Below are 245,573 nucleotides of genomic sequence, written 5' to 3'. Positions count from 1 at the left end.
AATGAATTTAAATGTGAACTAGGCCAGTGCTTCCTCCAAATACAGACAGAAGCACAAGCCAAGTGTTTTTTCCCTGCTCACAGAAGGAGCTGGTTGCACAAATAGCTGGTTTGGCACAACAGTACAAGACCATAAAATGGCAATTTTTTGGCTTCTCCTCTCTATGCTTTGTGTTCATATATTTTATTAGGGGAATAAAGTAGAAAGGGTGGGGAAAAGTAGTTACCTGTGTAGGGTCATTATCAGGAAGGCTGAATGGATTAAGGCAATGCACGTGTGGCTATCATAGAAAACTGACCACTAACCCTTCTGAACTGCAGCCCCTTAATCAGGTTATGACCATGGGGCATGTTTGTTGGCTCATTACAGATTATGATGGACAGCCCAGCAGTGTGTGTTAACAGCAGATTGGCTTGGCTCTCCCTGTCTGGTCTTGTGTTCAGACCTTTGTTTTGGCCAGAAGGTTTTCCTTGTGCCCTCACTGGAGGTTGTGGGAGCTTCCCAGGAAGGAGGTGGTTGTTGGTACATGGTTGTTCTGGCGCTGCTCTCGTTATACCAGCAGCATATCTGCTGCCGTGGCGTGGAGAAGGCAAAAGCAAACAGCACTGGCCCTGACTCTTTGTTGCAGCATTAGAAAGCCCTAAAATGTGCAGAGCTGCTGGGTACTCTTCAAACTGCAGGTTGCTTGCAAGAAAGCAAATCGTTCCTTCTTCCAGTCTTTGCACCAAACCATACGGTCTTCTCAGGCTTCATTTTCAGTCCAAAATGTACAGAATACCAGGGGGAGGAGCGCCGTGGGGTATGAAAAGCTGCATTAAAGTCCATCTAAATTACCACGCAAATAGGATAGCTTCCTTATAGTGATGTTGGCACCTCTAACAAAGGAATTTGCATTTGGTGCCTCCTAAAGCCAGATTGGCTTTTTTAGCTAGGGTTTTAAGTAATTTTAGTCACCAAATTATCTGAGTTTGGGCAAATCATTTCCTTTTATCAGATGTTAGTTTAGCCCTTTCATGTGAGCTGGCTTTGGACTGCAAGGTCTCAGCACTCAATTCTTGTCTCTCCAATCAGTCTGCAAACCCCCCCCATTTCCAGATGTCTGTGTGAGGGGAAGTATCCCCACAGTGTCGAGGAAGGGCCCTAGATAGCATGGTCTAGTCTGCTTTTCCCGTAGTTGTATAAATAACCTTTGGCTGAAGGAAGGATGATGTCCAGGTGACCATCCCAGAGGCTCATTTGATGTCCCATCAGGCATATCTTGAAGCTGACCTTTGAAAGAGCCACTGGAAAATATCTGATGTTGCTGCACATCTACCCCCAATGCATATATTTGGCTGTCAGGTCTATTCTGCTCTTCTGGCCATCCTGCTTGCAGATACCTGGCGATTGCAAGAGCAGGCAGCCAAGCCTGCTGCACAGACTTCATAAGGGTCTTGAGGATGCTGTGCTCACCCACGGACAGGACAGACTCAACTGCTTCTGGTTTGGCTCTCCGTCTCCTTTCCCAAAAGGAGACAGCTGCTCTGCTCAGCTGTGTGCTGGCTGACACATTGATCTGAGATCCCGAGCAGAAACCTTCCCTCTCCATACAGAGTCTGTCCTCAGGCTGGCCTGCAAGCTGTACAACGGCGTGCAGGAAGCTTGAAAAGTGCAGCACCCTGTGTGTGACTCAACAGAAACATGAAGATGCTTTTGAAGGAAGAAAGACCCAGCTGGGCACCAGATGGAACAAGAGAAGAAAAACAAGCAATAACTGGAAAGGTTGCCAAGTGCTGCCTTGGCCTAGGGCAGATCCCAGTTGTCCAAGCTAATCTATCTCAGTGCAGTGCTGATACCAAGCAAAGCTTGTTTTCAGATGCATACACCAGAAACACCATGTCCCTGAGCTAGCACTGCAGCCAAATACTACTGCAGAGAGTCTGCTGGACCATCAGCGCACAGAAATGAGATCTGGGGTCCCTCGCTGCTTTTGGCACGTGTGTTTGCTCCAACCCCAGGCAGGTCACATCCCCTCTTGACATCCATTCCCTTCTGCAGTGCAGGGGAGAAACCTGCCTTCCCCAGCCACCACCATCCCTCATGAATGTTGCCAAGTGTGTGGCAGGCACCGTTAATAGGACAGCTCTGCAAGCAAGGATCAAAATGCAAGCTATAAAAGTTTTACACGTATTTTCAAAGTTCTGCAGAGAACAGCAACACAACTCTCCCTCTCTTTACCAGCGTCTGACGTTGCTTGCATGTGCCAGAAGGCTGCAGGGTAAGCTTAGTATAGAGATTAAACAGCTTTGGGGGCAGATGTTTGGCAAGGGGAGGTTTCCCAGTTATTTGGCTGCTGGCTCGTGCACAGCTGGCTACTTGATATGCACCCTGACACAGGGAGTATGTAAGAATTGGTGGTCCAACAGCACCATCCCCTGCTAGCAGACTTAAGGAATTTAGGAGTGCAAGTGGGTTTCCAACTCAGACAGTGAATTTTAGTTGGGTGGAAGAGATCACTGAAGGGCTTATCTGGGATATTCCCAGGGAAGTTTCATGCTTTTATATTCAGCATGTATGTAATGATCTGAGGCACTTGTGTCTGCGCTCTTCCTTTATTTTTCCATTCTTCCTTGAAGTACTCGCAAGGTATGGCCACTCTTACCTAGGACAGAACAGGCTTTGTCACCTGGCTGCTCAGCAAGCACAGGCTGCATGTGCCACCCTGAACATACCCTGGCTTTGGCCCCTGGCACCCTTCAGAGCTGACTCTTCACAACTCACTTCTCTTTCTAGTTCTCATGTCTCAAAAACACCTGCAGAGATGGGCAGAGTGCCACAGGGGAAGCTGGACCAGGCTGAGCCAGAGGGGCAGGCACGGGAAGGTCTTCATTTTAAGGTGTTTTTCACCTCAAGGAGGACAAGGCATCCTTGTCACTTCTTGTTGAGGCCTTGTGCGAGGGGCTGCTCCAGACCCTGAACCGCACCTCACCAGATGAACCTGCCTGTTACAGAGCCACACAAACCCTGAAGCAGGAGGGACAGAGGCTTAGAGGAAGAGATTGGGACCTGGGATTACAGACAGAGGGTTAATGACAGACTAACCATGTGTTAGTCTGTCGTTAAAAAAACTGCTTCCCAAAAATTCACTTCCGAAAGATTACAGCTACATCCCCTCCTTCAGCCCCCTTGACACCAGTGGCAGTCCCAGGATCACAGCAGCCTGGCTGAGCGCTCCTCCAACAGCTTGCTTGGAAGGCAAGGGCCAGGGGCTAATGGAGGTGACATGGATCAGAGCATTGTGGCCCACACAGGCATTCAGAAAGCCACGGCACGGAGCAGGACATTGCTGACTTCCCCTGGCGCCTGTGGTGAACAGGTCTTCCCATTGCTCCCCAGGCCCAGTTGCCAGCAGAAACTGGTGGTGGGGCTGAGGCTTTCTCCTCTGTAAAAAGCCGCTTCAGCAAACGATGGGTTTGCTCCGGGAAGGAGCTCGCCTGGCTGATCGTGCCGGGTCTGTGAGGCAGCCATTTCCATAGTAACCAGTGGCGACAGAGGCGGGGGGATTACATCAGGGAGTGAAGGTACAAAAGAAGCCTCATTGAAATGTGGCTGTCTCAGGCGTGGCACTGGAAACCAGCACAGTAGGCACCAGGAAAAGAAAAGGCCACGGAAAGGCCATGCTGAGCTAAGTCCCGTTACACGCCATGATGTTTGCCCTCCCGGAGCAGCATTTCTCCCCAAGCTGCCCATTCAGCTGCCCCAGGTCAGGTCTCCAGAAAGCACTGCTCCTCACAGACTGCCTTCTCTTTTCTGCACCAGCCCCAAAAAAGCTGGCACTCCATTTGTTACTCATCTTCCTCAAGGCTGCATGATCTGGGAAAGGCAAAATTTATCGGGAGATGTAATACAGACCCACAGGGAGCTGGAAAATTTGGACAAGCTCTCCTCTTCACAGCAGCCCTTCTGGTTTTTGTTACTTCTGCCTCCTTCCCCAGCTCAGATTTCTTTGCATGGGGATAGCAGGTGCGTTCAGCTTGTCAGTGACAAACCCAAGGCAAACATCAGACCAGCAGGAGACCCAAGAGGCGTGATGGTGGGTGAGCCAGCGAGCCAGATGGGATTTCTCTTCGCCCACCTGAGTGGCCAGGGGAAGGCCGTGGGGCTGAGGGTCACCCAGGCGAGTTTAAAACCTTGGTGTGAGCCACCAAGCCCAGCTGGGTGCTGTCACCCTTCCAGCATCAGCACCATGGGCACACTGGGACCCAAGACCCCAGTCCAAGACCTGCCTGAGCCCAAGACCCTCGGGCAGGCAGAGGTGGAAGTCTGTCAGTGGTCCCCTTCTCAGCTGTGAAACACGCTGGTAGTGCTGTAGTTCTGCAGAGAGAACAACTCTTGCAGAGGATGAAGTCTTTGCAGGGGAGAAATTTCAGGAAGGTATTCCCCCCAAACCCTCCTTCTTGCACATTTTTAACCATTTCAACCCCTTCCACAGGGGTCATTGAAGCTTAATAAAGAAGGAAACGAAGCACCATTAAATAGCTTTCTAAAGGGTTCTGGAAGCAGGCACAGCTTGCATGCTGAGCTGGTCTGTGTCTACCGTGTGACTTCCAGACCTCATGGCACATCCTGTAGCTGAGTCCCCTGGTGTGCTGTGTGGGGACTAGGGTGGGAGAACCAACACTGACCATGACATCAAACATCACATCCCAAACTACAGAAGGGTTGGATAAGGGAAGGGGGGAAAGCAGCAGCAGTGATAGAAGTATAACTAGTTGTCGCAGGTAAACTTGGGTATCCGTGTCCAGTGGTTAGTTCTAGAATTGCAAGCCTTGTTATATTGCACACGTCCTCCTTTCACTCCTCTTTTCTCAAAGCAGCCATCATCTTTTTTTTTTTTCTTCCCCCCTTGAACTTGTGATGAGCAACAGAGGCAGTTGCACCAGAATGACTCTCAGCCCAGTTCTGCATCCCCCCCTCCCACCCAAACCCAAAGCAGTCCGGACAGCTGTTGGCCATCACAATTCTTAATTTTTAGTATCTCCACTTGGATTTCTTTCCTCTTGTACCATGGCTTCCTCCACAAGCGCCCCAGCAGGGCAGCACAGGAGGCTCTGACCATGTCCCAGGAAGCTTCTTTGCCCCTGGCAGCACCTTGCAGACTTGCACCTTACTGGGAACGTACTGGGACGATGCTGGTGAGATCTGGCACTGCCGATCTTGCGTACGTGGCAGCTGATGGGAATCCACCGGGAGAAGTTGCCAGGAAGTGGCTACTGTCCCTTTTCTTTTCAATTTTGATGGAGAGGGGGATATTTTTGGCATTAAGATTTTTGTCCACCTTCCAGTGGCCAAGTTCTGGGCTGCATTAATAATTGGGGTTGGTTGGCTGTCCAGGCAGGTATGGAGCTTCACACCAGCTTTTGATAGCAAATGTCACAGCTGCATCCACAGCCTGGCTACAGGCTGGGTTTCTCCTGTGCTGGCAACGAGCAGGCTGCGCTTCCAGCAGGCTCCAGATAACCTGGCAGGTGGGGGGACAGCCCTCTTAGAGTCCGGATCAAGTCCGAACTTCCATTTCATGTCCTCAGCTTGAAAGAAACTAAACCCAAGCAAATGCTACCAAGGTCTCCTTCCACCGCACGGTGCCTGGCGCCCAGGGGAGGGGGTGTTGGGGGGCATTTGTGGGTCACTGCAGTTGGGATCCTTCTGGGATATAGTTAATGGAGATGCCTTTCAGGAGAGACCTCCCGACCTTTGCGTTAATCTCAGAACAGGGGATGAATTTCTGGCTGTCCTTGCATATAGTGAAACATAGCTGAAACAGCCAAATGCAAAGTAGAGTTAAATGTAGGGTTTGACCTGAATAACCTTTTAATTAGGAAGATAAATTTGTTGTAGCTTGACCTTAGTCCATGTTAGGAACCTGCTAATCATTTGACATGCAGAGTGTATTAATGCTGCACTTAACTTGGCCATTGGTTTTATTATCTGGTTTTGGGAGTTTTTTACTCCTGAAGCATCAATCTGCATCTTGTATGGATTCTTTTTCTTTCTTCCTGTTCAGAACATGTAGCACACTGTTGTACTTCTGTTCCCGTCCGCGTAGAGTATTGCCTTAAACAGATCAGTTGTGTTGTGGTTTGTTTTGGGTTTTCTTCTTTTTCTACCATCAGTTTTATGCATTAATTTATTTAAAAGTATGTTTTTTTGGAAAAAAAACATGAAGCGTATAATATTTTTTTTTTAACATTTCCATTGCAGTATTTATCATTGTTACTGTTTGTGTGTAGTGTAACAATTAATGATATTAAAAAGCATACATATGAAAACCAGCCTGCCAGCCTTTGTCACCGGGGCGAGCCGGACAGCGGGGTGGGAGGACACGAAATGCACCATCTCTGCAGCCCCAGCCCTCGCCGAGGCTGAAACCACGGGAGGAAAGTGGACGGGGAGCAGGAGGTTTTGTACTGATGTGCCCTTGTTTGGCCTCCAGCTCAAGGAAAACAGCTCTCCTGGGAGCGGGGTGACCCCTGGGAGCCCTCTCCGAGGATGAGGGGATTTAGGAAGCCAGCCCTGGCCTTCCCCATGAGGAAGCATCTGAGAAGACTGCTCCTCTCCCCGTGACGCCCTGGCTGATGGGCTGTGTCTGCAGAGGCAGTCCCACTGCCTTCCAGCCCCTGGTTCCCTCCCGCCCCCATCGCTTTGCCTGTGCTTTCCTTCCACCTGTCAGCCCAGCCGATGATTTAGGGCTGCCAGTGAGTAATGGAGAGGAGCTGGGCACTGAGCCCAGGACCCCTGAGGGAGGTGCAGCAGTGCCACCAATGCCTCAATACCGTCAACTGCTGCTTTCCTGCCAGTTCCTAATGCAAACCCATAGGCAAGAGGCTCACAACTCGAATTTATCCCATTAAAGAGCAAGCCACTGCCCCTTTTTGCCCCACCAGGTCCACCCCACATGGACAAGCAGATTTTACCCAGCTCCCAGGAGGGATGAAAATCGGTGGCATCTTGGGGAGCCTCAGGACGGAGGTTCCCCAGGGCAGGGGGGTCCTGCTTGGCATCCTTTGAGCAACAAGCACACATGGTTCATGTAAATCCCTCCCCTGGTGTAACCTGGCTGGTGGTGCTGGATGAGGATCACTCCCTCCACCAGCCCTGCAGAGCACACCGCAGCACTTGGGATAGCAAACGAGCCACTCACAGTCACCCAAATCCAGCTTTTTAATGAAAAAGGGGAGAGAGCTCACCTGAGCAGGCAGTAATTCCCCTGGATATCCCAAAATGACCGACCAGTGCCACAGCCCAAGTGTGGAGCCCCCTGCCATGCTGCACAGTGGTGGCTGCAGCAGTGTGGTGCTGCTCCGGGATTTCCAATGAAATACGGGAGAGAGGGGCTGGAAAGGCAACAATTACTGCGATGCCTGGGAGTCCCGAACCTTTCACAGTATCTTGACCAGGACCTGCTGAAATTGTTCCCTACCCTTGTTAATTTAATTGCCTGCGAGAGGGGAAGAAACCTGGGGCCAGGGGGATGCCCATGTCAGGAGGGACGGAGGGAAGATGGGAGGGGAGCAGGGATGGGTCGCTGTGCCCTAATCCAGCACATGCTGTCCCAGGGAGCGCAGCCATGGCACAGAAATCCCCAATGGCCCAAATCCCCCCTGCTGCCACACTGTGATGTCACTGACGGCATCAGCACCACCAGAAGCTGGTGGCACCGGGGCCCCATTCCATTTCCACGTAAGGGCCACGTGGGCTGGGAGACCCCAGCCCCACACAGTGTTGCTGAGCCCCCCCCAAAACCCACCAGGACTCAGCACCCCTGTGGCCACAGCACCATGTTCCTCTTCGCCCAAAAATACAAGACCCCCGTCAGCACCTACACCGACTCCTACCGCCCGCCGTGCACCTTGAAGAAGTCGATCCATGAGAAGGCCCCGCTGCAGCTATGGAAAGAAAACAAGTTTGTGACCCAGGTAAACACCTCGGGGTTTCTCCCCCAGCACGGGGGAGGTGGATGGGGGCACCTCGCTTTCTGTAACAGAGGGGGGTTCGTGTTCCCTGGTCAGCAAAGTGTCTGACACCTCCCGGCCCGTGCTCACTGGCTTTTTGTCCCCTGGGCTTGGTGTGTTCAGCTGGGAGCCCTGTGTGCCAGCAGGACCCCGTGAAGTCCTGAGCACGGCAAAACCTCTCCCAGCCCCGCTCCAGGACAGATCCCCGAGCCGTGGCCTTGCCACAGCAGGGTCCGTGTGCGCCATGGCCTTGCAGCTCTCACCACACAGCCCGACAAGCAGGCAGGCTCTGCTGTGAAGGACACCACATCTCTTTCAGCCTCACTAGCACGTGCATTGTAATTAGAGAGCCAGCAGAGGGCACAGAGATGGATGTCACTGCTGTGCGGGGACAGAACAGGCTCAGAAATGCTGGGAGACCCCAGCCCTCTTGGTCTCTGCCAGCTGTAGGGGACCTGGTTTGTCTCATAACTCCTTTCCCTACTGCTGCTGGCCCCATACGTGGTGTCCCTGGTGCACCCACCCCAATCTCTGCCTTACTGAGAGCCCCGATGCCCAGGAAGGCAGGTGCTGCCGTGTCACCTGGGCATCTCTCCCCGCTCTTTGCTGCCTCTAGGGATTAACGGTGCCCCAGGACCAAAATCCAGCGAGCCAAGGTCAGCCCAACAAGCTGATTAAGGCAGTGATGCAGGAGTACTTGTACAGGAACGCCATCGACCCCACCGCCTACTGGCCTGAGAAGTACTGGCTGACCAGGCCTGAAGGTACCACAAGGTCCCATCCCGTGTCACACAGGGCATGTCCCCAGGAGCCACAGGTGGGGAGCTGAGGATGCTGGTGTGGCTCAGTCCATCCCTCCTTATGCATCCTGTGTTCCCCTGGAAAAAGGGACAACCACTTGGCATCTGCACTCGTGGCTTTGCTGCTGCCACACATCCCCATCCCCATCCCCATCCCCATCCCCGTGCTGAGGTCCCTGGGCTCACTCCACTGGCAGTCTCCCAAAACCTGTGGTGGTTGGTGATGCCTGGACACATCCCTCTGGGCATCCCGTGGCCCAAAGCTGCATGCAAAGCAGCAGCTCCTCTGAAATACCCCCGAGCCCATGTCTGTGGGACATGGGAGGCTGTTGGGACACTCCAGCCATATCCCCATGGATATCCCCAAAGGTGGCTGCGCGCCCCATGGGCCACCCCTGCCTGTCACCTTCACATTGCAGAGAAGTACAACCCGGTTTTTGTCAACGAGGACAAATACATCACCTGGAGAGCAGGCCCCTACAACAGCGCAGCCTGGAACAAGTACAGCACCTACCTCCCCCTCCCACCCAAGGTAGGGCCTGGCTCCTCTTCCCCCAAAAAACTGGAGCCCTGAGGGTGCCACTAGCACCTCGGGCTCTGCACCAAAAGGGTGGCAATGCTGCAAGGGCTGTGATCACTCCCTGCAGGAGAAGAGGATGGAGACCTACCTGCGCAGCATACCCGTGCCATACCCTCCAAAACCCGCCTGCCTCAACCAATACGGTAACTGCCCTCACGCACAGCTCCAGCTCTTGCCGTGCCCGTGCCATCCAGGTGCTGAGCTGCCTGGTGATCTCCTCCTCGCCCCTTATCCTCGCCGCCCTTCTGCTTGCAGAGCGGGAGGTGGTTGCTGACATGCTGCGCAGGCTGTCGCGGCTCTCGCCACCGTCCCTGCAGCCCGTGTACACCACGTCGGGGAGGAGACCCTTCCAGGGCTACTACAGCCCCTGCTCCGGGCGCCACTACTGCCTGCGAGGGATGGACTACTACGTCGATGGGGACGCTGCCATCAGGAGCCATCTCAACACGCTAGCAGAGAGGACTGTAAGGTTGGGTTGAGATGGGATGGGTAGGGTGGGACGAGTTGGGTTGGGATGGGATGGGGTGGGATGGACATGCCTTCCTTCATCTGCAGGGCCACTCAACACCCTGCCTTCGATGTCTCTTGCAGGAGCATCCCGTGCTGCAATTACAGCCCCACGGCGACACTCTGTGCACCTTCACATTGCCCCCAGCCATCGTACCCATATATGAGCCCTAGGTATGGATGGGTTGGGTGAGGAACTGCTCCAGGCACGGGCAGGCTGCCCCAGGGTAAAGCTTGCTAACATCAGCCACTAGTTCTCTTTTCATTAGGCTTTGATGCAGAATTGCTCAGAGGATTTTTCTGGGGGCTATGGTGCAGCCTGCCTTCATGTGGGTTAGCATTTCCCAGATTTTGGGGCCACAGCAGTGTTGCCTATGCTGCTCTTGTGTTTTCTGTCATTGTCACTTGCTCTCCTTGGAACACAGTCCTGGTCCCACTGCCCAATATGCAGTAATCAGCCCAGTCCTCCACCCACTGCAGGTCCAGCAGCACCTTTTAATCCCCGCATGTTCCCTTTTGGTATCTCTCCACTGCAGAGGCAGCTCTTACCCTGGAACAGCCCTTGGGAAGCAGCAAGGGGAGAGGGGAGGCTGTTTATCCAGCTTAGTCATCCCTGTGCTATTACATCAACGCCCCACAGTCCAAAATTAGGAGTCAGGCTCGTAGAAGACGTGTGATTGGCATTAAATTCCTGAGAGCAGAAACTGAAAGCAAATGGGAAGAACAAAAAAAGCAAATGGGAAGAACAAACGGGGCAATGAGCTCCCCACAGATGTCCCTGTGCCCAAGCCCTGGCGAGATGTTTCTCAAGGTCTTCTCTGCTGAGAAAGAGGCAGATTTTCCTGTACTTGCATGGCTCTGGAAATGAAGGCTTGAGGGACGTGACAGTGCAAGGAGCAGGAGGTGGCAGCATGAGACCTGCTGGGAGCAGCTCGCTCAGGTGGCAGCACCAGGGAGCTTTCTGCCCAGCCTTGGCTTTGGCCTCAGCACCCAAAGACACCTCCACAGGGGACTGGGGTGGCTGCACGCACACCATTCGCCCCTAAGTGATGCCAGCAGCCAGCACTGGGGCTTCTGCTCTTCTTCCTCACTGGAGTTTCATCCTCCCTGTGCCGTGTATCTCCCCCAGGTGGGACACGAGCCACTTCAAGAGGATGGGAGGAGTCCAGCGAGGCAGCTACACCATCCACCCCGAGTTTTGCTCAGAGGCTTACTCTGCCCAGGAGTGCTGAAGACCAAAGGTGGGCTTTCAATAAAACCACTTTGGGCAAACTGCTCCTGTCAGCTCCTTTCCTTGGCACGGTCGCTGGAGAAGGGGGGACCTGGGATAAAATCCAGCGGCCGCTGCCTTGGGGTGCACTGGAACAAACCTGGGGGGCCAGTGCCCAAACCAAAGCATGCAGGAGAAGCTCTGGGAGTGCAGTGACTGCACCAGAAGGAGAAGCAGCCCACCAGGACCCCCGGCACGGGGCTAAGCGAGGAGTGGGGATCTGCAAGGGGTATGACAGTAATGACTGCATGCTGCTAATGAAGGCGTGCGGTCAATTAGCAAAGACCTGGTTGCTCCTGCACCCCCGGCACCCCCTGCCTCACAGGCACCCGCTGCGCCCCAGCCGGGCCAGGAGGGGACCGGGGGCGACTGGAGGGGACTGGTGGCGACTGGAGGGGACTGGTGGCGATCGGGGAGGGCCAGGGGGGGCCGGGCCAGGGCGGAGCGAGCTCCCCGGTTCCGCCCAGCCCCGGAACCGCTGCGGGAGGCGGTGTGCTCGGCGGCCGGAGCCCGGCCATGGCCCGGGGCTGCGGGTAAGTGCCGCGACCCCTTGGGGCTGGGGGGGGGGTGCCGAGGGGTTCCCGGGGCTGGGGGCTTGGGGTGCCCCCTGGACGGGTTTGGGGTGCGCACTCCCAGGCAGCGGGGTGTCCCTTGTCGGGGTACGGTCCTTTGGCCCCGCTAGGTGTAGGGGCTGCGCCCCGGTCCCCCTGCCACTTGCAGGGTGTGGGGAGGGGGTCAGCCGCCCCGAAAGGGCTGCCCGAGCCCCGGCTCCAGCCACAGGTTGGGCTCGGAGGGTCTTTGGGACAGCCCGGCCACCAGCCCCTGCCATGGGTGGTGGTGGCGAGCAGCGGAGGTGCCCCAGGGAGCCCCTGGCCACCTTTCTCCTTCCCCTTTCCCTCTTGGGCTGCGTGGGCACCGTGGGCGATGCCCAGCGGGACGGGCACTGCAGCCCTGCAGCGGGTGAGGCGTGAGGCTCGCATCGGACCCAGGCACGCAGGAGCTGCCAGCAGGTGTTTTAACAGCTTGGCACTCACGTTTGGCCCAAGGCTGGCCAGCATCACTGGTGCTGTTGGATACGGGAAGAAATTTCGGTGCTCATCGCCTGCTGCTCGCTCTGGAGCTGGAGGCACCTGGGGGTTTCGCAAGGGTTGGAAAATTGCGGAGGCTGTGCCAGGGGCTGCCCCTGGGTTCCCATTTCTTCCTGGTATCACCTTGTGGTGCTCGGGTGTTGGGGTGGGCTCGGGTTTCAGCCAGCCTCAGCGCCCGGGAGTGCTCCCAAAAGGGCACGGGAGTGCTCCCAAAAGGACAGATCTGCTCCTTCAGCCTGGGGTGGGAGCACGGCTCCGTGGCCACCTTGGCAAGGAGTCACCAGCTAGGGTCTGAGCTATCGTGTGCCATGGGGGAGATGTGGAACCGAACGTGTCCAGAGGGCAGGGCATAGGACAGGGGACAGGAGTCATGGTGGTGGCGCTTGGGTTGGGTTTGGGGGGCAAAGCAGGGCTGAGGCACTGGGGAGGTGCTCGCACTGCAGCCAGGCACAAGCAGTATGCTGGGGGAATGTCCCCTGCCAGGGCACTTCTATTCCTGGCCACTCACTGTGTTTTAAAGCCTGTCCTGCATGAGAGATTGCTTTTTGCAATTGCACTTGGAAGGATTTCAGGGCAAGTTTGTTTAATTCGCCTTTCCTACACATGTGAGCTGGAGAGTTCGGCAGCTTGGAGAAATTTGGTCACCATGAGCATGACCTGAGGCATTGCGGGGGCAAGTTTTAGGCACCTACTGGGGGCATTGCAAGCATGTGCAGAGCTAAACTGAAAAACCAGCTTACTGGAACTTCATCTCGCTAATCAGTGCACATTAAAGAGCAAGGAAAGATGACGTGAAGAGAGAATTGTCAGGTGTATTCAATCTTAAGACATCTGCCACCAGAATTGTCTCACTGTGGGCCTTTTTGCATTGCAGTCATGGTCAAACACCCAATGAGGTGTTCAAAGGGGTTTGGAGCATCACTCGGTGCGGGCAGCGTGAAGGAACAAAAGTGGGCTGTGAAGTGCCAGTTCCTGCAGTACAGGTGGAAGTATTTAAGGTTCAGCAGAGGGAATAGTGCAGCCTCAAATCTGTCTCTGCACACCATGCGAGACCTAGCAGCATTTCTGCAGTCCATGGATGAGCTCTATATTCACATATTTGGGGTTTATCCTCTGGGTGCTCAGTGCTGCTTGGTCCTGGCTTAGGAACCAGCCAGCAGCAGCGGGGTTGGTTGTTTCCTTTTGCTCAAAGCAGCTCCATTACGGTGCTGAATCATAGCTGTGCTTAGAAGCACAAGACTTTTTTGGGGAGGAATAATAATAATTCGGTATGGGAGCAGTGTGAGTTTTTTGCTTTCTGCTTCTTAAAAGCCTCTGAACACAGGTGGGACAAGCGTTTCCCCTCCCTTCCCACTCCTGCCGCAGGAAGGTGAGTCCTGAGCCTGAATCCCGAGGCTCTGGGATGCAAAGCCGACACCCCACTCATGCCAGCAGCACCCTGCGTGCTCTCTCCTTGCTGCTGTGATGCCTGCAGCAGCCACCACAGCAGGAGGGCTGGCTGCACACGATTCCGTCACGGTGCCCGAGAAAACACACCGGTGACACGCCGGTGACGTGCCGGTCCCCTCCTGCTGCCCGCAGGCACGTGCCGCTCGCAGCCTGCCCAGGGCACAGCCAGCTCCGTGCCCTGAAACCTCCCGGTGCTGTGGGGAGGACAGAGAGATGCAGCAGCATGGATTTTTGATGTGCTTAAAATATATCTGCAGCAGAGCCAGGCACCCCCGGGAGGCGATGGACAGGTAGGTGCTGGCACTGATCGCGTCCCCGGCAGGATAAGCTGTCTGTACCCGACAGCCAGGCGTGGTGGGGAATTTTCTGCTGTATTGGCAGGGAGGTGGCATCCCAAAAGCAGGGAAGCAGCTGTCACTTTGCAGGAGGCAAAGTGACCCCCCTCTCCTGGCCTGTCCCCCAGCCCTTCAGACCAGGCAGCGTTGGGCCCTGCTGTGACCTAGAGCAGCTGTGCCCCACCTTGCTGGTGCTGCCCTGTGTACCCCATGTGTCCCCCTGCCCCCCTGGCTCCTATTTGATTCCTCAAAGAGAAAATAAACCCACAGAAGGGTTTGTTCATCCCAGCCCCTTTCAGACTTGGGCTGCAAAGTCCCTTTAGCAATTCACAAGGACTGTGCACTCAGAGGCTTCTTTTGTTCCTGTAGAAGCTTTACAGAGAAGTCATTTCCCCCTTTTGCCATCCTAATTCCCTGCTCTTTTAGGGGTTGGAAACGTCTGGCAGTGAATTCTGCAGTGTTTCATCTGCTTGACCCCTTCCAAGACATTCGGAGAGGTGGCAGCACCTTGCATCACCTGACATACAGTTTTCTGACATCCTGGCCTGGGAAATCAGTGCAGGCACCAGCACAGTTTGGATCTGACCCTGCCGGGGCGATAGGGACCCATTAGTTGTTAGTGACCATTTTTAAACCAGTGACCTCATTACGAAGGTGCTGGGGTTAGTGGTGCTGTGGGTCTCGCAGCCCGCGTTTAGCAGCGGTATTGGTAAAAATAGAACCGGTCGAAAAATGAATTTTTATTTTTACTCTGTAAAGTGTGCCCTGCTAGGGTGTTTTGCTTTCATCACAGATCAAGGCAAGGCGACTGGCTGCTTCCATGGAAAGGGAAGAAAAAGCTTTGTTTTTGGGTCAGCTGGGAAGCTTCGTCGCAGCAAGCTGCAAGCACGCTGCTTGGCTTTGCCGCCCTCCCTGCCCGTTTTCTTTTTTTAGAGGAGCTGGAGGTCACCGCAATGTCGCCTTGGAGCAAAATAACAAGTTTGCATTCCAAAATATGTTGAAACAGCCGTGGCGTGTGCAGGCAATTCTCCGCGTGCGAGGTGGTGGGCGTTATCTCGGGGGAGCGTAGAAGACTTACCTTTGGTCTGGGACAGGGACAGGGACAGGTCACGGGATGGTGAGCTGCAAATTTTGTTAACAAAGCAAAACCAAGGAGGTCTGGGCCAGCTACAGAGCAAGCTCCTGCTGGCCCCCAGCTGCAAACATTTCTCACAGCCTTCTTGGCAGAGCTGTGCCCGAGGTGATGTCCAGACCTCAAGGTTCATCCTGGAAGAGGTGACATCTGACACAGCCCATCAGCCCCATGCACCAAAAGGGGTTTAATCCTACCTCAGCCATGCTCTGGGCTGTCCCACCCCATGGACAGCTGCTGCGTTTACAGGGTTTGTGCTGCTGAAGCTCTCCCTGTGGCTCAGCAAATTTGCCCCCACCACGAGTGCCTGAAACGGTGCTGGATGTTCAAGTTGCAGCCTGCACCAGTGCTTGAGGTCTGGGCATCTTGCATGGTGCAGTGCTGCATTTTTGGGTGCTGCTGATTGCACATGTCAGTGAATATCATTTTCTGTGGTGGGACAGTGCAGGATGGTGCTCTGCCTCCATGCAGGGCTGCCCGAGCCCTTCCTCCACCATGCCACAGAGGTTGGCTCAGCCTTCGCACTGGATGGGTGCCCCGGCATCCATCGTGTGTCTGTTTGGGTGTGCCAGACCCACGGACAGCCAGGACCGACAGACTGGGTTAAGTCTGCTGGCTCAGACACCCAGGTTGTGAACAGCTCCGAGGCAGAATGGGGCCGAAAACCTTTCCTACAAACTGCATTGGTTCGCTCCTGAGTGGCAGCAGTGGTGCCAGCTCCTTCGCGTACATCACAAATTCCAGCCCATGGAGGGGGAAAAAGAAACTGCCTAAAAATAGAGCGGATTCAAAGTAGTTCATAAATAATAAAGCAGCCTCCTGAAAGGGAGATGGAAATCCAGCAAGTCCCTGGAGCAGGGGGCTGCTTTGTTGCTCTCAGTTTTAAGCGGAGATGAGGAGGGGGCCATCTCCACCATAGCAGGATCAGCCGTATCTGAGGCTTAAAATCCTAGATGAAATCTAGGAGAGACAAAGCCATTTATTTCCCTTTTCTCATCCAACATGACAGCTTTCAAAAATCCTCTTCCCTGAATAATTTGCCAGTTCTGCTCAGTGGGTGGCTGCATTTTGTTTTCTCCCCCCTCGAGCTTCCCGGTCCCAAGATAACACACGTACAAGGCACACACTTGTCTCTGATAGCGGGAGCTCTGTCACTGGCATCCCAAAAATTCCCAGTGCAGAGAGGGAGGGAGCTCGTCTGGGCTAAGCATATGCTTTTAAATGTCTGGAAACACCCAGCCACTTGCACTGGCCCCATGTGTGTTGTTGTGGTGCTGGCACACCCACACGGACCCTCTCACCTCCCACGAGTGTCCATGCTGGTGGAGATGGGTGGCAGGGAAGCAGCTCCGATTTGGGCATCACAATGTCCCCACAGCATCGCTTGGCTGTGCTGGTTGCATCAAAAACCCTTCTGTGAACCTTCCCAGCACCATCCCCACTTCTGTCCCCTCTAAACACCAAGGAGTGTTGCTAGAGGAGGATGAAGGTGTAATGCCAATGCAGGATCTCCCACCACCGCCTTTACTGCCTGATTTTGCTGGCAGCTGGGCTCGTGCTGGGGGGCGAGGATCCCCTTCCCCTCCTGTGGGCAGGACGTGGCCCTGGGTGACACGGGCAGGGTGACTGGCGCTACTCCTGGCCGGTGAGTGAGGGCTCAGTGGGACTTGGCTGCGGGACAGGTCGTTTAGCTCTACCCACTGCCTGCTCAGGCTAATCGCTTCCTAATGCCGCCGTAATCCCATTTAAAGCGACTGGCAGCCCAGAAGGTTACAGACACCCAGCAGAAGGTGACGTGGCCAGGCCGGCGCTCATCCTGCCTGCCTGCATCCCGTCCCTGCAGCCCCTGCCCCAGATGCCCCCGTGTCCCTGCTGGGCTCTCTCTGACCCCACATCTCTGCCCAGCAGCAGCTCTCTCAGGGATGGGGTGCGGGCAGCCTGCTCTGCTCTGAGCCTTCCTTCTTCTGACAGCAAGGCTGCGAGATCTGTCCCGAGAGCTGCTTCAAAACGAACAACAGACGCTGTGTAGTTCGCAGAGCCCGTGCCCAGTTGCTGCAGTGCAACCCTTCGGGATCACACCTGGGCAACTCTGTGGAGGGGAACAGGGGTTTGGGTGATGCTCAGGTCACCCTCATCCCCCACAAGCAGCCAAGCTGCTCTGCTGCAAGCCTGGGGCCATTTCGGCTGTAATGGGCTGGAGGGGGCCAGGAGATGGTGGTTAGTCCTGCCCTTGCCCATGCCAAGCCCCTGAGAGCCCAGCATCCTGCTGGGCAGAGGCAGACACCGACAGCTCTGTGGCTCCTCTCCACCCCTGCTCCATCTCTGCCTGGTTTTGCTCCTCACTCCCCAGTGTCCTGACTTCACTTTTCGCCTCTGAACCCACAGCGTTGTGCTTGGCCGAGCCTGTCAAGCCCGCAGCCAAGGGGAAGCCATGCGGCTCCTGGCTCTGCAAGCAGCCTCCTTCCCCGGGGCCATGAAAGGGGAAGCGGGACGGAGCCGAAAAGCTGCCGTGCTCCGCTGTGGCTCTTACTGCCCTGGGTGCTGCCCTCCGTGGGGTTCAGGTTGGGGACCCCACATGTTGGCGGGGGGTGTCTTGGGGCCCTGTCTGCAGTGTCCCAACCCAATAGCAGGGAGGCATGCAGAGCTGCTGAAATTGAGATGGCAAAGAGGGGACAAGAGATCCCTTGATTCGGAGGTTCTTCTGAGATGATTTATATCCTCTTTTTCAGAGACAGGCACTCAAGGGCTCGGTGGAGGTGGGAACTCTCAGTTTTCTTCTCTTGAGAACCCCGGGCTTGCTGCAAAGACATCTTTCTTCCCACTCCTCTGCAAAAGAGTGCTAGTGAAAACAGGGCGCCATGTACACCTTCCTGCCCGAAAACTTCACGCCGGTGAAGCAGAAGCCCTCGAAGGAGCTGAGGCCCATGCTGGGGGCCGTCACGCTGGGCCTCGTCCTGTTCATCGCTGCGGTGGTGGCCTGGTGCTACTACACGGTGTCCCTGCGCAAGGCGGAGCGGCTGAAGACGGAGCTGATGGACCTGCGGGCGGACGGCTTCGTCATCAGGAACCAGCACGGGGAGGTGGTGTTCCGCCTGGCCTTCCGCTCGGGGAGCCTGGACCTGGAGTCGTGCTCCAAGGAGGGCGAGATCCTGAGCTGCACGCGCTCGCACCGCGGGCCGCTCAACTTCTTCATCCAGACGGTGAAGCCCAAGGACACGGTGATGTGCTACCGCGTGCGCTGGGAGGAGCTGGCGGCCGGCCCGGCGGTGGAGCACACCATGTTCTGGGAGGACGCCCACTGGTACGGGGGCTCGGAGATGAGCACCCAGCACTGGCCCATCCGCCTGGCCGGCTACCAGGAGCCCGTGCCCTACGTGACCAGCGACGTCTACTCCTTCCGCGACAGCTTTGGCGGCATCCTGGAGCGCTACTGGCTGTCCTCCAAGGCGGCGGCCATCAAGATCAACGACTCGGTGCCCTTCCACCTGGGCTTCAACGCCACCGAGCGCACCCTCTTCTTCCAGGCCCGCTACAAGGACTCGCCCTACAAGCCCCCGCCGGGCCAGCAGCCCTTCCCCGAGCTGAGCTACCGCGTGTGCGTGGGCTCCGACGTCACCTCCATCCACAAGTACATGGTGCGCAGGTACTTCAACAAGCCCTCCAAGATCCCCGCCGAGAACGCCTTCCGCTACCCCATCTGGTCCACCTGGGCACTCTACAAGAATGATATCGACCAGGATAAACTCTTGAGATTTGCTGAAAAAATTAAGAAGTACCGTTTTAATTGCAGCCACATTGAGATTGATGACATGTACACACAAGCCTACGGGGACTTTGACTTTGACCCTGTCAAGTTCCCCAATGTAACAGAGATGTTTGCAAAACTGAGAGAGGATGGCTTTAAAGTCACCCTGTGGACTCACCCTTTTATAAACTACAATTCCTCGAACTTTGGTGTGGGGATTGAGCGTCAGCTGTTCATCAAGGAGCCGTCGGGGCGGCTGCCGGCCATGGTGGAGTGGTGGAACGGCATCGGGGCCATCCTGGACTTCACCAACCCGGCAGCCCGGGACTGGTTCCAGAGCCACCTGCGCCAGCTCCGCCACAAGTACGGCATCTCCTCCTTCAAGTTTGACGCTGGTGAGACCAGCTACCTGCCCAAGCAGTTCAGCACCTTCCGGCCGCTCTCAGACCCCAGCATCTGGTCACGGCGCTACACGGAGATGGCCATCCCCTTCTACGAGCTGGCGGAGGTGCGGGTGGGCTACCAGTCGCAGAACATCTCCTGCTTCTTCCGCATCATTGACCGCGACTCCGTGTGGGGCTATGAGCTCGGCCTCAAGTCGCTCATCCCCACGGTGCTCACCATCAGCATGTTGGGGTACCCCTTTATTTCTGCTGACATGATTGGGGGGAATTTTTTCCCAAATAAGACAGATGGTGCAGTTGAGATCCCAGACCGTGAGCTGTACGTGCGGTGGCTGGAGCTGTCGGCCTTCATGCCCTCCATGCAGTTCTCCATCCCGCCTTGGCTCTACGACAAGCAGGTGGTGGAGATCGCGCAGAAATTCACCGAGCTCCACGAGTCGCTGGTGGCCCCGCTGCTGCTGGAGCTGGCCGGGGAGGTCACCGACACTGGCGACCCCATCATCCGGCCCATCTGGTGGATCTCGCCCCGCGACGAGGCCACCCACAGGATCGACTCACAGTTCCTCATCGGGGACACCCTCATGGTGGCACCCGTCCTGGAGATGGGCAAGCAGGAACGCGACGTCTACCTGCCGGCAGGCAAGTGGCGCAGCTACAAGGGAGAGTTGTTTGAGAAGACACCCGTGCTGCTCACCGACTATCCCGTTGACTTGGACGAAGTTGCCTATTTCCTCTGGGTTTCGTAACAGCTCCTCCATCAGCTTTGGGATAACCATGCCTTACACTAGAACTTTGTAACAAATAATAATTCTAATTGCACATTTCATTTGGGTCTGGGATTGCCGAAGGGAATTAAATAGACTTTATTGTCCTTGGGTTTTTTTTTTATTTGGAGAGGTGTGATCTGATTTTTTTGTTTGTTTAATTTGGGGCAGGTGGGATGCTCTGTTTGGGTTACAGTAGGCAGAATTTTCTCTGTATAGGTGAGGAAAAAGTTGTCACGCAGTCAAAGCTAATACTTTTTTGGTTCCCAAGGATTTCAAGAGGGGAAGGTTGGTTAGTGCCTTGTGGGAGCGTTTCTTGTCCCATGGGTGCACCCAGCACTGGCATGGGGGTGTGTGATGTGGGAGGGTTGCTACAGCACAGCCTGCCTTAAGTTTTCTAATATGGCAAATATATTTAAAATGACTTTTTTAAGAGCAGCAAACAAGCTAGATTATATATATATACACATATACAGATTCATTTTCCCCCCTTTATTTTGGCACTGGACTAACTCTTGCCCCATGCTCCCCTTTTCCCAGGTACCAGGCAGGCCAGGTTACTCGCATGACATGCAGGTATTTCAGCTGTACAAACTGCACATCGCTTGCTGGAGCAGCTGCATCTCCCCTCCTCACTCATCTAATGCCTGCTGCAAGACTCTTCCCTGTGTGTTTTGCCTCGGGTGTCAACACTGCCTCTTCTAGAGCAGCACCGTCCCTACCAGTGTGCCCAATCACTCTTTTTAACACATTTATGGTCCTGTTCTGTTACGCGATAGTCCTGCAGATATCATCTTTTTTTATTATTGTTTTTTAAGGACAGATGAGCTTTCAGGCTTGTTGCTGGCAGAAGGGCTGCCTGAAGCAAAGCAGATCTCCAGGGGTCTGTGTGCTGCTTCCCCGGGAACAGCGGGTTCCCGCAAGCGGCACGTGTTGTGGATGGATGCGATGTTTTGCTGCTAGCCGGCTTGCCGGTGGGTGGAGAACACCGGCTTTTGCACTGATGGTTTTGTGCCAGTGGGTGTTCTCGCTGCACCCAAGGAAATGTTCTCATGTACCATGGAATTAAGCTAATAGCCGTCTTCATCTCAGGTTGGAATTGAGAGATGATGTTGTTGTGTAGGGCTTTTTGGTGCAGCCCTCCTCTCTCTCCCGGAGATGCAGGGGTCTTCTTCAGAGTTTGGGCTTGCTGTTGGAGGCTTCTGGAGAGGATGCAGTGTGACGTGTTCCTGCACCCCCAATTCCCATTACTAGGATGGGCAAGACCTCAGCTCAGGTTGCTCCCATGGCCTCAGAGGAGATTTTCTCTGCACTTCTCTCCCTCCTTTTTCCGGATTCTTTTCCAGCTTTCCCTTTCAGTTTTGTGGGGGAGGAAGCACTTAGAGAGACACGGGCAGTCTCTGCTCCAAGAAACCACTAGCCTACTAGCAGGATTGCAGTCTGGCAGCTCTGCTCCCCAGGGCAGGACTTTCCTGGCCATGCCCCGGCTGCCGGCACCCCTCAGCCCATTAATTTTTAACGAGTTTGCACAGGATTGAGCTGTGTTAGCTGGAAAGGCTCAAGGCAAGGGGAGTACAGCAGCTGCAGGTTTTCTTACGAGGTTGCATCCAGGCATGAGTCCGCCACCCAGGGAGATGGAACAGCATTTGGGGCAGGGTTCGATACCTGTGATGGTCTTTCTCCAAGCCCATCTCCTGCTCTGGGCTTGCAGGAGGAAGCAAAGGAGCTGTACCTTGTGAGGAGCTTGTGGTGGTGCCCAGGAGTACACTCAGGTGCTTGGGGCAATATCTAAAGTGCTTTTATGGTTAGGAAGGAAGGGAGAAATTTTAATTTGATGGACTCCCTCCTCCTAGATCTTCAAAAGCCACCTGGACATGGCCCTGGGCAACCTGTTCGGGGTGGCCCTGCTTGAGCAGGGGTTGGGCCAGAAGGTCCCAGAGGTCCCTTCCAACCTCAACTCCTCTGTGAGTCTCTGACTCTGGAACTGACCCTGAGGTCTGGCTGGATCTGACCTGTGTAATTTGGTGGTTTGGCCTCAAAACGAGACAGGTCCCTGCCCAGTGGAAGCACAAGCATGTCGCAGGCTCAGCTGTGGAGGGCTCAGGTTTGCTCCCTGGCCGCAGTGCAAGTAGCGGTGCTTTTCCAAGCTAGAGACACTCGCTGGCCAGGAGCTGATCAGTTCTCTTGCTAGGATCCTTTTGTTGTGAACATGATGGGAGTGTCTGGAAGAGTACCTTGGTCCCCTCACAGAGGTCAAGAAAACAAAAGTCCAGTGTGGCCAGACCCTAGCAGCTTTGTGCCAGGAAAGCACCAACATTCAACAGGGCACAGTCAGGAAGGTCATGGAGGAAAAGTCTCCACTAGACATGCCATTCTTCCCCTTCCCTCAAAATAAAGAGTTTTATTGTTAGAGGTTTTTCTTAACTTGTTGTAAACGACTGAGATTATAAAGTATCCTTATTTTTCTAAATGCTGTGGTTAGGGTAAAGCTGGGAGGATGTAAGGGATGAAGCTGAGGAGCAGGTGGCTGCCCAAGGGCCCATATGGGAGGCTGTCCATGGCACCAAGTCTTCCCCACATTTTGGAGACAGGCTCAACAGTGCTGCCTCAAGCTATCAGAAGCTTCTAGGTACTCTCTCCGTCACGCTTTTTACCAAAACCACTGTTTCTAACACTGTGCTGTAGCCCTGCAGCCCAGCTGGAGCATCCCTAGCACCTCACAGACCACAAGCGCTCCATGCACAGACACTTTGGGAACCTCCCCCTGGGGATATCTGTCTGGCTTACCCAAGGGTCGCTGTCCAACACTAGTTTGACTCAGCCAAGGAAAAGCCCCAAAACGGGTCTTGGGGTTGGTTCAGCCTCTTCCAGTTGGCTCTGGCAGGTTTTGTCTGAGCAGCAAGTCGACGTGACGCCTGTGGGACTGGGTTTGGAATCTCATGCCGTTGTGTGTCGGCTGAGTGGGTGCTGGGGTATCACACGCCTTCCTGAGTCGGACCACAATGCCGGGGGGCTTGTTTTTAACCACTTTTCTAATTCTTAATTGTTATGAAAATGAGACTGTAACATCAATTGCCTTGATTGATATAAAACTTTGGAAAACAAAAAGAAGTTTAACGTGTCTGTCTATATGTAGGGCCAGTGTTTCGGGCAGATCTGGGGCTTTTTTCACCTCAGGCTTTACTTAAATAAGAACTGAGGCTGCTGGTTTATTTAAAACTTGTGGTCTGAAGCTTTGATGTGTGTTTTGAAGGGAGGGGCTGCCTACAACCACAACCACCCTCCTGCCGCATGGGCTGGGATGGGTCACAAATCGCCCTCCCTGGCATCCCCGTGGCAGGGGAAGAGCTGTGGCTAGGGGCTGGCCTAGAAAAAGCCACGTCCAGGTGACTCCTGCTGCTGCATCAGATCAGTTGTGACACCCTTTCTGCTGATTCTTTCCCCAAAAGTGCCCCTCAGTGCCAACCTCTGGGGGTAGCTGGTCCATGCTGACACAGAAGACACACGGTTTGAAACTGTGTGCAGGATGACAAGGCTGCTTGCAGCTTCCCAAAGAGGCTCCAGAAATTCACCTGGGGCACTGCCTGTCCCTGCTGTCCCCAGGTCCCCTTCCCACGCTGGTCTGGCAGGGTAGAGGGGTAGTGTGGATGGGTTTGGCCATGGGAGCACCAGAAACAGATCATGAAACTTACACAACTCAGCTGATGGGATGAGGGGGACTTTGATTTGATGCTTTTGCAGCAGAAGGCATTTTCCCAACTCTTTTCCTTTGCCTTCTCCCCTGGATCCAAGCAGTATCCATGTACCAGGCTGATGCTCACCCATGAGAGGTGAAGCTGATTCTGGCTGGAGACCTGGGACAGGCTGGAGCTGCCTTCAGCACCTGCAGCAGTCCTCAGTAATGCACAAGTCCTCCCTGGAGTTGCTGGGATTAGAACTGGATTGCTGTTGTTTTTTCTGATGTTTTTGGGTGGGTATTTTCGCATCCTCCTGAGAGATGGAGCTGTGTCCAGGAAGGATGCATGAGGCTTACATGGGATCTGCAGTACGCTGGGTCGCAGCAAAATGGGAGCTGGACCCCACTGATCATGAGGTGATGCCAAACCACACATTAGGCAGGGCTCAAAAATACATCCAGGGCTGTGCATTGCATGGTGAGGAGTGTTCATGGCCACATCCAGACCAAGAGAGGCTACAGCCAAAGCCCAGCTCATTTCAAACCAGGTTGCAGAGGTGCCCACAGGTGCCAGTGGGGCAGTGGCTGCTGAGCCACGGGGTCCTGGCTGGGAGCAGGTCCAGCCCTGCCTGAGATCACAGCTTTCATTAAAAGTAAGAGAAAAAAAATGGCAAAAAACTGCACACGTCCGGGAAGAGCTGTGGTGAAAGGACAAGCTGACAGCAACAGATCCCCTTCAGGCATGCAGCCAGTCTGGCAACCTTAGTGAAAAACAACCTCTTCCATCAAAACAACCTCTTCCATCACAGACAGTCCTGGAGTCCAGGAAAGCCATAATGCTGGGCTGGGCCATGCAAAATCCCGCAGCCAAGTAGAGAAAGGCAGGGACTGGTTTTTGTTTGTTTGTTTTTAATACATTTACTTTTTTGCCAATGGGGATCGGTGATTTGTAGCTCAATGATATTCAAAGATTAAGGATAATAACCACCCCCCTCCAAAAAAAACCATAAAGACAGCCTGGAGTGAGCGATGTTCCCACGTCACCAGCCCCTCCAGCAAGCACAGCACTTGCTCAGAGCTGGGATTGCTAAAAAACAACTGTGACTAAAGCTCAGCAAGGCAAACCAGATGTTCCTCCAGCAGCATGAAGGCCCGCCAGGGAGAGGCAGAGGGGGAGAGAGCAGGCAGGGGTGGAGATTTGGGGAGGGATTTTTGCAGCCACATGGACTTGACCTCTCCTTTCCCCAGGGGGATCTGCTAGGATCAGGCAGCCTGTATCATCCCCAGTGGGTGCAGAAGGTCTTGGAGATGCATTTTCCCCCCCAGCCTGTGATGCAGGAGGACAGCAGAGCCATGACCATGCACACAGATTATGGGGTAGAGGTGCTGCCTGATGGGGCTGGAGACTGGCTCCTCACCCCAACCAGCCTGGGCACCAGCAGGTTTTGGGTGAGTACCACATGCAATCTCAGCTTTTTAGGAACCTTTTTTCCTGCTGAAGCAACAGCCAAGCTTTGCTGGGGCCTACTGGGACACTTTGATCCCCAGGGGAGAAAAGCAATGACCCCGAACATCACCGTGACACTGAGCAGTGGCTCCCCTTCACACCCCTGGACTGAGGGAGGTTTGGTGGGTTGTCTCTCCCCATCACCACACCACCAGCATCACTGGGGCTGAGGCTGCTTTCTTACCTTGCTTTCAAGGACATCTACAAACCATCCTGGCTTGTCCTTTCCTGTGCAGCTGTGGCCGCATAGGGTCCTTGTACCATAATGGACCTCTGGTGGGACTGCGTAGACTGAGCACCAAATTAGCTCTGGAGTGACCATGATGCTCTAAAGTCCCTGTGTACTCATGATATGGACCAGCTCTGGGGCAAACCCCTAAAGAAGGGGGTTTTCTCCTGGTGTGAGCCATGCACAGTTTTACCTCCCCCAGGTGCCACCAGCAGCCTGTTGGGGGCAGAGAAAGAATCAGTCTCTTGCTTTGGGAAGAGGCATCACAGCCCAGAGAACTCAGAATTCTCCTAAACTCCTCAGTCACGTCACCTTCAAACTTCTCTTAATTTAGAAATGGGGAAGATTGGACCAAGACTGGAGAACATTTCAGAGCTAGCTCACTTTTCCCAAACCCACAGGTGCTGTTGAGATGCTGTCACCCAGGAGAAGTCATGTCCCGGGGCAGAAGCATGCCAACTGATGGACATCAGCACAGCTGGTGGCATGGGAGGACATCTTCCATGGGGAAACTGATGCAGGAGGGCACTTGGGCTAGTATGTTATTTATCCAAGCTCTCTCAGGAGGACAATTTAAAGTCTTCCCTGGGATCTCTGTGGTGGACAAATTGCACCCTTGCTCCCAAATACGGACCCAAACCATGAATGGATCCCATTAGTGGTCCTCACCCATGCATGACTTGCTGCTAGGTTTTAATCTTGACTGTCAGTGAGATCTCACCACATGCTTACAGGCTTGGCTGACTCCACACCAGGGACATGTTTCTCAATACTTCCTTCCATTAAAAGGGGGGGGGGGGAAATGTTTGCAAACTGTTAGCAAGTGCTAAAGCTTCTTTTTGCTTCCTTGGACAAATCAGTTCATGGGAAATACAAACTCTCCTTGCTGTACTGCATCAGCACCCATCTGATGTACAGGCTGAAAATTTGGTGCTGCTCTCTTTAGATTAATCACAGATTGTTTTCTGATTTATTTTTAGTTTAAGAAAATACTCTGCTCCAACGGCTTCCTTCACTAAGCAAATGAAAAATACAAAAATCTAAGGAGAAGGGCTGCAGTACCACTGGGTAACAATGGAGTCCATCTAATTATCATTATTCTATACAAAAAGTAAGTGTGCATGGCATTTCTTGATGGGAAGAGATTAGGAGTGGAGAATCTGTTTCTATACATTGTATTAGTCGTACTACAAGAGTCAAGACATTCATCCAATACATTTTAATAAGTTATTCTATAGCAATTGACACACTAAATAAAGGTCACAGTATTTTCTTTGAGTTCATGCTAATGTATTTCTACTTCAAAAGCTATAAAAATTCCCAGGTCAATAAAGTCATGGGTTCATTAATTCCTGAGACCATGGCAAAGCTGATGGAGGAGCTGTTACGAAATCCGATGGAAATAGGCAACTTCGTCCAAGTCAACAGGATAGTCGGTGAGCAGCACGGGTGTCTTCTCAAACAACTCTCCCTTGTAGCTGCGCCACTTGCCCGCCGGCAGGTAGACGTCGCGTTCCTGCTTGCCCATCTCCAGGACGGGTGCCACCATGAGGGTGTCCCCGATGAGGAACTGCGAGTCGATCCTGTGGGTGGCCTCGTCGCGGGGCGAGATCCACCAGATGGGCCGGATTATGGGGTCGCCAGTGTCGGTGACCTCCCCGGCCAGCTCCAGCAGCAGCGGGGCCACCAGCGACTCGTGGAGCTCAGTGAATTTCTGTGCGATCTCCACCACCTGCTTGTCGTAGAGCCAGGGTGGGATGGAGAACTGCATGGAGGGCATGAAGGCCGACAGCTCCAGCCACCGCACGTACAGCTCACGGTCTGGGATCTCAACTGCACCATCTGTCTTATTTGGCAAGAAGTTTCCTCCAATCATATCTGGCAGCACAAAAGAGTACCCCAACATGCTGAAGGTGAGCACTGTGGGGATGAGGGACTTGAGGCCGAGCTCATAGCCCCACACGGAGTCGCGGTCAATGATGCGGAAGAAGCAGGAGATGTTCTGCGACTGGTAGCCCACCCGCACCTCCGCCAGCTCGTAGAAGGGGATGGCCATCTCTGTGTAGCGCCGCGACCAGATGCTGGGGTCCGAGAGCGGCCGGAAGGTGCTGAACTGCTTGGGCAGGTAGCTGGTCTCACCAGCGTCAAACTTGAAGGAGGAGATGCCGTACTTGTGGCGGAGCTGGCGCAGGTGGCTCTGGAACCAGTCCCGGGCTGCCGGGTTGGTGAAGTCCAGGATGGCCCCGATGCCGTTCCACCACTCCACCATGGCCGGCAGCCGCCCCGACGGCTCCTTGATGAACAGCTGACGCTCAATCCCCACACCAAAGTTCGAGGAATCTGTGTGTATGAAAGGGTGAATCCACAGGGTGACTTTAAAGCCATCCTCCCTCAGTTTTGCAAACATCTCTGTTACATTGGGGAACTTGACGGGGTCAAAGTCAAAGTCCCCGTAGGCTTGTGTGTACATATCATCAATCTCAATGTGGCTGCAATTAAAATTGTACTTCTTTATGTTTCTTGCAAAATCCAAGAGTTTATCCTGATTGATATCTTTTTTGTAGAGTGCCCAGGTGGACCAGATGGGGTAGCGGAAGGCGTTCTCGGCGGGGATCTTGGAGGGCTTGTTGAAGTACCTGCGCACCATGTACTTGTGGATGGAGGTGACGTCGGAGCCCACGCACACGCGGTAGCTCAGCTCGGGGAAGGGCTGCTGGCCCGGCGGGGGCTTGTAGGGCGAGTCCTTGTAGCGGGCCTGGAAGAAGAGGGTGCGCTCGGTGGCGTTGAAGCCCAGGTGGAAGGGCACCGAGTCGTTGATCTTGATGGCCGCCGCCTTGGAGGACAGCCAGTAGCGCTCCAGGATGCCGCCAAAGCTGTCGCGGAAGGAGTAGACGTCGCTGGTCACGTAGGGCACGGGCTCCTGGTAGCCGGCCAGGCGGATGGGCCAGTGCTGGGTGCTCATCTCCGAGCCCCCGTACCAGTGGGCGTCCTCCCAGAACATGGTGTGCTCCACCGCCGGGCCGGCCGCCAGCTCCTCCCAGCGCACGCGGTAGCACATCACCGTGTCCTTGGGCTTCACCGTCTGGATGAAGAAGTTGAGCGGCCCGCGGTGCGAGCGCGTGCAGCTCAGGATCTCGCCCTCCTTGGAGCACGACTCCAGGTCCAGGCTCCCCGAGCGGAAGGCCAGGCGGAACACCACCTCCCCGTGCTGGTTCCTGATGACGAAGCCGTCCGCCCGCAGGTCCATCAGCTCCGTCTTCAGCCGCTCCGCCTTGCGCAGGGACACCGTGTAGTAGCACCAGGCCACCACCGCGGCGATGAACAGGACGAGGCCCAGCGTGACGGCCCCCAGCATGGGCCTCAGCTCCTTTGAGGGCTTCTGCTTCATGAAGCTTTTGGGCAAATGCGTTTCTTTGATATCTCCCTTTTGAGCGTTTCCATGTTTTTCTGCTCGATGAGTAATCTGACTTTCCATGACTCCTTTGTAATATCTGTTTAGATACTTCGCTTTTTTTTTTTTCCTTCTACTTGTTGAAAGAAAAGCCCAGACACAATGTGAAAGTGATCACAATCTTCTTTCCAAAGCCTGGCCACTCACACCTGCAGCATCATTTTTTGAAACAGAGGGTTATAAACAGTGAAAAAAGCAATAAAATCTTCTGAACAGACCTAGATCCTTCTGGATCTGTCTCTGCAGCTCTGGATTGCTCTGCTCTGTGCTGCTGCAGCCTGATCTCTGGAAGCTGAGCTGAGATTTGTTGGAGCAGGGCAATGCCAGGATTCCTGTGACCGTCCTTTGGCTGCAGCCGTGCTGTGTCCTGCTGGAACACAGAGCAGAACGGGGCCAGGGAGAGGGGCTCGTACCTGGTGACTCAGGCAATTTGGTCAGGATTTTGTTGTTTTTATATCAATTTTTTGCCCTGACAGATTTCCCTACCTGTCCATGTCTTCTGTGCATTGAATGTAGGTAGCAAAATACTTTGCCAAAGTGTCCAGCCTCTGCAGCAGTTCCCACCATCCCTGGGGATGCAGCCCGGTGAGCAGAAATTTTATCTCCCTGCACTTTGCTCCTTTCCTGAGCTGCAGCAGGGACACGGGGACGTGGGCACACATGGGCTTTGGGGCTGGCAGCCGCCTGCACTGCACTGCGTCAGGGTGCTCATCAGAGCCCTCCTTTCTCCAAGATGTCTTGCACTGGCTCGGAAAAAGAAGGATGTTTCCTCCTATCCCATTCTCCATTTATTTTTGTCCTAATTCTAGTCCTGTAACTCCCAGGATGCACATCTGTCCTACATCAGGCCAGAAGCTACCCTGCAACGGGGGCGTAAGATATTTAGGCACAGGGTTTGGAGTTAGGCTGTTAAACTGGAATTTTTGCAAGACCAAGAGCACGTTAGAGCAGAAATACTTGTTTTGCTGGGAAATGCACAGCACTGCCGTACACATCCCAGCTTCATCGTGAGCTGGAAAGTCAGCCAGTGCAGTGCAGCTCCCAGCACCTGAAAGAGCATCCAGTGCCAACAAAAACGGCAGAAAATGAAGCAGGCAGCATGAGGCAATGGGGCTGACCCTGTCTGGGATCTGTGTGGTCTGATGCATCTCCAAGACCCCAAGTTTGCAGGAGCAGCCTGCATGGAGGGGAAGAAAAAAGAAGTACTTCTTGCTCAGCCCAGCCATGCCCAGCAATACATGCCTGGTGTATTTACCCACGCTGCTGTGACATCAGTATCTAAGTATACAGAGACGATAAGCTGCCCAGGCAGCCATTAAAAATACCAGAAGTCACCGCATTCGGTATCGATCGCAGCAGCCTCCCAGCCAGCAAAATGAGCCGCTGAGCTATTTTTTGAGTGAGCTGTCAGGGAGAGCAAGACTTTGCCCTGAAAAAGAGCCAGAATGGATAAAAGCATCCTGGACAAATATCACTCCTGTGGAGCCCAACTCGCAGGAACCCATCAGTGTTGGGGAAGGGGCTTAGGGAGCAGGGGGTAGGGAGAAGAAAGGTCACTGGTGCCCCAAGGAGATGGTGACCCAGTCCTGGTGTGGGGCAGGGACAGTTTGGGCGCAGGTTGGGTTACGCACACTTTGAGAGCTGGCAGCCTCCCCAAAGCTGGCCCGGGTCCCGGCCCTGCTTGGCGGCTCCAGCTCGGGTCGTTTCCAGCGAAACCCTGGTGTTTTTGAAAAACAAGCTCTTCGCTTTGAAGATGTTTTTATGTGCTGGGTCGGCTCCTGAGTTGCCGCCCTCGAGTTTTCCTCCTTCTTCTTCCTTCCTCCTTTAGCCCCCCTGGCCAGCCTAGAAACAGGGCTTTTCTTTAAGATGAGCCCCACCGTTTTCCAGAGTAAGAAAATGAAAAAAAAAAAAAAAAAAAAGAGGGAAATATTTTTTATATTTTTTTTCAGGACTTCTGCTTTTTTCTTTTTCTTTTTTTTTTAATATTAAACAAATAAAAAATGTTAAAAAAAAAAAAAAAAAAAAAAAAAAAACAGGGAATTTGGGACTATTATTATTTGGGACTAATAAAGGACATTCAGGAGTTTTCCTAATTTCTATGGACACACACACAGTTTTTCTCCCAGGCAATCACTTTGAACCCCTCCGTTAGGCAGGGGGACAGAAGCTGAGCTCCAGAAAGAGGGCACATGAGGGAACTGGGACCCCTGTGCCCTGCATTCCTTTGGGATTTCCTCCCCAAAGGAGGATGCTGTGCTGCTCTGGTACCTGCATATCACCCGGGGGATCAAATCCTGTGTGGGAGATGCAGACACAGGGCATGGTTGTGTTTTATTTGGGCTGCTTTATCAGGTGCTAATCTGGTGCCGGTCCTGACCCATCAGTTAGCAGACTTTGCTCCAAAAGGAGCCTGGATTCCTCACTCCGAGGATCTAAGCAGCACAGATTAAATATTGACATAGCTGCCACCTTTACATGCAGAAAACGAGCCAGGACTTTAGACCCTCTTAGAGTTAAATGGGAGCTAAGGAAGGGTTGCAGGGGATGAAACTCATGTCAGCCAGAGAGAAGTGGAGCTACATGCCCAAACCCCTTGGTGCACCTACCCTGAGAGCCCCCCCCAGGTCACATCTGCCCCCAGCACCTCAGCTGAGCACTTGGCACACATGGGCCTCAGTCCACTTCCCAGATGTGTGATACCTGAACCCTCAGGCTTTTTGGGCTCACAGTGTGGGGCAGGAGCTTTCAGCTGCATTTGCCAGTCCCTGGTGCAGGGTGCAGCGGCAGAGCATCACCTGCGGAAAAACCCACAGGGAAGCAATCCTGTCTTTAAATAAAGGGAGTGGTCTTTCCATGAAGACTCCTTTTATAGCAGGTTATCAGACACTTAGGGGTTGCTATCAGGCTCTCACAGGTGGGTATACGACAAGTTCTGGCCGAAAGCACCATAGGTAGCTATAAGTCATGGCTATAAACAAACCATTGCTCTGTCAGGCTCTGCAAGAACAGATTAATCATTTACCTGCCCCTTTCCAACCGTTTGAAGCGGGACTTTTTCACAGCCAACACACCCAAAGCTGAAAGCAGCTCCCCTCAGCTCCCATGTCCCGTGGCCGCCTGGCACACAGCTGCCTGTGTGTGAGACTCACAGCTCACCGGGGCAGGGGCCTGTCCCCACTCCCTGTGTGCCTACATACCATAGGGAAAAAGGTTTCTGCTGTCACTGCAGACAAGGAAGAGGAGCAGAGGAGGGACAAGGTTGTCGCACTGCCTGACACAGATTAGCTACAAAGCCAACAGGGCTTAATGCAGGGGGGAAATCGCCTAGGGACCCAGACATCTCCAAGGGCTCTGGGTATGGGGACAAGGACACTGATGTCCCTGCCCCACTCCCCACTTCTCGCTGGTGTACAGAGGGCTTATAACTCATCTGGGTGAGATCTCTGCTGGCTTGTGCCGTTACAAAGCACTGCTGCAAAGCTGGCATCCCTGTGGAAGCTCGGGGGCCCCAGAGACATGCGAGAGCAGCTCGGGTCTGGAGCAGGAGTATTTCCTGGGGTTTTTCCTTCTTCAGAGGATCCCAGCCCCCCCATTACCTGAAACGAAGCAGCGTTTACTGCACATGCCTTTCAGTCCTGGCTGAAGTGGGAAGTCCCATTTACTTGCTTACACAGACAAACTCCTCCTTCCCCATTTGGAAGAAAAGAAAATGCAAAAACCAGCTCCTTCCTCATCCCAGGGCCGTGTCCGACTCCCGAGCCCGCACACAAGGACCACACACTGCTCCAAGCTGCATGCATCAGCCGAGGCAGGGTCTGGGCACAGCATCTGGCTGCATCCTAGGGAAGCAGCTCCATCTGCCGAGACAGCCTGGACTGGAGGCCGGGGATGCTGCAGGGAGCAGCTCCACCAGGCTGGCCTCAGGGCTGTGGTGTGAGTGATCCCCACACCACTACTCATCCCCCAGGGCTTGTCTGGGGCTCTGGGGAGCTCTGAGGGTGCCCAAGGAGAAGGGAAATAAGCTGAGAGCTCTGTAAATAAAGGTAATATGGGGAAATAAAGAGGTGCTGTCATGTCAGGCTGCTCTGAATGACCTCTGGAAGAGTGCCAGGTGAAGGAATGAGCCAGGGAGGGACGTGGGTCTGAGCAGGGCTTCCCACCACCAGGGCTGTGAGGACCACCAGAACTCAGCCTGGCCACGCACAAGAGACTTCTCTGAGACTTTCAGAAACTTCCCAGCAGGGCTGAAGTTGATTTTTCACAAGCACTTTGAACCAGGCACCCAGACAGAAGTGCTTATCACTTCACCCTGATTAACTCTACCATGAGCTGCAAAATGAAGAGGAAAATGCAAAGCACTCAACAAACTGGTGATGGAGCCAAGAACAAGGCTGATCCAGGGGACACAGGTCAGTGAAGACCAATAGGACATTGAAGTTATGTGACTGGGAGCCAGCAGTTTTAGGACTATCCTGTTCCCTGTGGAAGAGATCACAGCTGGAAATTCACTTGCTCCCTCTTAGGGCAGCCTAAGAAAAGCTATGAAAATGACTGGGAGAAGCATCCCTATGCAAGAGGCAAACCCATGCCATCAGCCATCCAACGCACCATGGAAAAACGGGATTAGGAGCTACAGTGGGATTTTATATGCAAACACTTTCCTGCATGTGTAAGAAATAAGGCCAAAGTGGTGTGTGGGTTGTGTGAAAGGATGCAGGCTTTTGAAATGCACTGGAGCAGAATGATGCTGTTCTCCACATGAGTTTGTGCATCAGGGAGAAGAATTATCTGCTTTCCTGAGACCTGGGAGATCTCAGAGGCTGATTTTAAGCTGGCTTGTTTTGGTCTGTGCTGGCATGTGCACATTTAGACTGGTCACTTTCTGCAGAGCTCACAAATGCCATGGGTTTCTGAGCTAGGCTCTCCTCAGTCCAGCTCTAGACAAATTAAGTGAACTCAGCTGTTTTCCTGGGGGGACACCAAGGGAGGTGAGGGTGCAGGAGTCCTCATCCCTGGAGGAGCTTAGGAGCTATGTGGACATGGCACTGAGGGATGCAGTTTAGTGATGGGACTTGGTAGGTCAGGCTCATGGATGGACTTGGTGGTCTCGAAGGTCTTTTCCAACCTAGATGACTCTGTGATTCTGTGATTTGTGAAATTCTCAGTGGCTAGTTGAGGCACTGCAAAGCTGAACACACCAGGACTGGGAATCCAGCTGAAAATGGCAGGAAAAGAGTGGGACACACATGCTATTTGTCACTCTACAGACATTCTGAGTCCTCACTGGATTCAGACCCGGGGACTGCCCCAGCATGGTCCCAACTACATGCATGGCAGGAGAAGGACACCTTCCTGGCATTGATCAGAAAAGGCTTTCTGGGTGTTAGAAAGCAACAGTGATCCAGTGGGTTGGGAGAAATTCGGGAATCAGGAGCTCAGGTACAGAATTCCTGGCTTTGGGCAGACAACAGCCACTCTGTGCCTCAGTTTCCCTGCATAAAATAGACTGAAGAGCCAGGAGGGGAAACCCTAGTGATATACCTGTTCCAGGGGAAGGAGTGGTAATATGATTTGTGGTAGAAGAGAGAGCAGCCTCTCCTCCAGGACATTTGATGTAATGCTCTCCATCTGCCTGGAGTGCACTGGAAGGGAATCTTCCATGTGCTCCTCCTGCAGGAGAGACACGTTCAGCAAACGCCATGGAGAGCATTCACATTTCCAACCCCAGAAGCAAAGCAGTAATATAGATGAAAGTTTGACATATGTGCTTTTTTAAAATAAAAATCTCTGGTATTCAGTGCAACTTGGCACGTTGTCATGGGAAAATCCATTAAACCCGTTTCTGCAGCGCCTTCCTTGAGTGCAGCGCCACGGCCAGGCAGGAGCAGCTCTCCAAGTGGCTCCTGGTCTCATGGGCAGAGCTAGAAGGTTTGATGCCGGTGCCATCCTGGACTGGACCCCTAAAAGAAACGTGAAGCCATCATTTTTATGTGTTTTTATGCAAGAGGCACCTCCAGGGTTAATAACGGATCCAGCTGGGAAAGACATCAGCAGGCAGGTGGGACAGGCAAACACGAGAGGATGTGGCTGAGTGTGAGCATCTCATTAGTAAAATTATTTCTCAGGCCTCTCCTGCTGCTCTTTCACCAGACAGCCTTCGCTGCTGCCCATCAGGGAGGAACAGGGGGGCTTTGTGCTGTGCAGAACCCATACTGATGCATGAAAAAAACCTTATCCCTAAAGAGACGATGACCCAGTGGCAGCCACCGCCCCAGCACAGGGTTTGGGCAGACGCATCCCACGCCCCTCCGAACTTTGCCTTTCCTTGCTGGGCAAGCCCTGCATCCTCCCCCAGTCCCAGCCCCGCCGAGGCAGCCCGCCAGCCTCCTTAGCATGCGGTGCTCATTGCCGGGGAGTGCCGAGGAGCAGAGGTCAGAGGCTGTGAGCGCTTTGGTCCAGCATCCCCACCAGCCCAGCTCACCACGGGATAGCTCCTAAGGGATAACCTCCAAGGGGGCTGTGTCCGCACACCAGTCCGTTGCTGATAAGCCCTCTGCCAAGTCTCCAGCGCTAGGACAAAAGAGGAGTTTTTGCTTCCCGGCAGGTTTTTCTGCTTTGAATGACAGAGAAGGCTCTGGAGGCTCCTTCCCTCCCTGAGCTGGGACACAATGGAGCTTTTCAGGCTGAGTCTGAGTTGCATTTGCCTCCTGCCTTGGCTTGAGGGTAAGTTTCTCCTCCTTCGGGGTAGCCAGAAAGAGGGAAGCAAGCTGTCTCCCAGAGTTTAACCCGGTTTTCTGCTGAAATGTTGCTTTGGCTGCAAAGCTGTGAACCCACCAGCTGTAAAACAAGTGCTTTGCGGGTACATTTCGGGCAGAATTTAAAACAGGATTAAACACGGGTGCACAGGAGACAGGCTGGCCAGGCACTGGCACAGCTTGTCCAGGGAGACTGTGGCATCATCCTGGCCGCTTTTAAAAGCAGGTTGGAAAAAATGCAAGGAAGAGAGGGTGAATTAACCTGTTTGGGGGCAGAGGTGACACCAAGCTATCCCTGGGTGCTGTGTTCACTGCCCCAGCATTGGGAGAGCACAGTGGGATGGGGGACCCCGCGGTGCTGGTCCTGCTCCCATGGTGGTTAGGGGGGAGCAGGACGTGCTGGGGACCCTGTGGCACTCAGCACCATAGTGGATCATCTTTGGCCAAGATCGATTGAATCCTGCATCCTGCAGGGCGCAGGAGGATTTGGAAGCCAAACAGCCTGGTGTTTGATGTGCATGGGTAGAGGAGGAAAGCAGAAATCCTGGCAGGCAGCATTTTGCAGAGCCAGAGCCATGTTCCCCAGGAATAGCCCCGCTGTCCCTCCCACCCCATCACAGGCAGAGGGCTGCAAAACCCCTGAGATAACAAATAATTCCCTTTTATTTTGCCCTTCTGCCTGAGGAAAAGGGACTCCCCGAAACAAATCCCTGCAGTGCTTCAGGGCTCATTCAGTCCCTGAAGCTGCGTGGATAACAGACCTGCAGTTTCGCAGGTTGGGTGCTCAGAGTTTTTCAGGCTGTCTCTACCAGGGGACAACAACAATGTTGACTGTGCAGCTGGGATGTTTATTCTCTAAAGACAAACCTCAGACTGGCAACTCTTTTTATAAACCATAAATCTTACCAGCTAAAGTAAATCCACCGAATTCAGTCTCTCTTTGATAAAGTCCCAGACTGAGTGCATGTGTTTCATTGTGTTAGTGAGGAGTGAGGATGTAGGTGCATCTCCTAGAAGTTACAGTGGATTGGGTTAGGAGCTGGTGGGCTGTCGGGGCAGCAGTACAGCCTCAGGGATCTCGCTCTTTCTCTTTGCTCTAAAAATGATCTTGTCCAGTGTTAGCAGACGGTGGTGCTGTACTGTTGTTACACAACAGGAGCCCCACAGCTATGATTTTTTGGTAAATTAAGGATGGTCGCAGGATGTTTCCCAGCAAACCTCCTTTCCAGTGAAATACATTTGATGCAATCACACAATCAGCTGCTACATTTCTGCTAGACTCCTAATAAAGCCAAAGGTGTTTTGCAAGAAAGGAGTTTATCTCAGCAGTGTCTGGCAATGCCCAGACACTTGCAGAGCAGAGAGCAAACACATTCTTTGTTTGGGGCCAATCTCCTCCTGCAGCCTCTCCCCATCCCATCCTGCCCGGGGCTGCAGTCTTAAGGCAGTGGGCAGGACAGAGGTGCTTGCCCTTGACAAACATCAGAGGGTTGGTTCATTTTCCTGCTGAAAAAAGGAAATCCTGGAATTGCCCAAGCTGTTTCTGAGAGTGGTTGCTTTGTAAACTCCCTACGAGGAAGGGGGGAGCTGAAATGTTGAAGTTTAATGCTGCCCCAGCACCATAAGGTGTGCAGTGGGAACTGAGCCTCAGGCACAAGCTAGATCCGTGCGCTTACAAGCAGACAGAAACTGCTGAAATAATGCTTCATTTAACATTGATGGATGAAATGATCCTCCAAGGAGGCTGAATGAAACAGCCACACACGAGAAGACCTCTCAATTCTCATGCATATCCTTTGGGGGTTGCTCTCCTCCTGGCCACATGTGCTGCTGGCTGCTCCCTGACCCCTCGTACCCCACTCCCCTGCAGCAACCCTAAGCAACGTGCATGGAAGAGGCAAAAAAAACAAACGTATCTGGAACTTTTCCTACTTCATACATTTTTCCAGCCTCAAACTATTTTCTTGGGGAATTTCCTGACCCTATTTAATTATATTTGTTGGCTACCAGATCTCTTCCCTCTGCCTGCATGGTGGCAAGGATGGATGGCTGCTGTGTGCAGAGCCACCTCCTCCTGCACGCTGTGAGCCTTCCCCTGACACCCTGTCCCATTTGGGACCAGTCCCTAACCAGTCAACCCCTACCCATTCTCTCCAGACCTCTCTGGATTGTGTAGATCTCTGCCATAGGACTGGTTTTCCCCACATGCATCAGCTTCATGGCAGCCTCACTGACCTCCTTTGCTTCCCATCAGCTGTCCATGGGTTTTTCCATGCTAAAACTTTCATTTTTTTACTATGACTGCTTGCTCTCTTGAAGCCTTTGCTGAGATACTTGGTCAAAAGTAGCCCTTGTATCAATAGGGAGAGCAATGAAGTCTTGTTGGTCAACCAAAAGTGAGATTTTCCTAAAAGAAAAACAGCAATGATTGGGAAAAAAATAAAAAGAATAAAACATAATAATCTTTTTTTTTTTTTTTTTTAATGGACAATGTGGTTGCCAGAAGCTACAGCTGGAAAATAGTATTGGATTACCATTTTACTGGAAAGTATTCTGAGTGCAGACCAAGAAGTATTTGCACTCAGGTACTTGCACTGACAAGCCATTCACCAGTTAATTACTGGTATTACCTGTAGACTTTGTTGACTTTTCTATAAAAATGACATGGCTTGATGAGAGCTGATCTGTTGTCTGAAGTGATGGAAATAGTGTGCCATAAACCTGGAGTTGCCAGGTAGCTGTTCACCAGCTCCAGGTCTGCCTGTTCTCCATTTTATAAAAAGGTGAATTTAAATAATGACAAAGATTTCAAAAACTTCCCCAGATGCTAATTTCCACCAAAAAATGTCCTATTAATCAAAGGACAAAAGTTCTCAAAACTTTGGAGTTGTCACCATAGGACAAGCAGGAGGGATTGTGGGTGAAAAACAACAGTAAAAAATGAAATCAGTGCAAACAACAATCACAGTTCCACAAATCAACGACCTGGCTTGGCAGCTGGGCAACATGAGCAACATCTTAATCCTATGTGGAAACTGAAGACCTGCTACTAAAATAAGTAATGTAGGAGGTATTGATCTGCAGCTCTAGAGGAGAAACCTACACTGAAACATCCTGACACCTGTACATTTCTAAGAGACCCCTTGAGAGCAACAGTCTTGATTTGCCTTTTGTTAGTGGAAGCCATGGAGTGAAGGATGAATCCAGAAAGTAACTGGAAAATCAGCCAGGTGGATTTTCAAGCTGTCATACAAAAACAGAAAGGCAGCTCTGTTGCTTTTCCCTCTTTACCATATTACAGTTTGTTGGGGACCCAAGTCACAGCTATAGCTGATAGGATAATTTTTTCTCAGCCAAAATACTTTAAAAACAAAACAAGCCTTCCTTTGGGAACACCTGGCCCTGCCCTACTCTTTTGGCAAACAGTCTGTTCAGACCTTTTTTTACACACCAGTTTTAGGAAGTTCCTACAGACAGCTATGAGTAGAGCCGTGCTGTAAAATCATTACTAGCTGCCCAACATCCTCTTGGGTTGAGTTCCTAGTCCATGCCTTGCTGACTGCTGTGGGCTGGGCATAAACCTGCATAAACATGCAGGCTTTCAGTGGAGCTATAATGATTCGAACAACCCCCAGATTTCGGAAAGTAATTCAAGTCTTTTCTACACCCTAATGTGACTGCAAAAAAAGGAGGCATTTCTAGAGAAAGGATGCCTTAGATTCATGGAGTGGTCAACACCATGGCTCTCACTTTTCCTCCTTCCTCCCATCTGTCTCCACAGTGGGTTATGGACCCTGCTTTGCTGCAAGGGTGGTATGAGGCTGGAACTGGGCCCATGGCAAACCATGTTTCATAATTTAGGAGAGCCTTAGTAAAACCCTGTTCTGGCATTGAGGAAGGATCTAATTTGGTGTGTAAATTGCTGGGAAGGAATTAATGTTTGCTACATGTCCGCTTTCTCACTATCACAGAATCACAGAATCACAGAATTTCTAGGTTGGAAGAGACCTCAAGGTCATCGAGTCCAACCTCCAACCTAACGCTAACAGCCCTCCACTAAACCATATCCCTAAGCTCTACATCTAAACGTCTTTTGAAGACTTCCAGGGATGGTGACTCCACCACTTCCCTGGGCAGCCTGTTCCAGTGGAACACAGCACAGTATCACAGCAAGTTCTTTACAGTCCTGATCTGGCTTCTCCACAAACGCTAAAGAAAGTGCCAGTCGCAGCACTTCCCTGTGTGCATCTGGGTTTCCTGCCTTTGACCAAATGTATCTGGTTCATCACACCCCTCTTATGACAGCAAGTGTTGTTCATAATTTCCTCATCCCACGACCCCAGCATGGTCTCTTGCGTTGCTGGGACTCGCTCTCTTGTATGGAGGGAGATCTCTTCATAAGAAGCTGTTTCTGGCCTGCATTCAAGCCTTCTGCTCACTAATTTATGTTTGTCCATCAATTGCCACACCTCAAGCTGCTTATTTGAGTTAAATTAAATGTGATGTTCCTGTGAGTGATCTCACAGGGCAATGCCTTGCACTGAGCTCCATCTGCAGGGGAACCCTCCTGTCTTCATTGCAGCTTCCCTCCTGCTACTGCATCTTCTCATTTCCATCAAGCCCAGACCCTCTGCAGCAGATGGAAACAACATGCCAGGGCTAAGGGCCCAGCACAGCACAGAAACAGCTTCCTGTTCAGAAGAGACACTGGGCTGTGGTTTTGCTCATGGCAGGATATGATAACCTCAGGCCATCACAGCAAATTGTGCCTGCTGCTGTGGTTAGTCACATTTAAGTCCCTTCTGCCTTCATTCAACATCTTTCTAGACTGCCTGGTCTTGCAGATGTGCTACACTGAGTTGGTAGGAAAGCCCCTTTTTACATTTAGTCCTGAATTTGAATCCTGGTAAGGGATCAGGGGTCTGGATAGAAAAGGGTAGTAGCTCTGCATTACCAGTGTTAGGCACTGCTGCCAGCAACGAGGGCAGGAGAGTGGCAAGGTCAGATGCTGTGCTTGCCTGGAAGACGAGGGTCAGATAATTGATAACAGGGCAGGGAGTGGTGTTGTCCTCATCACCACAATGTCCAAGCAGCTAAAGATGCCTTTCCCTGCATTTTCTGTTGTTTTTTTTTTTTTTTTTTTTTTTCTTCTTTTGGGCTGGGACCATTTCTGATAGGAGCTGGAGGCCCTCTCTAATGTGCTTAGAACAAGGACAGGGACCAGACCTGCTGGCTGGGCTACATGAGAGGATGGGGGTCTTCCAAACCCTTATCCCTCCTGATGCTGTGGGAGATCCCCATGAAGCAGCCTGTACAGGAGATGCTGTGTTTGTCCCAGGTGGATGCCTGACTTACAGGACAGGTAGAGGCAGGAGGAGGTGAATTCCTTAGTGTGACTCAGTAGTCATCTCCTCTCTACTGAAAACAGCCTCTTGGCAAGAGAAATCAAGCTAACTGAAGCATTTTGTAAGACTGAGGAACAAGACTGGGGAGAGCAGAAGAGGCCAAAGCTAATGCTGATGTCCCCCAGTCACCCAGAGTGTTTTGGGAGCCTGTGCTCGCTCAGCTCTGACTTACCCCTTGCCTCTGCAGAGCCTTTAAAGTGAGCCACCCAGCCCCAAATAATATGAAAAATGGCTTTGATCAAGCCTCTACAGGCACTGCTTAGAAAGAACAGACACCAGACACTTTTGCAGCCAGACTGGGGCTACCGCTAACTAAGGTTCTCCTGGTGGCATTACCTTAATTAGGATAGGAACATGGCAGGGGTTTTGCTAGTAGTTCCTTTTACTACAAGGAACAGCATGTCCCAAGGGTGGTCATGCCACAGAGAGGCATTTGCTTTTTTTTTTCTTTCTTGCGACCAGACAGAGTGACGGTATCATAGGAAAAACAAGCTGGCCTTCATGTGCCTTTGCTAGAAATTGTTTATTTTGTTCCTAAAAATACAAGGAGGCCAAAATGTTCGAGCATGAGTATCTCGAAGCAGGCATCTATTCCAGCTCCACGAGTAAATCTGGCATTTTCCAGAGACACTGAGCTCACATCCCTAGGGTGTAAGCTGGATGCCATGCTCTGCTTGCTCCAGGTTAACATTTCCAAAATGTTACAGCTGATGGCCTTATTTGAAGGGCTGCTGGGACTTGGCAGTGCTAGGGAAAAAAAAAAAAAAAAAAAAAAAAAAAAGTCATTTTGCTTCCTGACTGAGGAGTCTCAGTGCCTGATGTGTATCCCAAGGTGGAAAAGCTTCTGCCTTCTTTGTGGCTATACTGCTTACGGCCTGCAGGGCAGGCACAAGGATCGCTGCCAGTTACCTGTATCTAACCATGAGTGACTCATTTAGATAGCAATGTGTCAACCTCAGGAAAGCAATAAGGTACAGGTAGCAGATGGTGAATCCATGCAATGGACACAGGCTCACATCTTGGCAGGGATCACATGAATCATAGAATCACAAAATCATTTAAGTTGGGAAAGACCTTCACGATAGTCAAGTCCAATAGGATCATAGGGAAAATCCTGCTGTTGATAGCCAACTTTACAGAGATCGAGGTCATGAAAAGCAACACCACCAGTAGGGAAGTTGCTTGGATCAAGGTTCAGAGAAGGATTGTGGTCTTTCCTAAACCAAGAAGAGTTTAGCTAGACCTCTGCTCCTGAGCTATATAGTCGTGCTTATACTTTTGGACATGAGATACGATGTAAAGATAGAAATCTATTAATAACTTGGTATCATATGCTACTGGGGAGCTATACAAATCTTAAAGGAAAGCACATGGGTTGCAGGGCTGAAATTCCCTAGCTCACATGTATTTCCCTGGCAGACAGACTGCTCTGGATTTTCAGTGGGGTCAATCTCTGAAAACTGAGACGTGCGTAAGACAAAGCAAGCAGGTAGAAAGGGAAAGAAGCTGGTAGAGAACAAATGGGTATGAATGTGTGGATAGCATGGTGATCCTTTTAGAGGGTTTATACACTACCAGAGGCTGCAGACAGGGAACAAAACACAAATATGGTGGATAGGTTAAAGAGTAATGCTCTTCAAAATTAAAATCAAAAAATGAAAGCTTCAAATGGACAGCCATTACCAAGCAAGGAAAAGAAAATAAATCACACCCATGCCAGCACGTTTAATAATAAAACCCGAACTAAAACACATGAGAAAAAGACTTAGAAGGGCAACCTAGAGAGAGCATAAAAAATTACTAACAGACACTTTCAGGTATGAGAAATAGGAACTTGGTGGATGCCAGCAGGCCAATAACCGATGTAAATGTAAAAAGGGCAGCCAAGGCAGGGCTGTGAAGCAGGGTAAAGAGGACTGGAGTTTTGAGCTACTCGCTGACCTCCCAAAAATTTCATTTCCATTTAGGCACATGAATTTGGCAGGAATTTCCTGGATCAGTGGCTATCACAGGACTGTGAAGCACAATATGTCAGCATGGACACATCCATCCTCTTCTTGGAGCAGGTGCAGGAGCCATACCATGATTTCTGGTTGCCTCTCCCTGTGCATTTGAACCTGACCAGAAAACCCAAGGCTGTTTCTGATTTAGCAACCCAGCAGCACTATTAATCTAGCAGACCCCTAGAATTTCCTGAAAGAAAACACAGGAGCTCTTTTAAGCTATTGTTCCTATGCTTGTTATTGTGTATTGGCTCCTGTTTACACTGTCATTACGTTTTTCAAGTAGTGAGCAAAATACATGCTGTCAGAGCAAAGTATTGTTCCTTGCTTTGAGAGGGGAAATGCTGCAGAAACAGATGTTTGGATAAACCTCATTGTTCTCGTCTGATATTGTTTATCAGTCTCCTCTTTATATCCAATATTATATGCTGATGGGGGTTTTAAAACTGTGATTCCTGGGGAAAAGATGAAAAAATGTCACTGCAGGAGCTGAAAGTTGCCATTTGTTAACTGTAATTAAAACTGAAAGATCTCTCAGAACTTGTAAAAAGCTGAACCATTTCTTTCTATCCCCCTACCTGCAACTTAGGCATAAAATACACAACAGGAGGGAGGTACAGCTGTGTCAGTGACATATGGTTTTGCATTTAACATTTTGCTCAGGATGTTCGCAGGCCACACCAGTTGATTTTGTACTGAAAATGGGTGTGATTGTCCAGTTAACAGGATGATATCCATCTCAAATCATCAGAGATGTTGGGACCTGTTGCTATTAAAAGCAAGAAGCAACTACTGAAATTGCTTCAAATTGCACGTCTGTTTTGGGATGGCTGCAATGTCTCTTACAAAGGGATCCATACAAAGAGTAAATTGGTGTCTGGGGAGCACAGACCAGTGTCAGGTGTGCTGTATCCAAGTTTACTTTAATACTTTTGTGAGTCTTGTCAGCCAAGTACTTCCAGGCTTTTGATGGGGTATGGTTTTATGCTGATGTTGCTGTAATATCACAAGAAGCCACTTAATGAAAACAATAGTCCAAGATGGCCTAACTAGTCTCAGATGAACAGAATTTGGCAGTTTCAGGGGTTTCAATTGCTGTTTTAAATAAAGAAATTTTGAAACAGATAGGGGAAAAAAACATCTGATTATTTTGGAGAGAGGGAAAGATGGGTATCTATTTGAAGCTACAACCAGTTGAAATAGTGAATTAAATGTATATAGACAGATATGTCATAAAAGTACGGTTTCCCAAGGACATTGAGTTTTTTTCCATTTTTATAGGGATTAACTACATAGTATTTTCATTGGTTTTTTTTTTTTTTTTTTTTTTCCCTCTAGTATCACTCCCCTTATTTGTACACTCAGAATTTAAAAGAAATGTCATTCTGGGGAATTAGGAGGCTGGTGGGATGGTTTATCTAGTCAAGCCCCTCTGGGAAAGGACCAGTGGGTTACATCTCCCTTTTCCAGGACATTTTTAATGTCTGATGCTCAGGAAAGGTGTTTGCCTTGGAGATGTACCGTACTAAACCGTGCTCTGATTGTACCACAGTAGCCGAGGGACAAGGCTTCCTCATAAGGAACACCCGGCTGGAAAAGTGCATCCACGTCTCCCACCACGAGACCAATGGCATCGGCCTGACCGACTGCAAGCCTCGCTCCCTGCAGCAGCAGTGGAGCTGGGACCCCGCCACCAGGACCATCACCAGCCTCCAAACGAAGCAGTGCTTGTCGGCCCACAGGGCACGGGAGCACGCCCTGGCCACGCTGAAACCCTGCGGGGACTGGGAACACCAGGCCTGGGCCTGCAGCAAGAAGGGGCACTTGACTCTGCAAAGCTTGGGCTTCCACCTCAGCACCAAGGAAGGAGGCCACAAGGTCTTCGTCTCGAGGGAGAAGGACAAATTCAGCAGGTGGAAGACTTTAGTGGATGAAACCATCTGTGCTGCTGCCCAGACGGCAGCTCTGAGGCCTGGCGAAGCAATGCGAGAAGCTGTAGACACCCGGGTGTGGATATATGAAAGTAAGATGAGGTAGATTTAGCAGCAGATAGCAGCTAACCTTAGGCATCATCCAAGGCATCTAACACCAGGCTTGCATCCATCATTCTAACTCATGGTAACATCAGTCCCACCTGGAGATATACCAAACATCCCGCAGTCGGCACAGCTGTACTCCACCTCTGTTTTCCAGTAGTTGCTGTTGAGTGTTTTCCAGAAAGCATGAAACACCCTAAAGGATCAGCCTTGTAAACCTCAGCTGCATTTCTGATGACAGCCAAAAGTCAAGTATTTTGGAAAGTTCACCTGAATTGGTGCCCAGAGCTAAGAATAGCGTGAAGTTTTTGAGCCTCCCGGGTCCAAAAGAGCTTTCAAAGTCCCATGAACATCAGGTGTCTAAGGCTTTGACAGGGCTTTTGGTACGTTGTAGTTGGGGATGTCATTTTTAGTAATAAGAAAACTGGAGGCAGCTGAAAACCTCTTTTAAACTTGCATGAATTATTGAGGAGCTGCTGTATTTGAAATGAGAAATTGTTGCTTTGGTTTCTCAGCAACACATTGCAGTTGTCTCCTGCCAGACCCCGACAGTGCTCCTATTGCTAATGAAACCACAGCTCTAACCTTCATCCCATGTTCTCGTGATCCTCAAACGTGAACCTTGCTCCTGATGCCTCATGTAACCTGAAAGAGACTAGTGAATGCAGCGAACGGTGGGAAGCAGTTAAAACGCTGCCCTTCCTTTGCATTAAGAAAGCCCAAAACATAACACCAAAATATCATTAGAAAATCTCATTTTTATCAGGTTTGTGGTCTTGGCATCTGCTAAAATGAATCTAATCTCTGCCTTCTTGAGTGTTCACTGCCCTCTACTTAGGCTGGTCAGAAAAAGGGCAAAAATACTGGTCTTGCCTTAGTTTTAGGCGAAGATCCAGGCTGGCAGACATCAGACATCAGACATGGTCATTGCATCCAGGTGGGACAAATCATCATTTGTCAGATTGCCAGTGGAGCCCACTGCAGACCAGTGACAATTTGTGATCCAGTTAGATTTCCTATTTTGTTTACTCCATTAAGCAAAGGAACATGTTTTCAGGTCTTCTCTTATGCAGTGGTGTGCAGACCTGAGACCTGAAAAATAACACTCAATTCCTCCTCTCGTCCTTCCCTCCCTCCTTCCACTCCAGAGACCAGAAAAGAAATGGTGTTTTTAATGAATTTTCCGTGTTTGTCCACTCTGTGGATGACAAGGCTCCCAACCTTCCTCAAGGGAAATTATTTCTCTTGTATGAAGGTTAGATAGCCTAAGTGAGATTTTCAGCTTTGCAGAAATGAGTAAAGAAAAAATGTGCTGAATTTGGTAGGCATAACCAAATGGATTATGAGTATAAACTTCTGACTCTGAGAGGTTACATCTAATTGGAAATAGGAAGAGCTGTAGTAGCTTTTTGGCTGTCATGTAGACAAAATGGCCTTTTTACTGAGGTTTTTAATTAGCCAACTAGTAGGTTAACATGTAATTATCACAGACCAGTAGTCACAAGTGTTAATGTTTGTTTAGCATGAAGGTAAATACAGCAAATAAAAATTAAATACCATAATAGGCTAGTTAAATATAGGCTAGGAAATGCGTAGAACATTTAAGATATGGGAAAAAGGCATGTGAAAAGAGCATTTGCATTCCCCAAGGCAATGTTCCTGGCAGTCCACAGCTGCCTTGGAGCCAGGCTCCCCAAATAAGGCTGCAAGGGTAAACAGAGAGCAGGCTTTGAATCAGGTTGTGCCAGTTAGCTTGTCTTGTGCAAACTGACAGTTTTCCTACCAACCCCACGGTTCAGAGTCTACCAGAGTGAACCTCTGACAAGTCAATAACAATTTCAAAGTCCTAAGTGTTTATTTAGGCCTTTCTTATCCGCAATTTCAGTTTACCATCAACAGACAACTTTTACTTTGCCATGTAATTTGCTCAGGATTATTACACCCATGTACAATCTCCCTTTTTCATACAGATTTTTGCAGGTAGAGCTCACCCTCCATTCAGAGAAGAAAGCTGTGTCCTAACCAGAGCATCAATTCTAGTCTAAGCCAGCTCGAGCTTGCCAGCAGACCCAGGCAGAGCTGCATTTTGCTGCCCCATGTATGGTGGGGTGAGCACTGGATGCTCGTGCTGCAGGAAGGGAAGAGGTTGGGGTAAGCAGGAGGAGAGCCCTGCATACCTGTCTTCATCTTGCTGCATACGTCAGTGCAGAAGACAGGTGATTACTGCTGCCATAAGATGCCCCACAACCTCCCCTCTAGCAGTAGTTGCTATCCCACACCCTGCTTCTGCAATAAGCCTAGCAAGGCAAATGCCCCTGGCAGCCTGCTGCCTTATAGAGGTGCCTGACTTGGGCAGAGCTCATTCTGCATGGTCAGATCCTCTGCAGTTCTTCATATTCTAGCTCTGGGCATTGCAGCAGCAGTGTCTGCAAGCAGCAGTGTCAGTGAAAACCCACCTGAGACAGGTTTTATCTCCCCCCCCCCCCCCCCCTTCATTTGCACTCCAACCATATCTAGAGCAAAGCAGAACTCTCTAACCTCTCTGGAGGACACACGATGGTCTGCCAGCTGTGACCTTCTCAGCCAACCTAAACAACTGCTTGGTATCTAGATTTCTCAAGCACTCAACATTTTATAGCTGAAATCATACCTACCTTACTCACTTGCAAGAGATACAGACTACTTGTCTCCCTCCTAATCCCATTTCTTCATCTGCTGTGTTGGTAATACCCATGATACTCTATAGTTCTTCTTGCTTCTTCTTACCTCATCCTTTAACTTTTGGTGTTGCATACATACTTTCTAGACTAATGATATTATTCCCCACCAGAATATAAACTCTGTTCTGGCTTTGGATTCAATCTTGAGAAATTAATTTACTCTGAAATCCATGAGAACTGAAGGAGGCAATCACTATTGCACTGCATCCCATTTGCCTTGCAGGGTGAGGACTCATAGGGTAGGACTGGGTTCCCTTCCCTTGCTGGACAGTGACCGTATTCAAGTTTCTGTTCAAAACATAAATGATAACCACCCACAACTTTGCTTTATTTCCTTCTAAGCTAAAACCATTGATTCATCAAAGACTGATGCCGTGGACAAGGGATCTTCCGTGGACTTGAGTGACCCACTTCTGGTTAACAACTTTAACAGCACAGTGTCTCCAGTGAAGACCAAACAGGCATATCTCCCAGCAAATGAGGGTGAGCACTTTTCTGGATGCATATGTGAGAACAGCAGGAGTGTGGGCAGCATCTAGGGTTTACTCAAGATTTTTTTCAATAATGGTAAGCACGTACTTCTGAAGAACTCCCATGTATATTATGGAGTATTTTGAGGCTTTGGTCTCATATGATATGTTGAAATGTTTACCTTGGCAAGTGGTTCAGTGTTATTGCCATAATCTTAGCCTGAAGGCACAGCCATGACATGTCAGGAGCCAAAAAAAAAAAAAAAAAAAAAAAAAACACTGTGGCTGGGGAACACGGGGAAATAAGTGTTTTTCCCTTCTGGGCCCATACAAAGTATTACAATTCAGCCCCAGGAGGAAACCAGAATTCCCCTAATTCAAATAATTCAAATCTCTCTGCTTCTTCCCCCAGATTTGTCCCACAATCACTCCAAAAAGCACCATGGAAATCGAGGGAAAACTGCTGGGGCCAGGCTTGCAGGTAGGTCCAGAGATCAGGCAGAGGAGGAAGAGACCAGGTGGATGGAGGTTCATCAGTGCCTTTGACCTTCCCTTCGTCTGCAGAGTTATATTTCCCTGGATCCCACTGAGGATGCTTAGTAGGGAAAAAGGTCACCAAATTACCCATCAGAAAAACTCCCTGAAAAGCAAATCTCCCCATGCCTAGAGTACAACAGTGAGTGAAAATGTGCAACTACTTTGTCCCAGTTCATCACAAGAAATATGGACACTCACTAGCATGAGTGCCTTCCCCCAGCCCTTCTTATCAGAGAGCTGCACAGTGGGAAGGCCTGAATGGTTGTCATCTTCCAAGCAATAAATAAAACCTTTCCATGGTGAAGTTCAACAGAAGGGTGCTGTGCAGTAAAGCAGTTGTATGGTCTGGATGTAATAAACAAAGCAGCTTTCCTGTTATCTACTAGTCTCCAGGGGCACTAGATGTTTCTGTTTGTTGGTTGGTTTTGTGGCAACAGTGGCTATTGCACAAGCATGGAGATAGGCATGGCATGATTGTTTTCTATTATATCCTCTCAGGCACCAACTGGAAGACCGCCATGCTCGTCCTCAGCCCCTTGGCATTCATACTGGGATTAATAATATTGACACTCAATGTGCATTACAACAAGTAAGTGAGAATAAGTTTCTTTCATTCTGTTATCTCCCGCTTTGGTGTTTGAAAACAAAACTCCTGATCTCAGCATCCTTCCCAATCCCACACCTGAGGCACTGGGCTTTGAGCAGAAGGCTGTGCTCACCCAACGATGCCACCCTTGATGATTTTTCTTCTGTGCATTCCTGCTTCTCCTTCCCACTCACTATCCCATGCTGCTGATGTTGGCTCCTTCTTCCCTACATGCCTGACTTAACCCCTGAAGATTCAGGGAATTTGGGCATGATGGGTGCTGATCCAGTTCATGTGGAGAAGCAACCACGTAACAGGCAGGTGCAATCACATATTCTCATCTCCCTTCTCCCAGGAAGAAGAAAATCCTCTCAGCTCTGAAGAACCCCGCAGCCAGCAGCAGCAGAGCTGACTTACGAGAGCCATCTCCCTTACGAAGAGGCCCCCAGTCATACCTTCCACCATCTCGCTCCCCTTCCTTGAGGCACGGAGAGATCCTCATCGAGTGGAAAGACGGGACAGTCACTCCGCTTTTTGACAATGCCAATTACCAAGTGGACTAGCTCTGAAAACAACGGGGCTGTTGTTTCATCCCTTGTCACCTGCCAAACTTCTCACCTGGAAGAAGGATGCCTCCGTAGTGAACCTGCTCCCAGGCTTTACCATTTTGGTTGGGAGTTGTAAGCGCTGTTGTTTTGTGGTGATTTTTATTTTCTACAGGTTTTTTTTTTGACACTCAAGAACAATCACCTTATGCAGCACAGGGTTGAAGCAAGCAGAGCAGATTGTTTTGTTTGTGTAGGCACTCACTGCTTAGCTTTTCCAGAATGGATTTAACAGATAACAAAGCCCAGGTTTAGCAAAGTAAAGCCAATATCTTGCCAGATGCAACTGTCCATTGCCCTGAATTTCCAGTTACAGAGAAGATGAGAAAGTAAATACTTGGAGACAAGATGTAAGGAGAAAACACAAGTCCTGGTGACCCTTACACCCTGTTTAAGCTAAAACTAGCTGCCAACAGACACAGAAGGCTGTCAGTTACTTTGTCAATGTGTGAACATCACTAATAAGCACTGCCTTCGGGACTCAAAGATGAAAGAGGCTCCACCAGATTATCTGCCAAAATATTCCCTCCACTGAGTTATCACTTAAGTAACAGCTAGTCATTTTTTCTAAATTAAAAAGTTGCACTCCATCATTCCCCTCTGCATCACTGCAAGAGACCTGATGAGAGAGTGCTTCCTAAAATATTTCTGTATTTAAGATTTATTAAATCTTATTATAACACGCACTTTATGTATAATGACAAGTTAACAGTCATGCTCAATGGGGATATTATCTAGCCATTTTAAATCAATTTCACTCTGATTTTCTCTAGCCACACTGAACGGACATACTGCCCCCAACTAGAGCAGTAATATATAGTGGTTGTTTTTGTTGTTGTTTTCCTAGAAAGAAGGCACAATTTTCCTTTTATACTTCTTCTATGAGCATAATTATCTGTGAGCTGTCACAGTCAATCCTGATCTTTTCCCAGTGAAACTTGCAATGCCCTAGTACCTTCCTAATATTAATGAATTTATGCCTTCCTTCTTGTGGATCATGTGATGCTGTAAGCTGTAATCACAGCTATAAATCAGGAATTATCTGGAGAAAGAAATACGAACACCAGGAAATTACAAGTATGAACTGCATCAGTGTATTTCAGCAGCACAAGTGAAACTTCCTTCTTATTCAAACAACACTTTTCACTTTATCTAAATGATATTATGCAATTTCAGTGGAGCTTTGACTTCACAGACTCACAGAATGGGTGAGAATGGGCAGGACCTTTGGGTCCACCTGGTCTAACCCCCTGCTCTAGCAGAGACACCCCAAGCATGTTGCCCAGGACTAGTCCAGGTGGCTTTTGAAGATCTCCAAGGAGGGAGGCACCACAGCCTCTCTATGCCACCTGTATCCGTGCTCTGCCACCTGCACAGAGTAGCAGCGCTTCCTGGTGGTCATGGGGAACCTCCTGTGCTCTAGTGCGTCTCATTTCCTGGTACTGAGCACCGTAAGAGAAGCCTGGTTCCATCATCTTTGAACTTCTCTACAGTTTGATTTTATTTACTTCTTTTACAGCAGAATCAAGTTCTCTAGGGAATTTCACATCTCTTTTTTTTATTATTATTATTATTTTTTCTTTTTTTTTTTTTTTAACATGGACCCACAGCCTGGAAAAAAAAAAAAAAAAAGTGAATTGCCACAAGATATTATCATGACCACTAACTACTTAGCTGGTCTCAAGAAAGAAAATACAAACCTTATTAGTTTAGGGAATAAAATCACAGAGTTGGAAATAAACATCTTTCTCATGCACATCACTCCATAATTATTTACTAGGGGTTTTCCCAGACACTCCTTGGGAAAATACTTTAGTAATAGACATGGGCAGAAGAACTCTTTCTTCACCGGTGACCAGCATACACAAATGACATTCAGAATTACATTCTGAGTTTTTAGTGCTTACACTTTAAAACAAATCCAGAGACTCTATGTATAATGTTGGGACAAGTTTCCAAATGTGTAAGCATCGTTTTACACAAAACAATTTGTGGGAATATGCTCTGCACACAAAATGCTCAAAATGTGTGCACAGTACCTCGCCAATTTACATTCCTCTTACCTTTACCTACCTTTTTATAGTTAAGACACCCATCTTCGAAATTTTCTCCAGGGAGCACATTACCTTACTGTACACAGCACTTGTTATCCTCCAAAACGTTGATGCACTTTGGGAACTGCATGCTTAGCAGTGCCATTAAAATGCAAATACTTACTCAGAGTTCAGCTAGTGTTGTGCTTTCCAGAACAGCAAGTGCTTACATTCATTACTGCTGAATGTGCAGAACAGATGACTTGTTAACGACTCTCTATAATTCATACTAAATATGCAAATCTTTCCCATAAACACGAAGGCAGTAATACAATTGTTTACACAGCAGTGATTAAATGGTAGCTCCCACGATAATGAAAAAATATGACTGTGAAACAGCACAGGCGTTTAACTATTTTCCACCCCTCTCCTTTGCTGGTTTTTGTTACTTCTCACCTGTTTACTTTGATTGGATGCTAGATAATAAGTTTTCCAAGGTATAGGCAGAGGAGCTGAAAGTAAAACTCCTCATCGTGAGAGGTCTTGAAAAGCATGTTAGCCAAATTTCCATCAGAAAAGACTCTGAAAAAAGCTGATTCTCCTTTGGGGATGGGGACGGACCAGGTGACAGTGGGAGACACCTCCCACACCCTGCTACAAATGACTTGTGGAGAAACACTCACAGCAATTGCACGACCTGTGTGCTGCTCGCTCTTTGCCATCACCTGAATGCAATGCTTTCAAACAGTGCGTAATCAAAATAAAACTTACTGTAAAGTGGAGTAGCACTGGATTTTTTTTTTATTTAATATATATAAATATATTTAAAAGGATGCACTTTGAGGAGGCTTTTGTAAATCACTCTACAGGAAGATAACAGAGTGACAAGCAAGGACAACACTGCCACAGTGGTGCTAACATTGATATACGCTGCACCAAAGCACAAGCACCGCATCCCTGGAGAAAATCATACTACTAAACCGCAGCCCGTATTTCTCAGCTCACTTACGCTGTATCTCTGGTATTGCATGTCTTCTCCAGGGCTGATGTGGTGCTCATGACCACCTCTTCATTCCTGCAGCAACGAGAAAGACAGAGTGGAAGTAGAACCCTGTTTCTCACACACTTATTTGCCTTGTAATTTACATGTGCTTAGGCAGCTAAAGCTACACTAAGGGATAGGGAAGAAGGGACATGTTTTTAGCCTCTGTGGGGATAAAAATATTGTTTTTTCACAGAGTTACATTGTTTAAAGGTAAGGAATGTGGTACTAAAATATGCTTGCAGTGATAAGAAAGCTTAGCAGGCCACCTTGTAAAATGCAGACAACCAGACTTCTTAGAGCAATTAGGCGAAAATGACGGTGTCAAGTCAAGTCAGATAAGTGAAGAAACATTACCAACTCAAGCAGTAAAAATGTCCAAAGAAATTTGAAAATTGACAGGACAGCAACTGAAGGCCATGTATTGTCTGTGAAGCATCAGATAGGTTGTGAACCTGGATTACCCAATCAATGGGGAAATGGGATGGTCCCTGTTGTAGGTAGCCATACACCTTTCCTCTCATGGCAGGGTGTGAGTGCCACCCGGCATCTGGGAGAATTTACCTTGAGCATGAGGACCTTGAATGCTACCAAGGACTTGATGGGAAACTGCTCAAGACTTGAGATCCCCAGGGCAGATCTCTGGTGGTACTGTGGAGGGAAGATCTTACAGTCCACCCTACCATCTAATTGGGAAGGCACTTGTGCACTTCTTCAATTAGCTATACATGTACCCTACACCCTGGCATTTGAAAAAGAAATATCACAAATACCCAGAAGAAGTAAAAGAAGCTTAGGAGTATCATTCAATGATAGAGTGTACATAGATTCTATTGGGGTACCTAGAGGAGTTCCCAATGAACAGAAAGCCAGGAATCAAATTGCTGCAGGGTTTGAGTCACTGTTCTGTTGGGTAACAATCAATGAGAATGTGGATTGGATTAATTATATTTATTATAATCAGCAGAGATTCATAAATTATACAAGAGATGAGATAAGAGGAATCGCTGAACAACTAAATGCCACCAGCAAAATGGCTTGGGAAAACAGAATAGCATTAGAGATGACGCTCGCGAAGAAATGAGGTGTGTGTGTGATACTGAGCAACCATTGTTGCAGCCTCCCACGGTTCCCTGGGATTCAGAAAACTCCTCACCCTAAAATTTAACAATGCCATCATGGTTTTTTAGTGTTACTGTACCAAACCACCCAGGAGACTCTGAGCCATTTCTAACAGCACATTAATGAGTATACAACATGCTAACTACATCACTTCCCACTGATGTCAATGGCAAAAGAGATTCACAGGAAAGCTGATGCAGGCAAAGATGCAGCAATCAGTCCTACCACATCATGCAGTCATTCAACGTGGGTATTCACAGCTCAGCAGTGGCAGTGCACATGACCCTGCTGCCCACAGGTGGCCACAGCCTGCAGCCCCAGAAACTGTCAAAGAGATGCAAGGTTGCACGTTAGTTTAGATATTTTGTGGAATAAAAAAGCTGCATTAGGCAGCCATAAGTCTCCCCCTCCCAACCCCTTGAATAATGTATGGCCAAGGTGCGTGTTACAGAGCACAAAGAAAGGGATTAAAAAAGAACTTCAAATTTACCATTTAAATATTGTATGTCAACAGTTTATTAAGACTCCTTGGATAGCAACTATTTTCATAACAGTGCATTAGTGATGTACATAAATTCATGATACAAACAAACAAGACCTGAAATGATTTGACAAATAATCACAGCATATCAGTGGAGGAGCTGGGAACAGAACTACTGCTGTCCCATTTGAAATACAAGGTGCAACTTCTGCAGTACACATTTTGTTAGCAAAAATCTCCATATGCTCATTTTTACAACGCTATAGATCTGCACCTGCAAGTCAAGAAATACCAAGTGTTTGATTTTCAAAGAGATTCATGACTGCTCACCACTTCAAGAAAAAATAAAAAAAGAAAAAAAGAAAAAGACAGGAACACAAGAACACAAGAAGCCTTTGTTAGTTCTGTGTTTCAATTCAGACACCTCTGGCTCCTGGTTCAGTCAGACCATGCTTCTTTTCCATTACCTAGGGGACAAAAAAGTGCAAATTATTTAAAAGCTCCAATTATCTTTACTGAATTTGTACAGATTTAGAAAAAGAAATATCTATTTCTGCAGCCAAAATTAAAATCAGGTCGTGGTCCTTCAAAGAGCCCCCTTATCTTTCACAAAAGTATTTATTCCTTGGAGCAGAGAAATTGATGCACATCTTTCAGCGTTGCTTGCATGTCCTCATATTCTGCAAACTTGCAAGCATCTTCCAGCTTCAGCCAGCGGAAAGCTTGGTGCTCATCCGAGAGCTTGATTTCAGTGTTACAATCCTTCACCTCTGCCAGCCAGTAAACAACGGTCTTGGGTTTGCCATGGACGGGATAATGCAGTTCTTTCTTGTACCCCTCCACGAGGGTGAGCTGGCTGGCCTGAAGACCTGCCTCCTCCTGCGTTTCCCGGAAGGCTGTCTGCAGGTCATCCTCTCCTGGGTCCACGTGGCCTGTCAAGAATGTGAAAATGTAAGTCTCCAAGATGGAAACTCAGACTTTGTTTATGCAGTTGACAACAAGGAAACATTGGGAGGACACCATAGCTGATACAGAACTGAAATGGAGAGCAGAGATTGCTCATCAAACATTCCTCTCTTGATTTTGCTTTTGTGCCATTTATACTTTTTTACACTGCATTTTCTGAAACTATCAGTGGCCTGTTAGCATGAGAAATCTTCCCAGTCCTCCACTTGTCTTCTGGAGCACTCTGTACCTGTAATGCTCCACCTTCGATCACACTTCAGGCTAAAGACCTTTGGAATACTTTTCCTTTAGCCAGTAAGAGGGAGGACTGCAGATCTGCAAGAGTCTTGGCTCTCAACCTTTCCCTCCCACAGAAGCTTAAGGCTCAGTTCTGCAAAACTCTTACTCATGCCAACAGCACAGAAACAATGGGACCAGACACCAACAAATGCCATTTGAAAGCTAGGTTTCATAAAAAAAGCTTTCGGTCATTTGACTCACAGCTTAGGACAATACTATGAAGGTGACAGAGCGCTGGAACAGGTTGCCCAGGGAGGCTGTGGAGTCTCCTTCTCTGGAGACATTCAAAACCTGCCTGGACGTGTTCCTCAGTGGCATGATTTAGGTGTTCATGTGCCGGTAGGAGAATTGGACTAGACGATCTTTCAAGGTCCCTTCCAATCCCTAACATTCTGTGATTCTGTGATTTTAAGTACTACAAAGAGTTGCAACATCTTTTTATATTTAAAAAAAAAACTGTGAAAAGTTGCTAAACAGAACTAAACTAGCTTCCTGCATCTCCTTCTTGTTCCAGCACATCCTAAACCACCACGATGTCAATCCTGAAATCACTTCAACTGGAAAAGCAGAATGAATCACACAGGGGATTAAAAAAAAAAAAAAAAAAAAAAAAAAAAACCTCCAAACACATGGTTAAAAGGTGGCTGCGCTTCAGTGGTAGATCAGATGCTTATGAACCCTGAGCCACCCCAGAATCATATAGATGCAGTTATCATGTGAAAGAGACCACCAATATTTTCTCCTCTGCAGGGATATACAGCAATTACGGGTATTTTTAATTTCTCTCACATATTCCCCTCTGAAATACAGCACACCTAAATGCTAGCCCTGTCAACAGCTGGTCTTCTCGGACACCCGATTTGTTTCACGTCGCTTAGAATGAGAGGTGCCATTACAAACAAAGGATAAATATAACATATCCCCAGCTGTTTGTATTTTTGTTGAGAAATGTCAGATTTGGTTTTCTCATGAAAGATCCAGACAAGACCATAAATAGAACAAGCCAAGCAAGATCTCAAAAAAGCAACTTAACAGGAGTTGGGAAGCTTCAAAAAAAGGGGTGGGGAGTAGTGTTTAAGCTTTATTTTACCCCGGGTGTAGCTCTATTTTCTACTTAGGTGTCTGCAAATAGCCACGATTTTCACAGAGATGAGTGTTCTCTCAGGTCCCAGTTACCCAAAGCAACCCTTTAGTACTAGATGAGCAACCGTTTTAGAAGTGGGGTACGTGGGGAGCTCATGTTGCTCCGCCAACAGGTCTCACTCACTTCTGTGTGTATCACTAGCTTAACCACCCTCTTACAATGCAACATCATCTCAAATTCTAAATACACTTCTATTTCAAAAAGCAACTGTGCAGAAAACAGCATCTGATGTCTTAGATATTTGAGATCAAATATGCTGAGGCTTTAAGTAAAAATATTTTCTCAGCACTGCAAGTCATCTCCTTCTTTTTGAGGATAAACTTATTTTCATCTTGTACATATACAAAGCTGGGACTTGGAGCAACAGAATCCACCAGGCCTTGAACAGCTGGATTCCTTTTATAGCATCCACAGTAAATGCCCACAGAACATCCACGAACAGTCAGTAACCAGTTCCTTTTATGATAATAATGATCCAGTTACCAAATAAGCAATGAGCTGAGGCAGCAATAAAGCTGGAGACCAGGGTTCAGTTTCAACCCACAGGGCACAAATGCTACCTCCTGCCCACCAGCACAGGGAGAGGCAATCACCTCACCCCACTGACTGTTGCTAACCTCCAGCCTAAACTCAGTAAGTTCCCACTTTGTGCTATACACTCTACCCACCAGGAGCAAAAGGGATCACTGGCAGCACATCACACCACGTTCCAACTCCTCAAAGCCATTTGCACTAGTAAACAAGCCCTGCATCCCCTGTCCATCAGACTCGACTTGTGCAAAGTCACAGATCTAGAAGCAGGGATCAGGCTGATGAAGTTCTGTAGGGAATACAGTTTAATCCCATAAAGGCTGGAGCTGCTTAGGGACCTTTAAAATATCAAAGTACAGCTGTAGCTGTAAGTGGGCTTGCCTCCTGTGTGCTCTTGGAGAGGTGATTATAACTTCTCATTCTGGCTCCTGCCACATTACATCAAGATCTGCACCACATACAAGTTATATTATTGCACCACATAGCCTGGGGCTGCCTTTGAAGACCACTCAAATTACAGAGAATATATAATGTAATAGCACCTTCATTTATTGCCCTCAGCTCTGTACCAAGCTACTAGTAAAGGCTGCCATCAGATTGTGGTTTCTGATCTACAAAACCTTTAACGATATGATCTGAGTGTGTGAGACGTATACCTGAGTCATTCCACTTGCTATTGTGCTGGCTTGTCCTGAATTACTGTGTTCCCAGTACCTTTCTGCATGGATCTCTCCTCTCACAACAGTCGTGTCCCAGCTTATGGTTTTTGGCTTTCCAAAGGCTGCAAACTCTTCTCCACTGAGGTTTTGGTGAAGTGGAGGGTTTGGAAAGTTTTGTTCTTTCCACTGATAGGAGAGCACAGCTGATTTTGTTACTAGCTTTTTTTTTTTTTTTTTTTTTTTCAATTTACGGACTCCTGTTCACAAACTGCTCACGTGCTGTGCTACTTCACAAACTCAGTAACACAAATTAGCGGAAAGAAATCCCAGGGGGTAAGAAATAGCATCTAGGGAGATCTACAACGAACCTGAACTCTCCGCGTTGTGCTATTCCCGGCACCAGGGCTGGGACAGCGCTGGCACTACCCAACACCGGCTCTGCCACAGAGCTCCCCTTCCAGCTGCCCAAAAGACGCAACCATGCCAAAAACGCCAGCTGATAGCCGCCCCCAGAGCTGACCCCGGCAGCACCCAGCAGACCTCAGGCTGCAACCTGACAAAAAGGCAGAGCAGCGGGTTATGGGTGCAAACATCACCTTTGGGTGGCGTCCAGTGGTGGGTGCCGTAAGAGGTCTGCAGGAGGAGGTACTCGATGCCGTCAGCCGGCCTGGAGGACGCCGCCGGCTGCAGCCTCCTGTAGACGATCAGCCCACAGGCCCTGGCCGCCATCTCCCCGCTCGTTCCCTGAAGGGGCCAAGCAGAAATGACGTGGGGCTGGGGCAGCGAGCCCTTCCCTTCGCTGCTGCCGTGCAATTAAACCACGTCCCGTGCAATTACACCGCGTCCCCGGTGACAACCCGCCAGGTGTGAAAATGGAGCCCTTCCCTCTGCGAATGGGGCAGGATGAGCCTGTATAAAAAAAAAGCTTAAATATATAAATATGTGTGTGTTTTGGGGCACGAAATGGGACCTGTGTGCTGTTTCTTTACAACTGATACATAACATAGCAGGCAGCAGGGACAGAAAACGATAAGGAGCCAGGACAGCCGGCCCTATAACGCCCTGAATTTCCCTGCAGAAGCCCCACAGGGGCGGATAATGCCCGGCTGCTGCCCGCGGAGCCCCCATCTTGGGGCTGGGGCTGGGGTTGGGGCTGGGGACCCCTCCGCCCCCGGAACCCCCCTCCGCCCCCCGCGGTTCCCCCCCGGACCCCTGAGCGCGGCGCACGCCCCGCTCCCTGCCCTCACCTTGGCTTCCGGATCGGGAGACGAGGAGGCGAGCCCAACGCGCGGCTGACAGCCCGCTCAGCCAATCGCAGCGCCCGCTCCCCCCTTCCCTTACGCCCTTAACCCCGCCTCCCTCCGTCTGATTGGCTCCTCCCCAGCGAGCCGCGCGCGCCACCGTTTGAAGCGGGCGAGGCGTTGTTGCCATGGAGACGCGGCCTAGGCGCCGCTCGCGGAGCCTCCGCGCCCGCTGAGGGGACCGGGGGGGACCGGGGGTGGCGGGGCCCGGCCCGGCCCGGCCCGGTGCTGCAGGGAGCGTGCGGGCAGCGGGCAGCACGGCCCCGGCCGGCTTTTATCTGGGCTGAACGCGTGATCAGGCGCGGAGGCTTCTTTTGGGGCGAAACTGTGAAGAAAACGGTAAAAGTTCATCCGGCACCGAGCTGCGGGGCTGAGGCGGCCCCTGCGAGCCCTGCGGCGGTACCCCCGGCACGCGGCAGCTCGTCGGGCTCTAATTATAAGATCAATGCTGGAAGCCAGCTGCTGAGCCCTGCCGGCCAGGGAGGCAATTTTCGAATTTTCGGGCGCAATTTTCGAATAATCGGCGCCCAGATATAGCTGCCGGCGGGCTTTGGGGGCGCGTGGCCGAGCTTCGGAGGCTTCCCCTGCAGCTGCTGCTGGGAGCAGTTGTCGGGGTCAGCTGCGGGATGGAGCCGCTCCTGGCTGAGCCCCCCAGCCTATGTTTGGTGTGGGGTGTGTGACCGCCTCGGTGCGCTGTCAGAGCGCAAGCAGTTCGTTCAGTTGTCGTTTTTAAGTCTGTTTCAAATGTCGTTGAAATTAATCCGCTTTGCGCAACCTTCACCTCTCTGTGCTTTCTGGGTCAGGAGGAGATCAGCAGGGAAGTAAGGGCAGAAGAGCGTTGTACGGCTGGACAGGAGGGCTGTGTTCACAAGGAGGTGAGTGCCAGGCAGCCAGGCATGCTGCCCCACGCTCAGCCCTGCCCAGGCCACACAGTCTGCCCACAGTCACTCTGTGCACGCTGATAACGGTTCTCATTCTGCTTATGGAACGCTGGGAGCAACAGCACCTGTCGTTTTCCAGTCTTCATCATGAGGATGATGAAGGGAGTGGAGCATCTCTCTTACAAGGAAGGGCTGAGGCAGCTGGGTCTCTAGCTTGGAGAGGAGGAGACTGAGGGGTGACCTTATTGATGTTTATAAATATGTAAAGGGTGAGTGTCAGGAGGACGGAGCCAGGATCTTCTCAGTGACACCCAATGACAGGACAAGGGGCAATGGGTGCAAGCTGAAACATAGGAGGTTCCTCTTAAATATGAGACAAAACTTTTTTACGGTGAGAGTGACAGAGCACTAGAACAGGCTGCCCAGAGGGGTTGTGAAGTCTCCTTCTCTGAAGACATTCAAAACCCTCCTGGAAGCGTTCTTGTGTGACATGATTTAGGCACTCCTGCTCCAGTAGGGGGATTGGACTAGATGATCTTTCAAGGTCCCTTCCAATCCCTTGTATTTTGTGATTCTGTAATCGTAGTTACAGTAAGCAACTCGGGTACGTCATGAGCAAAGAAAAAAGTGTTAGTGCAGGGAGAAGACCTGCATCATGGTCCAACTGTAAAAGAGCTGTCAGTTAAGAATGAACGTGTTCTTTCCTTTCTACTTTTATTATATGGAAACTACAGATGGTTTTCTATGGGCATTTTTCATGTTTCTTCCTCATATTTTCAAAACAGACTGCTACAACGCTTGTTCCAACTCATGTCAGAACATTTATTATCTCTTTGTGTATGTGTTCAGGGGCTTCCATAGCATAATCCTGCAATCTGATGAATGGATCTGTGGCAGTGATCTGTAAATATTTGAATTGGACCTTCATAGCTCCCTATCTACTTCATTAAACTAAAATTACAAACTTGTTTTGCAGTAGAGATTATCTCTTACTGTGGAGCTTGTGCTTATAGAAGTGCAACCACACCATGACCATGATTTCTTCAAAGGAATGCCTTAGTATCCAAGGGATGGGATCGGAATGATTAAAGCATTTGATGTGGTTCCTGGGAAAAGCAAATTAGACATTTGTTTCTGGAGGGATTAATCAGATTTCACTTTGGATAACAGATACAAAAGAGCTTCAAGTTCAGATGAATAAAAAATAACAGAGTATGACTAGTAACACGAGTTAATAAGTCTTCCTTTTCTCTGTTGTAGGTTTGTCAGTAAAAATTGGCTTTCTTCTGGTCTTCTGCTCTGTACCTCAAAAAACAACAAACACCTTGGCACAGCACCTGAAGACACGTTTGGGGTAATGTGCTTAAAAGTAATGAGAACGTAACCTGGTGTAGTTGTGGTTGGAAGAGGAAACATACCTACTTTCTAGATGTTTTTACAGATCTTTCAAAGTTCTTAACATCTGTTTTTTTGTATGCTGTTCGTAAACTGGAATGATTTACACAATACAAAGTGATAGGCAGGAAAACTAGGTGTTTAAGTTTTGTGTACTGATTAACAATTATTACTTTTAGCAGATATCCATGAGAATTATGTCTAATAAGAATATTTAATGATCAGACTGCAGCTTATGGTTTAGAATAATTATGTTAAGTTACAGAATTAAATGTATAGATGCATTAATTTACATTTGTAAGGTTAGGAGTGGTTACATAAGGTTACACATAAGGTTTCTTCACTTGTTCATGACTTGATTTCCCTAGTTTAAAATCATGATATTGTGACAGTAGTGCCATGTCTCAGAGATGGCAATAAGGAGTACCAGAGGAAGTCAACTAAAATTGTCAGGTAAATATGAGTGAGTCAGAATGGGATAACAGAGCACGTGAGTGTTACTCAAGTGAACAGTACACTGAGATCTTTAATATATCAGAGTTTAGTGAGGATCCAGATATTGTGGCCTAAAGCTGCTTCATTCTTATTATAGTTTATGTAGGGATTTTTACAAGATTTATATTATGCAGAGTGACTGACACTTGCTGAGTGAGTATCTGAAGGCCAGTCTTTTCTCCAGTTAGAAAAGTGTTTTGAGAATAAAAAGATCTGTCTAAAAGCTGATTAATAATTAGAAGCATTTTAAAATTGTGGATCAGATCCTGGAACATAATTTTGTGGTACATTTATTTCCTTCACAATACGTAAAATGTCATCATTGGTTTCCACTATTTATACTTGGCATTTTCCTCATCTTTATAGCCTTTAAGAACCTTAAAATATGGAAACAGTTCCGCTCTGATGACAAGGTGTGACCTTATTCTGTGCTTTGAGTTGGTCCCTTTATATAAAATTCTACCACATCATTACAATAACTAATCACCTATTACCAGCATCGTACAGACTTTCAAGATTTGTCTAAAACTTCTTTGCAAAAGAAGTAAGTTGTAGAGGCCTCAGGTTTGCCGCACAAAGATGGTGGGCTGAATGGTCGCAGAGAATTATGCTTCCAGACTCGCTTCTTTCTCAAAACAGTTGTCACTTACAACTATTTTAAGAAGTTTTAGGCCTTTGTCACATGTAGTCCAGTTTTCAGGGAAGTGACGCAGAGCTTCAGGACTTGGCTGGGCTTTAATATTAAACTACAACATTGAAGAATGTTCTGTTTTTCTGCACCAAAAAACAGCATTGTCTCATGCGTACAAATTAAGTTAGATCCTGACACTAGCTGGGAGAATGCTGGCTGTTACTCACTGTAGAAAAGCAAAGGTCTTCTCTCTTTTTGCCAGAAGATGGCATTATTATTAACAATTTAGGATTCTTGGAAACATACCAATACTCCCTTACTTCTTTACAAAGTTACTGTGAAAAACTATGTGTCAGTTTTAGAAACACTGTCTTTGGACACAATCTACAATGTTGGACAAATTAAGGTATTCTTTTTATGGGGAGACAGGCACCTCATTTTTTCAGAGGACTGATGATTAGAAGGCCAAAAAGGTTTCATTGTGATCATTTGTTCTGACAACTGTAATTCCCGTGAATTCTTTCTTGTGTGAACCAGACTAAATTTTCTAAAAATAGTCTACTCTTGAGTTTTGAAATGATCCAAGATGCTAGAGCCATGACCTTGGCTTATTTTTTTTCCATAGTTAATATTAGTTAATGTTGAGTTTTCCTGGGTTGTGTAATAGCTGTTCTATGGATGGAGAGATACCAGAGTTATCTCCTGGAACCACCTAGATCCAGCAGGATTTATTATATCTGGGGAAGCAAAGCAGTTATATAACTTTTAGGACCATCAATAAGATGTACTGAGCTGCTTACATGTCTCAGAATTAACCTTCTTGTATGTTCTGCAGTACCTATATTAATTGGATTTTCCATATTTTGAGAGTCTTAGTCCCTCGTAACCTCAGATAATGGAAATCTGGCTGCACAGTTATTTCTGGCTGCTTAAATATATTTTGTTTAATTTTTAGTTAGAACCTTGAGTTTGAAATTCTTAATTCTCTCTCTGTGTCTGTTACTCTTTTTTTGGGAAGCGTTTCCATTTTTTTTCCTTTTTTTCCTCCTCAAAACTGTGCCCAACATTATCATTCAAATAGACGTTAACACAAAAGTAGTTCTTGTGCTAATTTTTGGCCAATCTGTTTGTATTTAACATAAGCATATGTAAAGATGTAAGTATAATCTAAGATACAAGAAGAATGAGAATAGGCAAATCTGATGGATTGTTTTCATGTTTAACAGGGAAATTGGTGTCTCGGATTTGTGTTTCAGCCTCTCCTTCCATCAAATAAAAGAGCTTTGCCATGGCAGTGCATACATACAGACAGGAACTGCTCTGGTTTTGTATTTGGAACTACCTTATGTAAGACAGGCATTTTTCAAAAACGTAACTCTCCCTGAAATGAAATCTGAAGTTCCTGTGGAGTTTATCTGTTAGAGGTGAATGCTTACAAAAGACTTTGAACATGTGTTGAAGTTAAACCTAAGAATCAGTACAGACTCTGCTAGCCTCTGTCAATTTTGATTTTTTCCTCCCAGGATCTAATAATCTCAACAGTGGCTTGGCTTTACTTCAAGATTGAGAGTCACATCACTTATGCATTTGTGAGAAAAATCTCAATAATTTTCTTCAGACTGGGTCTTCTGTGAAGCTATTTTATTCATGATTGCAATGGTGGGCATCCTGCAAGCAGGAGTGCACAGTAGCAGTTTATCATAACCTTATATTCCCTATTACACAACACCTGATTTCTCCCGTTTCCTTGTTGGCTGAGTACTACAGGTTCATAAATGTCTCAATGCCTTTCCATACCACACAGGTACAATTTAATTTGACCACCCGTTAATTTCTCCTTTTTTTCCCCTTCTTCTGTCGCGACTGGAGGGCTCGTGTGATTTTTGTTTTTACTGATTTTGTACTGCTCCTCCTGTTTTCCTTAGCTATCCTCCTTATTTTGGGACAGTGGGACCTTCCCCTTATCTGCTTAATATACTCAGCACTGCTATGCTGCACAATCATAGAATATCCCGAGTTGGAAGGGACCTTTAAGGATCACCAAGTCCAACTCCTGGCACCACACAGGTCTACCCAAAAGTTTAGACCATCACTTTTGATATGCAAGGTTAGTGGAATTTTCCACCACAGGAACACCTTCTATTGCAAAAACACAATTTTGTTTTTCACATATTAAATAAGTCTGCTTACACACTGCTGGCTTTGCCTTGAAGCTTGTTACTGCTGAATCACATAATTTCATTATGGATAACTACTCTCCACATCTTAGACTGTAACTTCCAAGTTGCTTTAGATGTCCCCTACTGTACCTGTTGGCCTCTTTAATATCCTACACAATCAGCACTTTAATAGAATCTTTTTTCCTTTGTTGTTGTCATTGTAACTTAATGTGTTTACTAATACGAAGATGATATTTAGTGACCGTATTTTCTTTTATAACGTTATTGTAGAAATGCTTGTAAATCATTCCAAAGAACTTCCCTTTAATTACAGGGAAAAATATTTAGCCTTAAACAAATTGGTTTTATTGACTATTACCGTAACTTTCTTTTTTAAACAAAGACATAAGAAGGCAGCGGGCAACGGATACTTGAGGGGCTATCCTTTTCCTGTTTTATGGAACAAGTAAAAATATCTGCAGATATTAATCCATCTGGATAGAGACAGCTGCACAATGTATTGCTTGGGAGACATGAGTTAAGAAGCTGAGGGTTTTTTGGCATACCTTTCAGTGATGCATGTTGCTTTTTTGGGTTTCCCAAGAATGTAAGTATGGCGTTCCAGTAGCATTTATAGATTTAGAGAAATTCTGTGTTTCAGATTTCACATAATGTTTCAGCTAATGTTCAAGAACACCTAGAAATACTCACAAGATTCATGAAACACAAAAGACAGTTACACAAGAAAACTACAACTTTACAATCGTTCATCTATAAGATGAACAATCCTAGTTTTTCTCAATGAGGTGATGACAAATGCAGTTTCTTCTCCTTTGGTTAGTTAACCAGGGGTAGCTGAACCACATTAGACCACGTGCTCTGATATTAAATTGGGTATCTAAAATTAGGCATTTTGCATTCTGTGAGCTTGAGGACTGGGTTTCAGTAGCTGCGGCATTCATTGAGTAGACATCAGGCATGTAGGAGCTCTGCAGCAGTAAGTAACACTGCAGCATGTGTTTCTTACCCATTATTTCCTATCATGTATGATTTTAAAACAGATTCATAGGTAAAATATTTTCTTCATATTTAGTTTATCTGTATTATTACTATATTCTATATTGTTTAGCATTCCAGTGTATTGTAATGATCTTCTAACCTAACTGCAGGTGATGGCATCTGGGGAAATGTGTGGTTTCTTCATTAGTATCTTGGTCTTCTGGGATGTTTCATATAACTCAAATACTTGTCTTGTTTGATTTCTTGTAGACGTTAGCTTGAAGATGGCATCGTGCCTTTATGAATGCCTTTGTGAGGCAGAACTTGAAAAATACTATCCCCATTTTGCTGCCTTTGGCCTTCAGAAGATTGATGAGCTTGCCAAGGTTTCCATGAAAGATTATACCAAACTAGGGGTACACGACATGAATGATCGCAAACGACTCTTTCAGCTCATTAGAATAATCAAAATTATGCAAGAAGATGAAACTGTAAGAGACTTGAGCAAGCAAGATTTCCAACCAAGTGGCCTTTTCATTCAGCCTCAGGTGACCAGATCGGGTCCCCGTAGACAGCTGCGTTTTGAGTCCTTCTTTGAGGAAAATGGTGGAACAGTTAAAGACTCTGAGCCGGAATCATATGGTCCATCTGAGTTCAGTGCCAATGAGGAGAAGAACAGTCTTGTGGAGCTGTTGGGACACACTCAGCCACATGATTCAGAGATGATAAGGTTAACCAGAAGAGATGTAAATACTCCTGGAATATGCACAAAAAATGAACTGAGCTGCACAACAGTTTCTGATGATATTGCTCCTCTCCTGGGGGATTCTGAAACTCCCATCATCCAGAGAGTAACTCACATTTCAGGATATAATTATGGACTACCTCATTCCTGTATCAGGTAATAATCAGTTACCTTCATTTTACTATATTTCACGTTAGTCATAATCAATTCTTTCTTCACAGGGGATGAGAATCTGCCTTCATGGCAAACAAGCAATGCTACTGCTACAAAAGCTATACAGAGCAATAGAAAATCTAACAGAGGTATTAATAAGTGCTTGCAACTCTCCAAGTCTGGTAGAAGAAATCAGTTGAATTCACCAGCTGCTACTCACCAAGATTGTCTAAGAGTAGTCTTATCTTTCAGGATATAAGGCTTTGTTTTCTTTGTGTTTTCTTTGTTCTTTGTGCTTTGGCCAGTCTTTCTGTTTTTCTTTCCTTAACACTGTTTTGCAAAACTTTACTTTTTCAGAATAATGTGTTGCCTGTTGGTAAGTTCATCAAGTTTATCCCAGTAAAAATGATGCATGCTGTGAACTATCTTTGTTCATAAAGAAATTTCTGAACTGGAGCTTTAAAAAGAACCACTGAGTAATACTGGGTTGGGATACAGACACGGGGAGAGGTATGCCTTGCAGCTGCTCCATGAGCACAGGATTTGTAGCATTCATGCATTTTCCAGTGTTTGGTAATGGGGGAGCTACTGTTTTCTGAACCCCTGGTAAATCTAAAGCACGAAGTAACTTTTATTGGCTTATACTGGGCAGATAAGCACTGTGTAAACTGCCTGAGTTAAAAACCATCATCTAAAAAGACTCAAATCAGCTATCACTACATCCAAAAGCATTCAAACTCAGTAGGTGTCTCCCAGGATTTGTTATTTAGGCGTCTAGGGATATACCACTATGTCAGAGCACCATCAGGCTTCTGTTTGGAAGTTGCCTTGGATCCAGGCACTAGCTGTTCCTGCAGTGAGCCTTTTGAAGGTTCTGGTTCAGCAAACAGAAGCACGTAGCTCCCTGCAGCTATACCACCAGAATCTAGTTGTTATGCTGTTATGGCAGGGTTTGAAATGATAACTTTGTGCAGTGGTTTGTGCAGAGAGAGAGAGAGATACTGTCACCATGCTGGAAAAGTACAGAGGTGGCACAGTGGTTAGAGAGAGTGCTTAACCTGTGAGATGAAAGATCTGGGTTTGTAACTCCCCTTTGCTGGAAAGAAGTAATTCCTACCATTCCCACCTTCCAGAGGAATGCACTAACCTCCTAAATGTATTGGCATCTTAGTGCATTCTCTGTCTCCTCTGGCAGCTGAGGCAAGGTGAACAAAGAGGGCAGGATTCATGGTGCTAGAAAGTAAGAAGTGATGAAATATAACCTCACGGTTCAGCTAGAGGAGTTCAAGATCTTAAATCCTGTGATAGAGCCGTGTTCTCCATTGTTCTCACTTTCTTCCCTTGTTCTTTTTTTTCCTAAGCACATTCTTCTCTGCCCAGTGTAAAAGCTCATCTCATGGGCTTTCTGCATCCTGCTCCTGACACGCCTGAGTTCCTTCTCTTTTGACCACAGACTGCATGTTCTGCATTCCAGGCCTGGGGCCACTCTGCTGACACTTGGGTGTCTGATTCCTGTTTTGCAAGTGCCCAACTCCTCCAGTGAATCCAAGCCCATGTCACCTTGTGATTTGCCCACTGTCTAGTCTCATCTATAAGAAACATTGGAAAACAATGGCATGATGTTAGATTGCAGAAAGAAAAGAGCTCTTATAATATGTTTAATAAATTTTCACTTGTCCACAGCAAATGACAGTAGCAGACAAGACAGTTGTTCTTCTGACCTATTGTTTAATCTCATTTTTAATGATCTGTTTTGAGATTATTATTTTTTCTAATAATAATAAAGTAGAAATTGTATTTTATAACAATGTTTTTAAGAAAGGTTAATAGCAAATCTAAACTTGAGGTCCATCATATAAAATTAAAATGCATTCTGTTCCCCTACAAAGTATAGTCAATTAAAGGTACCTCGTAGAAAGAATCTATGCCTCTCCTATCATAAACAGAACCTCCAAGCATTCATGATTTCTTTTCTCCAAATCCTGCAATCTATCCTTTCTCCTTCATGCTCATAGAGAGAGAGAAAAAAAAAAAAAAAAAAAAAAAACACAGCTCTTTCTGCAGATCACCAAGTCCAGCCTCTGGTGACATGAGAATGAAACTTCAGAGCCTCTGATCCTTTGATGGACAACATCTGGTGCCTACTGATACCCATAAGCTCTCACTAAATTATGAAGCATCTTATTTCAAGTATCATAGCCTTTCTTCTGAGGGGAAGGAATTTTCCATCTAAGTACAAGGACTGGTCCTGGTCTGCATAGGAAAGCCATGCTAAAATTAATGGGACTCCAGTTACCATAAAGATTTCTTGTGTGTAGTCTTTGAAGACCACATCTTAAGATTTATATCTGCATGATGTCTGCTTCTGAGGAGTCATGCAATGGAGCAGGAATGATATGATGAGTTTATAGCTGTAATGAGACATCAAGTAACTTGTACTCTTGCTGCGTTTTTGGTTTTCATTTACCAGGCAGCTATTACATGTTAGTTTTCTTTTTCTGTGTTAGGAGATTTTGGAAGGGCATTTGAATAGCATGGCAGAAACACTGCTTTGGGGCAACTAAGGGCTCGATTAAAATGACTTTTTTCCTAATAAATGGATGTTCAAATCCAGGCTGAAAACTGTTACTCGCTTGTATGAAGACAGATGGAAAAAGAGAAAGGCAGAATTAATATGTTTTGGTTGAATTCAAGCATATTGCGTATGCTGCATTGCAAAATGCTTTACACAGCAGGTTAACCAATGAAACACTAAATGACCTTACACTTCTAAAGTGTATGGAAGGGAGCTGAAGTAGACTTGGCAAAACACAAGAAGAGAACTTTGCCTGTGGTTTGAAGCCATGTACTTTTTTATGATAAAAGTAACAAATTGGATAGAAGACCAAAGGGGAGATAACGAAGAGATCGATATTTCAAATTCTCTTTGAGCTGAGCACGAACACAGTGATACTGTCTTGTTTCTTAGCTTAAGCCATGTGTTTCTTAGTTTAAACTCATAACCTGTTTGACAGGGTGAAACAGAAAGGATAAGTATGAGTAAAAGAGGAAAAGCAACTGAATATAATACACCTTTCCTCTCAAGATCTGTTCATACTTTTATCTGTACATAAATGACTATGTGTGACTGCAAATAATTTCAGCAAGATTCAATTTCATTAAGTTAACTTGGATATTATGCCAGCTTGAATCAGATGTTTGTGGGCAACTGAAAATATGCCAGTTCTGTAACAAGCTGAGGAATGTAGCTGTATAAACACAACTGTTCTTTTAGCAGAAATGCACAAGAGGTATTAGTCTATTTAGAAAAAAAAAAAAAAAAAACAGCAGAAACTTAACTGGGTAACAATGAGAGCTTTTCCTGATATGCCTTTAAAGACGTAAACTTTTATCTGGTAAAGCTAAGAAACCAACTCATATTTATGCATATTCTAGATTCTGTTATCTGATTTTAAAGTGTAAAACTACAATTTTGTTGTAGATCCAGTACCTCAGAGAAAGAGACTCCATGGACAGAGAGTGAGAAAATCAGAGTGTGTGTCCGAAAACGTCCCCTAGGCCTAAGAGAGGAGCGACGCGGGGAGGTTAATATCATCACGGTGAAAGATAAAGAAACCCTACTTCTTCATGAGAAGAAAGAGGCAGTTGACCTCACCCAATATATCTTACAGGTAACATGCTCCACGTGCAGTTTGTGTTTAGGGGCCACTTGCGTGATGGGATAAAGCAGATTGTATTTGGGATTTCAAAATGGGGAAACAGAAAAGGGCTTTCCCCTTATTGAAAAGGGCGCTTCTTGCATTGAACTGGATGGTGAGCTCTTCTGTCAGCTCCTCATTGCTATGTTTGAATTGTTCCTGACTTATGCCAGCCTGTGGCAGAAAACCTGAGCCCAGAATTTTAATCCCTCAAAAGCACGTCTCTTGCAGCTTTCTTTGCATGTGGCAAAATAAAACCCTCTGCTATGTGCTGTTGCTGGAGGAGAATTGCCTGCTGCTGAGTCTCCTCTTCAGTGAGGAGTTCCCTTTTCACTACCTCTGCACTGTAATTCTGTTTTAAATTAATCACGTATACCCTCATCCCCTCCCTTTCTTTGTTCTCAAATGCTTTTGAAAATTAAGTTCCCCTCTGGTCTTTGTTTCCAAATCCCAAATACCTTATGCTGTCATAGCTCAAATTCCAAGTTTTGACTGACAGCACCAGGAACAGAACAGTTTCTAGAGAGCAGCAAGCCATGCTCACTCTACTGGGTGTTATTTTTGCAGCCTGGCTCCTGGGAACAACTGTTCAGAGTATCCAGTAAAAAATGAGTTTGCAGCTCTCTCAGGCCCGGTTTATGTACCACCTTTTACGGTGTGACACATGCAGCAATTCCACCCCACTCCCTCTATGGGAGCAGCAGTATTTGACATCTAGGCAGTGCTTATTGCCTTAGTGTCTCAGGGCTGAAATAACCACTAATTATTTTTGTTCTCTCAGTAATGACAAAAGCCATTTTGCTATAAATCAATATAGTCGAACAAAAGTACACTGTGGTGAAGGCTGTTCTGTTCCAAAGGACCCAGGAGAATTTCCCTGCCTCCAAATCTGGCTGCTCTCCCTGCCTCCAGCTCCTGTAGATGGGAAGCCAAGGGGTGCAGACCAGATGGGAGGTGGTTCATGCTCCAGCTCCACGGCCAGGGGAATCAAGCTGCAGGCCTTTCAGAGAGCTCACCTGACCTGTGAGACTTCCCAGTTTAACCTGCATGCATCTAGCTTGGCTAGTTTGTGCATCATTACAGCAACTGTCACTCAGAGGGATCTACTACCTTAATTTACATCGCAGAGTATTGTTAGAGCACAACGTTAAACGCCAGCCTATGGAGGCTCTTTCGAAAATGTGATATTTGTTTGTTACTGTCCTTGCAAATGCCATTCTTAACCTCAGAGAAGCCCATAATGAATGTACTTGCAGCCTTTCTAGAGACACTGCTGCTTTGGGTCAGCTCTAGAGTATGAGAGGTTTGGGGGTTTTTTGCCCCTTTCTGAGATAATACAATCTGGCGTTGCTTAGGAATAGCTTCTGTCTTCTCTGGCACAAAAAGATTTTAAGTGTGGAGAACAGAGGCAGTCACAGCTGAGGGCTAAATTCTGAGTTCTCCTCTTCTCTACTCCTGTAGTGTTACTGTACAACTGTAGGCTGATTCAGGAATAGATGAGAGTTTCTTTTAATTAACATTTTCATTTTTTCCTTTCATTTTTTCCTTTCATTTTTTCCTTTCATTTTTTCCTTTCATTTTTTCCTTTCATTTTTTCCTTTCATTTTTTTCTTTCAGAAATGTTGTATGTTCTGCTTCAGAGTCATAGGAAATTAAGGCATCTTTGTTTCCCTTTTCCTTTCCTACCCTTAGTCTCCTCATTAGTCGTAATGGTCTGCATATGTCATGCTGTATGTTTAATGTGCTAGATTGTTTTGGACCTGATCCAAACCTGTACAAAGTCACTGGAAAGACTTCTGTTATTTAAATTTGCCTTTGAATGGGGGTGAAGGGGAAGTGAAACATATTCATTTTCATATAAAGATCACGTTTATTTTTCAGCATGTTTTTTATTTTGATGAAGTCTTTGGGGAGTCATGTACCAATCACGATGTGTATATGAAGACAGCTCATCCTCTCATTCAGCATATTTTTAACGGGTAGGGCATCAGTGCTTACATTTATTATTTTCTCACTTTTTTGTTTTCCAGTTTCATATGCTGCTTTAATTTTCCTTTGTCTGCTTTCATCTTTTGAAAAAAATACATTCATTTCAGCCTTTCCACATGCCTTCTCCCTTTTAGAATGTCTTTGATTGCAATTGTGACAAAGTAAATCAGGGGAGACATTTGTCACATCAGTGAGAAATCTAAATCACAGAGGAAGTTAAAACTGGGCCTCTGCTGTAACAAAGACACTGTGACCAACCAAGAACAAAAAGTGGGTGCCAGCATTTCTGACATCTAATCTCCACTCTAACAAAGATTTCTGTGTTGTATAGTGCGGGTATTTATACAGTTCACAGGGCAATAGAAATGTATTAATAACCTCGTGATTTATTTTTATTTTATTGATTTGTATAATAGAAAATATTAATAACCTTGCATTTTATTTTTATTTTATCGATTTGTATTTGTTCAGGGGGTTAATTGTAATTACATACTTCCTAATTAATGGGAAATAGATGGTAGCTATACACAGGTGATCTTATTTTCCTGCAAAGTAACAAGCTTGAATATAATAACATTTTTGAATTATTGAAGGAAAGGATTATGTAGCCATGTTGAAAAGTAACAAAATGGAGCATACTGGTTCTGAAAATAACCAAGTATCATCATCAGAAACAGAGTATCATGCTCTTGAGAAAATGAAAGTGAAAAAGGAGAATAAGGCTTATATCTTGCTGCATAATAATAATCACTAAGAGCAGATTTCACATTACAGCTAATCCAATAATGCTACCAAAAGAGCCATCCTGTTTTTTCTCAAATTTCCGTAACTTTTCTATCTGTTCTGCTACATCCTTCTCACTGATTCTTGTCTGACCCCCCAGTGAGCTAATTCTGCAATCTAAGCTGCCAAGAAATTGTTCACCCATTGCAGTCCTACATTTTTACCCAATTCTCTGCATCCAGGAAGTACTGAGTCAGCTAAAAAGTCTTTTTTCAGAGTATGGGGGAGAATAAATCATTTGTTATGTAGCATTTCTTTTTTGGCTGATTCAGCTCTAAGTCTGTTCACCTCACACTTGTGGGTCCAATGCTTGTACAAGAGCCAGGATGGGGAAATAGGCAAGCAGTAACCTCAACTGATATGAACATGTAGTGCTGCAGAGCTGTATCCTGAGACCTACTTGACATTGTACATGCATTGCCATTGTAATGTTAAGGTGATATGATGACAAAGATGCAGCAATCAGGAAAAAGTGAAAAGCAAAGTTTGTGGTTACACTGTCTGGAATGAGTGTAGCAAACAGCTCCGTGCCACTGGAAGATGCTGATCCTCTTCCTTTCCCCTCTACTGGGCACATTCCCATAGGTTACGTGAAGCCAATTTGAGCATATTTAATGATCCTCTGTGAGTTATTTTACTCCATTGAAATTGCAGAAAATAAACCTGCAAAGAAAATGAGAAGCTTTCTGCTCTGTCAGTGCAGTAAAGTCAAACATCAGAGCCAGCACAGAGGAAGAGCAGGTCAGTAGGGCAGGTCACACAGCTGGTAGCAGAGGAATGGAAGATCAAGACCTTCCCCTCATCAGCAACAAGCCATTAGATTGAATTAGCTGCATGCTGGACTGCAGTCCAAGACAAACTAATCTCACTCAGTAAATTACTTATAGTGCTAATATATAGTGCTAATCTTCAATAAGTACAATGTGTGTTGATACAAAACCTGACTTGTGGCTGATTTGCATCTCACGTCACAGGCCTTTTTCTCTGTGATTCATAAGCTGTAGCATTCCCATTCATAACCCTACAATACCTCCACAGCATCTAAACAGCTGGAAGAATAATACTGAATTCTTAGCTTCCTTAAATGTATTTTTGGCATCTGGAAAAAAAAAAAAAAAAGGAAGAAGAGAGCCAGCACTCTGTGACACACCAGCTCTCCATAGGACATGCTTGGTAATCACTGTTAAGTGTTTTTCAGTTTCCCAGGTGGGGAAGCAAACCAAACCTCCTTACTAAGAGCCTGCTATATACAGAGAAAGATTGACATTGCAGAATTTCTTTTAATAGACTTGAATAAATCAGGTGTGGCACTAAAAATATAGGTTATCTTTACAGAGGCAATGCAACCTGCTTTGCATATGGGCAGACTGGTGCTGGCAAGACTTACACTATGATAGGTACTCACCGGAACCCAGGACTCTATGCCTTGGCTGCCAAGGACATCTTCAGACATCTGGAAGCATCACAGTCAAGGAAGGATCTACTTGTTTTGATCAGCTTTTATGAAATCTACTGTGGACAGCTTTATGACCTGCTAAATGGAAGGAAGAGGTATTGAAATAAAAAAATGTACTGCTATAAACCCAGGGTTATGAATCAGTTGGTTACTGTTTATAAATCAGTTTGTTACTGTTTCATGTGATTACCTCTAGCGTATTACCATGTATAATAAGTTGTTATCTATTTAATTAGGGTTGTTCTTAGGAAATCACACATACTTACAGGAAGGCAGAAACTGGCACTAAATACTGTTGCATTGACAGGACACCTAGTTTGTATTGCTTTGGGACAAAAATAAGTACGAATAAGGACCTGTGACTGAGATATAAACTCATACGGTTTTGCTTACACTACAATAATATAATAGCTGAACATCCCATAGGTAGAAAAAGAGCCTTCTTGTGACCAGAAGTTCTGATGCTAGCCATTGTGGAGTCCATATCTCTCCCTCCTCAAACATAACCCCTGCCTTTTCCTCTTGCTGTGCCAGTGGGGCTGCAGTTCCAGCCAATGCTATCTTGGAATGTGCTGTCAAGGACCCACTTGTGCTTGACACTGCAGAGTCCTTTGCTGAGGACTTTACTGAGCTCCTTTACTGAGTGCACCTCTGCAGGTGATGCTGCCACCACCCTCAGCAGTAGCGCCTCAGCCCCAGATTTGTTCAGATGGATGCATACTCGCTTAGAGGAGCTTCATCTGAAATGGAAACCAGGACATTTCAGTACATGCTCGGTGTAAAAAAAGCACTGTGGCTGAAAACTCTGAATACAACAGTCAGTTAAGATTTTTGCAGTGAAATCTTTTCAGAGTGGTCTTGAAGGAACATTCCCTGTCATCTGGAGGCCTTTAGCATCCTAGAAAGCAGTATCTTGAGTGCACACTGGCAGACTCAAGAGGGAGGCTTTCTGCCTTAGGGAGTGAACATCTATTCAAGTTCTCAATTTTTGCACAAGATTTAAAAGCAGTTCTACAGAGTCAGAGTAAGCCAGGTATACTACATGTCATTGAAAGAGGAGATTAAGCTTCCTTCCATGAGGCTCATGCCTGTATTCTTCCAATATACAGTACCGCTTCTGTGTGATTCATGGCAGAGTTGTTCTGGACTCTGACTCTATGGCTATGGGAGCTGCTTCAAATGCCTGTGCAAAAATCTTGGGAACTTGAACAGAGCATGACTTATACAGACTGAACTTCCTACAGAAGGTCTAAGATGCAGTTCGAGGAGAGACAGGAACTCTAAAAGGTAGACGTGGTAATTTACTTCTCTGCTTGATTATATTCCTGAACTGGCAGAAATGCAGTGCTACTTTCTCTTTAACAGTGAAGTTTCAGTGGTAGATACTGAAAATGAAATAGCTCTTTATGTCTGAAATTAAATAAATGACTGTGATAGCTCTCCTTTAATCAGTAGTCTTGATTGTTCTTTTTATATAGGCTCATAGCGCTGGAGTGTATTTTCATTGCTGCTATTTAGGAGTTCAAAAATCTCGTTTCTGTGATGTTTCATTTTCAGACTGTTTGCAAGAGAAGATAGCAAACATGTTGTTCAAATAGTTGGACTCCGGGAGGTCCAGGTGGACTCTGTAGACCTACTTTTGGAGGTAACCTCAATATTTGTCATTATTTTGTCTTCTGCAGCCTTATTTATGGATTTGTGAGATAAGTCATTTGCAGAGAGCATTGTTAACTGTTGTGTCATACATGTGGATGCTTCTTTTTAAGGTTCTGAAGTTAGTAAACTCAAGCAGAACGCGGAGGAGCACTGTTAATATTTCCTTAATAAGTAAGCATGGTGGGTCAGCGTGACTTGTGTTAGCGACACACAAGCTGTTGATCTGCAGCTGTTGCTTCTGCTGCCACTCCTTATGGAAAGATCTTTGCCAAGAAACAGATTGCTGTCACTATTCCAGAAATTAAATAACATTCCAGCAAGGGATGCTGTAAGGTGGATCTCTGTATTTCTCCTAGTGTGACTTCTTTGGCTTCTCTGAACATTTCTGTATAAAAGATACATGGGAGTGGGACAAAAGATAGAAATTTGTAAATTAATAGAACTAAAAATCAGAAAATACTTAAGAAATATTGAGCTAAGTGAAGATTTAGACAATGCTTAGAAAATGATGGGTAATAGCAGCTGTGTAAAATTAAGATCTTTAAACAGTAGCTGACATTCAGCACAAGCAAAGCTTTGGTTTTCCTTCCCTGTCTGGCTAAGCCCAGCAAGAGCACTGGGAAATTTTCTGCACTGTCCTGCAGCAAGCAAGCTGGCTAAATCTGTCTTCTGTTTAACTTAAGTTTGAACAGCTTAATTCCTTTCTCAGTAAGGAACTGTAAATTACAAGCGCCTGATAGTGTAATTGACTCATTAAAATTGGCACGGTGTTCTTACTTATATTCCATTTAACTTTGTTCTTTATCCTCATTAACTCCAAGCTTCAGGACATGCTGGCGATGCTTCTGTAAATTAGAGTGTAAATTTGCTATGAGGTTGATTAACACATTCCTCTATATTATCACATTGCACACAGAGAAGAGCTATTAAATGACTTTATTCTCATAGGTATCTCAGCAAAGAACTAATTTTATATTGTCCATAGGCCCTTTTGAACACAGAAATGTCACTAGCTTGACTCAAAGCTTCTGAATTGTCTGCAGCAGATACATGGGAAGAGTCTTGAATACATCCTTAGTTATTAAATATTCATTGATGTTGGCTTTGGTTCAGAAAATCGCTGCATTTAGCACTAACATAGTGCTTGGGAGCTGCAGCAGTTGGTTAGGTTACTGTTTGAGAACTGGCCACTGAAAGGCATAAATAATGCACATCTGTCAACTGAGAACATATTGATTTTGGTAGATAATATTTAAATTTGTTCTTAAAACCAGAAGCAAAATTAATGACTCTGTTTTATGAATGTCCTGCTGCAGCTGCTGCTAGACTTCTAGCAATAGTCCTTAGAAGTTTGCAAAAATGAATTATCCAGAGTTAGATCTTGAAAGAGCATTTGCTCTTTTGCTCTTGATCTCTTAACTTTGTTCCTTACTCCTGTAGTATAATTTCTTTTAGTTATTGAGATGTAGAAAGGTTTTGGCATTTTTATATAATTTTCTGGATAACAGTACCCATCCTAGTGCATGAGAAGGGAGGGGGAATTTGTCAATCCCACAAATCTCTTAGATTATCTCTGCAATCTTTTTCTTTTCTTCCATACATTTGTTTTTTGGTTTTATAGTCTAGATATTTTGCAAATCAGAACGAGTGCGCAATGCAACAACTTCTTATCTGCAGTATACTCCCTAAGTTCAGTAGTGTTACTGCAAACAAATCCATATCCAAAGTTCTGACAGAAACATTGGAAGGGATCCGGTCTTACTCAACATCTCCCTTGCACCAACATTTCAAGGCTGTAATGAAGTATTGCTCCTAATACAACTTCATCTTATGAGGGCAAAATCTCTTTCTGACAGACTGTGCTTTATTTCCCTCATGCTTGGATTTTGTCCCCCTTATTTTGCAGGTGATTTTGAAGGGAGGGAAAGAACGTAGCACAGGAGCTACTGGAGTCAACTCGGATTCCTCTCGATCTCATGCTATCATCCAAATCCAAATTAAAGACACAGCCAACAGGACATTTGGAAGGTAAGTCTAGAACTGGGACTGCTCAGGACTGATGAGGAGATCAACCTCAGGGACATCAGGGAGGAAGACCAAGAGGAGGTATTGAGTTTGTGGCATCTGTGAGTTAAATCAGGAGATAAAATTCAAAGGGAATATATGAAGTTTCATAGTCCTTTCTCTGCTCCAAGGTGTTGTACTTAACTCACAGCTGTGAGAGGATTGTCAAACTTGCTTGTAAAATTTTCCAGCGAAGAAATTTGTCAACCAAATCCATCCCTTCATCTTCAGTGTTAAAATGCTTTTCCTGTCTGGGGCATGAATCTGCCCAAAGGTAGACGTCTACAGTGGAGACATCCACATGTGAGCTCATCACCTTTGAAGTCAGTGTAAATAAAGTCATTTCTGGGATCCAGTTCATCCCATTCTGCATAGTCACCAAAAACAGGGGCAAATCCATCTGACATAAAAGCGCTTCTCCCCTGTCTATAATTGACTACAAAGAGAGCCTGGGGTGACTAGCCCAGGTGGAGATGATTCCATTACAGATGTTTACCTTTGGTCAGAGGAATACTAGTACCTCATCTAAACCTCTGATAATTTGAGAACGTGACTCTGATGCCATCTGCACCAGACAAAAAGAGCAGCTTACTTCCTTTTGTAGCAGCCATTAAAACTGCAATTGTGTCTCTTCTCAATCATCATCTTTCCAGACTAAACAACCCCAAGAAATAGGTCTGAGGAGAGAGACCTAGAGAAATAGGTGTAGGTATCGATGCTGAGTGTCAAAAAAATGTGTTGACACACCCCTCCAGCAACTACAATGCAGTCTTGTTTCACAGGATCTTATTTTAAATACAAGGCAAAATGGAAGAGCCACAAATAGTGAAGAGAGGAAAAGGCAGACCAGGCAGTTCAGAATTAGAAGGGTATGTGGTTATTTAGGTGTGGCATGTGTGCCTTTTTTTTTTTTTTTTTTTTCTGAAAACGAGGTGGAATTGCAGTGGGGAAGGGATCTCAAAATACGTCTGTAAGAGAAGTCAGAGCTCTTCCAGAAATAGGAGGACAAAAATGAAGATATGGTGCAACAGTCAGTTCAGTAGCTGGCACACAGAGCTAGTGAATGTGAGAAGGATTAATGGAGTTTTGGGGAAGAAAGGGAAAAGGAGCACAGAAAGCTGCGAGTATTATTTACTACACCAGCAATCTGTTTTTATTGCCCTGAATTTGCATTTGATGTGGCAGTTGTCTGTTTTACTTGGGGAAAAAAAAAATCAATAAATTTACAATTTCTTTAACTGTGTTCTTGGGAAGCTACAAACAGAGTGATTATCCAGAATAACGAATGTGCTACACTTTAAAGAGCTTATCTATTAAACTGTCGAGCACATTAAACTGTCAAGCACATTCATCAACAATTTTACTTTCTGTTATGATTGTCCTAGTGCCAGAATGCTCTGACACTCTTCTGCTGCTATGCTTATTTTGATGCTTCAGATACTTCCAGCAGGCGTTTCTCTTTGTTCAAAGGCAGTTATTGCTAATCATTCTTCAGATTTCAAGTGTTGCTTCTCTGTTGTTTATAAAAAAAAAAAAAAAAGGGGGGGGGGGGAGGAAATAGGGGGAAAAAAAAAAAAAAAAGAAGCCCTTAAGCTAAATGCAACTTTCTTGTTTTTTTGTGTGTGTGTTTTTGTTTTTTTTTTTTCTCTAGGATATCATTCATTGACTTGGCTGGCAGTGAAAGGGCAGCTGATGCCAGAGACTCAGATCGACAAACAAAAATGGAAGGAGCAGAAATAAACCAAAGTCTTTTAGCAGTAAGCTACTAGCATGTCTGAGGAGGATTTTGTAATTAATTGATTTTTGGATAAAAATGAAGCATGGAATAATATGTATATGGATTTAATGGAGGGCAAAAAATATCCAGAGTGCTAAGTTTTTCCAGTTTAATTTGTCTCAGTTAATTTGACAATTTAAGAGGGGAAACATTTTGTGATGAAAATAAAGTCTTTTTGATTGATTCTTACAGCCAGTTGGGTAAACACAGTATAGAAAATGTTGCTTATAGTATGCCAAGTGTCTCATATTTTATGTAGAAAGTTTGTCCCTTTTACTTCCAGAGAATATTGGTTTGGGATTACCATATATGTTTCATAAAAGCACATCTGCTGTTCCTTTTGCTTATTTCGCCACTTGAACTCAGACTTCTCTATCAAATCAGGAGCAAAGGGCCTAAATGCTCAAGAGCCCAGGGACTAGCATGCAGATGTGGGAGAAAAAGGAAATAATGCATTCTTAACACAAACCATCTTTTCTTATAAATGTACACAAATATGTTAAGAGGGACAAGGAGCAGAAAAATGCTATTTAATAGACCGCAGAAGCACTTCTAATAGAAATTTTGCAGAAGACTTTGCACCTCCTTTAATTCAAAGGAACAAAGCTCACTGATGACTGAGGACTTCTCTAAGTGAGATGAAGGTGATTTGCAATCAGTGAGTATGAGTCAGCAGTGCAGAAGTTGCTGTACACAGCCATACATTGTATACGCTTTTAGCATGCAGTAAATAGGTGGCTCGCTCTGTTTTGAGAATGGATAGAGCTTCTCTTGCACAAAGACCATCCTGCTGTGGAATATTAGCACTCAATACTGGGAGGTAGCTTGTAAAGTGAATGTGTTTGCATACTTCGTGCTTTCTTGAGTACTTACTGATGAATAATAGAGTCATGGGGAATCAGGACCTGAACAGAAACAATTCCTGAGGACTGAGGCTTTATGTGGGTTTGTGAGACTGTCTTAAAAGGAACTTTAAAATCAGTGTGTGCGCTTTTGAAGAGTAAGTACCTAGGCCGTCTAGAAGTAGTGGCTGAATTAACTATAAAAGGCATCGTTGGATAAGTCTACAGCCTGTGAAAACTAGCTCTGTCTTTCTTGATCATAATGTTCTCTTCTAGCCTTAAAATACAGAAAGTTTATATTTTGCTATTAGTCTAAATATTTGTGGTGGTTTCAGATAGAAGATACTCATATACTGCAATTATGAGAAGCAGGATAAAACGTTACAATAGTTTGATATTGCTAGAGGTGTGATTTTTAATAAAGCGTGGTAAAAGAAAGGAAAAAGGTATAATTTTAAGTGGGTATTGTTCCTTTAAATGTGGGAAGGCTGCTTCATGCTAGTATCAGCATCACCATGACAATACTGTCATCTGCTTATTTTTCCCATGATAAATCTTATGAATGACTTGTCTTGTGGCTATGCAGTCCACTTCTGCTGGTTTTAGAGAGCATTCAGGCTTGATATGCAGTGTGATGCTGTTCTGCTTATCCCAGTGGAAACATGGAAAAAAAGTTATATCTCTGTTTGAAAATGACATCTTTTTCCAAAGCTGGTAATAAAGCAAGATGTTTCTTCAGGACTACCATCTACCTCTGTTGATGGTTGCTAACAAGGAGAACATCTGATGTGTTTTGTGAAAGGCATGGGTGTAGCTAGCAGCATGTTTTTTGCTAGTTTTAATTGAAGTTTTGTGTATAGCTCTTATTTACTAGCCTCTCAAAGGCCCACGTTGAAGTGTTTATATAGACAACCTGCATCTGTACTGCCTTCTGAGCAGGGCCTTAAACTGGGCTGGAACCCAGCTCCCCCCACAGCTAACTGGTGTTGGTTCATGTTCTTCCTGCTGGTGGGGTTTGGGGCTTTGCACTCGTGTGAAGAGAAAAGAGATCAGCCACCTTCTAACACAGCCCAGCATACCCACACTTACAGTGTGCATGGATGGAATATCTAGACTGCAGATTAGAAGCAGTATGGGGAGGAAGAAATAAGCTTTTGTTTAGCTCATAGTAGCTCTGCTGTGAAAATATTAAATATTGCCAGAGTGGCACAAGAAATTTGCACTGCTGTTAACCAAACAGTAGTATTTCGTTATATTTTCAGAAAGGGGAGAATTTCTTTTAGAAGAACAGAATTTATAAGAGATAAAGTTCAGAAAGCTCTGTTCTTAGGATGTCACAGGTCTATGAATGCAGCGTACACCTGCCATGCAAGGTGCAGCCTGGTCTGGTGTACACCCAATCTGACTAAAAACTAGTTAGCTATGGTGCAGGCAGCAGCAGGCCCACAGTAGTGTGGAGCTCTGTGTGTGCTGAACATTTCTGTGTTTACCCAGACTTTTGGATATGTTTTATATAGCCCACAGAACCTGCAGGCTGGGCTGGGGATGCTCTGTGCTGCAGTTTTGCTCTCTGAATGCAGCTAAACTGCTGCCAATGCCTGAACTAGGCTGAAGCCGTTCATCGCTGTGTCAGCAACAAATTCCACTTGTGAGGGACACTGTAGGAATTAAAGTGCATGAGGAAAATAGTAAATTCATAGGTAAGATTTGATGCAATTCAGTTCAGTGTTACTGTCAGTGTGTCACTGAAATATTTTTCCCCATTTTGCTTTTCTTTTATAGCTAAAGGAATGCATTCGGGCCTTGGATCAGGAGCATGCACATACACCTTTCCGGCAAAGCAAATTAACTCAGGTAAAAGAGGCAGAAAGGCAATGGTAGTAGATACTCCACTGGTGAGGACAAAATGAAAATTAAAAAAAAACATTATGATTCCGTAACTGCTATTAAACCCTTGGGGAAAAAAAAAGAAAAAAAAAAAAAAAAGAGAGAGAGAGAGAACAATGCATAACTCTTCCAAAAAATAATGTTGAAGATGTTCACAGGGTTGAGGCCAACTGCCACCTCACCCAGTAAGTCCTGGGGACTAGCATGGTAGTTAAAAACAAACAAGCAAACAAACAAACAGAAACCTAGCTTCCCCAAAAATGCCCTAACTCCCGAATTCTGGGATTGAATCTTCATTGTCCTGAGTGAATTCTTATATGAAGAACCCTATGGACTAGTCATAACCGGATATTCATGTTGTGTATAACTCCAGAAACAAAGTCTTTCAGAGTTCCATCCATTTCCACCTACTCCATAACCAGTCTTGCATCTTCTGTGCAGTTAACAGTCACAGGATTTCTGATCAACATTTCTTCACTGCAGTTGTAACATATGTTTTGAGGAATAAAGCATATGGGCACCCTTGTGACACCTGTCTTGTTCACAGCACTGATTAACACTCATAATGATTTTAAATTGTAAACAAAGAATGGCAAGATGAATTGAGACGAGAAATAAAATAAAAAAAAAAAAAAAAAGAGGCAGTTACTATGCATCACCTGCCTGAGTTGTTAAACTGCCTCTGTGCCCATCGTTAATTTACAGGAAATGCAAGATGGCTTAGCCCAACTTTTCAGAAGTTCTGAGGTAAAGTAAATCACTTCCATAGAATCATAGAATGGTTTGGGTTGAAAGGGACCTTAATGATCACCCAATTCCAACCCTCTTCATATTTTGTGTTACATAAGAGCTAGCATATGTTTAAGAAAATATATGACTTGCTAAGAATCTTAAACTTATTTTTCCTTCTAATCCTAGGTACTAAAGGATTCTTTCATTGGCAATTCCAAGACGTGTATGATAGCCAATGTATCACCTAGCCACATGGCTACAGAGCATACCCTGAACACTTTACGATATGCTGACAGGTAGGTGATGAATCTTAATCTTGCCAAAGTGAAAAACACCAAGAAAAAAGTATGGTTTAATGTTTGTAGTTGTGTTGGAAATGTTGACTTAAGTAGGAAATGCAATTTTCACAAAGCAATAAAAGCCTTACCTGTTCCACTCTTACACTGGGTCTTGAAATTCTCCAGGTCTTGTAAATCCTTCCTGATAACAGCTTTTAGTGGTGAAAATATCACTGTGCTCCCTTTAACTGCAGCATTGCTAACCTCATCGCTCACACGCTTTGTTTTGTACTGTAGTTCTGCCTCAAACATGCTCGAGTCCTTCACCCTCCCTCCTACACAGGAGGACATAGATTGCAGGCTGTGCAATGCTGGGGTTAAGAGGACAAGAGATGCTTAAGGAGAAGAGGAATGAAGGAAACAATGTAGGGGACAGGGTGATGCCAGTTAAGCAGCCCTTCGCAATTGCACTGATGGGTCTGATCCAGGAACAGTATAGCCCTGTACACATGTCACATGAGCTAATTAGCTCTACTGCAATTACTTCCAAAAGCTCTAGTTCGTGTCTTGTGGGACTACACAATGTGCTGTGGAGAGCACTGGTTTGTTTTGAGATAGCACTGTGCCATGCAGCATTATAAAGCATGGAAATGAAACCCAATTCCACTGAAATAGAGGCCATCTTCACTCCTTTGACCTGTCATGCACTGTTCAAGGAAGCACTTCAAAACACTGCTACAGACCTTTCCAGAAGTTCAGGTGTTTTGATAGAGGTGTTCTGATGCTTGCCTGGATCACGGATAATTAAAAGAGAAATCATGACATTGACTTCAGTGTTTAGTCTGTATTAGTTTGTTCTGAAGACATGTTATTTATCTGAAAGCATGACATCTCAAGCCAATCTCATTTTACAGGGTTAAAGAGCTGAAGAAAGGGATTAAATGTTCTACCCCTGTCACAAACAGACGTCGGACAGCTGGAAACGTATCTCCAAAACGTGTCCAAAACTCTCCCTCTGTGCCACCTGGTGAAAAGAGCTCTCCAAAGAAAGTAAAGCTAGGTCTCCAGCACCCTTCGAGTGCTACAAAAACAAAGACGTGTCCTGCAGCGCTCCAGCCACCCAGTGTCCCTTTTACCTCTACCCCCAGGGGAGTCAACAAAGGACATGCCTACAAAGGAAGTCCCAGCTCTCTGTGGTTCCACCACACTAGTCCAGTTAAGGGATTCTTACGGATAGGACATCCCCTGAAGAAGAAAACTGATGATCTGTCCCCCTACTCTGAAAAGAACCCCACTGCGAAGGATTTTGTCATCAGAAACACTGGTACAGCAGAAACAAAAGAGAGTGGCCAAAGAGATAAGTACATGCAAGACAGACCACCTGTCCAGTGCCTAAAAGTCCAGACAGTGCAACCTGTGCAGAAACAGCTTGTTTCTAGAGATGATTTTTCCTTTGGAGATGGAAATCTGCCTTCTGACAGCAGGCAGGAATGGGGAAACACCTTTGCTAAACCGTGCGTTGAAACCTGGACAAATCTGTCTCCATTTCAGAAGGAAAGGGAGGAACATTTACGCCTTTATCACCAGCAATTTCAGCAGCCACCTATTCTACAGCACAAACTGAACTACCAGCCTCTGGAGAGGTTTTTAACACAATATAAGCCCCAGGAAATTGAAGTGAAGCAGGAGCTGAGCCTTACGCCCACAGAAGCACGGAGCAAAGAGGGGATGCAGCTGGAAGATCTTGATGACAGTGATTTCAGTGAAGATTCTTTCTCACCTGTCTGCAGTCAAAACAATGTGAAGAGAAGAAACACCAACAAATGCAGTAAACATTCATTTTTCCTTCATCAAAGAGAACAAGGAACTGAGGAAGAGCAAAAAGGTCAAAAGCGACAGGATTTATTTTTTAAATATGCAATGCACTCGCAAGAACATGAACTAGACAACAGCTGGGATTGTAGTGAGGGCAGCCCAAAGATGGAGGAATCCATTAAAAATGCAGGCTGCAGCAAAACTCCATCAGACTGGAGCTATGACTTAGCTATGGAGTCCTCCTCAAGCAATACTGCGGAAAAACCTTGCTGCTTACAAGAAGATTCTGCTTGTAACTGGAAAAATAGCCAAGATTTCCTGGCTGATGACAAACAATACAAATCCAAACACAGGTGTTCAGTTTACTCCAGTGAAGTCACCTTGACTCCAGAAAAGGATACTTCAAACTCATATTCTTCCCCTGTATTGAAATCAGGAACACCAGAGTGCAAAGAGATTCTTCACCAGCGTGAGGAGAAGGAGGAATCTGCTCTGGATGGACAGGCTGCCGTTGCAGGAGACATTAAATGGAAAGCTAGAAAAAATGATGTTAACTGTTGTGGATCTCCCAGTTGTTCCTCAGAATTCACACCTGAGCTTGTGGCTCCTCTCCCGGTACCCCTTCTTGACTATGAGGAAACAGCGGATGCAGAGAACGTTTCTTCTAACCAAGAAAAGTCCCCCCGTGTGAAACAGCTGTTGGGCAGGAGCATACACAGGCCCCAGAAGAGGTTTGAGGAGGAGGCCTGGCAGTGCACCAGAAGCAGAGCTCTGACAGACAGCATGCTGGAGCTGGGCGAGCAAGTGCGTCGTGGTGGAAGACACTGCGCCCTGCAGCGCTGCCCGCAGGCAGGGGACAGGTGGCTCTCTCCTGGCTGCTGTGGTGTGAAGCCGTGCTGCTGCCTTCTGCGCTCAGGTTCATCAAATCCAGGAGTCGTTCCCAGCTCCCTCATTGGAAATGACCTGGCAGAAGCATCCACAGCTGAATGCACAGAATCCAGGGGAGAGAGAGAGGGTGCTTTGTTTCTTGGTAACAAAAAGTGCAAGGAGTACACAGACGGCAGACAGCCTGACGCTGATGTTAAAGGGAATACCATTAATTCAGGAAAACCGAACTCAAATCAAGGACTGAATGTTGAGCCTTGGGAAAGAAATGCTGAGATACCTGAAAAGAGCTTTTTTTCAGGTGCATCATGTTTACTCACTGTGGGAAATACAGATTATGCAGTCCAGTCCCACTCTCAAGAAAGCAGCCTGCTGCAGCGCAAGTCAGGACTGAGGAATGAGGACCTCAGTCATTCTGAAGAGCCAGCCAAGTCATCCTTCAGCAGTGAGGAAATAGGGTTGCTTAAGTGCAAATTGATGCAGACTATTTTTACACAAGAGGCTTTCGTTGCAGATTCAGGATCTGCAACCAAAGATACTAAGCCATTAGCAAATGCAAACAGTCCCTCCAACGTCAGCTCTCCGAGTGGTGTATCTGAGGTGGGAAAATGGCAGAAGGAGGCCCTAGAAAAGGCACAGTAAGTCTTGCTCTTTGCTAAAGTTTCTCACGAAGCTTAGAAAATCTAGACATACTGGGTAGATCTGCCCTTATTTGTGTATCATGCTCATATGCACTTTAAAAACTGATGGGAAATCAATCTATGAAATAATTATTTAATGAGATTAATGATGATTTATACTCATTATCTTGTATAAATATATAATTGCCTGTTATTTAGTGATATTTTAAAATCTCACAGGAAGCCAATTATTCTATTAGAGTTTCCTAAGATAATGTTACAGGAATTAATATTATATCATAAGCTGAAATTCTCAGTAACTAATTGGTTCCTGTAAGCTGTAAAGTACCTAAAATATATCAAAACCTCTCATCAAAAAGCAGGTGATAGCTGTTGCATCTGTGCAGAAAGGAAAACAGCTAGGGCAGCTAGTCAGGCACTGAAGATCTGGATATAGAGCTGCCTCTGTCAGCTCCTGAGGACTGGCTTGCATTCATAGGACAGAAAATACATTGTTGGCCAGAGGAACTTACAGAGAGGAACAGGAGCACTACCTTCCCACCATGCCTGTTTTTCACCAAAATGGCTTACAACCTCACAGTCTTACCAGACATCTTTTGCTGCTCCATTTCCCTGTGGTAAAAAGCAGCACCAAGATGCACTCCTCAGTCAGCAAGGCCTTCCTGACCCAGAACCAGCACAGTCTACTGCTCTTCAAGGAGCACTGGTGTGCACTTCATAGAATCCCAGGATGGTTTGCGTTGGAAGGGACCTTACAGACCACCTAATTCCACCCCCCTGCCATGGGCAGGGACACCTCCCCCCAGCCCAGGCTGCCCGAAGCCCCATCCAGCCTGGCCTTGGGCACTGCCAGGGATGGGGCAGCCACAGCTCCTCTGGGCAGCCTGGGCCAGGGCCTCACCAGCCTCTGAGTGAGGAATTTCCTCCTAACATCTAATCTAAATCTCCCCTCTTTTAGTTTAAAGCCATTTCCCTTGTCTTATCACTCAACCTCCTGACAGAGTCTCTCCCCAGCTTTCCTGCAGCCCCCTTTAGGCACTGGAAGGCTGCAGTGAGGTCTCCTGCAGCCTTCTCTCCTGCAGGCTGAACACCCCCAGCTCCCTCAGCCTGTCTCCACAGGAGAGCTGCTTCAGCCCTCTGAGCATCCTCGGGGAACTTTAGATTTTCTCTAACAGCTCTGTGTCCTCCTTATACTGGGGGCCCCAGAGCTGAACACAGTGCTCCAGGGGGAGGGGTCTCACGAGAATCAAAGAATCATTTAGGTTGGGAAAGACATCTAAGATCAACTAGTCCAACCTTTAAGCTAGTACTAAATTTCGCCAGTAATCTGTGGTACTAAGTTCTGAATGTACATGTTTCTTCAGGACCTCCAGGGGTGGTGACTCAACCGTGTCCCTGGGCAGCCTGTTCCAATGCCACCAACCCTTTCAGTAAAGAATTTTCTCCTCATCTCCAGCCTAAATCTCCCCTGGCACAACTTGAGGCTATTTCCCCTCATAGTACTTGGAGAGCAGAGCAGAGGGGAGAATCACCTCACTTACCTCCTGAATGCCAGGGACCACAGGCTCACTCTGGGTTTTAAGCAAGGCTTACTCTGGGTTTTCCTCCTTCTTAAAAGCTAATTGGAGCTCGGTAGCAATTAAAGGTAGTGCAGCAGGCTGTGTAACCAAGGATATATTTTATCTTAACCAGACAGGCTATGATTCGGGCCCATCGGCAGCAGCTGGATGAAATGGCATCCTTGTGCTTCAAGGAAGAGTGCTTGATAAATCAGATGTCAGCAACGGTAAGTGGTTTAGACGAAGATTTCATTGCCAGTTGAACTTGCATAAATTGATTTTAGAGATCATTAACTTGAATTAGTGAAGTGACATGCCTGGTCAGTTCCTCCACTCATTCTCTGGTGCCTCCCTGAGTCCTAGCAGAGGCCGCTCACTTCCAGTGCCTGACGTGTCTTTGCCAGCCCACGTAGCGCCTGGTTCCTGGGGGAGAAGGAGTCTGATAGCCCAACTCTGAACTGCTCGTCTCTGATAAGACAGCTTTGTCTTATCTTGGGGTATTGGTGCCAGACCATACCCATCCGGGCACCTCGTCAGGTGGAGTTTTTCTCCTTTTAGGCTGGACCAAGTAAGTCAATACAGGAGAAACCAGCACACCTGTGAAGCATGACACTGGGATGGCACAACTGGTGGTGGTGTGCCACATGGCCTCTTCCTCCTGGGAGTCCCTTGCTTATCAAACTGCAGCTGTGCCTGGCCCCACTCCCTCTAGTGCTCAATCTGCTGTGACTTGTGTCCTCACAGGCTCTTAATTTCTGTCACTCAAGCATTCCTTAGCTTGTCTGTGTCTTGGATTACATTGGTAAAGGCTGGACCTCAAGCCTGGCACCTGCACAGCCCCAGCACCAGCCAGTTCTTAGTTTCTCCTGCATCCTAACAGTTGCATGTCACAGCTGTGTGACAAGTCTTAACTCTCACCCAGCTCATCTCAGTGAGAACCTCCTGCCTTCCCTGTTCCCTCATCTTATCAATAAAGCCAAATTATGTTACTGCATTACATTATCACAACCACTTTAATTGCTATCACAGTTCAGATTTGCAGTACAGCTACAGAGACTCTTGCCTCAGGGAATTCAGACTGGAGCCACCCCGTGGTTTATCTGCTGTGACTTCCAGCCGCCTGCACTGTATTACCAGATAATGCACAAGTTCACAAAGCAGTATAAGAGCCATAAGCTGCATTAGTTTTGTGGCAGAGAATGCTATGATAAAAAGCAACCTTTTTTTTTTAATTCTTATTTTATTGTATCTGAGATTTTTTCTTGCAAATTATTGGTCACACGCTGCTATTATTTGCCCCTTGTAGCAAGCAATAATTTTCTGGACAACAGAATTCTGACAGTTCTGACAATTCTGACATGCCAGGCCTCCCAGCAGTGGGTGAATAACTTAACACTACAGCATGACCTTGCTTTGGACAATGCAGTTAGCTTGGACTTCCCATATCAGTTTCTCTCATTCCACTTTCAGATGGTTGCAACTTCTCCAGCCGTGAAACTGTGGCTGCAGGAGAGATTCCTGCCAAGACCAGCCACACACTGAACCATACAGTGTTTAAAGTGCTTAAGAAACATAATCTAGGGCAGCTGGGCTAGTCTTCATTAGTGCTGATGTCCATGCAGGACAAAGATACAATGCATGAGATAGCTGGAGTTCTGCCAAATGAGCTTGTGAATGATTAATTTTCGTGTGGTAGCAGTTGCAGCACCTAGCCTCAAGGATACTGACGCTTCCCAACTTCTTAGATACTGACCTGTGAATAAATGCACCGAGCTCTTCTCTCAGCTGGAGACCAGAGCAATTATTAACACAAGACCTACTTAAAAATAACTGCATCCACTTCATTGTAATCAGAGTTTTAGATCACATTTTGTGGCAGGTCATGATGGAAGGTGAGGTTCCACTTGGCCTGGGCTATGCACAGCTGCTGTTTCTCATGTGCAGTCTGGCAGACCTGTAGCCAGGCAGCATTTGGACAAGCCCTGCGAGCTGATGCGAAATAATCCCTTCCCTCGCATTTCTCCATAAAATGGGTTATTATGTCGATCAGTGAGGTGCCCAGCTCACCATTTATCTTTGTGACTGTTAAATGCAACACAAGAAGTGTCTGGAACACAGCTCAGTACGTTGTAAAACTGTACATCAGATCTCCAGTCTCTATACCTAACCCTTTAAAAGCTAACCTGTGTAGAAAGATGATAGCAGGAGCCTTATGCATTTTTTCTGAAACCAGCATAGTAGCTCTAATTTCACCAACAGAATAAAAAAAAAATAAAGAAAAAAAAAGGAGAGTAATAAGTTAACCTCAGTATTTAGAGGTATTAAGCTTTGCTGTCTATAAGGGTCAGGGCTTCAAGAAGGAAACACTAAATAAATTTACTATAGCTTGGAAAACATGGGTTTTTGTACTGCTGCAGTATATAAAATAACGCTGAATGTCTCCAACCTTCTGCTCCTGTTGTTCCCTAAACTTTCCTTTTGCCTTCCTTCCCAGGATTTTCAGAATTTCGTCACCAAGCTAGATGAAATCCTGGTACTGAAGTCAAAATGCATCCAAACCATGCGAGCCCAGCTTCAGCTCTATTTAGCCTCTCCTAGCGCTGACACATCCCTGCAAACACCTCCACCAGTTTAGACCTGCTGTGCTTACACACGCACAAGAACAGTTTTGGAAACAGCCAGCGAGTGTTTCACCACACTGGGTGCTGCAGAGCGTGGGTGGGAAGGGGCTAGCTTTTGGTTTGATGGTTTGTGATTAGTGCATATTTTAGCTAACGATGGAAAGAATTCTGAGAAAATAAGAGATGATTACTTGGCAACGTGAGATTTGTATTTCCTTAATACCAATAAGACACTTTCTTAAGAATAACAACTCAGCAGTGCTTAAATATCTCACCAAGAGGCAGGCAGTCCTGTCTACAGTACTCACAGCAGCTTTTCACGTTAGAGGCACTTCTGTGCTGCTAAGAAAATGAGGGGAAAAGAAAAAAAAACAACACTTTGAAGCCAGACTCAGGTCTGGACAAAAATGTTCAAAAGCAATCCAGAAAAGTGTTTGCAAACAGAAGTGAAGAAACAGCTTAAGTACACTAACTAGACCAAAAGTAAATGAAAATCAAGGCAGGATGTGAAGTTCTGGGCTTTCAGAAGGAAGGCCACTGGAGTTCTTTGCGTGGGACTAACGCTCAGACCTGCTGAAAGAGATCACTGAAGTCACAAGTAACGAGCGGCTGAGTAGGAGGCTTATGTACAAGGGACTTTGTACCACAGGTTCATCTAGCGTGTTAATGAGCTCATTGTTTTCACTGGTGCCAAGAGAAGGAAGACAAAAGCTCTCCTTCTGCAAGCCATGTCTGAGCTCTGCTCAGCTGCAGAGTGGCCGTGGTCTGCGTTGACAACTGATTTGTCACATCAGAAGGGTGCAGTTATAGGCAGTGGGAGTTAAGAAGCTGACAGTGCCATTACACCAACCTGGTAGTTGAGACCAGAACTACAGAACAAAGCTGGAACCATGCAAGATCTCTGCTGCTGCTTGCTGCTGAACCACAGAATAAGCCCACTTGCTGAAGCCACAAGAGACCATGAAACACGCTCGGCTAAAACAACGCTCTGCAAGTGCTCCCACTCCAAAATTAGGGCTGCCACAACATACTCAGCCATCTCAGCGTTTCCTTGGTGATGGCTGTGGTAGTTCAATAGGCACAAATGCTAAGGGTAATGGAATGCTTTGTCTGACCAGATGCAAATTTCACCGCCTGCTTCTACAGCTGCCCCCCACGAGCCAGGTTTGGCAGCAGCAGCACAGCAGTCACAGTTACACAGCTCTCTGGGTTGATTTTTGGATGCAAGGAATGTCACACAGCATAGCCCTGGGGAACAGGAGTGCAAGGGAAGGAGTGACAGCTGTAACTGAGGAAGAAAGTCCTACATCAGGGCTCTGATTCTTGAGGGAGGGTATTTAGTCCCTCTTGCTCCTGAGATGTAACCAGGCTCTGAGTTTAGAGACCTCAGGATGGTTCCTGTGTCCCAGCTCCAGGCCACCAGCAAGTCACACATGAAGCAAGGCCTCCCAGTTCCATTTTAAGAAGCTTCATTTGCTTAGAGAAATGAGGCATCCAGGAGCAAGGCTCTTCAGCCTCAGTGCCTCATCCTCCTGGAGACAGGGACAGTTTCCCCTGCACAAGGTGAGGAGAAGACATGGCAGCTGGTTAGTCCTTCTGCCTTCTGAAAGCAAAACTAGATGTGAGCACTTGCAGTAGTTCCCATAGCCCTTGCTCAGAGAGCACACAGAACAATCAGAGCTGCTGAGCACTTTCACGAGTTAGCTTGGAGGTGAGGAAAAGGTGGGACCGCAGGATGTGCACACAGGTCACGAGAAAGTGAGAGGTGGTGCCAGCAGCGCAGTGCTAGCTGGGTGAAAAGAGAGGGAAAACTTTCCCTCCGTGTACTTTGACATTTGGGACGGGGGAGTGATTGTAATTTAACCCAGCAGAGGATTTAAAGAGGAGCTCAGCAGAAGTACATTCAGTCTTTCCCCATCTCTTACCTAAGCTGGTCATCCCTAAAGCAGCCCCACGGGAGAACCGTTCACACAGCACCATAGTGCCATGTCCTAACCTTGGTGCTTTCAGAAGAGTAACCCAGGTAACCCATGAGGTTGTACCTTGTTTGATACAAGATTTTATCATCAACCTGTTCTCAGAGCAGTGTGTCCCCTGCTGCATGTGAGGCTCTACTAAAATAAAAGCAGCTCTGGCTGTGAAAATTCACCTACCCTTAGCAGTAACAGGGCTACTGACACTGTTGAACTGCTGCATGCCCAGGAGATACCAAAGCTGGGCTCAGAGCCTGCATCGGAAACAACCAGCACTGTTATTGCAAGGGGTAGTGTTTTTCTCTCCACTCTTCGGGTTATTACCTAGATGCTGCTTTAACTCTTGTGTGAAGGTGTGCTAACAGTGTTTGAAAGTGTCATCCCCTCCCAGCTGCTTGCACTGACACCTGAAACAAATGGTTTTCTTTTCAACGTGGAGAACGTATGTGAATTTTGTTTGTGTTGTTGCTACAGCAGTCTTCTCAGAAGATTTTTGAGGGACTGGCCCTGTATAATCCAATAAATACGGGAGTAAAATGGATTCACTTTTGTATGCAAGTGCAACAAAGACTATTAATGTTCATGGTACAAGCTTGATGTTTTATTTGACTAGTTTACATTATTTAAAATAAAATTCAATTTACTACAGAGCTCTGGTAAAATCTGTTCTAAAGTAAATGTGATCAAAATGACTAAATGCTTGATTGTAAAAGATCAGCAGAGATCAGTAGGGAATCTGCACAATGCCCATGGCCCCCAGCTTGTTGTTCCACATTTCAGCAGCTCGCTCTCCAGCTCCCAGGTGCACAGGGTCTGGCAGAGCCCAGCAGGCAGCAGTTTCTGCTTTGCCTCTACACTCCTCATCCCAACACCCAGACCTCGGCATTCAGCTAGCGCAGAGGCAGAACAGCCTCTGGCAAAGCTAAGATACCCGAGTGCCATCTACTAGGTACGTCAGTCAGTCTGCTGATTTGAGAACCCAAAGGAAAGTACAGGTCTCAAGACTCACCAGGAAGAGTTGTCTTCTCACCACCTAGAAGGAAAGGAGAACCCAGCCTCATCCCCAAACAAAAGTTAACTCACATTAACCAAACAGATGATTTTATTCAGAGGTTTGGTCGAAGTAGGTCTGTTCAGGACTGCCTAGTACCAGACAGGAAACCGTATGGATATTAACTCTCAGAAACAAGCAACACAACCACACGCTCACAGCAGTAACAGTAAAGCAGGTTTATTGTTTTCCAGCTTCTCTGACTGATCAGAGCTCCATTTCCTTGTTTCACACTGTCACATTTCCCACCTGGGAAGGAAAGCTGGGCACCTGATTAACCCGAGCCCCCAGAGGCAGCCCAAACTAGACATTAATTGCTGACCATCAGCTGGTGAACGTTCTTCTTGGACAAGCTTTTCTCAGCCCCAGCACTGGAAGCTGGTGAAGCTTGGTGCTACAGGATACAACGCACGGAAGTCTGCCCTGGTCCTGCTCATCATTCATCTCCAGATCTCTTAAGATACTTGCAGCTGTGTCCCTCCTCAACATCATTTTGTTTTAAATAAAGGTATGTAATTAACATTGTTCTCCTCACAGAACTCCAGGAGTTAACACCGGCCCCACAGGAGACGTTCTGGCTGTACAAAGTTAATAGCGTAACACAGGCTGATGCCATCTCCTTCAGGGTCCTGATGAACTATAAAACCTCCTACTGAAAAATCTGACCTAAGGCAAGGAGCCGAGCTGTCTTCCCCTCCCAAAGTCCGATGCTCCCAGCTCCATGCTCTAAAATGAATTTGGATCCCTAGGCTTTTTTTTTTCTTGTAATAATAAAAAAAAAAGCAGCACCTTCCACCACTGCAGCCACCTGCCTGGACACCTCGGGTAGCTCTGCTCAACGCAGACCATGTTCGTGTGTGCCCACAGGAATGGGCAGCACCTGGGCTTGCGGGATCAAGCAAGTTCTTCATCTGCTGAAGCCAAAGAGCATGAGAGATGGGAACCATGACACTGGGAGTTACATTTGAGGGTTTTATTAGTTGTTCTTCTGCAGAATCAAAATATTTAGCAAATTACTCTAAATATTCCTCAAGACTGATGATATTTTATGTATTTAGAACTTGAACAATGTACAACATAATACTTGGTACTATCAAAAACAACCCCAAACCTGATTTCTAGTACTAGATGTTATTATGTAATTCTACAGCAGTGTGGGAAATGGAACTAATGCAGTGAGTATATTTGTTTTAAAGAAAGTGCTTGAAAGAAACCTCCTGCATCACACCGAGTATTATTTAAAACAAAAGATGATTGATTTCCTAGCAGAACATTTTCTTAAATATCCTACAAGCCTGGGGGATTAAGAATACTGAGCCCCACCTCTCTGCCTTCGGGTTCAAGAACCAACAGAAGTGGCAGGTCCAGGTCGAGTTCACAGCTTACCTGCTCCAAGCAAACTTATGCACCGCTCAGCATTGGACGCTCGTGTCTGGCAGAAGTATTGGATGCATGGGTTAAAAAAACACAAGAGGAACAGCTTCTCTTTATGCATAGCGACAGTTTCTGAACCAGTGTTTTTACTAAGTTATAGGCTAACTTTCAACCAAAAAAATAAAATTCCATTGCACTAAAGGTCAAATTTAACCAGTTAATCTGGACTGTGACACAGTCAAGTAATTCAGTACAAGCAGACACCATGAAAGCAGCTTCAAAGAACCAAAGCATCCTAGGTTTCAGAACCAACTTCAAATTCTTCTGTCCAACTCCAGTGCAACAGTGGGGGCAACCACACCGGTCTCTGCCTATGTACAATTCCAGTAGCGGCTGGGCAGTTTAAACTCTCCGTGGCCAAGCTGGAAAAAAGGAAACTTAGGAAAGGACACTTAAAAAATTTAATTTAAGAAAGAAAGTTGGCTCCCAGTGGAAAGAGAAATGCTGGAGTGATGCACGCAGGTAGGCTTGCTCAGTCACTCTCCCATGGGTGTGAAAAGCCGGACTCCTTCCTGCCGAGAGCAAGTCACATTGGATGCGGAGGTGGCGGGGCTAGTCCTGCTCCGTGGCACGCCGAGATCCCAGGAATGTGTTTTCAGCTGGCTCCTGCACGGGCCATTAGATCTTCCAAAGCATTGTGTTGGTCATTGTTATGTAATAATAAGACCTCCTTAATGTCTTTTAGTTCAAAGCCCATTTCTTTAAACTGACTCATTAGTTGGAGAAGTTCTGTGATCTGAAAGAGACAGACGATTCTTTGTAAGAGAAAAGATCAGGGCTCAGTCTTACTCAGAGCTGGGGTTTAGCACAGAAATGGTCTTCAGCAACCAGGCACCCCATGGGGACAATCCCACTTCCGTGCACAGCCCACACATGCTCAGTTTGAAGCAAATCCACTCCAAAGAGAGTCGTCAGGGCTCTGTGTGCAGCAGCCCTTGGACCTCACTTTCGGTACCCAGCATTTGCAGTCCTGCATCTCCCAAACCCTCTTCAGTGAAAGCACCGAAGCTTAGTCTGGGGAAGTCTCTCTCAGTAGAAACTGATCAGCCTGTCCCCATTCAGACTTCCAGAAAGGCTGATTAATATCCACTTTGCTCCCCATCCAGCAGCCTCTAAAGTTTTTCAAGTTACCTTGACTTTGGTAACAGCACAACAGCCCTCGCTATCAAATGACTCTTCAGATCTAGGGCAAAACAGGGGTATTACAAAAAAAACTACTGGACATTTGTACTGGGTCTGTCTGGGATATAACATTCCCTGCAGTGACCCACACAGTGCTGTGCTGTGCACTTGTCACTAGAACAGCAGTGGAGTCACACCAGTGTTGTGTCTGCTGCTGAGCAGTGCTGGCACAGCACCAGGACTCCCTCCAAGGCCCCCAAAAGCCAGCAGGCAAGAGATGGGCAGGGAACATCACATAGCTGATCTAAACCAAAGGGATATTCTATAGCATGGGATGTCACAGCAAGAAAAGCTGGGAAAGGGGGAAGGATACTTTCTTCTCCCCCTCTTCTTTCAAGGAGGGGGAGTGAGTGCTGTTGTGGTGGAGTTCAGCTGCCCAGCAGGGTAAATCCACCACAACACCATGTGCTATGCTATCAACATCACATAAATCCTTCCAGAGCTCTGAAAAAACAGGGACAACTAGTAAATCAACTCCAACAGTTATGAACCCTCTGCTACTTCCAGTGCCTCCTCTCCAGAGGGGAAAACCAGGTTAAAACAGACAACCAGGAGATCAGTCATTTCCAGCTGGGGGTTAAGCCACCAGCAAACGTGTTTCCAAAACACTGTCACTTCCCTTATCTTCACACTGCTGTTCCTCTGTTTGCAAGCTCATCATGAGCTGTATGCATATGTCAGGGGGAGGGTGGGTGGATGGCACCTCCAAAGATTTCCCGTTATAACTCAGCACACGACAGGCTGGCATACACTAAAAAGCAGTTCTGCTGTCCTCTATTCCTGCCTCTGTACCTTTGGTGCTGGCAAAGCAGCCACACTATAAAACAGGCCCACAAAAGCTGTATTTACCAGATTTTTTCACACAGAGCCCTAACTGAATTTGCCAGGCAGGTGCATTTTTTGCACAGTGGAGAAAATTTATCATCAAAATCCTTCCAGCTTGCCCTGGCTGTAATTTCCTGCTTCTGAAGTTAACTCTCTCTGTACCAAGCACCTTGCCCAAAAGACGACACTGTGGTTTGAACATTGCCATCAAACTAAGCAGGGTCTTTAAAAAAAAAAAAACCATCATTCCCATAAAATCACATGCAAGTACAGGTCATAAAGCAATGCAGAAGAAATCTGTTTTAACATACTCCCTTTATCACCACAAGGATGTTCCTTGGCAGCCCGTTTTGACAAGGCAGCATTACCATGGAGCTAGAATTACACCGACCACTTTATAGAGGAACTGCTGCTGGAATTCCCCTTTGTGGCGCATTCTCACTATTGCAGAGCACACGGCACCCTCACCTTCTCCTCTGAACACTGATGCATTTCCAAAGCTGCTTCAACAAGAAGTGGATCAAAGCCCTTCTCACAAAGCTGTCCATGTGCAAACAGGTAATCCAAAACCTGCAGGAAACAAAACAAAGAAGTTTGCAGAGCTGCATTCACAGCACACAGTCACACACCTCTGTACGTGCAGAGGAACTGAGCACAATTCCGTCCCAGGCTTCACCAGGAACCGAGACAAAGCTCTTCCTGCTCTATCTTGAGACCCTCCTTATGCAAGAGCTTGCTCAAAAAAAAAAGCAAACAAGTCCTTCTGTCTTTGTGCTCTCCCCATCAGCTTCATCTTTCACTCCAGTCAAATGGCCTTCCTTCTCTAGCCTTCTATTCTGAATCACTACGGAGGCAGAAAATTAAGATTAAAAGAAATTTAAGATTCAGATTAATTTAAGATTTTTTATTCTGAGTTTTTGAAGGGGTACTGTAGGTCCAGCAACCAAGCTACACCAGCTTTTAGCTTCCTCTCAGCCAGAAGAGGTAACACAATCTGGAAGCAGTCAGCTTCTTAAGATCACCTCAGCACACTGCTGATCAAGCTGCAAATCCCAGCTCACATACCCAGAAATTGCTGCCACATTTCTCATTCATTCTCAGTTCAGAGAGGTAGGGGGTGAGAGTCTGACAGGTAAGAGAAAGGTAGTGCTAGGAATGAGATAGTGCTCTTGATTCTTAGGCAGCAGGCAAGCAGAGCAGCTCTACCAGCAGCCAAATCCTGCGCAGCACAGCAGCTACCAGCACGCTCCTCCTGCCAAGGCAACGCTCTGTGCAGTGTGCAGGGAGCACAGGACCAGCACAGAAAGCCTGGCCACGCTCCTCTGTCTTCAAAACATCGCTTTGTTTGAAGCTGATCCAAGACCCAGAGCCACGCTTCACCTCGCCACGCTTTATGCTCCGTGACCTGGTTTTAGCGAGCATTTGAAACAACACATGGCAGGAAGCACCACAGCCAGAGCACGCAAAAAGTCGGTCACTGGTACCTCCTGAGCCTTCCAGGGCTGCAGTAAGCCCGCAGGGGCCCATCTCCCTGCAGGGGGAGGCAGCAGCAGAGTAACCCCTTGTGCTCAGAACAGGGAAGGCGCTTTGCTTTTTGGTCACGCAGCACTGAAGGCATGGATCCATGCCAAGCTTCCTCTGGGCTGTTTTGTGGCTCCTAGGAAGACTGTGCTGCCTCAGGCAGTTTAACAGAAACTTCTGCAGATGCTCTTTGGTTTGGGGAGCCTTTTGTGCCAGGTGAAAACCTCTGGAGCAGTTCTGCAAGCCACCGTTGGAATAAAGTGCCCTCCCCCTACATTTTGCAAAGCCCAGTCTGTTTCTCAGCAGAATCAGCGCCCGCTCAAAGGTTTCTCTCTTCCTGCAAAAGCTCTCACCTGGTCTATGTTCTGTCCCTTCTTCTTCATGGCTTTCAGGACGTTCTCAGGCGAGTACCCCATGTTGACGACGGTCTCCACGCACTGCCTCTCGCTGGCAGAGAGGGCCTGCTGTACATCTGGAGCGGGGCCACCCGGCCGCTTTGCACAGCTGGTGTTATTGGGCACTTGAGACGCTGGGAAATTTTGGTGCATTACCTACAAGGGAAAACCCAGAGGCTTAGATGGCGGTCATCTTTTGCATCCGTGTCCCCATTTCTGGCTACTGCAGAACTAGGACACCCAGCAAAATTCATTAACTGGAGACTTCCAAGGCTGTGCTGGGGAAGATGCTCACTGTTAGGATGGAAACACGCACTTTAGGTAGTCTGACTCCCACCACACCCTTTTTACCCTCATCAAGACATTTGATTACCCAGATTTCCTGCCGTACACCCTCTCTTACTGGCAGGACTGAAGCTTTCTAACTGCCAAACCTTCCAACAGTAAAGGCCCTTATGATATGGGAAAACACAACCTTGGATGAAGCAAAGGATTGCTTCCCTCATCCTGCAGTTCACTCATCACCTATGATTTTCTGTACTCGAAGGAATGTTACCTCTGGAAACACCTCAGCAGCTTTTTGCAAATACCAGGCAGTGCAAGCACAAAGGCATGTGGAAACTTACCGTAGGCATTTCTGTTTCCTTGTTGTCTGGGTGTACCTGTGGGACAGCACAGGAATGAGGTGGTGAACATGACACACAAGCAGAGTTTGCTACATCTGGGGAAAAAAGTTTCAAGGAAAAGATTGGGGACTGTGTCTACCGTACTGCAGAGACCTGTGGCCTGATCAGTAATCCACGAAATGCAGAAGTTATGCAGCTGTGTGTAGGTGTGAGATAGTCATCACAAGGTTTGTTTGTTCTGCTCTCAGAGCACTGCATTCACGTGCTGTGTATAGACAACACGGCGCACTGGCTACATGCACGTGGTGCTCCACCAGCATCCAACATTGCCCCATCCCCAGCACAGGGCTAACAACACCTGTCTCTGTAAAACTTTGTGCTTTCCCTTAGTAAGCTTTTTGCTGGGTTGAAAAGGAGCCAACTGCTCTTACTTCAAGAGGAATCTTAAAGTAGCCACCTCAAAGGGCTGTTTCACATCACTCGTATCAAACTTGGGCTGTTAAATTATTCTTTAAAAATATCTGGCAGGAGAAAAATCAGCAATGGGGAGCAGCAGCCACTTTGGGAAGCTCCAACCAGACAGCACAGAAATTACCCATTTTCAGTAGCACACGAGGCCTCCCCTGTCCTGACTGTTCAGTTTCCAACACAGCCTGGAGAGGGATCCCAGCAGTGCCAGGGCTGTACACCCGCTCCATTTCTGCAGAACTGGTCTGCCAAGGGGCACAACCAACCAACAGCTCTACTTTACTTTGCCCAAGGTCTGCACGTTTCAATTAATCCATTTAAAACACAGGAAGACTTAAATAGAGTTAGAAGAAGCTGGAAGAAATCACTTTTCACCAAAACCCTCAGGACATGGCCTTTCTTAATACTTTTTCAGCCATCAATTGCTTGAAAGCGTGCCCACTTCTTCCAGAAAGTCCTTTGGGCCCCAAGAAGGACTGGGGGAGGTGAGGAGGTTTGTTCTACAGGTACATTGCCACTCCATTTTTCTTCTAGGACACAACACCTGAGAAATCCCATGCAGCCTGATGGACTGGTTTACCTAAAAACCTGTCCTCACGGTGGTAAGAGCGGTTGAAAGCTCCTCAAATTACACCCTTCTCCAGACTCTTGGCAGAGCATAAAGCACTAGAACATGGGATACAGTGAAACAGGGGTCTAAAATCAGCTGGCTATCAAATTCCCCAAATGAATGATGCTCTGTTATTAATGCAACAGCGAAAAGAACCCAAACTGTTTCTGACACCAGGGATTCAAGCCATGGAAAAGCAGCTCCTCAATCTACTTGAGCCTGATAACCCGTGCTCATGATCAAAGACTTCCAGTGGAGGAGAGAAGCACCCAAAGGAATTGCAGGAGACAGAGCTGGCCACTCAGAAGCTGTGCTCCCTTAAGACTCAAGGCTGCATACTTCATTCAGTACCTTTTGAGAAGGCGTGCAGTGCTTTCAGCCCATGCTTGCACACTGTTCCTGCTTTTAGGGACTTTGTAAACAAGCTGGGAGCTTCACCTGCAGGCTGGTGTGCTTAGCACTTCGTGTTAATGCAGCAGTACATTCGGAATGGTCCATCAGGTCCATCCATCCATCCTCCCATAACCAGGTATTTACACAAATAAGGCATGCCATACAAATTCAGGTCTCTAAACAACTGTTTAATTCCTTCGCTAGTCATTTATTCCTCCGCCAAAGTTGCAAAAAGCAAACCCGCAAGCTTCAAGAAACACCGCGAGGAAAAAGGGAATCACCCAGGCCAGAATCAGCGCAGCAGAGAAATCACAAGTTTATTTGCATCCAAAAAACCTTAGATCCAATTCACTGGTAAAACATGCTCCAGTGGCAACGCCAAATCCAAAGTTATGATTTCTGAACTTGTGAAGGGAAAAATGTGTATGTAAACAGCACTGTGCAACACACTGGGACAGAAGTGTACTGAAGCTTTATAAAATCACCAGGCTTCTTCTCATGCAATCTTGCGGTAGGAGGATTGTGTCCTTCTTCTGGTGGCCACATGGGTTACTCTGACTTCCTTCTCTATCCTTTTCATACTGTGAGGATTTTTGTTACGGTCCTTGCCTATACTTCAACTTCGTGCAACTCTGCTGTCCTTTTCCAGCCACTGGGACCTTATCGTGGAAATAGGAAACAAGCATATTCAGACGCCTTGGAACTTCAATGGGAAGAACTAGTTCTGTCAACACACCTATTTCTTGGCTTGCTACTTCCAAAACACAGTTTCAAGTGATGATCTTTATTATGTTTCCTAGTAAGTCTATTTGGTAACTCCTTTTTTAGTTTTTAAAAACATTTTGTACCTTCCCTTACAGCATTCTTGAGAACACATCTCCCCTCTCGGTCTTCAATAGGATTTAACCTAGCAGAGATTTAAGCACCTGGAGTGAGAATTTGGCTATCTTAAAGCCCACCTATCTAGCTGTGAGTGATCTCTCACGTTAATCCCTGGAGATGTCATGCTTCAAGGTTTCATCTCTGAGCCACATAAAATGACACAACCTCCCCTCAAGCCTGCGAGGTGTAGCAGCAAGCATTTGCTCAGCACACCGCTGCTCCTGCCGAAGCTTACTGGGTGCGTTTGGTTTAGCAGTCAATGAACACCTATTCTGCTGTGCTAGGGATACACTAGTTGCCAGAATATTGTATTTCTCAAATAACACTGTATATACTTAAGCCTGAGAAGAGGTGATAGGACTGTGGGAAGAGAAGGACTGTCACTGTGTTTAGGGCACATGGTGTCACAAAAACCTGGAGTACACCAGCAAGAACACAGAACCACTTTTGCAGACAGAAGAAGCCTTCCAAATCTCAGATTTTAGAGCCAATTTGGCTATGCAGTTTTCATTAGAATTCACGAGTATTGGTGTCCAGATCTTAGGTTCTTTAGAAAAAAGCACAAATTTTACTCAAGCCTGGACTCCCACTCACAAAGCCACAACAGATGGCATGAAGTTAGGTTTCCCCAAAGCACTCTCAGAACTTGCTCCAAGTTGGAAGCAATGAAGCTTCAAACTCCTGTCTCAGAGCTGTACAGCAACCAAAATCTGTAAGTCTGAGATGATTTTCAAAATTGCTTTTGGTATCCAAAAAGCAATTCTCCCACCCTCACAGGTAAGAAATCATCGAAGAAATCTTATACATAACTGCATGCCTTTTGAGCTAACTGTTATTATGAACAACAAGAGCTGAGAAGCTGAAGAAGTCACCAGAATTGGTTGCAAGTTAAGAGATGTGGCAGAGCAGGGTGAAGCAGCCTGTGAGTAGCAGTCTAAGGTTCACAACTGCCAGCATGAAGACCTGTTGGGCAGATCGATTTGCCACATAAAAGAATTACTGCACATGATCTGCCTTATCTATACGCCACACATTAGATGAAGCTAAAAACAAAGCCACGGGACATTTTAGAATCAACATTTGCCTCCACACCTCCACATCTCCCCCACAAGCCCCGCTTTAATCCACCGCGCGTTTACCGTGGTCACTGTGCTTTGAGACGATTCTTCTTCCGTACAAACTGTTGACACAGCCAGGGAAGGCAGCCTGGTCGAAGAGGATAACGTTGATGTCTCCATGCCACTGTCCTCGTTTAAAGCAGACAGACCAACCACATGGTGTCCGTTCAGTTCACTGGCTTTAGTCTGAGCACAGGACTGCAAAGAGCTGAGGAAAGTGCCGTTGCGGAGACAGGTAGTGCTGTGGAAAGTGCTCATGAGCTTTGATGATTTTTGATCACTCTCATCGGAGTCAAGTTTAGGAAAGGACAGGGATTTGATATTGCTCACTGAAGTGATGGGGGACAGGGACACTTTGGAAGACAAGGACATCTTTTCACAGTTTCCCAACTGCGGTAAAGTGATAAAGCCATTGGGTTTGTGAAGGGGCTTGAAGTCCAACGTGGCCCTTTCTATGGATGCCAGAACCTCCTGATCTTGCAACACAGACTCAGAGCCTCCTTTGGGCAAACTGCTATCTAAGAGCTGGGCAACAACCGGCCCAGTAGTACCAACGTGGATTTCCAGAATGTTTTTTAACTCCTCCTTATCATCGATAGTTTTTAATTCCAGTTTGTCAAATGGGTCTTCTTCACATTCAAAATCAGCTGGGTTGAAGTCTGCTTTGGGGCGAGGTGGACTAAGAACTTTCTGCTTCACAGCACTGCTGTCGGCTGGCGTGGGAGTAAGAATGTTATTGTGCTGCAGACTAGCAAGGATGGGGTTGATAGGAGGAGGCATGGCCTCAGGGCAAGGTCCCTCTGAGAACCCCATTCTGTTGCTGTCCTCTGGGGCTACTTTTGAGTTTGCTATTGCTTCTTCTGCCTTGCGTTCAGCTTCTCTCTGGGCAGCTTGAATTTTTTTGATGTCTTCAGCCCACTCGATTGTTTTCTTTTCCAGGGAGAAGTCATACTGACCAGAGGTAGAGAGGGAAAGAGGAAAAAAAATAAAGACAAGTTATAAGAATCACAGCTACTACTTTACAGCATAAGTAACACAAGTAACACAGAGCAAGAACTACATGAATCATCATGGACAGAATTTTTTTCCACAGCATCTCTTGTAACCCACAGGAAGGCAGGAGACACCAGCAATAGTTCGTTTTACCTCTAGCAGCAAAATCTGGCTATAGTCTGGACCAAAAATCTCGTATTTTGTGTCCATCCTACACTTAGTTTAGTTTAGAGCTACTGATGATCACAAGATCAGTTTCACAACTCCCTCCCCCTCTTCCAACAATAAAATAGATGCAGTCAGTGGAAGCCTGAAGTGTCAGTGACAGCGATGTCACACGTGATGGACAGTCACACTCAGATCTGACACCACTGAACTAGGATTCAAGACTACAGCAGAGTAATTTTTGCATCCAAAGACCAATAAGGTATTTATCAGTTCCCCCTAAAAGATTCCTAACGGACTGCACGCTAGTTTTAGACCCACTGGGGTATCAGCATTCTCATACCTGTGCTAATGGCTCTCCAGCCAAAGGGGATGTGCTGGCTACTCTGACAATAACTTCCAGTAGTAGCTGTTTTTGTCACTGTTACTGGCACTGACTGGACCCCACAAGCTTTTCTCATTTAACATCAGCTCCTTCAGGGTTGGGTTAGCACACAAGACATTTACAGAAGCTACCCACTAAAGGCACGCAGGCCACTGTGGTGGCCTGACTGAGAGGACAAAATTCTGAACACAATAAATATATGTCAAGCTTTAGTATCTTACAAGGACCAAACGACCTTAGTGCCCTCCGTGTCATGGAAAAACACTCAGAACACAGCCTACAAAGCTAAGCCCAGGGTGTAACCTACCTGTGACTCACAAGAATTACAGCCTGCTTGCCAGGATGATGTCACATAACCAAATGGGTAATAGGACATCCTAGCTCTACAGAGCAACAAGCCAGGAAGATTTGCTAAGCCTCTGTTGGACTTTTCTGGGACCCACACTGCGTTATCCATCCCACAGCAGGCTCCAGAGAGAACCTGGAGACCCATCTCAACTCTACACAAAGTAGTTTTCCCTTTCCTTATTTAGCTCTAAGAGATGGAATATACAATTTATCAACAAGGTGATTTTGAAACACAACTCACTGGCAGAAGTGCTGGGCACTATCCATTCCACACTCCTTGCCATCTGTATACACACACATCACAGCTGTATACACACACAACCACGGTGTTCATAAACACGAAATACTAAGTACATGGTTTTGATCAATTTAGCCTCTGTGCACTTTTACTATTTTGAATAGCTCCCACCAGAGCTGTAAAAAAGCCAAAGAGTACTGTGCAAGGCTTAGCTTACGTGATCACATCATTTTATTCGAGGCACTGCAATCTAACCAGGTGTACTGTATTTGAACCCCAGCTTGGCTGGAAAACAAAGGGATAGCACAGCAAGACCTGCCACAGGACATTAGAGCCTCATGCAGCAATCCTACTCAAGCTTAACTAGGTGGAAGTATGTGTATTGGGACAATCAGTCAGGCAAACACTTAACGGTTATAATAACAAGCCATGATGTCAGGAAATTCAGATATTCAGCTCTGCAGCAGATAGGCAGGGCAGAAAAAATCAGACCTGTCCACAGCAATCTGTCACAGCTGATGCTGAAGTCAACAAACTGGGCAGCCCAAGGAGAATCACAGATTCAAATGAGAAAACTACAGTTCAATTGTATTTCCTGCATCACAACCTGCATTTGGAGATTGGATTTATGCTGAAGTAATTGATTTTGTGCTACCAAAAGTTTACAGCAAGAGCCATGTGCCTCAGAGACCTGGAAGAAATCCACACCAAGCAGCAACATCTTCGCTACATGGCTGGAGAAGATCTCCCACTCAGTACTGCACAGACAGTAAGAAACAGAAATTTATTTTTTCACCCCATTAAAGTGATAATGCACAGAATGTGGCCATACTTGTAGAACGCTGTTTGAGGGTATGCCATAGCATGGGTATTTCAATTCTTACCGTCCTTCCTCTTAAAAATACAATTTTAGTTTAGCACTGTCAGGGCAGCATTTAAACCTTTAGCTGTTTAAAAACACTATTTTTTGGGGGGAGTAGATACATGAAAATAAATGCCATCAGGCTTTTTCTAGGAGTAAGAAGAAACTTTCAGCACACCTTACAATACTTATCTTCCTCTACATTCTAGAAGACTATAAAATAACAGTAAGCACAGTGAAGACTAACACCCGAACAAAAATGTAGTTCACAGAGTAACACATTGAAGACCTGGGGTGGCAGCGGAAAGAGCAGAAGTGCACAAACCATCCTTACCTGGGCTTCTCTGACAAGCTGAGAAGAATCTGGCAGGCAGAAACCAATGGGTAATCCAACCTTCGCAGGGGTTTTAAATTTGTCTCCTATCTTAAACGGGACATCATCGAGATAGCTGAAAGGCCCTAAGATCAAAAGAAGAAACGGTATCAAAAACCCTACAAACTTAATGCTTTCAGTTAAACCTTACGTTTCTCTATGTGGCAGCTACTCTCTCTCTGCTGCCCCAACCACACAATGCGACTCAACACAACGGAAGTTGTAAGACAAGAAACACTTTGAATATGCCCTGACTTCATTGCTTCAGTTTTGTTCTTCTAAAAAATAATATTCTAGCCCATAACTAGGTTTTACAACACTCCATTAGCTGAACAAATTTTGAAGTTAAAATCCCAGCATCTTAGCTTCCCTCGTGACAACACTATGCCTACACAACCAGAATCTGAAGCTCTCCTGAATGTTGTGTTCTGTTACGCCTCTATAGAAGGAGCCATTAGTTTGTCATATTCAAAATAAGTTTTAAAATGACCCAGCTCTAGAGCAGCTATGGAAGAGGAACAACAAAAACAAACAGTTTTAGCATACAAGTGGACAGTAACATTTGGACAGAAATGGTCACAAGGAAAAAACAGCCCAAAACCCAGATCTGCTTTAACCAAAACACAGTGAAATAGCCCAAGACATTCAGTATTGCAATTCTGACTTTTTAAACATGGCAATCTGACTAGATCCACTCTTATTTGTGATCACCCCAGTGAGAGGCCACAGACTCCTCATGGTCCTCCATCTGTGCTTTACATCTATCATTTACGCGTAGTATTTATGAAGTGTTTTAGGACAAAAGCTGTTCCGGCACCCTGCAAACTCACTAGGCAGAATCACCAACGACTCAAGCTCCTCCAAGAAGCCAGACTAAAGGCTTGTTTTCCATGAGCTGCTGTGAAGAAGTGCAAGAAAACCCGTAAAATAAATTGTAGCCAGTTTCTACATTAACTTGTCTAAACTTTTGGAATTACAGGCAAGGTTTTTGACTGTGTATAACAGCAATTTCAAGTGTTTGTCTAGCAATCATTTGTAACTTTGCTCCGAGAGCTACAGATCCGACAAGACATTAGTGGCAATGTGAGATGTTTGGTGACTAACCTCTTGCTCAGTGAGCTGTGACTTGCCATTTTTACATGGCCCATTTTCATACCTGGATGACAGTTTAAGTACTATTTGTGCTCCTTCACTGTTGACTCATCTACAATAATGCAGCCACGAGCTCCAAGAGAACAAGCAGCTTTTGGGAACAGGAATATCCTGTTAACTTGGAGGCAAATGTTTATGTGCTGTCATCAGTTGAGCTCTCACACTATGCAATGATCCCAGAGCCCTGTTGGGACACAGAGGGCATTTCCTCTAGCTCTGACACCCTCAGGCTGAACAACCTACATGGCACCCATACAACCACAACAAAAGAGAGCTCCAGGCAGAATAGAATAGTATTCTCACCGGTCCTTACTGAGAAGCAGTACACAGCACAGCATCCAAACTGCACCTCGCTGGCCACCAACGCCATGACATCCAAAGAGGATTTGAGCTGGCAGCGTGAGAACTTGGATACAACAGCGTGTGTTTCTGCAGAAGTAGCAATTGTGGCAGCCTTTGTGCTTACATTTACATTATGGCCAGGTCAGAGACAGCCTTATCTCTGAAATGCTCAGAGTCCAGCTTGACTGCTGCTGCTGCCATGCCCTGGTTAGTCCCACTGGTACCAGTCCTGCTCTAACTGGGATGATCCAAGCGTGCAAGCCCAACACAATCGCGTCTCTGCATCTCACAGCCCAAGTTGCTCATTACACAAATACCTGTTTTATTAGACTTATTGACACAGTAACTGGGAGACATCTCCCCTCCCATGGCCTTGTTTGCCTGAAATTCACACCAGCCACAGAGCACACACTGTGGTATTTATAGAGCAACATCCCTTGTTTTGGGACAGTAAAACACTAAGCACACCCAGACTAGATGAGTTGAACTGATGACTGTCAGCTTAACCTCAGCACCTAGACTAAGGAATAAAAACCTTGTTTCTTCCCAGTATGGTAATTTTCTAATACACTGCTATAAACTCATCTCAAATACAATCCTAAAAAAAAAAAAAAAAAACCAAGTGTGTGCTAAGAGACACCAACTGTTCTGGGACAGCTAATAGAAAAAAAGTGTTTCTGAAGCAAAACACTGATGCTCATAGCATTCAGCCTAATCACAAAAGTACTGGTCTAGGAAAACTTGATTTCTTTACTTTCTGGGTCAGTTTTCTTCACTTTTCTTTTTTTAAATGTATGAACTTACTGCCTCAATACTCAAATAGATAAGGACTCAATTTGTCTTCTAACAGTAAATTTAATAAAAAAAGCATCACGAACATATACGAACTAACAGCCAAGCCACTGTTTCAATGGTACTATGCTTAAGCAAAGCAATTTAAGGTTTTCTGTTATTTAATATGCTGATTTTTAGAAATTTAATCTGAACCACCATCACAGCTTTAACTGATTACTCATTTTAAGAATCTACATTACACACAAAAAAATGAGAGTCACGGAAACGAGTCCTCTCACATTCATACCCCATTTTCTAAAAGAAACACGCATTGCAGCACATAATTCTTATGACACCAATCATCTGCATGGCATTACACATCTCAGATGTAGGAGAGATCACTTGCCTGTTAGCTACTAAGCCAGGTAAGTCCAATTTAGGAATAAATTCATTACTGAGCAAAATGCAACCCAAGGATACATTAAAAGCTTGACTTGCAATCCAGCCTCTCACTTGACTTTCATAGTAAGAGGCTGCAGATCTAGCGTCTGCTTCAGCGAGCATCACATAAGCACCAAAACTGCAGTTCAGCTTTGATTTTGAAGGGGATTGCTGGGGAGGTATTATCCTGCCATGTCTGAGGGGCAGGGATGATGGGAGATAGTCAAAGGCTAAACTTCAGTTTAGCTAGAGAATGAGCACAGCGTCAGCAAGCAACTATGCAAGAAGGAAGCCAAGGCACTTTGTCCCTAACAAAAAAGCCAGTCAGGGGCTGAACAGATCAGTCTTGACAGCCAGGACATTACTCAGCAGCAACACTAAGATTCATCCTATTGAAAGGGCAAGGGTACCAAATTCCACTTACCATGAGAGTCGGATCCCAACTTCTTAGAAGCCATTTAGAACCTGAAAAACATTTTAAAATACATTTAGCAACTTCATACATATAGCATTGCATAAGCCTATGTGGTTCCAGTCTTATCTCTGTAGTATGGGACACGCTGCTGACACTTGCTATATTTATCCTGTTGCAAAGACAGACAGTAAAATGGATTTTATAGCACCAAGAATTGATGGAGTGAATAAATAACTTTGCTCAGGGTCTGACAATCCAAATGGCCAGGAAAATAAAACCACAAACAGTCAAAAAGCAGCCAGGCTGATTAGAAAGATCGGGTTGTAGATCACAGCACTCCGAGACTGCTCCTTCCCAGCCCCACTGAGCACATCCTGCCTGCCCGGCATTAACAGCCCTTCCTCCTGGAAATACCACACTGATCCTCTTCAGTTTAATCCCCGTTGCTCTAAAAAGGGGTACTATGATATTGGGCGTGCACAGCCAGCATGGCACTTGTCTAGACGTGCTGGGTGGTACACCGATAACAATACACAATGCTGGTACACAGAAACTGGTAGGAAGACCTCAAGATTTCGGATATGCACGAGGAAACAATGCTAACCATAGTCTTCTTCCAACAACTGCAGAATTCAATCATCTACTTTTTTTTTTTTTTTAATTTGAGAAGTCAGTGCAAATCCTACATGGTTAAGATGTTAAACACATGATTATTCAAGCAGCTTTTAACACAGAGAGCCTTCTCATGGCTATCCTGAGAAGAGAGCTGCTTTGAAACTAGAGCAAGCTACAGGATATTTTTGTTGATCGGTCAGCTAAAACCCTACTCCAGGATGCTTGTGGCGTGTTCAGTAACCTTGTCTAGCAGCAGAAGCAGATTGAAGAGCATCATAAGATCTTCCTTAAAACACCACAGCACATTTCCCTCGATAACTCCATCTGTAAGCCCCCCTTTGATGTTACACGTAACAGAGCCTCAGAGTTGCCCTTTGTTTCTGCAGCCCTCCAGCTGACAGAGTGCCCTGTCCAGCAGGCAATCTTCAAACCCATGAAATTACCTGCTACACCCCCAGCAGCAGCAGTCAGTGCTCAAAGCACAATTTGGAGCAGATCTTATTTCCAAACCCATCACTCCCCAAGTGAGGTCTCATTCTTCGGCCTCGGTGTTTCTGCTATGGATTCCAGCTGCAAACATTACCTTCAAGGAATGGTGTCCAGAGCCTAGGACCACACAGACAGCTTCGCTGTCCCTCCCGGCAGCAGCTGACATGGTAGGGATCAGGAAGAGATGGTTTGAGGTACTTTTGGAAACTACCTTTTTCTAGGCAAAGGTCCCTTTACAACACCACATCGGAGTCAATAGCTCAATCAACACCAGTGGCTAATGGGAATTAACACAGCCAAAAGGTGCAAGATTTACCCGGATGCAGCCCAACTTCCTGAAGCAAAGCAAGCAGACACTAGGCTGTGGGGAAGTGAGTCATGCTGGGCAGCTCCAGCTGCACATCACTCTGCTTGGCATTTGTCAGGTTCCTTGCTGCACATCTCTCCCTCTCAGCATTGTCCTTATGCCCCACAGAGCTCCTCTTGGCCAACGAGCTTGGCTTTGGCACCAGCCAACACCTGCTTCTCAAAAGCAAACACCACATGGAGACTTCAAAGAGGGAAGGACATGAAACAGTGCTGAGTTTGCCTCTCGAAGGACGTTCGGGAAGGCCGAGGGCAAAGCCACAAGACCAGCTGGTACAGCTGTACGTGAACTACTGGAGCTGAAAGGGCTTTACTGGTCACAGCACCGCAGAGATCAGACTACACAGCATGAAACCACCCACACCTTTCGGGCCCAGATCACAGGGTCAGGCAAGCAGCTGCTCCGTCAGATCTCTGTGGGAGTAGCAATTAGGATGTAAACTTTATTTGCTGTTATTGAGACAGCCAGGCCACCTGTAAAGTAAAACAGTCTTCATGTACTGCATGTGCTGCCTCCAGCCATCACCCAACACAAACTGGGGACAGGTCTCTATGCACTCCTTGCCCTCCTCCCAACTCTGCTTTCTTATAGCTACTACCTCAGACTGAAAGCCAAGTGCTCCTTCACGAAAGGAGTTTAAAACTTGTGATGCAGAGAGAGGAAGTAGCTTCCTCACTCAGTGACCCAAAGGCAGTACAGATTACACTGCCTGACTCTTATCAGAAGCAACTCACTCCAGACTGTACAAATGCAAGGAACAATGAAAGGAAAATCCAAAGGGATCATTTTTAAAGTGATAATTGATATCCCCTCTCCAGCAGGCTGCTGCAAGGACATACTAAGTTTCCCACACACTGATCACCAGGTGCTGAACACCAGGTTAGCACGATGTTATCAGTTCACTCCAGGGACGTGAACAGCAGCATGCACAGGTCCCACAGAACCAAAGACACGCAGCTCTAGCATCTAGCAGGGAGTTTCGCAGCCGTATCAGGCTGGGGCCTTGGATGTACCCTGTATGCAAAAATGCCCACGTAAGCACTAAGTATTTTTCTTTTGTTGGCAGTCCTGTAGTAAAATCCTAGAGGAGACCAAACACCTGGCATTAATTTCAAAGCGCAGCAGGAAGAACAATTCTGCCACGTGCAACACCTTATTTCTGAGCTACAGAACTGGTTGAGGCACATTAACAGCAAGCTACCATAAAACTGCACTATTCACAGACATACAGTCACACTTTAGATTCAAGCAGCATTCCAGTTAAAATCCCACTAGCTCTTCCTAATGCACCGTGAGCGAATACCTAGTGAGAGGCCGTTCCCCCAGCCCACACCGTCAGCAAAGAGGCTTGTGGAGCTCCACACGCAGGAATGCTGGCACAGGCTGCCAGCCACATTTCGTCACCTCCTTTCTAAAGGGGGCTTAATTAAACCAGTGTCTTCTAAGTAATGGGATTTGATAGGCTATTCAGGCTGGGTCAAAGCTGTTACAGTGGGCAGCAAGGGCTTGCTCAACTTTGGAGCTGCTCTTTTGGAGATTTGAAGGGTTTGCTCCTAAAGCTGTCCTCCAAACCAGCTAGGGGATACCTGCAGCCCTTGGATCTCCAGACACCAGAACAAGATGCTAAAGAGCATTTGTGGCTGATGCTTCACTGTGCATTTTAAACTGACAGAAAGCCTCCTCAACTGTACGTAGTTTTTCAGCACCTTTCCTGGGCTAGGGAAACAAGTTGGTTCCATATTTCTAGGTCTTCTTCCAGCCACCTCCAAGCTTTCTTCTATAACCATAGACCTCCTTAGCCCTGTCCCCGAATTCCTGGTTCTGGCTAACCCTTTGGAAAGGGGATTAGGGCTAGGATGCCTGAAAGTTGTAAGTAATTTTAACCTCAACAGCCTATTATGAACATACAGGGAGGACAGGTAAAGCCCACCTTTTTACTTAATTACACTGAGACAACAGTCTTAAAGCTGTGCAGCCAGAGACACAGTGTAGCGGAGCCCAGAGACTGACAGACAGAAGGGAAAATAAGAGAGAAAACAAGAAGATGCAGAAGCAAAGAAGTGCCATGCCAAAACTGATTACAGAAGCAACTGGCACAAAGAGATAGTGCCAAGCTGAATAGGCTTGAAGGGACAGCACGAAGATGCTTTGAAGAACAAGATGAAAGAAAAGCACAGCTGGCCCTGGAACATTTGGAGGTGATGATACCAAGAGGCTCCATGCATCACGTCAGACCCAGACCTTGTATTAAGTGCCAATAAACACAAGCTCAACCTCTGAAGTTAGGTGCACCTGAACCACCTTCAGAACTGCTCTGAGCTATTGATATTACCCAAGTCAGGTCGATCCACCTGCTACCATTTGCCATATCTGACCACAAACAACCAGGACATCTTCAGGTTTTGAAGAGAAACTATAGAAAGACAAAAAAGATCAAAAATATCACTTTTATTCATCATAGATCACATCGATGAGCTTAGCAGTGATTTTACACTGAGAAAGCAAAAAGCAGTTTGATTTAAGTGACTGGCATATCAATGTTACATAAGACTGATTTCAGCACAAGGGAAAGGCGAGGACCGATGCCAGGACTCTCCATGCAGCTGCCCATAGCACGTACAGACGGAGGCAGTGCCTGTTGCCAGGACAGAACAAGATCTGGGTATCAGAGTAAAACCTGACCTGCTGTTCAGCACAGCACACAACAGGTCCGGTTTTCAGGCACTGCAGTCTCCAAGGAGATGACATCACCCAAAAATCCACAGCAAGTTTTTTTGCTGTGCCCCTCTAACAGCTCTGCAAACCATGAGCCCAGCAAGCTGCAGAGAGGTGCTCCCCTTTTATGAAGTATACGGGCATCAAGCTGATGGTGACAGCTCTTGGATAAAGTCACAATAAAACTGGATTTGACATATCATAACCACATCCCCTACGGTTAAAAAAAACACATCACTTTTACTAGTCTTAATGGAAAGAAACTGTGAAGCGTATCAACAGTGATTCCTTCAAGTGCTACTTGAAGCCAGGAGGTAAGGTACATTGCAGTTCTTGTTCTACTTTAAAATCATTGAGCACAAACCAGACTCTCCTTGAATCAAACACGAACTCCATCCCAGTGTTTGATTTTCAATGGCGACGATTTAAAACAAAGCTAATGACTTACTGGATACAAGTAGCCGCCTTGCAGCTAACGAAAGGCAGAGCACGGACTGCAATGACCACAGCAGGAGGTGTAGGGAGGCAGGGATGAGCCAGCCATGCTGTGTGCACACCCCACATTTCAACAAGCAAGCACTCTGAAGAGAGACCTACCTTTTGAAAGACAGCCCGTAACATCAAATTAATTTTGTTTGCTATTTTCAGTGCAGTGATTGAGGGGCTGAGGGCCAGGAGCCAAGAGGGCAGGGCTTTCAAAACGCATTTCCTGTAAGTGGGAAGGATGGGGAGAAAAGAGCCCCCGAGGAGCAGGGCTATCCACACATCGCATCGCCGAATTACCAGACATGGCTCTTTAGCGATGGCGATAACATCCATTAAGGGGCTCCGCATACAGCTGTGGAACGGTATCTTCCTCACAGGGACACACATTAGGAGAAATTGATTCTTCAAGCTCTGCCCTTGTTTAATGTGACTGAGCGTGCAATTAGACCTTCTGCTTCAGCATGCATCAATCAACGGGAAGTTAAAGTGGAAGGCAATTGTGTGATTTCCACACGCTGCAGCTCCCGTTTCTTGCCCCATATGGATTCGTTGCATTAATGTCAGACAGCTGGGGTTACGTGGCTCTCCTCATGGAGTGTCCCACTTTGCTCATTAAACATACCACACTCGATAGAAGCGCATACTGTTTGAACTGGTTAAGGATTTAGTGCTCTTACCTGGTAACAGACAGTCCTACTCCTCTGTTAACATCCTGATCTTACTTGGCCATAAAGCTACCTGCCCTAAATTTCACCCAGAAATAAGGGAAAAACCTATACAATGGATGAGGAGAGGCAGTACACTGATGCACTAGTTTTTCCCATCACTGAATAGCTTATTGACCACACAAGTTTCCAGCCAAGTTGAGGGTTATAAACCCCATAAGCCTTTAAAACAGCAGGTTTCATGAGCAAGAGCATAAGAAAACTGAAAATGCCTTACGTACAGCCCTGTGGTGGAAGCAGATGAGCACAAGCTTTTCCTTTGGCCAGAGTGTCTTGCCAAAGAAGCGTATGGGAAATGCACTGATTCTAAGTTCATATTTAACTTCACAAACAACAGGTGACCTTTTTAAAATGGACTCTTTCCCAAAGAGCCTGCCACAAGAGAAAGCCGTCTGCAAACAACAGGCAGGCCTGACTACCAAACCGGGCAGTAAGAGAAGGCTGCAGGAGACCTCACAGCAGCCTGCCTGTGCCTAAGGGGGGCTGCAGGACACCTGGGGAGGGACTCTGGGTCAGGGAGTGAGGTGATAGGACAAGGGGGAATGGCTTTAAACTAAGAGAGGGGAGATTTAGAATAGGTATTGGGAAGACATTCCTCACTCTGAGGGTGGTGAGACCCTGTCCCAGGCTGCCCAGAGGAGCTGTGGCTGCCCCATCCCTGGCAGTGCTCAAGGCCAGGCTGGATGGGGCTGGGGGCAGCCTGGGCTGGGGGGAGGTGTCCCTGCCCATGGCAGGGGGGTGGAATTTGACAGTCTTTAAGGTCCCTTCCAACCCAACCCATTTTGTGATTTTATGATGTATCTCAAGTTTTGGACAGCACTGGATAGTGACTAGAAAGCAAGCTACCAGCTTCACCAAAATGCCCCACTTCTTCTGTTCTTTTGGTAAAGTTACATGGAAAAGAAAAAATCTGGAGCATCCTGCATGTTTAAAATGCACGCCTGGAACGGAGCGGCTTAAGCTAATTAAAATGCTGCTGTCCTTATAGCAATGAGATTTCAATATGCAACAAGCCAACTACGAAGTACTTGAGTATTATTAATACTGCAGACTCTTCCCAGTTATGAATGAAGAGCGCTAGACAAACATTGCCGACATGCTGCCAACACCACAGAGCAAAACAGCTTTTGTCATTAAACAGAAGTCCCTTTTCAATCAAAAAAGTGCAGTTTCTTCTTATGTTCTTTGATAAAGAGTAAAAGTAGCTGGTCTTATATCACCTAAAAAAAAAGTTCAATGCTGTGGACAATACAAATATAACACCTACTCTTAACACTGACACAAGAATTCTGACCAATTATTTCATTGCAGAAATAATAGTTCTATTAAAAGAACACAAATTACTATTTTTTATCATTAACTAGAACGTAATACATTTTTACTACTACAGCAATTAAATGACTACTTAAAAATCTATTTCAAATAAAGCTATAACTGATACCTTTTCCTTGCTAAACCATTTTTCTTCTGAGCTTTCATTTATTGAAAGTTATGGTCCTGGTTAATTTGGGGAAACAAATTCTTATGTAGTTAAAGTGGACAAAAAATCCAGCAAGAAATCAAGTTGGACAAAAGTTTTAAGGCTAAAACTTGCAATCTGCTAGCAGGTCAAACAGCAGTTGCTGTTTCTTATATTCAAACTGAGCCAAAATACAAGCGTATTGTGCTGTGCAAGAATAATGGGAACTGGTTTAGGCTACTAGAGAGCATAAGGATTAAAATTGGTAACTCAAGTCACATGCACTACCCACCCATACCATACACTCAGCATCTTCCCAACACAACTCAGTGTGGTACTAACAGAAAGCACAGTCTTAAATGAACCATTCCACCTACAAGTGACTCTGCCTGCCCCGTAGCACGTGGGCTAAATCTTCAAACCCAGTGTGAAGCCACTGCTTCAAATCGTGACTGCACCTTCAGTCCGAGCAGTTTCAACACACATCAGGCCGCCAGAAGCCTTCTCCCATTCCCTACGGGATCTCTCCCACGTGTAACACTGCTGAACATTCCCAGCCACCCGACATCCCTCTCTTCCACTAACACACCTCACTTTTCTCAGTTAGAAGAGTCACATACTGAGGACACGAATTCCCTGTAATTTAGAAGCCAGCATTTTAAGATGCCACCAAGCTCTGCGCTGTTTTTGAAGGAGCACCTGTACTCACCACTGGTACACAAGCTTTTCTTTCACCAAGCATGCACATGGAGATGCACAGGAGCAGAAGTTCTGGAAGCTTCCTATTACCGAAGCACCTAAGAGCATGTTGCAGGTTACCTGGAAGAGCGTGCTTACCAAAACACTTTTCTGCCAAGTGACTGCACAGAACTGACATCACCCCAAACCTGCCTGATTTTCAAAACACATCTCGTTAGTGCTATCAATAGGCCAGCAAGCTAAGCTTACAAGAGAAATGTGAACTCCATCTTCAGTGCTACAGGTGTGACATTCTTTACATAGTGATTTTACTTTTTTTAGGTTTTCATCATTTCTTCCACCCATCAGCATGTCAGTGGCACAGCTTCAGCTCTCAGCTAGCTCATTTTCTCATTAGCCCGAAGTACCTGTCTTCATATCCATATTCATATCCTTCATGTCCAAACACGGCTGAATGACAGTTAAAAAATGGTCCAGAAGGGAAATATCAGTAGTCAACACTGAATTAAGTTCTGCTCCCAGAAGTTATCTTTTAAAGATGTTCCACTGGTTTCAATTAAAAATGGAATAGGTGCATAACTGAGCATACCGAACAGGAAATAATTTTAAAGTGAGCACTTACACCTTAATTGTTTCTTGAAAAGGCTTTTTAGCTTCAGGGAAGACTGAAATTCAGTGAACATTTAGTCTTGCTCCTTAAAAACCCACAGGGACAGCAGTATTATCAGCTGGTATCAAAAATAAACACTCTTGGCATATGAAAACAGCAGCAGACACCAGAACAGGCTCAGCACAGTGCTGGTGCCCACACTTCTGGATCTGAATTCAGTGGGAACAGACCACAGGAAGTCGTCTTTCGCAAGCTTGTCTAGCATAGAGAAGTAGAAATCTAGCTTTACACAGTCGAGCTGAGCTTGCCCTCAGCGACAGTGGTCAATTTACTCACAAAAATAGAATATGACAAGTCAAAGGGCTGCTTACTGTGCTGTGTATTAGAAAACTTCATTGGCCTAAGCACCCTGAAGGCATTGTACTCCAGCCCTGAAACAGAAACTTCTTCCTTGCAGTCTCCTGATTTGGAGTTCCCAAACAGCAAAGGCCACTCTATTTAGGGCTGCTTAAATGGCAATAAGGCTTAGCCTGTAGTCCAACAATAGACTACAGAGCTCAGAAAAGGAAGCCACGAGCAAGAGGCAAAGAGTGAGTACATCTGTTAAACAAGGTTCCCTCTGTGTGTGCGACTGCCACAGCTGAGCTTGCTCACAGCTAAGACATACACACGTGCAAGCAGCCCTCACTCTTGGAGAAAAAGCAGAGCAGCTACCTAAACCCTGGGACATCTTTCAGTGATGCTCCGGTCACTGAGTTCACCTTCACACGCTGCTTCAGAAAGCATTTCCATACCACAGGTGTAATCTCTCCCTCTGTGCTGCAGAGAATTCACCAGCTACATTCAGGAAAAAGTACCCAGCACATCCCTAAGCACCATAAAATAACCTCTATCCACATGACACTCATCTAATATGGAAACAACTGGAGTTAAGGCGAAATTTAAGTTTCCTCACTTAAAAAACAACCTGGAAAGGTCTGCTTTCTCTCTAAGACAATAATTCAGTTTGCCCATTGCAGCCCCACACTTGAACAGATGAGTTTAACACTTACTGTGGGCTGGAAGCCCAAACCTCACTGCGAACGCACCATCATCCTTCAGTCATAAATATGCAGAGCAAAATCCAGAAGCCCATAATGTACTGGAAGTGACAAATGTGCAATTACAAACCTCCCAATGACAAGAGGACACGAAGACCAAACAAGAATTTCATGTTCAGCTGGAATGAAAAATGGAGAGGAACCCATAACCCCAGAAATACGCTTTCATTTGAAGCCTGAAGGACTCTGGGGCATTCACACCACCACCAACTGAACACATTTTTACAAACAATTCTCATTCACAACTTTTATCCTGAGCAAAAATCCATTTTGCCAAAATTCCCCTAAACCACCAGCACAGCCTAGTTGTTCCATGACACTTCAAAAACAGTTTTCAAGGCACCTACCAGAGAGCAAAATCCATCCCAGGTTTGCAGGTGTGAGGAACAAGGCACAAAGATGAAAACTGTATGCCCACAGTCATCCAGCTCAGCTAACAACAAAGCCAGAGCAGAACTTGTATTTCCTGACTCCCAAATCCACAGCTATCCCAGGAATCTCACTGCATTCTCTCTGGTTTTGTCCAGTATCTCTGATCCACAATATTCCATACCAGATCTCCCCTATTCAGTTTTCCACCCTAATGATGTTCTTCTGGATTGGTATCATGAAACTGGATTTAGCCCAAACTTTATTTCTAAGTTGCTATTTCCAACCCATTTAAGTTTGCAGTTTGGTTGCACAACACCTCCAGTGTTGCTCGGTGGTATAAATTTTTTTTCCAGTCTATTAGACATTTCTTCAGAAGCACTGCTAATGAGCACAACCCCTGAAACACTTAAGCAAGGAATAACTAAACAGAAACAGATCATTTTATATGCAAAAGGCGTCTTCAGAGATGCATTAGCTCCATTTCCTCAGGACATTTTGACAGATCTGAGTCAGCTCCAGCAATCTAGCCTCACTTCTACATAACTAGGTTGGAGTAGGTTACCGGAGGAGATTGCCACATGACCATCCAACAGCGGTGCCCTCAGCTTTTCTTCTCCAAACATCTTACAGACCAGCAACAATACAGGACTGCTAACACACAGATCTATCTCTTTGGACCATCACTACCATTAGAAAGCAGCAAGATATCCTGTAAAAAAAAGTGTAAAGACTTTGGGTTGACTGTTCCTCTACTGGGATGTTAGATTTCCTCCCATCACCTGGGAATCAGCCCCAGCCTCTTCTCTAACCCTTGTCTGATTTAACACAGCTTTAGAAGATACATCCAATGCTGCCTAATGACAGAACAGACACATCATGCTCAAATTCCTGCAGTAATGTCAAATTACAGGAGAAATGTGCCTTGAAAAAGGCTTGTAATAAAACATAGACAAGCTCTCTCCCAGCTTGCAGAAGAGAAGAGACCTTTACATTACTAGGTGGAGTCAGTTCATACAGAGTACAGCCAAGTCCCTGCACTAAATACTGCCTATTTCAAGCATTTGTTTCCTCGAGGGAATAGACAGAAGCAGAATTTCTTCCTCAGGGCAATATCATAAAACCCAAAGAATACCTCCTTACACTTCTTGCAAGTGCAGTGTGCAGATTCAGGTATGAAAAGGATGGTGTTAGCACGTCACAGGAGTAGATGTGTCACAGCCACTGCATCACCCACAGGCACATTTCTGGAGTCCATCCCCAGCTCCAAAAGCAGCTTAGACCACACAGCTGCTTGTGACACTGCCAGCTTCTTCACATTTGTCTTCATTTACCTTCTATCTCATCATATACTTGTGGGTTCTTTAAGCTGCAGTTAAGGCTTTTCCAGTTGAAGACCATCAGTGTGAAAAGATTATGGAACACTGAGTATTGCTTTTACGTCCTCACTTGAATTTGTTAGCTTTCCCTTTGTACATAAAGAGAAATAGAACAGAGTTATTTAAAAGCAACAAGCTTTTTTACCATTTCTATTTGCACTTGCTTTGCAAAAAATGCACATCAACAAGCCCAGGCATTCAACGGGCTGGAAATACATTATGGGCATTTATGGGCTTTTTACCAGCTATCCAAAGAACTCCAGGTAAGTTACAGACATTATGCACTAAACTCCCTTCTACAGACAAGAAAAAAGCCTCTAACTGCAGATGCTGAGAGCTGCCCTCTGTCAAGACACCAACTCGCATCTAGCAGCTGCTCTTTTAGAGACCATTCACTGGTGTAAAGTAATTGCATTTTGCATCCCACCATCTCTTAGCATTTCTGAGCCAGACATTTTCGCTAGTTTTGCTGTAGCATGAGATTCTCTATCAGTTGTAGAAATCCTGAAACATCTCCCCTCACTCCAAAGTCTGATAGTCACTCCTATCATAATGGCAACAAGAATATTGGCTGATTAAATCTTGTTACAGATTTTTTTTCCCCAAACTTCCCCAAGCTTGTTCTTGTGGGGGACTTCAACTTGCCAGACATATCCTGAAAGCACAACACAGCCCAGAGAAAACAGTCTAGGAGGTTTCTGGAGAGCGATTAACTATTTCTAGAGAGCAAGATAACTTCCTGACGCAGCTGGTTAGCAAGCCTACCTGGGGAGGTGCCCCGCTAGACCCTCTGTTCACAAACAGAGAAGGACTGGTGGGAGATGTGGTCGGGAGCTGTCTTGGGCAGAGTGACCATGAAATGGTGGAGTTCTCCATTCTTGGGGAAGTCAGGAGGGGGATTGGTAAAACTGCAGTCTTGTACTTCTGTAGGGCTGACTTTGAGCTGCTCAGGACACTGGTTGGTGGAGTCCCTTGGGAGGCGGTTCTGAAGGGCAGAGGAGTCCAGGAAGGCTGGGCGCTCTTCAAGAGGGAAATCTTAATGGCGCAGGAACGGTCTGTCCCCACGTGCCCAGAGACGAGCTGGCGGGGAAGAAGACCAGCCTGGCTCAACAGAGAACTGTGGCTTGAGCTTAGGAGAAAAAAGAGGGTTTACAATCTTTGGAAAAGAGGGTGGGCCACTCGGGAGGACCATATGGATGCTGTGAGGCTGTGCAGGGACAAAATTAGGAAGGCCAAAGCTCATCTGGAGCTCAATCTGGCTACTGCCATCAAAGACAACAAAAAATGTTTTTATAAATATATCAACACAAAAAGGAGGACTAAGGAGAATCTCCATCCTTTACTGGATGCGGGGAGAAACTTAGTTACAAGAGATGAGGAAAAGGCAGAGGTGCTTAATGCCTTCTTTGCGTCAGTCTTTAGCAGAAAAATCAGTTGTTCTCTGGATACCCAGTACCCCAAGCTGGTGGAAGGGGATGGGGAGCAGGATGTGGCCCTCATAATCCATGACAAAACGGTTGGCGACCTGCTACAGCACTTAGATGTGCACAAGTTGATGGGGCCGGATGGGATCCACCTGAGGGTACTGAGAGAACTGGCAGAGGAGCTGGCCAAGCCACTTTCCATCATTTATCAACAGTCCTGGCTATCAGGGGAGGTCCCAGTCGACTGGCGGCTAGCAAACACGATGCCCATCTACAAGAAGGGCCGGAGGGCAGACCTGAGGAACTACAGGCCTGTCAGTTTGACCTCAGTGCCAGGGAAGCTCATGGAGCAGATTATCTTGAGTGTCATCACACAGCACTTGCAGGGTAACCAGGCAATCTTTATCGATGATCTGGGTGAGGGCATTGAGTGCACCCTCAGTAAGTTCGCAGATGACACCAAGTTAGGTGCGTGTGTCGATCTGCTTGAGGGTAGGAAAGCTCTGCAGGAGGATCTGGATAGGCTGCACCGATGGGCTGAGGTCAACTGCATGAAGTTCAACAAGGCCAAGTGCCGGGTCCTGCACCTGGGGCGCAATAACCCCAAGCAGAGCTACAGGCTGGGAGAGGAATGGTTGGAGAGCTGCCAGGCAGAGAAGGACCTGGGAGTGATGGTGGACAGTCGGCTGAATATGAGCCAGCAGTGTGCTCAGGTGGCCAAGAAGGCCAACGGCATCCTGGCTTGTATCAGGAACAGCGTGACCAGCAGGGCTAGGGAGGTGATCATCCCCCTGTACTCGGCTCTGGTGAGGCCGCACCTCGAGTACTGTGTTCAGTTTTGGGCCCCTCGCTACAAGAAGGACATCGAGGTGCTTGAGCGGGTGCAGAGAAGGGCGACGAAGCTGGTGAGGGGCCTGGAGAACAAGTCCTACGAGGAGCGGCTGAGGGAGCTGGGATTTGGAGAAGAGGAGGCTCAGGGGCGACCTTATCGCTCTCTACGGGTACCTCAAGGGAGGCTGTAGCGGGGTGGGGGTTGGTCTGTTCTCCCACGTGCCTGGTGACAGGATGAAGGGGAATGGGCTAAAGTTGTGCCAGGTGAGGTTTAGGTTAGATGTTAGGAAGAACTTCTTTACTGAAAGGGTTGTGAGGCACTGGAACAGGCTGCCCAGGGAAGTGGTGGAGTCACCATCCCTGGAAGTCTTTAAAAGACGTTTAGACGTAGAGCTTAGGGATATGGTTTAGTGGGGATTGTTAGCGTTAGGTAGAGGTTGGACTCGATGATCTTGAGGTCTCTTCCAACCTAGAAATTCTGTGATTCTGTGAAACATTTTCTTCAAATTATTCCTCAGGATATTATCTTGAGGATTATCTAGAATATGACACTTCAAATAGTTAAGTGCTTAGTTGCAAAAGTAATAGCAGGTATAGAGCCCTGACAGTCTATGACCACTGACATAATTACAGCTTGATTAATAACTAATCTTGGTTTATTAGGAACTCACCAATTTAATAAGCATCTAATAAATACAGAAATCTGCTCCCCAAAATATTTATGGCTCATGACTCCTCCCAAAGTGCAGGGTGATTCTGAATTACTTTTCCATCCATTTTTGTTCATAAAACTCCAACTTGACTTGGGATACATCAACGCCCTTCCTCAGAAAGGACCATAGGGTACTTTCTGATAATCATATTTAAAAAAAATACACACCATCATGAACACAGAAAGCAAAAAGTCAATATATATATTTTTTTAGAGGAGTCAGACTGGCAAACTGCTTGTAGTGACCTAATAATTATGAGATTAAGAACGCACGCTTTTCTCAGATTGTGTTACAGCATAAAGCTCTTCTATCCCTTTTCACCATGAAGTTTTATTCCAGATAATTGATTTTAAATATATATATACCTTCCCCTACAAGTACCTCCTATATTTCTATTTCAAAGTATTATAGGTTACTGTGCAAGGACACCACATGACAGTATTAGTCACTAGGGTGGAACCCAGGATAGCTTTGCTGTATTAGATAAGGAAACACATATCCTTTAACAACTACTTCACAGGGCATTTACAAATGAAGAATCTCATTTTATTCTAGAGCCCAGAGCTGATGAAGCAAATCAAATCCAACATAAAAGCACATCTCTATGTCTACATTAAGCACAGATCTTACGCTTGACACAGCACAACTGGCAACACACAGACTCTCAGAAACCCAACCTCCAAAGCTCAGGGAATAAATCTCACCAGTCATGACTTCATCTGCAGCTACCCTAGAGATGACAAACTGTACAAGCACAAATACAAACATTAGGAAAGGGCTTAAGTCAACTCTTTCACATGATCTATTAGATAGCCGTGATGAACACTGACCTCCAGCAACACAGACCAGACTAACTGGGAGCTCACGACTAGCAGAATCATTTACTCTATTACTAGTTTCCATAATATCAACCACCATTGGCTAAGTAGCTTAAGTAATCCTTGAGAGTAGCTTAGTACATACACATAAGACCATCTTACAGCTGAAAAATGGACTGCTTCTTGAATAGGACTCCTGCTCTGTGATTTGCCCAGGTGAAATGTTACACCTGTCAGTGTTTCTGACAAAACACAGCTCAGAGAATTACAGGCTAAGAACTTCCATTTGAACTCCGCTGGTTAGATGGAAACTGCGACGTTGCTCAAGCAACATGGTATTTTGAACTTACCTTCTCTCCCTCTTAGAGAATACTGAAACTTAAGTCAAAGGAATGATACGCTGTTCCTTCTTTGATACACTTCAGGGTTTCAAGTAAGCACACTGCAAGCTTAAAGGAAGCTGGAAAGAGCTTTTAGCCTTTTGAATACAAAACATAACTAAGTCTGGACACAGAAGCTGTTCTTTCAAAATTCTGAAGTACAGGAAAGAGTATTTCTTAACATTTAAGAGCATGCTTCGCTCATGCAAGCAAAGATTTGGAATAACTCTGATCATTTAAGAGATTAAGAGCGAAAAACAGCATTGCTCAGATTCTTCTAGAAGATCTCAATCAAGACTACACTGGCTGCAAAAGGTCGTCAGGGACACAGAAACCGAGCTTATTGAAACCAAGTCATAAGGTCAATGCATTTAGCAATGCACTAGCATACCAGAGAGGATTACCCACCTAGGCAGTTAACACAGAAAAACCGTGAGCTCAGGCTTGTATCGACCAGCTGCAATCCCAGTGATTGATCGCAGAGCGGTACACACTACAAGATCATTAGCAATGCCTTCCTTGTTATCAGAGCAAGCAGACATCGCAGGGAGGACAGCTCAACCTATGAAACCTAGTTTTTCAAACAAGAATATTTATAGTTTGTAAACAACCCTTTTCCTCTAATCAACAATTTTCAGAAACATCTTGCAGAATTTTTCAGTTACAGCTCCGCTAGACCTCCTTCACACCATCATTGATTTGCGTTACAGTGATCAATTTTAATAGATGGTAATGCCTTTTGGTAAAGATCCTTTAGGGAAAGATCCCGTAGCTTCAGCCCTGGAATTTATGGCAGAAGAGACTGACACTGATCTTGTTAGAAACGTAATGCCAGAAAAGTCTGGACAGAAGCTCCTGCCTAATAAGTACAACTAAATTTCCCACAAATCAATTTAACAGAACATTCAAAGAACAGGAACAAGGTGGTGACAAAGGCTTATGATATAGTGACAGGCTATTTTCAAGAATATTTGTATGTCTTTAATTATCAATCCCTGAAGTTTGTGGGAGCAACACAACACCATAAACTTATAGAATAAAACCCCGGGTATGTGTAAGATGACACCTGCTGCGGCATTATAGCACTTCTGCCACCAGCAAAACAGCTCTGGCTGCCGGTGTGACAGCATTAGATGGGATTGTCTCCTGGACTGGCCCAGAAACCTAACTCCTGTTCTGCACATGAACAAAGCAGATGGAGCAATTCTGCATGTTTTTTTTTTTTTTTAATATAATTTTTAATCCTTAAGATTTTTGCTAGCCATCAACGTAAACTAAAAAAAATTAATCTCCCAGCTAAATAGCTGGGCAATATACTCCCTAAAATATTCTAAAAATTGAAGTTCAGTTTATTAAAGATAAACTAATATTTATTCCTTAATCATTCACATACCTTATACCTAAAACTTCCTTGTTTTCACTTCAAAGTTCCAGATAATTTCATTTCAGCTTTCGTGTGACTAATCTTGAATCTTTGCTCTTAGTATAAGCAACTTCTTTCCAGATTCCTTTCTTCCACAGTACACTCACAGGAAAAACAAGTATCAAGCTTGCAAGCCAGATCCAGCAGATTACAGGAGAAAGATGACTTTCAGTTTTGTTTGAGACCAAATCCTCGAGCCAACAAAAACAAAGTTGAGAGACTACGTTTTTTTTCCCCCATCCTGAGAATTAAGATTCTGCCCAAAAGGTTTGAGTTACCCGATTGCAAGGGTGTCCTAAAGTCCCACCGTCACTTGCAAATTACACCTCTGTGTACAGAACCTGAAGTCATTAGGCAGCAGCACCACCGCTGTTGTGCAGAGCACTGATACTCACCTAACACCGTACTGCACAAGGCCTGGCATACATCAGCCCAGCTCTACTGAGCGGCTACCACACACACCTTCTCAGCCCTGTTCCCTTCCCTGTGGCAGCACTGTGCAAGTAGCTCTGGTCTGTAGGGAGAAAAGAGAGGACACAGCCAAAAATTTTTTTCCCCCCTGAAAAAAAAAAAAAAAAAAGTTGCTGCAACTCAGAGATGCCAGATCTGCAGGGTCAGCCCTAGGAAGGGAGCTGTTGCAGGAGTGCCAGCACTAGGACAGAAAGTCCCACAATCCATGGATGACCAGGGAAGGAAGGAGAGGAAGAGGTCTGGCTGACTGCAGAACCGCCTCTTCTTTTTCCTTAACACCCTTTGTCACAAGTTGGAGCAAGATTCCTCCCCAGTAAACTCCCACAAAAGCCTCTTGACCACTTAGCAGTTTCCGAGATGCTGCTGTTTTCTGTTGTTAGCACAAAGTTACATCACCAGTCACAACGGAGCTGTTCTGTAACCTGACAATACTTGCCATTTAGGAACATCCACCTCAAAGTACTTACACTTGACATCAATACATTCTTCCTGAATTCCTCTGCCCCCTGCTTGCCCTGAAATGAGGAAGTTTGGTGACACAACAGGGCACCTCCAACAGCTGAGCAACAGCTACAGCAGTCGTACAGCCAAGAGCCGAAGTCCACCTACGTAGCTCTGCTCTGATAAGACAATAATCATAAGAATTCTGCAAGACGTCATTTTTTAAAATCCTATCTTGACTTTTTAAATAATGTGAAGAATAAAAACACTTGACAAAGTGATGACTCATTTCCACCCATTATAATTTCTTTTACTTCTTTAAAAAAAAAAATCCTAACTTCCCCTTAACGTGGCAGATTTGGGGCTATCAAAAATCAGAAAGACAGCCTTTGAATTACATTAAATACTTCCATAGCAGCGTTAACTGTTTTACTCCTACCGAGCTAGCCGAACAGAGCATGCTAGAAGTTAGAAGCTACAAAAATAAAGTATTCCTGCACCACACACATCCAGGGTACATCAAATGTAGAAGATACGATCCTCTTGTAAATACGAAAGGAAAAGAGTTAAGTAGAAAAGAGGCAGAAATAAGCGCTAAGCATAAAGAGGTGCAGAGAGCTACCACGGAGCGAAGACGACTGCGGCTCTCCAGCGCACAACGCCTCGAGATAGCGCTGCAAATACAAAACCAGGAGGGGGAGAGGAAGCCACGCACCCGACCCCCCAGCCCCAAAAACACAGAACCTGGCGGCTCCCCGGCGGGGATCTGTACGCTGGGGGAAGGAAGAGCGTTGTTATTCGCCGGGATCCGGGAGCTGCCCAGGCGGGCACAGCCCCGGGGCCCAGCACACGGAACCTTACCCCTACCCCCCCCACACCCCCAGGCCCCCCTCAGGCCCCCGCGGCCTCCCCTCGGCTGCTGAATCACAGCGGGGCCGCCGGGCCCACCCCCCCCCAAGGCCCAAAACGACACCGGATCCCCCTCCCGGAGCCTTACCCGTTACCTCGCGGCCCACAGCCGGCACCCGCGGCCGCTCCCCGCCGCCCTGCGCCCCTAGGCCAGCCGCGCCCCGCCGCCGCCGCCAGCCCCACCGCCGGGCGCCGCCATCTTGTCCGCCTCCTCCTCCTCCTCCTCCTCCTCGCCCCGCCGACGTGCTGACGTCACGCCGCACGCTCACCTGCCCCCCCTCCCTCCCAACACACCGCCCAATCGGGTGGGGCTCGCCGGTGACGTCATGGGCGGGGAGGGAGAGGGAGGGAGGAGGCAAAATGGCGGCGGGGGGGGAAAGGGGGAGGAGGTTCCCAGGAGGAGGGGGGGGGGCGTGTTGTGGCTGGAGGCACGGCAAAAGGCACGCGTAACAAAAAGCACTCGTAACAAAAAGCACATCCACCGCGAGTTTAATAAAGGAATGTGTAAACGCAAACAGCTCCCTCTGCCCCCTGCTTGCCCTGAAATGAGGAAGTTTGGTGACACAACAGGGCACCTCCAAGCACCCCGATCTGCTGAGGCGCCTGCTGACTGAAAGGGTGGCACCAAGCGGGGCGTGGGGCAGAGCTGTGCAAAGATGAGCTGATGGCAGATGTGAGCCCCTCTGGCGCATGGTGGGCGTGGAGGAGCACGCAGAGGGTGCGCTTGGTGCTTGTGAGCTGTTCCGTGCCTCAGCACCCTCTGAAATCCCTCGCTATGAGTGTGGTGAGGCCCTGGCCCAGGCTGCCCAGAGGAGCTGTGGCTGCCCCATCCCTGGCAGTGCTCAAGGCCAGGCTGGATGGGGCTTTGGGCAGCCTGGGCTGGGGGGAGGTGTCCCTGCCCATGGCAGGGGGGTTGGAAGTAAACAATCTTTAATGTCCCTTGCAACCCAAACCATCCTGTGATTCTATGATTTTCCCACATAAGAGACTACAGTATAAGTTGTGCATTTTACAGTCACAGGTAACACTCTTGCAGGCTGACTCCAAAGGGATGCACATGAAACCAACCTCATGTATCCTGCTGTTTAAGCTACCCGAATACCCTTACCGTGTCCCTCCAGCATAGTGTGGTCATCCTACTCTGCTCTTACCCTCAGGACTAGGATATAAAGGCTGCCTTTTGTTTCTCACCAGCAGCACAGACATGGCCTGCCGACAAGATTCCTGTCCCTGCCCTCTAGGTATTGCCCAGCAAGTCACATTTGCTCAAAACTAAAGAAAACAGTTAGCCTGTGCCTCTCATATGCTTAAATTAACACAGTTGTATTATAGCGTATCCATTCCTGTTTTATAGCATATCCATTCCACATAAAATAAAAAATGTATATTTAGGACTTTTGTTAGATTTATCAGAACTTCAAGGATGTACTTAATCTATATCAAAAAGCAGATTGTTCTTTCCACTTCTTAGAAGAACAACACTATCAAGGTCCTCTAGCTTAGTCTAGTAATAGAATCAAAAGCCAAAAGTGAAGAAAATCACACACAAAGACACTGGATTGTTGGATAAAGTGCAACAGCTATCTTTATTTACAGGATCCCAAAGGACAAATAGATATGAGATTGTAAATATCTGACCACCTTCTCTTTCAATACATGTGTAATTTGTCTTTGAGCTCTAGTCTGGAACAGATGGATGGAGATGCCGCTGAAGTTAGACAATTTACAACACAAATTCCTGCTTTTCTTCTCATCTCTGTGACTGTCTCACTTCAGTGTTAAGGCATTTGAAGTCTACAGCATGAAAGCATGTTTTGGTATGCCCACCTGTAAAAACAGGAGATTGATGACCTATTTTCCAGGATGGTTAAAGTATCTTCAAATCCGAAGTGAGCACTGATGTGCACTTGTTAGCTAGGAAATGACAGGTTGACATGGAAAAAGCTGCTCACTTCACGCTCCCACAGCCACATGGATGTCGCTTGGGGAGATGTGCAGGACACGGTGCTCTGCAGATATGCCCACGGGCAGCACGGTGAGCCAGCCCACGTGGCAGGCGCTGCATCCCCGCTATGTGGCATGTGTTGTTCCTTGCTCTGGTGAAAAAACAGGGATGTAAAGGAGTCAAAGCACAGCTGCTGTTGTGAGGCAGACTGCAGACTGACCCGACAGGACCCAAGTGGCTGAGGGAACTGGGGTTGTTTAGTCTGGAGAAGAGGAGGCTCAGAGCAGACCTTATGGCTCCCCACAGCTTCCTCAGGGTCGTCCTCTGCTCACAGATAACTAGTGATAGGACTGGAGGGAATGGCCTCAAATTGCACCAGGGGAGGTTCAGGGTGGAAATGAGGAGACATTTCTGCTCAGAAAGAGCAGTCAGGCATTGGGACAGCTTGCACAGGGAGGTGGTGGAGTCACCGTTCCTGGGGGTGTTCAAGGAAAGGTTGGATGTGGTGCTTGGGGACATGGTTTAGTGGGTGACAGTGGTGGTAGGGGGATGGTTGGAGCAGATGATCCTGGAGGTATTTTTCCAACCTTAATGATTCTGCGATTCTATGATTTTTTAAGCATTAGGCTCTTTGGCTGGGCTGAACACAGGGAGGCACCCCATTGGCATGGAAGAACCCCAGAAGGCGTCATGGCAAGGGATAGCTGCAACACAGGAGGAAAAGGGAGAACAAGAGGATGCCAGAGACTGATGGAGAGCTGTGAGGGGGTGACAGAGCAGAGCGTGTGGGAGCACTTGGTGCAGCTTCTGGCAGCGCCCCCGGGGAGAAATGGCAACCCCAGCTGCATGGTGACAGCACAGGTGACAAGGCACTGAGGTAGTTTGACTCCCCAAGACGGGGAATTTCAGGTTCTGAGCCAGGAAAAGAGACAACTCGTGCTTCTGCGGGGAACAGACACCGAGGGACACCCAGACCCGAGCAGGGGGTCCCGGGGCCGTCCCCCCCCCCCCTCCAACAACAACCACCGCGGGGGGGCGCCGCTCCCCCCCTCGACGGCGCGCGTTGCCTAGCAACGGCGGGCGGGCGGGGGCCGGGGGGGGGCGGTGCTAGGAAACCGCGGGGGAGGGGGGGCCGTCAAGCGTCGCCGCGATTTGTCGCAAAGAGGTCGGGGGCAATGTCGTGAGGCGCGGCCCGGCCCGGCCCGGCTCGGCTCCCTCACGCCTATGCCCCCAGCCCTGGCGGCCGCCTGCTCCATGTGGGGCCCGGGCCGGGCTCTCGGCTTCTCTCGTTCCCTTTCCTTCTACTATGGCCCGGAAAACAGTTAGCAGGAAGCGGAAAGCGGCGGCGGCGACCGCCGCGGGGCCTGGGGGGCTCCATGGGGAGCAGGTAGGCCCCGGAGGGGGGGGGGGGGGGCGGTGTGAGGCGATGGGGACACGGGGGGGGGGGAGGGGGAGGCCTTGAGGGGGGAGGGGGAGGCCCTGAGGGGGGAGGGGGGGCCCTGAGGGGGGTGTCCTGGGTCTGGAGCCCCCCCCCCAGCTTTGGGTTCAGCCCCTTTCCTATGGGTTCTGCCCCCTCCCCTTTGGGTTCTGCCCCCCCCCCACCCCGGTTCCCGTTGGGTGCCGCCGTTCGTCCCGTAACCGCCGCCCCCCGCCCCGCAGCCATGCACCGGGCCGACCCCAAGGCCGGCCGCAGGAGGCACACGGCCCCCACCCCGGTCGGTCCCCAGCTTTTCCCCCCCCTCCTCCTCCCCTCCTGTGTCCCCAGAACGGTGGGGGTGGTTGGGGGCAGCCCTCGCCTGCTTAAAATGTGTTTGTTTGTTTGTTTTCCTCTGTTCTCCTGTTTCTGTAAGCAGGGGTGTTGGTGGAGCAGCGTGGAGTGATTGGGGTGTCGCTGCGGTGTTGCTTCCATGGCAAATATTTGTTTAATTCTATAATCTTACTGAGGCCGGCAGTGCCGAGCTCGTCGGGTGTGGTATTTGGTAGGGCGGCCAGGCGGACTTCAGCGTGTTGGATTTACAAGGGCGTTGCTTTAAGTTCCTCTAACTTCCGCGTTTATTTTTCACAGTATGGGTGGGATCACTCGGTTCACAAAAGGAAAAGGCTCCCCCCGGTGAAGCGGTCCCTGGTGTACTACCTGAAAGGTAGAGAGGTGCGGATGCAGAATGAGTCCAGCTACCACCGCTTGTTGCATGGATATGCAGCCCAGCAGCTTCCCAGCCTCCTCAAGGAGAGAGAGTTTCACCTTGGAACCCTTAATAAAGTGTTTGCCTCCCAGTGGCTGAACCACCGACAAGTGGTGTGCGGGACAAAATGCAACACAGTAAGTGCCACCTCTCTCTCTCCTCTCTCACTTGCTTGTTATTTCTCCCTCTCCCCTTTCTCCGTAATCCAAGCGTGAGGGCTGCCAAGGAAAACGTTAGGAAGTAATTACAGACAGAGTCAAAATCATGCATGATGATTTTTCAATGAATGTATTATTTAGCTGTGGACTATTCTCATCAGAAAATGTGGTTCTGCACAGGTGGCTGTGGACCAATCCATGAGGCTTGTGCTCAGCATCTCTAATCTGCACAGGGCAATTGACTTTTTCTGGGGATGAGGTGCAACAGGGGAGTTGAATCTTTCTTCTTACCTTGCAAATAGGGAGTTAGTGACTGTCCCTGTGATTTCTCAATGATAATGTCTGAAAGAATTTACTTAAAATTCTTTTTTTTTTTTTTCTTATTCATCCTCAGTCAGTTTGGTTTTATGTGGTGTTCTGTCCTAGTGTTCAGGTAACTCATCTAGTTCACGTCCTGTTACATCGTTTTACAGCCCCTGAAATCACAGGGTCTTAAACTAATGTTTTGGATCTGAAAAGTTATAGGGGAATATTAAAATAGTGTCTTATGTGATTAGTAAATGGAGGAGATTATACAAATAGGTAAATCTTTTCTCCTGGAGCTGGTGGTCTGGCCTCACTGGCCAGTGCTGCAAGTTCGCGTATTTAGTTCTGATTGAATTAGAGCAAAATTCGGAACTTGTTCTTCACAGGTTGGTTAGTCCCGCTGAAATGAGCTGAGTGTTGTAAGGAACGTATAGATCCAGCAGCTTATAGTCCTCAAAGTATGTGAGTCAATGGGATTGCTTCTCTGCTTTCATGACTTCTGAGCAGAAGCTGTGCTCTGCGGTCTGACTTGCAAGGGAAACAGATCTTTATTTATTTATTTATTTTAAGTGTTCTACAGTTATTCATAGTTGCACAGCAGGAGTCTTTCATGTAGCAACTTTAAGGCCTAGCTGTATAAATAAAACAGCCTTGTAACAGGAATCTAGCAATGTAGAAGCTTTCTGCCTTCTTTCTCCACATGTGCTTATCACCTCAGCCGGTCAGCAGCCAGCACCCTTTGTGGAACAGCTTCCAGGAGACAAACTCCTGCTGAAACACCAGCTCTCAAAATCCTGCTTGCCCAAGCGAGATCACTGCGGGCTTTGTAGTGCTGCAGCAGTTTTGCTGTGTCCTGTAACTCCCCTCATTCCACAGCAGCAGTGGTGAAGATAAATGGGCAAGTGCGTTGTTAACGCAACCTTGCAGAAATTGTTGGTGGCCAAACAATCAGGGAACTGAAGAGGGATTCAAGCACATTGTTGTTAGCTCTGCATATGCTGCAGGAGGTACATGCTTCTGCAGCTAGGCTTACGTTACAGATGGACATTGTGTTTTGTTAGGCGAAACGTACTGATGGCAAAAATCAACGTCCTGATGTAAAATATATCAATTAGGAATGCTGTAGTAGCTTTAGCTCGCTTGCTTTGCGCTCACATTTGAGTAGAGAGTTGAACAACGAACGTTTTAATTGCAAGATTTTCTCTCTTATCTCTTGAGCAAGCAATTGTGGCATTTAAATTGGGAGTGAATCTAAAACAACTTGTCTAACTTTAATGGAGTTCACTGCACTGGTGTTGCATGTAATTAAAGTTAATGCAACAGAAAATTATAAACCAAAGCAATTGCTTTAATCCAAGCTTAAACATGGCACGGGGAGCTTTTAGCAGTTCATTTGTAGATTGCCTTTGGCCATGCTGTGCCAGAAGTATTCACTATTTTTAATAACAAAACAAAAACATGCTCTCATCATAAAGAGAAGGAGCTTTGCTTGTAGTCACCTGACAGTACTGGTCACCATAAATGTTGAAGAGAATATGGAGCTCTCAGTCTGTAGTTCACTTTTAATGAGTGTTAAAACTTGTTGCATTATTTTCGGCAACTTTTTATCCTAAAAAATATCCCTGGGTATGCTTCTGTATATAAAATAACTTTATTGTCTCTAGTAAATCATGCTGCTTGCAGTTGGACAGCTGTAATTAAAATATTTGAGTTTCTTATAGGTGCATGCTTTTCTCCTAGATTTGTAGATATGGAACCTATCTGAGCATTCACGTGTCTGAAAATTCAAATGCAATCACCTGGGGTTTTCTGAGGCAGGAGTAAGTTTGCAAGGATTTTCTTGGTTTTGTATACAGTGGGCTACTTAGAGGTATTGAAAAACTAATAAAGGAACAAACACATCTGTGAGGTGCAGGTATTTAGGCTGTGGCACCAGGGCACTGAAGTTACCAAAAGCTGAAGAAAAGGAAGAGGAAGGTGCTTTAGAAGATACTTTATCTTAGAAGAAAATACTGTCTGTAATCAGTGTGTTGTGTTCAGGAATTGTAGAGAAACTTTGAGACTATGTAGGAAACAAGCTTATGGCAAAAGAAACCACTGAACACTGGATTAGTGAACTACTCATTCTTTTTTTTGTATGCTATTTTTCAGGAAGTGGCGAGGGATAAAGCAGCTTCTGAAAAAAGTTCAAATCACCATCTTGCAGCTTATTCTGATACCTTAGTCCTGTGTATATGTTCAGGACATAATTTTGTTAATTGCGAAGTTAAGCGTGTAGAAGTACCAGAGCTGTAAATCATTCCCTAAATACACAACACTTATTAGTTTCCAGTTGCTTGAGAATCGAATTGCCAGGAATCTAATATTACTTTTTTTTTTTTTGGTTTCTCAGGAAGGCCTGATAGATATGTTTGTCATTTGTCTTTTTAAACACGCAACTTTCTTAATGAACATTCTCTTCTGGTTTCTCAGGAGGCTTTTCCGAGTCACGAAGGGTAGCTTTCTGGTGGCCAGCTGGTACTTCTCACCTTGGTAGATTTGCATGTTGCCTTGGATGCCCTGCTGTAAATGCCCAGCTCTTGTTTCTGCTTAGAGCTTTTCAATTAGTTCAGGAGATCCCTCGCCTGTTCAGTACACCTCATACAATTATAAACAAGTCTGGCAGTCGTGGGGTAGCAGTGGTGAGAATACAATGCGTAGTTCCTCCTCCAGCTGTGAATATGGAATGTCTGTGGGGAAAATGATTTCCACTTGCTTTGCGAGGTAATGCTTGCTCTGGTTTTGCCAGCAATGTGAGGAGTCAGGAAGACTGCTTGTTTCCTGCTCCCGGGGAGGGAGGGGGAAGTCATGTCGCCACAGTTCATAACTGCTCAGAGTCCACTGAACGCCATACTTTGGTCACTGTAAATAAACCTCTGACACTTGTGACACCTCCGTTCACCTTGCTTTCAGTGCCTTGTAAGTAGAGAGTCAGGTGTTGTTTCTTGTCTCTCGGGAGGATTTGGTTTTCTGTCAAGTACATGTGATGCCCGTGCCTGCCTTAAGGGTCTGTTGGTTTCCTTGCCAGGTATGGTGTGGGCGGCCCAGCTGCCCTTTAGCAGACCAAGTCTTTCACTTCTCTGTCCTCTGCCATCTGCTGACACAAGTTAGCTGTCTGCCAGCCTCCTAAAACTACATGCAGAGGACAGGACGCAAATAAAAACTGACAAATGTGACTTTTTGGCAGTGAGCGTGTTCAGTGACATCAGATGTGTATGCCCACGAGCTGGAAGGGCTTCATAGCAAGGTGGGGTGCTTGGTTGCAGTGCCTTGTCTCTGGAAATGTGGATTCAGAGTCAACTCGCTGGCTTCTTTTACTTCTGCTAACTTCTCAGACGTTCCTTCATGTTCTGGGTTGTTCCTCCCTCTTTGGACCCTTTCAAGGAGGACGTGTAAGGCCATTCCTCTTGTGCTGCTTGTTCTCTGTACTGCACAACCTGTAAGTAGGTCTTGTGCTAAGATTAGTGCATGTTCTGAGCTCTGCTGGAAAGGAGTCCTACCAGTTTGAGATCTTAGTCTTTAAGGATTCAGCATTTCTTTGGGGCTTGGCACGTAGCAGTGAATCTGCATTGCCATGGAACTGGAGAGACTTATGCCAAGCGTTCTATGAACTTAGAAAATAGAGATGTTGGCAATCTGGAAAAAAGAAGAGATGGAGAAATGGGAAGAAAAAAGAAAAAAAAATAAACTAAAACCAGTGCTACTCAGTGCAAGCAGCAATGGTATTAGTGTAATGACCCTGTAAGCATTGTATTAGTTCTGTTGTTCTGATCGTTGTTCTCCAGATTGTATCTACTGTGTCATTTTCCAGCTTGGCTGAGGGTGACACTTTGGTGATCAGCTTCAGTCCGGAGCTGTGCCGGTGCAGGATGTGATGTTCCCACCTGCTCGTTCCCAGTGTTCACGTGGCTGTGGAGGCAGCTGGGCAGCTGCTGTGTGTGCAGGCAGGTTTTTGCGTAGGGGTAATTGTCCCTGAAGGCAGAGAGGTGATGTGGCTGACCTGGAAGCTACCTGAGCACCGCTCCTTGCCACAAAGGCAGTGACACTGGGTGGGTGAAGAAGCAGTGTGTGAATTCTTGAAGACTGGCTTAATCCAATTGTGAAACTCCGTCCTAGCTTACTCTCTTGGTGACTCTATTTTTAGCAAGGCAGTATGCTTATTTCAGGTAACTTCAAATGTTAAAGCAAACTATAAGAATGCTTCCGGGACTTGAGAGCAGTGTGTGAAGAGCAGGGGTGCAGAACATAACACGTATACTTGCCTGAAGAATAAGCAGTCTTTTGTGCAAGTTCCTTGTGCTTCATGAATCCAGGTCTGTCCTGTTTGTGTAGTAAAACATAGTGTAGCTCAGGGTGGCACGCTTTGGTTTTGTTGAAACTGGTCTGTACAATCAACCCAAAGATGGGGCAACATGTTCCCTGCTGTTCCACGTGCAGGGCTGGCAGCAGAGGACACAAGGTAGTCTTTATGTGCTGTTGTGAAATAGCATTTCTCTCAACAATTTTCTAAGCTTGTTGTCCACACGAAGATTAGGCTTTTCAAACTTTTTCTCACCAAAAATAATATGATCAGAATGTTTCCCAAAGTGGTCACGGCTAGATCAGATGTGATGTTACGGTGGCATATGTGAAAACATCACCTGCTGCTTTGCTCAGTCAAATTCTTTCAGTTACAGATGCGTGGAAAGGACAGTTAGATGTAATGAACGGGTCGCTTTGCCCCCTCAGCCCTCCCCCCAACTGTTGCCTCTTAAAGGTAGGTCAAAAAATGAAGCAGACTTGATGAAGAGCTCGACAAACTGCTCTGCTCTCAGTACTGCATGGACAAGAAGGTTGGGTTTTGCAGTGCAGTGTTGTCTTCCAATAATTTGATTCTGTGCCACAATCTTTACTTCTGGCAAACTGATTAATGAAGTTCCTTAGTTAATTAAGCGGGACGGCTTCCTGATGAACTTCACTGTTAGCAGCTTGACAAGGGAGCCAAGTTGTATGGGAGCCACAGGCCCAAAGAACTTCTCACCGTTCTGCAGAACAAAATAAAACCAGGCAAACACTTGGTAATTTCATGGGGTGTGAAAAGTACAGCCAGATACTAAAAAGTCATGACTGTGACAAATGCAGTATGTGGCCTTGCCGCTCTGCCACGGTCCTTGAGCGATAGCATTGTTGCAGGCTGTACATCTGAAATGCCTTATTTTAAAAATAAACAAACAAAAAGCAACATAACAGGAGGGGAGATAAGATTTCAGTCACATCATTCTCCAGCATGTTTCCTTGTCAGAATAACATTGTCCTGCAAAGAACAAGATAGCTGACCCTGCTTCATTCCTCACAAACTAAGTGTGGTCCTTGGACTTCTGGCAGCTGGCCAGAGCAACCCTCGCTTGAGGTCCTGACCGTCAAGTTACTGGGCATGCTAACGCCTGACATGCACACACACTTCATTGGTGGAGGAACCAAATTATGTATAAAACGGATTCAAGGGACAAGCAATTCACTGTTTGGTTGCTGGGAGTTTGCACCTGTTTTTTGAGGCTGATTTAAGCTTTTATGTAATGAATAAATAACTGAAAAAGAAATTCTTATTCCCACTTGGTAGGAAGGGGGTTAAAAAAGTATAACATGGGTATCAGCTCTTTGTTAAGAATGTTAGGGGCTGCTTTGGAGTTGTTTGCAGTTGTGCTTATTTCAACAGCAGTGATGGTACCAGTTTGCTTGAAAAAAGCAGGGTAACTTGTTCTCTTCAGATTTATGTAACTGCATGCTGGAGTTTTGGCTGCACTCACTTAAAAAGTCAGGTATTTTGTACTTGATTTCCTGTCGTGTCCTAAACTCATAAAATAGTGCTCAATTTTCAGCGTTCTTAGCTGGGTGCCTGTTTTGCTAGACACTTTTAAAGCCCAAAAGTGGTGAAATATTAACAATGTCTGTTTGGCTCTTGGCTTCTGTTTGCTGGATTTGTAGGGAAAGATTTCCTGGCATTCAGCGTGAGTTCAGCTTGCAAGTGTGAGCTGCTTGTGAGCTTCCTGCCCTGCCCCAGGTGATGCAATACTCATAGCACATGCAGGCAGTACTTGCTTATTTTGTTCTTTGGTTGTTGTTTGTAAACTGCCTGCAACTGGTTCCTTACAAGTCTCTTACTAACTATTAGGGGAGTAATTTCTGCTTAGAGCTTAACAGCTGAAACAGCAAAGCCAGTGTCTTAACTATGTCAAGTTTCATGCTGCAAGAGCAGTTGCAGCTCTGGTTAAGGTAATGCTGTAAAATTGGAGGAGAAAAGTGAGAAAACAACAGAGCAGTTCAAGGGCTGAGGATGGATTGGAGTGGGGTGGGAGTAGGTGAAAGCACTGCGAGAAGTATGCCCTGGTACTTCTAAGGATGTCTTCGTTTGGAAACTTGTTACAAGAAAATGAGGTTGAAGATCCAGAACTGAAGTGTGAGGGTCTGTGATACTTCAGCATTGTGTATTTCCAAGTTCTTTAACTTGGAGATACACAACTTTAAATTTTACAGTCCAGTAAGTTTACAGTTCATTAAAGAAATTTCATATTTAGAGTAAGTCTTGTTCTTTAGTTATTAGCCTGGTGTCAAACACAGGTGTGCAGTGGTGATGTTAGACTGGAGAATGTGAAGGGTTTTTAATTTCAGTGCTAATATCTACTGAGATTTCCTCTGAAGTGTGCATCTCTAACAGCTGAAATATGGCTTCCCTGAATCTGGGCCTCCTGAGATTTGGACGCGTTTTCCTAATTAATGCTTCTGATGCTAGCTTTAGGACCTTCAAATGACCGTTGTAATCCTGAAACTTAGGTACATAAAAGTTTATTTTTTTCCCCACTCAGTAATTGAAGGAGGATGGGGAGGGAATTGTGAGTTTCTACTGGAAGGAAATACTAAAGAAGAAAAGAAGATAAAAGCTCACAGGGGAGGATGAGAGGAGAGGGAATTAGTGGTCATCGTGTTCCTGTAGTGCAGGTGTTAATTCTCAGGGATGAGGTTAGGGCTGCTGCATGCATTCTGATTTCACTGCTTGTCTTGGGAAGTGAGCCGCGTTGCGAGGCTGAGCAGAAGCGAGCAGTGCCTCCTTCCTACTCAGCTACGCTTCAGCTGCTGCCTGTCCCCCTGACACCTGCATACAAAATAAAGAACTGAACATAAAAATTCAGTCACTGTAGGAACTGTGATCTGTTTGTGCAAGACTTCTGACTACAGAGGAGGATCAGTTGTGGGTTGAGGATGGTGCATAAGTCTAGGTACAAGGCATAAATAGTGATGAATAGGTCATGGCTTTCTCTGCAGAATGAGTTTAACATACCATACTTTAACAGATTTTGATTTGACATTAATATTCTGCTAGCTCAGTACATCAGAAGTAACAGGCTACTAAATCTTGTTTAAATTTTGCTTCTTATTAAAGAGCAGAGATCAAGTCTGTGAGTTCCCCCAAAAATCTTGGGCTGTGATTTTTTTAAAAATTTTTTTTTTACATCACTTTCCTTAGTGCCAAGTCAGCTCACATACTCCATTTCCTTGCTTCTCATTCATGTTCCCTCACAAGATATTGTCCCTTAGTTACACCAATGTGGCTGTTAGTGCAGCTGCACTCTGAACACCTGTGGAAACAATCCAGTGCAGGAGCCTCCCAGATGAAAGTATGCTTTGGCAGACAGGGTAAACCATAGTTTGCAGAAACTAATTTAAACTTTACCATTATAGTAAACTATAGTTTAAGTAAATTGAGTTTACCATTATCATAAATTATAGTTGTATGCATTGGAACAGATTTAACTTGGTGTGCAGTGATGTCTGCAGACTTGCAAGGCTTTATAACTGATCTTTCTGCCAAGGAGACGGTGACGTTGAGCTACAACTTCTAGTCTTTTTGCAGACAGATGAATGTAGCTAGATATCTGTTTCTTTTTTTTGATATTCACACTGGCAGTACTGTGTTTAGTCACTGTTCTGTGCATCACTAGAAAATAAGCTCTAATTAAATAAACTTCTAAGGTGTCAATTTGTCAAAGCCGAAACTTCAATATGTATCCTGATCTGCGCTGCAGGAGATTTGTGCCCAGTGCTCTTGGGCTTACTTGCACTTTGGAGGTGGGTCTGTCTTTCTCCCTAGTGTTAAGAGAAACTAGAAAATAATTCTGTTTTGTCACAGAAACGAACAGGGCAATAAACTTCAGATTTGAGGGCTTGGTTAAATGGGAAATGTGCCATGACAACTTTTTCTCCTTTCTCTTCCATTGCATTCAAAACCAAATGGGATCATTGAAATAAAACCCAGTGTAAATTAAGCTAGTTCACTAGTTTTAAGTAATAAATTATACATTTTTTCAGTCATCTAGCAGGATTTATAGCCAAAGTGGAAATCTTGTTTTTCTGATCTTTGTTCAGCAATGATTTGCATCTGCTGTTTTTTTTTTTTTTTTTTTTTTTTTTTTTTTTTTTTTTTTCCAGTTATTTGTGGTAGACGTCCAGACTGGTCAAATTACCAAGATTCCTATTCTGAAAGACCGTGAACCTGGCATGGTGAACCAGCAGGGCTGTGGTATTCACGCCATTGAGCTCAACCCCTCAAGGACCCTTCTGGCCACAGGTGGAGACAACCCCAACAGTCTTGCAATTTATCGTCTGCCTACACTTGATCCTGTCTGTGTGGGAGATGTAAGTGGGAATATTTGGGGAAAGCTTATTCTGCCAATTAAAAGAATTACTACTTTGAAGTGCCTGAGGTCAAAGCGAGGTTAGATTTGGGAGTTTTGTGGTGAAGAGTGAAGAATTTCTGAAAGGTTTAAAACATTCCTGATAAAGTGGTCTTTCTTGACAAGATATGTTAAATACAAGTGAGGGGCATGAACACATGAAATGGTTCTAAGTCAGATTTCCTCTTCCTTGCCCTCATTCAGGTCCACTTAGATTACTTTTAAGCATTGAAAATACAACCACATCCTAAATGTTGGTCTAATTGTGATGATGAAGGCTGAAACTGAGACACACAGCTAGTTTTAGTGAAAAAGCTCTTGTGATAAGATTGAAAAGATGTTGCAAGTTATTCAAGTTTTCCCCTTCTCCTGTGCAGCTCTATGTGTGCATTATCCCAGAGGCAGATCTTGCCTTTAAGGATCAGTTCTAACCCCGTGGCTTATGGCACTTTGATATAAGCAGCACCAGAGTCTATTTCTGAAATGTCCTCATACTTTTTTAAAATAGCCAGTCTTGAAAAGAAAAAGGCTGAAGTGAATATAGTGGTGTCCCAGAAGCCCTTCTCTCATTTCTCCTTCCTTTTGACTCAGGCCTTAGATGTTACTGACAACAGCAGAGGTTGGAGCTCTGCAGCTGGCTATCTGCTGCTGCTGAAAAGGCTTGACTCTGAAGCTCTTCATGACTTGCTATTCACTTGCATGCTGCTGTGACTGCAGCTTTTCAAACAGAACTACAGGCTTAGGGATCCCCCCAGGTTTCTTTACATGCCAAACAAAAGGTTCTTGAAGTAGTAGTCTTGAAAAATTATTCTGTAGCTTATCTATTGCAAACATAATGTTTTAGTTACCATTTATAGTAGGGACGTTTGAGGAAGCGTGTGGCTATTTTGCAAAAAACACTGCTTTCAAAATGGAAAATCTAAATTCTTAGATGTGAGATAAATTTGTCTTCAGTTTAAGGCCTGTTTTTCCATCACTTAATTGCTCTCTAACTATTAATTTTATATGCTAAGTTTAATGAAACTAAAAAAAAAAAAAGTTTAAATTGCTGTGGGTTACTTAAACTACTCCAGATTGATACTGGGATTTCACCTGTATAATGTTTCTAACATAGGTCTGTTCTTCTTATGCTTGTACTAAAACTCAAAGTGAAAAATACTTTGCTGCTTTGAGAGACTACTCTAGAATATAATGGCACAGCAAATCTGACTTTTTTTTTCCTTTTAGGATGGACATAAGGACTGGATATTTTCAATTGCGTGGATCAGTGATACCATGGCCGTTTCTGGTAATCTTTTTTGTCATTATTTTACTATACTGATATACAGCACTTGGTAAGTCTTAGGGAATCACCTTTATCAAGACATAAAGATAACACAGTAATTGTAATAGTGCCAATAACCAGTATTCCTGTTTCAAGTGCTTCTGTTTGTGATTTTCTGCAGGTGTGTGTGTGGGGGGGAATAAATGCTCCAAACCCAACACTTTGTAATACTTCAGTCTATGATATAACTGGCATTTTGTCATGATTGCACTTGAAGTGTAGGCTGGGCCTATATGGGGCCTGCTTTGAGAGCTATCTACTAGTTATCCTTATGTCCAGCATTTTGGGGTCATTGCAATTAAATGTGTCAGTTGAATTCACTAAAGGTAGGAGCCTGGAGCCTGATTACCTTTGGTGGTTTCAATTAGTAGGAGGAAAGAAGTCCTTGAAAGAGGTTTCAGCCAACCCCCATGGTCTGAATTTCTTCTTTCTATTGTTTGGAGGGAGTTTAATTGGGCAGCTTAAGTCTTGGGTTTATCTGAACCCAGGTGTCTTGAGCAATATAACGTAATCACTAAACCATTTTCTTAAATGTTTCTCACTGTTTCAGAAAATGCCTTTAAACCCAGTTAAAACAAATGTGTTTGTTTGTTTGGGTTTTTTTGAGGCATGCCTGGTACTGTAAGTAGACCTTCGCATTGTAGAAATAACTGATAAGAGCCCCCTTGGGACTTTGAATAAAAATTATCCTGGGGATGAGAAGCAAAATTTCCGAGAGCCTGTTACAGTGCATGACCTTCAGTTTAGAACTTTCAAGTTCTCATTTCTGAGCTTTAAATTATATTTAATATTTATATAGCTCTTTAGTATCTGAGATTCTTCTGTTTTTAAAAGAGGTCAGTAGGGTCTGGCTTGGGTACTGCTACACTGAAAACCACTTGGAACTAACTAGCTTGGTTATTTAAACTACTCTTGGTCCTTAAATTATAATTTTTTCTAATATCAGAGGGATTTCACTGTTTTTCTAGTAGGCACTGACATGAGAGGGTCTCTAAACAGTGAGTTACAAGGGAAGGATTTTGTATGAGGGTAACTTCAATAATTTCATGTTATGAGTTAATAACTTTGGAATACAGCAGAGCAACAATGTTTACCTGGAATCCTGTAAAGACTTTTTAATGAAAACTCAGTTTCTGTTATCAAGCTGTTAGTAGTTACTGCTATATATGTGCATACACACGTGTGTAGGTAAGATGGAAGCCAGTAAGAGAAAAGGTCAGTAACTGACTTTTTAGTAACTGGTTGGATAACTGGTGTAACTTCATAAAGTATTACTTAAGTAAAGGCAGCAGTACCAATGTCCTAGTGCATTAATTTAGTAGTTTACTGTCTGTCTGTGGTGACAGTGTATATAGTATTCCATACATGGGTGTCAGACTGTAGATGACAGAGAACTGTCCCGTAACAATTCAAGTATTTGATTTTTATAATTTGCTTAGCTATTAAAAAAAAATAAAGCTAATCCTGGAATTTGATTTTGAAACTAATACTTACGTTGATCCTTGTGAGGCTCCAACCTAAAAACCTGCATTGCAAAAATCATTTTAAAGTCTGAGGAGAACAGCAAAGATGATTACAGAAATCCAGTGGTGAGATAAGGACCCAGTGAGGCCCAGCATGGGATGCTGAACCGTAGCTCTTAATGTTTTCTGCATGCTCAAGAGTGGATGTATGAGTAGAAAGGTGGTTGCCATGTCCTCTGTTGCGTGAAACTTGTAGCAAGATGTATACTCTAGTCTGCAGATGTGAGACACCAGGGAAAACTTGTTAAAAGCAATTAGCAAGTCTGAATGCTTGAGAACTTAACAGATCTAGTTGGGGGAAAAAAAAAAAAAGACGACTAACCTCTGACATTTGTTTTAATAATACATCTGTTATTGCAATCTGTAACTGCAACTACAAAGCAGAAATATTTGAACTCCAGATACTGAGGAATTAGTAATTACCTGTGAGTTGGGAATCAAAATGCACAACTCTTGTTAACTTTCCTTGGGGTAGGTTAAATGTCACAGGAATAAAGAGATGGGCTTTTTTTTTTTTTTTCCCATGACAGACAGTAGCACACTCATACAGCTTGAGGTTAGAGCTTCAGCAGTACATTTTCTCATTGCTGTCAAAAATATTGAGAGAGTGCAGAGTGGGCCATGGGCTTGATTATTCTTGCCTTTGTTAGCTTCAACAAGAACAAGGCAAAGATTTGCCTCTAAAACAGGCAGCAGTGTATTTTGATAGTCAATAAGCATAAAACGAAACATCTTGACTGTGAGCAGCTGTGACTGCGGGAGAATGCAACAATTGCTGTACTGACTAGACAAAGATTTCCATGCCAAAAGTTCCAAACTAAAATGAATAATTCCCTGGATGAGCCTAGGGTAACCGATGATACTCTCCTTAGCTTCAGGGCCAACCAGTTAAATGCCATACATTGTCTTTTCCCCCTGTTAGGGCTATTAAAAGGGACAGCTTCCTCCTAAAGTCTGTCAAGATATTTAGAAATTCTACTGCTGAGCATTCAGCCTCCATAAGAAGATCAGGTGCTATTAGAAACCATCAGCATGTAAATTGAGTAGCAGGATGTAATGGCCATGCTGCCTGCTGCTATGCAGTGCCATTAGGAAGCTCCTTTTGTATTTGTCTGCTGGGTGATGGTGGCAAATGACCCAATCCGTCTGCCAGGGGGCAAAGCCATCTTACGATGCACTGGTATTCAACACTACTTCAACAAGATGTTTTGCTTATGTGTCTTTGCAGCTTATTCTTTATGATGTACCAAAGTCTATAAGTTGGCTGATGTAGATATTTAGTCTTTTCTAGAATCTTCAAGACATGAAATACAGATTATGCTTTCTCTGTGAAAGAAGGGATGTGGTTTTTGTAGCACAGGGAAGAAAGGGGTACGTGTCAAGTCTGTAAGAGCTGACTTAGATGTAATTGAGTTGTCTAAACACTAGAAGGGATGGGCAAGGGGCTTTGGCTAAGTCTGCACTGATCAGTGAACTGAAGTAGTTCAGCTTTCTTTGCCTACTCTGATTGTTTCATATTTTGGCTTAATATTGTGAGAAAAATCCCAATAATTTTCTTCAGACAGGATCTTCTGTGAAGCTATTTTATTTGCGATTGCAATGGTGGGCATCCTGCCAATTACAGAATCACAGAATTGTCTAGGTTGGAAGAGGCCTCCAAGATCACCCAGTCCAACCTCTGACCTAACGCTAACCAGTCCTCCACTAAACCATATCACTGAGCTCTACATCTGAATGCCTTTTAAAGACCTCCAGGGATGGTGACTCCACCACTTCCCTGGGCAGCCTGTTCCAGTGTCTAACAACGCTTTCAGTAAAGAAGTTCTTCCTAACATCCAACCTAATACACCCCTGGCGCAACTTAAGCCCATTCCCCCTCGTCCTGTCACCAGGCACGTGGGAGAACAGGCCAACCCCCACCTCACTACAGCCTCCTTTAAGGTACCTGTAGAGAGCGATAAGGTCGCCCCTGAGCCTCCTCTTCTCCAGGCTGAACAAGCCCAGCTCCCTCAGCCGCTCCTCGTAGGACCTGTAGTCAGCCTGTAGTCAGCCGACTATCCACCATCACTCCCAGGTCCTTCTCTGCCTGGCAGCTCTCCAACCATTCCTCTCCCAGCCTGTAGCTCTGCTTGGGGTTATTGCGCCCCAGGTGCAGGACCCGGCACTTGGCCTTGTTGAACTTCATGCAGTTGACCTCAGCCCATCGGTGCAGCCTATCCAGATCCTCCTGCAGAGCTTTCCTACCCTCAAGCAGATCGACACACGCACCTAACTTGGTGTCATCTGCGAACTTACTGAGGGTGCACTCGATGCCCTCGTCCAGATCATCGATGAAGATATTAAAGAGGACCGGCCCCAGCACCGAGCCCTGGGGGACGCCACTAGTGACTGGCCTCCAACTGGACTTGGCTCCATTCACCACGACTCTTTGGGCCCGGCTATCCAGCCAGTTTCTAACCCAACGAAGTGTGCGCCAGTCCAAGCCAAGAGCAGCCAGGTTCTTGAGGAGAATGCTGTTGGAAATGGTGTCAAAAGCCTTGCTGAAGTCAAGGTAGACCACATCCACAGCCTTTCCCTCGTCCACCCAGTGCGTCACTTTGTCATAGAAGGAGATCAGGTTCATCAAGCAGGACCTGCCTTTCATAAACCCATGCTGACTAGGCCTGATCGCCTGCTTGCCTTGCAAGTGCCATGTTAGGAGCTCATTATAGTAAACAAATCGTAACCTCTTATTCCCTATTACCTGACACCTGATGACCTCCCCTGTTTCCTCATTGACTGAGTACTACAGGTTCACAAGCTACTCAACGCTCCTCTGTACCACATGTGTACAATTTTTTCTTTAACCCTTTAATTTCTCCTTTTTTTTTTTTTAATTTTCCCTTTCTTATGTTTTGAGAACGTGTCATCATTATTTTACTGTTCCCACATGGCTCATCCTGTTTTTCTCAAGCTTCCACCTTGTTTTGGAACAGTGAGGCCTTCTACTGTCCACTTACTTACTTAGCATTTCTCCTTGTTATGACTACCCAAATACCTTGGAATACAAAAAAAGTAATTCTCTACTGCAAAAACACAGCTTAGTTTCTCACAGTATCTCCAAATTCAATAGAAAAATGGGGGGTTTTGCTTGTTCAGCCTCAGTTCCTTTTGTTTTTTAAACAAGAAATTTTGCAGTTTTCTGTGCAGATATACACTGGGATACTGGCAAAAATCAACTGACCCAAAATCTGCATAAACCTAACAAAACTTTCTCAGAGGTTTTTGCAATGACTTAGCAGACACAGTTATCTCAGCCTTGGTAAGCTGGGCTAAATGTGTTGGCTCTTCTGTCACCTCTGAATTTATTCCATGTGTGAATCTCTAACGATGATTGTGGTTTTTTTGGTGGTCACTTTGAAAACAGATTCAATTCTTAGAAGCCATACAGGAAAAAAACACTTGACAATGAGGTCACGATATTACTAACTTAGTAGCTGAGAAAGATCCTGTTGTTAATCCTAATTAATGACGCCCAGCAGTGTGTTCAGTTAAACTAATGGCAATAGTATCCTTTCCTGTTTCCAGACTGTACTGTTTATTTCAGTTCCTTCTTTAAAAAAGGGCAATTACATCGATGTGAAATGCTGTTATGTATGGGCTATTCATCCAGGTTCTCGGGATGGTTCGATGGGTCTCTGGGAAGTCACAGAGGATGTGCTGTCTAAAAGCGATGCCAGGCACAACCTGTCTCAAGTTCCTGTCTATGCCCACATAACACACAGGGCTCTGAAGGATATCCCCAAGGAGAACACCAATCCTGACAATTGCAAAGTCCGAGCACTGGCTTTCAACAATAAAAACAAGGTGAGTAAGCTTTTAAAGACAGATGAGAAGTCCTAAAACTGTCCAGACATACCAGAAAAAAACTAATCTAAGTCAAATATATTGGAGAGGCAGCCTAACATTTTTCCCTGATTCTTTTGTTTCCTTCTCATATGAAATGGTTGTCTTCATCTGCTGTGTCTACCTCTGCCCCCGAGTGAATTCAGAAAAGCTGGAGGCAGGGACGTCATGCATTTTTCTGAGAAGGAACAATTTGACTGTGGGTTTGGTTTTCAGACCGGCACCCAGAGGGGGAAAGGGGGAATGTTTACACGAAGCAGAGAAAGTACCAAAACACCCCCTTGCAGCTTGAATCCCACTCTCTGGTGTGGTTGTTGCTTTCTTTCACTATTAATGAAGACCAGCTGGCATTCAGGTAGTTCCTGTTTTGATAGCTGAGTTGTTACTGGATTGCGCAGCAAGTGAGGTAACTGACACACAGGGCAGGCACCACTGCTTGCTCTGGTGTTATTTTGTTGGCATTTGACAAACAAAACATTAACCTCCCCCCATGCTGATCTCTTGCTATTACTAGAGATGAAAGCTACTGGAGCAAGTAGGAGTAGCAATTCATCCTCCACTGCTTTTGTTTCTGTCCTCACAGAACAGAGGAGGTCTGAAGCCAAAGCAGGCATGCTCTCAGCAACACAGTGCTCCTGTTGGCTTTATTTTTCACCGTGTTAATCACTCCTCTGCAATGAAGACTTCACACAGCTTTTTCCTATAGAGTAGTGCCTGGAAATAAATGATGACTTTGGGGTCAGAATAAGTGTGGGAGCTGCTAGTTGCTAACTAGCTTGTACTGTCTAATAAGTGATTATTTGCTTGTCTAACAAGATCTATACTTTTAAAGTTATTTTTGGTTGTTTTAATAATTCTTATTCTATCTGGCACCTTTGTGCTATCTTGTGTTCTCTCAAGATCAATGTGAAATGAAAAGCTATCTTGATAATCATGTACAGGATGAGCTCAATCTGGAGAATGTAGCCTGCCTAGTTGAGTGTGAGGTTTATAAGGGCATTTATAATACGGAAACTAACTAACTTTTTTTTTTTTTAAATCTTAACAGGAGCTGGGAGCTGTGTCCCTAGATGGGTATTTTCATCTTTGGAAAGCAGAGCACACGCTATCAAAGGTGCTTTTCTCTTTTGGCATTAAACTTGGAAAATGGCCTAGCATTTATTGCTGTCCACTATTTCTTCATCTCCTTTAAATGCTTGAAGAAAACAACAGTTTGTAAAAATAAGCTTTGTATAAAATGTACTAAAAATAAAATTTGAGGAGAAAAACTCACTGCTCTTAAACTTATGCCAGCTCTGCATGAGTTGAGTGCCCTGTTGCATACAGCGTGGGTAGTTTTGTAGCAGGGTTCATCAAAGAAGCTATACTTGTTAAAGTGTAATTGCAGACTAAAATCAGGCATATCTCTGCTGGTGTATGAGGTAAGCTTTTTCAGGGAGCTGATGCCTCTACACCTGTGGAGGTGGTAACAGCAGCTTAAAAAAAATTAAAACAATTTGCCAAAACTGTCCTTTGTTCTTCAAATAATACTTCAGCCTTTAGCATTCCAGTTTGGTTTGATAAGGCATCCCATGGCTTTTTTTTTTTCCTGTGGGTCAGGTTGTTGGTTTTCTCTTTAAGTTCTGTTTTTGTGATGAACCTATTTTAGATGTTTTTTTTCCCCACTGCAATTTACTTAGAAAGAAGCTTAACAGAAAAAATCTGTAGCATCATGCTCTTTTATTGTAATGTGTTTTTTTTTTTTTTTTTTTTTTCTTTCCTCTGTTTCCAGTTACTTTCCACGAAGTTGCCATACTGCAGGGAGAACGTGTGTTTGGCTTACGGTCAGGAGTGGTCAGTTTATGCCGTAGGATCGCAGGCGCATGTCTCCTTCCTGGATCCGAGGCAGCCATCTCACAACGTTAAATCCGTCTGTTCCAAAGAACGAGGCAGTGGTAAGAAACTTGTCAGAGTGCTTCAATCTGTTTGCTTTCAAAAGCAGCAATTTAAGATATGCTTTTTAAACAAATAAGAGATTTTTCATGTGATGTGTTAAATCATTAACAGTAGATGTAGATTTTGGTTTTAGGCCACTTGTCTTGGCATAAGACAAGCTACAAGCAACACTGAAACTAGATGATTTCTTAAGAGTAGCTAAATTGTGCACCATCCAAATCGTAATGAACTCTTTAAAGTCTACGTCTTCAACTTTTTTAATGTATTTCTCTAATGTACTTCATCTCACAGCAAAGTCAGTTATCTTACCGCTACTCATACTGCCTAGTCTTACAGTTTTCTCTGGGACTGGAAGAAAAATGCAGGTTTCTGCTCTTTGCTATCACATTTGGAGTCTGTGCTGTGAGTGAATGCTTACTCTGATGTTGAAGATGAGTGAGATTTCTGACTTTCAGTGTGTATTTGTTTAAATACAAAAGCTTACTCAAAAAAAAAAAAGTAGCAATAATAGTCATAGAATGATTATAGACATAAGTACCGTTTTTTTTCTTCTGCAGTCTCTTCAATTGAACCTTATGCCAGGGCCAAGTGTAAGCATTGTCAGGGTGCCTGATCCTATATGCTTCTTCTCATGTCCTTTATTTTGAAGCATGAGAAGGAAGCACTGTGTTGAGATTTTCCATCTTAAAGCATACTACTCCAAGGCTAAAAAGTTGCAGTCCTTGTTTAGCTCAGCTCTGAGCGTCAGTCTCTTCATTGGGCAAGTTATCAAAAGAGGGTGCATGTAAATAAAACTTTCCTAGCCCTTGTCTGCGTTTACTGCAGTTTGTGTGGTGCTGCCCAGATAAATGTCAGTGTCTGTTTCTTTGAGATACGGGAGAATTTTCTTTAGGGTGAGAAATAATGGTTCACCAGCCCTGAACAGCTTTCCAGCACCAGCCTTTGCCCTGAATCACAGCCAGCCAAGGCTCTGTGGATGTCCTCTGGTGCTGTTACTCTTCAGTATCGTAGGGAAGAGGTACTAAGACACAGGAGCGCATTGTCCAATGGTGGATGGAAGTTTCTGCCCTGAGTATGTGATCCTGCTGGGTGTGATCTGTGCGTAGATAGCTTTTCTGAGATGCTGGCTTGAGCCTGGGGAAGGCCTTTGTTCAGCACCGTTTTCTGTTATGCATAGTGGGCAGATCTCTTCTTATGGCACTGGTTGGGGCACTGAAGTAACATCGCTTCCCAGGGTGCTGAGTGTTTCAGCTTTCTATTGATCCTCCTGGGACATGGGGCAGCACAGGCTGCAGAAAGGAAAAAAAAAAAAAAAAAAAAAAAGTGCTGTCAGCTTGCAAAATGTACCCAATGAATGTGGGAAGTTCACATAAACGTCAAATTATTAGTGTTGTGTGCATATAAACAGGGTAGAGAGAGCACGATTTTCAGTCTTAGCAAGTTAGAATCTGTTTTTTACCGAATGTAACCTTAGCTGCTGTACATAAGAAGCCAATTATGCTTTTTAGCATTCTTGTAAGTGTTGCTTTTCTTAGCAGCTGTACAGGAATACGTAGGGCCCTGTACTCTAGTTCCTGATCAGCAAAAACTACTTTCTGCTTGGCTGGCATGTAGTGAATTCTTTTATGCCCTTGACTTCACAACCTGAGAACAGCAATGTTAACATAGTGGACAGAGCTTGTGCTGCACAGACTCTGTGCTTGCTCTTTGCTCAGGACATGCTACTGCATCTTCATTTCCTTCTGCAGTGTGTAGGGCCTCCCTCTCTCTCAGGAGTAAAACTCAATTTGTTGACCCAAACACATGACCATAGTACAGTGCTGGGAATGTTAGAGAGCTTGCCTTGTTCAGTTCTAGGCACAGGCTGTGCTGCTAGTTTGTGAATAATCTGAGATGGTACTTCAGGAGCCAATGTGAAGTGCTGTTCTTCAAAAGGTGTTCTAAATATCTTAGTAATGGATACACCACTGGTTCTTTCAGCTTTTTTTTTTTTTTGATTAGGAAAGGATCCACAGTTCTGCATTTCATAGCACTTTTTTATTAATAGATAGCACTGAGAAGTATGCCATGTGCACTGATACACCACCTGTTTCTGTAAGTAAGTGTTCTGCTGGGTTTCTTGTCAAGAGCACTTTTGTAGCACAAATTGGAGGATGTCTCCTCTTGTGCCCGTCTCCCCTTACTCAAGTGACTGCTCTTGCTGATTGAAGAGGGTTTAAAGCCTTCTGAATGTATCCTATGCATTTGGAGCTCTGAATTAAATTGGAGGTTCTTGTATGCATCTGGGAAGTCTAATGTGGCAGGTGTGAGACTTGCACAGTGGTTTACCACCTATTAAGACAGCAACCATGGCTTCACCTCACATCAGAAGCTCGGCAGTGTTGCCTGCTCTAAGCATGTGTCACAGGTGCCCGTGGCTGTGAGTGTAACACCAGGGTGTGGAGGTGGAAGGATGAGGATGTGTTTCTACTTGGGATTCTGTACAAAGGGCAAGGGAAAACTCCCTGGCTGCATCCACATCATCTGGATGCCTGCTGTCATGTGTCCCACTGAGCATACTCAGCACAGTACAAATTTTATGACTTCCAGTCCCACGTGGGATGGTGACAGCAGTTGGAACGTGGATGTAGCTGGCGTAACTCCCTTCCCTTCCTGTTTGAATGCTGGCATAGGCTGGATTTAGAAGGTACCTTAAATAGGGTTTAAGAGCAGACTTTGAGTTTATAACCCAGTATCACGTTGTATGGGAAGAAAAAGTATAGAAGTGGTGGGATTTCTTCCATGTAGAGCAGTAGCTTAAGGTAGAGTGCTTACACAGAACAAACCTTTGGCACACTAGAGAGCAGATGACAGGACATCTCACAAGCTGCAAATTCCTACATGCAGAATCTCCCTGAAACTGCTGAGGAATGTGGTGCTGCTTGGGTTGTAGGATGCCTGCTGTTTTCACTGCAAGGTGAAGTGCTAAAGATGCCAGCTGTAAAGAATCAGGTGTTTGTGTGAGACTGCTTGAGTAGTGATAATTTAAAGATTCCTCAAGATCATGAATTATTTAGTATCAAAGTGATTAATGATGATTATAATTGCATACAACTACTTTTGTTGCTCTAGATCTGCAAGATGCATGTGGTGGAAGCAGAGTAATTTTTCTCATTGTCTCTTTCTCACAGCTTGGCTGGTAGCTAGATAAGGGAGAGCTCGTGAGAGACACCAATATGCATCCTTTCCACTATGTGCTGCCATGCACTCACTCCTGCTGGTTCACTTAGAGGCTCGTTGCAGACAGAACAAGCTTGCTCTTGATCTTAAACATCTTCGATCTTTGCTTATCTGGCAGAGCTTGGGCCTGCTGAGGATGAAGCTTCTTGCTATGCTCCATCAGTGGAGCAGATGGCCTCAGAGAAGAAGGGGAATAGTGTGTGTGTATATACACACACATACGTACGATTTTACATATGTATATTATGTTACATACAAATTGAAGCTGCTGCTTCAGTAGTATAAATGGGATTTATCTACACTGCTCCATAGAAGTGGGAAAGCTGATGTGGAAAAACCTAGCAGGTAGCTTTTGTTGAAGGAAAGCACTGGACATCAAGCAGCAGCACTGCAGAGCCAAAGCGTGCCTGGTCCTCCCTGGATTGATTTTATGTCCTTTCTCTGATTTCCAGGTATTCGATCAGTGAGCTTCTACGAACACATCATCACCGTGGGAACAGGGCACGGCTCCTTACTGTTCTATGACATCAGAGCCCAGAGGTTCCTGGATGAGAAGCCCCCACGTGCCTGCTATGGACAGAAGCAGAAATTAGGAGGAAGTGAAATTTTGAAGTTGACTACGGGGAAAGGTTGGCTGGTGAGTAGTAGCTGGTTCAAGCCCTATAGCTACAAGCTGTTTTTATAGTGATGGGAGCTATCTGTAATAACAAAAATCAAGAAATGCTGCAAGATTTTTTTCACAAAGGTATTGAGTGGCCAGCTGCTTGAACGTAAGGCGTACTGACTACTCTGCCTATGCACTGATCCAAAAATTAACTAGTTCTTCCTGCTCTTCATAGTTTTGATTGTAGTCTGTCTTCTAGTTGTTAGTACATCAAACAAATTATGTTGTCTACCTTAAAAGCATGCTAATTTAATGTGGTACTCTGAGAGATTTAGTTTAACTTCATGCAGTTTTAGAAACTCTGGTTTCCTGAAATAATGCCACGGCAGGCACTTGAGTTCAATGTCCTGTATGTTGCTATAAAGCAGTTAATGGCCATGTCTAACTTCTCTCCATTATCTTTTTTATCATTGTGATGCAACTTCAAAAATTAATGGGACTTGCTATCCTCCCTACCCTTCACCCTCCCCACCTCCACTGTTTGGCGCAAACCTCCTCAGAAAAAGCTTCAGGAAGGCTCTGGTATCTTCCAGTTCAAGTTGGCCTGTCTAAAGATTCAGGGAGTATTAACAGAGGAAAAGATCCCTCTCTTAGGCTCTGGAAACTACATTCTGCTTCTGTGAAACAAAGCTTTCTGTTTGTTTGGCATCAGTAACAGTCTGAACTTTCCTTTAACAGAATCATGATGAAACCTGGAGGAATTATTTTTCTGAAATTAATTTCTTCCCAAATGCTGTTTACACCCACTGCTACGACTCGTCTGGAACAAAACTCTTTGTGGCAGGAGGTCCCCTTCCATCAGGACTTCATGGGAATTACGCTGGTCTCTGGAGCTAATGATAGCTCTTTACAAATGCTGATCTTTATTTCCACCTTTTATTTTCTTTCATTTTTTAACAATGAAATTGTGTGATGCCATTGAGTTATGATTTAAATGCAAGTTATTTTTAGCAGAGTTTTCTGTTGGTCTCCAACAGTTTTATACATCCTTTTGAACCAGTTTTTGCTTTAACCTTCTCAATCCTTTATATGAAGGGTTTTTGAAATCCCTTTTTATTATATTTGCTCCAAATGACTTTTCCCTTGCATTTATGCTATCTTGGCCATGTGCCCTCTCCCCTACTTTGCTGTGAGGTAGGATTCCTTTCTACTAGAGTGGTTGCTCCTGGGCTTTCTGTGAAAGTCTAGGGGCTGCGTGTGTGCAGGTACTTTGTGTCAGTTACATTACCTGGAGCGAGGACTACTTGTAATTAAAAAATATTAAAAATATTTATAAGAGATAAGCTACTACTTTATCTGCAGAGCCTGGCCCTGGCCTGGGTTGATCTTATTTTTTAAAAGTACAAGTCTAATGACACTGTTTATATGTAGAGGAATACAGTAATTTTAAGCTGTGCTCATCAGAGCCCAGGGACAAATTCCCCAGGGTATTGCCCATCAAGTCCAAACTGCAGAAGCACAGGAGTTCCCAGAAATGCATTTGCATTTGAATGGTAGTTTGCAGCAGTGCCAGGAGAAAAAAAAAAAAAAAAAAAAAAAAGGTCTTTTATTCCTTTTCTGCCTGTCCCAGGTATCAGCTTGTGCAGCTGGAGGGTGAGTAGGCTGTCCTGCAGCATGGCAGGGTGACTTTACACTGAGGGCCTGCAGAGGTGATGAAAGGAAAGGGGGGGGAGGGGGCTAGGGACGTGTTTTTTTTGTTTTTTTTTTCTTGTCATTAAAAAACGAACTGTGTCTAACCATTTTGCAGGTGAGACAAGGTTCCCAGGTGGCTCCCAGGCTTTCCTGTTGTAGCTCACGGGTACAACAGTCTTTGTAAACTGCCTAAAACCCAAGATCTCTTGTTTCAGATTGTGGGAACTTCCCCCCCCCCCTTTTTTTTTTTTTTAAAAGCTGTTCAGGTTGTTAGCCATCTCCTTTGATAAGCCAATGGACTATTGGCTTATCAATTGGCAAATAAACTATTTTTTTTCTCTAAGGTTAAAGAGTTTGTCTCAGACTTGTCTAATGCAGGCTAAGAGATTACCATGTAGCAAGAGAACTTGCTGTTAGCTCATTGTTGCATTACCATCCGCCCTCATCTAGCTTGCTGTAGGAGAAACTCAGTCTTTCCCTGGAGCCCCCTGCTGCTTTTTCCATTTGAACCACCTTGAACTTCCTGTGGGACTGTGACTGGGGAGGATAGGTCTGATGCCTTTTGGGTCCATCTGTGAAGCGTGTGCATTCCAGTGTATGGTCTTCTCTACCACTTGGCTGAAATGCAGGGCTCTGGGGTGCTCCTCCTGGTCTTCTGGCAGCACTGGCAACTCTTGCCTTGTTACCAATGCCTCTGTCCTCCGCTGGGATGAATGCCTGCCCCCTGCCCTCGTCACCTCTGGAGCAGCGTGCACCTTGCTGCTTTTGTGCCAAACGAGCACTTGGTTGAAGCTGAGGAGAAAATACAAGGCTGGGACGTGCTCTGTTCTCCTGTCTCTGCTGGAGATGACAGCACCGCAGGAGAGTAGCTCTGGTCGCTGAAGCTGTTCCTGCCAGGCTGACCAGAGCTAGTCTGGCGGTGTCCTTACGGTCTCTCTGGCCTCTGTGCAAGGTGTCTTCATCAATAACACCGAGCAGTGAGGCCCTGGCTTACCTGTTTGACTGATGGGATTACACAGTGTAACTGTCTGTTCCTGAGGGGGGAACAGATCTTGCTTTATCTCACATCAGGCACCTGAAGGAGAGAAAACAACTAATTGTATCAGACCTTCAGACCTTTTGTTCCTGCTGTTTGACCTTTCAGGAATGTGGGATCTTGTGCTGCTAGTGAGTGTAGGAAGCTGTTCATTTTACCCCTCTACTTTAGAGTAGACCACCTTATTAATTTGGGTATCACATTTCCCATATTCATTCTTACATGCAGTCAAACTGGAGACGATTTAATTACGGGTTCAGTAATACCCAGCTTGTACGTGCTGTGTAGCCACCCCTCGATAACAACTGGGTGATATGTGATGGACATTCACGAGGAAGCAGAAGCTACAGAGCAGTGCTAGTTTGAGCGTGGCAGTGGGGGTGGTGCTCAGCCTCTTGCCTGAACTCCGCGTTCCTGGTAACTGCTCCAGCTTTCCTCCTTGTGCAGTCAGCTCAGCCAAGGAGAATTTCTGCTGCTCTCCCCCGGTGCTTCCTGGGACTGTTGTAAAGAAGCGAGTCCGCTTGTTTGGTTCCCTCATCAGTGCTGCTGCTGTTTGTGCTGATGTTTGTGTTGGTCCAGGGTGAGTAAATTACCAAAGAATAGTTCCATAGGTGTTTGTTCCTAGTCTCAGTTGTTCATTTTTCCCCACAGATCCATTTTAAGATGCTTTGCAAAAGCGCCCAGAGAGCCAACTGGATTTAGTCTGTCCACAAAAGTTATGTTCGTGTTGTGGGTGACTCTTGTGACTCTCTTAGTGAGGGAGACTACTGAATGTCTTCATGGGGATATCTTTGCTGCCTCCATTTCAAGTCTTTGGCAGCTTTTTTGTATCTTAAGGATTAATATATTTCTGTATCAGTCACTCTGCTCTAGAATTTCATTCCCTTCCTTCGCCTAAGCACTTGCTTTGTATATAGCTTGCAGCTGCAGAGCTACAAGTTTTAAACTATGATCCAGCTATGTTAAGTGTTGGTTTGGTGTCTTAATTTCTGCCCCTCAGCTGAGAGGCACTAAATGACCTTGTGAATGGATGTCCCTCACCTGGTGCAGCTGTGAAATAAAGCAGGCTTGCCTAGACTGCTTTTTGGAGGTTGCCTGCTTTGTCTGATTGCAAGAAACCAAGAACAGATTGGCCACGAGTCGCTGCAGCTCAGTTGTGCAGCAGCATCTAACAACAGCCAGGTGGGAGCTCTGAGATCTATTTGTGGCGGTCTGATACCCTTATTTTCCATAAACCTACTTCTTCAAGGTGTCGACGAGATTCTTAATTAGTTGATGTTGCAATTGCTGCTGTAACTCAGTCACTGAACATGGGTACAGCTCATCTCTAGGGATGCTGTTGCAGGGCTGCGTGTGATGCAGGCAGAGCAGATTCTCCAGCCAGCCTGTGCTGAGCCCTGGACTGTCACGCTCCATGCTCTCGGGCTTGAAGTTAAGTGAAAATTCCCCTTTGTGCACTGTTGGTCATGCTGCAGCCCCAACCCGTGGTGTGACCTCAACTTAAAATGCATTTCTGAGTGTTGCAGTGCTTTCAGTAACTTATCGTAAGGTCTCTGAAGCACAGACACCAGGAATTTGTCCATGTTGCAGACAAGAGGGTGGAAAAAATACTGCCACATCTCATCTGAAAGTATCTCCTTTGTGCTTTCCCTTGTCTTTGCAAGCAGTTGTTTCACTGTGGTGAGGATGGGCAAGGGAGCACAAGAGGGGAAAAAAAGGTGAAAGCCCAGCCAAGTGGTTGGTATTGGTGTTGGTCTCAGAACACCTGAGGAGCTTAAAAACACAGAGGGGATGCTTATTCATTGCTCAGGAGGTACTTGTAAAAGGGCTTAATCAGAAATGTTTTCAGAGGTCAAGTAGATGTCCCTTTCATTCTTGTTTTTTCCATGTTAAATTTTAAGGACTTAAATTAGGAAGTATGTTTTTCCTGTGATGCTTGCTGGCTTTATCAGAAACATGTGGTGCTTGGCTAATTAAAAACAGAAATACTTTTGACAGAAAAGAATCTTCCCAATTAAAAACTGAGTGCCGTTTTCTAACAGCTTTTCCCTCTTGTGACCTGCTGGGAGCAGAACAGTCTAAGCAAGTGCACACAGACCTAACACAGGGTGCCAGGGCTGTTGGAGCTGTGAAAGTGGCTGCCACTTCTGGACTGAAAAATCACCAAGCAAATCACTTGATTCCATACAAAAACATGGTTTCAGTCTAATGGCCAGAGAGAGGTGTATATAAAAGCACTTGCAGCATATAATGAGATTTCTCTAGTCCTAGATGTTGATTCTTTGACCTCAGAACAAAAATCTAGGAGTCAATACTTGGTTTTCTTAGGAACTGCTTTTTTAGATTCCCTTATTAAAAGGGAATATTCAGGTGCTGAATCTTAATCTCATTAAACTTGTACTTTTTATTTGCCCATTCTCCTGGTCTCCTTTCCTTTTCAAGGCCTCCCACAGTCTCAGGGTATATAAATCACTGACTCATCCAAATAATACCGAAATGGACCAACCAGAGGTTAACGTGCCTTTCTCTTCTGGTACCTTGATCTTTGTAAAGTTATCTCACCAACTCGTCGCTGTCTTAGGGCTGGGTACGTGCATTGTCTTTTTCTAAGATGTATGTGTTGAAGTTGCAACAGGTTTGTACTGTTAATTGTGACTCGTTTAATTTTGTTTTAGGATGTGGTGTAGATGCAAATCAACGCACTGGTTTGTCTTGGGATTGGTCTCACCCGTGACATCTATCAGTGCTTGCTTGTTTGTTAATGTGTACAAATGCTGGATCTTCCCCATCGCCTCTGATGTACTTGTATATGATGCACAAACTGCACAAGGTGTTTTTAAAATGTGTGCTGACCACAGCTTGTTGCCTGAGGGTAGCATGTCCTACAGTGAACTGTTTTTAATGTTTTTTTTTCCCCAAATGTATTTAAAGATACAAAGCCAGGAAGGAGTGAGGATCAGCACTCACTGACACTTGCTGGCTTTTGTTCTGAATCCAGGTTCTGATGTTAATAACTCCTGCAACTCCACCCATGTAACAGAGCCTTTCTCAGCTCGCTGTTTCTGTCATGAGCGGTGTCGGAAGAGCACCGGATCCTGAACTATCACAGAAGCTGTCAAGTGAAGCAGAAACAGCTCTTTTCAAATGTTAGAGTGTGTGTTCTTAGCTGTAAGGTAGAACTGTTTAAAGTTATTGTTGCAGCTTGCAAATGGAACATTGGGAAACTGCCGATAGGAGGGAAAACTACCCTGTCCTCACGTGGGGCTCAGTGTTCAGAGTTACCTTGTGAACTTTTTCCTCTGAAAAATTATTTTTTTTTTCTTCCCAAGACAAAGGCATGATATGATTAGCTTTGTCTTCTGAATTGGCAAGTGCTGTCTTTTGGTTTTTAAACTAACACCTGGAGTTTGGGCCAGGTTTCTGCCTCTTCTGCAGGTAGAGGATGCTATGATGGATAGAGTATGTCTATTCCCAGTTGTTGAGCTTAATCCGTTTATAAGAACATGGAAACTGGAACACTTCTTCGCTTCCTGTTGCCCTAAATGGGCTTGTATATCCATAACTAACTGAAGTTAAGTACTGAATTGATCCACAGGACTACCTTTGTCTTTAGAAGCAGCATCGCTAGTCATCGAGCTATTGGCATTACTACGCTGCCAAGGAGCACTGAGGTTAGTGTGTGTCCTGTTCTAGCGGTGTGTGTTCTTGGAACCACAGTGCATATTTAAACTGGAGTTCTTTTTGTTCTTGTTGAGTTTCTTCAAACCTAGAAGAAATCTTTTTATCATTCACTTTGCAGAGTAGAATGGATTGTTCTGTCTACTTTGTAATCTTCAGCACTTTCCTCTTCTCCCATTTCTTCCCTGTTCACTTCTAAAAATTGGTTCAAAGCTGCTAGTCTAGTCTGAAAAATACCAAGTCATAATGAAAAGAAAACCCACGGCCCACTGTTCTTTCACCATAAACTTCGGTTTCTGCCTGGCTGACTCGGATGTGGAGACTCCACTTCTGCAAAGCCTGAAATTCTCACATACCTGTATTGTTCAGTGGATGTCACCAGATCACGAAGTGGAGGTGCCCAGCTCCAGCACTTCTTTCAGTTGGTTAAGACTGATCCAGTGGTGTGTTAGTCAGCCAGAGAATTGGTATCCGTGGCCAATCAACAACCAAATAACATCCCTGTTACTCAGCATCATAGCTAAAAATCCTTTGAGGGCAAAGGCAGGGAGGTACATCACTGACTTACTGCTGACTTCTAATCCCATTTGAAGTCTTTTTCCACATACTCTATCATGTGGATTTGATGGATTGTGGAAAAAATTGCTATGCTATGAGCTGAACTCTAGCCCTGTGCTCAGAAGGCAACACCTGTTATTAGCTTTAGCTAGCAGTAATACCAAGGGCTGGCTACATGTAGATGAGCTGATGTTTGAGCAGTGGAACCTTGAGGTTTTGCTTTGTGCTTTTAAAACTGGAACTGATCCCAGAACATGTGAAACTGCTAGTCATTTATCTCGGGATGAGCTGTGAAGATGGCATGGGGAACAACCCCAGTCACCCTCTTCCCTCATCCATAAAGGTTACCAGTGCACTTGTCTTATTTCCATGGTTGACTACGAACACTGTGCTTTGCTGCCACCAGCCACCTCCGTGTGCTTCCTGCTGGGATGGAGCCTGCAGCTTCATCCACCTGGTTGCTCACTCGGTCAGCGTGAGCTGTATGTGTGGGGTGTGCCAGGCCAGCTGGGTGTTACAGCTTCGGCTGATTGCTCTGTGCTTCTCTTACAACGCAGGTGATAGTAGGACCAGTACAGAAAGGCCCAGATGAGAAACTTCTACCAGGCTCTGTCTCTCTTGTTCAAAATGCTTTGTCTCCCTTCTTGCCACCTTCTGCCCCTTGGGACATGAGCAAGTTCACTGTTGTGTCCTGGCTTACCATTTCTGCCAAGTCCAGGGGTGAGCCCTGCTGCAGTCTGAGACTTCTGCACTTGCTCAGACAACACCTTGCTGAATTGTTTGCTGTCTGCTTTTTCATTTAACTCAGCCCTGGATGTCTCCCTGAGCTGGTATCCTCCTTTCAGCCCGAAGGGCTTTGCTCCAAACTCATTCCTGTGCCATGAAGGAGCTGATTCCCATATTGCTGGTTATTTCAATTGGGTGGCTTTTTTTCTTTTGTATTCTGGGGTTCACTGCAAGTATACAAAATTCCACTGACTTCTCAGCTCTCTCCTGAATGTGGTACAGGGGCCCACCCAGGTGAAGCATCAGGATTTTGTCGACTTGTAAGATGCACAGAAACAAGTCTCTCCTAAACATTTTTCTGGGGAGGAAAAGCAGCTGCATACACACAAATGGAAAGGTATCTCTGTGCAGAATAGGTGAGGGAGCAGTTTAAGAATTTAAAATAGAACAGATTACCTTTTTTTTTTTTTTAATTACTTTAATTGGAGTTTTGGCTGTGTTCAAATCCACAGAAAGTTGCAATGTTAACTGGGGGTTTCTGTTCATCAATACAAAATGTGCCTCTCAACTATAATGCAAAAGTCAGTCTCTGTCTCACTTTGTTTGCGATGCAAGAAATTTAACTGAAGACTGATTCAATTCTTGTTTCTTGCTCTTAAGTGTTATCATCCATACACCAGTCCTTGCTGGTCTTACCCAAGCACCATACAGCACCATCCCTGTTTAAAAGCAAAAAGGGAATTGCATTGAGCAGTGGAACCTGCTGAACTTCCTTGCTTTAGAGAGACACTGGAGAGAAGAGACCAGGTTCCACATGTTGTAATTACAACTTTAAACCAATGCAGCTACTCTCTCAGATCAGCACCACTTCCTACTTTTCCCTCTGTTAGATGGGAATACAAAAGCAAACCCAGCAATACGTGATCCAGTTGACGTGCTCGTTCATAGAAGGTGGGATCTTTGAAATACGAGGACTGAGACTCCAGTTGTGTGGAAGAGCTCAGTATGGGTGCAAGAGTTTGGATCTCTTATTACAGCTCTTCTGCCAGCTTGCTAAATGCAATCGAGTACTCTGGACTCTGCTGAAGACTGTGGTAGAAGAGCTGTGGAGGTGTAGGCTGGAACTGATCTTTTTAGGTCACCTCTGTGTTGCTTGACTACATGGACACCGTAACAGTGATTTTTACAGATCGCTTTCCATCTGTCAGTCACAACTCTTAATTTACTGTTTGGGGGAAAAATGTTAATAGATGCATTTCCAGATCAAACGAAGAGCCTAACTTTCCATCTTGCATTAACCGGGTTACTGTGTTCACATGCCAGAAAGATGTTGCTCTTTGAAAAAGCATGTTAGTGTATGTGGCGACGACCCATGCACTTTTTAAATACCGAAATCTGTATATTCTCACCTGAGTATCGTTAACCATGCTGTAGTCTGACAAATGGATCTTTTACTACTGCCTTGTTATATAGATAATTGTAATTAACTGCAGTTTGTTTTTCCACTACTTGAAGTTGTGTGATCTGAAAACTGGTGAACAAAAAGTATTTGTGCATCTTACTATGGGTATCTCTAAATAAAATGTATTTGTATAGTGTGTTGGCGTGACTGATGGTTTATTTTATTTTCTAATCCTTTTACTTAGAGTAAATCCAAGCCAGTTTGAGGGCAAACAGACTTGACTTTCTCCCTTTAACAGACTGGCCTTTGTGCTTATGTAACCAATTCAAAGAAAATAGTAAAACTTTGTTTTGTTTTTGTTCCTGACCCCCACCCTTTGCCAGTGCCTGGATTTATACCCTAAGGGCAGGTTCTCAACTTGTTCCTGTTTTCCACAGTTCAAAAACCACTGATGTTCTCTGTACAGCTGTAGTAAAACCATTTGTTTCCATAGGAAATATATCCAATGGCAGAGTTGGGAACGTTAAACTCTTCAAAGCCTCTCCTTTCTGTTTTCTTCTGGTACCTCATTTGTTCTGAAGCAAAGCTTTCCTTTCAACCTCTATTTTTCTAAGAAGGAAATAATTAGAGGTGTTGGGAGGGAGAAATGTCCTCAAGACTTCTAAGCTTTATGTTGGGGGTTAAGACAACGTGCCTGAAAGCCTCTCATGCATTCTCTCCTTTCTCACGCTTAACCTGGGCTGCTCAATTCCACAGAGGCTTGTCATGGACATACTGCAGCTTTACATGCAAGCTATGAGAGCATGTTCTCAGCAGCACCGTCCCTGCTCCCTGTGGTGCTGTAGTAGGCGTTCCTCAGGCTTGGGAATGCCTGAAAAAGAGAGAAAAGGAAGAGCAAAGTCCAAAAGGCACATGAATGCTGTCATCTTACTAAGCCTTATACCAAAATTGTTTGAGATCTGAGAAGAAAAAAAAAAAGTCGCCTGGCCCTGGAAATACGCAGAAAATTATTGGTTACACGTGTGGTGGGCAGAGGCTAGAAAGCAGTGTTAGCAGCACAGCTTGCGGTTCCTGGCTTGCCTCCTGTCACAGCCATAGATGTGGATGAGCTGGTGCCAAGCCCTCGGCGTGGAAGTTGGAGATGAACTGCTTGTGAGCTATGCTCTGTCCCTAGATGGTCTGGATAGTATAGAATGGGTCTGCTGCCAGGCTGATGCTTTTGTTTCTACAACAATTAGGGAAGTGAAGAGGACGAAGGGGTAAACAGTTACTTTAAGCTGTAGAAATGTTTCTGGCAATGACTGTTACCAACTCCCCAGCTGCATCTGATGCTCCCTCAAGTAGCTGCAAGCTGACATGCCGGACCAAAAAGGACGAGATGGCTGAGGGCCTCAGGAAGCCCCAAGACAGTCCTCATGGACCTCCTCCTAGATGTGTGTCCAGCTCAGATCTCAGCACTAAACCACCCAAATCCTTCCCCAGGAGCTAATTCTAGTAGTGTTCACCTATCTTGTCACGTCACCTACCTTGCAAGTCCCCTCATTGTCCCATTCCCTGTGCAGATGGAGCACTTTGTTCTGTTCCGTGGAGCAGATGATCTGCACTGAATGGGCTTTCACTGCCTCTGTTTTGTGGCTGTGGTCTTCATCCCCAGCCTGAGCAGTTTCCAGGTTCCCTTGGTGCTTTCTCACAGAGGCCATGCTCGACATGCCTGTGAGTGGCCATCACCATTTCTGGCTGTGGATCCAACGTGAGATCCACTGCATTCCTTGGCCTGGAGACTGCACTGGGGCCGTGCTGTTATCGATCGTGCTTTTACAGCCCACTACAAACCCTGCGGCAGTGCACGTTATCCCTCCCTTTCAACACTCAATCTGCTGCCTGCCTCCAGCTCCCAGCCCAGCTGCTGCAGGTTCGCCTGGCTGTCATCACTTCCCTGGTTGGGTTGTATTTTGTTTCTGATCCTTGTGGCTTCGGATGTCAGCTCCTGCCAGCTGGTGGCACCGCTGTCACAGAGCAAGGAAGCACGAGCAGAACGGCACTTCGGGAAGTCTCAAACTGGTTGTGTTTAGTGTTTTTTTTCATAACCATATCTGTACTCATCCTGTCTGCTTCTGCGTGGAGCTGTTGGGAGCTGTTGATCAGCTGCTTTAAAGTTATTCCCCACATGACAGTAGCTTTCCCTCTTCATTGAGGTGCACCATGAGCTGGCAGAGGTGAGAGAGAAGCCACGAGACTTAAGCATAGAGCTGTGGTCAAAAGGTCAACTTGACAGTTGCCTGGGCTGTTTGTGCCAAAGACATAAACAGAGCATGGGTCATGTTCCAGGGATGCTGAAGTCTCAGCAGAAAGATTTGCAGCCACTGTAATCAGTGCCTGATTTTATTTTTTATTTTTTCCGTCAAAAGCTTTACTGTTCCAGCGGTTTCTTCTCTCCACGGACCCACCAGTGTGACTGGTGAGTGCCAGTTACAGTTACATCTCCATTATCTGGAGTAAGGGGGGACTGAGATTCCACTAGGCACATTAAAAACCATCTGATAAAGGCAGATACTCTGTGAGCAATGCAAGATGTGCTGTGGAACATGGTGCAGGGATGGTTGAAAGTCTTTAGAGGATCAGGACGATGTTGATGTGACCGGGACCTGAACTAGCTTGGCATCTGTGGGACGCTGCAGCTGAGCTAATCAGCCATTCCAGAATGAACTAGCTCTGCATGTAAACAACTGGTGTCTTTGGTTGATAAACTATGAGTTGCCTGTGACCTAACTTAGAAAAGAAACAGATAAATTAATTTACACCATTCTGCTAGAGGAACTGGTATAAGCTATAACAGCAAAAGGATTTTTTGTTTGTCTGTTTGTAATAACCTTTAACCTCTTAAAAAACAATTTGTAGCAATTGTAGCAACCCACTTCTAGATGGTTTTAAAAGCACTAGCAGGTGAGTATGAAAGTAAAAGTGTCCCAGGAATACCTGTTCCACTAATTCCTTCTCCACTAGGAAGCACTATGCAAGTGTCACACTGGGACAGAACGAACAGCCGGGTGTTAACTCAGACTGACTGGTGGGCAGGAACATCTGCCTGTCAGCAGTGGTGCTCTATCAGCAGCCCTACGGTGTCTACACCCAAGAGCTCTTTAAGAGCTGGCCAGGGAAATGTCTGGCTTCACGGTGATAATTTTAATCTTGGGAAATTTTAAGAGGCTGGAAGCATGCCACTGTTCGAGCAGGGCATAGAGGGTGACCAGATACCTGCAGAGTACTTTCCTTGATGTCACAGGCAAAATAATGAAAAACTGATAAGGGGCTTGCTTCATAGAGAATTCAAGGCTAGACATAAAATTAATGCCAGGCAACAGGGTTGTGTGGAAAATAAGTCTTGTTAAAAAAAGCCTATTTAATTCTCAGATCATTTAGCTGATAAAGGTAACAGTGAGCATGTCACAGAATTAAATTGGGGAGTTTGACAGAACAAACTCGGCACTCACCATTAGAGCATGCACTGCGTGGAATAACAACTGCCAACATCCTTCCCCAAAATGGGTGTTTACTGCGGAGTTCTGCAGGATCAGAATCAGGCTTGGACGTGCTGAAGTCTCCTCAGTAAGTACAAAATCACTGCAGGTGTTTTGTGAAAAAGACTGGAGGAAAGGAGAACAAGGGGGCAGTTGTATTGAGCAATTCCAGAATCTCGTCACATGGAAGTGCATCATCTTGCTCATGCTGCCAAATGACAAGGTAAACCCGGACCAAGGGCTGCAGGCAACACCTACAGCAGAGGGTCTAACCAGGCACACACCGACCCTGGAAGGGGGATCGGGCAGTCCAGCACGAATTCCCAGGATGATGCTGAGACAGGACAGAGTGATGCAGCCCACAGATGTTAGGAATTTTAATAGCCTGGGCTATATGAAGGCCAGACAATGATATCATTACCCTTTCTGCCCTTAATGCTGTGAATCAATGAATGGCATCTATGCTAGAAGTTGCTTCCACAACTCAAATGGCTATTCTTTCCAGTACAAATGCTGCTGAAGCCTTGCTTCTGCATGCACATTAACACAGTCAAATACACCACATCCCATTTGTAGACAGCAGCTTTGGAGTTTCACCCCAAGTCTACGTGTACCAGCAATCCCTGGGACACCCAGGGGTAACACATCTCAACACAATTCCACTTTGCATTCAAGACTTTCAATTGTTCTGCTATAACCAGAGAGAATTCCTAATTCCCTGCAAACTCAACTCAAACCTGAGTTTGGTTTCTTCACATGGAGCCTCTTCCTTACAGAATCTAAGTACAACTGGATTGCGTCGGCTCTCTGAGGCTACCAGAGAGCATTTTGGAGACAGATATTGCTGTTGATGCAGGTGTCACAGGTTAAGGCTGTAAGAACGATCTGCAGAGAAGAGCACTATTTTTATTAGATCAGGTGATAAAACTGGGGAAAAAAAAAAAAAAAAGAACAGGCACAAAGGAAATACAAACTTCAGACTAAGTTGTGAAAACCTTCTCTGAACTCCAGCTCAGCTGGAGTAATTGATCAGTCCAAGAGACAGGGGTAGTGTAGAAAGTAGAAGTGAGTGTTAGCATGACGAGGGATGGTCTACTTGCAGCCTGAGCCCCTGAAGAATAGATGGTTTTCACTTACTGTCTGTAATGCAGAAGTAGAATGGACTTCTGAATCAGTAACAGGGTGATATTCTTAACAGAAGTGTTTTTTTTTTTTCCCCTCCTTCCCCTTTGGCAAGTGGAATGTCAAAGCACCAAATTGGTGTTTTTCAGCCCGTGGAACAAGGAGACTTTTTTCAGGACTGCCTATTCTAAGAAGTCTGCCATAGGTGACTAAGAAAAGCAAGCCTGAAGAAAGCTTACACATGCAGTCTGGAGGGATTTGCACCTTCACAAGATTATTCTTTAGTAGCTGGAAAACTGAAAAGGTCACAAATCATTGAAATGGCAGACAAAGTGCTGACATAGGCAGAGGGGAGTGAGTTAAATAGCTAAGTAGGTAAGGTTTGCCTGCCAGGCCTTGTCAAACCTTTGCGGTGTTTAGTGCAGGGTCTCCTCTTTGAACCCTGATGTGCTGAACGTTCAGAGCAAGGGTCTCTGACTGCAGCCTCCCAAAGGAATACAATAAAGGAATTCCTTCATTCCTCTCCTCTGGAAGCTTTGGCAGTGAAATACTTCATCTTCTTATTTGCATTTACTCCATGCACAGTAGAGAGAAGTCTACAATGCTTTTTGTCCCGGTATCCTTGTTTAATTCTCTCTTATTCCAAACGCTCCCAGGCTGGATTCTGTGTGATATTCAGAGACATCCTCCAGCTGGCATGACACCATCTGACTAGAGCATCCCAAGAGCTCTCAGCCTTTGTTGTTGCATGCTGCACATCAAATATCCATATTGATTAGCAAAGGATTGCCAAGTCATGATGAAAAAATGCTAATAATACTGATTAAATCCGCACAGATTATGGAGCCACAGACATGTTTGTCACAAAGCTTGCGAAACTTTGTTTGGAGCTATAATTAATTCCCTCCCCCCAACAGTAATCTAACAAAATATCAACAGTTGCCTGCAGAGAATCAACACTACCTGTGCACTCTTTGGTCTGAATTTCAATTCAGCTCTAAGGGCACCTGTGTTTTATTGGGAAAAGATGGGGAATAGGGAGGTCTTGCTGCTTCCATCCTGTAGGAACTAGTGTAGCTCCTGCCATCTTATTGTAATAAACAACAAGGTCAGTCCAGGATGCTGGCCACCTACATCTGTGTACTCTAAGCTAAAAGGACAGAAGCACAAACAACACTGATTAATTTTCAGATATTGCTTACGGTAAAATGAGATTTGATGCCCTCTCTACTTAAGTGGAGAGCCAAGGGAGGTCAAGGGACAGAGGATGAGGAAACAGCAGCAAAGGAAATAAGACCACAGAAAAGGTCGAAATCGGGCGACATACACATTGAGGTGCCAGGGGCTGAACAAACATTCTGCTACCTGGTGTGCTCCAGTCACCTTTACCAACCCCACCTGCTCAGCAGAAAGCCAAACGGGGACCGATTCCACCGAGAATAAGCAAGCCCTCCCTTAATATGCCAGCACGAAGGACGAAGAAATGCCAGAAGGGTATATCTGCTACACTTCAGACAAACAGAGGCGTGGTACAGAACCCAGTGTTAAAACTGCACAGCAGGATAAATTTGAAAGGATCCAAGTTGTCTCTTTTCCTGGCTCAGAACCTGAAATTCCCCGTCTTGGGGAGTCAAACTACCTCAGTGCCTTGTCACCTGTGCTGTCACCATGCAGTTGGGGTTGCCATTTCTTACTTGGGTGTGCTGCCAGAAGCTGGCAGCTCTGCTCTGTCACCCCCTCACAGCTCTCCATCACTCTCTGGCATCCTCCTGCGTTGCAGCTATCCCTTGGCATGACACCTTCTGAGAATCCTCCATGTCAATGTGGTGCCTCCCCGTGTTCAGCCCAGCCAAAGAGCCTAATGCTTAAAAAAATCATAGAATCGCAGAATCATTAAGGTTGGGAAAATACCTCCAGGATCATCTGCTCCAACCATCCCCCTACCACCATTGTCACCCACTAAACCCTGTCCCTAAGCACCACATCCAACTTTTCCTTGAACACCCCCAGGGACAGTGATGCCACCACCTCCCTGGGCAGCCTGTCCCAGTGCTTGACTGCTCTTTCTGAGCAGAAATGTCTCCTCATTTCTAGCCTGAACCTCCCCTGGCGTTACTTGAGGCCATTTCCTCTAGTCCTATCACTAGTTATCTGTGAGAAGAGGCCGACCCTCAGCTCCCTGCAACCTCCTTTCAGATAGTTGTAGAGAGCCATAAGCTCTGCCTTGAGCCTCCTCTTCTCCAGACTAAACACCCCTAGCTCCCTCAGCTGCTCCTCACAGGACTTGTGCTCCAGGCCCTTCACCAGCTTCACAGCCCTTCTCTGGACACGCTCTAGGCCCTTGAGGTCTTTCCTGTTGTGAGGGGCCCGAAGCTGAACACAGCACTCGAGGTGCGGCCTCACCAGAGCAGAGTACAGGGGGACGATCACCGCATCCAGCTGGGAACCAGAGTGCAGGGGGACGACAGGGTTGTTGTGACCAAAGGGCAGGAGCCGGCACTTAGCCACATTGAACGTCCTCCCACTGGCCTCTGCCCATCGATCCGACCTGTCCAGGTCCCTCTTCAGGGCCTTCCTACCCTGCGGCAGATCGACACTTTCCCCCAACTTGGTGTCATTGGCAAACTTACTGAGGGTACATGCAATTCCCTCGTCCAAATCATCCATAAAGGTATTAAAGAGAATGGGTCCCAACACTGGCCCCTGGGGAGCACCACTTGGGACCAGTTGCCAGCTGGATTTCACTCAATTTTTAACTTCACATAATACGGGTGCAATATAATATGATATAGGTTAAACTGCATTTAACTGCAAATAACATCAGTGCAAAACTGGTTCCCATTTCTGTACTGTTTGAGCATTGCTCTCAGCAGGCATGGCAAGTGACAGTAACAGAACTCTTTGATTTTCTGTGCATGAGGACAACTTGGGACTCCAAATGGGACTGTGGTGAAACCTCTGGGAGTGAAATAACTGGAGAAGGACCAGCGGGGCTGTGTAAAACCCTGAGCTTGTGTTGGCTTCCAGAATAGTATGAGGAATAGAGCGGCCAGCAGGACCAGGGAAGTGATTGTCCCGCTGTACTCTGCTCTGGTGAGGCCGCACCTCGAGTGCTGTGTTGTTTTGGGTCCCTCGCAACAGGAAAGACCTCGAGGGCCTGGAGCATGTCCAGAGAAGGGCTGTGAAGCTGGTGAAGGGCCTGGAGCACAAGTCCTGTGAGGAGCGGATGAGGGAATGGGGGTGTTCAGTCTGGAGGAGGCTCTGGGCAGAGCTTATGGCGCTCTACAGCTACCTGAAAGGAAAGTGTGGGGAGCTGGGGGTCAGCCTCTGCTCACAGATAACTAGTGATAGGACCAGAGGGAATGGCCTCCATTTGCACCAGGGGAGGTTCAGGTTGGCAATGAGGAGACATTTCTGCTCAGAAAGAGCAGTCAGGCACTGGGATGGGTTGCCCAAGGAGGTGGTGGAGTCACCGTCCCTGGGGGTGTTGAAGGAGAGGCTGGACGTGGTGCTTGGGGACAGGGTTTGGTGGTGACATTGGTGGTAGGGGGCACTTGGAGCACGGACGCGTGAGGCGACGGCCCCTCACTGCCCGTTACGGCCGTTAACGGTCCCCCTCCGCCCCCCTCCCTCCCACTAGGAAGGGGCGTGGCCACCCCTCCCCTTCCGCCGCGCGGGAGCAGGCGGCGCCCCGGTCACGTGCGGGGGAAGGGGCGGGGCTTTCCCTCGCCTTAGCTCACGTGGTGCCGGGGCGGGAGGGGGGGCGAGGCGGAAGGGCCGGCGGATGGGCGCGCGCTGCTGGTGCGTGAGGGCCGCGGCGCGCGGGGACGGGGACGGGGAGGGGGGGGGGATAAAAAAAAAAAAAAAAAAAAAAAAAAAAAAAAAAAAAAAAAAGGGGGGGGGGAGGCGCGCGTGCGGTGTCACGTGACGCGGAGGAGGAGGAGGAGGAGGAGGAGGGGGGAGAGAGAGAGAGGCGCGCGCGTGGAGGCGAGGAGGTCACGTGACGGCGGTGGGCGCTGCTGCTTTGTGAGCACATTGGGCAGGTACCGGGGGGGGGGGGGCGCGCGCGCCAACCCCCCCCCCCTCCCCTCCTCCACCACCACCCCCCCCTCCCTCCCCTCCCCTCCCCTCCCCTCCCGCTCTTCCCCCCCCCCCCCTCCCCTCACGTAACCGCCGCGCGGTTCGGTAACGTCCGGCGCCGCTCGGTAACGCTCGGGCCCGGCTCTGAGGGGGGCTCAGCAGGGGGAGCCCCCCCTCCCCCCCCCCCCAACCCAAACCCAACCCTAAACCCAAACCCAAACCCAACCCCGCTCCATTTTGTGCTCCCCCTGCCGGGGGTCCCCTCGGGGCTGGGGGTGGCGGGGAGAGGTGCCCCCCATCGCCCCGGGGTCTGTGTGTGTGGGGGGGGGGGGGGGGTTGGGGAGCCGGGAGCAGGAGCTGAGGCCGGGCCCGGGGGTGTGGGGGGTGCGCAGGGCCCGGTGCTCCCGGCTGGAGCCGGTGGTGACCGCAGGGAGCAAACCGCCACCAGGTCGAGGTGATTTTATTTTATTTATTTTATTATTTTATTTTATGTATTACTTATTTATTTTTTTTTTCCAAGGGCAGAAATCGGAGCTGGATGCGAGGGAGGTGAGGTGGGGAGGTGTGTGTGTGTGGGGGGGAGGTTGGGAGGATGTGCAGGCCCGGAGGAGTTGCACTTTCCGCTGAAATGGAGCCCTGCACGGCGAGCGGCAGCAGCAGCTCGGCCGCTTTTCGTTTATTTATTTATCTATTTATTTATATATTTTTCATATTTACCAGCACCCCCTCCCTCCCTCCCTCCCTCCCTCCCTCCCTCCCTTCAGCGGTTCCCGCAGTTGTACCGCGTTCTCCGGAGGAATCTGGGGTTCAGGATTCCTACTTGACTGACTCAGTATTTGTGCCTCAGCCTGAGCTCTCTGTTGGTGGTGGTTTGACCCAACTTGTTTAAGGAATTTTATTTTTAACCTTACCCTAGGTAACTTTGGAGCAAGGGAGGCTCAATCAGCTTGCAGCGTTAATGATGTTTTGGGACTCCTGGAGGGTTACACGGAGGAACTGGATTAACTGGTGTAAACTGATGTTGATGTGTAGTCTGGAAAATGGGCGAGCTTTTGGGAACTTCAAGGAGGGAGGGAGGAGTGGGAATTGGGCAAGCTCTGCTCTCCTTTATTCTAGCTGCATTTTTATCAGCCTATTGATTACAGAATTCTTTAATAAAAACAAAACCAGAGAAATTCAGGAATGTAGGCAGTTTCACTTGCATTGTTTTGGCCAGGCTTCGAAAAAGCTCCTGGTGCCATGAGTTGCAAAAGGATTTGACTGTTCCAGATCGGAGTTTGATTTACTGCTACAACCTAGGGGGAAGCTAAGAAAAATCCCATCATCAAAATCTTGCCATTTACTAGAATCTACTGTTTCTTGGTTTTATTTTTTTAAGTTCTCCTTTTTTAGTTGTTGGGTTTTTTTTTTTTTTTTTTTTTTTTTTTTTTTGAGTTGTAGAAGTAATTCTTGATGTTTTCTATTTCTTTTGTGGACTTCTATATGATGTTGTCCTCATTAAATACCATTTCTGCTCTGTTTCATTTTTGTTGCTGGTGTCCCCCTAGTGATAGTGATCACAGCAGAATAATATGATGATTAATAGTGCTTCAGAAATGTACATATCATGGCATATAAATAGTCTGGCAATTATTAGTGTTACTAGTAGTATTTACTTACAGTTTTGGTACTGCTTAATACCAATAGGTTCTTTGTCAAAGAGTAAAAAAGATAAATAAAAGGTACCTATTTGTTTTCTATCTTTGATCTTGTTTGATAAAAGCACAGGAGCAGGACTCTGAAAAAATGTGTCCTGCTTTCAGATTTGCAGCAGCCTCATATGACCTTGGTAAAAGAGAAGCCCAGTGACTTGTCCTCCTCATTAGATGACAGATGAAAAGAAACTTGGTGTTATATTTGTGTGCTTCAAAACTAGTGACTAGAAGGAGCTAGAGGAAATACAAGTAACACCTATTTCAGTGTTGTCCTTCTGCTGGAGCTTTTATTTATTTTATTTTTCCGATGCGGTCTGCTCGCTGGTAGCCCATTGCGTACTCTTTGCTTTTCAGGGACCTAGTTTGGGCTTGTACTGTCTTTCATACAGCTTCCCTAAACAGCTTATGCTCTTTAAAATGCAAGGTGGGATGAAAGGTTGTGAAGAAGCTCCTCTGCAATTACTTAAGGTTCACATTTTCCAAAAAATTGTACAAAAGGTTTCTCTGCTTTGCTCTAACATGAAAGGCCACACTCTTTAATTTTGGCCAGCCAACTGTCAGAGCTCCCAGTCCACCCGGGGGCTCTTGCAATCTATTTCACAAGTGCGTTACCTTCAGCCCTTTTCCCCCCATGACTTCTCAGTACTGTGAGGAGTGAACAGTGGCTGCAGACAGGCAGACTAAAGCTGGTACACTCTGCCTGAGATCTCATGGCTTGCTCAGCTTGCTTTTACTGCATCTTAACTCTTGCTGAGCGTGTTGTTTTGTTGGTGTTCTCTCCAGACTGTAGAGCTGGCAAGATACAGGTTATGTGACCAACTTTGCACAGCTCCACTGGGCAGAGTTGTTTGTAACTCTCAATTCCCTTGCAGTAATTCTCTTGTCTTTGTGGGAGCTGCAAGATGCTGTGGCTTCTTTTGAAGAAACTTGTTGAGCATTTTTCCCTTCCCTTCCCAGCTCGTTAAATCAGGTCTTCCAGCAGGTGAGCTTGGAGGAGTCCATAACCTGGTTAAGCATAGCAATTTTGTGTTAAAACCAATGAAATGTTTCTTATGTTGAGGGAGCTTTGATCTTTCGCAAAACTTACGGTTTGCCCTTAGTTGTACTTGTATGGTGAACTTGTTTGTTATTGTTTGTTTTTTTCTTTGTCACACAGGAAACGCAATTTATTCCAGCTCTGCAGAAGATGCAGGTTTGGCAGAATTTATTTTCCAGAGTCATTTAGTATTTAACTCCAAAGTTAAGTGAAGACAGCACAGATACTTTCTTCCTAACCTCCAGATCTGAGCCATCAGATTTGCACTTTTCTAACCCAGTTTAATTAAAGTTTTTATTACTGTGTTAGGCAGCCCCGTGGTCAAAGGTGTAAAGTTTGAATTCTGTAGCTGTGCCCGTGTTTCTAAGTATTGTTAATGGCTAGCTGCGTAGAGAGGAAGTCTTTCTGCAGTGTTGCTGTGTGGCATAGGTCTCATCTAGAACACTTCAGTTCTATTTTCCATGACTACAATGTTGTTCCTAGAAGTAGGTATTCAGAGGGTGATCCTTTAGAGACTATATTGAGATTCCTTTTGAGAAAACTATTTAATGACAAGTATTTTGAGAATAGTGGATATAATAATGTAGAACAGAGCATATGGCTTTTAAATCTTTTCTGTTTCCTCTTTCTGTTTGGTTCTAAATGTTAACTGAATCACAGATATTTTATGGTAAACACTAGACTGATATTTTGTATTATCACACTGCGTGTTTCCCTGTTCTTGGAGGCAACCACTGATGTCTTTTCTCTTTGAAATTCTGCATTTTCTTTCTTAATTTAAAAAAGTGCCTGTTGTCTTACATGCTGTTCTAGCAGTGTGAATGCACGAGGCACCCTGCTGCCAAGCCCTGCTCTGCTATCAGGCTGTGCGTACAGAGCACATACAGGACTGTGCTTGAGAAGTTGTGCTCCATGCTTTTGAGGGGTGGTACCCCGAAGGACAGATGTGTTCTGCTGATGGGCTTTAATTCCAGCTTTCAGTCCTACGTTCTTCAGAGCTCTGACTTGTGATCCATTTTAAGATGAATATGGATGACCAGACTTACAGGTGTCAACCCTGGGTGCCTGAACGTGATGAGGAGGAGCAGTGCTGTGCTTCCTGACCTTGTGTTTTGCTTCCTCTCGATAGCCACTGAATGGGTTTGAGTGTTTTGAACATGGGTGAGGTGCCAAGGGGTAGCTGTCTGAAATTTGGTGTTAAAATTGAAATCCGGTGTTACGGGCTTGGTGGAGGCAAGTTAACGAAGTCGTTTCAAGTGTTTGAGAAAAGTTCCTGGCTCCTGCTATGTGTCCTCAACCTGCTGGGTTTCTTTGCTGCCTCTTGATGTTCAGATAACAGCCATATCCAGGAACTTTGCTTTGCATCTTAGGAAAAGATGTGTTATCTTTCTCGAATAGTTCTGTTATCATTGCAAATATGCAATTCCTTGCAACTGTATACGCGTACTCCAGTCTTCATTGACTACCGTTTCATCTCTTGATGTGTTGCTGGATTAAAGTCCTAATGACTCTCGCACTGCCTGGTTTAATTGCAGAAATGATTAGGCTTTCACTTTTCCTTGTGACTGTCTGAGCAGAGTTGCTGGAGCTTAAGAGTTGTCTCAAATGAAGCTGCTTGTGGGGCATTTTTGATAACAGCTTTCCAGTTTTAAGGCTTCCTTCTCTTTTTTTTCCTTCACCCAGCCACAGACTGGCTGAGGTTGGCAGCGAGTGTCTGAAGATGACCTGGTCCAACCCCCTGCTGAAGCAGGTCACCTACAGCAGGCTGGTAGGACCATGTCCAGGTGGCTTTTGAAGGTCTCCAAGCAGGGAGGCTCCTCAACCTCTTGGGGCCACCCGTTCCAGTGCTCTGGCACCTGTGCAGTGAAAACCCATTTCATTTTGTGCAGACGGAGCCTCCTGTGTTCCAGCTTGTGCCCATTCCCTCTTGTCCTGGCACTGGGCACCGAAAAGAGCCTGGCTCTGTCTTTCCACCATCCCTTCAGGTTTGTGTATGCAGTGATGACATCCCCCTCAAGCTTTGCCTTCTCTGGGTTCAACTGCTTGACAAATCCGTAGTCCTTCGGGCAAACCCAATGCCATCTGTTCCTGCACGCCTTTGAGAAGGCGGTGGATTAGGGATGGAGTTTAGGAGGGGCGGTGGTAACAGTCATCTGTGACTGCTCGCAGGTGGAAAGTTGAGTGGGCGCTGGAGATGAGTGTAGGAAAATTCTGTGAAAATGCAGTAAGGTATTTTAAATCAGAGTGATTTCTTTGCTTGTAAATAAGGGGTAATTGGGTGTCTCGGTGCTAGCTGATCTGAGGGCTGTAATTCAGCAGTTCTGTGAGGGAAATGGGTCAAACATTTGATCGTCTGGGAGTGATAACATTGCCCAAGTCCCACGTATGTTCTGTCTAGGAATTGCATGCTTTGTCAATGAGGGTTTAATGTGCACTTAACTTTTGCGAAAGGTTAGGGTGAGTTCTTCTTGTACTTCTGTATACCAAGCAGCCTGTTTTATGAAGCTCTGTGTGTCAACATGGCTTTTGAAATTACTTTTTAATGAGCATAAAGCCGAAACTTTCCAGAATTAGACAAATAAGAGTGAACTGGATTGACCTATTCTTCCAGTTCTTGCAAATGCAGCCATCTTCCCCCAAACCCAAGGATCCCCCTTCCCAGCTGTAGACAAAGGTTAAAACAAAGTTAGATGGCTAAAAGTATTTAATAGTTGGGGATCTTGAATCTGAGAAAAGCTGGGACAGCCCTTTTTGTGCAGTCCTCTGAAATGAAACCTCAGTGAGATTTAGTTTCTGGTAGGAAACTTTCCTCAAATATTTATGCTTTATCTCCCTTGCTGATTCTGTTGATTACTGGGGAGTGCTTGAGTCATGGGAGTAAGCAAAGAGAATTTTTTTTAACTTCTTTATTTCATCTCAGTAAACAAATCCATTAAAATAACTCTTCAATAGGAGGCATCCTAAGCTTCTGTAGTTGTGAAATGACCTGTTTATTGGAAAATATGATCAAACATAGGGCAAGGAACCTCAGAACTCTCCCTTTTCAGTTGATTTTAATATCTAAGCAAAATTTGAGCATTAAAACACACTGAGTGACGCATCTTACCTTGCAGGCCAGAACAAGCAGGTTTTGAACATTGAGTCAGGCTGTGGTAACGAAAAGCTTTTCCACCTAGCAGAGGCTAAGTGGCTGTTTGGGATGGGAACCGGCTGCAGGAGAGAACAAATGGGGGAGCGTGGCAGCTGGAGCCATCATCGTTTCCCTCATCAGGACCCGAGGGAGAGGTGGGTGGCCGGGAACTGGTTTTACTGTTACAGGTGCCTTTATCAACAGACCCCAACTGCAGGATGATGTGCGGCTCCTCCACCCCTTCCAGTTGCTGCACTGTGTAAGAGAGAAGTTGGGATCTGTCGCCGGCATGCTCTTTTGATGGTGTTTTCCCTCTGACTAAACAGGTCTTAAGGCAATGTGTTGAGGGAGAGAAGCAACAAGTGGAGTGTGGGTGAGCAGGAGGAGGATGTGGCTTGGGGTGGTTACGCGACAGGTTTGGGATGGGGGAAGAGTTTGGTTTGATCGCTGATAGGATGGGTTTCTACTTTGATTTGCTCAAATTATCCAGAGTCTGGCTCCTTGCAGCAGAAACAGAGTCATTAGTGCCGGGGAGCTTTAGGTGTGTCTCAGCAAACAAACAAAATTCCTGCTTTGAGTTGCCCTGAAAGTTAGTAATGAAATAATATGGGAATAGGGAGCCCTGCTGGCACACCTGGGCAGGAGGAAGAGGGGAAACTCGTCTCTGCACCCCTTCTTACATTGGCCTAGTGAAATACTTGGTCCTGCAACTGTGTATTAGAATCACAGAATCGTTAAGGATATTAAAAGCCCTCCAAGATCATCTGGTCCAACTGTACCCCTACCACCACTGTCACCCACTAAACCCTGTCCCCAAGCACCACGTCCAACCTTTCCTTGAACACCCCCAGGGATGTTGACTCCACCACCTCCCTGGGCAACCCGTCCCAGTGCCTGACTGCTCTTTCTGAGCAGAAATGTCTCCTCATTTCTAGCCTGAACCTCCCCTGCTGCTACTTGAGGCTGTTCCCTCTAGTCCTATTGCTAATTAACTGTGAGCAGAGGCTGACCCCCAGCTCCCCACACCTTTCTTTCAGGTAGCTGTAGAGAGCAATGAACCAGTGTCGCTCAGTGTGTAGCTGTGTAGCAGCTGGGCTGCAGTAATGCCAGCTGGAAAGTTAAGGCCTTGCTTTGTACCTTATTTCTGTTTCTCTGTACCTGGTATTTCTGTAAGTGCATTTTTGTTCTGCTTTTATGTCTGTTTAGTACAGCATTGATGAGTTGCCTTTTTCCTAGAAGTTTGTGCGTGAGCAGACATACTGTGAAATACATCTTAAATATATATATATTTAAGATAACCCCTTTGTTCTCTTCCGAGAGAGAAGTGTTGAAGGGGAAGGGATAAGTGCTCTCTCCTGGCATTCTCATGGTGGGCAAAGCCAGCTCCATTTAGAGACTCACTCAGTCCTCTGTTTACTAAGACCAGGCCTTAACCACCTCTTACATTTCCTGAAGAATCTCGACTTCAGACTTCGCAATTTCTCTGCCACGCGAAGTGACCTCATGTAAGCAGAGCTCAAACTGCAAAGCTTTGCCAAAACATGCATCTAAACCCTACTTGCTTTATCGTAGCTGAAGTCTAAAAACATCAAGCTGAAGGCAATGCATGAAAGACCGAAAATAGAGCTTTATACTAGGCTGTTTTTTCCAAAGGTGTGTTGGGATATATTTATACCAGTATGGGATTTTATGACTAGCGAAGAGGGGAGCTCTGCTGTCTTGAAATCTCAAAGACCAATTGGGAAGAAGTGATGCATTTACCTCTTCCAGGGCCTATTTTAAATTGGATTTCTAAGTAGTTCAGCTTCTGGGATGTATCAGGTTTTGTTAAAATACTGATGTTTAGCATCTACTCCTTTGTTTCAGATGTTGTCTTATTTTTAAGTGACCCAAATTAAAAAAAAAAAAAAAAAAAAAGTGGAAGGAAGCCATCAGTTTATTTTTTCTAAGGCTGTATAAAATGAAGATTTTATTGTGCTTAGGACTGATGTAAAAAAATATCCACGATGTCATGAATATTTTCCAATTGTATTTAAATCCAAAACATTTCAGCTCCAAGAATCTGAAAGCTAACTATAACACTATCATACTTTCCTGTATCACAGACTACAGGTAGTAGAGAAAAAAATAGAAGTATTAAATTGTGCCTTTAAAAATAAAAATTTTTGTGATGACAAAAGGTGATTTCTGGTAATGAGGAGTAATTTTGTTTTTTTGGGGGAATTTAAGCTTTCAAGTCTTACACAGCAATTGGATGTTTGACTGAAGATTTGGGAAGTTTGGCCAAAGAAATACTTGTTTACAGTGAACAAACTTTAGATTGACATCAGTATACTTTAGCTTTTAAACAACAACTTGTATTTCACTGTGTTGAAATCTTCACTGACAAGTGAGTCCCAGATAAACATTGGTTTATTTTTAGTTGCCTATAAAGTAAAATTACAACCTTTTGTGGATCCACGAGTATGTGGGGTTGATTTTTGACTCCCCAGGTTTAACCCTAGTTTTTCTTCTGACCCAATTCAGTTGCATTCTTTGGGCTCTGTTTTACTTTTTTTTTAATTTGATGGGAATTGTAACGATTCAACTGGACAAAGGTTTTTGTTCTCAAAAGTTCTTGCACATTTGAATATACATTAATGCGTACCTCTTGTGGAAGGTCTTACTCTTGAAGCTTAACTTTCTGGGAATTTTCTGGCTTTTATTCATCATATGTAGAATTTGGACAACTTAAAATGATTCAAGGGAAGTTGCCTTATGTCTCTGGCAATGGGAACAAGATAATCTATTTAAACATGCTTTTTCCTTCTCTTCTTTTTCTGGAAAAAAAAAGTCTGCAAAGGGTGTAATGTTTCCGTTGGATGTGTTCATAACTCTTCAGATGGCTTGCATGAATAAGTGGAAGTAAAATTTGTTTCTCCTTAAAATTGCTGTTCTCAGATGCAATGTATTGAGAGCGGCTTCATCACATTCTGCTGTTCTTGTATTCCAGCCTGGGGAGAAACTTCCTGTGATGTGATGTAGCTGTGATCTCACAGGAACTTCCGTGGCAACAAATCTCAAAAACTCAAGGTTCTTTTTGGAATGTCAAAGCTCTGGGCATGCTAATACTGTCTGCCCTAGAGTTTTAGAGCACAGCAGAAGATTTGGCAAGCATTGTTGTCCAGGTTTTAGACAAGGGAAAGAGACCAAAAGGGCAGTACCTGCACGTCTGAGGCCCCCATCCTTGTGAGCACCTCCAAGCCCCTGCAGATGCCCAAATGGTGACAGTAACTTTTTAATATTTCACTTGTTACCGATTGCAGCTTTGGGTGAATGCTGCCCTCTTAGATAAGTAGACTTTTCAAGGTTCTTGCTGTTAGCGGAGGAGGCATGTGAAATGGTGAGTTGCTTTTTTTTGACCTCTCAATTGTAACTTACCTTCACCATGTGTCAGCTTGTCCTCACTAGTTTTCAAAAAGCTGTATTTTGCGCAGCATGCACGTTGAACATGAAAATGGCCCTTGTGTTAAATTGAGACTGTCTTTAAAATGTTCTGCATTTTAAACTTCCCTACCATTGCTTTCTTAATTTATTTACAGTGTCATCGTGGCTTTTACAGAAAGTAACAGTCCCCTGTTTTGCTAGGATTTCTACATAACATTCCGTAAATGGCTGAAAATTATTGCGGTGATTAAACAACTGGTATTTAAGCCTGTAATGCAACTTTTAAAACTTGTAATGTTTTATCTTGCTTATCCCTTGCTCATCCCTTGCTTGCCATTCACATCTGCACAGCTTTTTGTTTTGTTAGGGTGAAATTGGTGTTTACAACTCATCTGCTGAAATGGTTTAAAAGACTGTCACTGCCAAAGCATTTGTTCAGTGATGTTTTTATAGGTACCGTATAATAGCTAAAGCTGATACCTGTAATATTTAAATGCTGTTGCTAGAGTTGCATGCTGCAATTAACAGTGTGTGTATTCCAGATGCAATCTCAGGGCTCACGTGTGTGCTAAGGGCGAGGTGCTGCACTTAATATGAATAAGCTAGCTGGTTCAGAAACCGAGATGTGAAGAGCCCACTTCTGTCAAAAGTGACTTGATCTTGCAGCACAGTGCTTGGTCTCTTGGATGGTTGGTAAAATAGACAGGTGGCTAATGCCTTCTGAGGATGTTCTAGAAAATGCATCCTGGGGATTTTAATGCGTTGTACAGTGAGAAGTTGGCATACCTCTACAGAGCCAGTGCTGTGATAAATGATCCTGCAAAATGCAAGAAGACACAGTTGAAATAGAAAGTAAGCTTTATGAAAACAAGTGAATAAATTAATTGAAAAAACAAATTTCTTAATGGTCCATTGATAGAAAGGATATTTTGGAATGAAGAAAAAAAAACACACATGTTTTGCAAAATCCAGGATTCTATGCAGATTCTCCACCTGTGTTGTGAACTAGAGTGGTTTGGGGAGGTTTGGTGAGAGGAGTGAGAGCCTCCTGCTGCAGGCAGAAAGTGAGTGGCAGCCAAGACAGGTTTAAAAAAAAAAAAGATGGTGGGAGGCTGGAACGGTGCGTATGGGGCTAAAAGACTCCTAAAGATGTTTTTTTTTTTTTTTTCAGTTGGACCAGACGGCCATGAGTTTTCATCAGGTTTTTATGCACAGTAAAAGCTTAAGATAGTTAAGGAAGGAAACTTTTAATGCTGCCTTAGAAACTATTGTTTCTTTTCTTCCTTCTGGAACTTTTTATTCCAGATGATACAACTTTATATTGTTATTTTACTGTTTACTGAGTGACGTATGGTATAAGTCAGTCAAAGTTTTTATTCTGGTGGATTCTTCTCTTGCTTAAGATGACCCCTGTGAAATACGATCTTGGGGAAGTTACAGGAACATATTCAGGAGTATCCTGCTGTATTCAAAGGATTTTTTTGTTAGCGAGACTCCTGGTTTACATTGTTTTTGTGAATGTGAGTATTCCACGAGTATCAGTCTTGCTGTTTTTTCCCCGAGGATCTAGTTCAAGAAGCAGGGTTTGGTAGAGACGTACGAATTACATCTGAGCTCTTCAGTGTTGCCACCAAAACTCTGAAGCTAGGCTCCAAAGTCTGATATTGGGAGGTTTTAATGCCTTTTCAGAGGAGCAGCCTCACGGGTTACTTTGTGCATTTGCTTTTATTTCACTTGTGGTTTGTAATTTAACCATTGCTTTTTGTCTCGAGCGCTGTAACGTGATCTGATGACGGTGTTGCAAGTCAGAATTGCCCCCTCCCCTTCCAGCTCGCTTCTTGGTGGCACTCCCTACTTTGTTCCTTGGCGTCCGTTGTAGTGTGAAACAACTCGGTGCCCTTTTTTTGAGGCAGTTGAGCGTGTTTCCACCAGTTTGGGGACGTCATAAATGTCTCAGCTCGTACTTGTCTATTTTTAGCCCTGCTGCTTGTATCTGTTTCTATTCAGAGAATTCCTTTGGAAGCCGTTCCAGGAGAAGCGCGGTGCAGCGACGCGGGAGGCAGCCGGAGGGGGCAGGGAGAGCACAGAGCGAGGTCGTGATTTGGCAGCACCATGCCCTGCAGCCAGCGCCGCTCCCTGCACGCCACCGTGGTGATGGGACTCTGCTCAGAGCAAATGCTGGGGTCTGCATGGTGGCCCGGCTACCAGCTCGTGTTAGCTGCTTCTTTCTGCTGCTTGGAGTGCCTGGCTTTCACCCTGAGTCTTACGGGGCTGTTTGTGTGTAAAATGGGGTTAATCTGGGGGGCTGTTTAGATATGGGCTGTTATACGGGAGCAAATCACTGCAATGCACCTTTCTGAAGTTCAGTAGCCAGAGCTGACAGTCCCTAATACTTGTCCTTTCCTCCCCTGTGGCAGTTCAGCATCTTCTTTAGTTATGGTACCAGTTTTAACTATGATTAACTTTCCTAGTTAAGTTATTTTTTGTTGTTGTGATTTAACAGCTGGTCTTTTGTGTTTGCTGTTTCATGAACTACTCATCTTGTGGGTACAGATAATGTGGTGGTAATGGTAGCGATTGACAGGTAGGAGATCCACCAAAAGCTTGTTTAACTGCTGTGCCTTCCAGTTGGTGGGACTGACAGATGCAAGCCTGACGTGTCCTTGATGCGTTCTTATGTCCCACATTGTACCCTAATGTTAACCACACTTAAACTGCTTTGAAAGCATCCTGCTGACACTGTTACTAGAGGTGTGGGGCACAGTGGTTTTGAGACAAGTCAGTCGCAGTTAATAGAGGAACACGCCACGGTGCAGCTTTAGTGGTCGACACCAGTCTTATCTGAAGTGCTTTGGCTGTTTAGGTATCTTTTTACTTGCGGTATTGATAGCTTAACCAGAGCGTGACCTGAGATCATACATCCTTTACATGTAGTCTATGAAGAGAACATCCATAACTTGTCTGGTTCATGCTCTGCAGCTATCTCCTCACCTCTGTGTGTGTGTGTGTGTCCTGAGTTCACCCAGGCTTCTAGCTGACCCCTGAGCTCATCTCAAAGAGAATAGAAGAAAGCTGTACAAATTATTAGTCTGCAGTAAGCCGCCTTTGGTGGAAGGAGCCATGTGAAGACCTTCCAAGGCAGCCAGCCCTGTCTTTCCAGACACGTCTGTCTGTCTGGCTTGCTGCCTCCCTCCCCGTGCAGGGCCCGCAGTGAGTTAATGAGCTGGTGGAGGAAGCGAGCCTTTCCGAGGTAGGGCTTTAGGTGGAGGAGGGATGGATGTTAGGCCTGTTAGACCTGTGAAGGGGAATGTCAAGATGACCAGCAAAAGCACTGAAAACTCAGCCCTCTGTACAGAGTCATTAAAGATTGCTGGTTAAATTGCTTTAGGATAGCTTGAGTAGTTAGATTTAGTGTCTGAAACCGAACGCAGAAAGATGCTTGTATGATGAGGGGAAAGGACTGACTTCTAGATGGACATGTGTTGTGGTAGGCGAACTGTCCTAACGTTGGTTGGTATCTTCCTTTTTTGTTGGATAGAAGCACCTCCAAAGTCTTATAAGGTCCTTCCTCACAACAAGTGAATACTAACGGGCATCCAGGAGGCTGGGCACAAAGGATTGCTCCTCAGGAAAGGTGATGAACATCTCTGTTTTCTCACTGTTGATCCAAAGACTGTATATGCTGTAAAATAGCAATATATTCAAGGTCACCCTGCTGGCAAAGTCCCTTCCTGTGAATTTTTCTTTTTTTTTTTCTTATAGTTTACAAGTTATTTTAACGATTTTTTTTGTGTGCAGGGGGCAGGATCAGGATAAAGTCTCTCTGTTCAGGATCCCATGAAGACAAAATGTGAAATGTTGCTCTTTACATACATGATAAGGGCGTGTGGCTGCTGAGATGCATGTTCCCCATGTCCCCGTGACCTCATTCCCTACCCTTTGTGTCAGATTGAGCAGTTGCATAGCCACATAGTTTTCCATTTGGTAAGCTTATCCAACTGCCCCGCTATTTTGTTTTTAGAGGGTTTAGTTTGCTCTTGGATCAGCTCACTTTGCAGCTGCACAATCATTAGACTGATGGAAGGGAAGTAGCAATATTATGTGGTTAAGGAGGAGGGAAGCAGGAGTGCAATTTCTGGAGAGGGTTTGCAGTTGTGTGGTGTTAGATGGCAAGGTGAAACTTGAGTTTTAATGGTACAAATGTTTTAGGTTCTCCCTTTGCTGCACGTGGAACTAATATACAACCAGTTGGTTGAAATCGTGTAGTAAAACTAAAACTGTGGCCGTGGGTTTTTGTCCCAAACTCTGCTTAGCTGTCCTCAGCTTGTGTGTGACTTCAGCAAGGCTGTGTGAGTTCTCTCTGCGCAGGGTAATGATTTTCAACCCTGACAAACCTGCCAGTTCGGTTTTTCCTCAGCTGCAATAAAGCTTTCCTTTTGTGAAGTACTAGTTATTTTTTTTTACAGGCCTCCTTGTAATGTATCATCTAATTCAATCTGAGTATTTATTGCAGGGGTCGAGGAGGCTTCAGTACTGTTCTGTGAGCAGCTTCTTTGCGTGAAGTTGAAGACACAGTTCGCTTTTAGTTGACATTACTCAGGAAATGTTAGAGAAAACACCAGGGGGGTTTTCCTTTTTATTGTTCCTTCACTGACTTGCGTTTTTTTCTTTTGTGGGGGACGAACTCAGAGAAAGAGACGTAAAGAGATTTGTAAGTACTGTTGGTTCTTCACCGCTGAATGTAGTAGCAATGGGATGAACAGTGAGTATGCTGTGTATTGACTTAGCCAGCATTTTTTGCTATTTTCATAGCCTAAAAATAGGAAAGCAGAGTGTGATCAGTGAAGATTAGCTTTTCCTCTTGTAGTTTGTAGAGAGGGTTAACATAAGAAAAGCTGTTCTTGTGATAAAGGGCAAGAAATGAGGTCCTTCCATCAAAGATAACAGGAAACTATTTAAATTTTTTCTTTGGGTCCTAGAATACCAGGAAAGGACCTTCCTTAAAATGCTCCTCAGCAGAAAATCATAGTTCAGAAGTGAGCTTGCTCCTACCCCATTTTGTGGTCTGGTCTTTGCTATGGTCTAGCAAGATTGTCTGGTTTGGGTAGACCTGAGAGTGATGCTTAGATGAGAAATAACATGCAATTAAGTCTTTCTGGGTCGTTTCTTAAAGCTTCATTACAGCCAATGGTAAGTGCTGATAACTAATGCATCTCGCAAATCCTCGCAAACACGGGATAAATATAGTTATCCCATATAAATAATTAGGGCAGGGAGCAATACTTGATTCTTCCTGTGTGTGGAAGCCCAGCCAGCTGCTATCTTAAGTGGCATTCTTCTAGCAGAATGGCAACAAGATGAGAGTAGTGACTTTGGAGGTAATCGATACCTGAAGCATCAGGCCAAGTCCTCTGAATCTTGTAGGGTACTTTGTGCCTCTTGGCTCTGCAGGGTCACTAATGAGTGTTGTCCTCTGACAGCAGTGAGGCTGGGTAGGTTCTGATACCTTTTTTTTTTTTTTTTTTTGTTTCTTAGCAGTCTGAAGATTGTGTTGGTTGTACAAAAGATGAAGTCCTGGACAGAAGTCGATCATGTTTTTTCTTATTTTTAGTGTGGTTGTCTTGTTTTTCTTTTCTGATCTATGAAAATTTGGGGAAAAGTAGATTCCTCCTTCAAAAGTTTCTGTGTGAATAAGGGCGCTTGTTGCTTCTGAAGTTTGAATATTTATAAAGAAATGATGAAGACAAGTCCACTCAATGTTTATTGGATGCAGCTGGCAGATTTTTATTAAAGCTTGGATAATCACCAGCACATACTAAAATGTAAAACAGTGTCTGTTAGGCAGAGACACTAGGATAATAGCAAAGATTAATATTATGAGATTAGCTTTTTTTTTAATATTAATGGTATTACTTAACTCCGTGATTGAAACCTGCTCTGCTGGTGAAAAACATGCACTGTTCAGTGCCCCTACCACACCAGTCTTTTCAGAGTGGCCCCAGGTACGTGGGCAGCCTTTACACATCTCCAGTCTTTTGAAGACTGAGCACTGCTCTCTTCCAAAAAAGTGCTGTCTGTTCTTTTATTTGTAGCACCTATTCCTGCATTTGTGTTCCTTTCCATAACACTTGCTTAGGAACAGTAAGCCTTGAGATAAGTTTTTTATTTTTTGATCTGTTGAGGAGTGATCAATTCTTGTAGATCAGGGATGTGCTCTTAGCTAATTACAAATTTACCGAGTCTGATGCAGAATAGTAATTTCAAGCAACAACTCGGTGGCTTTTAAGAAAGGTGGATACTGGTATGCAACAGCCTGTTCTATAAGCTTTGTGAACGTGACAACTGGAAGTGTATCTGTTAGGCTTTTGTTTGTACTCGGACTGACTGCTGGCCACTCCCAGCAGTCCTCAAGGCCTTGTCTTGTGGTGAAACATAAGAAACGTAAGAGAGGACCAAAGAGACAGAAATTGTACTCTGCAAGTGATGGAGGTCTACTCCTGGCCATCATTATTCTTCCTATTTACTGCAGAAGGTGGTAAAATGAGACAGAAACCCTCTCAGGATCCACGAGCTCAGGTTTGGTATTGATGGCTTGGGGCACTACAGACCCTGAGTAATCAGCACTCTTCCTGAACATCTGACTCTAGCAAACTCTTTTTCCCTTTCAAGCCATAATAAAAGTAGTGAAGTTCTTTAGACAACAGCACTTGAGGGAAATGCATTGCATCAATGCTTAGCAGCCAGTTTTATCCCCACGCTTTTTCCTCATGGTCATGTCACGCTACTGCTGTGGCAATAAAATCTGGCCTAATTGTACAGGTATGGTAGCCATGCCATCATAAAGCAGTGTCCTGCAGCCTTTTTCCAGCCCTGTCGTTGCATGAAATTCTTGACTGAGTAGCTTTGTGATTAGAGCATAAAATAGCAATTGCGCTTCTAAGGTGTTCACGCAGATTTCTGCAGTGTTCTTCATCACAGCTCCGTGTCCAGAGTCAAGAAAATAACTTTTTTGAGACTGCCTCAGGAAAAGAATTGAAACTGCAAATGTTTTGTTCAGCTGATGGAAGTGAGTATTTAACTTCAGAAGGGTTCTTGAAAGTCAGTGGTATTGCAGCGCTGGGCCTGTCCCTGGAAATTCAGCAGCAGATGTACTGCGTCTTGCAGGGCCTGCCACACTTCAAGACGATTGGTATTCTGTGCATCTCGAGTTTTTCTGACTTTCTGGAGTCTAGATTTCTTGCCCAGGGAAACTTGAACAAAAGATCAAGGAAAGCATCATGATAGCTTCATAAACCTGCTTTTTGCATGGATAATGTGGTTGGTTACTGTCGTGGTTTAACCCGGCTGGCAGCTAAACACCACGCAGCCGTTCGCTCACCCTCCCCCCTCCCTCTCTGGGACGGGGGAGAGAAATGGAAAGTGAAGCCCGTGAGTTGAGATAAAGACAGTTTAATAAGACAGGAAAAAAAAAATAACAAAATAATAATAACAATAATAATAATGATGATACAATGGTGATAATACGAAAGTAATAATAGTATGTACAAACAAGTGATGCACAATGCAATTGCTCACCACCCGCTGACCGATGCCCAGCCTAACCCCGAGCAGTCCGGCCCCCTCCCCCCGGCTAGCCACCCCCATATATTGTTTAGCATGACCCCAGATGGTATGGAATACCCCTTTGGCTAGTTTGGGTCACCTGTCCTGGGTCTGTCCCCTCCCAGCTCTTACTGCACCCCCAGCCTGCCTGTTGGCAGGACAGAGCAAAAGGCTGAGATGTCCTTGGCTTGGTATAAGCACTGCTCTGCAACAATTAAAACATCGGGGTGTTATCAGCACTCTTCTCATCCTAAGCCAAAACACAGCATTCCACCAGCTACTAGGAAGAAAATTAACTCTGTTCTAACTGAAACCAGAACAGTTACTCATTGATTCTTCGTCTTATTCTTTCAAAAACCCAAACTCAAAATGCAACTTCTTGAATGTGACTTGGGTGCGGAGATGTGTAGGGCTAGGATTTCTTTGTCCTAGAAAAGTTGGGTGTTGTTACCAACATTTCCCTTTTTGGGTGCTAGAATAGTTGTTGTCATTCCATCACCAGTCTGGTGGTGGCTTATTATGCAATAATTTATCTGCTGCTTTATCTGTAAAGGCTTGCTGCACAGACAGCAACCTTGAGATCTGGGATGATTTTCCTTTGAAAAGACCTTCTTTTCATTTTTAAGTCTAGTTATTGGCTTTAGGAGGAAGTGCTGAGATTTGAGTTTTCTTGTGTTTGAGAAGCTAAACATAGCTCCGAACAATTCTGTTACTTTTTTTTTTGTAAATTGTTTTTTGTTTGGTTTTGTTTATGTAATGGCAATCTTCCTCTGGAGGTACTGGATTGTAAACCTTTTTCCACTGATATAAACAAGCAATTTTTTTAACTGTCAAGAAAGCAAGTGTGGTTACTTTCTTTACATGACAGTTTTGGGAAGTCTGGTCTCTAAGGCTTTCTTCTCATTTTGTGCTCAGGGGGCCTGTTTTGTTTAATGTGCCTCTATTGCTAGTGCCTCTGTTTCTTCAAAATACAGCTCTTTGGGCTGCTTACTGGAGCTGCGACGTGTTTACAAGGTCAAGCATTAACTGCTGATGAGGGACTTCTGAACTGAGCCAGACCTTGACATGGAAGCAGAAACATCTGCTGCTCTGAACATTTTCCTGATCTTTATTAAGCAGATGTTTAATTAAGAATTGTCTTTGTCTCAAATCTTCTTTCCTCATTTGATCAGCAGTTAAAATGAAGTTCCTCGGTTTGTAATACCCTACTCATTGCTATGACAACTGCTGTGTGAGCGAGGCAGTGTTCGTGTTGAGCCCCATCTTGTTAACAATAACACCCCACCCCGTGCTCGAAGCTCCAGCCGCTGGTGGTGTGACGTTGCCCTGCTGCTGGTGGGATCGAGCCCTACAGCTGCTGGGGGGTATCTCGAAGCTTTGCTGCTCCTGCCCTCTTTGCATCTGGCTGTTGTTTCTGCTTTTAGGGGTGGTGTGGGTCTGAAGCAGATGCTGATGCATCTGAAATGGGTTATAGCACGTCCTTGGTGGCTTGATGGGATCTTCAGACCTGGTGCTGCTGCCATAGGCTGCAAGGATAGGATCTGCTTCAAAGATCCTGTTATTCTCTTGGACTGTCTGGCCCTGTTCCCCTTGGCAAGCTGATCTTGCTGCACACCTTCAGGAGTGTTTCAAACATTTCTGTGCCTTCATTTTTCCTTCAAGTATTCTTCCCTCTGGAAAAACAAACATGGCTCAAACAGCTGTGGCTCAGCGTGTGTTATGGAGGAGAGAAAAAAACACTTTTGCAACCATGCATTGCCTGGGTGTTGAAGTGTGTGCTGCAGTTGAACATATGCTTTACAAACAAATAAAAAATAAAAAATAAAAACCTTTTTTTTTAGTGTGTGTGTGCCCCAGTCACGTCCAGAACATGGATCTCAGTATTTAGAGGAGCTCTGTCTATTGAAAATTAGCGTTTGAAGTATGTTAGAAGTTCTAGGTACCACAATCAATATAAACGTGACAGTGATGAACAAATTTAGACCCAGTGGAGTTAGAATTTTTCAGCAGAACTTTGTGTGCTGATTGCATACAATCGTGTTTGGAAATGTTGGCTTGGCTTTTGGAGAGGTTAGTGCTCGCTGTCAAATTCTCTCTTCAGGGGGGTTGTCTCACTCTCACTTTTACTAGATTCAAACTGTAATGAGCAGACTGATTTTAAAAACAAACAAAACTGACCCTCAAAGAAAACCAAAGGTCATCTTTAGCGTACACAAAATTAAATCAGCCTTAAGGCACTGGAAGTCCAGTCAGCATCGCTTACCAAGCAGATAAGAACGCAGAGAAAGTGGTTGTTGCTGCTGACTCAGAGGACAGTCTGTAACATGTTTAAAATATCAGTGGACAGCCATGGGCAGAGAGTCGAACTCGTCGTCCGGAGTATCTCCACAGCTGCTTAATATTTTCTTTTCTGTGGAACACTGTCAGGAGCTTGAGTTACCCCCCTTTGACCATGCCTCGCTGTCTATACGCGGTGCTCCCAAGGCCTGTTTGTTCGGGCCTTTCGCAGACACCCAAGTTAGACCACCCGAAGGGACTGCAAAACAGCTTGGCTTTGGTGAATGTATTCATGAAGCTGGAGAAACACTGTGTTCCTGTTCAGATCATACTACGGTCAGTTCCTGGTAAAGGCAGACCTTTTCTTGTTAAATATGTAAGAGTTCATGGAAATAGACTTTCTGCTCAGGCTCTATTGAAGGCTTTAACTATCACATAAAAAAAAAAAAATCAGTATTGGGATCAATTTTGGTCAACCAAAATGTATTTCTAAACTGAAGATCACAATAGGGTTAATTGTCTTTTGGATATGTAGGTGAGGCTCTTGAGCACTGGGGATCAGTGTTTGAACAGTGACAGTGTGTTGCAACTATTTTTTCGATACATACTACTTTTGAAGGCTGGTGACCTGTTTGGTACCAAATGCATCCCCATCCATGCAGTCATAGTGGTTTGCTCAGTTTTCATCTGAGCATTATCTTACCTTGAGCTTGGCAACACCAAATTTGTGCCAGAGCAATTTGCTCTGCCAGGTTGTGAGCTGGAGGGGCAGAAAAAGGACTCTGCAGCTTTGTACATCTTCTGCCCAGGTGGCACCACTTGCAGATTGTCTTTGGTTCCATAAATTTGCAGTTTTACTTCCCAGTGTCGTGGGGACAGAAACTGGGTGGTTGACCATGACTGTTCTGAGATCTGTGTTCAGTTACCAGAGCTGCTAAAAGCCATGTATTCATCAGGTAGTTCTGTGTTAGGTGCCATACAAATACAGAAGAGTAAGAAACTTTTTTTCTGAGTGTTTCTAGTGATGGAGGATGAACTGAAGTGACAGCTGACTGCCAGAGACAAGATAGCACTGGTGTGTGTGTGTGTGTGTGTAGGGGGGTTGGGTTTTCTTTTTGAACACATACAACAAAAGTACATTTGAAGCAGAGTAACAGGTAGTTTGGTATATGGTTTCTGTGAGTATGAGGGAGAACAGAAAACAAATGCTGTTTATGGAGCCTGGATTTAAAGGCAAGGATCAGCATTTCTCTTACAAATGAGGGATGAGGAGTCAAGTGGGTGTTGGCAGTGACCTCCTTATATGTGTAGGAAAGATTTAATGATAGGGAAGAGAAGAACAGTATGGTTTGTGAATCTGATGTTTACATTAGTGTTCTGAGTGGGTACAAGTGTGGTGAAATTTCAGGCATCAAAACAGGACAGGAGAGACGATAGAAAGTGAAGGAGTCCTACAGCTGGAGCTGGAATCCCAGCAGAGTAGCAGATAGAAAAGTCTGTGTTAAAAACATGGAAAAGTCTGTACTTGCAGACTGCATCTCCCAGATCTATACAGACCACTGTCAACTGATAAGAATGCTTTTTATCCACTCTGTTCCCTCCTCTTACTTTGAAGACTGTATGATAAATCCAATACTTTTAAGCTGCGTTCTCAGGAATCTTGCCTTTACCAGAATTCCTGGTAAAGACGAGTAAAGCTGAAGCTACTGCGGTTGTATGTTACGTATTGAATCGGAGCCATGCCTTAACTCATGCTCTTCTTTCTCTTTCAGATTTTCTATTTTGTACATACATTGTTTTGTATATACTGTATATGATGACTTCGGTGGGCAGTGAACGTACCCGGGGCACTCGGGACAAAACGCAAATTTCAACCACGCAGCCAATACAACAACAGAAACAAGTAGTACAGGTACGTGCCACTGTATAATCATCTTTGAATTCAAAGTAAGCATGTAATGATATGCATCTCTTCCACAAGTCAGTAAAAACTAAGAAAAGATAGAATTAGAGACTTAGTTTGGAAGAGTATGTTTGACATCTTACTTTAATTGCTCAGTAATCTTCCACAGCCTTAAATTGTTCCTGTATTTGTGTCTCTAAATGACCATAGTGTTTTTCAGCAGTATTTCCCATCAGTGAGGAATTCTGTGCCTATGCTTGTCTCAGGATTTTTGTTCCGTGACCCTGGTGTCCTCAGATTTTCTCCTCTGTATGCTATTCTCATGATGATAAAAGGTTTCTGGGTGATACAGGCATTTGGGTGGGTGGGAGTAGCTTTATTGGATACATGCTGCGTTCCACAGCGTGATTCAGCCTATCTGCAAGTCACAGAATCTTAGAATCATAGAATCATAGAATCATAGAATATCCTGAGTTGGAAGGGACCCTTAAGGATCATCAAGTCCAACTCTTGACACCGCACAGGTCTACCCAAAAGTTCAGACCATGTGCCTAAGTTCACAGTCCAATCTCTTCTTAAATTCAGACAGGCTCGGTGCAGTGACCACTTCCCTGGGGAGCCTGTTCCAGTGTGCAACCACCCTCTCTGTGAAGAACCCCCTCCTGACGTCCAGCCTAAATTTCCCCTGCCTCAGCTTAACCCCGTTCCCGCGGGTCCTGTCACTGGTGTTAATGGAGAAAAGGTCTCCTGCCTCTTGACACCCCCTTACGAGGAAGTTGTAGACTGTGATGAGGTCTCCCCTCAGCCTCCTCTTCTCCAGGCTGAACAGGCCCAGTGACCTCAGCCGTTCCTCGTACGTCTTCCCCTCAATCTTACACTTTTTGTGCAGCGTCTTCACAGAAAGTGAAGTGAAGATCATCTAAAAGTATCTTTGAGTATCTGAGATTAGCTCGTTGTCTTGATTTTCAGCAGCAGAGTAGTTAAGTTGTGTACTTCTCTAGCTTACAGAGAGTGCAAAATGTTTCTGCTTCTGGCAACTCATTATTCTCTTGTCAGGTACTTCTCCAAAATTGGACTCAGTTCAAGAATTGCCTCAGTTCTCTGCTGGCAGAGAATGCATCAGTCTAGAGGTGTTCTCCTGGGAAATGGTGTCTTTTATTGTTTTCCAGACTGATCTTTAACGTGGAGAGGCTTCCTTCCTGTTTTATACAGTATTAATTATTTGAGCTCAAGCCCTCATCTCCATGAATTGCAGTGTTTTGCTTACTGGTGATTCATACTAATGTGTGGATTTAGAAAGTGGTTTTCAATAGGTGAAGATGAATTTGTTTTTAGTAAAAAGTAAGGCAGCAAGAGCGTAGTGAGCAGGTTGACCTCCTAACCAAACTAAAGCACAAAAAAAGGGGGACACATCCTGGGAGGATGATAGGGATATCATCAAGGAGGGGAACAAAGTTCCACCCTCTGTAGCGGAAGACCAGGTTTGAGGACATCTGAGGAACCCACAGGTGAACAAGCCTGTGGGACCTGATGAGCAATGGCACAAGTTGGAACACTGGAAATTCCAGCTATTACATGAAAAAAGTTTACTATGAAGGTGGTCAAATAGTGGAATGAGGATTAGAGAAGTGGTGGGATCTCTGACTGGCCCCAGGCAACTCCTCTGATGGGACCTGCCCTCAGTGGGAAGTTGTGTTGAGGATTACTGGAGAACCTTTCCAACCTGTGGTTGAGTGGTTTTAGACAGTTGGTCTTACTGAGGGTTTTCTGCATTTTGTTCATCCGTTATTTCTACTTCTTGCATAATGAATACTGATTTGGTCTTTTCAGTGGAAAAGATGACTATTTAATACACAGCATTTATGTTTTACAGCACCATACGTTTTATTCTTTAGAGATCAGATGGGCCTTCCTGCTTAGTCAAGCTTTAGAGATCAACAGAAATATGTAATATTGTTTAATCATCACTGATTTCTGAAGCTAGAAGAATGTTGCTTTCCCAAATGGAGATTTCAATGTTGTATCCCATTGATCATAATTTCAGTTATTTAAGAAATTACACTGCAGATATTTTCCTTTGCATCTGGATAGTAAATACACCATTTATTATCAGATCTGAGCCTATTACTATCATTTAATTTTGTGTTTTGTTTGTTTCTGTTTTCTGGAAGTTCTAAGGTGTTAATTGAAAGTAACCTTCCCTAACACTGCAAAGATAGTGTATCTTACAAGGTTGAGTAAAGTTTTATACTACTTTATAAGCTAATGAAGTCTTATAAAGATGATTCCTTAAAAAGCAAAACACATCTGGTTGCTGGGGTGGGACAACTTCATGTGACAATGATTTGGTGTTTGTGCAATAAAAACATCTTTGTTTTTGTTCTGGATATTCAGTTCTGTATGGGTGTAGTCCACTGGCATAAATATTAGCAAGTTTCCAAGCTTTCTGCTTACACAGAAAAATTGAAGATATTGTCAGGCATTTCATAGAGTTATAAAATCGGTGTATTTCTGTCTAATGTGGACTTAAAAAAAAAAAAAAAAGTCAATAAATGAATCTTAATGGCTGTTTCTGATCAAACATGCAGTCATGTCTGTACAGAAATTACATTGTCTGAATTTTTCTTCTCTGGATATCTGTAAAGGAAATGTCTTGAGTTTAAAAATTACATTGGGCCTGAGGAGACTGAGCAAAAGGATGCAGTAAGGTGTGAGTCCTGAATGTGATGGACACTTCCTCTTTGTAGCAAGACACCAAGCAAGGGTTTCTTTGTGCAGGGCTGTGAGGCTGCCGTGGCGGTGCAGTGCTCTGGGTATCACAGGGCTTGGAGCTGGGAACTCCAGGGTAGTCTCTCTGTGTTACCAGCTGACGTGGGGTGCTGTCAGCATGCTACTTGGGAAATGTGAAATAGCGCGGCGTGCTTAACTCTGTTACGAACACTAATTGTCTTGGAACATTGCCTCTCAGCATGGCAAATGTCACTTCCCTCAAGGAACTGGGACAGCTGCAGTAACTTCTCAGCAAATAAGCAGCTGATGGTGTATGGTGGAGTAATTTTTAGACTCTTCTCAGTGTTTGCACTTGGCGACCTTCTCCAGAGCTTGTATTTGTGGTAAACTCCAACAGCAGAGCAGTGTGGGGCTGAGTCAAACTCCTGAGGCTCAGAACATGTTGGTATTCTCTGAAGTGATACTCTGAAAGGTGGGGTTCAACCAGCTGCCCGGGATGGATTCTTTTATTCAAGAAATTTCAGTGGATGAAGGGGTCCCTTTGTTAATGAAGAAGTATTTTGCAGCACATGAATGCACATTTTGTGTCTTGGCTCTTCAATATCAGCCTTCTCCAGCAAGAGACAGACATCTTTTCTATTTGAGCAGAAATCAAATTAGGTTCAGGATCATGTAACATACAGTTATCTTTGGCATTTTCATGGGAATCCAGTTCAAGTGGACTGCAAATGCCGTGCTATGAAGAGTAGCTGTATCTGCTGAGACATTAGTTGGTGTTGAGTTGCTTTCTTTGTGGGGCAACCGTAATATATTAGGATTTATGATGTTTTCCTGCATCCATCCATTTTAGTCTGACAACTTCTGGAGAAGTTGCGAGTGTGGCTTTGTGGTCCAGAAATGTCACAGAGGCACCAAATATATCATAAATAGCAAGATCCTTTACTAATATTCAAAGGTAAGTATTAGTGCAGCTGTTCACAGGCAGAGTCTTGAGGTGCAACCCTGTCTTCTTCTAAGCGCTCATAAATCTACGGTCACGTTCTTGGTAGAGTTATGGGAGATGATGCAAGTGGGCATCATCAGAGATGAGGTTAATTTAGAAAAATATCATTTTTTTATCATAAAACTTTAACTCTGCAGTGATAGTTACTAAATAAAGGAGTATCAAAACATAGACTTCCACAGTAAATTTCCTTTTATTATGTAGTTATCTATGTAATGGCCTGTAACTGTAGTTCAAGCATCAAAGCCAAGTGTTGAAATTGCTTCTGTTCCAGTAAACTTATTTTAATGTAAAATGAATGTAGAAGAGGAAGTGTTAGTCCTTTCCCTGTAGCACCTCAGTGCTTGTTGTGTTGATTCTCTTTGAGAAACTGGAGAGAAGACAGTGATACCAGGAGATACTTCTTCAAAGGATATTGTTACTTTTTATGAACTTTATTGGATGTTTACTTTTTTTTTTTTTCAGGCAACAGCAGAACAGATTCGCCTTGCTCAGATGATCTACGATAAGAATGATGCGGATTTTGAAGATAAAGTGAAACAAGTATGTTTCTAACAGTACAGACTTCCCATGCCCTGCACTAAGGTGTCTCTACGGTGGCTTACATTTCGGAATTAGCGACTGTTTCTGATTTTAGATGAAATCTTTTTTGGACCTACATTAGTTTAACTAGGAAAAGGTGCTCTTATTGCATTGTAAAATTCTGTTTATAAGACATTGTGTGGTAATTCTGCTCTGGCTGCGTAGTTAAACTAGTGTATTGTCCTTTGCAGATGAGCCATTCAGCCAAAAATCATCAGTGCTGATGTCTCTTGCAGATTCTGTATCTCTAATACGGTCCTAATACTTAATGATGTTTAGAATAAAGAGTGCATTCAGCTTGCCTGCATGTACATGCACAGGGGAGAAATTTGTCACCTGTGTAAACGGAGTTTACTAAAACATTGGCTGTTTTTCAGGAAAAGTAAAAATTTAGTCATAGCTTAAAGGTGAATTGGTGTGTGGTGTGTAGTTGTTTTTTTAACCTGACCTCCAAGATCTGTATATGAAAATGGTAGAATTACACTGTGAAAATGAAATCTCACACCATTTCCTCTATCATGCTGAGCTTTGGATATATATATTCAGACTTCCATTATGCTGTTAGAGCGGAGGTCATTAATTCAAGCAGTACTGAGGATTCAGCTACCTGTTCTGCTCAGGGTGTTGGTGTTTTTATCTTAGTGAGCATGTCACAACTCATGTAGAATGTAGGAACGCACTCAGAAGGAGAGAAGAGTTATTGTGAACGCGTTGACAGAGCAGAGGCAGATTTCCCGATTTCCTTCTCTTTTTAAAACCTCTCAGTCACTGTTAACTGCTCTTTGTTCTTGTTTATAAACCTGTTTTGTTGCTGCACTAGAAGTCCTATATATCCTGAAGCAAAGGGACCTCAAACAATAGTGCCTGTAGCTCTGCCGGCTGGAAGAATGATAAGAGTTAAATTCTGCTTAGGAAATGTACAACATTTCACATGTACATACATATTTCTAGCTCATGTTTTTTTTTTTTTTTTCTGTGTGGGGGTACTGTATGCCCCCTGACAGGCTGTTTATATCCATTCCCCCCCTCCTCAGGTTGTGTACTGCAGGCCCACAAAGCATAGCTCAGTACCAGCTCTCCTTAAGCAGTCATCACATAGCCTGTTTGTGTGGTCTTATGCTACAGCGGATTGAAGGAGCTGAGCTGACTGGAGAAGTTAACCTCTTTCTCAGTCTGGATGTTTTTCCGGGTGGATCTGTTCTCTACCACAGTTTATTTTATGGTTGTGCACACACAATGAGATAAAGGGGGGAGATAAAGGATCTGTCCTGGTTTCTGGTGTCTTTACCCGCATACAGGTATCTCTAGGGTGACGGCATTTGCTTGCAACCGTAGACTTAAAGGAAAAAAGTGCAAGAGGGTGTTTTCTTCATTACTATTTAAACTTCTGTTTCATCCTGCTTCTTACCTGAACCCTAAGCAGATCTGTGAAATGTAGATAACTTTATTTAGGATTTTGGATTGCTCTGACACAGTAGCTGCATACTTTCTTCAAATCTATGATGAATCTTTCTTCAAATCTCTTATGATGATACTTTGGATATTTTAACATGTGACTTTTACTGCCAGCTTATGGAAGTGACGGGGAAAAACCAGGATGAGTGCATAGTGGCATTACACGACTGTAATGGGGATGTGAACAGAGCTATCAACATACTGCTGGAAGGAAGTTCAGACACGGTAAGGTTTTACTTCTCTATTAAACTGCTCTTATTTCTTGTTGCTTACGCTGAGAAAATGAGTGGGAAAGTCATATTTAAGAAGATTTTGATTTCCATGTCTCCACTGAAATTCCTCTGGAGGAAATGGGCATCAGGGAGGCTTCTCTGTCTTGTGCATAAAAGCTGAAACTTGAAAATGTTGTGGGTGTTCTGCTGGTCTCCTACAGAGTCGTCCAGCTTTTATAGACGAGCTACTATTTTCTGTGCAGCAGAGCTCAGTGGGGCATTGTCCTGTGTTCTGCTGACCTGTTTGCAGTTACTCTGTAGCACCTCCACAATCATGAGACCTGAGGTGATACCATATTCCACAAAGGGAAATCTTTGTAAACCTAAAAAGGAAGGCGTATACTTGAAATCACGTAAATTTTGTAGGTACCCATTGCAAGTATTGAGGGTGGAGGAGGTTTCCACATCTGAAAGATGCATCAAAAACTAAGAGTGGCACAAGAGAATACAGAAAGTAGTTGCTTCTGTTGTTGTGTTGCTCATTAGGCTTACTTTATGGAGAAGGCGAAAGAGGAAACTGAACTGTGTATATAGGAACAATGTTAAGGTTTCATAGCATGTTTTTTTATCCCAGGAGTTTTCAGGAAATTGTGGTCGAAGTTCTTGCTGGAAGGACTTCTAACAGCTTATCTGAGACAGTCAAATAGACTCTCTCTCTCATAAATTGAGAAAAAGGCCTGGACTTCCTTACTTTACTGTCAAATGTTCAGTAATTCCTGTGATTTATCAGGATGTGTTTTATTGCTTAGTATTAATTAGGAAACAAACCCCCTACACCCCAAATCTAGGCCATGTACCATTCTAACCAAGGGGACTTTCTTATTAAGCACAGAAGGGTGTAATGCCAAGTGGGTTGGTAAGTTGATAGGATAAGAGAGAACCTCACCTGGATTAAATCTATCTTGGTAATGTGCTATCCGTTTTTGTGTTCTCTTGTATTTATCTTCTAGTTGACAATAGTTTTCTGGTTGAAGAGAATGTTAAATGTTTTCTTACTTCAGCAGACTTATAAGTGATCATGACATGGAAGAAACTCTCTGAACTCACCCATCAGTAAAAGCCAACAACATATCCATGTTCTGCTATGTTGGCAAGTCCCTCTGAACCCATTGTTCTCAGTATAGAAAATGCAACTCAAATACAGAAAACATGAAGGGCTTAATGAGGAAGGAGGAAAATATTAATTAGAAAGGTCTACATCAGTGTGTGAAGGCACATTCCTTATGGAAGTATGGACCTCCAACTTGAAGGGTTTGTTGTGAGGCCACTATACTTCAAAACAACTTCACGATGGATTTGGTATAAAGTTGGAAGCAGATGTAATACTTGTTCTGAATGCAGATTCCTGAATCTCTTTCTAGCTTCACTTGGCTTTGCACTATGTATTTTTTTTTTTTTTTTTTACCTCATTTGGAAGAATATGTATCTATCCAGTTTGAGGAATTAGAAGAGCAGGGAGTAATGGCTATGGAGTCTATTTATAATTTCTTTGATACTCCGCCAGCTTTTTTTTTTTTTTTTTTAACACTGTGATCCTTTAAGGCTTTGTACTCTCTTTCAAAGACTTTTCAGTTGCAACTGTTGTGACAGTCTGGCTTCGGAGGAGAGTAGAGAAGGGCATGATTCTTTGCCCAAGACTTGTGTTGATTTAGCTTCCTACAGGAGTAAGAGCCATTTTATGCCCAACCGTGTTTTAGTTTCTAAAACTTGTGAAGGTGGATTAAAGGGGGAACCCTTCAGATTCCTTTTTCGCCTACATCCCAAGATCAGGGCAGCGAGAAGGCTTCTGTTACATATTTTCATGGGCTAGGTCCTCAACTGTAATTTGGGTTGCCTCAGGCATCCTCAACTGAAATTGTAGTTTGCAAAGGTTTTGATGGTCTATGATGCATACCCATGTCCAGAGACAGTGCTATTCCGAACTTCTCAAAGTTTTTTTCCAAATGATACTGATTTTTCTCCTTATATAGATAATAGTAAATAACTTCATAAATCTTGAAATCCTTATAGTTGTCTGAAATTCTTCCTTGTGGTAAAGCGTGGATCTGATGCTTTCATAGTTCTTCATATGATCTAAATACCAGTAAAGAGGCTTACTACAGTCTCTTTAAGATTTGTGGAACCATCCATTTTTGGAGATTTCTTAAAACAACTGGAGATCACTTGGCACCACACCCATTAGCAAAACAGTGCATTCTGAACCATCTAGATTTGTTTTTTAACTTGTCAGTGCAGTTATTTATTGTCCTTTAAAGTATCTCTGAAACTCTTGGAGGGTCTTAGCGTGCAATGCAGTTACACAGGCTGTGCCATGTGAAGCTGGGTGATAGTTACCGGAGGAGACCAAGTTTTCTGTCATACAAAGAATGTGACATTGCTTAAACAAGTAGTTTTGTTCTTCTAATCAGCACCGTCTCTGCTTTAGCCAAGTTGTCTTATGGCAGTGTAGTCTTCAACACCAGAGATGGAATTGAAAACTGACTTGAGCTTCTTTCTCACCTGTACCTCTACAAAAAATGAATAACCATTCTCTTTTAGTACTTAATCTCTCAGACAAGACACTAAAACATTGACTTTATACTTGCAAACTGCTTTGCCTACCTGTTTGTTCAGTAATGTTTTTATTTTTTTTAAATTCTAGGCAGTTTGGATTAGCTGCTCACTGCCTACCTTGAGAGGGCTTTTAAGTTGCTGTTGTCTGAATTGAGAAGAGATCACAGGACCCAAATTACTGATAGCCAACCTTTTTTTGATGCCTGTTGTGAAGCCATGGGCTTTATCTAGTGCTTCACAGTTGACGGCACCTTATCTGCATATGCAGTTTTCGTGCTTGAATACCTTATCCAGACTATAAGCTCCTAGAGGTGGAGACCTTAAAGGCATCTGCCATCTTAATGGTTTACAAATAATACCTTTTCTTCTTTGCTTTGCAACTATGGCTCAATAGACTAACCATGCAATTGCATAATGAGTTGCTGTGCTATTCTTAGCAAGTATTTTGGTCATTTTGTTTTCAACTCCTACAGATGCTCATATGGAGTTGATATTATTTCTGAGTTTATTTTGGAGTTGGATTTTTATATTAAAGCTGAGATCTGTTTGTACCTTGGTACCCTGTCTTGTTTAGTCGTAGTATTTCTTGAATTTTGCTCAATGTGATGAGCTGTAGCTGTAAATGGATTTTTTTGTCTTATGCCCTCAGTTTTCTCAAATTCTTAGTCTGCTGTTCTGTCTCTTGCTGCTTGAGCTTGAGTATGTCTGGATAACTTTTTTCCGTAGACCATGTACTTCTTCACATCAGTGTCTTGTTAAATCATGCTTGGAAGATATTTTTTCATTTCCTTGTAAGAAAAGATAGCTCTATGTTTGCTCCCTTGCTAGATTTACGGAGGTATTACTGGTGTAGTATTATATAAATACATGTTTTTTTCCCCATGACCTGGAGGGGTGAGAGGCAGAAGTATACAGAGAAGCTTCTTCCTTTTTGATTTTTGTTTCTAATTCTATTCTATCCAAATAGACTTCTTGGGAGACTGTAGGGGGAAAGAAGAAAAGCCTTGGAAAAGAAAGTTCAGAAAACAAAGAGAACAGAGAAAAACGAGGGGACAGAGAAGTGAGTCGTGGACGGGGAAGTTCCAACAGACGGGGAAGAGGAGGCAGCCGTGGCCGAGAGTGTACGTACAGGGGGTTCATTTTTAAAAGCTTCAGGCATTTTTCTTGCAGGTGCAGCTGGTTGAGAGCAAATGCTTAATGGAATAAAAACATCAAGAGTTATAGCTCAGTGCCTAAGTGGTTATAACTTGTTTACATGACAGGTATGCTTGATCTTGATGACTTAGTTTTGGGATGGTCTGTGCTTCTGTTTTTCAGAGAACTAAGTTTAAGTTTTAAGTTTTATAACTGAGTCTTTGTAAGACTGCTTGAGAGCAAGTATTTCACTGCACAGCTGATACACCTTTTTGTTTCTTCTAATGAAAAAAATACCCCGCTTTGACTGCATCTCCTTTTATGAGAGGGAGAACCTGAAGATGTTCTCATCTTCTCATAAGGGGAACGAAAAGACTGGGATCATTATTAATCTCTAACAAATATTACTGATGTAACTCAGCCACAGGTGAGTTACTACAACAGAGAAAGTGCTTTGTGAACTGAAACATTAAAAAGTAAAGGCTACAGTTTGCATAGGTGCAATAGGACCTTGTGTAAAGAAGGACTAATATTTTCCGAATTAGGTGGTATCACATTAAATTACCATTACATAGCCTTTTTCTTCTAAGTTTTATCAGCAATGTGTAAGCTGTGCGTATTGCCTATAAGAGCCATCAACAGCACTGATAAATGAGCAGAGAATGGAGAGAGATGAAAAAAACACAATACTTTTCCTTTAGAAGTGGGGAAAATATTTACAATATTAGCTGACTTTTTAAATTGTTGGAATATATTAAAACATTTTGCCATTGAAGGCATTGTGAAGCTCTGTTAGAATAGAGTAACATCAAAAATGAAAGTCAGAGGCAAGATTTTTGCCAGAACTAGATGCTGCTTGTTTCTTTCCTAAACTGAAAGTAAAGATTTTCAGATGGTTACCAGATCTTGATGTTTCCTTTCCACCTTCTTATGCATGCGTTAATGGTTTTGTTGCTGCTATTAGGACAAACTGTGCAGTACAAAATACTCAGCAGTGTTTTAAGTGGACAGTCATCTTTTTTTCTTCAGGGAGCCAGCCATCTTTCAGAATACCTACTCAGCAGTTTCCCATGAAGTAGAAATTGCAGTGCTTTTCAAACACCTAGCCTTCTGTCATCATCCTTCTCTGACTTAAATACAGAGGAGAGTTAAGTTCTCCTGGTTGCGGAGGGATGTGACACTGGCAGACAGGAGATTTGGTGTTCTTGGTTATTCCTTATTCTTTCACTGTTGCCAACTAACACATCAAGAAAGTGAAGTTTGAGGCAATTCATTTATTCCCAATTTAGAGAGGTGAGATTATAATTAATATAATAACGTAGGCTGCAAAACACTGCACGTCAAAAAAAAGTGTCTGATATGTTTCTCTCTTATTTGATATTTTCCCTTTTTAATTGTCAAATTCCAAGTAAGCAACTTGCTTGCGGCTAGGCCTGCAAAGAAGAGCGGTGACAGATATCTTGACAATGCCACTCTGAAAATCTTACCTTTCCATGTTGGGATTCAATTTAAGCAGATGGCTATATTGTCTTATGTATGAGTCTCTAAATTTTCTCTTAAGCTGTCTTTTCTCCACAGTTAGAGCTGAAGAAAATGGAGTGGACAACAATCAAGGAGACAGGCCTTCAGACCGTGGAAAACGTGGCCGTGGGAGAGGTGAGATGGTGGCATTGGTGGGGGACTGGCCCTGATTTCATTTCCTGAAATGGAATTCCCCCCGACACCCTGTATGTGTTCAATTAAAAAGCTAAAGCATTTGGTTATCCTTTGATTCCGTAAGCACTTCAACCACCTTTAATTTAGGTACTTGCCACCCCCCATAATCCTTTCTATTGTTTGGTCTTAGAATGACTTAAAGGTGATTGGTATCAATTATTTTACCAGTTTTTTGTGTGGTAGGCTGGTGTGCTCTTGCTTCTGAGAGCTGTTTTCCCAGATTGAATAATGCCAGCCTGGGGGTTGGAGTGCACTGGACTCCTCAAGATGTACCTTGGCAGCAGGAGAGTACAAGATTCCATCTGTGGAGCTCCTGGGGGGGAAGGATTTGATGTGTGTTTGTGCCATTTCTTTGGGGTGGATCCTGTTGTTAGGTTTGTGTTCTGGTTTTGGTACCCTGTCAGAGAGCACTAGCCACCTTGGAGGCTTTTTGGTGAGAGAAGTTTGGCATGAAGTTGTTGATGAGGAGAGCTGTGGAGTAGGTAGAATTGCACGCCCTGAAGAAGAGAGGGAAGATGTTGGCAATAGACTTGGTGTGGAATCAAGGGATGCATAGTTTGTTTGGATTTTCATGGGATTGAGTGGAAAGAAGCTTGTTTTTCTTGAAGCAAGAGGAAGGGAAATGGGTAACCTGGGGTTGTACTGAGAGATGGGTGTGAAGTTAAACTGATAAAGTGCACAGCAGGGCAAACAAACTTAGTAATGTCTGAGTTGCAGAAAAACGTTTCTACCTTCAGAAGGACTCTTCTCTTTGGAATATCCAGTAACAAGGCTTTCAGTGACTGGCCCATCCAACTTCATTGTCTCCAAATCTGTATCTTGAAGGAGTGGAAAAATGCAAAGACGCGTAGCTTCCAGAGGGTTGTGAGTGACTTGGTTGTGCGTGTAATTAGCACGCATGAAATGGCTTGTGCAGAGGTAGCTTTGCAGGGGAGGGTGTGGCATATAGCGTCATAGGTGGAACTTAAGGCTTTAAGTATTTGCTTTATAAAATAATTCTTTATACAAGTTGTAAATAAAAAGGTAGGATTTTTTAAGTTACTGGGTGGAACTCAGAGGTTATATTCAAGTTCTGTCTATTTTTGATTTGTTTTATGAACAATTCATTATGTTCATTGCCAACTCTGTAGTTCTCCAGATGAAGACATACTGTCATGTCTCAAGCCTTAAATCATCACATGGCACTTAAATCATCAGTATCAAACTGACATACCTGACTGAAGAAACAGGAACAAATTAAACCAATTTCTGTTCACTGAGTTACTGTATACAGTGTGTCTGTATCTACTGAATACTTTAGACTCTATGTTCATGTTAACAAGTGTCTTGATGAAGTCTCCTCAATTGTCTGTGATAAATCCTTTGAATGGCCTAAGGATCATTATATTACAAGTGTGTGTATTATACCTAATTTAATTTTATAATGCAAGCCCTTGAAATCGGCAGGAATTACATAAAGCTTTGTAATTCACTTAATATTTCAAGGATGCATGACCTTCTTTCTTTGGTTATTAGTAGATATTAAAAAAGCTTCTTGCTGTTCTATTCAGGAGTCTTTATTTGCTGTTACACAAAATAGTCAGATTTGGGGATAAAGTACTTCAGCTAAAAGTAGATAGATTGGTAATCACAACAGAACCCTCTTTTTAGAAATGTTTCATGCAATTTGTGCGTAGGAATCTAGGCAACATATACAAAATTAGGGGTCAGCTAATACCCAAACAACGCACTCTAGCTATTTTAAGGTACCTTCTCAGGCTGGAATTATCTTACTGGCTGCTTTCTAGGGGGAGATTTGCTGGGCCATCGCATTACTGGTTCATTGTAGAAAAACCTAATTTTAAGAAGTGACATGCACTGAAACCAGCAGAAGTGGGATGGATTCTGTGGTGATAGTGTACTATCTATTGGGGGAAGAAAAAAGTGAAGCTTGATTCTGAGAATTCGGCTTTAGTGCTGTAGGCATTAGCTTGTGCAGTAGATCTTCTGTTAATGACTGTGACATTCCTTGCAACTCTAAAGGGTAGTAGGTAGACAGCATATAAACAGTGCTGGTTGCTGGAACACAGGAGAGCAGGGATTTGAAGTAGATATGCATTACTGAGTGATTAAGAGAAAGCAAAGTGTGCGGCAGGATGCAATTTGGGACACATCCCAGCTGGAATTGCTCTGCTTCTCAGCTGTTAATCTGTGCTTGCTAAACTGTGCGTAAACTTTGATTTGAGGAGTCAAGGAACTTAGATGGGAAGGTGATGTTAAAAACCTATCTTTCTACAGCTGAATTTATTGAATGAGCTTAATTTTGCTGTAAAAAAAAATAAATTATAATGGTGATTGATAACCATATCCAAATGGTTATATTTGATGGTTATATCTTCAAGACTCTTGGTTCTTGAAAGATTCCCTTTATTTGTGTTTCAGTCAGCTGCAGTGCTATATAAAGTAAAGAACTGTACAGGCATAATACTTCATGTTGCTGTTCGTACTATTCCCACATGTTCAGCTTTAAGTGCAGGTCTGGTTTTCCCCCTCTTCCACCCCATGTTGAAAACATGGGTGAGTGGTAGAACAAGAAAAAAGGCTTTGAAGGATACTGGCGAGATTGCCTTTATGGTATGTGAGGAACAAGCAGGGTAGGACTTTGCAGGCTGCAAAAGAAAAGGGTTAAGGTAGAGACCTGTAAAGTTTCTAGCAAGAAAGTTCTGTGGGGAAATTAATTAATTACTCATGCAAATATGAGAGGGAGGGGGTATTAAAACAGTAAGTTACAGGATCAGAATGAACTTCAGGAAGTGGTTTCATATATGAAGTTAACCTGAGGAACTCTTTACTTAAGGCCTTGTGGATTCTGAAAATTTATATATGGGGAGTTTTGACCAAATGTATTAAAAAAAAAAAAAAAAAAAAAAAAACAGGAAAAACAAAATAACAACAAAAAACAAACCAAAACGATAAACAATGCCCAATGAATGAGGCTGGTGAATTACGTAAATTGTATGGCTCAGGAAGTGTCTGAACCACAAATGGCTGTAGATCAGGACTGTGTCCAGAGGAATGGTGGTGTGGTTTCAGCTCTTACATGTTTCTACAGACATTGACCTCAGCCAATGACAATATCATAGGTAGATGAACTTCTTGGCTTCATTCAGCATGGAAATTGTTTGATTCATGTGTAACAACTCACCTCATTTGCAAAGTCAAAGTGGATTTGTCACTTCCAATTCTGTTCCTAAATTCCCTTCCTTTTCATTCTTCCAGAGCAATGTGCATATAGCAAAAATGTGGAGACCAACAACAAATTCATTCTAGCAGCACAGAAATAAAAGTGAAAAGGGAAAACATGAGGTTTTAATTTTGGACTTAAAGTACTTGACAAGGAACCTTTCAAACATTTACTGGCTATGTAAGAAAATAGAGCCATGTATCCTTTTTGTAAATATCACACCAGTCTAAGTTGTTTGTGATCTCTTTTTTTTTCTTATTTTTAAAAAATAAAAAATAGGTGATGGGGAAGAAAATGAGCTTCTGTAACCAGAATTGCATGTCTAAACATTTTCTTGTTTTAAAAGCTTAGCACAGTTGGCACAGAACATGTTTTGGATTTGCTTTGCCAGAACTAGTAAGGATGTTGTTTTTTCTAAAACATGAATGCAGAGCAGACCTTCTGAAGGTCACAGTTTGAAGTCTGTTTAGTTTTGCTGTAGTTAGCATTATGCATTTTTTTTGAGCTTACATATTTTTTTAAAGAGATTAACCAGAACTTAGCTTTAACATAAGTTACTTTTTTCTTTTGATGCAAATTTGGAGTTGAAAGTTTTCTGCGCTTCCTTTTAAAGATCGTTATTAGAGCACATGCAGTATATAAAACTGATGTGATGCTCCTAGCTTTATGATGACTAATAAGAAAAATGATTTGAATTATTACCTAGAACATCGGTGTTTATTTTGGTAGCATGAAGTACACAGAATATGAGCTTTTTATATGCTTAGCTTTATCTATTCATAGGGCTTAGGCCTCTGTTATCTCATCTTCCACTGGAGATTGGCTGGCTGTGTGTTTCCTGAACATGGGTTTGGGCTGTCCAACTACTCTGTAGTCTGAGATAAACACAGCTCTTGAGTATTACCTGCTCTTCCAGTCTGTTTCCTTTCCCTTTCAGCTATTCTTAGGCCTCTTTCTTAACCTTGATAATATTTTTGTCTAATTTAAACTCGTCAGTGTAAAAATCTTAGTTTTGAAATAGAGTATGTGTGTTCACTTGGAAGGATTTAAGGCTGTAAACTATTTTTTCTATGAAGTAGGCTATTAAATTAATGGGATAGTTCCATTCAGCCTGTGGGGCTACACATTCATCTTGTGGACCCTTTCAGTGTACATTTGTTTTGGGTAAGAAGCTCTGAGTGAGCTGAACCATTCTTCCCGTGTAGGGAAGTATCAGAGTTAACACTCGTTTTGTGATGATGGGAGTTTTGAGCTCCCAATGTGTTTTACTGGAAGCAGAAGATCTCCCCACCTGCCTGGATACGGCTGCTTTCTTTTCTGGAACGAATGCAAGAAATTAACTGTAAAGTGTCCAAGTGATGCCATTGTGAACCTAGTTGACTGAGATATGCTGGAGAGCATAAAGGAAACAACACGCAGTTGAACAGAGTTAAAATGTTAAAACAAAATGTTTTAAATATTTCATCACTTAAAGTTATGACATTGGATAGGGCAGTAGCAGGAATGTTAATCGGAATCGACTTCAAACGTAGTTCCCCACTCTTGGTTTCCTGGAACAGAAATGAGTAAGCAGTGTTGCTTTGATGTTTTAGCCTGTTGTTTTTAGATCCAAGTGGAAAGGAATGAAGAAGTTTTACAAGCATTTACATGAGATAGAGCAGTAATATTATTCTTTACTTGTTGTTGCTTTTGTGTTTAATGTGCTGATTGATTGTAAGAAAATCTATTCCTGTAATCTTAGTGGAAGATATAATGAGCTACTGCCAAGTCACTTGTTCTCTTTGTGGGTAGATTAAAAATGTTGATAGAAGAATAGATGATAGTGAGTTACCAGAGGGGGGGGGGGGGAAGCTTTTGGAAACATTGACCATTATAATTGAAACCATATCTTCTTTGTGTTAAACCTTTCTGCCAGTGTAAATTGGAATTACTGCTGGGAGGAATTAATCCAGTCTGTCCCCTGATGCAGTTGGAAATTGATTAAGTTTAAAACTAACCAAGCCAAAAAAGAAAAAAATGGGGAGGCAGCATGGTAGCTGGGGATGACTGGTCTACCTGATCTTCACTGACACCTGTGTGAAGGTGACTGCTTTTCTGGCATTGAACAAGCAGGGATCTGGTTCAGAAAGCTGATCCAACAATGACCTAATCGTTTTATTTTCTGATGGTCATTTTGTGGTCAGTGGTTGTATTTGCAAATCTGTGCAAGAGAGATGACAGCTTGGGATCACAGGTGAGGATGGCTTCTGTTGCAGTAGTTTTCATTTAAATGGGTTTAAGCTGCTATGAAACTGCATGCTTGGGATTTGTGTTGCTGAATTGCAGTGTGAAGCGCCGTTTGCTCACAGACCTTTTAGTCACCGTTAAAAAGCATGAAAAGCTTGCAAATACATGATGGAAATTCACAGTTCCTTCGTAACTGTAACTTCTCTGTATTGTTAAATAGTGCCTTCTAAGTATTTTAAGGCCATGTTTTAATTTTGGCAGCTGTGAGAAGTAACTTTCTTAGCATGAGAATTTAAGAATATGTTAGTGACCTGGTTGTGTCAAAGAGAGTATCAGCACTTCCCGCGGGCATCTTGCATTAATGACTATGATATATGAGACTCCACATCCGAGCTGAGTTAGTCTTTCACTGGTGTGTACTCACTGTCCCATATTTTGAATTAGTTCTCAGTAAGTATCTTTTCTAGCTTTGAATTCACTGTTTCCTGTAACCCTAAAGGTTTGATACTTCCATTTAGTCTTCATTGGAATGGTTTTAGTTACATTTGATAAAGTTTTATTGAATTTTTGTTTCCTTAAAAAGCATCGACACAGTTTTGTGAAGTTAAGGGAACCCACTGAATTTCAAGTTCAGGATTAGCTTCCCAAGAGATCTGATACAGACAAATCTTTGCTGGCTAGTAGTCTAAGACTTGTATCTTCATAAACAGTGTGGTTTCCTTTATATACAAAGTACTTTAAAGTTAGAGATTCTTACTGTTGCTTTTAGCTGGTAATTTATTGTGCAGGTGCTGATACAGCATCTTACATATGCCTCAGTTGCTACAACCATCTTCTGCTTAATATACTAAGGTTGGTCTTTGGGATTTTTGAACTTGAGAGGCTGGGAAAGCGTTACTTCCTTTCATGCTAGCTATTCTAGCTGATATCTCTATATCTGATGTCTGCCTCAGTCAAACATTGCTGCTTGGCTGTTTGTGTTTTGCAGCTCCTCATCTGTTTCATAGCTGAGCTTTTCCAAAAACATGTTGGCCTCTGTTCTGTGCTCCATTAATAAATGCTGCACTGGCTTCTGTCTTCATGGGACTGTGACCACTTAATGCCATGGACCAGCTCCCCAGACTTCACCTCTGTTCCTGTCCCACAAAAATACCATGTGTGCCTAGATGGAAATCCTTCTTCTGCAGATTTTCACAGCTTCCCTGTAGCTACTAGTGTCTTGTATAGAGTATGGGTAAACGCTTTCTGACAAAACGTGGATAAAGCTATCCTGGTATCTTGATGCTTCTGAGAAGTCCTTAAAAATGTAGGTAGCAAACATTTTAAATAACCAGAAATGTCTTTCAAAACTTGCACAGTGAACTAGGCCAAGGGGGAGAATGAGTGGTGAGCAGAGGGAAAGTCATTAGAAAAGGAGCTTCCTGAACTGGTTTTACCATGTCCTGGAGCTACTGTTCTAACTCATTTTAAATGGTCCCCTGAAAATAAGGGGTAATTTTGATCCAAATTCAAGCTGCCTATCCTAGGTAATTCTGATGTTTGGAGATCCAGTGCATCGCTGACTTAAGATTATAATATTTGTATTCTGGTAAACTTATAGTTGCTTGCTGACTTGTAATTATTGCATAATTTTGTCATTAAAATAGACATTGCTTTGTTCTTAGTCTGCAGTTCTTGACCTGCTCCTGTCTTTGTAATATGAAACAATCATAGTCATTCTGAAAAAAAAAAAACACCAAACACAACTGGATAGGCCTCAGATATTAATATCCTAAAAAAAAAAAAAGCATAAAAATAGAATCATTGTAGAAGATACTACGTGTAAGAAATGACTTTCTAGGGGTTTATGTAGAGCTGTACTGTATGGGCGTTTAAGTAATAAAATCTAATGCCTTGTTGGCACTATGCTGCATGCAAAAATAAAGCCTTTTACTGGAATAAGAAGCTTGTGAACTGAGACTGGAATCAAAATTTGGGACAGCAAATTTTTGTTGTTTGAATAGAAACAAACTTTTATGGGTGATAATGGGAGTTGTGTGAGTAATCTGAATTGAGTAAGCATCATGTCAGTGACTATGAGTAAGGGGCAAGGAAATGTGTTTGCAGGTAGGAGAAAGTGCAAGAAGGTAGAGGTGGACAAGGGAGGCTGATGCAAAGAAGGAAGTAAATGGTGTACTTAAATGTTCTTGTCACCAACAAGGAATGACAAGGAATTTCTAGAGAGACCAGACCATGCATGAGGGCTGGGCTATGAGAGCTGTGTAAGCAAGAGTGAGAAATTAGAGACTAATTTTTGAACAGTGGCTACTGATTTGGCAATGGCAGCCTCATTTGGGATGAGGCTTTAGGTAAGTCCTTTTGTTAGAACTTTGAGGTACTTCTCTAGTTACAGAAAAGCCAGCAAAGAATGGAAGTCCTACTGAAACATGCAGCATGACTTGCACATGCTAGGGAAACATTCTCCTGTGAGAAAATTTGGGAAGGATATATTTTTTCTGTGGTAGTTTGCTTCAATCATAGTATTGTCTAATGTGACAGACTAGTGACCGGCTCCTTCTCTGCTGTTGCTGTTAAATGGTGTTTTCTCTCCTAGGGTTTGGACGTGGCAGAGGGAGAGGAGCGGGGAGGTTTTCAGCCCAAGGCATGGGGTAAGAAACATGCAGAGCACAGATTTCGGGGAGGATCAAACTCAGTGGCAAGACTGTTTGCCACTGTATGTATTAATATTGCTGTATGTATGATAAATCACTACAGATGCAAAAATTCATAGATCTGTTAGTTAATATCTGGATTATTTTTGTCTTAAATCAGTGTTTGACTGGACACATCTGTAGAACCCTAATCTAAGTTCACTTGATGTTAATGTATCAAACTTGGAAAAACCCATTTGTACCTATCAGTAAGAGCCACATAGTGCCTAGGAGGCTCAAAGTGCTGTGTGGTGCTTATTGTCCTAGGTACATTGGAAAAGGTATTTGTTTCAGTGGAATGTGTGAGTCCTAAATAAAAATAGGAAGACAAGTGATTATAAGCGCTCTCCTGTTTTTGAGGTTTCATGCTTTCACTGTTTGGGCATGCATGTACCTGAAAACAATCAAAGGTAGTTACTCAGTAGTTCTAAAGATTCTTTTTTTTGACAGAATAACTTGATTCAGAGAATCAAGCCTCCATTACTGCCAGTGTTTGCCCTAAATGACATTCATGTAACATTGGTGATGTTGTGGTGAACAGAAGGCTAATTCTACTTCTCTAATAATCCTTCTTGTTCACAGTCCATATGATGAACTGAAAGGAGGTTCTTCTGTAATCTTTCACCTGTTATCTGCATCTGTGTTTTTGGCCTTGGTGTCAGGAGTGCGTTGTGAAATCTTACTGATGTTCTGACTGCTGTCTGCACAAGTGTGGTACTCTGAAATTATTTGATACTGGTTTCTCACCAGTCAGGCACCAAGAAACTATCATCTGAGAAAGGCTTAGAGCTAAAGCATTATAATAAAGCATTATGAAGCATTATAATCTAATGCTTTAGAGGATGGGGAAAAGTAGGTATGCTGTTAACTGCATTTTCAGGGATTCTTGTTCTGGTTCGGTTTCTCTACAGTTTCCTTGCTTTTTTTTCTTCTTCCTTTTCTCTTTTCTCCCTTTTCTTATCCATGTCTGCTCATAGAGGAAAAAATTCTTTGGAAACCAAAATGATCAAGATAAATATTTGTGGCAATCAAGATGTTAAATCTAATACAACTTCAGCTAAAAATGATGGCACTTTTTGTTCAATGAATGACCCATGTGTTCTCTTCCATTTCTTAACTTTTAAAACTCTAGGACATTTAACCCTGCAGACTATACGGAGTCTTCTGCCACTGATGGCTTTGGGACAAAATCAGAGATTTGGGAGACTGGTCAGAATGATGCAGATGATGGAACTGGTAAGATGCTTCCAGAAGTGGAAGGATTGGAATGAAGACCTGTAGCAAATTGCAGTTAAAATAACCGTTCTGTTAGTGTTCAGCTACCTTGTGAAAATGTGAATACATCTCACGTGGCACAGACAGTAGTTCATTTTTGTAGCTTTGCTGCTGCTAAATTGTAGAGCAGGTGCTGTAGCCCACATGACTCTCCAGTTAAATTCAGGGCAAGGCAATTTGCAATCTTTTGTTTTATCACTAACAATCCCTTAAGAGACAAAGGGTGATTGGAAGAGTTATTGGAAGAACCTTGTATGTAAAGAATTGTATGTAAAGAATCTTAAGTGCTGCTTAAGATTTCACCTAATTGTAGTTAAGGTTGCAAGTGCCACTGAAAACGATTGGTTCACAGGCATTGAGCAGTAGGATCTGAATATCTAAGTAGAAGAAAAAGGAAAAACTATTGATAAATATAAATCCACTTTGTGACACAGATGTCTGTGGAAGCTCTGCCTGTACAACATAGGAACTTGAGCATATGAGTTTCTGGGATAGAGGAGAGTTCCAAGATCTGGCACCTTTGAAGAGAATTATTAACTATAACATGAGTAGGCACTTGGACAGAAGCCAGAAGAGCAGTCTGCCTCTCTGAAGATAGAGGCAGCTGTATGTTGCTCTATGAAGTGTGCACTCCTGGCTAAAGGCAAGAGACAAGACGGTCTGGAAAGGAACCACTTCACAGTCGTATCATGGTGATTCAGAAATGAAGAATGTGACCTGTTTGTGACATGGAAAAACAAGATTGTTGCTTCTTGTAGCCTGTGGCAGGAGATGAAGACCAAGGGAAGGCTGTGCCATGATGGAGAAATTCATGTATGTTATTATCCACACTTGGAAAACACTGGCTGACAGGAGAGACTTTTTGTTTTTAAAGCCCCAGTAAAGAGTAACTCTTCTGATCCCTTCATTACTGAAGCCAGCTGAGATGTTTTTTTTTTTTCACAACCTCTGTGTCAAGTGTGGAAGGAAAAGACTGATACTGGAGGCCAGTGTGTGCTTTGTGGAGCACTGCAGTGAGCCCTTTGAGGTGCAGCTTTCTAAACTTCATAAAAGCCACTTTTCACGTAACTGGACAAGGCAGTAAGAGGCTTAGAGTTCAGGCAGTCTCATTAGACAGTTGTCTTGTCACTCAAGAACTGCTTCCTGGCAGACCAACGTGGGAGAGTGGCACTGAGGACATTAGTGATCATTGGATGGGGAGCTCTTTTGCGAAATAGGGCATCTTTTTGGGAAACTGCATTTTAAAAGATTTGGTGGTGTAGCATAAACAGGAGCATGCCTTTTACTTTCACTCATGTTAGTTTTTCAAATATGTTTATCAGGTAAGGAGTTACAAAGGCAGTTAAAAAAATACCCTTAAGAACACTGATGCTGATGCTTGCTGTGTGGTAGTGGAGGACAAGATACGTTGTCACAAACATAATGGAAGCAATAAGGTTTAATGGAAGCAATAAGGTTGTCTGACTAAAGACAGGCAAGAAAGGCATGAGGAGGCTGGAGCAGAGGTAGAAAATTCCCTGGTTATTTATTAATGATCACAGTTAGGAGGCTGTGGTTTATAAAAGACTTTGGCTTGTGTTCTGCTTCCCAAGTGAGCCTGAATGGTGGTGACCCTCCCTGTGAGCTGTGTAGCCTTTGTATGCCACCTGCCTGCAACCTCTCCCTTTTGTGGGCATCTCCTCAGTCTTCAGTAATGGAAAAATTCTGCCCATGAGTGAGTGGATGCAGCTGAACAGATCCCCAGGAGAGTGTGAATGTGTCCACACAATGGGTTTGCTGCTAAGGAAATAGTGGAGATTGAAAGCACGCCAGCCTGTGTGTGTGTGGAACTTGTTTTTTGATGCCACGTCCATTTTTGCTGTTAGGCCCTATGAATGTCAGCAAGAACTGCACTGGATTTCAGTGAAGCAACTTAAGGCATGTATGGGATGTTGGGGACTGTGAGGAGAGGTCTAGTTGGCTCTTAGGTGTATGTGTGTAGGGAGTTTCCTGCAATATAGGGGTGTTTGTCAATGTAGGGAGTTTCCTGTGCAATAATTTAGTGCGTGGAAATCTGAAGTAGATGACTGTGAATGTTCTTTATGCATGCCAAATACCTTTCTGTTGCTGATCTTCTTTTACTTTCAGTGCAAAGGCACTGTAACTGACAGAACAAAGTCAAAATGCCTGTGTGTACATATCAGTATAGGCAGAGAATTTTATTTTGTTGTTTCTTCTTTAGACAAGTGCTAGGAATGTCAGAAAATAATCTGATGTATACACCCCTCCCCAGTTTTTTTTTTATTAAGAGTAGGTTTAAAATTGAGTAACTTAGTTTTACCTGAGAGGGGAGGGCTTTCGACCTTGTGCTGGAAAGCGTCTTGAGGGTGGTTAAAGAGGAGGTTGCAGCTGGGGCAGCAGTTTTCAAGCAGAAGTGGGAGTGCTGGGAAAGAAGAGAGGAGGGAGAAGGAGCCGCAGACAAGGTGCGGGGCAGGAAGCAGGTTGTACAGAGTTGAGCTGTTATTTGGCTTGTTAAACATACCTACTAGGGTTTTAGGGTTTAGGGTTTTTTAGTTCCTTTTAATTTACAGTGCTGTTATGTTAGTTACAGATCAGAAGTCCCAGTAAAGAGTCATGTGAAGATGCTAGACATGAACCAGAGGACAAGTGTACGCATGGAGAGCTGTAAAGCCTGCAGTAGGCTGGTGAATGTCAGATAACAGTATAAACAGGGAAAAGGCAGAGTGGAAATCCTTTATTCCCTATTACCCAGTCCCATAGTGTCTTTTGCTTGCAATTCCAGTAAAAAGCATATAGTGGGCAACTACATGGAGACGCTGAGCCAGTTTTGAATATTAAAATGTTTTCTGAAGACAGCTCCACAGAGAACTTAAACTTGGAGGATGAGTATTTACAAAGTATTTCCTCTTTAAGCCAGTGCTGGGAGAGGATTAACTTAAATTTCCATTAAAAACAAACAAATTATTTGTTCCAGAAATGTTGTTTCCACGTGTGCTTCCAAAGTGCTCTAGAACCTCGTACCCTGAATCATTGCTGATGCTGGAGGAATCGCAGCAGCCTGAGTGAGGGGGTTTTTTGGAGGCATTGTTGTGTAGTTCTGTAGAACAGCTAGCTGTCTCTTTGGTAGTAAAACTTAGTGTTAATAGTTGAAATAGAGAATAAAAGGCAAATCCTAATGGTTTATAATGTTTTTGTGTAACTGTATTCCAAATAATTCAGCATCCTAGTTCTTATAGAAGTAATATTCTACAGAAAAGCAAAGGGAAGGGACAGGTGGAGGGAAACAAAATGACCAAGTTTTATCCAAAAGGGATACTTGAACAATTGAACTGATGCTTTCTTAGAGGCATGAGGCATGCTGAGTTTTCATTTTCTTACCTTTTTTTTTTCTGTTTGTTCAAGGCAATGGGAGATCTTGAACAACAAATTGCACCAGTTCTTAAAAAATAAATTAGGGTGGAGGTGCTCACTTTTCAAAGTAGACTATAAACAATGGATATTTTATTCTGGTAATTTACTGTTACCTTAGCTTTGATAGTGTTTCATAAATTTCACAGAAAAACTTTATTCATACCACCTTGGTTATAAGCAGCTTACAATGACTCTGAAAGTGAAGAATGACAACCAAGAAAGAAATAAACTAAATTCTAGTGTATCTGTCCGGGGCAAGAAGGGAAATGGGTAGCTTGGAAGTTTCATGGAAGCTGTTTTCTTAGGACTGCTGTAGGAGTCAGAAGGAACACTTAAAGGAATCACTCAGATCATTTGAAGATGTGGATGTAACCCAGAAGAAAAGGATTAGTATATTTATTAATACTCATATATTTGTTAATACTTTATTAATATTTGAGATAGACCAAAATAAAATAATTTTGGGGCAAGTACATAGGGCTGAATAAAAAAGGGGGGGGAGGGAGAAGTGGCAGGAAGTGAGGAATTGGAGGAAAATATTTGAAGCTGTACCAAAACCATATTTTATACTTACTAGCTTTATGACTTTCTGAAATTGATCTTTTTTGCAGAAGAAAACACAAAACAGTCAGACATGGGAGTGTATGTTGAAGCTGTTAGACAAGGATTCTTGAAAACACAAAGCATAATTTCAGTGGAAAACAGAACCGTTAAACAGTAATACTTCACAAAGCATGGGGGTAAAGGTTGGGAAGAGAATTTATGGAGCTACAATAACACCAGGGTGGATTATGGACAAAAAGGAAATTGTTAGACTTGTGGCAAGATCAGACTTAGAAGCATGTCAATACCAGGAAGCTGTTAGCAATGGGGATTTAAGTCAGAGAAGAGCAATAAAACACCTGACGTTGGAAGGATTGATTTTTGTAAGGCAATGTGTTAATAAGTGACAATGATGAACTTAGCCTGGGTCAGCTAATAAAAGAGTGAAGGGTTGTGTTCAGTGTTGGAAAGGAGTGAATGCACAGAAGTGTAGTTGTGAGTAGAAGCAATGGATAAAAGTTCACATGGAGCGTTAGGAAAATGTCCCAGTGTTATTCCAAACAGCTCCAGTCTCCAAAAGGTGTGGTGAGGAACACAAGGGGCTCAGGCGTGCTTTGCCAAGGCTTTTATTTCTTTGTTTTACCAGGTTCTGAGCTCCCTTGGGCAGCTCTGACACCAATCGCAAGGTGTGTCTGCTGCAGAGATGGTCCTTGCTCTGCGTAACGTGAAATAAATCCAAGCAGGGCAAAGAGGGGATGAATTTTTGTAAAGAAGAAATATCAGAGGAAGGAGTCATGTGCTGGCCAGGAGAGGGGGAAGAAAAACTCTCTCTAAAGAGCCCTGTTCATGAGGCTTTGCCTCCTTTCTAGATGTCCAGAATTTCTGTGGAAATGTGTGGGTTAGCCTAGAAGTTCGAGGTATTGTAATTTTGGCGTGCTTTCATACGATTTTTAGTTATTTTTCAAGTGCCCTGTTATATCACAATAAGAAAGATTACCCCTAGTTAGGGGCTGTGGTAAAAACAAGAGCAAGATGTTTCAGGCAATGTTATATTGCTCCACAGAGCCAACCCAGAGTGGATGTTACCTTGCTCAAGACCTGCCAAATAATTTTGGATTCCGAGGTATACAATCCATTCCTTCTCACCCTGTGTGTATCTCTCTGTGGTTGGCCTAGATCACTAGATTAGTGCTGTTCAGCCCTGCTCTGGCTTGGCTGCTGCTTTTTAAAAGGGTACAGAAGGCTGCACTAATCTAGTGATCCTGTCAGTACAAGTGGGATTTGGTGCTATCTTCAGGGGGCTTTTGTTTCTGATGTGTCTCAAGGGGGTTCCTGGTTCAGCAAGAGGATGGGATTCAAGTCGTAGTTCTTTTGCTTTTGTGCTCGATCAAAGGTGATGGTACCAGGAACTTCAAATGCTGGTGTTTCCTTGGCTTGTGGTTTTGTAGTTCAGATGGCAGCTCAGGTTGTTGCTGGGTTACCCTTCCCTGTGCTTATGCTGGTGGGCAAGGCCTGCAGTCCGTTCATTGCTCTTGCATGTCTGGGTCTGCTGTTTCCTAGGGAAAGGAACCAGGTTTTTAAATCTGTAGGGTCGTTTCCTGGAGCTTCACTTCTGTTGCATGCTGTGGACTGGGTGCTGTGCTCTGGTGTTTGCTGCGTTGTGCCACAAGTGATGGGAAGAAGTGTTTTACAGCTACGGTGGAAGCTTATTGACTCTTCTGCTGCCATGATATCAATTATATATGTTTTAAGATCTTTCTGGAAGGAGAAGGGATTCGGGTTGCCCTGCCCGGAGGAGAGGGTTAACAGGTTGGAAAGGAGCCTCCAGAAGTAATAGCTTGGGTCTTGAGTTTGAGTGTGTTGAAAGTAGGATTATGGATGTCAGAGCAGGTGTTTTGATTGTATGAATTTGTTATGAAGCTGGGAGATTCTGTGGAGGGGCAGAGCAACCCCTTCCTGTCATGGGGGTGGGTATAGGAGGAACTTCTTGATAATGTTTAATGTTAATCATTGGTTGCAGACATGCGTTTATGCAAATTATGTCTGGTGCCACAGTGGCTAAGAAATAACCTGAAACCATAGACCAAAGCTTAAAAAAACAACAACAACAACAACAAAAAAGCACAACAAAAAACCAACACCTCCGGAAAGCTTGAATCTGCAGGCCAATTTCGTAGGGCTTCCCATGTTTCCAGCCATCATCTTCTCAAGTTGTTTTATTAATAATCAAAACAGAACTGCTTTTAATGCAGAAGGGTTGAAATACGATGTTGTATTTTTAGCTGGTAACTGTTTTCTTTCCTTCCCCAAATTGTAATAGGAGCCTGGAAAAATTCAATAGAAGAATGGACAGCAGAAGACTGGAACGAAGATGTAAGTGTCCCTTCCTAGATAGACTGCATTCATTATTTACCTTTTTCAGAGTCTCTGCATTGTTTTCAAAATCTCAATGCTCTAACTAATTCTTTCTTATATTTCTGCATTGATGTTTCTTGCTATAATTCCCCTTTAAGAGTATATATTTAGAAAAGCTTAATATTGAATTGAATTAAGAAATATTTTTATTTTTCTGGATGGCTTTCACAAGGATAATAAAATGTTAAGTTCTGTCCCAAATTAAGTATTAGTGAATTATAGTTCTTTACTGCTTAATGATGATGGGTGGTATCTGCATACTACACCCTAATAGTATATAGTCATGTCAAGCCATATTATCACAAGATTTTATGTTTGAAGTGCTGAAGCTTACTATCAAGTTTAGACTCATCATTGATGCTTTTTGCTTGAAATGTGCATAATTATTCCAGTCAGTCCTCTTCATGTTCAGAATATTAAAAGAGGAGCTAGTAGTGTGCTGAAGATGGCACGTAGTTGCTTCATTCCTGTTGCAGCATCATGATGTGTTGTCTAAAGTACTGGAACAATCTTTTTCTTTACTAGGCAGGAGACATGTCTTCATGTCTGCAAAATATTTGATGGATTTATTGTTTAAATATTTGTGATTTTAAGTTTTCAGTATCATAATAAAGCTTAAGCAGTTGAGAAAACAAGATAAATAGGGGGAGAAAATCTTATTGTTTAAGTTTTTCATTTTTATAGAAACATCATTTCAACATTATTTTTTTGAAGAGTAAGCTTGTTTCAGAAGTTGTCCCTTTTCCTTTCTGTAGGGTGGCATACCGGTGTTATCCCCAGGGATGTGTGAATAGGTCACATACCAGATATAAAAAACTGTCCTTACCTAGTAAGGAGGCTCTATCTTTTGAGAAAATTAAAAACTCTAAAATATGACCTAGTCGTAGGTTCTCTGTATCAGCTACTGCCATCAAATGCTGGGTTTCGTTTGTTTTTATGAAACTGTCCTCTGTTTCTGCAGTATATACTAGTGAGAGGCTAAGGATAGCAGAAATGTCTGGCCTTGTTTCTCCACTCTGTTTAGCACTGGTATGATACAGCGTGTATATAGTATGGGAGGAATGTTGAGCAGTGCTTACTAGGGGTAGGTTTTTTTATTATTATTAAACCTCAGTACTTTGCACATGAATCTTGAAAGAGCAGCAGATGAAATCTCTAGCCTGTTGTTAACTTTCATTAATTATGGAAATCTGGAAGAATCCCTGTAACCTAGGAGAAAGTTATTCATGTGTTGATGCTCAAAAAGAATGAATGAAATGGAAAGCTGCAGGCAAATTAGCCCAGAGCATGGCTAGAGAAGAATAAAAGGAAAATTGATTAATCTGAGTCAAGAAAAGGAAAAAAGGATGTACAGATACAGTTTGTGCAATTCAATGTTGCTTTATTGAAAATAAAGCCCAAATAACTTCTAATTTACTTAAAGACCAAGATTATGTTTAAGTGTGAAGATAAAGTATGACCCTGTAAGAGATTCCATTTTATATCTTTTGTTGTTTTTTAAAATAATTTAATGGTACCAAAACCACACTAAGTAGATTGTGATCTGTCTTGTAAATTTTGGCAAATAACCTTTTGAAGGAGAATCCTTACTGAATGTGGGTACTTCTGTGAGGGCTACAAGGCAATCTATTCCTAGGCCAGATGCAATCTAGTGTCTTTATCAATGCTGTGGAAGTAAAAAATAAAATCACTGCTGAATAAAATGTTTGGGAAATTGAAAAATTATTGGGTAATAAAAGTAAACCGGTCATGCAGAGGAATCTTGATCGCTGCTAGATGCGACTTGTTCAAATGAAAAATGTTTTAATATAGCCAACTGCTACCCCTCAGCTTTTTTTTTTTTTCCTTGAAACAAAAATAAAGAATGCAAGGCATACCTCCAGAACAAGGGACTGTTTTCTGGAAAGCAGCAACTGAAAATATTTTAGGGTTTTAGTGGATGGTGCAAAAAGAGCAACTCAGCATGGGCTGATGCTGTGGCAAAAAAAAAAAAAAAGCTACTATAGTCTTTTTTTGCCTGTAGGCAAGTAACTTTTTGCCTGTGGAAAATAGCTGAGAAATATTAACTGATAAAAGAGGTGCTAGAGTGGGATTTTCAATTTCTTTGGCATAGTTTACTGAATATGAAAAGGGTTGCTTGATTAGCATATGTGTTCAGTTCTTAATCTAGCAGAAAGGCATAATATGAACCTGTGTCTGGAAAATGGAGCCACGCATTTAAATGTGCAATTAAGCAAGTCTAGCAATGTGAGTAATGATTGAAATGATCAAGGAAGCTGATGTATTTGCTGTCTGCTGATAGACTAGGTGCTTTTCTGAAGCATGTTTTTGTTTAAATTTTGGTTCTCTAGTCAGGTACAAGTTGCAAGGTCAGTATTTGAACAGGTGAGTGAGTGAAATTTTATGTTGCTTAATCTGAGTAGGATTAGATTTTTGTGATCTGATAGTCCTGTCTGGTACTTACCTTTGTTAAAGTAATGAGTACAGTAGGGTGTCAGTGTGATGTTTAACAGGGTGGAAACTACTTGCAGTGAAATTAGGGAGTTGTATTTTTTTTGAAGGGACATTCAGAACATAGACAGCGAAGGACCAGACAAATTTTGAGGTACTATAGATGCTCCTGTTCCATTGCATATCAACTGGCCATAGGAGAAGCTAGCTAGTTGTTAATTGTGTTTACCTATCACCAAGCAGATAACGATTTTATAATAGAAACCAGGGCTGAAAAGCACAGGCATTTCACTGCAGATGGAGGAAATACCCTTGTGAAGCTGCCACATGCAAATGGTTTGACTGTTCATTTGGTTCTGGGAAATTGCCAGTGCCTCAGTGAAAGATTAGCAAGCATGGTGTATTGTGAACATAAATGACTTTGTCAGAAGATGGCAATACTACCTCTAAGAAATACTAAATACGTCTGTGTAACCAAATAAACTTGTTAGCTGCTGCACAAAGTATGTGTTTTGATAAATGCTATTATTCCCCAGACTTCAAAATTAGTTGCTTGATGTAAGTTTGTGGCAATCTGCTACAGGGACGGGGTGCAAGTGTAAATTAAAATGCAGCAGAGCTGGTAGCTGAAGACTTGGAAGTTACTTTGTATGCTGGCTTACTTGAGGAGACCATTTCTTCTCCCATACTTTTAGGCTGTCACAAACATCCTCAGGCTCCTCGATTTGCTTTGTTTTCAGGATTCATCAGTGGTTTTGCCACATTTGGTCTTCACCTGTGTTGTGTGGGCAGAAGGAACCATTGACATTCGAGAGCTTAATATTTAACCAAGGGATTGCAGATCAGAGCTGCTGCTCTGCTATTAGTTGACCTCCTTATGCTGTATAATGCAGGAATCTTATAATGCTACAAAAAAATACAGTACAAGGTTTTCTAAAATAGCATGTGCAGTTGAGAAAGGGCTGAACAATAAAGGAAGAGGCTTTCTTAATAGCACAATGAGCTGATTCCTTGTTAGCTTTGATCGGTCCATCGAGTTGAAGGCTTGCACCATGATGCACAGGACAGAGCTGAGAAGTGTTCCAGAAAGGTGGGAGATTAAAGTACGTTGTCTTGGCTGCGATGGAAGGGAGGGAAATGGAGGGAGGAACTGTGGTGAGTTTCAATTTTTCATGATCCACTGTGGTGTAAGTAAGGGAGTTGTAGCAGTGTGTGAGAAACAGATGAACTTTGCCTCTGAGTGAGAAGTGATAGCTCCCAGACAGCCCCAGACAACTTAAATCAGCAACGGTTCACAGGAGAAGCCCAATCAGCTGAACACAGGCATGGATGGATTTGTGTGTTCAGCAGAGCTGCCCATGGGATGGCAGCTGAAATTGGCTGGTATCCGTGATGTGCTTTTCAACTGGGCTGCTAGCAGCATATGCAATTAAAAAGGTCTAACTTCCTGCAAGAACTGTAGTCAGATGTCCCATTCTAAAGGGATTCTTTGTAACTGTTCGCATAAAGAATAACCAAGCAATTCAGAATGCCAAGTTACACCACAGTAGTTAAATTTGCAGAAAATCACCCTTAATTTAATATGTGACCATTATACGTGTATTTTTTATCTTCTTGAGCCGAACCTGTGTTGGCTTAAAACCTATTTTGAGAGTAAGTATTCCTGTCAACAGAAGTGAATTAGCCCTACGAAGTTGTAGCTATTTTTTTTAAAAGGAAAGCTATTAAAATTAATCACCCCCTTTACCCTCCTTACCCCCCAAAACAACCATTCACCCCTCCCCCCCCCCCCCGTTTCCCTCTTGTATGTGCAAGTATGTATTGTAACAGAATGGTGTAAACATGACAGATGCCTGCTGTGGATGGACTGATGGGTTGCTCTAGTGCAAACATCTGCATGACTCTTCCTTTATTATTGTTTTCAAACTCATGCTTGCAGAGCAAAGAGCTTAAGATGTTATTGCTGTCCCTAGCAAAAATGCCAAGAAGGAACCTTGAATGCTAGTTCCTGGTGTACACCTGGGTGCAAACCTGCCTCTGCAGGTTTGCTGAGCTGACAGCTCAGCTGACATGGTGAGCTGACATGTAAAACAAAGGGATAGGTGAAGTGAGTAAAGGCGAACAGTGCAGTGCCTTAGACTTCTGCAGGGGGATTTGTTGGAGCTGCTCTATGGCATCCTAAGTTGTGTCCACACAAGGTATCTTTATGCTGATAATATACTGTCACATTAATTAGTTTCCACTGGAATGTTTTTCAGTTATTATTGCTCAAACTAGCGTAGGTACTGTACTGTATCATTCTGTGTGTTCAGTTGATTAAATATCCTAATACTAATTAAATTGGTACTTGATTTGGTGTTAGACTTTTGAAGTTTAACTGTTTTTTGTCTTGGTAAGCACAGCTGCAGCATAACCGGTTGTAAAAGTAGTCTGGCATTTATTTTTATCTGGCAGTACATGACCAGGCTGAAGCTTCTTCAGATGTTGCAGCAGTGAGGTCTGAGAACATGTGTGTAACTACTATTTTTTTTAAATCTTTTTCAGCTTTCTGAAACAAAAGTCTTTACTGCTTCCTCTGTTCCAGCTGAGAATCATGTGACTCCTGGGCAAAGGTAAGCTCTCCCCCATTTTCCCTATATCCTTAAAAGCTTCTGTTGGTGAAGCAATGTTATCTTGAACATATTAAAGCAGATGTTAGATGAAACGTGAGAATGGCCCTGGTCAGAGATTGGTTAAGCTGACTGCAAAATTGCAAAAAGCCTTGCTTGTAAATAGTTGGTTCTGTGGGTTCCTGTATTACTTATAATCCTGGTTTTGGACTACGGATGTATAGCCAAACATATCAAATCTGTGAAGATAAAACTGAGAAGACTGTCTTCTGCACAAAGACTAATTATAGGCAAGAATGAAGACAGCTGGGAAGAAAAGTTTTGTGCTGTTGAAAATGAGGCACTGGCTTTGTCCAGGGAACAGAAATCCAGCCCCCAAGGTGTCGAAAAGTACTCAGAATACACGCAGCATTTTGACAAATAGGTTAACAGAAAAGTTTGCATTAGCAAGAAGCTGAAATTCCTGATAAGCATTGTGATTACTTGTCTTTACTCATGATTTGGAGATCAGCATGTGAAAAATACGGCAGTAGCAGCCTTGCTGTGGTTGCCTTCATCTTCACTGAATGCCTGGCAGGTGGTGGTACAGATCAGTCGCCTGCATTAGTTAACATTTCTTCAGGTCATGTCAGAGCATGTCAGCAGTCAGATACCACAAGATGGCCTAACAGCCCCAAATGTTCTGCTATGGCTGTACTGCTGAACTCCATCCTGCATTGAAACTGTTCACGTAACACAGTTATAATCCATGTAACATGGTTATAACCTGGAGGAGGCATGGTGTCAAGTTCTTCTGCAACTTACATTCCTGTGCTTCTTAAACGTGATATGCTAGTTCAATTGTTGCTCTCATGTAAATATTCTTCCAGTGGATGTCCCCCAAATTATGTTAGAAAATACTTTAATTCATCATGTTAAGTTCAGGTAATTTTTTACTTGCCAGAAATGTTTGAGCATTGAAGCTAGTGGTGAAAGTACTGGGAGGAACTCTTCAGGCCAAGCCTGCAGTGTGTTTAGGAAAACAACTCTAAAATTTCTGATATCCTATATTGTATGAACACATTACATCCTTGAATAAACCCGTACTAGATGCTAACAAGCCATGTTAAGTGTAAGAAAGCACATTTCTCATCCTGATTAGGTATTTGTGGTAGCATAACTTTGGGTATGTGCCTGCTGTCTGAGAAACTTTTATTTCTGTTGCTCTTAGGACTTCCATGTCACCATGTTCACTTAGTTGCTGTATGTGTGACTTGATTCTTTACTATCCTTAAACCCATCATATACAGAGGGTAGAACTTTGATCCCTGTCTGTTTTTAGAGGGATAGTGTGATATACAGTGTGGATATATATAATAGGCTGGCAGGTGGGATCCACTCGAACATGATGTATCTTTTATAACTTGTCTCCAGTTACTTGATTATACTGATCATACAGGTTATTTATGTGATATGTGATGCTACAAAAGTTGATGATCTTTTCAGAAAGAGTGCAAAGGTAATTTCGACTGTAACTGTAGATTATAACTAGGTGTCAGCTAGCAGGATTTTTCTTCCCAGTGACAGCCTCTGTTCTTCCTGTTTGTATGGCAGGCAAGCAATATTCTTAAAAGCTATTGATCAGTATTAGTTCTATTGCTGGTGTAGCAACTTATATCTAATATTTTTACTGCTTTCTTCAGTTTCAGCACAGCCATATCATCATGTTTAATCTAGCCAAACTTTACTTCTCTTACAGCATTGATTTGGTAACATTGCTTCAAAAGCCTGTGACAGCCACTCAAGAGACAGAAAGCAACTCATTTGAGGCTCCCCAGCAGCAGACCTTTGGCCAAGCCCTAGTCTTCACAAATTCTCAGCACAGCAACCAGATGGCATCAGGAACTGGCAATTCCAGTGCTGTAAACTCCTATTCTCCTCAGAGCCTGGTAAAATTATCTTATTCTTTGAGTGCCCTTCATGAGGAAATACTTCAGGTTAAACAGCTTTTCCAGTACTGGTCACTTCATGAAATGTTTCAGTATTAGTAAAATTTTGTCCCAAATGCTAAAGCAATGGGATTAATAGCCTCTCTCACACATACAAGGTTTTTTTGTTTTTGCCAGGCAGTTGTTTCTTGGTTTACATGAAGTACTTCTATTATTTTTTTCTTTGTGGGGAACAGGCATGTTTACTGTATGCTGATTTAGGATTGAGTCCTTGGTTTGTAGTAGAGAGTTCTATGCCAGAGAACTGTGATGTGACATTTCCAAGCACATATCTGACTGCTTTTTGTGGAAACATGACTATTTCTGAGTTTTCTAGAGTTATGAAAAAGGCTTCCCTTGTTTAATGATTATGAGAGTTAAAATTGGGCACTTGTATTCTTTGACAATCTGTTCAGCTATTAGTAATTAAATGTTTTTGGGATGTGTGGATTCAAGAAAATCAATATTGTTGCAATCAGTTTTGAAAGTTTATTAGTGATAACAAGATCTGGCCATATGTTACACTTGAATTTTTCATTTGTCATTTATTAGTAATCTAGGGCTGAAGAGGTTTCAGTTGTTGCCAAATAGCAGCTGTAGGCACTGACCTTATTATTATTTTCAAGTTATGTATTCTTTAAGTCTACTTTTTTTTTCCTTGTCTTTTGGTAGTCTGCAGTTCTTTGTTCTGGCTTTGGAGAACTTGGATCCTCTAAATTGGCAAATTCTACTGGATCCCAAATCTTGGACCAATTGAAATCTCCGGGTTTGGGTCAATTTACCTCTCAACAAAACAATAGTAGCTCTACCACCACTACCACAACTACCACATCGTCTTGGGATCTAAAACCACCTATTACTCAGTCCTCAGTCCTTAGTCAGTTTGGTAAGTGTTTTCACATAATCTCTCTATTAGTCTGTAAAATTTCTTAATGCCAATGACAGTTTAAAATGGCCTTGATGAAAAGCTTTTAAAAAATGCAATTCTAATAATAAAATTGGTTACAAGGTCGAAGTTAAGTTTATCTGCTAGTAGTAGATGTTACAAATATATCACAAACTAAATTTTGATGGACTTAAGCCTATCTGTAGAGTCTTCAGAAGCTGTACAGCCTTCACGTACTGACATCTTTGATTTGGTGCACCTGTCTATTTAAGTGAAACTTTGATGTAACTTCATTCTCAGCAAATCCTGGAAGATAAATATTTTAGTCTTTGTGCCTGTGCTGCTTCTAGCTGAATACATGTGTAATGTAACATATACTTTGTCTTTTTCCATTTTTTTTCCTGTTAAAACTCTTACATGAGTTTCGAATGAGTACTACATAATTGCTTCATAATGTGCATCATATCTCCTTGTGTGAAGTCTGCATGTGCTCAGAATGATGCAGATTACTCATTTTGTCTTTTTGTAATTGGGTGGATTTTTCATTTAATTTCATTTAATTAAGTACAGTTGGCAGGAACAGTGGTGAACATGATAGGAGGTTGTTCTTTGCAGTTCAGTTTGTAGCAGTGTTCTCACTAGAAAGAATGATAGCTCTTGTATCTATCTCATGTATGTGTGCGTTTCCAAATAGGTAAGTAGCCAATTTGATAGCAGTTGTAATCTTTTACATGCAGTAATCCTGAAAAAAATGTTTATATGCATTTCAAGCTGCTTTCTAATGTTCTTTGCCAAGTGAAGAAAAAAAAACAAAACCTTCAGACTGTGGGTGTTGTGGATCTCTTACGGTTGATGGCCAGTGCTCCAAGCTGTTGTTTGGCTTTCACGTCTGAAAATTGTGAAAGAGAAGGAAATGGGGAAAAAACTGCTTATGTCCAGTGTGTCCTGACTTTCTGAAAGATGGAGATGGTAGATGAATTCTTCCTGGTGTTGAAAGTCTTCACCTTTGTGGGGCAGGAAATCATAACTCATAACACATCTAAATTGCAACTCCAAACACCTCGAAAGTTATCACAGTTTATTAGCACAGTTAATTGCAGTGACAATGAAGCTTGCCATGTTTGACTAAAATAATCCACAAGCTTTTTGATGCCTAATGTGTAATATTATGTGGCTATTATTTTTAAAGAAAGCTAAATAATGCTTGATGAAAAGTGTTCATTTAAGATAGGGAGTATCAAATATTGGCATTGTTATTGCAGTGGTAATGTTCTACATGGAACTTGTGTGGTGCACGCACTAGAAAATAATAGCTGTCAAGTGTGTCAGTTCACTCAGATTCTTCCATGTAGAGCAGAGTTTAATGATTTAATTTGATTTTTCTTTTTCCAACTGCTGACCAGACTTCAAATCCCAGCCTGAACCATCCCCAGTTCTGAGCCAGCTGACCCAGCGACAGCAGCAACAAACACAGGCAGTCCCTGTTCCTCCTCCTGGGCTTGAGTCCTTCTCCTCCCAGGTGAAACTCCGAGAGCAATCCCCAGTAGACACCTCTACAGCTGTCAGCAAAATGTTACAGCTGCCCAGTATATCTATGGAGAACCAGGCAGTGACTGCCCATCAGACCCAGCAGAAACAGATAAAACCACCAAAACGAAGGATAACTCCAGCATCCAAGGTGGGTAATTTGGTGGTGCCAAGTACTTAATCATTACATGTAAGTTTCTAGGGAGAAGAGGGGCAAAGACCATCATATGTTTTCTGTTTGTAGAGTAGGGAAATCTAAGCTGGATAGTTCTACAGTCCAAAATACAATGATGTCTTTTCCAAGCACACATCTGATTGTTCTGTGTGGAAAATGACTGCTGAGTGATTTTGGATTGACTTAAGTGGCTGCAAGTTGAATGTTGGGTGAAGGGGGGTGGGCATGGGTGATGGCTGTGTATTGCAAAATACAATGGATAACACTTTCAGCCCCAGATCAGAGCACAGAATCAATAAATGAATTTCAGATTACAAGAATTGAATTAATTTATGTGATGTACACTGGGGCTTTTGACAGATGTAATTAAGAGGAAAGATTTAGGCAGTAACTGAAGAAACATGTAGTTATGGGAGGTGAGTGTCAGTCACTGGTACATCTAATACAAATAATACACAGAAAGGAATTGTCTTTTTTCCCCTTTAAGATTCCTGCTTCTGCAGTGGAGATGCCTGGATCAGCTGATGTGACAGGGTTAAATGTTCAGTTTGGAGCTCTTGAGTTTGGATCAGAGCCTGCACTCCCAGAGTTTGGATCAACTTCAAGCAGTGAGAATACCAGCCAGGCGACCAACAATAGCTTGTACTCAAAATCTGTAAAGTACGTGTGAGTTCCCCTTGTGCCTTCTGAAATGTCCTCTCTAGGGATCAAGTTTGTGCAAAATAGTTACTGTGTAATGGGAGGGGGAAATAGGGTGGATTGTAAGGCTGTGTTTTCTGTGGATGGCATGTTAAAAGAAGTCTCTCTTCTAATGACAATCAAAACCTTCTGGACGGGTTGATTTGAAGCTGCAGATGACACAAATGGAAAGAACCTTAAAGCAAGCTACCTTTTATAGAATTGCTTCCTCATGTTTGTCATGATTTTTAAATTTGCCAGGGGGTTTGTTCCTTACAACTTCAGTTTTTCTGCTTTTGTTCCAGTAGAGATGAACCTTGTGCCATAGCTGTGTGTTAGTAGATTGGCACCAGACTGCAGATCTGATGCTCCTATAGAATGAGAAAAGAAGCCAAGCTTTTCAGTCTGCAGAAGCTTTTACTGAAATGCTAAAGCAGGCGATGATAAAGACAAATGTGTCAATAACCCTTTCTTTTCCTTGCTGTTAGCTTTCTACTTTTAGCTTTCAGTAGAAAGCTTCCTGAAGTTTATTCAGTAACACTAGTAAAAATGAACTTCTACATTCATTTCTAGTTTCGTAAATGCTGTTTATAAACTAAACCCTTTGCATGTTTTATTTTTTTTTTTTTACTCTTTGCATATTGTGTTAGACTGCTACTCTCATGTTAGATTTCTATTCTAAGAAGACTATATGTTTATCATACTCCGGCCTTCATGGGTCTAGTTGACTAACAAAGAGGTTATGATCATTAATTTATCCTTTGAGAGGATGGAAATAAGTTGACTGACAAATGTGTATAAAGTATTGAATTGGTTGGGCTTACAGGAGGAAGGTGAACGGTGCTTAAAGCAGATGGTGGTTTTGAAGTGATTACTGGGGACCAAAGCAAAATTGTATTTAGTCATGATTTTTTCTAATATAAATAGTGTAAATTTGACTGTTTTAGCTTAGTAAGTTTTAGATAACTGTGTAGGAGCTGATATTTTCACGAAGGTGTTTGATATCTCATTTACCATTGTGGTAAATAACTTTTACTTTTTCCAGTGATCCTTTGAATACCTCTTTGCCAATATCCAATACAGTACAGGAGTCCACCTACACAACCTCTGCCATCACCTCTTCCAGCCTGACCTGCTCATCCCAGAGCACTAGCCCGGTAACAACAACTTCTTCCTATGAACAGACTTCTGTGCATAGTAGAATAGCGTACCAAAGCTCCATGGCTTCATCTGAACCACCCCCTGTTGCAGTTACGGTGAGTGAACTTCAGCAATAAGACCTAGAAAAAGGTAAAATGATCTTACCTGCTTTGGGCTCGTATAACCCTGCTATGTCTATGCTTTCAACCAAGCCAAGTGGTTTCTTCAATTCCCAAGCCCACCCTGTTATTTGTGCTTTCCTTTCCTATTGTGTAGCCATTTTGGGCTATCCTGTATTTGGAATGAAAGAGCCTCTGATTTTATGGGTCTTGACATCTAAAATGGCTGTCTGACCTTTTTTCTTAGTAACACTTTAATATTTCAGTTGAATTTCCTTCCCCGAAGCTTAGCTTTTAAAAAAGGAACTCACTCTCTATATAAATATTAGTCATGGTATTTTGCCATAACTTGACAGTTTCTATCCAAAGGCATATAATTCCTTAAATTTATAAGGAATCTATCAAATAGATCTCAAATGCTTTTTGGCCCCTCCAGCATTATTCTTTTGTTGGATTTAAACACCAATAGGAATTAGTGTTGTTTTATTTTAAAAGGATAGGGTGAGATCTGATCTAGGATAGGTGATCTCTTGGGAGATACTTAAAAGCACCTACTCTTTGTACGTGGAACTTAGGTTTGTTTAAAGAGAATTTATTGAATGTTTAAGGAACTTGTGAGAGTTTGTAAGTTTATTTACTTCTGGCCTTTGTTATGTAATGGCTCAGTCACAATTGTCTTCTGCACTAGCTCGTATGTACTGGTGAGGATCAAGCGTAGACTATCCACTTCTGTACTCCAGCGTTATCCAAAAAACAACTGGTGCTTCTCAAGTCTTATCTTTCAATGGAAAAAAATTGGCGTCTGTGTAACTTGGATAGTTAAAATTGTGAGTTGCATTAGATCAAAAGCACAACCATTTCCTATATGTTAATGCAATCCTTTCTTTCATATTGGTGTGAACCTGAAGTTTGTTATATACAGTACATGGGAAGGTCTCCTGATGATGGGTGTAGTATGGGCAGTGTATGGGATTCTGTATGTTCAGGACACCTTGCACTTGAGAACTTTATTATGTGGTTTTGTTAAAGGCACTAAAAAGCTAATTTTCTGCCTTTTTTCTTTTTCAATTTAGAACAAATATAGAATTTTGCATGAAGCATGTTAAATGTGTGATTCATTTGGAAAATACAATATCCCTCTGAGATGATTTATTCATTTCTCATTTGTTTACAGAATGGGCACAGTGGTGTTAGAACACAGACAGCTCTTGACAGTAAGTTTACAAAGCTTGGATGTGTACAGGACTCTTTCTAATCTTTCATTATAACTTGGTATGTGCATGATTGTAGCAAAGACATCTGGTTTGAGGTTTTGTATAGTTCTCTGACTAATTGTTGGCTGATCAATGAGAGTTCATTTTGTACTTGCACAGGATGTACTGCTTGCTTATTGGAGAAAACTGAAATAGGGAAGCAGCTCTACCGAATCTAGACCCAGTGTGTGTAACGCTGAGCAGTCTTAAGCATTAGAAAAGCTGCTTTGCTGCTGCTTTTTTTCCTTTCTGGATTTCTCTACTGCAAATTATTTAACATACAATTCCTTATACATTCTTCCAGCTCTTGTTTGGAAAGTCGTAATCAGAATTTAGTGATAATGAAACAGTCACATTCTTCGAAAGCACCTCTTGCTGGTGAAGGGAATAAGGGTGACTAACATGCTCCCTCTGCTGGGTTGCTTGCTGTCTTACAGTAGAGTAACAATAATACATTGTTGGCTCTGTTACTATTCTCTTCATCTTGGCCATTTTTTTTTGTGTGTGGTACTTTACTTGTAGCACCCCAGTAGCTCTCTTCCCAGAGTCAAAATAATTTAAATCTAGTTTTCACTCTTCTTGACTTATATTCTGGTTTATGGAAGTTTCCAGCAGCTTGAATTAAAAGCTTTTGGAATTCCAACACTTCAGTTTTAACTCTATCTATCTTTTAAACCTCTGAGGTATGTCAGCAGCAGGACAGCTTTTTTTTTTTTTATATATTTCTGAGTACCAAGAACCTGAGTATTCAGACCTACGAACTGTTTTGTTAATGCCAAGTTCTGTTTAAGTGAGCATGAGGAAGGGTATATGCCTAAAGAGTTACTTATTAAAGATTGTAATGTATAGAACAGCTTTTCAAATAGAAAATTTATTTACTCTTACGTATAGAATTCATAATTTTGGAAATTCACTATGGGATTGGTCTTTTTTCTATGAAAAACAAACATCTGAGAATTTCTAATATTTTTAAATTATTGTTCAACGTTTTTATTAGTCCCTTTTTCTATGCTGGTTCCCTTTGACAACATTTTTGTTTTTTCCTCTATCTCAGGCCCATAAACCAGAATCAGTCTTCTACTGTGTATCTATTTCATGTGTCCAAACTATTTTGAAGTTCTGTTTTTGTAAACATATGAAAGCACTGGCTGTTTTCCTTCTGTATATGCCACTAATATCCTTAGTTGGTCATCTTTCATCTTTCCTACTGCTGCTCTTTAATGTCCAGGCTTTATCCTTCCTAAACATGTGGCTGTTCAGAAGATGCTTGGATTATAGTTCTACCGTCCTATTTGTCTTGTGGTTTTCTTTTTGTCTGGCACATCATGTTCAGGCATTGTTAAAATGAAGACCTTTATGCTGGGGTTATCTACTTTGATTTCAAGGAGTGAATCCTGACCTAATTGTATTGAGAGTTATAAGTGGTGTTTACTAATTTTTATATGAATATTTCCAGGATGTATCAGGTGATACAGATTTGTTCTTCATAGCTACATTTTTGCCACTTGAATTTCCTTTGTCAGTTACACATATGCTTATGGCCAAGGTCAAGACCTCATAATTTCTGTTTGCATAGCAGCTGATCCAGCAACCTGGCTTCTCTCATTTAGGGAGAAAACAATTAATGTGAACAGTGATGCTTAACTTCTAAGCAGACTCTTGTTTGGTGAGCATTCTGACTGTCTGACTTCACACACATTCCAAGATAGCAGTGATCCACCGGGTGGTGATCTTCAGTGTTGTATTAAAGCATGGCCCAGCGTAAGGCAGGGCTCAACTTTTTCTGAGATTTATTGGTGTGCATGTTTGTCTAATTCTGTGCATTATCCTCCCTCAGAGGGCAAGAGATAGCAGTGTATAGAAACAAATGGAGGAATTGTTTTGTGTCTTGTTTAAGTACAGTGTTCCTTTGGAAAGGTGAATTGGTGGTAAACAAATTCTATTACAAAGCTAAAAAGTAGTAATAATGTTAACCAGCCTTTGTTATCTAGATCAAATAAACTAAGGCTATATTTGTCAACTCATTGAACATGCTTAATGCTGTGCTCAATTGCAGCATTTTATTTTAATGCATTATACGTTTGAGTCAGTACTGCAAACGGATTGGTTTTATGTGCCCTTTGTACCCCAGCGATACAAATCTCAGCTGTCAGTGGTGCAGTGTAGGTTGGAGTGGAGAATTGGAGTTGTAGGTAAACTTTGCAGTGCTTTGAAGAGTGCAAACACATTCAGTTTGCAGAAAGGGATTGAAGTCAAATGCAAAGAATTTTGAAATGAGGATGGACTTAAGAGCAAAAGCTAATAATCAGATACTGGGAGGTAAAGCATAGAAGACTAGTTTACTACATGTGTAGCAGTAAATATTATAATTTTGTAAGTGAAGAGCTTAAAGAGAAATTCATAGTTCTGGTGCCATCTGACTTCCTTAATAGCCAGATTCTTAACACTGTTTCTTGTTCTTAACAACCAGATTTTTGTAAACCAAGGGTAGAATATGTAGCATTCCTGAATCCAGCTTGGGAGTCAGGTATGCTGGAATTTGTCTCTGAATGCATCTTTTCAACTCATTGCAGCTACTTCATCAGTTCCAGTGTCTAAGACAGAGCCTTCTCCCTCACTACCTTCTGCTGGTTCTATGCCTAGTGTGGTGTCCACCACTGCTTCGCTTCTGCCTTCAGCATCGCAGCACGTGGCAACGTTGCCCAGCTTGCCTCAGTCCAGTGACTTGGCCAGCAGCTCACTTTCCCAGTTAAGCAGGTACGGTAGGAGTTGGGGTGACCTGTGAAGGGAGTAATGTTCTGGGGAAAGGGCAAATATAAGGGTTGCTGGCACTGGGGCTATCAGCTGTCACGGTCCCCTTTTTTGGCAGTACCTGGAATTCTGAAAGATCCAGAAGAGGATGTTTCTGTTTGCAAAGTAATGTTGGGGCAGTGCTGCCCTCAAATTTTTATGGCATATAAACACCTCTGTTTTTCAAGGGGCTATTGCTTCAATCATACCAGCTAAATTAGCTAGTTCTATTTCCCCCATTTTGCTTTCCCTACTTTGTGCAGTATCTGGACAAACACACTGCTTTACATTTGAAGTCATTGCTTTAAGAGTTCACTTTCTCCCCGATTTTGAAGTACTGTAGTTTCATTTCACAGAATCACAGAATTTCTAGGTTGGAAGAGACCTCAAGATCATCGAGTCCAACCTCTGACCTAACACTAACAGTCCCCACTAAACCATATCCCTAAGCTCTACATCTAAACGTCTTTTAAAGACCTGCAGGGATGGTGACTCCACCACTTCCCTGGGCAGCCTGTTCCAGTGCCTCACAACCCTTTCAGTGAAGAAGTTCTTCCTAACATCTAACCTAAAACTCCCCTGGCTCAACTTTAGCCCATTCCCCCTTGTCCTGTCACCAGGCACGTGGGAGAACAGGCCAACCCCCACCTCTCTACAGCCTCCTTTGAGGTACATATAGAGAGCAATAAGGTCGCCCCTGAGCCTCCTCTTCTCCAGGCTGAACAAACCCAGCTCACTTCTTTTTTTACACTTGTTTTTTCTCAAAATTAAAAAAATATCTGTAAGGACAGTGTGTGTCTCTACTTTCTAAGACATTTCCATAAGACACATTGAAACGTCTGGTTCCTGGAAGTTCCTTCAGCACAGTTCATCTCATTTACTCTTTAATATTTCTGTCCCTGTTACTTGAGCGTTGTCCTCCAGTAGGTGACATTCTGGGGTTGTACTGACTTGTTAGCTTTCTAATGCTCACCTTTGTATGGTGTTTGTTAATACTAGAAACTAATTTGATGGGATATCACAGTTTTATTTCTGTTTTCCAGCTGGGGTACAGTCGATTCTTTCGTACTAGCATTTTCTGTTGAATATGATGGTAAATGTGGCAGCTAACCAGAATTATTCCATTCATATTAGAAAAATCCTCTTCACATTTGTTGAAAATCTGTGCATGTTGATAGAAACTTTAGTTGGAGGATTGTTAACTGTTGGACAGATACTGAGTGTCATGACAAGATGTTGCCTGAACTCCAGGCATGTCTGACTTCGTTGTGCTGGCAGCTGTTGTCTGAGTCCCTGCCATAGGTCAGATAATGAATAAATGAAGGCTTCTTACAAGGGAAGGGTGGGCAAGGAGATGGTTTAAAACTGTATGCTGGACTCAATCATTTCTTGCTGCCTGAAGTGGTGTCATCCTATTTTCTCCAGATGGGGAATAGTTTTAAAGGCTTGAAGAAAAATTAATCTGTTGAAACTGCCAAGATTTATTGTGGCCCAGCACCTTGAAGAGCTTGTGACAGAAGTCTTTGCCCTTAAATTAGGGCATATGATTTAGTCCAGAGTTTTGTTAAAAACACTGCTCTGTTTTCTTGTGGCTATTTCCATGGAGAATATTAAAATACATGTCGTTACTAGGATCTTTCTTGCTTCTGATTCACATCATGAGCTATTTGAACACCAAACCATACATGCTTTGTATGGCTTTGTTTGGCTTTGTTCAGTGTTCATTTGGTTATTTTGCTTATTCCTATTGTACTTTCATGTGTTTTTGACCTTGAATGTAAGGTAGAACTTGTAAGCGTAAAAGTTTGAGAACCAGTTCATGACTTTTCAAGGAGACATTTAAAGAGCATTGAATTACAAATAAATGTTGGTGCTGCTGTTACTGCCTCAAATTCACAGGCCTGGTCAGCTAGGGAAAGAAGTGATGCTAATGCAGAGCTGCTTCCTGAAATCAAGTTATCTGTAGATGTTTTTCATCAGTGTATTCCTTATTCTCAAATTTTACAGTATGTGTAAAACTGAACTGATTGTTCTGATTCATCTTCTGAATAAGGAAAAGGTTTTTAGGTGTTGTAGTGGTGATATGATTAAAGTACTAGATTTTCTGTAGTAGTATGTCTAATTTTCCTGCTTTCATAGATGGTATTTGTTTATTTTTATTTTTTTGAGCCTTGCCTTTTGTAGAGAGTATGGAGACTGTTGGCAGAGTTACAGAGCACGTACCTTACAGTTACAGTTAGCAGGACTAAAGAAATGCAGGTTAAAACATGAAAAGCGGTGAATCAAATGAAAGCACTGCCTCACGTAGCACCTGTCCCCTCTGAAACCCATCAGCAGTTGCTCAGGGAAAGAATAAGAAACAATCCATGAGTTATGTGGAACTCTCTGGTGTATTCTGGTTTTGGAATTTACATGACTTGGAAGCATTGTGTAATTGCTGAAACTTGTTTTTTCTAAAAATGTAGTAAACTGATAATTAGAAATGATTGGTGTTTATCATGTTTCTTGTTATTAATATTTTTTTCTAATTTCTATTAAAAAGTAAGTAGTCAGATATTTAAAGAAAAATTGCCTGTAGGGGTGTGTGTGTGCACATACAGTGTGTATGTGGTTTGTTCTAGGATAAATTGTGTTAATTCTTCGCAATTTCTTTCTAGCTCCCTTTCCAATCATCAGAGCAGCCTCTCCCCTGCCTCAGTGTTGTCTTCAAGCACATCACATGCAGTAAGTCCTGTTTGTATTTCAACAGATGTTTGGCATATAGTCAGGTGTTAATCTGATGATTAAGACCCTCTCTTAAAGTTCATTGTGTCCCAGTACACCAAGAACTCAAAGAGGTTTATCTCAGGAGAGAAGGAATGCTAGCCCTCTAGTGGTAAAAAGATAGTCGTTACTACTTGTGATTTGTACTAGATCAAGAATTTAATATTTGAGACTGGCCAGTTGTACAGCTGCAGAGAACATTTTTGTGCCAGGAAGAGGAGATGGAGTAAAGAGAATTTCTTGCAGCAAGTGTGTTAAAAATAGAATTGGCTGTCTGAAACATCTTCAAAAGGTGGAGTGTTAGCAATCTACAGTGGAGAGGTTAGCAGGCAAATTGTGGGGTGATGGAACAATATATATCATGACAAATGCTTCATGACAGATTATACTGGAGGTTACAATGTGACATTGTTGTCATGTGAGTAATTTGAGTGAGGCAAATGGTATCAAATACAGTGCTGTAGGTGAGGTTACACAAATGGAAGCCAGACACTGCTTTATTCTGTGGCAGTGTACTTCTGTACAGTCCCAGTTAGAGTGTGCCAATAGGCTTCTGCTCTTTATCCGTGTATTTTTAGTTTGTAGTGCTTCATCCTGACTGAATTCGTAACTTGAAAATTCACATTTAGGCAAATGTCCTTCTTACCTGTTGTGGGAGCTGTTTTAGCTTCTGTGTATTGATGACACTTTTGCAAGTGTGATCAGCTTGTACAGTAAAGGCACTGTATTGTGCTGGATTAAAACCAGGAACTCCTTTATGCTCATGTGTTCCTGTAATGTATCTGATCTGGGGTGGATTACCACGTTGAATTTGTTGTGGGGCATTGCAGTTGTAATATTTTAAATTCCACAAAGTGCATTCAGGAAATGACAATAGCAGAATCTTGTACTCTGGAAAACATTGTCTTCTGGGAGAATATAGTTTAGTTTATATAATAAGAACTAGCTTAAATGAGTAAACAGTCAAAGGGCAAAAAATAATGCAATGGAAGGACATTTGAGTTTTTGCAATACAATTCTGTGATGATATAGCTGCTTATTTTAAACTTTCATGTAATTTTCTTTGAATACTTAAAAATTACAAGCATGCGACTTAGTTGCTTGCTTGGTACATAAATAATGCATATACTATCAAACATTCTCTTGCATGAGCTGCTGTTACTTAAAAGATTTTTTTTCCACAGCATCTTCCACTGTGGTTTATATGCTCTGTGATCCTCATTCTTTTTGTCTCCTTTCTAGCACACTAGTGTTGAGAACACAACTTCGCTCCAGCCCTCAACAACCTTTTCAACTGCTTCAACCTCAGCCACTAGCACCACCTCTTCGGTTGTCAGCATGGCAAGCAGTATGAACACTACAAACAGCCTTGGCCTGAGCGTTACCAGTGTGTCTATACCAGCTGCTACCACACGGGCAGCTCCCTTAGTGTCTTCAGGTTCGCAATATTAACAGATCACATGGATAGACAGAGGACTTCAGTCTGCAGGGCTGTCAGTTGAGCATCTCACCAGCAATAACTACGCTAAGAAATCCACACTCCTGACTAGCATTTTCAGCATGCTTTACTCGCTGGCTTTTAAAATAAAGTTGCCTGCTTTTGTGTATTTGAAGTATTTGTTAGGGTGTGATGTGGCATTTATATAGCACATTCTATGTCCAAAGAGCTTTATAAATAGACACCAGAGCAGTTCTTGCTTCAAGTTTTGGACTAGAAGACTTGTCCAGTTTGTATTCCAGGTTATCATCTGCTCTTGGCTGTCAGTTCACATTAGCTTTCCTTTCAGTCTTCTCTGTGACTGGAATTCATTTGGCAGTATCAAAGTATACTGCAGTGTCCTCATTATCATGTGTCACGTCCCTGCTGCCACATCTGCAGAGAGGAAAAAAGCTGTCTGATATGTGGGTTATTCCACAGCAATAATCACTTCTTCCAAAGCAAACACTGACAGAGAAGGTGGGGAGGCTTCTTCCACTGAAGTGGAAGCAATGCTCTATTTCTCTGTTGCTTTTCTAATCAATGTAATCGGCTAAAAGGAAATTCTGTGGAGGGAAGTGAATGATATAAATATTAAGATCAAACTAAAATGCACGAGAATTTCTCATTTCCTATTCTCTCTCTTTGTAAATGAAGCATATGACTGGCCAAAGTGCCTTTTTACCCTTCTGCTTCCTAGCTCTGCTTCATAGAGGCACCTGAGACTGTCTCCATTTTCTTTATTTTCCCAAATGCAATAAGTAACCCACAAAAAGTATACTGGCAATATTTAGTGCTTTCTGGTCTGTTGCTGACAGCAAGGGGGAAATGTGTTGACAGGGCAGAAAATGAAACAATGATTTGCTCTCAGATCAAGACCAATGCCTGTTTTACCTTCAGGAGTGGACCAAGGAAAGAAGTTCCTCTAATTCCTGTAATCCACTCAAAGTAAATGACAAAATTGGACTGTTTTCTGCAGGGACTGTTTCCAATTTGAAGTAGTCTGCTTTCTCTTCCTTTAGATATGGTTTAACTTTTCAGGCTATTTTGAGCATTTTCATCAATTAGCACTAAATTTTTCTGTGTAGTTCTGTTCTTTAAAAGCCATGGAAGTGCAGCTGCCAGGGCTCATGAGCTATGTTGTCTCGGTGCTGAAGCCTTTTTTCTAAAGGCTTGTTAAAGTGTCTGTATTTTGGTTCTACAGGCAAAGCTCCCCCAAATCTGCCCCAAGGTGTACCGCCCTTGTTGCATAACCAGTATATTGTGGGACCTGGAGGACTTCTGCCTGCCTACCCAGTAAGCAATTTAATTGTACCTGTCCTTGTTTACTTAAACCTTGGTGCAAGTGGGCCCTCCAGACCTGCTGCTGTCTATGCCAAGGCACTTGTGTTGTCATGTATTGCACTTGGAATTCTTCTTCCAAATGCTGAAGAAATGCAGTCTATTCTGTGGGAGTTAAATGTGCACGGAAAATTTCAGAATTGGTGTAGCTGCTGTCAAAGCTGAGCATGTCTTCTGTTATGGTTTTTGGTTGTATAAGGTTTTATGCCTTTCCATTAAATTTAGACTTATTCAGGTTTGTGTTACTGGAATAGACTTGCTGTAGTATTGATTGAACTGTGCCACGTGTCCTGTCTGTCATTGTTTGAAAAGTTGCATGGAGATTTTTGATGTCTGACCAGGATCAACATCTCATTACCTAATTTTTGAATTGGAGACTGTTCTAATTGCTTTTCTTGTTACATTGAATGTGAGGGATGAGTTTTAGTTCACTTGTTTACCTACTCGTTATGTCTTTAATCGTCATACTCTCGGAAAGAGTAATTGCAGAAAAGCCTTTTGCTCCTAAATCTGAATGTCCAGTAGATATTTACTAATTCTTGAATGATACATCTGTAAAAACAGTATTGAAGACTGGACAGTCAAGCTCTCTTCAGAGAACTGCTGTCACCTGAAAACAATATTAAAGTGACAAGTCATTTTAAGCTCTACTAGCCTTACAGATCTACAGTGCTTCATGTTTAAAAAAATACAACATATAGACATACACCTTTAATGTAAGCTTGTCCCAGAGCAAACTGTGTTGAAAGCCCCAAATATGTCAGCATCAGAGAAAAGTGTTATAATGATGTTGTATTTTTATCTGTCTTCAAGCAGATTTATGGTTATGATGATCTCCAGATGCTTCAATCCAGGCTGCCAATGGTAAGTAAATAGCTTGGTTATTTCATTTTAAGCAAGTTGTCTTCAGTATTGATCCTCTGTCCAACACAAATTGCTTTGCTCAGTGGTGATTAAGAGCTTTTCCTTATGTTCTGTTACTTGAATATCCACAAACAGCATATTTAGGTGATGCAAATGGGTATGGAGAGATTGTTACATTTTGTCCACCTGCAAACTGTCTTTTCAAAGTCTTTTCAAGTCTATATGAAATCTGAGCATGAGCTTCTCCCTTAACAATGGGTGGGCTTGAACAGCGAGGTGTTGTACATAAATTGACAGCTACTGGGAGCATCTAGCAGGTTGTTGAAGCTATTAAAGCTGGAGTTCTTTGCATGCATTGTGGCAACAAATACATCAGTAGGTAAGCTGCAGGAGAGGAAGCACACGATTTTCTTACTTATCTGAATCCAGAATATAAATAACACACCAGAGAAACTTGAATCATAGGTAGTTAAATTCACAGGTAACCTCACCCTCAATGCAGAAAGGTGAGGAGTTGTTTCCTCCTACCCCAAAACTCAGGTAAACAGGTCAGAAAGGTTGGTAGTATGCAACTGAGAGAAATTGAAGGATAGATTGATGCACTGTATCCATAAAGGCGAAACTGGAGCAATGAGCAGTGATCTGGAAAGAGTATTGTTGGATGAAGGCTGTAATTAAGCAAGTCAGTACCAAGTTGTCCATGTGGAATCTGAGGGTTAGCCAAATGGAGTACAGGGATGCCCCAGACAAAACCCTGTCTGTCCACTCATCATTAAAATGAAAGGAAGAGTAGGCCACAAGTGATAATGTAGTTAAGATTTGAAAATGTTCTACAGAAACCACTTAATGATGCAGAAGAACCAGTCTGACAGATAACTGAATTGAGTTAGGAGAAAAAATATGGATGATATCTAATAATAAATACTAAACTGAGGGGGAAGTATTGCCAGAAAAAAATAAAAAGTGAGACCCAAAATAAAGTATCTGGTAATGAAAAACAGGTGGAATATTTACTGTAATGGGCAAATCAAGGCTATGGAAAAAGTACTAGTACTTAGCTTCAGAAGAAGCTTCATACCTGTCAGACAAAGTGGAAAACTGACTGTTCTGTTATTTGTAAGTTGTCCTTATATTCAGCAGAAGACCTTAAATTTAGGTCTAATATAAATAGCACACAATTATTTGGAAATAAGCAATGAATGTTTCTGAAAATCTTTTGTATGAGGATGTCTTAATTTCTAGTAAAAGTTTTTTGAAACCCAAGAAAGTTGCAGTGAGGGCAGATGAAGCCATACTGAGATAAAAGGAAAGACCTAGCTAAATGAAGACCTGGCAGCTTGATACCAGTTTGGGAGAAAGTTATGGGATGGCTGGAAAAATATAGCAGGTGTGTCACACAAATTGAGGTGAAGCTATTAACAAGTAAGAACTACTATAATGAATTAGGAAAATGACAATATTGGTATTAAAGTAAGAACATGCTTGGATCAAAAAAAAAACACAACAAAACAGCCTACTGATAGAACTATGACAGGTCTGTACTGCAAGGAGTGTTAGAAGTAGGTTCATAGTTTTACACCAGACACACTCCCCACAGAACAGAATTGCTGACATGTTTGTGATGATGTGAGTTCATTAAAGACAAAGCAGTGAAACTAGAAACGTGGGAAGGCTCTCCTCAGCAAGCATGGGTGGAAGAAGTGAGGTGAGGGAGCGAATGTTTGAGCTGTAGCCTGGGTTCAGCGCAGGAGAGCAAGAGGTGTGGGATTTGCTGGGCTGAGGTCAGGGTGCATGCCTGGGGCTGCTGTCACACAGAATGTGTGCTATCCGAGCCTGTGTCTTGGCCAGTGGCTGTTGTTTGCAGGGAGTGTGTTTGGGATCTCCTGCCTCACCCTTACTTACATGGGCGTTGTTCCAAGGTTCTTGCTGGAAAGATGGTGTAGTTGGGTTTTCCCCTGCTATTCCCGTAAAGGCAGAGGATGCTGTTAAAGGAGATGCAGTGGGGATCTGGTGCTATAGGCTCTCTTTTGTGAATAGAGAAAAATGAGTTAGAGAAATAAGGTAGCAGAGAAGAGCAGTTGCTGGAAATGATGCAGCAGCTCCTAAGTGATTTTTATGATGGTTCAGGCAGGCTGACTCTGAAGTTGAATGTTGAGTAAGAGACAGTGTCCATGTCAGCTTGGATCTTTGGGGGTAACCCCTGCCTGTGGTTGACAAGAAATGGGGTACCTATGCTGTCATGGTGGTATGAGCACATCAGTGAGGCTGCTCTTGTTTCAGGGCAGCACTGGAATTAGTTCAAAGCAGCTGACCCCAGCTGCCAGCGTGGGCTTGGTGGGGGAGAATAAGGCTCGTACTGGGGATCTGTGTGTGGGGCTGTGAAAGCACATCTGTCTGTAACCATTCCCTGCTGTGCCTGTTAAACATGTGACTTTGATTAAAAAAATATATATATATATATAT

General features: G+C 44.4%; 9 protein-coding genes and 2 non-coding genes across 15 annotated transcripts in view; 8 read left to right on the top strand and 3 right to left on the bottom strand.

The window, feature by feature from the left end:
* Positions 1-7,817: 7,817 nt before the first annotated feature.
* On the top strand, positions 7,818-11,110 carry CZH9orf24 (chromosome Z C9orf24 homolog). The gene is made up of 7 exons (XM_032205522.1): positions 7,818-7,955; positions 8,608-8,755; positions 9,211-9,323; positions 9,439-9,514; positions 9,627-9,840; positions 9,963-10,052; positions 11,008-11,110. Exons 1-7 carry the CDS (start codon positions 7,818-7,820, stop codon positions 11,108-11,110), a joined length of 882 nt encoding a protein of 293 aa, XP_032061413.1.
* Positions 11,111-11,636: 526 nt separating this feature from the next.
* LOC116500662 (myogenesis-regulating glycosidase-like) lies at positions 11,637-21,923 on the top strand. The gene is made up of 2 exons (XM_032205820.1): positions 11,637-11,681; positions 17,882-21,923. Exon 2 carries the CDS (start codon positions 18,011-18,013, stop codon positions 20,045-20,047), a length of 2,037 nt encoding a protein of 678 aa, XP_032061711.1. The 5' UTR covers positions 11,637-11,681; positions 17,882-18,010; the 3' UTR covers positions 20,048-21,923.
* Positions 21,924-26,692: 4,769 nt separating this feature from the next.
* LOC116500661 (myogenesis-regulating glycosidase-like) lies at positions 26,693-32,613 on the bottom strand. The gene is made up of 2 exons (XM_032205818.1): positions 32,525-32,613; positions 26,693-29,077 (listed from the first exon to the last, which is right to left on the bottom strand). The coding sequence occupies exon 2, from the start codon at positions 28,950-28,952 to the stop codon at positions 26,862-26,864; it is 2,091 nt and encodes a 696-aa protein (XP_032061709.1). The 5' UTR covers positions 28,953-29,077; positions 32,525-32,613; the 3' UTR covers positions 26,693-26,861.
* A 2,794-nt stretch (positions 32,614-35,407) lies between these two features.
* Positions 35,408-51,643, top strand: LOC116500663. Of its 2 annotated transcripts, none has more exons than XM_032205822.1 (6): positions 35,408-35,651; positions 44,647-45,114; positions 48,190-48,330; positions 48,730-48,798; positions 49,353-49,443; positions 49,796-51,643. In XM_032205822.1, exons 1-6 carry the CDS (start codon positions 35,597-35,599, stop codon positions 50,001-50,003), a joined length of 1,032 nt encoding a protein of 343 aa, XP_032061713.1. In that variant the 5' UTR covers positions 35,408-35,596; the 3' UTR covers positions 50,004-51,643. The 2 variants fall into 2 exon arrangements, with proteins under 2 accessions (XP_032061713.1, XP_032061712.1); XM_032205821.1 differs by having other exon boundaries at positions 44,644-45,114.
* A 3,105-nt stretch (positions 51,644-54,748) lies between these two features.
* Positions 54,749-59,065, bottom strand: NUDT2 (nudix hydrolase 2). The gene is made up of 2 exons (XM_032205815.1): positions 58,899-59,065; positions 54,749-55,655 (listed from the first exon to the last, which is right to left on the bottom strand). Exons 1-2 carry the CDS (start codon positions 59,029-59,031, stop codon positions 55,342-55,344), a joined length of 447 nt encoding a protein of 148 aa, XP_032061706.1. The 5' UTR covers positions 59,032-59,065; the 3' UTR covers positions 54,749-55,341.
* A 1,346-nt stretch (positions 59,066-60,411) lies between these two features.
* On the top strand, positions 60,412-92,475 carry KIF24 (kinesin family member 24). The gene is made up of 14 exons (XM_032205296.1): positions 60,412-60,478; positions 61,745-61,838; positions 66,434-67,064; positions 70,543-70,732; positions 72,641-72,738; positions 74,867-75,082; positions 76,545-76,632; positions 78,550-78,671; positions 80,359-80,464; positions 83,109-83,180; positions 84,132-84,241; positions 85,138-87,561; positions 89,257-89,350; positions 91,618-92,475. Exons 3-14 carry the CDS (start codon positions 66,448-66,450, stop codon positions 91,756-91,758), a joined length of 4,278 nt encoding a protein of 1,425 aa, XP_032061187.1. The 5' UTR covers positions 60,412-60,478; positions 61,745-61,838; positions 66,434-66,447; the 3' UTR covers positions 91,759-92,475.
* Positions 92,476-95,726: 3,251 nt separating this feature from the next.
* On the bottom strand, positions 95,727-129,273 carry UBAP1 (ubiquitin associated protein 1). 3 transcript variants are annotated; one of them, XM_032205948.1, is made up of 8 exons: positions 129,222-129,273; positions 110,720-110,760; positions 107,548-107,672; positions 104,244-105,173; positions 100,752-100,787; positions 100,084-100,281; positions 98,678-98,779; positions 95,727-96,938 (listed from the first exon to the last, which is right to left on the bottom strand). In XM_032205948.1, exons 2-8 carry the CDS (start codon positions 110,751-110,753, stop codon positions 96,798-96,800), a joined length of 1,566 nt encoding a protein of 521 aa, XP_032061839.1. In that variant the 5' UTR covers positions 110,754-110,760; positions 129,222-129,273; the 3' UTR covers positions 95,727-96,797. The 3 variants fall into 3 exon arrangements, with proteins under 3 accessions (XP_032061839.1, XP_032061840.1, XP_032061841.1); XM_032205949.1 differs by having other exon boundaries at positions 129,229-129,248; XM_032205950.1 differs by lacking the exon at positions 100,752-100,787.
* Positions 129,274-132,280: 3,007 nt separating this feature from the next.
* DCAF12 (DDB1 and CUL4 associated factor 12) lies at positions 132,281-156,512 on the top strand. The gene is made up of 9 exons (XM_032206557.1): positions 132,281-132,465; positions 133,144-133,398; positions 142,228-142,434; positions 143,700-143,760; positions 148,972-149,165; positions 150,253-150,318; positions 150,976-151,138; positions 154,811-154,995; positions 155,701-156,512. Exons 1-9 carry the CDS (start codon positions 132,385-132,387, stop codon positions 155,857-155,859), a joined length of 1,371 nt encoding a protein of 456 aa, XP_032062448.1. The 5' UTR covers positions 132,281-132,384; the 3' UTR covers positions 155,860-156,512.
* Positions 156,513-172,452: 15,940 nt separating this feature from the next.
* The window catches only part of UBAP2 (ubiquitin associated protein 2), a 130,749-nt gene continuing 57,628 nt past the window's right edge, over positions 172,453-245,573 (top strand). Inside the window, exons 1-21 of one of the 2 annotated variants that reach the window (XM_032205330.1) lie at positions 172,453-172,495; positions 193,712-193,851; positions 198,041-198,118; positions 199,727-199,837; positions 203,405-203,558; positions 205,150-205,227; positions 213,330-213,384; positions 214,559-214,662; positions 220,976-221,028; positions 226,066-226,133; positions 227,869-228,058; positions 228,770-228,983; positions 230,387-230,661; positions 231,173-231,345; positions 232,409-232,619; positions 233,797-233,836; positions 236,449-236,632; positions 239,323-239,389; positions 240,671-240,866; positions 242,110-242,201; positions 243,063-243,110. In XM_032205330.1, the coding sequence (XP_032061221.1) occupies positions 193,753-193,851; positions 198,041-198,118; positions 199,727-199,837; positions 203,405-203,558; positions 205,150-205,227; positions 213,330-213,384; positions 214,559-214,662; positions 220,976-221,028; positions 226,066-226,133; positions 227,869-228,058; positions 228,770-228,983; positions 230,387-230,661; positions 231,173-231,345; positions 232,409-232,619; positions 233,797-233,836; positions 236,449-236,632; positions 239,323-239,389; positions 240,671-240,866; positions 242,110-242,201; positions 243,063-243,110 (2,490 nt within the window). In that variant the 5' untranslated portion in view covers positions 172,453-172,495; positions 193,712-193,752. Of the gene's footprint in view, positions 172,496-193,711; positions 193,852-198,040; positions 198,119-199,726; positions 199,838-203,404; positions 203,559-205,149; positions 205,228-213,329; positions 213,385-214,558; positions 214,663-220,975; positions 221,029-226,065; positions 226,134-227,868; positions 228,059-228,769; positions 228,984-230,386; positions 230,662-231,172; positions 231,346-232,408; positions 232,620-233,796; positions 233,837-236,448; positions 236,633-239,322; positions 239,390-240,670; positions 240,867-242,109; positions 242,202-243,059; positions 243,111-245,573 lie in introns of both variants that reach the window. The other variant, XM_032205329.1, reaches the window with a different exon arrangement.
* On the top strand, positions 228,353-228,436 carry LOC116501239. Its single transcript, XR_004254395.1, has one exon. It is a non-coding gene; the product is annotated as a small nucleolar RNA SNORD121A (small nucleolar RNA).
* Positions 230,786-230,864, top strand: LOC116501238. The gene has a single exon (XR_004254394.1). It is a non-coding gene; the product is annotated as a small nucleolar RNA SNORD121A (small nucleolar RNA).

The sequence above is a fragment of the Aythya fuligula genome, chromosome Z (assembly GCF_009819795.1).
Source record: "Aythya fuligula isolate bAytFul2 chromosome Z, bAytFul2.pri, whole genome shotgun sequence".
NCBI classification, from domain to species: Eukaryota; Metazoa; Chordata; class Aves; order Anseriformes; family Anatidae; genus Aythya; species Aythya fuligula.
Note: the sequence above shows the minus strand (reverse complement) of the source record. Positions and strands in the feature narration are given on the sequence as shown.

What these genes read in the sequence shown, in the direction of transcription:
- CZH9orf24 (XM_032205522.1), top strand. Translation starts at nt 7,818, where the DNA reads ATGTTCCTCTTCGCCCAAAAATACAAGACCCCCGTCAGCACCTACACC. An exon ending in CTGGCTGACCAGGCCTGAAG is followed by an intron (nt 8,756 to 9,210) that starts GTACCACAAGGT and finishes TTCACATTGCAG; the next exon opens with AGAAGTACAACCCGGTTTTT. An exon ending in CGCCTGCCTCAACCAATACG is followed by an intron (nt 9,515 to 9,626) that starts GTAACTGCCCTC and finishes TTCTGCTTGCAG; the next exon opens with AGCGGGAGGTGGTTGCTGAC.
- UBAP1 (XM_032205948.1), bottom strand. Translation starts at nt 110,753, where the DNA reads ATGGCTTCTAAGAAGTTGGGATCCGACTCTCATG. An exon ending in CTCAAAGCACAGTGACCACG is followed by an intron (nt 100,788 to 104,243) that starts GTAAACGCGCGG and finishes GCTGTCCCACAG; the next exon opens with GTACACCCAGACAACAAGGA. An exon ending in AGGGACAGAACATAGACCAG is followed by an intron (nt 98,780 to 100,083) that starts GTGAGAGCTTTT and finishes TGTTTCCTGCAG; the next exon opens with GTTTTGGATTACCTGTTTGC.
- LOC116500662 (XM_032205820.1), top strand. Translation starts at nt 18,011, where the DNA reads ATGTACACCTTCCTGCCCGAAAACTTCACGCCGGTGAAGCAGAAGCCC.
- NUDT2 (XM_032205815.1), bottom strand. Translation starts at nt 59,031, where the DNA reads ATGGCGGCCAGGGCCTGTGGGCTGATCGTCTACAGGAGGCTGCAGCCG. An exon ending in CCACTGGACGCCACCCAAAG is followed by an intron (nt 55,656 to 58,898) that starts GTGATGTTTGCA and finishes CATTCTTGACAG; the next exon opens with GCCACGTGGACCCAGGAGAG.
- KIF24 (XM_032205296.1), top strand. Translation starts at nt 66,448, where the DNA reads ATGGCATCGTGCCTTTATGAATGCCTTTGTGAGGCAGAACTTGAAAAA. An exon ending in GCCAACAGGACATTTGGAAG is followed by an intron (nt 78,672 to 80,358) that starts GTAAGTCTAGAA and finishes TTTTTTCTCTAG; the next exon opens with GATATCATTCATTGACTTGG. An exon ending in ACTTTACGATATGCTGACAG is followed by an intron (nt 84,242 to 85,137) that starts GTAGGTGATGAA and finishes CTCATTTTACAG; the next exon opens with GGTTAAAGAGCTGAAGAAAG.
- LOC116500663 (XM_032205821.1), top strand. Translation starts at nt 35,597, where the DNA reads ATGGAGCTTTTCAGGCTGAGTCTGAGTTGCATTTGCCTCCTGCCTTGG. An exon ending in CCTCCTGCCTTGGCTTGAGG is followed by an intron (nt 35,652 to 44,643) that starts GTAAGTTTCTCC and finishes ATTGTACCACAG; the next exon opens with TAGCCGAGGGACAAGGCTTC. An exon ending in ATATCTCCCAGCAAATGAGG is followed by an intron (nt 48,331 to 48,729) that starts GTGAGCACTTTT and finishes TTCTTCCCCCAG; the next exon opens with ATTTGTCCCACAATCACTCC.
- DCAF12 (XM_032206557.1), top strand. Translation starts at nt 132,385, where the DNA reads ATGGCCCGGAAAACAGTTAGCAGGAAGCGGAAAGCGGCGGCGGCGACC. An exon ending in ATCCTGTCTGTGTGGGAGAT is followed by an intron (nt 142,435 to 143,699) that starts GTAAGTGGGAAT and finishes TTTTCCTTTTAG; the next exon opens with GATGGACATAAGGACTGGAT. An exon ending in TGATACCATGGCCGTTTCTG is followed by an intron (nt 143,761 to 148,971) that starts GTAATCTTTTTT and finishes CTATTCATCCAG; the next exon opens with GTTCTCGGGATGGTTCGATG.
- LOC116500661 (XM_032205818.1), bottom strand. Translation starts at nt 28,952, where the DNA reads ATGGAAAGTCAGATTACTCATCGAGCAGAAAAACATGGAAACGCTCAA.